The 228,039-nt window shown below is 40.6% G+C and overlaps 2 protein-coding genes across 23 annotated transcripts; one reads left to right on the top strand and one right to left on the bottom strand.

The window, feature by feature from the left end:
* Positions 1–66,325: 66,325 nt before the first annotated feature.
* Positions 66,326–197,546, bottom strand: DROSHA (drosha ribonuclease III). Of its 20 annotated transcripts, XM_034960227.3 has the most exons (36): positions 197,411–197,546; positions 196,871–196,961; positions 196,217–196,343; positions 194,480–194,545; positions 191,525–192,358; positions 186,520–186,612; positions 180,842–180,952; positions 180,376–180,607; positions 176,440–176,581; positions 174,024–174,178; positions 169,956–170,036; positions 160,686–160,772; positions 158,544–158,630; positions 151,830–151,901; positions 150,211–150,292; positions 148,876–148,950; positions 137,372–137,541; positions 133,241–133,365; positions 131,482–131,581; positions 129,536–129,643; positions 116,824–116,931; positions 114,564–114,702; positions 113,829–113,889; positions 102,502–102,561; positions 101,041–101,140; positions 96,850–96,952; positions 94,750–94,820; positions 89,697–89,741; positions 88,053–88,210; positions 86,464–86,569; positions 75,915–76,056; positions 74,417–74,499; positions 74,223–74,326; positions 72,019–72,111; positions 70,846–70,892; positions 66,326–66,736 (listed from the first exon to the last, which is right to left on the bottom strand). In XM_034960227.3, exons 4-36 carry the CDS (start codon positions 194,497–194,499, stop codon positions 66,606–66,608), a joined length of 4,125 nt encoding a protein of 1,374 aa, XP_034816118.1. In that variant the 5' UTR covers positions 194,500–194,545; positions 196,217–196,343; positions 196,871–196,961; positions 197,411–197,546; the 3' UTR covers positions 66,326–66,605. The 20 variants fall into 20 exon arrangements, with proteins under 20 accessions (XP_034816118.1, XP_054968445.1, XP_054968449.1 ...); XM_055112470.2 differs by lacking the exon at positions 180,842–180,952; XM_055112474.2 differs by lacking the exon at positions 180,842–180,952 and having other exon boundaries at positions 133,265–133,365.
* A 144-nt stretch (positions 197,547–197,690) lies between these two features.
* Positions 197,691–222,926, top strand: C4H5orf22 (chromosome 4 C5orf22 homolog). Of its 3 annotated transcripts, none has more exons than XM_055112478.2 (10): positions 197,691–197,894; positions 199,717–199,862; positions 201,189–201,338; positions 203,705–204,134; positions 206,384–206,446; positions 206,716–206,837; positions 211,061–211,127; positions 213,903–214,100; positions 216,734–216,873; positions 220,904–222,926. In XM_055112478.2, the coding sequence occupies exons 1-10, from the start codon at positions 197,814–197,816 to the stop codon at positions 221,031–221,033; spliced, it is 1,527 nt and encodes a 508-aa protein (XP_054968453.1). In that variant the 5' UTR covers positions 197,691–197,813; the 3' UTR covers positions 221,034–222,926. The 3 variants fall into 3 exon arrangements, with proteins under 3 accessions (XP_054968453.1, XP_003818565.1, XP_054968454.1); XM_055112479.1 differs by having other exon boundaries at positions 197,814–197,894; positions 199,717–199,770; XM_003818517.5 differs by lacking the exon at positions 213,903–214,100 and having other exon boundaries at positions 197,727–197,894.
* The last annotated feature ends 5,113 nt before the right edge of the window (positions 222,927–228,039 follow it).

Below are 228,039 nucleotides of genomic sequence, written 5' to 3'. Positions count from 1 at the left end.
ATCTTAAAGGAGAAAAAGTGGTCACAATTAGATCAATTACTGCTAGTAATCATTTCTCCTAGTAACGTTCGGTCTTTTCACTTAGGTAATTTGGAAGTAAGACATTTACTCATTTTTCATTAACTTTAATTTTATTAAATTAATATATTGTTTAAAATGCCAAATAGTTCTTCAAAGCTTATGGCAAAAACTTTCCACTCCACTTCCAACTTGTTACCCACAGATACCCAGTTTGACTCTTCAAGATAGCGCTTCTATTATTGACATCCGAGTTTCTAAATAACAGGAATCATTAGAAGCTACCATTTTCGTAGGCGAAAGGGGGTTAATATCAAAAATTTTAGATGGTTCAACTTAACACTACTAGTTCTGGGGTTTATAGTTTTGACTATTGTCTACTGACTTCTCACTATGGAGAGTAAGGATTTAGACTACCTACAATATTCCCAACACCCCTCCCCTCCACTGCCCACCTCTCTCTCTCTAAAATACACACACACAAACACACACACACACACTCACTCACTCTTCCCTCATCATTCCAATATAGTTATAGCACAATTGGTAGTTCAACATTGAAAGTTTCTATTATGACTCCTATGTAAATATTGTTCACAGTTGAGCCTTATACTGCACTATAATTTCACTTTCTTCCTTGTTCCACTTTATTTTTTCCTGAAATTAACTGCCTCTTTTTTTAATTGCTTACTTTTCTATAAACCTGTCATAATTCAGACATAAACCTCCTGACATGATCCTTAAATCCCTCTCAACCATGTAAGGGAATCTGAGCTTGGTTTTTATAATTGTTTTTGTTTGCAATAACACTCTCCATCTCTTTGAAGTCATAAAAATGTTTTAATGTTTTTGTCTGCCCCCTGCTGCTTATCTGTTTTGTTTTATTGGGTTGGTTTTTTGTTGTTGTTGTTGTTTCCTGAGTTTCTTTTCTGTTTGCTTTGGTCTTTGTATTCTAGATAAGAAGTCTTCCTCAACTGTCTGGTGATCTTTAGCTGTCTTTTCATAGTTAATAGTGAGGTACCAAAAAGCTATTAAAAGCTCTATATGTCAGCTGGCAGGCCTCACAATAGAGTGATCAAAGGAAACCGATGGTTTCATTGGGACACCCAATTGCCAGCATTTGTAAACCTTTCGTTTTGGATCCATTGGTTTCCCCTGAGAAGATTCCTTCAATCTCCTTTCTAAGGGTGTAATTCTGGCTACCAGAACTCAGAGAGCTTTGCAGGGGATCCCAATGTTCAAAACATAGATTTTCACTTAATCTACCTTTGGAGTGCAGCTCTTTCCCCTACTCACAAATGCCTGATGTTCCTGCATGTGGGTCCTCTTTTGATTCTGCTTTTCTGGAGAGTAAATCTCCTACCTTCTGCTGGGATGGGGAAAGAGTCGTGAATAAAGTCATCCAGCTGTGCAGGGTAGGGAAGAGGATCTGAGATCTAACTGCTCCTTATACAGATTTGTAGTCAATCTGTTTAAGCCGCACTCCACATCCTGGCAATCAGAGGCATTTGGCATCTCTGACTCCTGACCTTGTCTGAGTTTTGCATTATGAATCGACTTGCTTCTTATTGGATTCCCATTCCTGTGCTAGCAATTAGGCCTCAGTTTCTCCATTCTGCTAGGTAAGTTGCTATTCATTTATCCTTCTTTCATCGTTTAAACTTTTAGAGACATAAGAAGAGGCGAGTGCAGTAATTGAAACAAGAGGTGAGAATGGCCAGCACTAGCACAGTGGTAACAGTAATTTGAGTTTTACATTCATGGATTCACAAGAGATTTTAAATGAGTTTGTGGTTTGACTACATTGTGGACCATCCCTGCATGTGTCTGAAGTGAGCATTTATGTAGCTTGTGATGCTATTATACAGAGGGTCTAGGAAAAAGAAAATATTTGAGGGAAAGATAATGTGTTCAATTTGAGCACACTAAGTTTGAGATATTTATGCGACATTCAAGAGAAGTCAAGCAGCAGCTGAATACATAGATTTGAAGTTTATGGTAACCAATTTGGAATGTAGATGTAGCTTTGAGAATCAGCAACATAGGGATGATAACTTCAGGCAGAGGAGTGGATGAGATTGTGCAGGGAGAGTCCTTAGGGCATGAAGGGAAGAGGGACAAGACAAAACCTACCAGAACACCCATATTTAAGGAATAGACAAAACCAAAAGAACTTGCTATGTAGACTGAGAAATATTTACTCAAGAAGTAGAAGAAATGCAGGGAGACTTGATGTTTCCAACTTTAGAAATAGTTATAATAAAGATGGAGAGTTAGCCCAGAGGTCAACTAATCTAAGGACTGAAAAGTTTCCAGTGGACGTAAAGAAAGGAGGTAACTGAAGACCTTGGCTACAGCAATTGCAGTGGGAGATGATAGGACCCCAGCCAAGTTGCTATGGGTAAGGGTGAGAAGTCGGTGAGCTTTTCCAACTCTCTCTGGCAGTTAAGAAGCGGTGAAAGGAAGGGTGCTGGAGAAGATGTAAGCTACACATCCTCTAAGATGATAGATTTGGAGTCAGGAAGTTTTGGTGTTCTGTGGAGAAGCAGGCATACTTACCCCTATGGAGAAGAAAAGAGATGACTGGGAAAGAGAAGACTTTCCAGATAGTATTAAAGACCAAGTTGGTGTTCAAGACCATGAATTTGCAGTAACCCTTATCTCTATCCTAATGTGATTAAGACTTGAATCATCTCCTTTTCTCCAAAAATGTGAAAGATGTAATGTGATATAAAACCATTCACCTTTCCATTAAATTTGTAAGCTACATAAAAAATGTAGGGAAATAGTAATAACATATTTTTATAAAACAATTCAGTGACATATTTGACAATGTTAAAAATTCAGTCTCTTGACAAACTAGTTCACAGTTTGGAAGATCAAGTTTCTTCTCAGAAAAAGCCTATAAATGCTTCTCTTAGACAACCTATCTGATTATTCCTGCTTCCTTAGTTTCAAGTGTTCTTAGAGAATAAGTAGGTTGCAATATGTACAAAATCCACTCTTCTAATCATGAGATCCCAATGTTGCTTTGCATCGACACCTTTTGATTTAAATCTGTATTATTGTCTTAGGAAACAGAGGACCTCTTTAAGCAAGTCAGACTTATCTTCTTTCACTTGGAAATTTTTTAAAGCATCAGTTCTTGGGGTCCTCTATTCACAATCAAATTTGCCTAGGTCTACATTCTCCATACAAGAGTGTCCTTAAAATTGTCCCTGGTCGGGCCGGGCGTGGTGGCTCACGACTGTAATCCCAGCACTTTGGGAGGCCGAGGCGGGCGGATCACGAGGTCAGGAGATCGAGACCATCCTGGCTAACATGGTGAAACCCTGTCTCTACTAAAAAAAAAAAAAAAAAATTAAAAAAATTATCCCTGGTTATCAGTGAGTAATATATATGTCTTTTGGGGAACTAAGTTGTTAAAGGGATGCCTAGTGTCATGTTATTACTGTATATAAGGAACAGCTTTCATCACCATTTACAATAATCAGGCTCCTTTATTTCTGCTTTGTTGGTAAAGCCTTCTAAGAAATGATACATATATGGTCAATATGATACCGCATACATCTTTGTTATCCATCAATGTATCTGCTATGTTACATGTACAGTAGGCTTCCAATGAATATTTATTGAATACCTGAATAAGCGAATTTTTCTCTTTGAAGAATACTCTTTAATAACTATTCTTCAAGAATGTCAAGCTGTGTCTAAAAGTAATCAAGTGTGACAATTGTAATATTTCCCTAAGCTTTTATACCTTAAATTTTGCACGCTTTCACATTCACTTTCAGGTAGCAAGTGCACTGAGCATCTTTTTCATGTTTGCAATGATTCCACATATTACAGATTCTCAGTGTCGAGCGATCGCATGCATTGACCTTGAAATCCCCAGATACATTATTGGATAGTGACTCAGGAAAAGACATTAAATTTTTCTGTGTGTTGAATACTGCAGCTGGGCTTCTTAATCGGGAGAAAAAAGGTTGAGTACCTGGGGGACAAATGTTATATACACACTGAAAGACAGTGTTCATCTCTTTTGAATACATGACAATGGAGAGGACAGTGGTGCTGAGCAAACATAACGTCAAGGGATTAGTGTGGGCCATGAAAAGACACTGCACAATCAGTGCTGAGGGGGAAAGTCTCATCCAGAAGCTTTGAAAATATTGTTTAAATTTGTCAAAAGTTAGGTTAATTTTTTAAAGGATTTGGAATTAATTGCTTTCTGAATTTGTATCTCTTTGTAGAAAGAAAACATTGTGGGCCAGGCACGGTGGCTCACACTTGTAATCCCAGCACTTTGGGAGGTGGAGATGGCCGGGTCACCTGAGGTCAGGAATTCGAGACCAGTCTAGCCAACATGGTGATACCCTGTCTCTACTAAAATACAAAAATTAGCCAGGTGTGGTGGCAGGTGCCTGTAATCCTAGCTACTCGGGAGGCTGAGGTACAAGAATCACTTGAACCTGGGAGGTGGAGGTTGAAGTGAACCGAGATTGTGCCACTGCACTCCAGCCTGGGTAACAGAGCAAGACTGTCTCAAAAAAAAAAAAGAAAGAAAAAAGAAAACATTGTTCCAAGCACGGCAGTGGCTCATGCCTGTAATCGCAGCACTTTGGGAGGCAGAGGAGGGAGGATCACTTGAGGCCAGGAGTCTGAGACCAGCCCAGGCAACACAGCTAGACCTCAGGATGATCTATTGTTGGGGTGAGGGTGTGACAAAGAGTGACAGTTGAGAATCAGCAGCTAAAAGTTCCCACCCAGAAAAAAAATTCTTTAATCACTGGTTTAGGTGAAAATAATGATTTTCCAAATGACAGCTAATGGAATGTAACACTTTTTACACATACAAACTGTTTTGTTTTCAACTTACTCTCAACCTCCCAAACACCCCAGACATTTAATGTAGGGTTTGCTTTCAGTGTATTTTGGCACTAACTTCTCTTTGTTTCTGGATCCATTTATTCAATTGTTTCTGAAAGCATTTGTTGTGCACCTGCTCCATGTATCCTTCTTTGCAAAGCTCTGTCAGAGATAAAAAGAAAGCAGCGTTCTTGCTTATCCTAGAAGAGTTGTTAAATATTTTCATGCTGGGAATGGCTCAGCATTGCTCATTAAAAATGGCTGTATATACCCTCACCAGTGAGAAGAAGAAATTACTTGATTTCCCTACCTATTTTACCCATAATGAATGCTTTGCTAACTAGCCTGTTAGGTGGCTTGAGTTAATAAACCCCCAAGGAGAAATTAGTAGGCTACCTTTCCATTTATGGAATTGGATACATTGAATGATGCTTCTAAGTATTTCAAGGTATTTAACTTTGCATAATTTTGCATGGAGTGAGGAAAGAAAAACAGCTAAACAAAAAGTATTGCTTCCCATTTGTAGTAAAATTTTAAAAATTAGAATAGTCCAAATTGCTAGTGTTCTTCCTTTATCATATGAATTACCAATTCTTTCATATTATTAGAGGAAAATTATTTAAAAATTAAATTTTTAAGTATTCTATTGATACAAAAATAGTACTTGATGAAGCTAAAAGTATAATCTTTTGACATATCTTTTGATTATTAACTTCTTGTTTCTATATTTTCTATAGGAGAAACCTTTGTATTTTTAGATAATTTTCCAATTCAGAGGAAAACAATATACCCTAAGTGTATTTCTAGAGCAGTGGGTTTTGTTTCTGAGACAGGGTCTCGCTCTGCCACCCAGGCAAGAGTGCAGTGGCATGATCACAGCTCACTGCAGTCTCGACTTCCCAGGCTCAGGTGATTCTCCGGCTCTAGCCTCCCAAGTAGCTGGGACTACAGGCGCACGCCACCACACATGGCTAATCTTTTATTTTTTTTGTAGAGACAGGGTCTCACTGTGTTGCCCAGGCTGATCTCAAACTACTGAACTCAAGCGATCCTCCCACCGTGGCCTCCCAAAGTGCTGGGATTACAGGCATGAGCCACCATGTCCAGCCTTAGAGCAGGGTTTTTATTATAACTTTCATAGTGTTCATTTGATTAGAACACTAAATGATATTACTAACAAATCTGCATCAAATATTTTTCTCAAGTATCAAAATAACTGGTAATTAAGCAGCATACTTAACGAACAGAGTTCATCATCCTTTGAAAATGTAAAACCAAATATAATTAAATACACAATCAAAAGGACATAAACCCTACATTTTTTAATTTTGTTTAATGTTTGTTTGATTGCTTATTACAAACAAAGTACTCACTAGAAATAGAAAAAAATTAATAAGACTTAAAAATGTTTATAAGCTGGTTGGAGAACCAAACAGGTAAACCAGTGAATACAATTCAGTGTTATTGTAGTCACCTGGTGAGGTATCTGTCAAGTCTTGGTTCCCCAATAAATGACAATCCCACCCCAGCATGATTCGGTTCTTTTACCCATACCTCGTTAGACAAATGCGTTAGGTAGGTCAAGTTTGTTTCCCTTAATTACACCCAAACAAAAGTTGACTAAGAAAATGATGATGAGTAGTGGTTTGGGGTGCAAACAACAGGCAACAGGCAGATCCCAGAGCACCATGCTCCAACACCAATATGCTGGTAGCAGAGGGAAGTGCGTCCTGTCCTCCATCTCCAACATGCAAAAGCTGCTCTAGCTGAGTAGAAGTTGGTGACAGCAGATCAAGTCCAAAGCACCACAGGTGGGACAAAGTCCCTGCCTCACTAGCTACCAAAGAAGTGAAGGCTCCTCAAGGAGGCCACCCACTCCCCAGTGTTCCCTCTGTCTGGACTCAAACTAGCATTATGTGAACTGCATTGCTGTCTTTCCTGCCATTAGACTCCTGTTGGGTCAAACCTATAAACCTCAGCATCTCCACAAACTCAAATTTCAAAGAAAGGAGATAGAGGGGTAATTGGACCACCTTTCCCAGACAACTCTGTGTTTCCTATGCAAATTGCCCTATCTGCTTCAAAGCTGGTTATCCCCTAAGACAACGACAAAGACTGAGTTATACTTTGGGTCCTGGGCTGGACCCTGTCTGATACAAATCTGCACGACCCTGGTCTAAATCAAGGGTCTCTCTGCCTGTTGGGAAAGTGGTTGCCAGGGTCTCTGAGTAATGAAGGGGAAAGAAACCCTAGGGTACTCAACTTTCTAAAAATGAAGGGGATTGTGAGGGAGAAGTGTCAGTGTCTCACCCATAAAACCCTTTTGAGAAGAGATGACATTCAAATTGAGTCTTCAGGTTGAATAGCAACGTTTCAGATGGAGTTGGCAGAGTAGCCTTCCAAGCACAGAGTAGTGAAAAAAAGTTTCATTGTAGTAAAGGCAAGTCATTTAGTGTGACTAGAGCCAATGATTAGTGTGACTAGAGCCAATGATTAGTGTGGAAACGTTGAGCTGGAAGCACAATGCCAGGGTGTTTGAATTTTCTTCCGCAGGCTGTAGGACGTCCTTGAAGGAGGTAGAGCAGAAAAGTGACATAATCAAATTAGGGATCTACAAAGTTTAAAACAAGAGCAATTTAGAGAATTAAAGTAAAGCTCTGAGTTAGAAGGCTGTTATAGTAATTTAATCAAAATGTAATGAGGGTTTCTAAATAAGACCATTCAGTGAGAATAAAAAATAAGGAAGGCATTTTGGAAGGATATATGCCAGAACTTATTGACTAACTGAGGGTGAGGAAGAGGGAGAAGAGAAGGCTAGGATGACCACTGGCTCTAGTGACTGTGAGAACAATGAGCAGGTGTGAAGAAAAAAATATGTCCTATATCGGTTTGCCAAGGTGTTGTAATGTTCCCTGATTTCTTTCCATCCAAAATTCATCATCAGCTTTCTCTGTGGAGTATATTAAGCTAGTGAGTGATGTTTATGCATTAGTTTTCCATTGCTGTGTAAAAACTGCCATGGACTTAGTGACTTAAAACAATACCTGCTTATTAGCTCACATTTCTGTAGGTCAGAAGTCTGGCACATCATGCCTAGGTTCCTTGCTCAGGGTCCCACACTCATGGGATCAGCTGGGCAGGGCTCTTCTCTGGAGGTTTGGGGAAAGAATCTGCTTCAAAGTTCATTCAGATCTTTGTCAAAATCTTGCAGCTGTGGGACTGAAGTTCCCATTTACATGCTGGCTGTCAGCCGAGGAGGAGTGTCAGCTTTCAGAGGCTACCTGCATTCCTGGGCATGTGGCCCCCTCCATCTTCAAAGCTGGCAGTAGTGTGCTGAATCCTCATGATGCAAATCTCTCTGACTTTCTATTCTCCCACCAATCAGAGAAAACTCTGCTTTTAAAGGGCTTGCGTGATAAGATGAGGCGCACCCAGGTTGTCTCTCTTTTGGTATGTACCGTGACATCACAGGCGTAACACAATGAAACAAAGGCCACAGGGGCCATCTTAAAACTCGGCCTATCACACCTTCTAAACACAAAGCTAAAAGAAGTGATTCTCCTCCAAGACCTGGTGGTATGAAGAGGTATATTAAGATCAGAGTAGAGAGTTCAATTAAAAAATAGAATCAGAGAGCCAGATGGAGAAGTCAATGTGTCTCTGAAGAGAAGATCCAAAAGCAGAGGCTGCAAGAACGATGAACAAGAGCCAGGAATCTGAGTCCAATAAGTCAGGATAAAAGGGAAAGAGGTAAGCTTGAGGTAAGACGGCGACTTGAACAAAGTATCTCACCTCCTGCCCGGCCCCTTGTGATAGTGACACAGTGATTTTGAAAATGGTGAAAAAGTTCTGTCAACACTTGAACAAGGGAAAATTCCCCCACATGTCATAACTTCAAAGAGTTACAGTTGAGGTGGAACAAGATGATAATAAGTACAGGAGGTCTTGGGGAAACCCCAGCAACATCCTCCAAGTTGGAAGGCCACATATCAAAGAAAAGGACGGATGGTGGAGCAAGCAGGAAGCACGTCCCAGGGAAGCACAATTACTTGGAAGCAACTATGCCATGACCCCAAGAGTGCAGGCTGACCTTCCTAATGGAGAGTTGGTGGCTGCTGGGCTGGATGATGTGACGGGCGGAAGAAACTGGAAAGAACGGCCACCACTTGTGCCCAGAGTAGAAGGTTGAGCCACATCAAAATCTTGGACATAGATATTTGGCCCCTGGAAAACAGTCATCAGAGATTCAACATGTAGGTAAATGCTTAGAACTGAACTCATATCATTGCTACCTGTACTCCTTTCATTAGTCCCGGGGACAATCACAACGTTGATGGGGACTCATCCAACACTCTGTCTCCTCAGCTCATAGCCAGTTAACTTCTCAGAGCTCCAGGCCATATTCCGACTGTTTCCTCAGCATCTGTACTTTTGCTGCACCTAACCCTCTCAAACACAGCATGTCCAAACTTGCCATCTCCCTCAGAACACTCCTGGTCTCCTTCAGGGTTTTATATAACAGGAAAATCATCCTCCAGCCTTTCTGTTTGTGAACACTCAAAACCTAGGTGTCATCTGTAGTATATCCTTTGCTCTCATTTTCATAGCCAAGGTGTCACCAAAGTCCAGATATATTGATCTCTTAAATATCTTCCTAATTCATGCTCTCCACGACACCCTGATCCAGATAACACCGTTTCTAGCTTGGAGTAACTTCCCAACTGGTCTTCCTATATCTGCTTTCATCCTGCCAGTCCATTCTCTATACTGCAGCCAAGGAGATCTTTTCAAATCCTAAATCTGAGTGCTTCACTCCTGCCTAAAACTATTTGGCGTTTTCCCATTGCCCTTAGGATGGAGTAGCAGTTCCCTAACATAGGCTACAAAACTCTGCCTGGTGAGGCATGTGCCGTGCACTCTGCCCTCTCTCACTGCACTGGCCTCTCTTTTCCTCCAACACACTTCGCCCCGAAAGTCCTCTGTACATGCTATTCCCATTCTTGGGATGCTGTTTTCCATCCCAACTTAATTTACTTCTTACTCATCCTTCAGATCTCAGCTGTGTTCACCCAGTTCCCTTCATTGTATTCACACACTATACCACATAACTTTCCTTCATCTATCATTTATCACATTGCAATTACACATTTCCTCTGTGCTGATTTAACATCTGACCACAGTAGACTGGAAGTTCCATAGGGGCTGGAAGTTTTTCCCGTTGTGTTCCCCTTTTATTGCCGTCACCTAACACAGCACCTGGCAGGGAATAGATGCTCAGTAAATATGTATTGGTCCAATGAATGAATGATTTACTGAATGAATGTGTTTCATCTAATTCTAGAAGAGGGCCAGACAGGCTCTACCATACTTGGGTTTTTGTGTATTTGTCTTCCATTTCATACAGCTTTATGTTAGGATTTTGATCTAATTGTTTTTAGCATTTAACTGAAAATGACAGACCATTATGGATTGTAAACTTTGTAAGCTTTTTCATTACAAGTGCCTTTTTCTCATTCATTAGTTTCTGCCCTCATTTCAGTCTTGGATCTTGGATAATATTAACATTACAACCCCTGATTCCTTTTTGTTTCCATTTGCCTTGGTTTGTTGTGGGACTTTTTTTTGCAGGGGTACAAGAGTTCACCTACCTTTGATTTTCAACCTTGCTGAGTTGTGTTTTTTTTTTTTCTTTCTCTCAAAATCTCAACAGATTGTTTCCTCCACTTGCATTTATTAATCTGATCATATCTTTGGTCTTAGTGCTAAACTTCACTGTTGTTTTATGTTTTTAATACCTACATTGTCTTATATTTTCCTATGTGATCTGATTTCTCTATTTTGTTTTTGTGTGGCTTTCTGTTTATAATCAATTTTTAGTTTTTAAATGTTATATGTTTGAATAATACATTTAAACAACCTGAAACAGTATCCATACAAAATTCCTCAAAAGGAGATGAGGAAATTCTCATGCACACCTCTCCTCTCAAATTTATACACCCCTCCGTATACTGATTTGGCCAGTTATATTGTTGTTTTCAATTATTCTGGTGTTATCTTTATGCATTAAAATAATGCACTTAAACCTTCGTCATTTGAATTATCAGTATTAGAATTTCTCAAGCTCCATAATGAAATATTGAATAAGAGGAAATGAAGAAATGGACACTTCCTCCCATGTCTACTTCCTTCTGACCTCTTGACTATTGTACTAACATCATTATTTCTAACCTCTTGACTACTAAACTAAGATTATTATTTCTATTCGGTTATGATTTTTAACATTCATTCTTTTCTAATGCCCTAATTCCCAGTTGTTTAGACTTGGTGCCATATCTAAATAATTTCAGTACTCACATCAGTATTCTCATTTCCTATTCCAGAGCTCATCATTTTCATTAATCTCTTATCTCTTGGTTAGCTGGATTTCAGAGTTAAGTAGATTTTTTTTTTGCCAAAAAATAAAGCTAATGTGTACCATATTTCCTGAGTGCTTTTGTGTGTCAAATTAATCTGTTTTCTATATACTTGAATGACATTTAACCAAGTATAGAAGTCTCAGAACACATTTTCTTTCCCCCAAAGACTTTGTAATGATTGCTTCACCATTTTCTAGTATTGTTGCTATGAAATTTAATACCAACTTGGTTTTCCCTCAATATAGGTGAATTACCTTATTGTCTGGTTTGGTTGTATTCATTTATTCAACAAATATTAGTTGAGTGTCTATTATGTAATAGGTACTATCCCAACTGCTAGGTTTATATCAGATTCTGTATTCTTGACGCCCAACAACTTTACCATTATCAATTGTCCCAAGACAGGAGGCCATGGTATGCACCTTCAATCCACAGAATCAAGTCTTCTTCTATAGCAGCAATTTTTTATAGCAGCAATTTTTATAGCATTAAAATCTTTTCAAGGGGGTCTATTAATTCTGTTCCCTTCTTCATGCAAAAGTATTTAAAATTGTATTCACTTCATGATTAAATTCACCTTTGGATGTGTATTGTCCATTTGCCTTTATTTTGTTTTTTACTCCACTCACCCTACTTGCTTTTGTGGTCTTTCTTTTTTGCCTTCTAGCTGTCAAATACCTGTACATGAGTCTATGCTAGATTCTTTCTCATTATGACTTTTTTTTTTTTGAGACAGGGTCTCACTCTGTTGCCCAGGCTGGAGTGTAGTGGCACAGTCTCGATTCACTGCAACCTCCACCTCCTAGGTTCAAACGATTCTTGTTCCTCAAGCCTCCCAAGTAGCTGGTACTACAGATGTATGCCACCACCCCCAGCTAATTTTTTTATTTTGGTCTCAAACTCCCGACCTCAAGTGATCCACCACGGGATTACAGGCATGAGCCACCATGCCCAGTCACATTATGACTCATTTTTAAACAAGGGAAGCTCCATCTTGTTCAGTTTTTTGCTCAAGAGTTGTATGAGGAAGGAAAAGGGAAGAGAGAGCCAGGTCTACAGGAGTAATATTGTCCTGGATGACTTTCTCATCTACTCTGCTGTGCCTTTGCTGCAAGGACATTTCTCCTCCCAGTGACCCACATTCCTTCTAAGAATGAGCAGAAGGTTTCTGTGGCTCACAGTGAAGCCCCATAAGGTTCTAGTTCTCTGTACAGTGATTTGGCATTTATTTTCATTCTCCTCAGCTGACATGGATTTACTGATCAAAGGTGACTCCATATCCAGAGCAGAAATGCCCCAGGGCATGGAGGTTAAGAGGACAGGCTTGGCATTTGAATCCAGGCTCTGTAACTGACTTGTAAAATTGGGATAATAATAGTACCATCCTCATAGAAATTATCTTTGAAGATTAACTAAGTTGATACATGTAAACTACTTAAATCAGTGCCTAGCACACAGTAAGCACTCACTAAATACCAGCAATTGTTATGTGATACTGTTAACAGTGGTATTATTATTACATCATGTGCCACCAGCACATTTTCTGCAAAGTTCATGGATTTTTTTCCTTCCAGTCCCATCTGGTCTGCAGTTCCTCAGGGCAGGATGTAGAATTAGTGATTCCCAGTAAGGGACAACTGGAAAAGCCCTTTGGAGCTGTGCCACCTACTGTTGGAGAACTCTGCAATGTGAATGGACGGTCCAATGTGAATCTACATTTGGCATCTTCTGGAATTGGGGCCAAATGCCCCTATATTTAGAAGCAATTCTTCATAGCTTGGGGTTGTGTCTACTAGTTTTGTTAAAGATGGACTCTTGGGTTAGAATTTGTGTTGCTTTCAGTTGATATTAAAGAGTAGAGCTTAGTGCAATTATCTTTATGCTGTCATCTTCAAGCAGACGCTCTTAATATTCTTAAATCCAGAAATATTTTTAAATAAGCGAGAGAATGGCAAACTCCTTTTTCTCCACTGAAGCTTAAATATGAAGACATTATAAGAAAGATTTAAGAGTTCTTAATGCGGTGTTCATAAAAGCACAGTTTAAACCCCAAAATCAGTTCCTACAGGAGATTATTAAATCTTATTCCAATTTTGCACTTGTGACTAAATATTTTTTTTATTTAGAAAATGGTTTTGCCTGAGAAATGGAAGTATAGTTTTAATATAAAATCTTGGTAAATTTCAAATTATTTAAAATTTTCATGAAATATTAACTGAGTATAGATATACCTTATTACCTTTTTATATATAAGTATATATTTTATATTATATATAGTGTGTATATACGTAAATATAGATATTCAAAAGAAATCTATCTATATAAAAGATACATTATTCTTCAAATAATATAAACCTGGTTTCAAACTGTCTTGCACGGATCAGTTTGAATTTTATGGATTTCACTTTTTTGAGTCCATGTCTGTCTTAGTCGATTAAGAAAAGCAGAATAATTAAGCCAGTTAAGGGTTATTTGTGATTTTCATGGTGATGGTGGTGGTGACAATCATGATGATAATGATCTCATATTTATAGTGGATGGGTACTATGTTTATAAATTATTTCATTCTCTTGTCAAAACAACCACATGAGGTAAGATCAATTATTATGCCTACTTCACAGATAAGAAAACCAAGACCTAGGGAGTTAAGTCATGTTCCCAGCATCATGCAACCAGCAAGCGGCAGATTTGCCAAGCCAGACTGGCTCAAAACCCATGCTCTTAAATAATGAGTGAAGCCATTCCCCCATCCTCTAATACTACCTCTCCAGTAATATGGGCACCACAATATTCATTTTATAGGAGGAAAGAAAGTATATTTTCAACTCAAAAATTGGCTCAAGTTCACCCAACTCAAAAGAGAGAATCTTAACATACACTAATGCTCTTTTCACTACAGCTCTTGAATATTAGAAAACTGAAGGTATATGTCCCAGAATAAGTGAGAATCTTTTAAGCAATATTTTCTAAATTCACTTATAATTCTTTTAAGACCTATTTTCCCTGTCCTAAGAAAGAAGCAGGGGTGGGGATGCTCTCAAAAATGTTCTTTTCCATGGGTGGCCAGGTCTTCTAAAGCATGAATGAATCTCCAAAACAAATGATCACTTGACCATTCAATGTAGGGAGAAAGAAATTGCTCTGAACAATGATGCATATAAACTGAATTTTTGAGGTATAATAAATATGATTCTCCTTGAAGGAGATTTTTTTAAATCAGGTTGCTGAAGTAAGTCAAAAGAGACAAATATAACTCTTTGCTTGTGGAGGTTAATCATAAAATGCATCTTTGTTTTAAAATCCCATGAATGTTGGAACGGAAGACCATCCAATGTCAGTTCATAAATGAACCATTCCCTTTGAAACTTTGACAAATGACTCCCTGATGTTGCTTCTGTTTGCTGAGGAGGGAAGCAGTGGCCTTCTGGGGCAGCAAGTTAAAGATATTTCTATGAGATTTATGTGGCACAAAGCACTCTCAAAGACAAATCAATGTATCCAAGTAGAGCATTCTAATGTAATCACGCTGATCAAGAAAAGTGTTTCATCAACACAGATCTGTCATTTCTTCCTCTCATTGTGTGGAGCTGCCTAAAGGTTTTATGTCCCTGAAACAAGGCTCTGAATGGCAGTCTTCAGTCACATTTGATATTAACAGAATTCCATAAAATCAGTCATCACTCTGGATGCATACTTTCCCTTAGGAAAACCATTGAAGTTCAAACTTGGTGGGAGAAGTATCAGAACAAAACTACTAAAGAAACCTTGGGGCTGGGCACAGTGGCTCACACCTGTAATCCCAGCACTTTGGGAGGCTGAGACAGGCAGACTATTTGAGGTCAGGAGTTTGAGACCAGCCTGACCAACATACTGAAATCCCATCTCTACTAAAAATACAAAAATTGGCCAGGTGTGGTGACACACACCTGTAGTCCCAGCTACTCAGGAGGCTGAGGCAAGAGAATCACTTGAACCTGGGAGGCAGAGGTTGTGGTGAGCCCAGACTGTGCCACTGCACTCCAGCCTGGGCCACAGAGCAAGACTCTGTCTCAAAAAGAAGGAAAAGAAAAAAACATGGGGACTGGGCATGGTGGCTCACATCTGTAATCCCAGCATTTTGGGAGGCCAAGGTGGGAGGATCCTTTGAGCTCAGGAGTTTGAGACCAGCCAGGGCAACATAGTGAGACCTCATCTACAAAAAAAAATGAAAATTAGCTGGGCATGGTGGCATGTAACCATGGTCCCAGCTGCTGAAGTGGCTGAGGTGGGAGGATTGCTTGAGCACAGGAGGTTCAGGCTGTAGTGAGCCAAGGTCGCACCACTGCACTTCAGCCTGAGGGACAGAGCAAGACCATCTCTGGAAAAAAAAAAAAAAGGAAAGAAAAAAACATGGGCCTGGATTATGGCCTCAGAATTTGTTGTGAACCCATATTTATACACAATGTTGACCTCAAATACTTTGGCAAATCATAAAGTCTGTAGGGGTGCAGGAATGATGATGTCATTCATTGATCCACACCACTTCTGAGAGAAGATTTACGGGTATCTTGATTATGGTGGGATTCTCACCAGGCCTCATCTTCAGCACTCTCCAGTTCCAGGTGATGCACAGCCTAGCAACCCTCCCCCTGCTGAGATCCAGCCTTTGAGCATCACTGCCCTGGTTTTTCTTTGATGAAGCTAAACAGTGCCCTGATTAAAATTTTCCAAGCTCTTGACATTGAAATAAATGGAGTGAGGGAGAAAAAAAAACTGCCTCAAAATTGTGTATGAGAATGTATTTAAGAAGGAAAACAGGTTGTTGATGGAATTTTAGAGGGTCAGTAAATATCCTTCTCCCTGTTGTGAACTGAACTGTGAACCCCACCTCCACCCAAAATTTATATGTTGATGTTGTAACCCCCAGTGCCTCAGCATGTGACTGTATTTGGAGACAGGGGTCTTTAAAGAGGTTAACTAAGTTAAAATGAGGTCAGTCAGGTGGACCCCATAAGAAAAAGTTAAGAAAGAGGCCAGGCGCAGTGGCTCACACCTGTAATCCCAACACTCTGGGAGGCCAAGGCGAGTGGATCACCTGAGGTTGGGAGTTCGAGACCAGCCTGACCAACATGGAGAAACCCTGTCTCTACTAAAAATACAATTAGCCGGGCCTGGTGGTGCATGCCTGTAGTCCCAGCTCCTCGGGAGGCTGAGGCAAGAGAATCGCTTGAACCCAGGAGGCGGAGGTTGTGGTGAGCCAAGATCGCGCCATTGCACTCCGGCCTGGGCAAAAAGAGCGAAACTCCATCTCAAAAAAAAAAAAAAAAAGAAAAGAAAAAGAAATTAAGACAAAGAATCACACAGCAGGAAGACTCCATGAAGACACGAGGAGAAGGTGGCCCTCTACAAAGGGGAAAAGTCTCAGTAGAAACCAACTCTACCAACACTTTGATCTCAGATTTCTGGCCTCCAGAACTGCAAGAAAATAAATTTCTGTTATTTAAGCCACCCAGTCTGTGTCCTACTTTGTTATGACAGCCCCAGTAAACAAATACGCTCTACTCCAGAGTTCAGGACCACTGGTAAATAAGGCTGGACACAGAGCAATGGCGCCAAAGAGTTAGCCATATTATTGATAAAATCCATTTGAGAACATGGTTTTAAATCAGCAGTCATAGGATTTGCATGGAATGTATCACCTCCAAACAAGCAGCCTGCCCTGGAAACATGTCATATGGAGGAGCTGAGGAAGTGCTCCATGGATGAGCAGACAGATATGAAAGAAAGAGGACTCTCTGGGGGGAGTAAGGAGATGGGGAGGAGCTGGGAGTGTTCCTCCTGTCCTTTTTCCTCTGGGTGGGGCAGCAGAAATCCCTCCCTTCTCTGGAAGTATGAGAAATAGGAAATGAGTGTCTCCATGCTCCCACCCCCAACGGACCTCAAGCTTTATTCTGCCATGTGCTTCCTAGAGAGGTGAGGTCAACTCTGGTCATCTTCACTTGGAAAGGCCATATTCAGCTAAAATGTCACAAAAGGAAATCTCACCTTCCCCCTTCAATGTGCTGATCTTTCTATAATTCTTTCCCAGGAGGAACGACATCATCTTCCAACCCTGGGCTAGTTTTCTCTTTCTTCCTGTTCTATGGATTCTTCCTCTTAAATAGCTTACAAACCTGTCTGCCCCACTTCAGCCCATGGCCAACGCTTCAGTCAATCCCCTCATTACCCACCCTGCTGGATTCCAGCCCCATCTTCCCTACTGGCTTCTCTGCCATGTGTGTTCTTCACATTGTCACCAAAGTGAAATGCCTAAAAGCCCAGCTGGACCACAACTTCCCATAAATTAAAATCCTTCTAGTTCCTGAGAAGTCTGCATGTCCTGGCTTCCTCTCCCACTGGGTCTAGCCAGAGCCAGGGGGAACCAGAGTCCAAGGGTCCTCAGACATCGGAGATACCAGGCTTTGATGATGAACAACGGGAAGACATGTTCTGCACAAGGTCTTGGGAGAATCTCCACTGGCAGTGAGGAAGATTTATCTCTCACACCACGTGGAGGGACATCCTGGAGGCGAAACCTCAGCCTCCTTCCTTCCCTCTACTCCTTCCTCCCCACCAGAGCAAGAAATTAAAGAATTGAACCAATATATCCCTCTCTTTTCTGGCATCTGCCTGCCCATAGAGAAGGTGTCATACTCTTAGGACTAAGGGTAAATTTTCATGTAGAGGCTTTGTCCCTGCAGGAGAAAGTGTGCATCCCAAACACCAGCTTAAAGAAGTGAGTTGTTTTAATTCTCGGGGGCAAACTAAGGAAGTCCATTTGACTCTAAGACTAAGCCTCGGCCTCTTTAAAGTTTTGTCAGCACTAAAGATAATTTGTTGATCTCCATCTACCTGACTATGGAGTTTCCATTCTGAACCTGCTTAAGGAAAAATGATGTCTTTCAAACTCACTCAACCCTAACAGTTTTGAAGGCTTGTGATTCTGCCCCTGGGTTATGGGTCTGTGATGTTAAGAGATTATAAATGGACATGGTAGGAAATGTCACAGTTAATGACGTTTGCTTATAAAAGGGGTGAATTATAGCAGAGAGGCCCCTTGGATTGTCATGCAATTAAGGATCATCTATGACAGAGGCTTTCAGTCTTTATCACTCGCTGTTTGTGGAGCCTGTTGCTCTCAAAAACCTCTACCTTTTGAGTTCTCCATTTTCATCAATAACACCACTTTCTTGATAATCATCTGACATCAAAGCTCTGTCACTATCTTCCTCCTTTAATTCTTGCCAACAAATTTGTTAGCAAGCTATGAAGATTCTACATCACTGCGTCATCTCCTTCCACTTAACCGTCATCTGTCATTGTTGCTTCTCATTGGAATATTACAATAGCTTCCTAACCCGTCTCTCTGAATTTTGTCTCCCTCTTCTGCAATTCAGCCAATTCATTGCTAGCAGATTAATATTTCTGAAGGGCATATTTGATTATGTCTTTCTCCTATTCAAAAACAGTCAGGGAGTCCCCACTGGCTTCTACGTTAAATCTGATTTCTTCTGCTGGAATTCAAGGAAAGCCCTTCGCAGTAAGGTTCCAACTTCCCCTTTCAGCTCTGTTTCTCAACATTTTTGTATCATAGACTGGCATTACCATCACACAGCTCTACACTTGTCTGCCCTTTTGCTTTTGCTGGTATGTTCCTATGTCTGAGGATATCTTTTTTTCCCCCTGTGATGGAGCTTCAAAAATAAGTAAAAATAATAGGCAAACCACAACTATTTTGTGAAATCTCTTATCCTCCCAATCCTGACAAAAGGTTGAGCTTTTCTCCCTTTTGACACCATAGCATCAGAGTACTTTGTGCTTTTCTTACCCCATTTATTTTATTCTACTACCATAGACATATATTGATTCGCCTCTTCTGTCCAGCAGCTCCAAAATTTTCTTTGGACAATTGTCCCTTTCCTATTCTCAGGCACGTGGTTTGGGTGGAATTTGCTTTCCCATTGTTTCCAAGCAAAACATACTGCTTCCTATCTCCTCCTCTCTTCTGTTTCAGAGTCTTGAGAATTTGTTTAGGGAAGAAGATAAGACTTGATTAAGAACCAGGAGACCTAAGAGATATCGGCTGGGACTTTGAGAATAAGAGCCTCCATTATCTTCCGAAAGAACTCCAAGAAGACACAGCCTCACTTTCTCAGATGTTGTAGTGAGGGTGTAAGGTCTAGAATTGCACGAGTCATTTTGGTAGCATGAGGGGGGCCAGCCCAGAGATAAATCAGGCACATAAAGGAGGGGACATGAGCTAAAACAGTTATAGAGAAATTGTGATGTTTTGAACCTCTGGATAAAACAGCACTTGGAGCCAGGCCTAATTTTGTACTTGTCAATTAAGTTAATAAATTTCTAATTTTGTGTAAGCCCATCTGAGTTTGGTGTTCTGACTCCAGCAACAAATCTTCTGTCTTCATACTAGACATATGGTATCTTTTTGTTGGGATAGTTTAAATCTACTGTAATGGATCTCACAGTGCCTTACGTAGCAGCTTTTTAATAGACCTCTTTTAATGGGATTGATTTGTGCAGTGGAAAAAAAATGTTTCCATGAACTTACTCAGGCAACATTTTTGAAAAGAAAATAGAATATTCACTGTTTGCTGAATTGAATTGGATACACTGATACTTACTAAAAACACATTTTATCAAACAGATGGATTGTGGAAAATCGCTTGCAAACCCCATCTTTAAAATTTCTGGTTGTTTAGGAAAGTAGTCAGCAGGTTCTTTTCCTTATAGTAGAGATTTTGTAAAATAAAAGGTAATTCCCATACATCATCTACAATAATAAACAACTCCTGAAATTTGATTATCTAGGCCATTTCTATATTTAAAATGGTCTAGCCCGTGAATAGACATGGAGCCACGTTTATTTTTAATAATAAAAATAAGGGTTCTGAGTTTATATGCTTAACTGCATAGAAAACAATCTATTATAAATTTTAAAGGCCCCAAGGGCCATTTCCAAGGCTTCCAAAATTTATTCTAGGTATGTTTTACCTTAGAGGCTGGACAGAGATGGACTCTCTGATAAATGTGTGGCTCCAGGTAAAAGTCTCACTGCTTACCTGAGTCTCATTCCTAGAAAGCTGGAGTCCATGCACAGAGGTGGAGAAACCAGAAAAGTGCAGACTGCTATATGGGTTTTCTATTGCTGAGTAGCAAATTACTATACATTTAGCAGCTTAAAAAACAATGCCTGTTTATTAGCTCACAGTTCTGTAGGTTTGGAGTTTGGCACAGCATGGCTGTGTTCTCTGCGTAGGGTCTCACAAGGCTGACATCAAAGTGCTGACTGGGCTGAGTCCTTCTCCGGAGCCTCTAAGCCATTCGTTCTGCCTCCAAACTATTCGCACTGTTCACAGAATTCAGTTCCTTGAAGTTGTAGAATTAAGGTTCCTGTTTCCTTGCTGGCTGTCAGCCAGGACTGCTTTCAGCAGCTCAAGGCCACCCACATTCCTTAGTATGTGGCCTCCTCCATCTGTAAGCCAGCAATGGTGTGTCAAGTTGGGTTTTTTTCTTTCTTTCTTTCTTTCTTTTTAAAGACAGGATCTCACTCTGTTGTACAAGCTGGACTGCAGTGACAGGACCACAGCTCACTGTAGCTTCACCCTCCCAGATTCAAGCAGTCCTCCCCACCTCAGCCCCCTGAGTAGCTGAGACCACAGGTATGAGCCACCACACCTAGCTAATTTTTTTTAGTTTTTTTTATACAGGTCTTGCTATGTTGCTTGGGCTGGTCTTGAACTCCTGACTCAAGCCATTCTCCCACCTCAGCCTCCCAAAGAGCTAGGATTACCTGTGTGAGCCAGTGCTCCTGGCCTCAAGTCCTTCTTGTGCTTTGAATTACTGACTTCCTGTCTCTGACCTCTAGATCTAAATTTGAAGGGCTCATGTGATTAGGTCAGGCCCACCCACATGCTCGCCCTATCTAATGTCAACTGATTTGGGAGCTCAGTCACATCTGCAAAACTTCCTAGATCTGCAAAACTTCCACAGCAGCACCTAGATTAGTGTTTGATTAAATAATTGGAAGAAAGTATGTGTACATCAGGACCAGGAGTCTTGAGGGGCATCTTAAAACTGCCTATTATACCTGCAGTAATCAAACATCAGCCCCCTCCACAACGGGCCACCAGATCTCTTCAGGAAATAACAATTCTCCTGTACCTTGGGTTTTCTTCTCAATCTGGACTAGCCTGGGCCTTTCTATTTCCCCTCCCATCCAAGTGATATGGAAATCAAGCCTTACACCCTTCTCTTCATTTCCTCTCAGATCTGTCTTTGTTAGCTCAGGCTGCCATAAGAAAATGCCACGAATAAATTTATTTTCTCACAGTTTTGGAGGCTGGAAGTCTGTGATGAGGGGCCAGCATGGCTGAGTTCGGGAGAGTGCCCTCTTCCTAGTTTGCAGATGGCCCATCTTCTTGCTAGGTTCCTCATGTGGCAGAGAGACTGAGCAAGTTCTCTGCCATCTCTTCTTTTAAGGACACTAATTGTATCATGAGGGCCCCACCCTCATGACCTCATTTTAACCTGATTACCTTTCAAAGGTCCCATCTCCAAACACCATCACATTGGAGGTTAGAGCTTCAACATATGAATTTTGGGGGGACACAATTCAATACATAGCAGTACCAAAATAAAAATTTCACTCATCGCACCAGAGATAATGAACACTTTGAGTACAAGGACATCCCAAACCATACAGAACAAAAAAAATATTTTTTTCCTACCACTTCTTCCAGCCTGTTCTCCCACTCCACACTATTCCCCGCAAACAGCAACAGCAAAATGTGTCTGGAGACACATTTCTATCTAAGCTGGATTCAGAAATCTATGCTCCTAAAATAGGCTTTTAACACTTCAGTCTCAAACATCTACATCCAGGTTAGAGTTGACTTCAGCCTAGTCCTCGAGAACAGTGGTCCCCAAACGTTTTGGCACCAGGAACCAGTTTCATGGAAGACAATTTTGCCATGGACTGAAGGTGGAGGATGGTTTCCAGATGAAACTGTTCCACCTCCGATCATCAGGCATTAGTTAGCTTCTCATAAGGAGTGCACAACCTAGATCCCTCGCATGCGCAATTCGCACTAGGGTTCACGCTCCTATGAGAATCTAACTCCCCCGGCTGATCCAACAGGAGGCAAAGCTCAGGCAGTAATGGTCACTCACCTGCTGTTCACCTCCTGCTGTGTGGCCCAGTTCCTAACAGGCCATGGACCAGTACCACTCTGCAGGTGGAGAGCTGGGGACCCCTGCTATAGAATGAAGGGTGGGCACAGATTTACATCTCATACAGACTGTCAAAGTAATAAGTTTACCATAATGGCTCTTGAAAATTACACTACTTTGCAAACAATGATTCTTTGCATTAGTTTCCTATTTCTGCTGTCACACATATCCACAAATTTAGTGCCTTAAAAACAACATATTATCTTCCAATTTCCAGGATGAAAAGTCTAAAATAGAAAGGCAAAGACTACATTCCTTCTGGAATCTCCAGGGGGAATCCATTTCCTTGCCTCTTCCAGCTTCTAGAGACCCCCTGTCTGTATCCTCATCTAGCGGTTCCTTGCTTGCAACTGCTTCCGTCGTCACTTTGCTTTCTCTGATCCCCTGCCCTTCCCCTACTCATAAGGACACTAGCAATGACAATGGCCCACCTGGATAATCCACAATAATCCCTCCACCCCAAGATCTTTAACATAACCACATCTGCAAAGTCTCCTTTGCCGCATAAGGTAACATATTCATGAGTTACAAGAATTTTGACATGGACATCATTGGGTGGAGGCCATTATTCTGCCTATCACGTGCCTTGTTTCAGTATAATGACTTTTGTATCCCAAGACATACTAAATAAATGAGATATACGAAATCATATTCTGAAACTATATGTTCAGGCAAAGCCACATTCACCAATTTACTCAGTCCAATGGTTTCTAGTTAGAGAATATCAACTGGAAAAAATCTGAATTGTGCACGTTTAAATGTTTAGCTTTCTGTATACATACACAGAGAAAAAGAAATGAAAAAGTGGCCTCTTCCACTATCTTCATTCTATTGCACTCTTGCACTATTTCCACATCTTCCAAAGTGCTGTCATGTTTAGCTCTATTTTGCCCTGAAGATATTTGTGCTTAAACTTAATTTCAAATGCAGTTTGAATGCAACATAAACACAAGTCCCAAAATGGTTGAAAAACTGGTGAAGAAAGTGGTGCAGGGAAAAAATATGTATACTAAACCTCCATTACATTACATTTTATGTGCAAATTCTATGTGCTTTACAATTGTTGTTTATTAACTATTTAATCTTGTTTTCATTATCCAAATGATGTATTTATCTCTCTGACAAAATTGGTTGTGAGAATTTCAGGTGAGGACAGAATTAATTACAATTAATGGAAATATTTTTCATGTAATAGCTTTTCACTTAATGCCTGGAAAGAATTTAAGCGACAGGAGGGTGTTAAGGGTATTTGCTTTGAAGCGGTTCACCCAGAACAAAAGAACCATCTTCTTTCTCTTTCTTTCTTCCTTCCTTCTTTTCTTTCTTTTCTCCTTCCTACTTCCCTCCCTCCCTTCTTTCCTTTCTTCCTTCCTTCCTTTCTTGACAGAGTCTTGCTCTGTCACCCAGGCTGGAGGGTAATAGCACGATCTTGGTGCACTGCAACCTCTGCCTCCTGGGTTCAAGCAATTCTCCTGCCTCAGCCGCCCAAGTAGCTGGAATTACAGGCGTGCGCCACCACGCGGCTAATTTTTATATTTTTAGTAGAGAGGGGGTTTCACCATGTTGGCCAGGCTGGTCTCGAACTCCTGACCTCAGGCGATCCACCCACCTCGACCTTCCAAAGTGTTGGGATTACAGGCGTGAGCCACCCCACCCAGTTGAACTATCTTCTTTAGAAAGGAACTCTGAGGCCTCCACTGAAGTAGACAACTGCTGGCAGTTTTTAAATGGCAGGTTTTCCAACTCCTTCCCAGACTTCAAAAACCCTAAGGCTGAATTTCAACCACAGCACCTGTTAGAGGTATAAATATGTGTATGGAATTTGATTTTGATTAATCCTCATTCCATAATGTTGGCTCTGAAGAAGCTTGCTCCTGGGTGGCCAGATGAATGGCCAGAAAGCAAAGGTGGTTTTCACATATTACATTCTAGCAAAGCAATCTACCCCCAATGCTTCCAGGGTGCTGTCATTGGGAAAGCAAAATTGCACTGTAGAGGTCAGAAGCTCCTATTCACCTCTTCCTCTTCCTAGCCACATGATGAGAATTTTTCTTTGGTAGAACCATGATATCATTGTGGAACAGCATGATTATAACTGTAGTGCCATGGGTTGAAGACATTTTTAGAAAATAAATCTCAGCTCATTCTGTGACTTTTTTGAGTTCCGTAAATACTTTCAAGGGATGTCAGGCTGAAATGTTTAATCACACTAATTGTTCCTACCAGTCCTAAACCAATGTGGGATATATACATAGCCCTTACTCACCTCTCTAGCCTCTAAGAATGAGCTCAGCAGCATGTTGAAAGTGGTACTGCATGTACTGCCTGAAGCACTGATTGGGGGATGTCATGCATATCACTCATACACCTGTACCAGAATGTGTCTCTACTGTTTGGTTCCATTCGCCCAAGAAAATAATGGAGGATATTGGCCAGAGTTGTAGGTATAAAGAACACCCAGACAAAGAAGTGATCTCAGTGCACAAAGGGGCTTTTGCTTGACAACACTACAAGGGTTTGCTGAGCCGTCTCCTTGACCTGCATAATTCACAGTTCTTCATTCCAGGGCCATCATTTGTTTAAGCATGGGTCACATGACTTCAGGTTTCACTCATAACTTCCTATACTCTGTCATTCTCCTGCCTCTGAGAGGACATGGGTTTGTCACAGACCATGACTTTCGAGTCCTCTAACTGTGCTTCCAAAAGCCTAGGGTTGAGTGAGAAAAAGATAGTGATTGATGGGCTACAGCTCAAGCTAAACCTAGGGTGGTGTGTGTGTGTGTGTGTGTGTGTGTGTGTGTGTGTGTGTGTGCGTGTAAGCCTTGAGAACTACTCCCACTACATTTCACAGAAGACAATCCAAATTCCAAATGTATCATCCCAAGGCTCCAATTGCCATGGCACAACTTTTGATACAATCCCAATAACTATTTTTGAAAAGCCTGCCTATCTAAGCTTTGCATGTTGTTTGTCCTTCTCCTATCTCTTGTCCATCATGTCTATTTCCTATTGTTCTGGTGGTTGCCGTCTTTGCCCATAGAGTCTGGGAATTCTCGCAGAGCTCTGCAAAGCCTCTTTGTGATGCACAGTATTTCATATTCTTAGAACATTTATCAGAGGTATTTTTATCTTTAGTATGCATATTCTATTAGCATAGACCACTGCAGCATATAGCACAAACAAATCACACACAGGCTCATGATTATTTTTTTCTAGTTCAATTAATATAAAGGTAACATGGATATATTGTAAGAAAAAAATCAAATAGGAAAAAACAATTTTTGATGGAAAGAAATAGTCTCCTATCTTCCCCCCAGTTCCTCTCCCAAGAAACAACATCTTAACTGTTTCAGTTCTTTAATTCTTATACTTGTTACTTTCAAAATACTAAATAACGTGCATATGAGATTTCTGAATGTATCAAATTTATATTTAGCCTATTGTCTCCCAGAAATGAAAGATGAGGATTTAATTAACTTATACAACCATCCTCTCTTCTCCCACCTTTTCCTCCTTCTAATATTTGATGTATTATCATGTTTACTTCTTTGCTTGTTTATCTTTAATTACTTTAAATAATATACTTATGCCTCAATTTCTTTTGTAGCAAGGTTCAATTTTCTCCAGCCATGTTCTTGGGCACTTAAAAAAAAAAAAAAAAAAAAAGATTAACTTTATTTTCTGTAACTAAAAGACCACATTTTACCAGCTGACATAAACCTTAATCATTGTCAATTCCAAGCAAGCACAGTCATTTTACATTTAAACTCTATACAGTCCAACTGAATTCCTCCCTTACCTCCCACTTTCCTGGGAGGGCAGGTCTTTTCTTGGGGATTTATGTGGTGCCAAAGCACTTTGGGGAGGTATCCTAGGTAGGTATGCCCTAAATAGATATGGTTGACCTCTGTCCTACTTGGCATCTCCTGATGTTTGGTCATTAACATCTCTGTTGACATCTGCTGAGCTGTTCCAGGCACCGCCATGAACTCTGGTTATTAGTTCACATGGTTTGAATCATCCATGTTCTCATAAAAGATTTCCTTCAGATCCACTCACCATCTTAACCCTTCTGTGACCCTTTAAGGGAAGTGAACAGTTCTCCAACTGTCTTCTGTGACTATGGGGACACAGGAATCTCAGCAGGGCTGTCTCAGGCCCTCCCCTGAGCCTTGGCCCTCCCCACTACAATTCCCATTGTACAGCTATGGCACACTCTGTTAGGAGGTGGAGGCACTTCTGTGAGTCTTGTGTTTAGCTTGCTGCCTCTCAGAAAGGGGTGTACTGCTCCTTTCTTCTCTTACTCTTTTCCAAACTACCCCCTCCCATTACTGGAAAGCAGTCCCTATTCAGACGCCAAGAGAGGGTTCTTGGACCTCTCACAAGAAAGAATTCAGGGCAAGTCCGTAGAGTAAAGCAAAAGCAAGTTTGTTAAGAAAGTAAAGGAATAAATAATGGCTACTCCATAGGCAGAGCAGTGGTATATACAGCTGCTCAGCTGAGTATACTTAGAGTTATTTCTTGATTATATGCAAAACAAGGGGTAGATTATTCATGAGTTTTCTGGGAAAGGGGCAAGCAATTACCAGAACTGAGGATTCCTCCCCTTTTTAGACCATATAGGGTAACTTCCTGACATCACCATGGCATTTGTAAACCGTCATGGCACTGGTGGGCGTCTTTTAGCAAGCTAATACATTATAATTAGCATATAATGAGCAGTGAGGACAACCAGAGGTCACTTTCATCCCCATCTTGGTTGTGGTGGGTTTTGGCCAGCTTCTTTACCACATCATGTTTTATCAGCAGGGTCTTTGTGACCTGTATCTTGTGCTGACCTCCAATCTCATCCTGTGACTAAGAATGCCTAACCTCCTGGGAATGCAGCCCAGTAGGTCTCAGCCTTATGTTACTTAGGGACTATTCAAGATGGAGTCACTCTGGTTCAAACACCTCTGACACTCCCACTCCAGGATTGGGGTTGGGGGCCGAGGGTGGCCAGGACACAAGCAAGCCCCAAGCACTTGCTTTTCCCCTGACTCTCTAAACCTCTATCCTCCTTCCTCACTTCAGGCAAACTAACCTTTATGCCCTAATTCCTTCAGAGATTTTTCCTTGGCTACTTAAAACCAAGCTTTTGGAATTCAATGACATATTTCTTTCTCTTGCAAAGCAAAAGCCTTTGGATTTCAAGAAAATAAATTTCAAAAGCACACTTAGAATTTCAAAAGCCAAGAACTTGATCAATGCATGTAGCCTTGTCGGCCCTCCTCTGGAATGCCTAGAATGCCTCAGCCTAAAATATTTTATTAAATAGGGAGAAGATCTCAGGATTAAAAAAAAAAAAAAAATGTGGAGGTAGATGAGCAATGATTAAATATTAAAACAGGCAAGATTCCAATGACAGAAGTCAGTTTCTCAATCCTACCCTATGTAAGACAAGGCTATTAGCATCACTGTCCTTCATTCCTTCCTTCCTCCTCATTCCACTTCCTTCTTTTATGTTATTAGCCAGTTGCTGTTCAGTCTCAAGTAACGGAATATTTAATTTATAATGTCCTAAATAGATATGGTTTAATTTACTCAAATATCAATGAGTTCAGGCAATCCAGAACTGATACAGTGGCTAATGATGTCATGAGAAACCTAGACTCTCTTTCTCACTATACCCTCTTCGCACATTGGCTTGCTGTCCCATGGTTGCAAGATGACTGCAGTTCTAGGAATTACATCTGTAATCTGGGCAGCAGGAAGTGGAAAAGGGAAGAGAGGGCCAGGGGCAGCTGCATCAGTTACCTTTATCAACCAAGCAAATATTTTTCCTAGAGCGGTTTCCTCCATAAATTTGTGTCTTACTGGCCAGAATTGTGTTGTATTGCTACCACTAGCTGTGTAGGTGACTGGGTGAGTATTTATAGTTACTCCCTCTACTATAAAAGCAAATAACAGCAAAGGAGGTTGCAAGCAGGTGTTGAGTAATCCAATTTATAGTGTCCTCCCTTTGGCTCCTCAATATTCATGTATACTCATAGAACATTCCTTACCCCACCACCAAGGGAGACAATCACAGTCTCATTCAGTTGCTGCACCAAGCTTGAAGTCCACAAATTACAGAAAAGGGGTCCCAATCCAGACCCCAAGAGAGGGCTCTTGGATCTCACGCAAGAAAGAATTCAGGGTGAGTCCACAGAGTAAAGTGAAAGCAAGTTTATTAGAAAAGTAAAGGAATAAAAGAATGTCTACTCCATAGACAGAGCAGCCCCAAGGCATCTTGGCTGATACAGATTACCTTGGACTTTCTTTTCCATGTGGCTGGTTTTTGCCTACGACTGAAGGTTCTTCCTATTTTTTCCCATGACTGATGATGTTCATTCATATTTAACAACAAAAACCTGGGTGATTGGTGTAGCTTTCTTCTGCCATTGTGTAAGTAGATCTATATTCCAAAAGGCTCTCTCTTTGAGGGAATTCTGACTGCGAAGTCTATTCAAATGACTGAAGCATATCAGTGACAGTTTTGCTTTAGCCTGCTTTAGAATAAATGAAGGTCCAGCCTCTGTTAGGCAGTAGGTCTACCACAGGCAATAGCACACAGCTAGGACCTTAAATTTTCCTTTGAGTTCATTTTTGTTTTACAAAATACCCCCCTCTGTTTTTGCTGATTGTTTGGATGGTAGGTTGGTGGATTGGTGGGTTGGTTGGTTGGTTGGTTGGTGGGTTGGTTGGTGGGTTGGTTGGTTGGTTGGTGGGTTGGTTGGTTGGTTGGTTGGTTGGTGAGTTGGTTGGTTGGTTGGTTGGTTAGTTGGTTGGTGGGTTGGTGGGTTTGTTGGTTGGTGAGTTGGTTGGTTGGTTGGTGGGTTGGTGGCTTGGCTGGTTGGTGGGTTGCTTGGTGGGTTGATTGATGGATTGGTTGGTTGGTGGGTTGATTGGTTGTTTGGTGAGTTGGTTGGTTGGTTGGTTGGTTGGTGGGTTGGTTGGTTGGTTGGTTGGTTGGTGGGTTGGTTGGTTTGTTGGTTGGTTGGTTGGTTGGTGAGTTGGTTGGTTGCTTGGTTGGTTGGTGGGTTGGTTGGTTGCCTGGTTGGTTGGTTTACAGATAAGTCTCAGGTATTTTGCCATTCTGCATACAGAGCTGTGAGAGAGAGCTGTACTTTGTACCCTGCATGAAATACGCCCAATGGGAAAACCAGTTCATGTTCACTTTCTTGATTCCATAAACACCCACATGTATTCATAATAAGTAGAGTTTTAACATAATTCCTATGAGAATTCCACCCACCTATGTAGTTGTTCCATAAGTTGTTCTTTAATTAGTGCCCCTTACTCCTGTCCTATCCTATGGTTTGATGTAGAACCTAAAGTCTCTTCAAGATTCTTGGCTCTTACTTGCTCTACTACCTCCCATAGCATGTTCTGGGCTTCCGTCATTCAACACATTTCTGTTCTCTTTCTATCTCCCAGAAATTTATTAAACTGATTAAACTTTCTTATCTATTGGCTGCCCAACTCTCCTTGTCCTTATCCTGGCCTTCTCACTATGGGTTAGCAACTTCTATCCTTTTTTGGCCCCAGTGGGCTTTGGTGACTCAAAAGGCAAACATGTGCTCAACCTGCCATCTTCTAACCAAAGCACATATTTTAGAGTATATCGTGTTACACTCCTGCAGAACCTTTCTGAAAGAATGCATCACACACTAATAATGATATCAATATCAAAGTCAAATATCTGTGGAGTCAAAGTCAATATCTGAGATTGGAATCCAGTTTTCCACAGCTCCAAAAGTTTGAGTGTATCATTTTTTTCTGGTTTGCGGGAAGTTTGATGGCATGTCTTTATATCATGGCCATGGGCAGGACTTGGAAAAAGTTTTACCACTAAAGCGTCTATGAACTCAAGAAAGAAAACACTGGCTATGTACAATGATGACTGTGATCTTTTAAATTTATCTCAAATAGCGAACCTACCAGTCATAGTAAGTATTTCATTACTTTCTAATCCAGTTACATAGTTTTAATGCCTAACTGTAAAATAATACATGACTCTGTAGAGGAAAAATGAAGATGAAGTAGTCTATGGAATTTATAAATCCAGCCCTTGTGATTGGAATAGAGTTTGACAAATGGGTCTCCTAGAAACTCTTTCTTTCATTACCAATGTTACTACAGCAACATGAACAGCAGTCCTGATTTTAGGAGAAACTAATCTCTAAATCTGAATTCCCATGATACTCAGATGGAGAGAGGAGATAGAAGAGATTTTCTGAATAATTATTTTTAAGATTGCAGAACTATCATCTGCGTATTGTCCCAGCTTCCAACCTCCATTTCACAAATTAAAGTAGGACAGAGTCTAAGGGTTTGACACAAATCCTGGTGCATCAGAAAATGCCACAAACTGTGTGGCAAAACTCCATAGGACACTTGAGCAGAGAAACAAAGGGTGGGGTCTTGTTTTGTAGGTGAATTGTTTAACCTCCTGCTCTAATGAAGTACCTAGCAACAGGAGAGGATAGTGAAGGCCCAGAGGGCAAGTAGCCTCCTCATACTAAACACTGCATGGTGAGCCTCAGAGTCATTCCTCTTGCCCTGGGGAGCCAGGCCCTCAGGTGCGGACTTACGGTCCCTCTTTGCTTGCAATGAAAGTCCAGAATTAACTGTTGCCCTTTCTGGCAGCAGCCGCCAGCTATTCTGGTCATACTACCTCTACCATCCACCGCCTTTCCCCAAGGCTCTGACCTTAGTGGCTGCCTTTTCCACAGAAATCAAGCATTTCTGATCACTGCTATACTTTGTACCCTGCATGAAACATGCCCAATGGGAAAACCAGTTCATGTCCACTTCCTTGATTCCATAAACACCCACATGTACTCATGATAAGTAGAGTTTTAACAAAACTCCTGTAAGAACTGCATAGATGCAATACTAGGTAAAAAAAAATTTTAACCTATCCCTTAAAATGTTTCCAGTGTGGACATATTTTAAAGCTCTCCAGGTGAGAGAGCAACTACTTATTTGCAAGGTGGTGCTGGGCACTTATTCCCCTACAGTCACTTGATGGCCCATATTTATCTCATTACACTTAAATGGATAATGAGATGTATCCAAAACAGAAAAGACCACACGGGAGGAAATTCTGCATGAGACTGTCACAAAGCAACCTAGGTGGAAAATAACAGACTATTATGAAATGCTAAACTGGAAAATAAGTACCTGAACACATTTGCACTGTAACAGAGATAGAGAGTGGCACTGAACGTTTAAGCTCTAATCAATCTAAAAAAGAACACCCGAACTATTCAAAGCAAGGCTGGAGACCCGTTTGAGTTGGCAGAGGGTTTGCTTTCAGTGAGTTGGAGTATTTTCTGCTCAGGCTTAGATTTCTTGTCTTTTTGCAGATGTTCATTGTAAGTCCATTTTCGCAGAGACTAATACTTATTCTTAAACAAATAGTGAGTGTGTGTGTGTGTTTTCTGCAAAGGGAAGAAAGAGCCAGTTGTAGTTCATGACCCCGCTTACACATGGTCAAGATGGCAATAGCACATTCCTGGAAGGGCTTTGCCAACTATTGCTTTGGTTGCCTTTTCACACCCGTGATTTAAACTGTTCAGTCAGCTAAAATGGATAACAAGTGACCTGGTGCAAATTCCAGGAATTGGCAGGACAAGCTCCAGAAAGCACTCAGCCAAATGACTCCGCAGTTCTATTAGACAACCCACAAATTCTTCTGGGAACGGGCCAGAGACCCCTTTGACAATGAGCATTTCTGATTCAGGGCATATTGAAGCCCATCTTCAAGTGAAGTGAGAGCATTACTTGAGAAGTGAGTCATTTCCAGGGCTGAGGAGTAGCTGTGCTTTTAATTTATCTATTGAGCTTCAGTCATGATGAGTAATAATCTTATAGAAAATATCAGTTCTTCACTAGGATATCCATACCCTGAAGCAGAGTGAGTGGTTTGCGGGCTTCCTCATAGGACTCAGGAACGCCTGATTTTAAAGTGCTAACTAAAAATGCCCACAGACCTTTTACAGTCATTCTAATACAAGAGAACAGTGAGACTTGGTACCTAGTTTTTGAGTTTGTTGATCTTGTTTTCTCTTGTAAGGACACTAAAATATGACTCATAAATATGTTATTGATTTATAAGAGTGAGGAAAATTGAGTGTTTTTTGAATGCCTTTCATCTCCCATAATTAAATTTCTGAGTGTGCTGATGCTCACAGGAAAGGAAGGAAGGAAGGGAATGGAAGTTTTCTGAACAATTAGCAAGATCTGATCATGTGTCCTGGGCTTCACACACTTTATCACATTTAATTCATACACCGCTCTAGGAGATATTTGGCATTATTACTTCAATTTTATTTACAAATTTAGCTCTCTAAAGTCACAACATTAGTAAGTTTTGTCTAAAGTTTCTGAGAAGACCATACTTCTCCCATGATCTTTTTCCTTCAACCAACTCAAAACTATTATCTAAAAATAAAGTGGTAATTTTTCTTCTTGAACCACCTTAAACATGAAAACACCATCATTTTACTCTTGTGGATTACATTATATTACATTAAGCCATGAAAGATCAGAGAAACTCATTGTCGTATTCTTTGTTTTATTTTTTGTGGGTGCAGCTTGCTTCTTTGTTTTATAGATTGAATTTAGGATTAATGCTCAGTCTACTTCCAAGGTAACCCAAAATAATTGACAAACTAACGCACCATATTACATTTACATCATAAATAGAACTTAGCTGGTCAAAAGGAACTAATTCATTCAGTCAGTCAGTCATTCAACAAATATATATTAACTAAGCACTTCTCTGGGAGTCATCTTACCAGGACCAAGATTAACCTATTAGTATACCTAAGTATGCAGTAATATCCTGGTAACAAAGGGGAGAGGGAAATATGATATATTACAAAATTTGCATATTCTAATAAGTTAAAACTTATTAGAATGGATATTAGTATGGAGGTCTGGTGTGGTGGCTCACATCTGTAATCCCAGAACTTTGGTAGACCGAGGCAGACAGATTGCTTGAGCTCAAGAGTTCAAGACCAGCCTGGGCAACATGGCAAAACCCGGTCTCTACCAAAAATACAAAAAAAAAAAAAAAAAAAAAATAGCCGGGCATGGTTGCATGCACCTATAGTTCCAGCTACTCAGGGGGCTGAGGTGGGAGGATCACTTGAGCCCGGGAAGTCAAGGTTGCAGTGAACTGTGATCATGCCACTGCACTCCAGCCTGCATGACACACTGTCTCAAAAAAAAAAAAATCAATAAATTTCACATAAGAAATAAATGATTCCCAGAATAAAAATCAAGTAAATTAGTCATATGGATTTTTATAGAAGGGACATTGAGTAACCCAGTGGATAAAACCAAAACTGCCATTTTGAAAAGGACAAGGCATGCTGTCCAAATACATAGTTCTTAAATCGATCCTCCATACACTTACGGTTTATAAGAATTAAACTCTTGGTCATCAAACAACATGGATCAATAACTGGCACAGAGAAGCATTTCTGAACCATCAGACAACAGTACAAGCTTTCAATCCCCACATTACAAGGGAAAAGGATCTTCCCCCCACAAATTTGTTTTTTCAAAAGTGAATTCAGTAAACGATGATACCAATCATCTATTTTTTAAATGCTATGGTATGCTATCAAAAGCCAGATATGCATTACTTCTAAAATATTCGACATAAAGCACAAGCATGAGGGATTGTTTAGATTTTGCTTCATGGGGTTTGAGCGACAATCCAAGATACAGAAAAAGGGGAAAAAATGCCTCAGACATTTATAAAGAGCACCATTCATTTCTTTGCAATAGAAATGATTCTTCCAACCTCCAACAAGACCCTACCTACTTTTTCCTAATTTGGAATTGAGAAGGGATAGAATGTAGTGAACAATTCTTCCGAAAATGCAAGAAAATACTATAATACAAATGTAATAACACAATAAGATGAGGTCTGTGGGCATACCTGGAAAAGTCTGTTTCCTGGTTCTTTTCTTCTTAAAACATGACTACTTTTCTCAGACCTCTCCCTACTTGACATTCTGCAAGCATTTGGCCTTTTTGACAACCCCGCTCTTTTTTAGCCTCTGTCCTCATTGCTTTTAAGATGCAAGTGCTCTAGTGATTATCTGCTGCTCTTTTGGACCACGCCTCTCACTCTTATCCTGGTTTCTCTCAACAATATACCTGGACTGTTATGCCCCAGTGCCCCCATCTAAAACAACGTCATCTGACCCTCTGCTCTGCTCAATCTAAACTCTTTTGAGGAAAACTTATTCATTCCTATTGTTTCCATTGTCACCTCAATTTCTCTATGAAAACACTCTTTCACAGAGCTGCAATTCGAACTGTGTCATCTGAGCTTCTGGCATCTCAAACACAACATGGCAGAAACAAAACACACTCCCTGGCACAGTGCCTCATGCTACATGTCATAGAACAGGTAGCATCATCACCATTCTCCTAGATATGCAGATAAGTTATTTACACGTTGTTAGTTTTGCCTCAACAGTTTCTAGAAAGGTTTTAATCCCTTTTGGCCATGGACCTCTTTGAGAATCCAATAAAAGCCATGTGTCCTTGTGGTGATCATGAACAGGAGCCTCTCTGCTCTCCCAGCTGCTGTGCTGAGACATAGAGCGGCTGCATTGGCACCTAGCCTCTGCTTCTGACAGCCCGTTCCCAATTACTAAACACGGCAGGAATACTAAGCACAGCCATTCCTGGAAGAGTAGAGGCTCCTCTGATGGGTAATTTGGCTGGAGGATTCCCCCTTAACCCTCCTTCCTTCCTTCCTTCTCTCTCTCAGAGCTCTCTCAGCCCCTCCCAGCATCCTCTCTGTTTTCTCCCACAGGCATTTCTCCTGTGAAATGTCTTGAATGTTTAATCCCATCTTGGCATCTTCGCTGGGGGATGCTAGCTAGCAGAATCCTCTCCCCAGTTACATTCATATGTGACTCCCACAAAATCTGACACATAACCTTTTAGATCTGTGCAGCCCCTCAGTCCACCCATGGGCCTTGTCGGGATCACCGAGCCAACGTGTTAAGAGCCTTGTGCTGGGACTGAGCGTGGTGGCTCCCACCTGCAATCTCAGCACTTTGGGAAGCCGAGGTGGGCAGATCACCTGAGGACAGGAGTTCGACACCAGCCTGGCCAACAAGGTAAAATCCCATCTCCACTAAATACAAAATTAGTCAGCCATGTTGGTGCGTGCCTGTAATCCCGGCTACTCGGGAGGCTGAGGCACGAGAATCACTTGAACCTGGGAGGTGGCGGTTGCAGTGAGCCGAGATCGTGCCATTGCACTCCAGCCTGGGCAAAAAGAGTGAAACTCTGTTTCAAGAAAAAAAAAGAGAGAGAGAGAGAGAAGCTTGTGCTGGAATCTGCCCTTTTCTTTCCACCTGCACCACCTCTCCCCTACACTTCTAGTTCAGGCTTTCACTTGGTACTTAGCACAGTCTTAGATTTATCTTTCACCTCCAACATGTCTCCTTTCCAAACCATTCATCATGATCCTTCCAGAACTTTTTTTCTAAAGAGAAACAAAATCATTTTCATTACACTCCTGTTCACCAACCACCAACTGCTTGTCATTACTTACAAGACGGCCCTCAAACAAGGTTGTCTCTGCTTCACCCAACCTTCTCCTTTCCCTACCAACACCCCTCTACAGCCACAAGGAGATTCTTCTCATCCATTAGGTTGCTCCCATGCCCTAAAATGGACTTTCCCACTGTTTTACCAATTAAAAATTCTTCTCTTTCTTTTAGACCCAATTTGACTGCTACCTCTTCCCTGAAGTCTATTTTCTACCTTTCTCTCAACGCTCATCACAAATGGTTCCATGAGAAGCTGCCTTCCCCAGTACGCTGTAGATTCCACAGACGATTTAGTCATCATTTCCTCCCGCACAGAGCAGTGCCTTTCCCAGAGCAAGTGCTCAATAAGTATTCATTGACCTGACCTCCACCCAAATGCATGGAGAATAAACTCAAGGCCCATCACACGGATGTATAAGACTTTCCACAATCCTGTTCCACATAGCACCCTCCCAACCCATGGCAAGGCTGTCCTCAAGAAGCCTCACACGATGATTTTTGTGCTGGCAAATTGACCACCATCCAGTGTCTGATATTCAATCTCAGAAACCAAAAATGGATCTTTCCCATTAGCCAAACTCATTGGTATGATGTAGAAAACCAGAAAGACAGTTTACCATGTCATACTAAGCAATTCCTGTTGAGGAGACTAGAATACTTGAAATGTCTCTGATCAGCACTTTTCTCTCCATAAGCAAATCTAGAAGGAAGGCTAAGTTACAATCAAAAGAATGCATGATGAGTATAAAAAGAGAAGAAGAATTGGATTAATGGAGTATTTAATAACATCATTTATTCGCTCCTTTGTTCATCTAATTGAGCATCTACTCAGGCTCTCTGATGCTGCCTCTCCTGATGCCATGCTCTTCTTGCCAATGAAACCAAAAAATTAGAAATCATTTAGTTAAAACTCCCTCTTGGAGGGCATTAGGACAAATACCTAATGCATGTGAGACTTAAAACCCAGATGACAGGTTTATAGGTGCAGCAAACCACCGTAGCACATGTATACCTATGTAACAAACCTGCATTCAGCACATGTATCCCAGAACTTAAAGTAAAATAAAAAATAAATAAAATTTTAAAAAACTCCCTCTTCCCTGACAGAGTTGGATGGGGACAGCCAAATTTCATTTGCTAGGCTCCTTAGACTGACTAACCCTTCTTCTTCTAATTGTTTTTTTGCTATGTGTTAATTTTATAGATTGTATCTTGTTATAGTGCAATCCCCTGGGCCAGGGAATGGCATTTATTTTAGGGTTGCCTTGTGTATCTATGCTCTGACAGATTATGCACTGGCAGGCTTCTTACCTCCAGTTCTTGGGGGAGTGCATCACTGTGGCCTCCTTGCTATCCTCCTTGCTATCCTCCACTTGTCTGCTTCATGGAGTTTTCATCCCAGCCAGCCTGCTAGGTTTGTTCTGAAAACACACCTCACTCGACTCTGCTGTAGTACATTCTTCTTACCTGGACCCCGCTTCCCTCCCCCTCTAGCTCTCCAAAGCCTGCCCCGTACTTCAAGAATCAGGTCAGACTGCAGTTCCTTCATCTGCTCCCTCCAATTATTCCATCCCATTTGCAAATCCTCCCTTCGTAGACGGTCCATACGTACTGAATGCCATGTATTGGTCATTTTACCCTGTGCTGCCAGAGCTTTTATTTAACCCTCTATTGAGTGAATATAATGCACCATCAGCTAAATCATAAACTGTTTAAAAACATAGATATTGCCTTATAAAGTCACCATTCAGAGAGCCATCATGCACTTGCAGAGACAGAGAATGCCTTTCTCAGTATCCCCTTCCTGGAGCCCTCTGCCATCATGATGTTGTTCCTCCTAGAAGATTCCTCATGGCTAAGCCCCACTCCAACCTTGTCATTCTTCCCACTCACTATGTGCCCTTCTGCCAAAGTCTAGGCTTAAACTTTACTGGCCCCACCCCCTGCCTCCTGTCCCCCAGCTTCTGTCTTGCCCCCACTCTTTATTCTTATTACCTTGGAAGCAATCTATTTCCTGCCCCCAACCAGCTCCGTCGAGCACTCTGGCCTCCAGCCTGGGAACTGTAACCCCAGGCTCCCCATCTTCCACCCCACCTGTGCCTCTACCCCCTAAAAAACTGTGTTCTTGCTGAATGTGCTGCCTGTGAAGTAACTATTCCCCACCCTCCCTCCCCAACCCTAGCTGAGAGGAAATCACCACTGGAGATCCCAGAAGCATAACAATTGTCCCTTCCAAGTAGCAAGAAGTTACTTAGTCTTCTCATTAGGACAAGGTTTCCAACTCTGTTGCCTCTGCAGGGGTGGATTTGTGGATCCTGAATTCTGGCAGCTGTGTGATCAACACCTTGGCTAGCACCAGAAGTCTCTGGCTAAGTGCTATGACAGCAGGGATTCTCCAAGGCCAAGCCCATGGGGTTCAGGCCAGGGATGATCAATCACCAGGCGAAGGTTCCAGGACATGAAGTGCATCACAGGTGCTCTCCAGGAACAGGTACCCAGCCATGCAGGACTAGGAGAGGCCCAGGGCAGCCCTGATTCTCACATGTCCACCCACTGGCAGGAGCTGACAGCTGTGCATGACTAGCTCTCAAAGGCCCAGCTGCATCCTGCCTCCTCCTGCTTCTGTTGAGTCTGGCAGCTACAAGCAAGAGTATGGGAAAGCAGAAGACAGGAAGACAGGTGAACTCATGGAAGACGGAGGCAGAGGGGAAAGTAGAGGCTCTGCAGACCCCATCATGGAGAACAAGAAACCGAGTGGGAGCTTATCGACTTCAGCCTTACCCCAGGACGCACTCTCAACCAAGTTTACTCTCTGAACAGCTCTGAAACTTTTGGTTCAGTCGTGGCTGAACCAACAGGAAATCAAGGGAAATGGCACTTATTTATTATGCAGCCGTAGGCCAATTCCCCAGATGTCATTATTGCACTTCCAGGCCTTTTGCTTAGGCAAAGAAACAGAGACCGAAAGAGACTTCTGAGACAACAGCCAGCAAAGAAGCTCACTGCCTTTTGAAGGGATTCTCCTCCCATGGGAGAAGAGCTGCTCTGGTCACTTCTACAAGTTCTAGCTGACCAGGCAGGGCCCTGGCTGAGATCTTATTTGGGGACGGATCCTCTACCCTCTTCTCTCCACAAATCAGTGAGCTTTGAGGGGAACTTGACTGCCACCAAACATGAGGCTTTAGGACTGGAGAAGCTGGCAGACAATGGGGTCCCCAGTGATGCCCCTCAGATGGGGCAAAGATATTCTCAACTACACCTCTGTCAATGGTATTAATGGTTTTTAAATGGTCTGTCCATTTTTTCATTAAAAAAGACACAGTATTAAAAACTTGCCTGGAGTCAAACAGCTAGTAAGAGGCAAAGCCAGGTCTTGAGCTTGGTTTGTCAGGCACATAACCACTCTACATTATCTTGTAAAGGTCAAAGAAATTTTTTTCTTTTTATTGCCTTAAATCTATTTTAATGGGAATCTTTCAGAAATGGAGACTTATTTCCATAGATCTGAAAATAGAAAACACTGAAGATATTGACACCCCCTCGTTCCTATTCCCTAGCCACTGAACAAAAACAGCAGTTTCCTTCCAGCAGCCGCTGTTTTGGTGTAATCCCAATTTAAGTCACTAAGCTTCAAAAATGCACCCTTCTGTCCTGCAGGCCTTGATGACAGGTGAAGATGAGGAGATGGAGGACTCAGTCGGCCTGCACTGCTTTCTTTTTTTCTTTTTTTTTTTTTTTTTTGGAGACAGAGTCTCACTCTGTCACCCAGACTGGAGTGCAGTAGCACAATCTCAGCTCACTGCCACCTCCATCACCCCAGTTTAAGTGATTCTCATGCTTCAGCCTCCTGAGTAGCTGGAACTATAGGTGTGTGCCGCCACGCCTGGCTAATTTTTGTATTTTTAGTAGAGACGGGGTTTTGCCATGTTGGCCAGGCTGGTCTTGAACTCCTGACCTCAGGTGATCCACCTGCCTCGGCCTCCCAAAGTGCTGGGATTACAGGCAGGAGCCACCGCACCCAGCTTAAAACATTATTTAATCTTGAGCTTACAAATAAATTCATGATCAATTTTAATGCGTATCATGCATGCCCTAGAAAACAGCATTTAGCCAGGCCTTGATTCAGAGTTCTTATCGTGAATACACAGTATTTGGTTTTTTAATAAAAATATGGTTCTAGGTCTAGAATTTTTTTTATTGTTATAACTCTGGACCTAACATGTCACTGGTTCCAGCTATGTCTCTAGCTATTCTGAGACATTCCTTTTCTTTTTCTGTCTTAGTACTTACACTGCTTCCCATCTGAAGAGCAGGAGAACTGAGACTCGCACACTTGTTGAAAAGCCTGGACAAGAAGAGTTAGTAAGTCTGAGAGAGAAACTAAGGAATTACACACCTGGCTTTATTTGAGGCAGGAGTTTTTTGGGGGTTTTTTTTTGTTTTTGTTTTTGTTTTTGTTTTTTTGAGACGGAGTCTCGCTCTGTCACCCAGGCAGGCTGGAGTGCAGTGGTGCGATCTCGGCTCACTGCAAACTCCGCCTCCCGGGTTCATGCCATTCTCCTGCCTCAGCCTCCGGAGTAGCTGGGACTATAGGTGCCCGCCACCACGCCTGGCTAATTTTTTGTATTTTTATTAGAGACGGGGTTTCACTGTGTTAGCCGGGATGGCTTCGATCTTCTGACCTCGTGATCTGCCCGCCTCAGCCTCCCAAAGTGCTGGGATTACAGGCGTGAGCCACCACGCCTGGCCTGAGGCAGGGTTTCTTAAGTGAGGCGCTTTAAAACTCACTTCCTTGGCAGGGCTGTATTTTGGAGAGTTGAAGATGTAAAGCTGGTAAGTGAGAGTCTCCCCTCTTTAGGCAATCCCACAGCATCCCAAAGGAACAGAGGTGATCTTTTGTTTATTGACAACCAACTTGGACTCCTAAAAGCCACCATCTACTTGAGGCCTTTCCTTGAAAAGACCTCACCTTTCTAGTTACGCTAGTGGTATTTTAGCTGAGCAAAAAATATGTGAACAAAAAGGACAGAGATATAGTATACAGCCGTTACAACTTTATTCCTGAAACTACATTTCAGTCAGCAGAGTGTAAATGACTTATCTGTGCAACCCAGACACATCTGCTAATGTAGCATTCCAATTCATTTGGGTAACGTTGGACCTAGGAGATGTTCCTTCATATTTCTTTTGTGTCAATCATCTCTCGTATCTTGACTTTCTTTTACTAGTCCTGTCCACAGATGCCTTGTATTCAAACTAAAGGCGAAGATTCCATTCAGAGTCCTCTTCCAAACACTGTGGCTTCCATTCTAAAATACCATGACTAGAGTTGAATAATCCTCACAGCCAGCGATTTATGGCCCAAATCCCTCCAAATTACATTCAATAACAAGTAAACCCTTCTGATTCAGAGGCCCTCCAGTTAATTAATTATAGGACCCAGCTAAAATCATTTTTGGCAGATGTTGTACAAAACGTAACTGGTACATATCCAATTACATAAAACAGGTACACTTATTTAGAAACTAAAATAAGGACATCGTTCAATTAATGCATCCTGGCAGTATCAAACTGTTTTGATCAAAACTATGTTATCTTTGGGAACATTATCCAGGTTTTATATGGTCATTGAGGAGAACTAGTACCAACTGCTCTAACAGTTAACGGGCCCAAAGCTTCTTCTCATGCTCTATAGAGTAAAATTTTCAGGGCTTCATTAATCATTTTTTCAATCACCAGAAAAGCCCCAGAACTATTTCCCAACAACAATTCTAGCTTTCTGCATCTTGTTTCCATGAAGTGGTCAAACAGCTATCAATCCATGTAGATGCCATACTTTGCCTACTCACATTTCATTAAAAAGTATCAAATTTCCATGTTTTCTTTTTATTTCCAAAGAATATAGTTCCATCCTCAACGGACACACTGTCTCTCTAAAATATAAAACAGTGTCTGAAAATAGAGCCAAACTATCAACTGGCCAATTCTTATCAAAACCACAGGTTAGGAAAAATGATGTCAATGAACACTTATTTAAAATACATAAGATAGGTTGAGTGTGGTGGCTTATGCCTGTAATCCCAGCACTTTGGGGGCCTAGGAGTTTAAGACCAGCCTACGAAACGTAGTGAAATCCTGCCTCTATTTAAAAAAAAAAAAATGACCCGATGCCAATGCCATATAGTCTATCCCTTGATCCAATTTGACATCAACACAGTTCAGCACAGAACTGAACCAAGCCCTCTGCAGAATTCCCTTCGCTGAGCTGTATTGTAGGTGCTAAGGCCCTGGCATTAATCAAGAGACACTAGAAGAAAAGCCTTATGATACTAAATGCTATGTTTATTATAGGAATATTGCTTGAAGACATTGCCTTCTCGGTCACTCAGTGCCTCCTTTATGACCCTACTGTGAAATGAACTTTGGAATCCATGCTAACATAATATATAGCCACCCAGAGAGATATAAGCCTTGTTAAAAATCATAGGTGTCACTTACTCCGGTTTGCAATAATGGGTAGATTCTTCCAGTCTAGACATCAATACGATGGTGCCTGGAGGAGCTCCTTAACTCAGGACTTTATGGATCTATTAAAAAGACCAGTGGGGACTGTATACTTTATACGATATAGTAAACTGGAACCTCAGTTATGATGACTTGTAATTCTGCACAACAGAGTTGTGGTATCAGTTACCAGACCTGAATGAAAGGCTGGTTGGGGCTGTATTTTCTTCTTCCTCTTGCTTTGTTTCACTCTCGCTGAAGTGTGTGTTCTTTCCACACCATTCCGGCTCCACCATGTCTGAGTTGGAATTTTCTTTCTGGTTTCAGAGCAACTTTCCCTGATATTCTGTTTGCTTTTGGTCCAGTTTACTTCACCTGCAGCCTTTGGCAATTGTTGGCCAGGAGGCACCTCTGCACGTGCCTTCTGCTAAGTTCCTTTACAAGCCCAGGAACGGCGAACCATCCCTTTCTTCCCTTGGTGTCCCCAGTCCGTGCCCTCCATTAAGGATTGTTCTGCTTGGGCAACACTGAGATAATGGGAAGGTTTTATTCTGCTTCTTTTGCCTTAAAAAGTGATGTTCTGCTGAGTCACACTCTGGGCAGAATTTGTGGACACTAAGACAGTCCCTGCTAACTCTCTGGTGAACACCCTCCCTGGCTGGCACAGTTCAGGAAGGCCCTGGCTGAGCAATTTTACTCAGTGTGGTGGGAGAGAAGTGAGGGCTTTGGTGCCTTCAGACTTGGCTCTGAATCCTGGACTTGCCTCATACTGCTGTGTGATCTCAAGCAGGCTATGTAACCTCTCTGAGTCTTGGTTTCTTCATCTACAAATAGTACTTACCTTGGCAAAGTTTTAGTAATTGATTGCAAATTACTGCTTCTCTGGAACAAAGGAAAGGGGAGAAGATAAAGATAGGGGTGGAGGGGAGAAAGGGAGGGGAGAAAGGGAGGTGAGGTGGGGAAGATAGATATGTATGCATTTATTTTCAATAAGAATGAAAAACCACATCTCCCCATTATTCTTTTGACTCTCAGGAAACTTACAGATAAATCTGATATCCAATTTGAACAGTAAAGTAGACAAAGTCTTCTGACCTGTAATTTTAAATGTTTATTTCTCCTGGATCTTTTGTTCCTACTTTCACCTATTCCTGGATGCTCATTTTTAAATCATTTTTTTATGGTTCATTATTTTGTGTGGCTTTTTTATGTGAGTTTTGAGCTTTGCCTGGGGCTTGACAAATGTCTGGAATCTTTTCCAGGATGAGATGTAGTATATATAAATACGTACATTTAGAGGTGTTGCTGTAGACATTTTTGTGGCACTATATGATAATCTAATCTGTAAAGCAAGCTCACACCCAGTCTTTCTTAATCCTCCCAGTGAACTCCAGGGCTGGGATGAGGCAACTCAGCCTCTGTGAGTCGCTTTCCTCAGATCACTAAACTCTCCCAAGGGTCAGAATTTGACGTGTAACCCAGGTCTTTTGAATCCCAACCCAAAGCCTTTTCTTCTGCTACCGAACTGACTCTCTGCGGTCATAACCCACTCGGGTTTGCTACTGGGCCTCATAAATAACACTGATAACAATAGCACACATGTATCATGCACCTGCTATGCAGTGGACATTGTACATGCATTATTGTATTTAGTGCTCCCCACAAGCCAGTGGCATAGCTGCTGTATTATCCTCCTTTATAAACCATGGGCCATCCAAAAGGAGGCTCCCCAAGGTCACACACCCAGAAGGGGAGGACGGGGGACTTGAACCCAGGTTAGCTCAATTCCAGAGGCCTTGCTGTTACCCACTACCCTCCAAGGGCATCAGTTCTGTCACTGAGTGACACTTCCTGGGGGTAGTGTTCAAAGAACGCTGGGCCTGTGTGATGTCACCGCATGGCTGTGATAGAAGCAGACAGCAGCAGCAGGCTGTCCCCAGTTCCCTGACCTCTACCCAGTGGGCAGCGGGATCACCTTTGCCACTAACCTGCCGTGGCTCATTAAAGCCTTAGGCCTCCGTGATCTCCTTTGGATCTGTGCAAAAGGGTCACAATCTCAAGCTTTGTTGAAGTTTTCCTTTGCCGCCTGTTTTAAGACCTTGACATATATGATAATAATAAAACACTCATACGAGGTACTGGCCCTTAGAAGCATCCTGGGACTGGTTTTGGAAGTCTAATTGTTACCTTGAAGTCTATTCTTTTTATCTTTTGGATTTATTCAGCTTTTAGAGTCTTCTACCTTAAGATATGCTTTTAGGTTACAATAAACAAGGCTAAATATTTCTGGAAATATTCAAAGAAGGACGCGTTTCTTTTTCATCTTGATATGTGTGCCACTTCTTTTAATGTTAATAGGATTATTTTGTTTTCTTTGTTGGCTGTCTACCCTCTCAACCGAAGCTCTGGATCTGCCTTCTTTCTGGCTGTATCCACAGTTCCTACCAGCACGCGTGGTCCCGTCTCTACCCATTCCCAGATGTCTCATCTTAGGCTGCTCCACAAGTTCTTGAAGTCTTGGTTTTGTTTAGTTCTTTTTGTTTGTTTGTTTGTTTTTTCAATCATGAAATGAGGATAACAATGACTCTTTCTACCTCTCAGGTTGTTATGAGGCTAAAGTGAGATAGTGTATGTTAAAGTGCTTTGGAACCACACATTGCCATAAAAAGGTAAGATCGCCACATGGTCCCTGGTGCAAACTTCTGATAAAGAGCATGTGCTTAAGGAACATGCCAACATTAGTTACGAAGGCACCTGGGCCTGCAGCCTAATTACCTGGAAGAAAAGCAGAAAATTCTATAACTCTATCGTGTTGACTACCCATCATGAATCACAGGCATTGATTGTGGAACCGAGGTTTTGATGACCAGCATTTTAATCCAGATCATCATGATCAAGTCTGCAGAGACAATGGGCAGAACACAGTGTTTTAGTGCAGTTTCCTTTATGGTGGCAGTTTTCAATCTTCTCAGAGCAGGTGTCAGCAACTATAACCCCTGGGCCAAAGCCAGCCCGCCATCTGTTTTTATATATTCTGCAAGCTAAGAATTGCTTTTACATTTTTAAATAGTTGAAAAAAAATCAGAAGGATATTTTATGGCATGTAAAAATGAAATGGAATTCAAATGCCAGTGTGTATAAAATTCTGAATGTTATCAATAAAAATTGGTGAAGATTTGTTGTCTTCTTATAAGTGCCTACATAATAGTCTCAATTTTGCCTGTTGGCCCACAAAGGCTAAAATAAGTACTATTCAGGCCGGGTGCAGTGGCTCACACCTGTAATCCCCGCACTTTGGGAGGCCGAGATGGGCAGATCACAAGGTCAGGAGATCGAGACCATCCTGGCTAACACGGTGAAACCCTGTCTCTACTAAAAATACAAAAACATTAGCCAGGTGTGGTGGTGGGCGCCTGTAGTCCCACCTACTGGGGAGGCTGAGGCAGAAGAATGGAGTGAACTCGGGAGGTGGAGCTTGCAGTGAGCCGAGATCTCGCCACTGCACTCCAGCCTGGGTGACAGAGCAAGACTCTACCTCAAAAAAATAAATAAATAAATAATACTATTCAGTCCTTTATACAAACCATTTGTGGCCACTGTCTTAAAGCATTTATTCGGTACTCTGAATCCAAGGGATTCAAAATCCTCATCTATTTGAGCGTCGCTGTGCCTCTTGAGGGACTTAATGTGCTGAGACTCTAACAGAGAGATGAGATCTATTCAGAGAAGGCTGCGACTTGGGGACTGAAAGAACAGAGCGGTCCATTTGGGACCCAATCAGGATGGAAATGACCAAAAAGGGAAATGGGACAGAGAGGAGAAGAGAGATGGAAAAAGCTAACAGGGGAAGAAACCAGCTCCCCAGCCCCCTTGGCGATGTGACTGAGATATGGCTAGACCATGTGTGTGCTCTCAGGTCACTTGGTCAGTCTGGATGTTGGACTTAATGCCTCTTTATTCTATTGCTCACTTCCATGATTGAGCAATAGGTGTTTTACTGATGCTCTCTCTGAGGAGACAGAGGGGGGTCTGCCATGTAAACATGTAGCATTTCGTGCCCCTGCCATCGCTGCCTAGACTTTTCTCTGCCCTGCCCCTACCCCATCCCTCCTCTGCCTGGATGGCACTCTCATTATCTGGCTCCCAGCCTCTGAGAACCAGGGGGCACATTCTCACTCTCTTGTTCTCACGCCTTCCCCCCAGGCTCTTGGTTTCTCTTTTCCCACCTGTGCCATTTAGCGTTGTCCTCCCAAAAGCAATCCTATGTTCCCTACCTTCATTGCTTAACTCTGCCTTGAGGTTTACCAGCAATTTGTCTCCCTGGGGAGTGGGCTATAAATGACGCATGAGGTTTCCCAGACCCAGCGGACACTGAGGGGTGAGGTGGTATTTGTGGGCACCTCTGGTGGCAGTTGGGCAGCGTTGGCAAGGGCTGCTGAAGACAAAGAGTGTGGCTGAGAGAAATGGAGATGGCCCCATGCTAGAGGAGAGGAGAGACCAAAGCAAAAAGAATAATTTCCCTGGCACCCGCCAAGACCCAGGGCACAGAGTTGAATTCTGAAAAAACTAGAAAGGTGACCCTAGATGCAACTGTGATTGTGCCAGGCCAGGACAAAAACAAAAGTGCCATGGCTCCAGGGGGTGCGTGCACACCGAGGCTGTCCTGTCACTCTCAGGCCTTTATGGAGTCTGCAGTCTACATGTGCTCTGTGTGTTGTGCAATACTGCAACATCAATTAAGCTTCTTCATGTAGCTTTACTAAGAGCGATGGACCCAGGAGGGCTGAAAAAGTGGAGGGAGGTGTACAGATCGCCACTGTTCCGTGCAGTAGGTAAATTCACCAAGCAACTTTTTGATGAGGAAGGACGCATTCCCAAGGGAGCGGGGAGAACAACAGAGCAAGTTGGCTGAGCAATGGCCACCTGTGGCACCAAGGACAGAATGTCACTGATGACTTCCCGACAAGTGCCCTTTCCTGGGAATAATCTATTGTGAGAGAATGAAAGCTTATTCTGCCACCAACTCCTTTAAGCAGAAATGAAGTCTTAGTGAGTAAAATAACACTGATTAGCACGGCACTGCAGAGAAGCCTCAAGGGTCGGATTTCACATCCCCTTCGGACTTTCTCTTCAGGCAGTTAAGCATTCACAAGAAAATCCCTTCTCTTTATGTGGCTTCTTCAGCCGCATCATTCATGAAACAATTTTCAAGAGAGGAAACACAATAAACCACCACACTTGTATTTCTCTTATCTGAGATGCCTCTTGAAATTTCCAACTAATCTTGAACATGGTTAATTTCTCCCCACCTTCACGCCTCAACCATTAATTTTTTTTTTAAAGAGAGAGGAAAAAAAAAATAAACAGAGGTCCCTTGTGTTACTCAGCAAGAGTATGTGATTTGTAAGTTTCTAAAAATCCTTCCAGCCTTGCTTATTTTGACAAAACTACTTAACACTTCAAGCAATGAACTACAGGGCATAAAAGTATAATCTGCAGAGAAAACCTTAATCCTCTATAGTAACCTATTTGAATCTCCTCAAACACATTTCCGTGTGTAGGCCCGGAGAATTAAGTCAATTGTTTGATCTGAGAAGAAAGACAATTAGGGCTCTCTCTTGATCTTTCTGGTTGAATTCTAGTCAGGGGCAGCCACTGTTCTCCACAGCCCCATTTGAGACCCCTATTATTATAATAATAGAGGTGAGCATTAAAATTGCTACAGTTGAGAGTCTCCCTGCATTTTCATTATAAGTTGTTTTATCCGGGAGTTTCAAATCATGATGGGCTAATATTCAGCATACAAATGATTAGCTAGCGCAGGTCTGGTTTTCTTTTTTTTTTTTTAATAACTTCATTTAAAATTTCTTCTTTAACCTGACAAATATTTCAGCTGAAGTGAAAGAAAACTTGCAGAAGCAGCTACTGGGTGATGGGACAGCAGTGCCCATTCACTGCTGAGTTCCTGGCAGAGATGAGGCAGGGGTCTCTTCAAAGGGATGTCTCTGGGGCCACTGATGGTGCAAGAGAGGGACTAAGAATCTAGCTGGGGCAGTCTTGAGGAAAAACTGGGAGTTCTGCCCTCATTTGCTTACTCAGAGCAGCTCCCAAATATCTACATAGGAACAGTACAATGACAACAATCTAGCTGGAAATGAAAACTGGAGATGTGTCTATATAGTTTCATTATATAAGATTGAATAGAGATCATTTGTCCATAGCAAAGAATATTAGAGAGGGAGTTGTTCCTGGAGATTATGGGAGTCGGTGACTGAAGCCTATCCCAAGCCACCCGATAGTGCTGTCACTGATGACTAAGCCTTTCCTCGGGTTTCTGGAGTTCTATCTTATCATCTAAAATAATGCTATGGGAGCTGTTATTCAGCTGCTTTGTCCATTTTATATGAGCTCCCTGACTCGGAGAAGTCAGGGAAAAGCCAGAAGACAAGAGAAGATAAGCTCCCCTGCTTCCTGCCAGATTCCACTGGGCTGGTGGGGTCTGTTTAGCTCACAGCCAAATCCAAGTGCAGAAATCCAGAGAGGGTGAACCTGCTCCTGTCTCCAGGGAGTCATTCTCTGCCTTAGCCCGAGTCCCTGCAGGAGGGTTGCATCCAGGTAGCGGGAGTTCTACTGTAGGTCAATTGAGGCTTGAGGAAGAATGGCAAGGAATGCCTGGCTATTTTTACTTAGCAAACAGTAAGGCAGGGCTCATGAAGAGCCAGACACTGTGCTAGGAGCCCATGGTCCCAAGGCGGGTCAGTGATGATCTTGTCTGACAGTGGCTTGTGGCATAGTTGGGGAATATGGGTAAGTCAAGAGACGGCGACAACTCAGTGTGAAAAGCGTGATTCAGGAAAGAGCCCGTGAATGTACACTGAACCTGGCTTTAAGGTCCAGGGGAACGTTTGCAGGAGACAGTGCCTGAGCTGAGGCCCAAAGACAAGTAAAAACTAATCAGCAAGGAGGTCGCCTATTTCAGGCACGGCAAAGTCCTGTAGGGGAGAGATGCAGAATGTATTTAAATGTCTGCAACTGGCCAGGTGCGGTGGCTCATGTCTGTAATCCCAGCACTTCGGGAGGCCGAGGTGGGAGGATCACTTGAGCCCAGGAGTTCAAGACCACCCTGGACAACATGATAAGATCCTGTCTGTACAAGAAATAGAATAATTAGCTGGGTGTGGTAACACACACCAGTGGTTTCAGCTACTCGGGAGGCTGACATGGGAGGATCACCTGAGCCCAAGAGGTCAAGGCTGCAGTGAGCCGTGATCACGCCAATGCACTCCAGCCTGGGCGACAGAGTAAGACCCTGTCTCAAAAACAAAAACAAAAAATCTGCAACTAGTTCTGTAAGGCTGGGTTGAATACCTGCTCTTGAGGCAACTAATGCCATCACAAGGAATTTGGGCTTTATTCTACAGGCTATGGGAAACTCTGGGTGGTGGTTGTTTTGTTTTTTGCTTGTTTGTTTGTTTTTGTTTTTTTGGAGACAGGGTCTTGCCCTGTTGCGCAGGCTGGAGTGCGGTGGTAAGATTATGGCTCACTGCAGCCTCAACCTCCAGAGCTCAAGTAATCCTCTTGCTTCAGCCTCCCAAGTAGCTGGGACTACAATTATGTGCCACCAAACATGGCTAATTTAAAAAAAAAAATTTAATAGAGAAGGGGTCTCACTTTGTTGCCCAGGCTAGTCTCAAACTCCTGAGCTCAAGCGATCCACCAGCCTCAGCCTCCCAAAGTGCTGGGATAACAGGCGTGAGCCACCATGCCCAGCTGATAAAATATTTTAAACACAATAGTAACATGAAGAAATTAGCTGTTTAAAAAGAGAACTGGAGTGTATTAGGTGTTTTGGGGGGAGTTTTGAGACAAGGTCTTGCTCTGTTGCCCAGGCTGGAGGGCAGTGGTGCTATCATGGCTCACTGCAGCCTCGACCTCCCAGCCTCAAGCAATCCTCCCATCTCAATTTCGCCAGTAGCGGGGACTACAGGCGCATGCCACCACACCCCGCTAACTTTTGTATTTTTTTGTAGAGAAAGGGTTTCACCATGTTGCCCAGGCTGGTCTCGAACTCCTGGGCTCAAGCAATCTACCTGCTAAGCGTGAGCCACCATGCCTGGCTAGAATGCATTAGTTTTCTATTACTGCGTAACAAATTTCCTCAAACTTAGGTGCTTAAAGCAACATCTCTAGCCAAGCTGACATATAAAATTAACCATCACAAACATCTATTACCCCAAAGAATTTGAGAGCTGGGACTATTGAAATAATTATTTTGGGGGGCATGGAGGGGGAGAGAATCATGAAATACACATTTGCCACAAATTTTGAACCTAAGCCTTAAAATCAAGCCTTTATATTGAATACAGATGATAAAGGGAAGAAAAAGTAAATGACACCACAAGAAAGCAATGCATCAAATGCAGAGTGTGGGAAAGACTGTGGGACAACTGACCCAGTTTCTTCAACTAGTCATGAAAAAAAAAGGGAGTGGAGAACTGTTCTAGATTTAAATGACCTAAGAGACAAAAACCAAATGCAATGTGTGGATTTCTCTGTTTTGCAAAGTGCAAGACAGAGATCAAGAATCTAGTTAGGGTGGTCTCAAAGAAAAACTGGAATTTCTGCCCTTATTTACCTCCTCAGGGCAGTTCCCAAATATCTACATGAGAACAGCACAGCAACAACAATCTACTGGGAAATCAACCTGGAGATGTGTTTACACAGCTCAACTATGTAAGAGTGAATAAAGATCATTTGTCCATAGCAAAGAACACCGGAGAGGAAGTCGCTCCTGTAGATCACGGGAGTCGGTGAGTCATTACTGGAACAAACTAGCTGGACATGTGAATATGGACTGTTTTTTTGTTGGTGGTGGTTTTTTTTGTTTGTTTTGGTTTGGTTTTTTTGAGACAGAGTTTCGCTCTTGTTGCCCAGGCTGAAGTGCAATGGCAATCTCGGCTCACCGCAATATCCGCCTCCTGGGTTCAAGTGATTCTTCTGTCTCAGCCTCCCGAGTAGCTGGGATTACAGGCATGCACCACCACGCCTGGCTAATTTTTTGTATTTTTAATAGAGACGGGGTGTCTCCATGTTGGTCAGGCTGGTCTGGAACTCCCAACCTCAGGTGATCCACCCGCCTTGGCCTCCCAGAGTGCTAGGATTATGGGCATGAGCCACTGCACCCAGCCTGGACTGGTCATTTTAAGTTATTAAGGAGTTTTTGATAATTTTCTTAGGTGTCATAATGGGAATGTAATTAAAAATAAATATATAAAATGTTTGGTCTGAAAACAAGCTTTTTGTCCTGGGGAGTATGGTAAGGTAAAGTCAGCAGCATGGCAGACTAAAGTCACCCCTGAAGATTAAACAGATCTCTACCCTTCCAGAAGGAATGAGTCACTGTCTCTTCTCTGATCCTCTGTATGGCACCTTATATTCATGGATGTATGTGTTTCCTTTTCTAACTAGAGAGCTCCTTGAGGACAAGGACTCTGCTTTTAACCTTCCACACCCAGGATATATTCGATGTTACAAATACTGACAAAATAAATCTCAGAATGCAACACATCCTCAAAACCCCTAATTCATAAGAATTTATTTTATATCACAGTTGTTATATTTTAAATTTGCTTTTTAATCTAAGAGTAGGGGCATTCCTGAACCACAGGTGAACAAGTCAACATTTAGGAACTATATTAGCCCATTCTCACACTGCTATAGAGAAATACCTGAAACTGGGTAATTTATAACGAAAAGAGGTTTAATTGGCTCACAGTTCCTCAGGCTGTACAGGAAGCATGATGCTGGCATCTGCTCAGCTTCTGGGGAGGCCTCAGGAAAACTTACAATCATGGTAGAAGGCAAATGGGGAGTGAGGTTTCTCACATGGAGAAAACAGGAGGATGGAGGAGGTGCTGCATAAATGATATCTCATGAGAACTCACTATCATGAGAATAGCACCAAGAGGATGGTGTTATGGCATTCATGAGAAATCCACCCTGTATTAGTCCATTCTTGCACTGCTATAAACAAATACCAGAGACTGGGTAATTTATCAAGAAAAGAGTTTCAATCAGCTCACAGTCTGCAGGCTGTACAGGAAGCATGGCAGCATCCACTTCCAGAAAGGCCTCAGGGAGCTTTTACTCATGGTAGAAGGCAAAGCAGAAGCCAGAGCTTCACATGGTGGGAGCAGGAGGAAGAGAGGGCGGGGAGGTGCTGCACACTTTCAACCAAATGTAGAAAGAACTCACTATCACGAGAACAGCACCAAGAGCATGGTGCTAAACCATTCATGAGAACTCCACTGTCATGATTCAATCACGCCCCACCTCTAACACTGAGGATTACAATTCAACATGAGATTTGATGGGAGACACAGATCCAAACCATATCACAACCCCATGATCCAACCACTTCCCAACAGGCCCCATCTCCAACACTGGGGACACAGATCCAACCATACAATTCCACCCTGGACCTTCAAATCCCATGTCCTTCTCAAATTGCAAAATACAATCATCACTTCTCAACAGTCCCCCAAAGTCTTAAATCATTTCAGCATTAACTAAAAAGTCCAAAGTCTCATCTGAGACAAAGCTAGTCTTTTCCACCTATGACCCTGTAAAATAAAAAACAAGTTAGTTACTCCATGATACAATGGGGGTATAGGCATTGGGTAAATACTCCCATTCCAAAAGGCAGAAGTTGGCCAAAAGAAGGGTCTAAGGCCCCATGCAAGGCAGCAGGGCAGTCATTAAATCTTAAAGCTCCAAAATAATCTCCTTTGATTCTATGTCTCACATCCAGGGTGCACTGATGCAAGGGCAAGGGATGGGGTCCCAAGGCCTTAGGCAGCTCCTTCCCTGGGGCTTCTCAGTGTTCAGCCCCTGCAGCTGCTCTCACAGATTACAGTTGAGTGCCTTTAGCTTTTCTATGTGCAGGATGCAAGCTGATGGTGGCTCTACCATACTGGGGTCTGGAGGATGGTGGCCCTCTTCTCATGGCTCCACTAGGCAGTTCTCCAGCGAGGACTGTGTGTGGGGGCTCCAACCCTACATTTCCCCTCCACACTGCCCTAGTAGAGGTTCTCCATCATGGCTCTGCCCTTGGAACAGGCTTCTGCCTAGACATCCAGCCTTTTCTATCCATCCTCTAAAATCTGGGTGGAAGTTCTCAACACTCAACTCTTGCACTCTGTGCATCTGCAGGCTTAACACCACATGGAAACTGCCAAGGCTTACAGCTTGCATCCTCTGAAGCAGCAGCCCAAGGCATACCTGGGCCCCTTTTAGCCACCAGTGGAGCTGGAGCAAATGGGCTGGGGAAAGCAGTGTCCCAAAGCTGTGCAGGGCAGTAGGGCCCTGGGCCTGGCACATGAAACCATTTTTCCCTCCTAGACTTCTGGGCTGTGATGGGAGAGGCTGCCAGGAAGTTCTCTGAAATGCCTTTGAGGCCTTTTCCCCATTGTCTTGCCTATTAGCACTTGGCTCTTTTTTACTTATGCAAATTTCTGCAGCCTGCCTGAATCACTCCCCTGATAATGGGCTTTTCGTTTCTACCACATAGTCAGGCTGTCACATTTTCCAAACTTTTACACTCTGCTTCCCTTTTAAGTGTAAGTTCCAACTTCAGGTCATTTCTTTACTCATGTATATAAGCATAACCCATCAGAAGTAGCCAGGCCACATTTTGAATGCTTTGCTGCTTAGAAATTTCTTCCTGGCTGGGTGTGGTGGCTCACGCCTGTAATCCCAGCACTTTGGGAGGCCAACGTAGGCAGATCATCTGAGGTCAGGAGTTCGAGACCAGCCTGGCCAACATGGTGAAACCCCATCTCTGCTAAAAGTACAAAAATTACCTGGGCATGGTGGTGGGCACCTATAATCCCAGCTACTCATGAGGCTGAGGCGGGAGAAGCTTGAACCCAGGAGGCGGAGGTTGCAGTGAGCTGAGATCACACCACTGCACTCCAGCCTGGGTGACAAGAGCGAGACTCCATCTAAAAAAGAAAGAAAGAAAGAAAGGGGGGGGGGAGGGAGGGAGGGAAAGAAGGAAAGAAAGAAAGAAAGATAGAAAGAAAGAAAGAAAGAAAGAGAAAGAAAGAAAGGAAAGAAAGAAAGAGGGAAAGAAGGAGGAAAGAAAGAGGGAAAGAAGGAGGAAAGAAAGAAAAAGAAAGAAAGAAAGAAAGAAAAAGAGGAAGGGACAGAGGGAGGGAAAGAGAGAGAAAGAAAGAAAGAAAGAAAGAAAGAAAGAAAGAAAGAAAGAAAGAAAGAGAAAGAAAGAAAGAAATTTCTTCCACCAGATACCCTAAATCATCACTCTCAAGTTCAAAGTTCCACAGGTCCCTAGGGTAGGGGCACAATGCAGCAAAATTCTTTCCTAGGGCATAACAAAAGTGACCTTTGCTCTGGTTCCCAATAAGTTCCTGATTTTCATCTGAGACCTCCTCAGCCTGGCCTTCACTGTCCCATATCACTATCAGCATTTAGGTCACAACCATTCAACTAGTCTCTAGGAAGTTCCAAACTTTCCCTCATCTTCCTATCTTTTCCTGAACTCTCCAAACTCTTCCAACCTCTGCCTGTTACCTAGTTCCGTAGTCGCTTCCACATTTTCAGGTGTTTTTACAGCAATACCCCACATCTGGTACCAATTTTATTAGGGTGTTCTTGCACTACTATAAAGAAATACCTGAGACTGAGTAATTTATTTTTAAAAAAAGAGGTTTAATTGACTCACAGTTCCATGGGCTGTACAGGAAGCATGATGCTGGCATCTGCTTGGCTTCCGGGAAGGCCTCAGGAAAACTTACAATCACGGTGGAAGGCAAAGGGGAAGTGAGGCGTCTCGCATGGTGATGTCCAACTTGACACCAACACAGTTCAGCACAGAACTGAAAAAATATTTAAATAGTGTTGTTAAGTACCTGCCTCAAATGGTGGTATCAGTTGAGGTAACACTAGCTGCTAGAACAGAGAAATCCCCAGACTGAAGTGGCTTAACATATAGGTACTTGTTTCTCACTTACATTGTCTAAGCAGGATCCCCCTATCAACAGAGGGGAAAGGGTGGGGTGGGGTATGAGTGAGAGACTGCTCCATGCAGCCATTTGTGTGCTCACTGATGGTGGCTGTAAAGGTCACCCTCCCTGGGTATCGAGATCTAGCCAGCAAATCACGATAAGAGGAGGAAGAAATAGCAAACCTGCTTCCTAACACCGCAGCCTTAGTTCTTCACATTCCTTAGGTGAGAGCTAGCCATGCAGCCTCAATGAAATGCAAAGATACTGAAATGTGGCCTCCAGTTGGGCAGTCATGTTCTGACAATAATTCTACAAGAGGAAGAGAAATCTTTGCGGATCAAGTAACCATCTCGTTTATGTTTTTTTGGTTTTTGTTTTTTTTGAGACAGAGTTTCGCTCTTGTTGCTCAGGCTGGAGTGCAATGGCGCTATCTTGGCTCACTGCAATCTTCGCCTCCCCAGTTCAAGCGAACTCCTGCCTCAGCCTCCCAAGTAGCTGGGATTACAGGGATGCGCCACCATGCCTAATTTTGTATTTTTAGTAGAGATGGGGTTTCTCCATGTTGGTCAGGCTGGTCTTGAACTCCCAACCTCAGGTGATCCGCCCACCTCGGCCTCCCAAAGTGCTGGCATTACAGGCATGAGCCACTGCACTCAGCCTAGGTTGTTCTCTTAAATGTTCTGATATTTATAAGTAATATGATAATCCCTAATATGCTTATCTTTATTTCACCTTTCATGAGATAATAAGTAATAAGTCTGGTGAAAAATTTTTGGGCTGGTACCTATAAGGAATATTTCTGCAAGGCTTCTGTAAATATGTCTTTACTCCCAGTTCAGAACAATTACCTGGGAAATTCACAAGGGGTCTTCATTTTGTACAAGGTAGTTGTAGAGAAATTTCACAAAAACTTCACAAACTTATGAAAGAAGATGGAAATAATTCTTTAAAAGCCTGCTGGTTTAAGAAAATCTCATCTAGTGATGAAATAATTCAAAGGAGAGTTGAGTTCCTTTGCCATTATAAATTTATCGAATGTATTAAACCTAGTTTCAAAGCAATACATCATTGAAATGGTTTTCTGTCTTCAGCCTGGAAAAACAATGCCCTCCCTTGTAGAAGTACATATGCCACTGATTTTTCTGTGTCTGTTTCTAATCTGTACTTCAGCCCAAGCATTTTTGTTGGGCTACAAAACCATATATGTAACTGCTTATTAAACATCTCCACAGAGGCATTCTACAGTCCCCTCAAGTTCAACAGAGACAACTAAACACCTACTTTCTAATCCTGCTTCTTTGAGACGGAGTTTCGCTCTTGTTGCCCAGGCTGGAGTGCAATGGCGCAATCTCAGCTCACTGCAACTTCCGCCTCCCGTGTTCAAGCAATTCTCCTGCCTCAGCCTCCCGAGTAGCTGGATTACAGGCATGCCCCACCATGCCCGGCTAATTTTATATTTTTAGTAGAGACGGAGTTTCACCATGTTAGCCAGGCTGGTCTCAAACTCGTGACCTCTGGTAATCCACCTGCCTTGGCCTCCCAAAGTGCTGGGATTACAGGCATGTAATTGCAGCGCCAGGCCTAATCCTGCTTTTCTAAAAATAGTTTGCATCTTGATTGCGCAAAAACTGGCCTGGTGCTCTCTCGCTTCCTTTCTCCTACCCTAGTGGTTCTTGACCAGGGGTGATTTTGCCCCCAGGGGATATTTGGCAATATAGAAAGACATTTTCAGTTGTCACAACTAGGGGAAGGGGTGTTACTAGCACCTTGTGGGCAGACACCAGGGATTCAGCTAAACCCCTTACAATGCACAAGAGAGTCCCCTGCCCCAACAAAGAATTATTGGGCCCCAAATATCAACAGTATTAAAATTGAGATACCTTGCCATACCCCATGACCGGTAGATTTTTCTCTCTTACATGTCTCAAATCTGTTCCATTCCAGCATCCATATTCCCAATGCCTTGTTTCAGACCTTCATCACATCTTTCATGAAACATAATAATAGGTTTGCTACAATCTGAATGTTGGTATCCCTCCACACTCCAAATTCATGTCGGAAACCTAATCACCAATGTGGCATTAGGTGAGGCCTTTTGGTATGTGGTTAGGTCAAGAGGACAGAGCCCTTACAGAGAGTAATGCCCTTATAAAAGGCCCCGAGGGCGACCTTGCCTCTTCCACCAGGTGAGGACACTGCAAAAAGTGAGGCTTCACCAGACAACACATCTGCAGGGACTTTGATCTTGGACTTCTCAGCCTCCAGAACTGTGAGAAATACATTTCCCATTTATAAGTCACTGAGTTTATGGTGCTAGTATTCAGTTACAGCAGCATGAATGGACTAAGGCTCCTAACCCATTTTCTTGCTTCTCAATCCTGTTGCTTCCCTGGAAAGCAACATATCTTCCCCCACCTTGCAAACTCCCTCTCATCAAGCTTCAGTGAATTCCTCAAGTATTAACTCCTCTGTGAAGCCTTCCCTGCCTGGGCTACTTTCCCTTCTTTCCTTCCCCATTTAGAAGCCCTTTGTCTGCACACACACCATCATTTGTCTCCCCAGCCAGACCCTAAGTGACTTGTGAGAAGAAACCTACATATTCAGCCTCTGTGACCAATAGCACTTAACACTCAGCTGAGTGAATATTTGAACATCCTCTTGCTGACTCTTCTAATCAAACTGGAACATGTGAGAACATTGGGTTGGGTAGGAGGCGGGGCTGGAATCTGTGGTCATAGGGGCCTCCTGAGTCGGCCTATGTGGCTATGTGGCTAGCTAGTTACAGAATTTAGTGTCGGCCTCACTGTTGCTCTGTAGAACCCTGGGAGCTAAGCTGCGCTGATGTGTGTGGCAGGTTCCACTACAAGAGGTGCTCTAGTGTTTTATGGACTTGACTTCTCCAGGTTTCAAGAGCCATTAATATGGACAGAGAACTTGAAAAGGACCAAAGTGCTACAGAGAGTAAAAGTCAAGGTCCAACAAATTCCTGAAAAGCATGTCGGCTTTGACATTATTTTTATGCAATTCGAGAGTAGTAAAAGTGCTTATTTTTTAAAAAATTCAACTATTTCCCCTGCTTTTTTGCTTTTGCTCATAACATTTTCAAGGCCATCAGCATTCTTTTCCTTCCAGTCCTGCTGTCTGCTGCTCATATAACTTAAATAAAATGCTCAGAAAGAGCGCACCAAATAGGGTGGTAGATGTACTGAAACCAGTGTAGCTCAGAAATGAGCTCTCTTGGCCATGCGCGGTGGCTCATACCTGTAATCCCAGCACCGTGGGAGGCTGAGGAGGGTGGATCGCTTGAGGCCAGGAGTTCGATATTGGGGTGATCAGACCCAACACCAGGTTGTGGGGGCGACAAAGTCCAGCAGAGTCAAAGGATTGAGAAAAAGAGAGTTTAAAAGAGAAAGGTGGGACACCAGGGGGCCATCGCTATTGTGGAGGCTGTGAAGGCCCGGAGCTCTGGGAGCCCACGGTATTTATTGGTAATCCAACAAACAGGTGGTGAGAATGTGGTGGTCAAAAGGACACGTTGCATTAAGCACATGATTTACAGCTGTGATGGTTTAGCATTTATATGGAACATGTTCTGCTACTTGAGATAATGGAAATAGGAGCCTAGGAGCCTAGGAGGGCTAGAAGCAAGGAGCCAGCAAGTCTAGACACATTCCAGAGGACATTATGCAAGCCCTGCCTCAGTTTCCCTCCCAACACTTGGCTTTTTCCCAACATGCCCCCCTTCTCTTTTTTGTAAAAGAGAAGGTATCATTATTACTATCATTAGTAGCTATCATTATTACTAGCATAAGAGGTGGCCTCTTAATTGAGCAAGGCAATTGCAGGCTGTGCAGCCCTTAATTGCCGGTTGGTGATCCAGCTTCATTTTTCTTAGCCCTTATTCAAACTGGACTTGCTCTGGTTTGAGTGCTTCCCACATATCTCCCCTTTCCCTGTTACAAGAGGACCCTTAATCCTAGGGGTTGCAGAAGGATGAAGGTCCATCTTCTGTAACTTCTTCATGCTGAATAGGGGCGATGATATTCCTGCCTAACTATTAGGGTCTCTTGTATTCAGGGTAGAGAAGAGCTGAGTCAGAAAGCATTGGTCCGTTAAGCATCGTGACTCTGGTCGGTCTTTGTTCCATCTTCGCATTCAGATTCAACTGGCTCATGGCTCATACTGGGGATCCCGGTCCATGGTTGGGATTCATGGGTCCCTCCAGTCTCCTGTTCCATGGTCATACACATCTTGAGGGCATCCACAGGGTTCATTCATCTCCTGCAAAAACACAAGTATACCCTCACACACACCCCCACCCCCATTAGTAAATCTACTGAAACAGAAGCAAAAACTTTTGTGGCTATAGCCGGGAGGTCACTGATAATGAGAAACAGGCCCCTTCTAACAGAAGTCACAGGGAAAGCAAATTGAGGCTTAAAAGCAATCCTTAAACCTTCAATTTGCACCGTACAGGTGGGTCCTAGATGCGGTGGCTCAATAGATCTTCAGATGTTTGGTGGGCACGCACATAGACACCTGATCATCACCTGGAGAGACACAAGCAAATCTTCCCCGTAAAATTATCTTTAGGCAGGGATTGGAGGAAGTAGACTCAGAGGTAAGGAGAATTTTGGGGCCTAACGGCTTCCTGATGTTTGATAGGTGTTCCCTCGGAAGTTAGGAATTCCCTTTCTCTCCATATTGCTGCGTGGGCATGGAGGACTAGGTAAGCATACTTAGGGTCTGTATATATATTTACCCTTTTTCCTTCTCCCAATTCTAGTGTATAATGGCCCCTGCTTTTGTTAGGATGTCTCTCCCTAACAAAGGAGTGGGGCTTTCAGGCATAGTTAGAAAGGCATGTGAAAAGAGTAAACTTCCCCAGTCACAACTTAGTGGCTGGGAGAAGTATCCAGTGACTGGCTGTCCTAGGACCCGTCGGATAGTGACAGATCTGGAGGACAGTTTTCCGGGACAGAAGAGTAAGACTGAGAAGGCTGCGCCAGTGTCCAGCAGATGGTTAACCTCCTGGCCCTCAATGGTCAAGCATACCCGGGGCTCTGTGAGGGTGATGGCACGGGCTGGCGCTTGCCCCGGGCACCCTCAGTCCTGCTGCTGGATCATCTGGTTAGTGGCTTCTGACTCAGAGGAACTTCGTCCCCTGGGGCAGTGGGCCTTCCAGTGATTCCCTTGACATAAGGGGTATGGAGGAGGGGGTGGCTTGTTTCTATTCGGACAATCTTTTTTTAAAGTGTCGTTGTAGACCGCACTGGAAGCAAGCCCTATTAGGTATTCAGTTTGCCCAGCCTTTCCCTTTTCCAGAGCCTCCAAAGTCTGCTTGCCTGAGGGCCATGACTAAAGAGGTGGCTTTTTTTTTTTTAATCCTGTTTGTCCCGTTCCACCTGCTCCTCCTGATCTCTATTATAAAAAACCTAGGTTGCCAAGTTCAGTAGGGTTTCTAAGTTTTACTCTGGGCCTAAGGCGGACTTTTGAAGTTTTTTCTAATGTCTGCAGCTGACTGAGTGATAAACTTATCCTTTAAGATTAGTTGGCCTTCAAATAGATTCAGGTGACAGAGAGGTATGCTTTCTCAATGCCTCCCTTAGTCTCTCCAGAAAGGCAGTAGGATTTTCTTCCTTTCCCTGTGTTATAGCGGACATCATTGAATAATTTATAGTCTTCCTAGTTTTCCTTAGTCCTTCTAGCATGCAAGTTAGCAAATGTCTGCGGCACCAATCTCCATGTTCTGATTCTACGTCTCAGTGAGGGTCTACACTGGGAACTGCCTGCTGGCCTGTGGGGAATTGTTCTCTTTCTTCTGTTGTCATCCTATCATTGACCTGACTGAGATACCAGAGATCGCCAAACTCTCGGGCTGCAGTTATGGTAGCACTTCTCTCATTTGGGGTTAGTGTCTGATTTAGCAGTAACATTATATCTCCATGTCAGATCAAATGATTGTCCTAACCCTTGTAAAACATCAATATAACCATCAGGGTTATCTGAGAATTTACCTAGGTCTATTTTAATTTGCTTCAGGTCTGAGAGGGAAAAAGGTACATGCACTCTGACTGGGCCGAATTCTCCAGAATACATCTTAGGGGCATTTTTGCCTTGGTGGGGACGTTTCCCATCTGAAAAAAAGAACACAGGGACGCCAGCACCCCTAGTCATTTTCCGATGAGCATTAGTCCTAATGCATCCTCTATGGTCCTAATGCTTTTTCCTTTCCAGGGTGTATAACCACCCATGGGCCTCTGCTTATTGGATTAGTTACGCTCACCACTGTAGCAGTCCTGCACCTGTTTTCCCACCTTTCTTGACCACAAAGAAAGGGGTCCAGGCTGCTGGATTCTAGTGGTCCTTTACCAGCGTGCCCAACATTGCCTTTGCACTCAGAGGTGAGTTCTACAGCTGGGCTGGGTTCCTGAGTATTTCATAACAACCCGGCTGCCCCATCAAGATGGATTCCCATAAACAACAGTTCTTACGCAAATTCGTTTCAGAGGGTGTAAGTAACCTTTTGAGTCAGGATTGAGATAGTTTTTTGATTCTGTAAGTACTTTAAGGCTTGGCTGAGTGCAAACAGCTCGCATGTTTGAGCGGACCAATTATTAGGCAATTTTCCTAACTCTGCTTCTACAAGAGCTTCCCTATCAATTACTGAATACCCATTGTGGGTTTTTTGTTTTTTCAGTCACCCAGGAGGAACCATCTATCGTCCTGTCCTGAAGGGAGTTCCTCCTAGGTCTGGTCGGACCTTGGTATGGTAATTAAGATTTAAATCCCTCGGTAGGAAACCTGCTGGGTTAAGGGAATTTTCAGTGGTTAATGTTAAATCAGCTTTTTCTAACAGAATAGCCCCAAATTACTCAAAAATTTAAGATTTTTGAGTAAGCTACCTTTTTGCATATATATATATATATATATATTTATTTATTTAGTATAGCTCTGAACTGGTGAGGTGTGCTCACAATGAGGTTTCCTCTAAAGGTTATTTTTCTATCTTCTTCTGCTAGCCAAGCAGTTGCCGCTACCAATGGAATGCATTTGGGCCATCCGCAGGTTACTGGGTTAAGGATTTTTGATAGGAAGGCTACGGGTTGTCAGTGGTCTCAGTGCTTTTGGGCTATGCTCTTGTTTACACTGACAACAAGGTAGTATTGGAGTGTTATAGGGTCACGGAGAAGACCTTCAATTATACGTTTTAAATTTACCCTGGCTTTTAAAGGAATAGGGTACACTTTTTTCTTTAACTACTTGTATATGTCTTTCTCCTTTGTAGATGGATTTTAGAAACACAGCAGAGGGACGTTTGCTGTCCTCCCTTGCTGGATTATAGTTATGGAAAATTACCATGCTTTCAGGGTCTCCCTCGGCTCTAGCCTTTTGAATAGAATTTTGTATAGCACCACCAATTCCTCCAGGTTTTAGTGCTGCAACTACAGGCGCAGTAAGTTTTGTAGCTAATTCATCTTCTCGCCCATTAAGGGGAGAGAGAGGAGGTGGCCTTCACTTAATTCAGCAGGTGGAGCCGACGGGCTAGTAAAACATACTTTTTCCAGTTTCCCTTTAATTTCCTGTTCCTCACATTCAGAATCTGTAGTTTTTTACACTCGTCCTCTTCCTTATCTGAATCTGCCTCATCTGTTTGAAATGGCTCAAGAGCTGCTTTTATTGGCGCCCACATTGACCAAACTGAGACTGGAATTTTTGCTCCATCTTTATACGTTTTTTTAAATCTCTGCCAATTCTCTTCCATTCCTCCAACTGCATAGTCCCTTGTTCCGGGAACCACAGGCAAAACCGCTTTACTGCACTAAGGAGTGAGTGATAAATTCTGAGTACTATCTTTCACTCCCCCTCTTCGTAATAAATGCCTTAAGAAATTTAAATAAGCAGAATGTCTGCTTTCACTTTGTCCCATTGTTACCCTGGTTCTTCTGAGTTCTCAGCTTTCCTGCCGAGCTTCTTTTAGACGTTCTCTACTTTCACACGTTCTGGCATTCGTTCCTTCACCCGCGGTCTTTGTCGCCCCACGTTGAGCAGCCAGGAATATTGGGGTGATCAGACCCAACACCAGGTTGTGGGGGCGATGAAGTTCGGCAGAGTCAAAGGATTGAGAAAAAGTTTGAGAGAGAAAGGTGGGATAGCAGAGAGGCCATCGCTATTGTGGAGGCTGCGAAGGCCCTGAGCTTTGGGAGCCCACGGTATTTATTGGTAATCAAACAAAGAAACAGGTGGTGAGAATGTGGCGGTCAAAAGGACACGTTGCATTAAGCATATGATTTACAGCTGTGATGGTTTAGCATTTATATAGAATATGTTCTGCTACTTGAAATAATGGGAATAGGAGCCTAGGAGGACTAGAAGCAAGGAGCCAGCAAGTCTAGACACATTCCAGAGGACATTATGCAAGCCCTGCCTCAGTTTCCCTCCCAACAATCAGCTTTTTTCCAACAGTTTGAGACCAGCCTGGCCAACATGGTGAAACCCCATCCCCACTAAAAATACAAAAATTAGCCAGGCGTGGTGGTGCACACCTATAATCCCAGCTACTTGGGAGGCTGAGGCAGAAGAATCGCTTGAACCCAGGAGGTGAACACTGCAGTGAGCTGAGATCACGCCACTGCACTCCAGACTGGGTGACAAACCAAGACTCCGTCTCAAAAAAAAAAAAAAAAAAAAAAAGAAATAAGCTCTCTTCTCCCTCCTCACTTGTCTCCTGGCATCACTGGTGGGGAGGAAGGGCATCAGGACAAGTTTTTTTTTTAAAGGCACCACCTTACATTTTTATGATTAGCAAATGAAGACATCCTGGAGAAGTATCTCTCTCCAATGTGTGTGTGTGTGTGTGTGTGTGTGTGTGTATACACACCCTCAAAAAGGTATGTGGCAGCACTATGACAATAAATTGCTTACAACCTACACATCTTTGATGAGATTGGTTAATATATATATATACCATTGGCATATAAGATGTGCATTACTATGTAGCCATCAACAACTATATTATGTAAATGTGAATTTGTCGCTCAAAGATATTCATATTTTAAAAAGTTAGAAAGGCTATGGAAACCATATATATGGTATCCTGTTGTTAAAACACATGAATGCATGTGTGTATTTAAGTACAAAGACAGTCCAACAGGACATAAAAATTATCTGGGTGATGGAATCATGAGTGATTTATTTATCTTTCTGCTTATGCTTTCTACTTTTTCCATAATAGTTTCTAAGCAACATTTGTTTCTTTCTCCTGCTAATAAAAGTAATGTGTTTTTCAATTTTTATTTTAATTTTTATTTTTTTGAGACTGAGTCTTGCTCTATCACCCAGGCTGGAGTGCAGTGCCGCAATCTTGGCTCACTGCAACCTCTGCCTCCCGGGTTCAAGCAATTCTCATGCCTCAGCCCCCAGAGTAGCTGGGATTACAGGCGCCCGCCACCATGCCTGGGTAATTTTTGTACTTTTAGTAGAGATGGGGTTCCACCATGCTGGCCAGGCTGGTCTCGAACTCCTGACCTAAAGTGATCTGCCTGCCTCAGCCTCCCAAAGGGCTGGGATTACAGGCATGAGCCACCGTGCCTGGCCCATTTTTCAAATTTTTGATAATACATATGTAATATTTAATAGTTATTTATATAAGAAACACTCCCAGATACCTGAAGCGTTCACTTCCTCTCCTCTTTCCCATCTTAAATAATACCCTTTTAGGGAGAACTCCTCAAACACCTCATTGAAAACTGCACCCACAAGTTCCTGCTTTATTTCTTGCCATTGGGCTCTTGGTCTGTTGTGGGTATACCTGCATTAGCACCCAAGCTCCTCAAGGACCAGGGGTTTTGTTTGTTCTGTTCACTGCTATAGCCCCAAAGGCTAGAACAGTGTCTGATACATAGGAAGCACTCACTATATATTTGCTGAAATGATGAATGAAACAGATTTGTTTTACAAAGAAGTTTTGCCTTTATTAATAAGAAACCAGTGATGTTTAGTTTGGAATAACTTTTTTTAAAATGTTATGTCTTTTAATGTCATGTTAGCCTTTTACTGCAGGGCCCACTTAGAGAGGTTGATAAAAGCTATAAACCCTCCTCCTTCCTGCTCCCCATGCCCTCTCAAATCTCAAACACACACAGAAAATTGAATATAGTATTGGGAGGTTTTTGACTTCCTTGAAGTCTGTTCATTAACTTCTTAAAGGTTCCACTAACCCCAGGGTGAGAGCACTTGGTTTAAAGTGTGGCCTGGCTTAGAATCATGATTTCTCTCCTATTCTAATGATTCAAAGAATCTGTGTGACTTGAATATCAGTCTTTCCCCCTCTCCCATTAGCCAATTAATTGTTAAACGGATTCCTTCTACAAAACACTCACTGCTTAGAGAGAGGTAAGTTCAATATTTGCAGCTGATAACTTGATGAACAGCCACCAGATGAAAGCTGAACAATCTACTTAAAAATCCAGAGATTTGAAAAAGGATAGATGTTTACTAGAGCACAGTCAAAATGTCTAGTAAAGTCAATTTTTTACTTGTCAATTGAAAGTCTAGGGTCACAATCTGGGACACAGATGGAAAAACAGGATCTATTCCACATAGAATATGCTTCTTGAATTTTATTATTTAAAGAGCAAAATAAAAGGAAGTAATGCACATTCACCAAAGTCAAGTTTTCCATTAAATAGAAGAAAAATCTAATACTTTGTAATAAAGACCATCCAGCTAAAAACAGATCATTAAAACAACAATAGCGATTTGACTCTGTATTTTATTTCAATGAGCACACTTCATTCATTGTCTGCAGGAAAACTAGGCTAGGTCTCAATAGACAACAGTCACAGTTACTGAGCAAGTAAATACTCCACACTTGCATGCCCTCCTTTATTTCTTGATGTCTTCAGTCTCATCTGGCTCTCTCTCTTGATGCTCTCTTTCCCACCTCATTTCTTTTAACTCTTGTCTGTACTTCCGTTCGATGAACCGCTTCTGATGGGCCATCTGGGGAAAATTATCTGACACAAGGAAATATATTTTATATTTAATAAAATTATATTTAATAATCTAGTGCAAAGAATAATGCAACTAAACATATACACATACAAATATACATGCATATGAAATGTGTATAATTGTATTTTATAAGGCACAAGATAGAAAACTGTTTTCTTCCCTTATTCTTTCATCACTCAAAAACATATTGGAAGTCTGGATGAGTGCCCCTGATTGTAAATTTCAGTATCTGATGTGAACTTGGGTATAGCAGGCACCGAACATACAGAAATGGCAAAACACAGACGTGTGGCTTGGGAATGTTACCAAGCAGGTGCTTTAGCATCACTCTCTTAGCAACAGGTGACTTTCTGGGAGAGATGAAAGGATACAGTAAAATGGAGTCACAGTTTTTGAAAAGCTCAAACTAAAAACTTCAAACAAATGATATTATCACACCATTATTTACCAAGAATTAAAGATTCAGAAAAGAGCAAAGAAAGATCAGGTGGACAAAAAGGGGCCACGTTCCAAGTCATTATGTCTGATAATTAATTTTTAGGTTTATGATGACAGGCCCAAAGCTGTATTTGCAAAAGTAACTCAAGTAGAAAACTTATTGGGTTAAAGTGGACACATAACCTCATGTTTCAAACACATGAAGAATCCAAGATGTGGGCGAGCATGGCATGCTTGGGGGCAAGTTCATTTATTTGCTTTAAGAACAATGTGTAGTGAAGTGGATCTACATATACAGCAGGCCCCTCATCAGTGATCTCGCTCTCCATGGTTTCATTTACACATGATCAACCATGGGCCAAAAATAGGCGAGTAATGTACAATAACATATTCTGAAAGAGAGAGAGAAGGCACAGCATACAATCAAGAGTACATTCACACAACCTTCATTACAGTATATTATTGTTCAATTTTATTTAATTATTGTTAATCTTTTTCTGTGCCTGATTTGTAAATTAAATTTCCTCATTCAATTAAATTTTGCATGTGTAGGGAAAAATATAGTCTATATAATGTTCAGTTTTATCTGCAGCTTTAGGCATCCACTGGGGTCAGGTACCCCCATGGATAAGGGGAGATGACCGTATAATAGATCCTAAATTCTTTTTTCCCTCTTAATTATATAGTATACCATCCTTACACCAGGTTGAAGAAGGGACAGGGTGGTAGGAAAAGCATCTGAAAGACAGGTGGGGAATCAGCAAAGACCTGGTATGTCTGGGGGTCAGAGATTGATTTTATTTATTTATTATTTATTTATTTAGAGATAGAATCTCACTGGAGCGCAGTCTCTCAGCTCACTGCAGCCTCCACCTCCCAGGTTCAAGCAATTCTCTGCCTCTGCCTCCCAAGTAGCTGGGATTACAGGCGTGTGCCACCACAACCGGCTAATTTTTGTATTTTTAGTCGAGATGGGGTTTCGCCATGTTGGCCAGGCTGGTCTCAAACTCCTGGCCTCCTGCCTCGGCCTCCCAAAGTGCTAGGATCAAAGGCATGAGCCACCGTGCCCGGCCCAGAGATTGATTTTAAACAAAAAAAGAACATGACATCTGTATTTTGGAAATAAAACAGTAATAAAATCCTATTCCTGAACTGATCAAATTGATTCCTTATGTAGGTTTCAAATATAACTACTTTTTTCAAAAATAAACAAATCCCACTAAGCTGTAAAGCAAGTTTCTACAAAATGAACTCTATTTCTGGAATAAACTCTATTGTAAAATCAAATTTGCATTTGAAAAACAAAATTCACATTTAACTATTGATAAAACTTTAAAAATATATCCTTATAGCCCTTTTCCTATGAAGTTGTACTACATATATATGCAATGTAAATGTGTATATACATACATATATACATATATATACACACACACACATACACCTAGACACTTGAACATTTAAAATCATTACTCATTGGGAAAGTACAATATAGGTACGTATTCATGGGTATACTTTTTTTCACTTATTCTAGTATAAGCATTTTCCCATATCGTTAGTTTTTAAAACCATTACTGTAATGCATACAACATTTGGGTATAGCAAGGGTTGGTAAACTACTATCCACAGGCCAAATACAGCTATCTATCTGTTTTTATAAATTTTTATTGGCAGACAGACACACCCATTAAATAGACACATCCATTAGTTTGCACACTATCCAGGCCAGTGGGCTGCAATGGCAGAGTTGGAGAATTGCGACAGAGATTATATGGTCTGGGAAGTCTAAAATGCCTACTATCCGGCCCTTTACAGAAAATGTTTCCTAACCCCTGGGATATACCACAATTTATTAAACATTTTCCTACTCTAAAACACATAGTTTTTTTTTATCTGCTACTATAAATCAAGTTGTCATGATTCTCATGGTATAAACTTTTTTTGGCGGGGAGGGGAAGAGACAGGCTGGAGTGCAGTGGCATGACCATAGCTCACTGCAGCCTCGAACCCCTGGGCTCAAGTGATCCTCTGGCCTCAGCCTTCCAAGTAGCTAGCACTATAAGTGCATGCCACCAAGCCTGGCTAATTTTTTTTTTTTTAATTTTTTGTCTTCCACCTTGGCCTACCAAGGGTATGAACTTCTTTAAGGAACTGCTACATACTGCCAAATTGCTTTCCAGTAGTTTAAACAACTCACTCCTACCAGTATGGATATGCAGGCCTGTCTCAGAATAGGTGATCTCTCCAGTACTGTTTTATAGTTGAAAACAAACAAAAAATGGAATCTCACTTTTATTTCACTCTGATTGCAAATTTATATGTACAATGGATGAAGTTCCTAATAGCCAGCTTAAAACTCTCAGTGAAGAATCCATGGATGCTGGACCCTGGCAGCATCAGCGTCTGCTCCCACTAAACTCCCTGCCCCTGAACAGGAAACTGCTGATTTCCACTTGGCTGTTGGCCTGCTTGCCTTTCCTGGAATCTCTCCCATGCCTGAGGATTCTGGGCCTCTTCACTTTTAGCTTCCCGCATTTTGCTGTCTCCTACCTCATTTAGCAGGGTACTTGAAGCATAATAGAATTGCACTGTCATGTTGCGCCCACAGGTTCTGCTGTGCAGCACAACAGACCTCAGAAGAAAAATCCCTTGCACTTAAGCCTTCAGTTTACAAAAGACTATGCAGTTTCCTACAAGGTCAATCATGTAATTGAAGTTTCTTCAACCCACGCATCCCACTCCTGGGAACCTATTCCACAGAACTAAAAAGCACCAATATATAACATTTATTGGTGATAATGATTTTAAAAAAAAATGTCCACCAATAATAAAAAGGCTGAATAAAATATTGCACACCTATAGCAGGAAATATTATGCAGCCACTAAGAATGAATTGGAGCTGTTTTCTATAATCTGCAGGGCTGCTCATGATACATTATTGAGCAAAAAAAGGTACAGAGAAGTATGTAATAACAGCCCATTTAATAAAACAATGGCCAAAACAAAAAACAGAAAACCTTCACACGTATACTTTTCTGTTACAAGATTTTAGAGAATAGAGAAATGTATGAAAGAAAACACAGGCCGGGTGCAGTGGCTCATGCCTGTAATCCCAGCACTTTGGGAGGCCGAGGTGGGTGGATCATCTGAGGTTAGGAGTTCCAGACCAGCCTGGCCAATATGGTGAAACCCCATCTCTACTAAAAATACAAAAATTTAGCTGGGTGTGGTAGGAGGCACCTGTAATCCCAGCTACTGGGGAGGCTGAGGCAGGAGAATCACCTGACACCTGGACGGGGGAGGCAGAGGTTGCAGTGAGCCAAGATCGTGCCACTGCACTCCAGCCTGGGCAACAACAGCGAAACTCCATCTCAAAAAAAAAAAAAAGAAAGAAAACACAGCAGGCAGTTCACACAGGTCACCCGCGCTGAGATTAGGACTCTAAGCAAAAAAGGAAACTGCAAATCAAAAAGCACTCAGGAATACTTTTATTTTTAAATATAAGCCCATTTTAGAATGTCTCACATTCTACTATATTCTCTGTGTAAAGAATAATTCTGAAGAAAACAAGATCACATTTTATCAATACTTACCATTTTTCTCCTTCCTCATTTCCTTTCCATAAAACACTCATTACATTATGAACATAATTATAGAAAAAAAATAGGCTTACATTTTTCAAGCGCATCCATTGCTGCTCCCATTTCCGCTTGCTGAATACTATTAAATAAAATAAAAGTAAGACATTCTTTAATTTCAAGATTCTTTTTTTTTTTTTTCAAAAAATGCAAGGTATGGCTACAAATCTTTCAGGCTGATTTTCACGTTCAGTGCATAAAATCTCCTCTGATTACTTACACTGTCACACACTGAATTGCACAGATAGGAATATACACAAGAGCATGCAGAAATGTCATTGATTTGCACAAAGCCTCCTTAAGTTATTCACTCCACACTTTAATACTGCAATAAAATGCCTTCCATTTATGTTAGGTCTGAAGTATTTCATACTTAAGTTTGAATACCCTCACTGTAAAGTTTAAAGAGGAAAAGAATAAAAAATATATACAGACAGGTTTCAAATCATTTCTCAGTTTAAGATACAGACTGGAGAGTTCAAAGAAAGGTGATAATATACATAATTCTTTTCACCTAAAGATGCTAGCGTTTCCATACAGCTCAGGTGAGTAGTAGTAAATCAAATGTCTAACAGAGCTGGACACAGTGAACTCATACCTAAAATCCCAGCACTTTGGGAGGCTGAGGGGGGGTTGGGACCACTTGAGGTCAGAAGTTTGAGACCAGCTTGGCCAACATGGTAAAACCCCGTCTCTATTAAAAACACAAAAATTAGCAGGCATGGTGGCACGTGCCTGTAATCCTAGCTTCTCGAGTAGCCAAGGCACAATTAGAGGTTGCAGTGAATGGAGATCATGCCACTGTACCCCAGACTAGGTGACAAAGTGAGACTCTATCTCCAAAAAAAAAAAAAAAAGTCTAATGGTCGTGTCGTGCGACATGACACATCTTACACGCACAGCTTGCATCAAAGTGTGCTCTGGGTAACTAAAACTAGGCAGACCTTCTTACCAGGTAATATGGTTTTCTCAAGATAGCTAAAGCCCCCTTACACAATGGTATTCCCATGGTCCAGGGCTGATTCAGGGCTTGGCTTTGAGACAATTCATGTGGGGACATTAATCCCTGGAATTCACTTTGCTACTACTCTTGAACATTTTATTCTCTGAGTTAAAAAAGACAGATGACTCAGTTTGGAGATAGCAGCTAGGGAATTAGACACACAGGATGTTCATTCAAAGCAATTCCAGGTATTCCCTTCTCATACCTTGGTCCTTTCCCACAGCCTATTCTTTCTCCCTTGAAATAAACAGCCACAGTGTAGGTTCGGGCATGGGATGGGCCCACTGTCTGCAGAGTCCTGAAAGGGAAAGGAAAGAACATTTATTATGGTAAAGTGTTATTTGTCATGGTTACTATGTAACTATGAGGAAAACCATGTACTTACTGCCTAGACAGAGTTAAGTAAAATAACAGGAAATGTGAAAATGGCAGAAAGGTAAAAAGAGTTAAGTTTTTGATTTGCTAATCCGACAAATATCGAGAGCATTTGAAATAGAAATTTTTAAAAATTCTGCATTGCATTTTAATATTTCTTCCCAAAGTAATATAAATAACATCAAAAGGCTAACAGTGAAGTGTAAAATATTTTCAAAGAATTTCTAAGTGTGCATATTCACAAACTTTTATCATGAAAAGTTAAGAGCTCCTGTCTATTGGTTTTCAGTGCTAATCACAGCCTAAAACAATAAATATTGGGGTAATACACTTCAAGCCACATCTGAATGCTTTCACATCCTTTATGGATTCTTTCTAATGTCTGTATCTTATCTAAAAGATCAGAAAATGTATTTTATTTCTGAAACATCTGAGATCACTTCAAAGGTACGCTATAATGCCAAGTACACAACACAATCGCCAAAAAAACAAAGCTCCAGGTACTTGGGATTTTAATGACATGGTGCGGATTTCAAATGCAGTAAAACTGATAACTTCATGGAAAAGGGAAATTAAAAGTAGCCAACAAAGATAATGGAATGAACATAGTAATCTTAAAAAAAACCATGTAAAACAACCCCATGATCTTGATAAAATGAGCAAACTCATCTTGTACTTTCATTTGGGGGATTTATGAGAAGGGAGCATAGCAATTTCCTTTGTGTTCGTACGCTCCATGGGATGAATGTGCACGAGTGACTTCTTGAAGGTAGTACTTATTACAGTAATCATGCCTGTGCTATGGAAAGTTTAGCATCCTCATTTTATTTATTGAACCTCAATTATCACTCTGATGAGGAAATGCTATGAGCCTTTCATAGAATACAGTTTGGATATTCATTATGCTTATTAGGCACATAATAAAGTGCTATTTCTAAATATTTGGGGCTTTTTTCCCCCAATAAATAAAGGAAATATTGTTTAGCAGTGACAGCTTCTTGGTGTAATTTATACTAGCTTGCTGTGGGGTGACTCAACCTCTTCTTCTGGCTTTAGTTTCTCTTTAGCAAAAAGGCCTATAAAGTGTTGTGACTGTTAAATAAAAACACGCGAAAGGATTGAAAATTCCCAACTGCCAGTCTAATGTTTTTCCTTGTGTATTTTGAAATTTGAGAAAGTCCAAAGGGGAGCTTTTACTCCATACAGAACACACACACAGATGCGTGTGCTTGCAACCGTGTATGCATCCACATGGGGTGAAACAGTTTTGAAATAATCTTTAAACATCCTTAAAATCATGTATCCAGACAATACCTTGAGATGCAACCCACCTATTTCAATAATCCTTTCATTTTGTAATTCCACTTTGAAAGCATCTTCTTAATCAACCTATGTGTGTCTCAAGATAATTACTCTACTTCAGAGCTGAACCTCCTGTTTTCATCAAAACGGGTATTAAGTGGTGTAGTGACCCATTACTCACCTACATTCCTTTTTAATGACTTTTGGCTACCACTCAAAGGATAAAGATATTCAAAGTACATGATGGCTTTTGACACACATTCTGAGAAGAAAAGTTCCAAGTTGAAGCCAATAGGGGTTCGGGGAAAGTGCAGAGAGGTACCCAAATATTGCTACAAATAATCATACATGATCTTCTCATCTGGGGGCACAGCCCAGCAGAAGTTACAAGCAAGAAGACAAATATAAAAATGTATATAAAAACCACTGAATCCAAATTTTCTTTTTAATCTCATAATCTTAGTTTGTCTCCCTCCCAGGCAGTAGTTCACAGAGATTTTTAGAAATGGGAGAGAACATTGAGATAATGGAGTGGGACCCACTTATTACAGCTAAGAGTGAGAGCCCCAGTGAGTTTCCCTGTGGGGCCCAAAGTCACACTAGCAGCCAAGAATTCTCAATCCTGGGCTCCTGTCATGATCACCCCACAATGACTCATTCTTCAAGGCACATGGAAAGTCAATTCTAGGCATGCTGGATCCAACCAATGGCCTGCAGGCAGCAAGTACTTACTTGTACAGAGGAATGTCTGGCTCTTTTCCTTCTGTCCTAAGTGTCAAGCAACACTGCTGAAGCTGGGATTTGGGGTCATTCCAATCCTGATTCAAAATGAACTCCTGTGGAAGTCCCCAAAAACTATTTAGTAATGGGTTCTGGAATCACCAAACATAAAGCAGACCACTAATTCAAACTTTATATGAGCTTACTTTCAATCGTGGAAAGAAGCAGACATTCATGAAAGTATGAACATATTCCAAATCCTTATCAATGTACAGCGCTGCAATAAATGCTGGGGAAAAAAGAATACTTTAAAATAAACCACAATCACTGCCATCTATCAGAAAGAGTAAGAGACCTAGACTTTTAAGCAAAATTTTAGTAATAGTTTCAACTTCCAGGCCCTCTTTGTTTTTTAGTGCTACCGTTTCATCTTCCCCCACTTTTTATCATTAATATCAGAAGCAGCAAGAGATGTGTAAGATGCAAATCATAGAGTACAAACACCAAACTGCATTTAGCTAAGGGCTAAAGGAATAGCTTAAAAGGTACACAGAATGCCGCTGTATATCAGGGAAAAAATGCTATCTGAGCACCCAACCCTGTTCACATCAAATAAGTCAAAATATTACTTGAAGATTAGATATGATGCCAGAATACGCACATTCTTGGGTCTTGCCATTTTCAACACCAATCCTGAGATCCCCTGTTTTTAAGGATTCTATGTTAAATTTAATGAACAGAAATGGGGTAATTTATAGATTCAATCTGCCCAAAAAGAGAAAAACTTAATACTGATCTTAATGACAACAATATGTCAAATTTTGCATTAATAAATGGTGACCCCCTAGGATGACTTCATTTAAAGGTACCTTGATAAAGCAAACAAATGGTGCATTTTCAAAAGAAGGAATAAAAATAGCTTTCATTGAGCTAAAAAAAAGAATGATCGCTCTGTTAATTTTTATGTGATTTTCATCTTTAAATTACTTTTCTTTCATTGAAAAAGAAGTTCTTTTAAGTTCCTTAGTCAGAATGCCTTTGCACTTTGTAAATAAGCTAGATTTGCATGGTAGACTTTGATACTTGAATATAATTCCCATTGTCAAAAATACCGTTAACATTAAAAAAAAAGTTCTAAGGCTCAGTGAATGGCCCACTTATTTTGAAGTAATACAAACAATACAACTATGTGTATAATCCTTTCGTTAACTATAATAGGATTATTTACAATGCTGCCAGACCATATCGGAAACTGCAAAAGATGACATTTGTCCGCAGAGCTTTGCACTCATTCAAAACAATGAATAATAGTTTCAGTATTTAGTGAATAAATTACCCTTCTTTCTTCTGTGCCCCTATATGAAGGCTGCTGGGTGGCAAAAAGGCTCTGATTTACAACAACTGATCTTCATATTCTATTACTGTTTCACACAAAGGGATGTGGTAGCTGAGTGTTAGGATGGAGGGGTATGTGTTGGGGGTACCACTGAACATAGATTGAACATAAAAATTCATTATTCACATGTCTTAGTTTCAAATTATTTTCCTTCAGAAAAGCTTTGGTAAAAAGCATAAATAAAAAATTACAATAGCAAACAAGGTTTCTTTAGCCAGAACATAATAATAATGAGGAGGAGGACAAATACGGTTACTTGGACTTAAACTCTGAACCTGAAGGTTGAGAGAAAAGTGTGTGGCACTCACATTCCAAAAGGTCCGCCAAGGTCTTGGTGCGAAGCGCCACGGGCCTCTTGGTCTTGTCGTTGGTTATGGCGTACTCCTGCATGCCCAGCTCCTCCGCTACCTTGGCCTGAGTTCTGTTATTCACCAAAGAGCTTCGCAACAACTGCCCAAAAGGAATGGGGGTACATTGAGAACACATTTCACTTTTGACCTCTCTTATTCCTGCGTTGGACCCAACTAGCCTGAGAGGCTGTCACTGACAGGGACACCAAAATAAGTGAGGTCTATGGCCTCAACCATCACCCAGATGACAGTGATATGCTCCATGCCCATCTACCTTCTCCTTAATAACGTACTCCACTCTACTATCCTGGATTTTTACCTTACTGACATAAATGGCTCATTTACTTCTTTAGGAGCATTGGGGCAGGGCTGTGGTGGGGGAGCGGGGATGTATAATAAGATTTAAGGTCATAGTTTCTAATAAGTTTAATGCTACTAAATAAGGAAGCATTAAGAGTGTTAAAAATCAATTTTATTAAAGTGTAACTTACATTCAATAAAATGCACCCATTTTCAGTGCACAGTTAGATGAGTTTTGAAAAACATGTACATTTTTATCACTCCAAACAAATTCCCAGCATCTCCATGCAGCGAATCCTTCCCAACCCCTGACCAGGCAAACGGCCTGCTTTTTGTCACTGTACATTAATTTTAAAGGATTTTTTTTTTTAAGTCTAAAATAAGCTTCAAGTTTCATGGCACTGATGCTAATTTTGATATTATAGGACTTAAGTGAGGTTTAGGTAAATACTATGAAAAGATTTAAATTATTTATTTACATTTTTATTTTATTATTATTTTAAAGATTTATGGTATCTAGCTTGAGTCTCAGTTTTTCATACTGATATCCTTTTTTTTGAGACAGGCTCTTGCTCTGTTGCCTAGGCTGGAGTGCAGTGGTGCACCATCTTGGCTCACTGCAACCTCCACCTTCTGGACTCAAGCTATCCTCCCACCTCAGCCTCCCGAGTAGCTGTGACTATAGGCGCCTGCCAACATGCCCAGCTAATTTTTGTATTTTTTGTAGAGACAGGGTTTCACCATGTTGCCTAGGCTGGTCTCGAACTCCAGAGCTCAAGTGATCCACCCACCTTGACCTTTCAAAGTGTTGGGATTACAGGCGTGAGCCACTGCGCCCAGCCCATACTGGTATCCTTTGTCTCTAATCAAATTAAAATATAATTTTCATATTTCAACTTTAGGAATTCAAAACAAAAATTTCTACTAGGAATTTCATCAGACAGCTAAGAGTCCTCCAAGAATTTCCAACTAGTAACACTATACACTGCATGAAAATTATGCAACGAATCCATTATAGAAGTGTCCATAAAACAAGTATGGTTTAGGCATTAACACTCATTAACCACTCACTAGGGAAGAGGAGAGGAGGACAGCCGGGAGCAAGGAGGTACATACAAAGATGGGAACTCACCAAACAAAAATGGAACATAATCATCCCTGATCTCTAAGATTTGGGAGAGTAATGCATCTACAACTACAACTTTTCTTAGAATACATATAACAAATTCTCGGTCTATTAAAAAACTTTCTGCTAAGAAACATTCCTGAAAACAGGGACGAGGAGCAGGAAGCAGCTGTGAGTTGTGCTGGTATTCCATTCCCTGCTGTTCCATGTTGCACTTTGTTTATTAGATGCAAGTTTTATGCTCTGTGGCTCCATGGTGTCAACAGAGCTTATGAAAATCAAGATTTATTCTTAGTGTCTGATAGTGAATCCTTGACAACAGATAAATAAGAAACAATATGTTCTTAATTTGTCTGACAATGATTCATGAAGCAAAAATATAACTTGATCTTCATAAGCCATGCTTGCTGTTGAATTTCAGACTATGATTCTTTGCCTGTCTCTGCTTTCTTTCCTCCTCCTGTCTCCCCCTTAGCCCCATCTTTTCTTCAATATAGAGTTTCACTAAAATTAACATCCATAGAGGAACTCAAAATTACAAGGCTAGCATATAACATTAATATAAGGCCCAACCAATAAAGAGCCCATTAGCCTAATATCTTGTAATTATGGAATAATTGAGCTGAAAGTGATACATCTTTTTTGGTTTGGATTTCAAATGGGGACAGGGAGCTTTCCTAAAGTAGAGGCTGTGGGGGAATAGGATGGCTACTATGGGAACAAGGCTATGCTGAATAAGATGGGTCCTCTCCGAATATATGCTTTCGGTATGGGAAGAAAACTCTTTAAGCCGTGTATATGGAATGTTCATGCCTCAGATACAACAAGCCCGACGCACACATGAGCACACACAAATGATGATACCTCACTGGCGGCCAGGCCCCACCTGCCACCTTCCAGTGTCAGGGCCCCTCACTCAGTGCTATACAGTAATGCTGTCTGACGGTGAAGGAGGAAAGCAGTGAGGATGGAATCAGAAGTGCTTCCAGTTTTATTTCAGACAAGCCCTGACAGGTCTTAAAGCAGAAGGGTGGCCAATAATAAGTGAGATCTGTAAGTTCTTGCCAAAAACCCAGAGCCTGAACCAAAAATCAGTGGGGGAGAAGGAAGCTATACATCATCCATATTCTCATCGTCAGTTTAAATTTAGAAAATGAGTTGAAAAGAGAGAAGACCTTGCTCTTTACCTAGACAAGAAAGTCTGAATGGCAGTTCTCTAAATGACAACTTTCATCCTTGTCCTTTGCTGAACTCTACTTCATAATGAATCATGTTATTTGCCAAAGAACACGACCCAGGGGTATCAGCAAGAAAGAAAACCTGAGGTTACGGCAGTTCAGTGCACCAGTGGGTGCAGACCAATTACATGCCAGGCCCCGTGCTGACAGCTGAAGATCCTGAGAGGAGCAACGTGCTGCTGCTGCCCTCAGGAACTGACACCCTCCTCGGAAGCCACGTGCAGACCGGCTGTTGCAATGCACTGTGGTGGCTGCAGTGCCAGCGCAGAGACTGCAGATACACGCAGGTGCTCCTCTAGACCTCAGCCTTCCAGGGAGGCCTCCTGGAGGAGGGCTGACATTTGAGTAAAAGCATTTCAGGGCCTCATTTACCTGGCTGTAACACCAGAATCATAAGGTGCTTCTGAAAAGCTGGTGCCCAGGCTTCTTTCAAGAACCAACGAATCAACATTTCTAGAGATCTAACTTTTGAAAAGATTGATGTCGGTGGATTCTGATGAACACAGAATCAGAACTGAAAAAGACTGAATGAGCCAGTGAGAGAAGGGTGGGAAAGGGTTTGCAAGGAAGAGAGAGCAGCTATGGCAAATGCAAGGGGCCATTACACAGCAAGGTGACCACTGGGTGGACCTGGAAGGGAAATCAGAGCCAAGGGAGGAGAGCTGATGCAGTGAGGCTGGCAGGTGATGTAAAGAAGCCTGCACTTTCCTGTAGGGGAAGGGGAATCCCAAAAGGTATCAAATGGGGGCAGTTGTGAGGTAATTTTTTTTTTTTTTTTAGAAAGATTGTTTTGGCGGAAGGATTTAAATGAGGGCAAGACATGAAGTTGAAAAGCCTGTAGATGGTGATGTTATAAATTACTATTTTACAAAGGGGAAATATCTATTTATATATTTTAGTGGAAATCTAGAAAATAAACATTAAGCACCCAATTGAGCAGAAGACAGTTATCAGACTATTTTGCAAACAACGCCTCGCGTTAGAGATAGCAAAAAGCAAAAGATTTCGCACCAAGTTACCTGGGTTCAAATTGTGGCTCTGGCACTTCCTAGTTAAGTGACCCTGTCTAAGTTATTAAATCTCTCTGAGCCTCAGTTTCCTCATCTATAAAATGGAGAATGTAGTACCTAGCTCTCACGATTGTTTTGAGAATTAGAGTGGATGACATATAATCTAACTACAATGACTGGCATATGATAAACACAACAGAAATGTTAGCTGTTGCTGTGTTATTCACAACAGCATCATCATAATTTGACAAAATATGTTTGCTCTTCAGTTATGGGAAAAGGTTCTAGAAAATTCTAAGAATTCCTCTGAATTTGTTTTCAATGTAAAATGTTTTGGATACCCATCCTGTCCACTCACTGTCCTCAAAATTCCCCATTTTACCAGGTGCTAACAACTTTAAAAAAAATACTTCCAAAAAGACAAAGTTTAATTTGAAATCACCAGAAATGACTAAGAAGACTATAATTAAAGCTCTCTGTAAACCTGAGGAAAGGACTGCTGAATTCCTGGTGCAATGTCAGAGACCAGTGTAAATATCCCAGATCTCAAACTCTGGTATTGAGAATCCAGGATGTTTTCTATTATGCCAGCATAGCAGTCTTTCATCATTACTTTAAACTTTCATAAGAAAGAGATTTATTCGTTTAAATAAAACATACATATTGACAATCTTCCTTCAAGTTCCCAATTTCACTCTTGAATCTAAAGGGAAAAACCACAGCTGGGGGATGAGCTACCAAAGAGGGCCACCTAGTGTAAAATAAGCAGACTGTGATTTATTATTTTGAGGGCTTAATATAAGAACACGGGGTGAAAGCAGAATATACTATTGAAAGTGACAGTGATATGCCACACAGCTCTATTATACCAAGAGTGGTCGCCAGATGGTCTCCATTTCCCGTGATAACTAAAGAAAAGGTACATAAATGCTAGCAGGCAAATACAGGTCAGATACAAAGAGCCAAATTATGTCAGTGACAGAAATCCTCAAACAGGAGGCTGTGGAATCTATCTTCTCAACGAGATCTTTTAGATAAAATACCTGTTTGTCTGAATGATTTATGCTCAGTGCTGTGTGGAAGCATCAGGGCAGGATTAGATCACTGGTTCTTGAGCTTTTTATCTGTAATCCTTGCTCTCTTTCCCATGATCCCAAATCATTAAAAACAAACAAAAACTGTAGGTTCATCACCACTATAGTGCATGCCACCATTGGGTACAGTGCCTTGAACACAGCAGGCATGGAGATTAGCAACTATTTTTAGCAAAGAGTAAAGGCTAAGAAAGAAGAATGATACAGAGGAGAAAACTCCTATGGCTTAAGATTTCCAAGGGTTACATTACAGGCATCCTGGCCTGTGTAAACACTTAATTTAAGGTGTTCTCACAATTTATACCTTGACCCTACTGCATACACCAACCTAAAAACTAAAAACTTCAGCATAGGAAACAGAACTTCTTCCCTCTATAACCCAATGCAAACTCGGTTATCCTAGAACAATTGGATAAGCCTAACACTCCTTCCCGAGTAGGCCTTTTGAATAGCCAACTTACAGAACAGAATGTTTTTCCCCATCAGCATTCAAAACTTGAAAGCCATATTACATTTGCTCAATTGTCCTTATTCCCTTTAAGTGTGCAAGGGAATGGCTCAAAGCTAATTAATGCCTCCCAATGTGAATTACTGTAGCTGTGTGCTCTTTAATCACAATAATGAATCATTTGCCATCCCCCAACCAATGCAACTGCAATAAGTAATCCTCTCCAAATTTTAAATTAATTTTAATCCTTAGACACTCATAAGTAAGCCTTCCGCTTCTTCCCTTATATATAAAGCAACAGTCCACTTCCCTCCAGTGCCACTGCCTCTTCCCTCTTGACTTAGCTGACTGCACAATTGTCACTCTTCTATTTATTTAGCAAAGATGTACTGAGGGCCTATCATATGCCAGGCACTGCTGAGCATACAGTGATGAACAAAAACATGCTCTCAAAGAACTTCTAGTCCATTGGGGTAGGCAAACTGAGGTAAAGGCCAGGAAGGAAAACAACACAGAATTTTGATGGGGGGGGGCGGGATGGGTAAGGGTGGTCAGGGAAAGTTTCCCGCATCCAGAAGTCACACCAGAAAGGACATCTAAAGGAAGAGTAGAAGATACCAGGCACATAAAAGTAAGGGCTAGAACAGAACAGCTTCCAGGGAGAGGAAGAGCATACACAAAGGCCTGCTGGCAGGAGGAGGCCTGGAGAAATGCAAATAGCAGCTCAGTGCAGAGGTGCAGAGCGAGAACAAGAGCCTGTGGTATGAGGCTGGGCAGGCGGGCAAGGCCAGACCACCCAGGGCTTTGCCTGTTCTTTAGAAACTATCTGAAGAGCAACTGTAGAGAGTTAAGCTGGGATAGGATGATCATTCAGTCAAAGCATACTTGCTGAGCACTGATATGCCAGGTACTTCCCAGGGACCAAGGAATCAGGAATGGAGAAAACAAACAAAAACCCTGGCCTTCATGGAGTTTACACTCTGATTGGAGAAGACAGAGAGTAAACAAGTACATTACATACTATATGCTAAGGAGGAGAAAGGCATGAGAGGTTCCAGGCTGAGAAGGTGTGCTAGAGACAAGGGGAAGTGGTTGCCTATTTATTCAGGGTAGGTTAAGGAAGGCCTTATTGATAAGATGACATCTGAACAGAGACCTGAAGGAGGTGAGCGATTTGGCCGTATAGATTACCAGGAGAACAATACTGCAGCCAGATAAAATGCACTGCAAAGGCCCTGAGGCAAGGGCTTGCTTAGTGTCCTGCAGGAACTGGCATACAGGCCAATGTGAAGAGTCTTATGAAAAACAGTCAGAGATAGCGAGCCAGTTCATATAAGGTGACTGTAACAACATTGTCTTTTACTCTTGAGATGGGAAGGTTTGGGAGGTTTTGTGCAGAAGAGGAATGTAATCCGGCTTCTCTTTAAAAATGATCCCTCTAGATGTGCTGAAAATTGACTGGGGCGCGGGGTATGAATCATTTGGGAGGTTATGGCTAATAATCTGGACTACAGTGGCTCAGACCGGGTGATAATCATAAAAGTGGTCAGAATCTACACAGAACTTAAACAAATGTACAAGAAAAAGGAAAGGGAAAAGGCCAAAGACACAAATTAGGAAGTAGTGTAAAGATGTATTCAAAGCCATGAGACAGAATGAGATCACTTACGGAGCAGAAGTTGACAGAGAGGAGGTCTGACGACTGAGAACTGGGCCACTCCAATGTTAAGAGGTGGAGAGAGGAAGAGAAACAACCAAATGGGACTGAAGATGAATGGCTGGTGTCGTCACAGTGTAGTCACTGTAGATGAAAGGCCAACGTAGATTTGTTGTGAAGAGACTCCTTTGACTACAGCATGTAAAATGGATTGGGCAGGGGCATGAGTTGACATAGGAAGACGAGGGTAGGAAGCTGCAAAAATGACTTCACAAAGGCCTGAGATCTGGGCCTCTTGAAGGATTTCTGCCTGAGAGGCTGTCCATCTCTCAGAGTTCAAAAATGCCCGTAAGAACAGCAAAGGCAGGCTTTTCAAATATTAGGATACATCCAGGAGACACCTGGGGACTCCAGGAGCCCACTCCTCTCACGGGAAGATGCTGCATTGCCTTATGTTTTGCATGAACACAACCTTCAGATTCCTATCCTTTGCAATTTAATAAACGTCACTTCTTTCAACTGGGTCTCTATCAATCACACTGTAACTCTGTGTGTGTGGTGTGTGTGTGTGTGTGTGTGTGTCACAGAGAGAGAGAGAGAGGGAGACAGAGAGAGAGAGACAGAGAGAGAGACAGAGAGAGAGAGAGACACACAGAGAGAGAGAGAGAGACAGAGAGAGGAGAGTCTTGCTCTGTTGCCCAGCCTGGAGTGCAGTGGTGCAACCACAGCTCCTGGGCTCAAGCGATCCTCCCACTTCAGCCTCCCAAGTAACTGGGGCTACAAATGCATGCCACTCTACCAAGCTAGTATTTTATTTTATTGTAGAGATGGAGTCTCATTATGTTGCACAGGCTGGTCTTAAACTCCTGGGCTCAAGCAATCCTCCCAGGTTGGCCTCCCAAAGTGCTGGGATTACAGGCATGAACCACCATACCTGGCCCTTGTAACGTATCGATAGTTATGCAGAAATTAAACTGCAGTGGTCCAGGTGAGTAAGGCAGGTAGGGAGGATGTGGGTGACAGAAAAAAGCTCATAAGGAAGAGGATAAATTCAAGAAATACTCGAGGAGTAACACTGTCAGGGCTTGTGAATGGACTGGGATATAGAAAAGGGAGATAGAGAGAGGCATTCAAGATGTCTCCTAGGTTTCTGACATGCAACACTGAATGGGTGGTGCCGCCATTCAATTACTCAGGGAATACTGGACAAGGACCCAGGCAGGAGACTACAAATTCAGTCTTACACATGTTGAGATGTTGAGAAGGCAGCTAGGGCTGGAACTCAGAAGGGGGACAGGACTGAAGAGATCAGTTTAGAAGTCATCTGCCAGTAAGATGAAACTGATGACACACATTGAAAAGACTGGTAGGAGAGTCTCTATTAAAAAAAGAACATGGCCTAAGAGTGAGCATTTTAGACATGGACTGTTTATTAGCTGTGAGACTAAGATGTGTCTGCAAAGCAGGCTGAGAAAGAGTAGCTAAAGAGGAAACCCAGGAAAGTGCACCGTGACAGAAGCCAACAAAGCTTGTGTTTCAAAAAGGAGGAGGGAGCAGCCATGTTAATGCTAATGGGAGTTGGTATCTGTTAGAATCTGCATTTAGCTTATTCTTTGTCTTTGTCTTGCCCGCAGATCTGCTGGTCCTGCTAATTTCTACCAAAGCATTCTTTGAATATAATTCAAAAAGCCTTCACATAATTTTATCATTTGTCAACATCACTGTAATAAGCTAGTCAAAAACTTTCTAATATTAAGACAGCAGGGCTGTTAAATACATTTTGGATAAAACTACACTTCTGGCATTGAAGTGACTTTGGAAAGAACACAGAACTAGAGTCTCTCATCTAGTCCTAGTTTTACCTTTCTCTAGATCATGGACAGGACTCACGCCTTTCTGAGTTTTGGTTTCTGTACTGTTCAATGCTGGGGGTGGGGGAGTGGGGTGGGAGGGGAAATGTACACGGTCAGCAGGTGGGAAACAATAAACTTCCCATCTCTATAAGATCCTAGCGTTCACAATTAATTTTGTAGGAATACCAGGGGAAATGTGTGTATTTAAAGCAAACATTTTCAAAAGTGGCCTCTATAGGGCCCTAAGATGAATTACTATTTCAAACTATTTAGTTGGTTTGGCCATTTCTCGGGCCAACCAGATACTCTGACACGTATGAAGTGTCAGAGGATATTGAACATGCAATTTATTGTTTTTCTAATGAACAGTAAGATACTATAGTTCATTTCTCAAAAATGTTTATAGTTTATGAATTTAATATTAAGTCATGAAAAAGATACTTTCTTGTCCACCTAAAAACTGTTAACTTTAAATGGTAATCAAACTGTTAATTAAAAAAAGAGTACTGCTGATTCCTCAGCACTTATGATGGAACTCAAGAGATACTCATCGAGTGAATGAATGCTAGGCTTAGAAATTCCACTGAAAAATGACATCTAAACAGCCAAGTCACCATATTCTCTCTAGTTCCAATATTTATGTCTCACATAAACTATTTCCAGGGCTCACGGTTACAAAGATAAAATCCAATTCTATTCAAACCAGAACACACATAAAAACTGTAGAGATGCAAAGTTTGAAAGACTTGTTATTTGCTTCAACATACTAAAGACAGACTGCACTAAGTATCTTGCAGTGTACCAGTATTTTTCTTTGCCCAATAAAGTATTTGCTTTCTCAATGTCCAGTCCTCAAGGGACTTCTCAAAGGTTACTCATTGTGCCTTAAGAGATCATCATGACCTCCTTCTGGATGTTTTGTTCACCATTTCAGGATATTATTGATTGGTTTCACAGAGTAAAAACAGTACGCAACAAATAAAAAAGCTCACAAAAGTTTTATAAAATGAAACCAAAGTAAGAGGCATAGGGACCATTTCACTTTGTTTATAAATCAAACCTGTCTCTGTAACTCCCTTTCAACTCTGCCATGGTCTAACCAAACTAAGTCCCTACTGCCTCTCAGTCTTCTCATTTTTTTTATGCCATGCCTTTTCGTTCTGCAGTCCCAGTGTGTGTACTGCCCTTGCATAGACATTTCTTCCCACCAAATCCCAATGGCTAAATCCTAACCATCTTTAAAGGCTCAAACATCATTATACCCATGAAGCCTTCTTTGAACTCCACAGATAGAAGAAACCTCGTATTTTCCTAAACTGCACAAGTACAGCAATTTACCTAGGCTTCTTTATAATATTTAACATGTTCTACCTTGCATTTAGTTATAGTAACTTATGCTTTCTATAGTGTGTATCTACATGTATAAACTCATGATATATATACAGTGTTTATTTTATGGTTATTTATTTAAGCTTTAATCTCCTCTAATAATTTTTAAGCTCCTTGTAAACAGACTTGGTGTCAACTTATCTTTGTTCCTTCCATGGGGCCTAGCTCAATATTTTGCACAGAGTAGGCAGTCAGTAAATAAAGGAGTATAAAATGAGCTCTCATTGCATATGTGCTTTGTATACAATTTGCACAATGAAATGAACAAAGCCATAAGATAAGCTAAAGTCACTAAGAGTAAGAAATTAATTACATAGATATATATTTGACCCCTCTAATCTTCACTCTGCTTTACAGCAATCTTATTGGAGGAAGTGATTTAACCAACTCACAGTTAAGTGTCCTTCATGATGATCTGGGAAATGAATGAATAAGTACTCTGTGGCTACCAGTTGCATTATGGAGTCACCTAGGAATTCCATTCTCTGATTGTGGCCTCTGGAAAAAGAAACATCAAAGTAAGGAAATCAATAACCATTTATGGATTTCCAAAAAAACACCCAGAATTTTAAAAAAGGAATGACTTAAAAAGACAATGAGTTCATTTTGTTTTAAAGCACAAAACCAAATACAATTCCCTAAGGCCCCTCGATTGAGAAGAGATCTGAGTTAATATAGGCTGAGTTTTAAAGAAGAATAAAGTGAATATTATCTAAGGATTAAACGATTGCCAAAATAAAGACTGGTAAACACTGCCTGGTCAGAAGCTGAACAGCATAAATTGAAAAATCAAGCATAATACAAACAACAATCTTGAAAGAAAGCAAACAGGTCCAAGAATTTTCTTTGCTAAATTTATTGAAATATATACTCTGGCCGGGTGCAGTGGCTCATGCCTCTAATCCCAGTGCTTTGTGAGGCTGAGGCAGGTGGATCACTTGAGCCCAGGAGTTTGAGACCAGCCTGGCAACATGAAGAAACCCCATCTCTACAATAAAAAAAAAATATATATATATATATATATATGCCATATATATAAAAATTTGCCATATGTGTGTGTATATATGTGTGTGTGTGTGTGTGTGTGTATATATATATATATATATATATATATATATATATATATATATATATAAATTAGCCAGGCATGGTAGCACACGCCTATAGTCCCCAGCTACTCAGGAGGCTGAGGCAGGAAGAGTGCTTGAGCCCTGAAGGTCAAGGGCTGCAGTGAGCCGTAATCATGCCACTGCATTCCAGCCTTCGCAACAGAGTGAGATCTGTCAGAAAAAAAAAAGAAAGAAAGAAAGAAAGAAAAAGAAAAAGAAATAACATACTCCATTATTCAAAGCTGGAATCCAAATTTAAAAACAAAAAAAATCTATGATAAGAATCTTTCATCTTTACAGGTTAAAGAGAGTTGGAAATATTTGGTTTGGAAGAGGGGAGTAAAAAAATGAACAAAAAACAACCCCAAAGAAGTAAAATTTTGCTTCTTAATTGTTTCACTAGCTCACCTTCAAATCATTCATCTAGAGCAGGGGTCAGAGAGCCAAATCCAGCCCACGGACTGTTTCTAAGAATAAAGTTTTACTGGAACACAGCCATGTTCACTCATTTGCATTTCATCGATGGCTGCTTTGATGCTACTATGGCAGAGTCGAATCACTGCACACAGGCCACATGGCCCACAAAACCTAAAATATTGAGTATCTGTCCTGCTGGGAAAAAGTTTATACTTCCTTCACACTTCTCCTAAAACTTCACAGAGAAACCAAGATGCATGATAATGGAACCAACAACATTGGATTGGAGCATAACCCCAGGTCCACACTGAGGTCTGTCTGCTCACCCATCTCACAATGTGACTTTCCTGGAAATATATTTGAAATCCCAATTCCTTCGAAGGGCATGCTCCAAAGGTCTGGGACTGCCTCGTCTAAAGGGTCACATTGGGACTACATGAGAACTTTTAACTCACAGGGTCAGATGGTTAAATCCCACAGTTCTCAATGTGAATGCCCTTGCCAGAAGTCGAACATGAGTAAAAATTACTCCAATTGCTTCTTCAAACTCAGTAAGTTTTTGTAGAACCGGAGAAGTTTCAATAAGTTGTCGATCAGTATTTGGCTCTTGTAGCTACAGGAAAATAGAAATAAATAAAAATCATTTTTTCATTTTTGGTTATAAGTGCAATGATCAATTCTAGGACGGTGTTTTGTAAAATTCCTTCTCCCATGAGCAGAAATTTCTGAAATGCCAATAAAGCATGGAAGCTCGTTTCTCATTTCTTTGAATGGCAAACAAATCTAATATTTAAAGAAGGTTCAAATAATATTTTCCAATCTTCTATCAAATTTCAAGGCCAAGTACTGTACACAGATAGTTCAAAATCCCAAGTATTATACTAACTCTCCAAGGAGATTCGAGCTGAAGAACAGCTGGTAGAAAATATATATATCTAGTAAAACAATGGTTCTTAAACTCCAGCATGCATGTTAAACGCAGCAGTCAGCTGGGTCCTGCCCCCAAGATTACTGATTTCCTATGTCTGGAATCAAGACTGGGAATCCGTCTTCCTCACATGTTCCCAGGTGATGCAGATGCTGCTGGTCTGGGTCTGCCCTTTAAAAACTACTGCATTAAAGTAATTTACTACTGTGTTTTCTAGGGACCAACTTATTTTGGCAATGAGCATCATTAAAACAGAGTTCAATGTACATTGGAGATTATTATACCACTAGACAGGTGGTGCTCCAACAATGAGCCTTTAACAACTGGCAGAGAGCAAATATGAAAAGTGTGATTAAAATGAACATTTGCAACAACTTTGGGCGCTCATGTATTAATGAAATATTTTTAAAGTACTCTGAATTAATGTCATTTCTTACTGTAAAGCCTCTTATGAGAGTTCAACCACTTCTTACATTTATTTTATATACATATATAAAAATAAGTATATGAGGATACATATGCATGTTTACATACATGCATATATCTCAAAGTAAAACAGAAATAAAAGCAAAGAATAGTAAGAATTCTTAAACCATCTGGGGAAATAGGTGCCACCACCATATGTAGAGCTTTTAAATTCCAAAATCTTGAGTGAAAAGCTATCACACTATACTAATTTTTTAATTTACAGTAGGTTTTATACACTCTGAATTGAAGCTTTCAATTTCTAAGATCCAGATTAGATTATACGTTAACAATGTTAATTTAGTATTTGTTCTACTTTTTTAGTATGCTCAGACTCGCTTCCATACTATTAACACTTTCCCTGCAAAAGCAAGTGTGTAGATATACTGGAGTCAACATTTCATGCTTTCAATATCACCTTTTGGTGGTGGTGGGGCATCCATAACTACACAGTAGCTCTTCCTTCCTCATTGAGGGAAGATGACTCCCAATGCTCCCCCTACCCTATTCCAGACCACATAAACACAATGCATGGGTTCATTCTCCTATTGTTCCAAAGTTTTCCAGGTCTGACACCTCAGCTTAAAGGCACAATGCCACTGAAGAGAACCAAAAAATAAAAGTGGGAAAGGAAAAAAAGGCAAAGGAAAGTAACATGAATAGCTGGAGTTACAAAGCTCACTGCAGACAGGGAGGTCATACTTACTTGGAGTGGGTGGAGAGGATAATTGAGCCAGACTTCACGCAGGTCCTGGAAAATGGAGTGATGCCTTTAATGCTCAAGGGAGCCATTTAACGCACTCTAGAGTACTAAATAAAATGTCATTATTTGAAATACGGAACTATTTCAGACACTGACTCCACTTATGGCAAATTCAACAGTGCTGGCAAACTAATTTTTTTTTAAGTGTATTCATCACTCAAACCGCCTGTAGTGACTCTAATTAGTCTATTAAGCTAGGGGGGAAAAGAGCCTCCTCTAGTCCCAGAAGTCAGACACCTTTTAAAACTAAGTTACACATTTGGTTAACTTAATACACTGCACTAAGCTGCTCTTTTAATCATATTTTTTTCTTACCATTGTCCAGAAATGTGCATCAGCTGTGCCTTTTGTAATTAAAACTCATTTCAAATGTCCTTCATTTTAGGCACTAATTCATTATCATATGAGCTATTTTAAGATGGAGTGGAAAACGCCCCATGTCGTCTTCATAAGATCTTACGTTTATGAGATCATGCTTTTACAGTGGGTCACTACAAATGCTCACTTGAACTACTGGAATGAGTGAATTTTATGGAAACCCCTAGTATATTACTGTATCCACTGAGTTAAATCTAGAGGTTATAATGAGAACTTCCTCAGGATTAAAGTGTTTTTCCTTTAGTTTCAGACTCTAGGGAGCCTCTGACTGAATTTACTTCCCGACCTTGATGTTAGATTTCTGAAATAAATAACAAAAAAAATTCCTTAAGAGGAAAAAATATTTAAGTTTTTTTTTTAGAGGGGAAGAAGTATAGGAAAATTTAGTACCACTTGTAACACACAGGGTGATAAAAGTAAAATACCTAATATTTCTTGCACAACTGATATCTTAATAAAATACACTCAGAGTTTTTTAAATAATATTTTTTAAAAGCATTTAAACATCAAACTTTCTTTGGGGCACTTTAAAGGACTTCACTTAACCAATTCAGAAATCTTTCCTTTGAAATCTCTGTAGTGCAAATTATATTGATTGTTCTTACCTTCTTACAACTTTCTCTCAATGCTTTTTTTCTTCCTCCTTTCACCCTAAGTGGACATTTATCAAACTTCGGGCCCTTGCCTGACCTATTCATTACCATTTCCACTGGAGAATTCCACTATTTCCAGTGCTTTACTACTTCAGTTTGGATTACTCATTCACTTCTGCTGCAGCACTGACCTCTTACCTAAGCTCCCAGTCCATAACTCTAAATATCACATGGGCACCTATTACTCCATATGGAACATGATCAAATGATAACTTTTCACCTTTCTCCTTAAACTAGAGCATCTGTTACAGAAGACGGCAGGCTTAGGAGTCAGGCTGCCTGGGTCCAATCCTGATTCCATCTTGGCAAGTGACTTAACCTAAGCTTCCATGTCCTCAAGCTTAAGACAAAGATAATTGTAGGACCTACTCAAGCTGTTCTCTGACAAACACCCTGAGCAATGCACTCAAAGTATTAAACCCAGAGCTGGCCCATAGAAAGTACTACTATTAATAATGATGACAACAACAACAATGATAAAGAGCTATTTCTTCCAACCAACCCCAGTCTCCAAGGCTCAAAATTCCCAGGGATCTTGATTCACCTTTCTTCTATCACCTTCATGTCTTACACCGAAACAAGACTGTGATTCCTCCTTTCATGTCTGCTGCCACCCATCTTGGTGTAATAGCATAACACCCCATGACCAGACTAATGCACCTGTCCATTTCCTTTCATCTACCCGATAGACACCGAGATAGGGTTCTGCTGCACCTTGGTGTCAGGGGAAATATACTGAAAAGATCTAGACTGGAACCCCAGTGCTACCATTTATTAGCTCAAGGACCTTAGGCAAGGTCTCTACCTTCAGCTGGCTCTTCTGGAAAATATTCTGATCAGATCATTTGTTCATGCAACATGTTTTTACTGAATACCTAACTCTGTCCTAAAGAGGCCTAGTGAGAAAGAATGAAGGTAAATAAGTGCAATTTAATACATTGTGGTAAGTCTCATAATAATGAGATATATACATATAAGTGTTAGGAAAACTGCCTGGAGGTGTCAGATAAAGCTTCAAAGAGGAGATGATTCTTCAGATGTGTCCTGAGAATATGAAGATTTTGGCAAATCAGTAGAGAGTGAGAATCAAAAACAGGGCACCAGAAACATACAAATAATAAGTCTTAAGGTACCTAGGCACGAAAAGGTGATTCCTAGTGAATGGCACAAAGAGAGATTAAAAAAACAGCTGACAGTCAGATTATGAAAACTATTAAATGCTACGTTATGTAGTATATAGAGCTTGGGAGGCTGTAACCAAAGATTTTAAGCAAGAAAGGCCCTAACCAAATCTGCATATTGAAAAGAAGAAATGTGGTATGAATGATGGACTGGAGCGGTGGGGGATGGCAGCCAGTTAGAGTTCAAGTGAGAAATGAGGAGGACAAAAATGAAAGCAGTAGGGTAGCAATTCAAGAAATATTAGGGTCAGAATTGATAGACTCTTGCAATTGATCAGATAAAAGGAGAAGAAAGCTTAGGGACAAAAATAAATCCTAAGGTTTCTGGTTTAGAAGATAAAAGTAAGGAAGGAGGAACACATTTGGGGGTTAAAAGTGATGGGTTCAATATTACACATGTTGAAATGAGGTATCTGTGAAACACCTGTGAGGTGCCCAGAGGCAACTTGAAAAGACACTTTTTCCAATTTCTGCAGCTCCAGAGAAAAGGCCTGAGTCAGAGGTACTGGGACAGATGTGTAAAGAGAAAAGGTGCGGAAAGCAGGGGCATAGGAAAAATCACATTAACACCACTCTATCTTCCTAAGCGGGCCATTAACATAATCAAAATGAAACAATGGATCTGAATGTACTGGGTCAAACATGAAGGGTTACACAAAGACCAAAATACAAAACCAGCAAAACTGGGGCTGAAAGAGTAAAACTCAGTTGAGGGTGAAAAAGAAAAAAACAGCCCTGCTGTTTACAGGGCTGAGAAGACAGACACAGATAAAGCCAGCGGCAAAGTGAACAGGAAACAATGTTTTCCTCAAGGTCTTGCAGCTGCTGTAAAATGCCATTATGACCCTCTGACTAAGGATCACTGCAGATACTTAATCGCCAAGCTGCCCTTGCCTTGGGACGGCACCCAATCCCAAAGTAATCTCTTGCTGCTCCTAAACTGGCCACAGCCAAGAACCTCCTAAGAATTATTCAGCACCAGCCCAGGCCTCACAAAGGATGTCTCTCTCCACCCCCACAACACAGCCAATCAACCTGACTTTGTTGCCTACAGGTTTGTCCCTGGCTGTCTTTGGCTAATTAGGCTTTCATGATGCCTTATTCAAAAAAGAAGTACATTGGTTCACTAACATCTCTCACATGCTACAACTAATAGGTGGAAACCAATATGGAGATGTCAAATGAGTCAGTGTCCAAGTTTGTGTACTTCAAAATGCTAAAGAGGAAAACCCATACATTGTGAGCCTTATACAGTTTCACAAAAGACACACTAAAACAAATTCAGAATCTCAACCACCCTGTTTGTAAGATAATGTTCACACTCTGCTTTTAATCCAGTCATTTATTCACTTCACTCTTCTAACAAATCTGTATTAAACGCTGCACATGCCAGCATTGCACTAGGCACTGGAAACATAAGATAAGCTCACTAAGTAGACAACTGGGAGAGAGGCAGTTTAAAGAGAAAAGAATCTAAACACAGACTGATGCAATTAAAGAAGACAAGTAGAAAACTGCAGCAAAACAGAACAACAGAACACAGTGGGTTGGGGGATGCAGGTAAGATGGGAGAAGGGGGCAGGGAGGGGGTGGGGGTGGGGGAAGGAGTCTAAAGGGTGCTGGGGGACACACAGACAAGACTGCAGGAAGGAAAGAAAGCAAAGAGGTTGCTGAAATGACCCACAAAAGGTGAAGGCCAGAACAAAGAAAATTTAAGATTTGAGAAGAGGTCTTAAAACACACACCATCTGATACAGATGCAAATCAAGATGCACATGTGTTTATATGTGCAGGACAAAAATGGGGGACACAGAACATCTGTAGATAATCTTCCCATAAGGAGGAAATTCATACATAAAAATCATCACGTATCTCTAGAAAAACAAATACAAAAATCAAATCCTCAGATATGAACATTGTCCAGGTCATATTTTCCAAAACTATTGATCTTTTTTTAAAAAAACTACCCAAAGTAATACAGTAATAACGTCTGACAGCCATTTAAGCTGAAGGTTTCACAGAGGCTTAAAACTGGCTTCCCGTGTTCTTTATTGCTCCATGAGGGCTATTTCATTCAATTATAATGACATTTCAATTTGGAATACAGAGTTGCTTCTCCCTTTAAATGTTAAATTGACTTGTTTTGGTGCAGAAAGCATCCAGTGTGCTCTATTACATGCAGGATTAAAAAGGTATCTCTGGCAATATTAATAGCTTAATATTTAAGTAACAACAGAAACTATTTTAGAATCTATCATTTTTTCTTAAACTACAATTTGCTTTTTAAAAAAGTACTTTCATACTCTTCATCCATAGCCCTATCAGAAACTCCCTATGAACTGACATTTAAAAATAAATAAACATTTATCTAGTCTACATAATTTACATAAAAACAAATCATACACAGAAAAGCCGAAAGGCTATCACTTCAACTAAGCCTGCATGGAGTAGATACCCAATGACTCTAAAATATAAAATCATAATTAGCTTCAAGACACTTCAAAATGAAGTGAAGTCCTATTACATTTGTATTCATATTTAATTTATAAGTGACCATGAGGAAAGACAGGTTCAGGCCAAAGAAAAACTCCTTGTGTAAAGGTCCATGGAACTTTCCATCTGCAAGAGTTGAATAAGCCATTTTGGTGTATTGAAATGTCCCATCTATGGTAGATCTGACTATTTTGTTTCTCCTATATTCTCTTCAAATTACAAAGACCAGCTGAAATAAAATCTTCTGTAATAATATACAACAAAAAAAATCAAATGATTCCATAGAAATACCGGATCATTAAAGAGCAAGCGTCCAAATAACTGCTTGGCTTCCTCCAGGCTTCCCTCCAAGTAAACAGCTCCTAGATGAAAAACAGAGAATGCCAAAAGAGAGTCTCCATCAACAGTCAAAGAAAATGACATATCTCTATAATAAAGCAAAAACGCAAGCCAAAAACTACTCACAGAAAACAAATCAACATGTTCAGAAGCAATTGTCTTAAAGGTGACATTTCCCCTTTTTGCTATCCTTTGCGTTACAAATTAGACTGAAATAATACGAAATTAAATTTACTAAAATCTAAATCTAATATTGTAAGTAAAAGAGGCCAAATATCAACTATTATGAAGGGTAAAGGTATAAACCTTACTAAGGGAGCAATGCACAAATACTTGACTTTAGTAAAGCAAATGTTCTGTTTTATTTTATGCATTTATAGTATACGTTTCAGATCAAATGTATATAGATACCTAAGGAAAAAAAAACCTGATAGACAAAACCCAAGTCTAGATCAATGAAGGCATCTGCAAACAAAATATCAGGGGAAGCTTTACCTTTAATTTGGAATAATTAAGCATTAGGCAAACACACTTATGAATCATAACCAGGAAGTACTATGGTAACATTTTAACTGGGTATCAATTACAATAGAGTACTCATATTTTCTTGAAATCAAATGTTTACACTTGTCTTCAGAAAGGCTACTTTTCCATGTAAAATGTTAAGGCACTTAGTTACCGGGGCTTTTGACAACTAAAGACATTCATTATTTATTGATAATTGTAACAATGATAGTCAGAGTAACAGTGGTAGCAGCTGTTGTGGTTTGGGAAACACTTATGTCCTGGGTACCATGCAAAGCATTTCCACATTCTTATCTTCACTTTCATGGGGTACCTCAGTAGGAGGATGTCAGAACAGGATTTAGGCTCATATTAGTTGATTTGGGGGGACAGCTTAAGGAAGTAGAGCTTTGCTCTGGATTGGATGCTGCCAGAATCAGATATTAAGATCATTATGACAACTCTGCAAGGTAAGTGATACTATCTCCATCTCACAGGCTCACAGATGGGGAAACTGAGGATCAAAGAGATTAGGTAGCTTGCCAAAGACACAGATCTGATAAATGATGGAACAGGAAATTGAATCATGTCTGGCTGGTTCTGGAGGCAATGGTAACACCAACTGTCAAAAATATTATGTGTACAGAGCAAAGTAATTCCATGCGACAAATTCTTTGAAAATAGACATATTTGTGAAAAACAGACATAGCTGTGAAAAGACTGTGGATAATTATTAAACATTCTCTTCCCACTATACATCAGCATGAAACTACAATGGGAAGCTTTTATATTCATTTTCAAAGGAAGAGGGCAAAAATGGTAAGAACAAAGCCCTTTGAAAGCTAAAATGTACTTGATCATTTACTTTAAAAAAAAATCAAGTTGTCAATCTACTGTAACATTTCATTGTAAAGCATACAAACTTGCAGTCGCCAGCTAATTAACTCTTCATAACTTTCCTGTACCAATGGCTAATTGTATTCTGGTTACAGTCAAAAAGAAGCCAAGGAAGTAAAGTGCCTGAGTGAGGAGTGAAATGTCAACATCAGTCTTGCTTCAAGTGAATCAATAACAGTTATACAGACTCAAACCCTGGGTGGGGCTTAAAAAATGTGGTGTTCTCAAGATGTTTAAAACAGAAATCTTACAAATAGTTTAATCAAAAGCAGCACTGGAGTCTCTCAGCAACCTAATCTGTTTGTTTATGTATGTGATCCTGAATCAAATCTGGAAAGTAATCCATCTCCATATTAACTTACCTCATTTCAATTCATTAAATACTAAGCATCTACATGACATCAGACACCAGACACCAATTCAGGCAGTAGAATGCAAAAAAAAAAAAAAAAAAAAAAAAAAAAAGAGGCATGTTCACTGCTCTGAAGGAACTGAAATAACTATAATATAAGGTGGTAGGTGTCGTCCTAGGAACCTCATGTGCTTTGGGAACAAGTAATTCTGTCCCAAGTTTCCACACTAAATTTTATGTGCTCTCCAGACTGTTTAGACATGCAAGAAAGTAGACTTCTTGAAGAAGAGAGAAATTACCTATTAATGCTTCAAAACAATTGGCCATTGCATGTCGAAGGTCCGATTCTCTACAAAGGTCAGGCCCGTGAGCATACAGCATAAATCGATCCAGTTCAAGTTTCTACAAAATTCACAATGACAAAACGTAAGAAAGAGTTTGCCAAAATCTTAACTATAGTAACTCAGCATCTCTTGCAGAGAGTTGGTGCGGAGACGAGATGGGGGCAGCGTAATGGTTACAAATCCATGAATATATTAAGAGAGAGTTTAGTTTAACATTCATTAGAAGTCCTATACATACAGCTCAGTTTTCACTAACTCAATTCTTTCCCAAACAGGCTTCTACAAACTCCAATAGTTCAAGTAGGGTTCAGAATTGATCAGATCTGAACTTTCCAATTCCAAGTTCAGATCAAGCACTAGCCCAGGCTGGAATAAGACTCTGCTACAAGCCCCTGGGTTCATCCAATATGCCTAGGGAGAGAATTACAAACCTAACACAAACTTCTGAAAGTCAGTTTTACGTCTTTGACTCAAGTCATGTGGTACTGACAATGTCAGCACCATACAAAACAGATTTTTTTTTTTTTTTTTTGAGACGGAATCTGGCTTTGTCGCCCAGGTTGGAGTGCAGTGGTATGATCTTGGCTTACTGCAACCTCCACCTCTTGGGTTCAAGCGATTCTCCTGCCTCACCCACCCGAGTAGATGGGACTACAGGCACCCACCACCACGCCCAGCTAATTTTTGTATTTTTAGTAGAGACGGGGTTTCACCATGTTGGCCAGGCTGGTCTCAAACTCCTGACCTTAGGTGATCCAGCCACCTCAGCCTCCCAAAGTGCTGGGATTACAGGTGTGAGCCACCACGCCTGGCCCAAAATAGATTTTTATGTGGTAGAGTAAGTGAGGACCCTCAGAAGACTTCAAAATGCCTTACACTTCTAAATCTTTATTTTTATTTGTTGTGAGGATTTGGGGACCCCTCTGCACTTGTGTCCCCCTTATGAGGTTTCCATACTCATCTCTCTGTGGGTTCACTGAGACCTTCTGAGCAATGAATTGGATTGATCTTAAGGGCTCTGAAAATAGCATTTGTAGTGAATTGTGTTTCCTTTTCTGATTTGGCCTCAGAAGAGTTTAGAGCCAAATTTGTAGCCCAGTTGTAGGTGCAGGGCTGATGAATACGTCAGTGTATACTAACTTTACCTCTGGATTCATTTCACTATCTTACTCATAGTTTTCCTTTACTTTGATCTCTGTGGCTGCTTATTTCTTATCCCATGGCATTACAACATACAAATCAATTCCAGCCTTTTAGAACTAGACAAAATGTGAAAGAATATTTTTTATACAACTCCTGAGATTGAATAAATGGAAATCATAATTCTTTCCATAAAAAAGAAAGCTACAAACATTGCATAAATATGCAATAAATCCATTTCCATTACCATGTAATTCAATTCAATAAATACTAAGCAATAACATGCCACATAACATGGAACAAATCACAAGTCAATGAACAGCCTAGGACAATATGAGTTCCACCAGTCCTCAGACAAAAGACATAGATTCTGTGTGTCTCAGTATGTATCTTAAATATCCATATTTATTCATATTGGAAAAAGACAAAGACAATAAAAATAAGACATATATGCTGTAGTATTTTATACTGTTTGAAATTCGTGATTATAAAACATACTCAAATGAGTTTTGACTACCGCAAATGCAATAGCAGAAAATATCTCTTTTTAAAAATTGATCCCAAAGTGCAAGAGTTTATACTAGAATATGTAAATTTCATCTGTTTCACAACTTCACTGGGAAAATTTAATTGTTTGCTATCTCTGGAGCCCTGCTTGCGAGCAGACTGCAAGCCATATTTTATCTTATAAACATCTACTGTATTCTGGAGTGCTGTGATGTGAATTTCCTGACTTCTTCTAGTCTCTACTCTACATTCTTATTTTTCCATGCCCGCATTAGTACAACTTTTTTTTTTTTCTTTGAGAAGGAGTCTTGCTCTGTTGCCCAGGCTGGAGTGCAGTGGCACAATCTAGTCTCACTGCAAGCTCTGCCTCCAGGGTTCACGCCATTCTCCTGCCTCAGCCTCCCGAGTAGCTGAGACTACAGGCGCCTGCCACCACGCCTGGCTAATTTTTTTGTATTTTTCAGCAGAGATGGAGTTTCACCATGTTAGCCAGGATGGTCTTGATCTCCTGACCTTGTGATCCGCCTGCCTCGGCTTACCTCCTGTAATCATGCTGGGATTACAGGCATAAGCCACCACGCCCGGCATTAGTACAACTTTTAAAAAGGATAGAGTGGTGTGCTACTGTTTATGTTTTAAAATGTTCATTAGTCTGGAAGGTGACCTAGAGCTTTCATTAGATTCTCAAAGGGGTCAACAATTCTCCATCAATTCCCTTCCCTTCCAAATGGTTAAGGACTACAGGTCTAGACAGAAGAAAGGTGGGACTGCCACAGCCTTCTGCTGCAGCCAATGGGTGTTGAGTACTATGGGAATGGCAAGCCTTGGGCTTGGTGGAAGAAGACCACAGAGAAATCCCTGAAGGGAGAAACTAGCCACCTCTGTCATTAGTCATGGCTTTGTACAGCACCCAATGGGTTATATAATAGCTTCTGTTTTCATGCTACGGCAATTCCCCACACTTTGTAAATATCCTCCCTACAAGTGTTTGAAAAATAATTATGCCATTCCATTACATCCTAAACTAAAAACAATAAGGAATGGAGTGACTACCTACTTATTAATATGTATTTCCAGTGGCATTTATGTGAATGATCAGGAAGCATTGTGACAATTAAATCAACCAAACACTTAAGCAGTTTTACATAGAGTTGTGAAATTTCATTCATTGTGAGCCTGCTAAAACCAAGTTAGCTTACCTGGTTGCTTACAGGTTTTCATTAAGACATCAATATTTACTTTCTCAAATGCCACTAAAACCAGTTCAAAGCCTACCACTGTAGCTACAACGATGATGTTATCACATAAAATAAACCAATGTGTTATTGCTAACACATAAGCTAAAATTAACCATATTTTGAATATAATTAATGCCTTGGCAAGATCAAATTAAGAAACCAGTCATAAAGCTAGGATGGGCTTTATCTACTCTTTCTATCAAAATCAAACTTTCATATCAAAATTAAGAAAAGATACAAATTACTTTAGGCAAAACCCACAAAAGTTTTTCCAGTGGATCCTCAGTGCTTGGGGATTTAAGAGCCACCATTCTGCCTACTATTAAATAAACCCAGAAGTCTATAAAAATGTAAGGATTTATCACAAGAACATGGGTAGCATCAATAAAAACAGCCCCTACAAAATTATTAACATCTTTGTGTAATTACTATAAACAAGTATTATGCGTAGCACTTTATAAATAACATCATTAAAACTCATAATCTCATTTAATTCTCACAACCAGGCTGTGTGCCAAGGGCTAATGTCATTTCCATTTTACAGACGAGAAAGCAGAGGCTTGGAGAAGAGAACAACAATTTGGCAATTTGTCCATGGCCACCTGTTTGTAAGAGGAGGAGTGTGGACTGGAATGTTCTTATCAGCCATGATTTATTATAATAAGACATAATATGGAGATGGAAACATCAGATCAGATCACATTTATCTGAATTATGAAAAGGTTCTGTTAGTCACTGAGCTAAGTCAATGAGGCTAGGGGAACAGCCTAAACCCTAAATCTTAATAGGATTTGTGATTTGGGGGATTCTCAAAGGTGTAGAAAGTACCCCTAGTGGATAAAAAATGGTCTGTAATATTCTGTTCAAAGCTATCATTTGGCTTGTTAATGTAAATTAAAAACAAATGTACTACAGAAATACTACACAAAGGGAAAAGACAGTATATTTCATTTCTTTTGCTTTGTTCCCATGTTCCTTTTCCCCAAATGTTTAACTGTGTTCATGCACATCTGTCAAATTTTTCTTCATCTGTTCTCAAGTTACCTCACTGTGGAGTTCATTAGCTGCTGGTGAAACTCACAAAGGTAACAGAACTAATAAGACTGGATCCTTAAAACCCAACAAAAAATACTTCCTGTTCTGTAAAATATTAACACTCCTAATATATCCTAACGAGTTACTTATTCAAATGCAAAATTATGCATGGACCGCAGAAGAGCATGTCAGACGTAACTACAAATGCTGCAGATGTCTTCTATACCTTTGCTAGCATGGCAAGGTGCTGATTCTGAACAATGGCAGTCCGATAGGTTGCTAATCCTCCTTCTTCCAGACTAGGAAACAAATAGTACAAATGGACGCTACAAAAAAAAAAGAAGTACATGAATAAATATGCATCACGACATTCTGTCTGTGGCTCTGAGTCACAGAAACAGGGCTGGCACACAGTAGCTGTGCAATGGATATCAGGTGAATCAAACTAAAGGATCTGATTAAAGTCTTTGAAAGTTAAATGGTAAGAACAGTATATCTGAATGTGCTAAAACCCAGACAGCACCATTCACTTGTATTTTCACATTTATTTCTGTTAAAAGATTTCTCTGAAATCTGATGACAACAAAGAGCAGAATAATCAGTTACACACTCTAAGAGCAAACACATTAATACTAAAAATTGGGAGTGAAACAAATGTTTTTCCTTGGGCTGTGTTACGTGTGGCCCCTGGAGAGAGGAGTCCCTTCTCCTGATTATGTCCATCTTGTGAAAAGAAATAACCTAAAGAGAATAAAAACAGCTCAAGAGAGTTCCAAGAGAAGCATGTATTGTCTCCCTTTAAAAGAGAAATTGTGTCAGTATAGAAAAGCAAAACACACTTTCCTGCCCCTATTCCCTTTTTTTTTTTTTTTTTTGAGACAAAGTCTCGCTCTGTCACCCAGGCTAAAGTGTTGTGGCATAATCTCAGCTCAATGCAACCTCCACCTCCCAGGTTCAAGTGATTCTCCTGCCTCAGCCTCCCAGGTAGCTGGGACTACAGGCATGCACCATCACACCTGGCTAATTTTTGAATTTTTAGTAGAGATGGGGTTTCACCATGTTGGCCAGGCTGGTCTTGAACTCCTGACCTCAGGTGATCCACCCGCCTTGGCCTCCCAAAGTGCTGGGATTACAGGCGTGAGCCACCGCGCCTAGCGTCCTACCCCTACTTTCAAATTAAGGATCCTAAAATACTTCTGGAGAGAAACACACACACAGACACACACACACACACACACACACACACTAGAAAATCTGGTCATTAAAATTACTTGTAAGCTTTACTTCCCTTGAGATCAGAAAGAGTAAGAAAGGGATCAAAGACAAATCCTAGAAGATGAAATGACATTTTAAAATATCATCCCTTTCTTTACAAATTGAATATAAGCTCTGAAGCATCTAGACCAAGACAAGCTGATCTCTTGTGGCTGTAAGCAACTTTAACATATACTTGACAGGACAGAGACACCAGCCTTTCATCTTGTAATCTCACTCATTACAGCATCAGTGAGTGCCAGTTGTCAGGGCAAGAGCCACAGACATGTGGCTTCTGAGCTCTACAAAGGAGATAAAATACACGGTGTATCAATGCCTTATTTGGCTAATTACAAAGAAAGCAATGTAATAAGTATGTTACCTATAAAATGTAATTATTGAGGAATTGTAAAAAACAAAAAAGCCTAATTACCTGGTTAGAAATTCAACAACAGCATCACCCAGGAATTCCAACCGTTCATTGTGGTTAATCCTACAACAGGAATTAAAAAGGTTCCTTAATACAGCATACTAACACTCCCCCCCACCCATCCACCCCCGCAAGAAAAGAACACATGAGGGTTAGCTCCTTTAGTAATCAAACCACCTTCCCTATTCCTCATAATTAAGAGCACAGACCACCATCTTAGCCTAGAGGCATCTGGCACCTGCCTAATGGGAAGGAGGGGTGCATTCCTTCATATCACGTGGGTCAGGCTTTCTACCAGGGGGCTTCCTTCCCCTGGGAACCACAGCCTTCAAGGTGATATCTCACTAACAATCGTGAGTATTTCCATACTACTATCAGGTAGAAGACATAAAGAAGAATGCCTTCAGTGGATTTTCTGACCACTGAAAAATCCATTTTGATACAATGTCCTAAAGACAGTTCCCCATCACTCCAACTCTAAACTCAACCCAGCATCTGAAGTCCTTCAAAATAAGTGTAATCTACGTTTTCAGTCTCATTACCCACTCCTACCCTATCCTATCTACTCATTGGGCCCTGCTCCAAAACTGCCTGGCACTCTCTGAAAGAGGCATCACTTAAGACACTCAGTGTGCCTCTTCAGGCCAAGCTCCCTGCCACCCTAGAGCCTTCCACTCTCTCGCATACAATGAGCCACACTGAAAATCTACTCACCCCTCAAGGCCCAGCAAAAATGTTATCTTCTTTATGAAGCCCTGCCCGATGCCCCTCATCAAAATTAATACTTCTCCCTCAGTGCACAGATCACACTTTATTTAGACTTTAATTATATGATGAAGTCATATCCCACAGGCTGTTATTTTCTCATGTTCACATACAAGGCTGAAATGACCAAGAAGGTGGCCCACGGAAAACCTCCTCCTGTGTCTCAGTGAAGCCAATGGAGCACCCTCTCTCAGTACTAATGTGCTTCTCTCACTGCCCCGTTGGTTGAGCACAGACATGACATGAAGTGATTTAGGTTTTCAACAGGCCACACTGGCTGCTGTGTAGACACTGAGTGCAGGACAGAGAAGCACTGAGGAGAGGCTGCAGCAGATGCAAGGAGACTTTCCTGCATGGGAGGCTTAGGCTGGGGAGGTCACAGTGGAGAGGAGGGAAACAGTCACATTTGGGATGCATTTTGGAGACACAGCTGAAAATAAGTATCGATAGCTGGAGCTGGGATTTGGAAGCTAAGTGAAAGAAAAGAATGAAGGTCAATGGCTAGGCTTTAGCTTAAGTAGCTTGTGAGGAGTGGTGCCGTTTACTGTGGAGGGGAGGACCAAAAGGAAAGCAGGTTTTGGGGAAAAGCAAGAGGTGCATTTTGGACATGTTAACTTCAAAGTGCCCACCAAATATCCAAATGGAGAGATCCAGTAGAGTGCTACATATTAACCTACTGCTCATGGGCTAGGACACAGTTGCTAATGAATCTTTAGGGTTGGTCAATGTTAGACAGAATTTCAGGTGATGAATCATATGACACCACTTGAGAGGATGCAGCCAGAGGGAAAAAAAGGTCCCAGGAACGAACCCAGGGAGTGCTAAAGTTGAGAAGTCAAGCAGGAGGGAAGCCAGAAAAGAAGACCTGGCCAGGGAGGTAGGAGGAAAACGAAGCCAGTATGCTGTCCTCAAGGACAGCATGGTATCCTCCAGCCATAGGGAAGAATGTGTTTCAAGAGAGAAGTGGTAAGTCATGCCCAATGTTGCTTAGATTCAAGTCAGATGAGAACAGACCACTAATTCAGTCCTGTGAAGTCACTGAGGACCTTGATAGGCTATCTGTGAAGTGGTGGAGACAAACCTGCATGGGAGTACAGTAGGCTGGAGAAATGATAAGTTGTATGGAATTGTACAACAGCCCTCCCATACCCATGGTTTCACCTTCCACTGTTTCAGTTACCCCTGGCCAACCACAATCTAAAAATATTAAGTGGAAAATTTCAGAAATAAACAAGTCATAAGTTTTAAATTGCATGCTGTTCTTCAACATATGGTAAAATCTTGTGCTGTCCCACCCTATTCCACCTGGGATAATCCCTTTTTCTAGTATCTCTATGCTGTCACTTAGTAGCCATGTGGGCTACCAGATCGATTGTCATAGTATCTCAGTGCCTATGTTCAAGTCATCCTTATTTTACTTAATAATGGTCCCAAAGCACAAGAGTCATGATGCTGGCATATTGTTATTTATTTACTTTTTACTTTTATTTTAGGTTCAGGGGTACCTGTGCAGGTTTGTTACATAGGTAAGCTGCATATCATGGGGTTTGGTGTACAGACAGCATGTTGTTATAACTATTCTATTATTGCTGCTGTTAATCTCTTACTGTGCATAACTTATAACTTAAACTTCATAATAGGTATGTATGTGTAGGAAAAAACATAGTACATAAAGGGTTATGTACTATCTTTGGTTTTATGCACTCACTAGAGGTATTGGAAGGATGGGGAGGGATGACTAAATATGAAAAGAACCTTAATGTCTATTTCAAGGCTGGCTGCTGAAAGAGAAAATATGAGTTTGGGGATGTACAAGGGGAGAAAAACCAAAGGGATGCACTGAGGAGGGAAGGAGGACACGCAGAGCCCATGGGGCCTGAGCAAAGACAGCAAAGGACAGGCTTGGGCATGAGCAGAAGCTGGCCTCACTAACTACAGGGGCTTTCTTAAATCTCTCTGACACCAACCCACATCTCCCCAAATAATTCAACAGCTGCCTGTCAAGTCTCAACCCATCTGGCTTTCAAGGCCATTCTTTATCTAGTTTCATCATACCCACCTCTTTTATCAACTAGCAACTTTCAAGTCCATGTTGATCAACCTGCACAACTGTACCATGCACACACCATCCCCTCTCCCTTCCCTGCTACCTCTCCCAAATTGCACTCATTCCTACAGTCAACTGGGAGGCCGACCCTAAGTACTGGAGCTGCCAGGGGTGCGGGCTAACTCCTACCATCCCACCCTCATTCCCACAAAACTTCAACACTTATCACTTCATTTTTAACAAAATTAGATCATATCTGTATTATTCTGTTTCATGTGTGCCAGTTTAATTTCCATATTTAAAGTATCCCTATAGTTTCCATATATAGTAGAAAATTTAAAATATTTGTAAATTATTCTTAGCTACAAAATCATCTACTTAGAAATTTAAGCACAACTGCTATCATTTCACTTATCGCATTAGTAAGTTTATTCTTCTACCCTACTATTCCTCCACATTTTGGAATTTTACAGGAAATAAAAGGTAATAGGAAAAATCTGCTAGGTTGTGAACAATGAATAAGTGATTCTGAACCCTCCTTTCAATTTATGGCCTTTAATTTATGTGAAAACATCACTCTGGAAAGCAATTACAGGTTAAGCATCCATAACCCAAAATCCAAAGTGTTCCAAAATTTGAAACTCTTCAGTGTCAATATGATGGCACAAGTGGAAAGTTCCACACCTGACCTTATGTGACAGCTTGCAATCATAACTTTGTCTATACAAAAGTATTAATAATATTGTATAAAATTACCTTCAGGCTATGTGAGTCTAAACTCATCTGGTTTTCAAGGCGATTTCAAGGCCATCTTATATATATTTCTTATATATGAGATATATATGAAATATAAATGAATTTCAGTTAGAATTGGGTCCTATCCCCAAGATATCTCACTATATGCAAATATTCCAAAATCCAAAAATAATCTGAAACACTGCTGGTCCCGAGCATTTCGGATAAAGGATACTCAACTGTAATAGCCCATAATGGGAAATGAAAAAAAGAGAGAGAGAAAGAGAAAATACATTCATGTCTAGCTGACAAATTCATAATCTCATAATTTAGTTTAAAAAAAAAAAAAAAGGGCAGGCCAGGTGTGGCTCATGCCTGTAATCCTTTGGGAGACTGAGGTGGGAGACAGCTTAGGCCAGACGTTCAAGACCAGCCTAGGCAACAAAGTAAGACCTTGTCTGTACAAAAAATTTTAAAAATTAGCCGGGTGTGGTGGCACGTGCCTGTAGTCTCAGCTACTCTGGAGGCTGAGGTAGGAGGATCACTTGAGCCTGGGAGGTCAAAGCTGCGGTGAGTTATGATTGTACCATTGCACTCCAGCCTGGATGATAGTGGGAGACCATGTCTCAAAAAAAAAGCAGTAGGTCCTAAGACAAACTTTTCTTATTTTTATCAAATATATGCTAGACTTTAAAGGACTTTTTTTTGTCGCTACTCCACTAGCCAAGAGTGACTCAAAAGTTCCACAGTGGAGTATGACACATTATATTAACAAAAAAAGTTTTCAAAACTTTTCAATACTGAGATTTTGCTTTCTGTCAAATACACCAGAACTTCAAAAGCATCTGCCATCATTCTTGGAGAAAACATCAAGGAATAGAGGCATGATTTAATGGTAAGACAATGTTAACTCCTAAGTCCTCCTGCAATTTCAAGAAACCTATTAAGCTGCTGTCCTGGGTAAGGATAGAAATAAGAAAGAAATAGTGAGTTTTAAAAAACAAATTCTTTTTCATGAGCCAGTAAAATAAAAATGCATTTTCTGTGGCACAGGCTTTATCTTCTTCCTAATAGTGCAAAGTACTACACAGAAAAATCTTCACATGGAAAGCAAGAAACTGGGGACAAAGGAGCTGGGGACAAACCATATTTGGATGTCTAATGCATTTTTAAAGAATAATAAGACATTTAGTCAAATATGACAATAAGTCATATTTAGTATATGCTTGAAGTCATATACTATTTTAACTGAAGTCATACTGGCATAAGTTTTACCTTAATTTCTTTTATAAACTTTCATGGAGACAAAAACTACATCTAAGGTTTTAATAACCACAAAGTTGGATTATTATTCATTTTGTTGAAATACAAGGTCATGGTTCTAAACAGATTTATTCAACAGAGAGTCTGCCATTTATTAAATAATTTGCCCAAATCCAACATATGTTTTTCTGTATCTACATTATGACTAAACTCTGGCAATAAGCCATAAATAAGAATGGGGATTAAATACCACTTTAGTTTATTATTATACTCTACAATTCCTAAGCCAACGGTTTATCTGGAAAAATGGGAAGAGTGGGCTGCTAGTCCTCACAGCAGTAGCAAATCTTTTGTTCCTTCTTTCATTGTTTAGACTTTCTTTAATCACCCTCTTTATAAATACTAGCAGGTTCCAAGATGAGATGTTTACTGAGCAGTAAACACTCCATTTGTTTTTAAGAAGTGAATCAACAGAGGCATTATGAAATCTAGATTAACTGTAACATTTATACAGCACATTTTGTCTGAGATTTTCAATGCACTTTATAAAACACAACCATCTCCCTGTAACAGTAAGTACTGTAAGGTGCCATTCACTCCAAGGAAAGCCATCTTGGGATAGGCCAAATCCAGTGAGGGTACACAGAATCTTTCGCACTCTGGCATCCCAAGCCTCAAGCAGTGACTCGCAGAGTAGAGCTAGAGGGTGCCTTGGAGGTCAGTGGGAACTTCTACCCAACTTAGGATTCCTTCACCTCACTGCATCTGCCTGGACACTTGTAGGGAGGACAGGCCACAGACCCAGGAGATCTGAGATCCAGTAGATCTCAGATCTACTGGACTTGGGAATTTAACTTGAAGCATTTAGGGAGATGGAATTTACATATATTTAATATATATTATTGTGCTTTTAATGCAAAATATACTTGCAACTGCCATTTCCTTAAATATAGAGACATTAACAAATAGTCCATATGTGTCTCTGTTGGTCCGATTTTTTTTTTTTTTTTTTGAGACAGTCTCACTCTGTCGCATGATCTTGGCTCACTACAACCTCCACCTCCTGGGTTCAAGTGATTCTCCTGCCTCAGCCACCCAAGTAGCTGGGATTACAGGAGGCCACCACCACGTCTCGCTGATTTTTGTGTTTTTAGTAGAGAGGGTTTCATCATGTTGGCCAGGCTGGACTTGAACTCCTGACCTCAGGTGATCCACCCACCTCGGCCTCCCAAAGTGCTGGGATTACAGGTGTGAGCCACCACGCCTGGCTGAGATTTTTATGCATTATATGTAGCAATGACTCTCCAAAAGAAAAAAAAAATCAAATCAAACCAAGGCAGCTTGGTTTTCCCCTTTGTTCCATTGCCACTCTTCTGGTCCCTCCTTCCCAAGGGTCTTACTGATAATACATCAATTACTTGAATCCACCAAATGCCTAATCCTTCACACACCCTTTTTGTGCTAACGGTTCATCACAATTTGCATCAGTTCATCACAATTTGCATGAATGAATTAAATATAACTATTCAGCTCAGATTTAGGTGGTTAAACAGTGACATTTTAAAAATTATGGGTGGCATATTTGCTTGAGATAACAGCATCATAAAAGTTAATTATTTTGTAGTTTTCGTGGGCAGCCAGGCTATCAAGAATTATTTATTAATTTTAAGGCTTCATGCCTTTTTTGTAAACCCTAGCCCATCCCAACTGAGATTAAGAAAGATACTACCCAGCCATTTAAACTGCTGACCGTAACCCTTCTTGATCCCCCCGCTGCCCTATTTCTAGTCAATAAGTAAATAGCCTGGGATAAAAGTAGTGTGACGAATGGCATTCCTTCCTTTAATACTTATTTACTGAGTACCTGTTCTGTGAAAGGCACTAGTTACAAAGAACAGGGAGAAAAAACATGGGTAGGACCATAGCCCTTCAAAATCTTACAGTCCAGTAAAGAAAAATAGCCCCATAACACAATTATGGGTGCGCAGAAGAACAAGAATATGTTCCATAAAACAAATACCAGCAGGATTTGAGCAGGATATTACAAGGTTACATGGGCATGACAGAGGAAGTTTTACAATGACGATCAGCACACGGGGAAGGGACAGGGTATGTTTGACAACCCAGGTAAGTAGCTCTGTCTTACTTGGGTCAGTCCCTGTGAGAAGCTGTGCCCAGCTGTGGACTGCTAGCTGATAGCAGTCAACTAGCAGCAGATCCTGGCAGCCAAGGCCAAGAGGCTCTTTCTGAACAGACACTTGGGGTCAACTCTGCATCAGCAAAAAGATCATATTCAGGGCAAGAGGCTCTCAACACAAGCAGCAAAGGCCAAATGTCAAAGGACAAGAGAGATTATTTGTTTATTCTCTGTCAATAATATCATTTTCAAAATGGTAAATTCAAACATCACACAGTTTCTCAGGTATCATCCCTTCTGCCACGGTAAGAAAGCCACTACTTTGTAACAGAGCAAAAGAAAACATAAATCATGGGGTTCGAATGACATTATCAAAAGACAATTTACATACCAACAACTGCGGTAGGGGAAGATGAGACAAAGATGATTTAAACCCAGATTTTCATCATTGAAAAGTACATGTCTATGGTGTTCATGCAGCCATGTTAGAGGGCTATGGGTATATAGAATTCTACTTATTAAAATACAGACTTCACAATGTAGCAGGGTAAAATAAAACCATGGTCACACCATCCCCGAGGGTGTGATTAAGGGCTGTTTTAATTCATTGTTTTCTGATCTTAGACTCTCACAGAACATCATAGTGAGGTATATGGGCATATGATCATTTTCAAACAAGAATTTTAAAGCTCTGTCCTGCTTTTCTTTTTACCTCTTGATTGAAGAGGTTTGGTTTCTGATAACCTCAAAAGAGAACAACTCAAGGCAAGTCAATTTTTTAAAAACCTGATATATGAAGGAGATATTGGAAAAGGAAGCCGTGTCAGCCATTGCCGGCAATTTTTGTGGAGGCCAGTGGGCAGCTGAAGTAATTGCCTCGATTTCCTGTCACTTCCAACCCAACTCTGCCCACCTTTAATCCATCTCAGTCTGGATCCCCAGAATGATAAGCATAGCTATTCCACTTTCCAACTCCCCATCTTAAAAACAAAGCCACCCTCAAGCAGTTTCCTCTACTGGCTTTCCATATAGAACCTGCTGTACCTCACACACAAAGATAATCCTCCTTGCAAGCAACCCCAGAGCCTCATCAGCCATTAAGCATTTGCTTCCATTCAGTTGTCAAACTGTGTTAATGAGTTTATACAGACCTAGGCCATTCCATTCCCAGATTCTTCAAAGGCCTCAAGACCACACATAAATGAGAATATCAATATGGGAAGGTATCTCATAAAACCAGGAAATTCAATAAGAAAAGCTAACGTACAAAACTTGCCAACTCGTTATATGAGGCCAGTATTACCATTATAATGAAACTAGACAAAACATCACAGGAAAAGAAAACTACAAACAAGTATCTTTTGTGAATACAGACACACAAATCTTAAGCAAAATACTACCAAACTGAATACAGCAGCACATGAGAAGAATGAGACACCACAATCAAGTGGGAGGCATCCCAGGAAAGCCAGGTTGGCTTAACACCCCAAATCAATTAGAATAAAAGAATAAAATGACATGATTATGTTAATAGCTACAGAAAAAGCATGTGACAAAATCCAACACCATTTCATGATAAAAACACTCAGCAAACTAAGAATAGAAGACCTTCTTTACTCTGATAAAAAGCATCTATAAAAACCCAACAGCTAACACCATCCTCAATAGTGAAAGACTGAATGCTTCCTACTGAGATTAGGAAGACAAAGATCTGCTCTCAATACTTCTATTCAATATTGTACTGGAGGCTCTAGCCAGGGCAACTAAGTTAAGAAAATGAAATTAAAAGGATTACACGGGAAGAAGTAAAACTACTGCTATTTGTAGATGATATTATTTCAAAAATAACAAAATCCTAAGGAATCCACTAAAAGACTATTAGACCTAATGAACAGGAGCAACAAGGTTGGAGGTCATAAAACCAATACACAAAAATTGACTGTATTTCCAAACACCTGCAATGAACAACCTGAAAATGAAATTCAGAAAATAATTCCAGGCCGGGCGTGGTGGCTCACGCCTGTAATCCCAGCACTTTGGGGGGCCAAGGCGGGCGGATCACAAGGTCAGGACATCAAGACCACCCTGGTTAACACAGTGAGACCCTGTCTCTACCAAAAATACAAAAAAATTAGCCGGGTGTGGTGGCGGGCACCTGTAGTCCCAGCTACTCGGTAGGCTGAGGCAGGAGAATGGCGTGAACCCGGGAGGTGGAGCTTGCAGTGAGCCAAGATCGTACCACTGCACTCCAGCCTGGGTGACAGAGCGAGACTCCATCTCAAAAAAAAAAAAAAAAGGATTCCATTTATAACAGCACAAAAAAGAATAACATACTTCAGAATAAATTTTGCAAAAGATGTGTACTCTGAAAACTATAAAACATTATTGAAAAAATTTAAAAAGACAGATAAATGGAAAGACATCCAAGTTCATGAATCAGAAAACTTAAGATTAAGATGGTAAGCCTGGGCAACATAGCAAGAGCCCTGTCTCTATTTAAAAAATAAAAATAAAAAAGGTTAAGATGGTAATCATCAACCTAAATGCCCTTCAATGATAGACTACATAAAGAAAATGTGGGGCCAGGCACGGTGACTCAGGCCTGTAATCCCAGCACTTTGGGAGCCCAAGGCAGATGGATAACTTGAGGCCAGGAGTTGGAGACCAGCCCGGCGAACATGGCAAAACCTCGTCTCTACCAAAAATATAAAAATTAGCCAGGCATGCTGGCGCATACCTGTAATCCCAGCTACTCAGGTGTCTGAAGCGTGAGAATCGCTTGAACCCAGGAGGCGGAGGTTGCAGTGAGCTGAGATCATGCCACTGCACCGCAGCCTGGGCAGCAGAATGAGATACTGTCTCAAAAAAAAAGAAAAAAAGAAAAAAAAATGTGGTACTTACACACCATGGAATACTATGCAGCCATAAAAGCGAATGAGATCATGTCCTTTGCAGGGACATGGATAGAGCTGGAGGCCATTATCCTTAGCAAACTAACACAGGAAAAGAAAACCAAATACCACAGGTTACATGGACACATAGAGGAGAACAACACACATTAGGGCCTTTCGGAAGGTGGAGAACAAAAGGAGGGAGAGGATAAGGAATAATAACTAATAGCTATTAGGCTTAATACCTGGGTGATAAAAAATCTGTACAACAAACCCCCATGACACAAGTTTACCTATGTAACAAACTGCACTTTAAATAAACATTTTTTAAAAAGATGGTAATGATTCCCAAATTGATCTACAGAATCAACATAATGCCTATCAAAATCCCCACTGACTTCTTTGCAGAAATTGACAAGCTAATCCAAAAATTCGTGTGGAAATGCAATAAACTCAGAATAGCTAAAACTTCATCAAAAGTTTAGTACTGCAAAGGACGTCATCGAGAGAGAAAAGACAATTCACAGAATGAAAAAAATTTTTGCAAATCTGATAAGGAATTTGTATCTGAGAATATATTTAAAAACTATTATAACTCAATAATTTAGAATAACCCAATTAAAAATGGGAAAAGGATCGGAATAGATATTTCTCCGAAGAAGATGAACAAATAGTCAATAAGCACATGAAAAGATGCTCAATTTCATGAGCCCTGAGGGAAATGCAAATCAAAACCACAATGAGATAATACTTCATATTCACTAGAATAGAAGGGCTAGAATAAAAAAGACAGACAATAACAAGTGTTGACAAAAATGTGAAGACATTGGATCCCTGCTATATTGCTGCTGGGAATATAAAATGGTACAGCCACTTCAGAAAACAGTCTGGCAGTTCCTTAAAAGGTTAAACAGAGTTACCATATGACCCAGCAATTCTACTCCTAAGTATATACCCAAGGGAAATCAAAATATATGTCCAAACAAAATCTGTACACAAATATTCAAAGCAGCATTATTCACCAGCCAAAAAGTGGAAACAATCCATGTGCCCATTAACTGATGAACAGATACATAAAATATGATATGCCCATATCATGGAATATTATTTAGCAATAAAAACAATGAAGTATTGACACATACTATACTATGGACAAATCCTGAAAACATGCTAAGTAAAAGAAGACAATCACAAAGAACTGACTTACATGATGCCTTTCATATAAAATGTTCAGAAGAGACAAATCCATAGAGGTTGAAAATAAATTGGTGGTTGCCTAGGATTGGGCAGGCTAAGGAATATGGGGAGAGATTACTAATGAGTACAGGGTTTCTCTTTGGGGTAATGTCAATGTTGCAAAATTAGATGATGGCCATGGATACACAATTTTGTGAACATACTAAAAACCACTGAATTGTATGCTTTAAATGAGTAAACTGTATAGTACGTGAATTATATATCCATCAAGTTGCTTTTTAAAAATCAACTTTACCTTGAGGGAGTTGGGTCATCTTGGCCAAGGCGTGACATGATATTTATCAAGGTGTTAATCCCTATTTAAAATAAAAAACAAATACACAAGTAAATACGGATAGAAGAATCATAGGACCATCATATTACAGTAGAAAAAAATTATCTCATCTCAATGTGATTTTAAAAGGTTTGGAATCTACCTGTCTAAAAGTGTGATAAACAATTATTTAAAACACTGGATAGGAAAAAGAAATTTCTCTAAAAAACTCATCAACCCTTATTATAGTTCTTGCTCAAAGTAAGTATTATAAAAGAGTCCGTGGGGCCAGGCACGGTGGCTCAGGTCTGTAACTTCAGCACTTTGGGAGGCAGAGGCGGATAGATCACTTGAGGTCAGGAGTTCAAGACCAGCCTGGCCAACATGGCAAAACCCTGTCTCTAATAAAAATACAAAAAAACTAGCCAAGTATGGTGGCACATGCATGTAATCCTAGCTATTTGGGAGTCTAACGCAGGAGAATCGCTTGAACCCAGGAGGCAAAGTTTGCAGTGAGCTGAGATCGTGCCACTGCACTCCAGCCTGTGTGACAGAGTGAGACCCTGTCTCAAAAAAAAAAAAAAAAGAGTCAGTAAGCACTAGAATATGAGACAGTGAAAGAGTCACCCAGGGAACCATTCCTAGAGGCGAAATAATTTATAACAGAAAACACAGGCCAAAATAGGAGATTCACATCTTAAAATCATCCAGACATACCTTTCTTCCGCATGTGCATGTGATGAACTTTTCTGTCTCCGTATTTGGGCTGCCGAATTCCACAGTTAGACAACGAATTCCTGGCATGATCAGGATTCATTCCAAAATTTAAATGATGACTTGGATGAGTCATGGCCAGCTAAAATTTCAATGAAATAAGTTCAGTCTTTAAAACAGCATAAACTGGGTGCAGTGGCTCATGCCTGTAATCCTAAAGTGGAGGGGCCACTTTAGCCCAGGAGATCAAGACTAGCCTGGGCAACACAGTGAGACGCCATCTCTACAAAAAATAAAAAATTAGGCTGGTGTGGTGGCACCTGACTGGAGTCCCAGCTACTCAAGAGGCTGAGGTGGGAGGATCACTTGAGCCCAGGAGGTTGAGGCTGCAGTGAGCTATGATCATGCCACTGCACTCTAGCCTGGATGACAGAGGGAGACCCTGTCTCAAAAAACAAAAACAAAACAAAAACTCAGCATGGGAGCACCATCTTTGTATCATCCCAAATTAAGCAGGAAAGGGAGCTGTCTATGCAGTTGAATTCTAAGCCCTGATCTTTCCATCTTATCTCCCCAAGTATCTGTAAACAGACAACCTACAGAATGGCAGAAAATACTTGCATACTATATATCCAACAAAGGACTAATATCCAGAATCTACAAGGAACTAAAACAAATCAGCAAGAAAAAATAATAATAATAACAATAATAATCCCATTAAAAAGTGGGCAAATGACATGAACAAACATTTTTCAAAAGAAGATATACAAATGGCCAAGAAACATGAAAGAATGTTCAACATCACTAATCATTAGGGAAATGCAAATTAAAACCACAAGGAGATACTACTTACCACTTTACCCCAGAGAGAATGGCCATTATTAAAAAATCAAAAAACAGCAGGTGTTGGTGTGATGCAGTGAAAAGGGAAGGCTTATAATACACTGAACTTTATATAAGCTACATAAATTAGTATAACCTCTACGAAAAACAGTATGGAGATTTCTCAAGAAACTAAAAGTGGATCTAACACTTGATTCGGTCCTCCCACTACTGTGTATCTACCCAAAGAAAAAGAAGTCATTATATCAAAAAGACACCTGCACTTCTATGCTTATGGCAGCACAATTCACAATTGCAAAGATATGGAATCAACCTAAGTGCCTATCAACGGATGAGTGGATAAAGAAAACGTGGTATACATATACCATGGAATACCACCCAGCAATAAAAAGAATGAAATAATGTATTTTGCAGCAACTCAGTTGGAACTACAGGCCATTATCCTAAGTTAATTAACTCAGAAACAGAAAACCAAATACCGCATATTCTCACTCACAAGTGGAAGCTAAGCTATGGGTACCCAGGGGCATACAGAGTGGTATAACGGACACTGCAGACTCAGATGGGGAGTGTTGGGAGGGGGGTGAGGGATGAAAAACTACCTATTAGATGTAATGTACACTATTCAGGTGACAGGTAAGCCCAGACTTCACCACTATACAATTCATCCATGTAGCCAAAAACCACTTGTACCCCTAAATCTATTGAAAAAAATTTTAAAGTGGCCAAAACAAACAAAAAACAAATTTCCAGATCTCTGACGCAAGCCCTCTTCTGCAAACAAACATAAAAATCCACATCTTTAGGCCGGGCGTGGTGGCTCACACCTGTAATCCCAGCATTTTGAGAGGCCAAGGCAGGCACATCACCTGAGGTCAGAAGTTCGAGACCAGCCTGGCCAACATGGCAAAAGCCCGTCTCTACTAAAAATACCAAAATTAGCCAGGCATGGTGGCGGGCACCTGTAATCCCAGCTACTCAGGAGCCTGAGGCAGGAGAATCGCTTGAACCCGGAAGGCGGAGGTTGCAGTGGGCCGAGATCACGCCATTGCACTCCAGCCTGGGAAACAAGAGCGAAACTCCGTACCAGAAAAGAAAAAAAAAAAAACTACATCTTTCAGAGAAGTTAGAATACTCAGCACCTGGAAAGGAGAGCCATAAAGGAGGAAAAGTCGGAATAAGGTACTCAGAGTTGACAAATTTTAGTTTTAGTCAATTTCTTTAGGGACGGTCTCAAATAAATGTAAGAGAATGGGCTGGAAAACAGCAGAGGCAACCAGGGTAGAGCAATGGAGAGAACTATGTTTCTAACAATCCTTGTCACTTCCCAGGATAGAGAACCCAATGTACCATTTGTGACCTGCAAGATGAATTACTCCTATCTTGTTGTTATGTGAGTTTACAGGAGAATAATTCTTACCTGCAACAGACAACGATCTTGGAAAGTATATCCTATCAACTTGTCCAAATGCATTAGGCATTGGTGGTAGCGGATATGATGGGTCAGAACAGGTAGCATCATTGCATGCTAGGAAAAAAAAAATTCAATATGTTTAACTTTATAAAAACTTATAAAGTCACTTCATTTATTTTACAACAAGCCAGAACCATTTTCACATTCCAAATTCCATCTCACTAAGTCCTGAAACAGCTTATTGGCTGCATGGCATTCTGGAGAATCCTCTGTGAGAGACTGTAGCTGTTAAGAGTATATAGTCTCTAGAATCAGAATGCCTGGGTCCAAATCCTGCTCTGCCACTCATTCACTGTGTGACCTGGGGCAAGTTATCTTACCTCTCTGCCTCAGTTTCCTCACCCGCACAATGAGAATAATAAATATACCTACTTCCGAGGATAGCTAAAAGGATTAAAAGAGGAAATACAAAAATCTTCTTAGAACAAGGCCTGTTAGCCCTCATTCCATTAGGAATAGCCCTGGTTCTATCAGTATTCAGCAGGGTAGCTTCGAGTAAGTCACATGCATTTCTGTGCCTCCTTGTCTATCTTTAATTAAAAGGGAATGGATTAGGATTCATTCATTCTGAAACTTTTTTAGGGTCAAGATATTTTTGGGAATCCAAGGAAAATGACTCTTTCCCCAGAAAAATGTCCCTGTGCACAAACATGCAAAAGTTGTACACAATTTTAATGGGTTCACAAACCCCTAAAGCCCACGACTATCCTTGAAGAGCTTCTCAACCAGATATGCCACCCTAAGTTTGACATTTAATGATCTAACATTCTGAAGACAATTTTTATAAAGCCACCAGTATAGTTAAGGTACCAAGGACACAGAATTTAAATTTTTCCTTCAATCCCTTTTCATTTGGCTATAAATTCCTTATTGGGAGATAATTTCATGGAAGGCATATCTTTTTCTTTTCCTTAATACTATTTCCCAAGAACACAAGAGAATGAAAAGAGTCATTCTTATTCATCAGAACCTGGAGGATGGACCCAGCCCACAGAATGAGTGACATATGCTTTATATTATTTCAGTCTTTGAAGTGTTTTAAGCTGGTATTGTTTAAAAATACATGAAAATGGATTTGCTTGAAACTATAGAAATTAGTTATGTTATTAACTTATAAAGAAAGATTCATTCTACCAAATAGGATCTCTAATCAACAAAAAAATCTTTCTTGCCAGTTCAATTCAGTAAGTATATAATTGAGCACCTCCACGTGTAAGGCCTTACAATATGTGTGGAAGATAGAAAAGGTAAAGACATTGTTTTTGCCATTAAAGCTAGAAATATGCCATTAGGATTTGAATTATCGGCACTTTATCCACTTTGCTTTTATAAGTGCTGTGCTGATAAACACAACAATATGGAAACAACATGCACAACCAAAGTCTAATAGTTTTCCAGACATTTAAACTGCAGGAAGCTCAAGAGTTGATGCTAAAAACTCAAGGTGGATAGGACATGGGTTAGGACATGAAGACTATTCAGTGCAACTGCCTTTCTAAAGCATGAACTCAACCTGGTGAATTGTTTACTTTTTTAATATTTCCTATGAGAGATGAATCGCTGCCTGTCAGGAAAATAAAACCCTCTTTAGAGTTTGCTGATTATTAAAAAATTACCTTTATTTTTGAGACAGGGTCTCACTCTGTCACCCAGGCTAGAGTGCAGTGACACAATCACAACTCACTGCAGCCTCGACCTTCCAGGCTCAAGAGATCCTCCCACCTCAGCCACCAAACCCCAGTAGCTGGGACTACAGGCATGCAGCACCACACTCTGCTAATATCTGTGTTTTTTTGTAAAAATGAGGTTTCGCCATGTTGCCCAGGTTGGTCTTAAACTCCTGGGCTCAAGGGATCAGCCTGTCTCGGCCTCCCAAAGTGCTAAGATTACATAGGTGTGAGCCACTGCGCCAGGCCCGAAAATTACTATTAACTTTAAGCCCAAATCTGTATCTTTGGAAGTTTTATCCCTTTAATCCTAGTTCTACTCAGAAACAAAATGCATTTAATGGCAGGCTTTCCACATCTTGTTTTAGCTAACCTACACTTTACTTCCTTACTTCCTTTAACCTTTTCTCATGTAAAACAGCTTTGAATCCCTTAACCACTTCCTCTAAACCTGCTCCAAACAAAGCCTGTTTCTTCTTCCAAATAAACCTTTCGTGAGTACCATGGAAGGGTATAGATGACCCGTGTCCATCTTGAATCCCAGACATCAAGTCTCAATGTTACCTACAAGACTTTAAATTTCTAACTCAGTTTTTAAAAGTATCAATCTTTGCAATATAAAAATACAATCATCTTTATGTCTGGCATCTTTATGTCTGCCAACTGCTTTAATTAAAAAAAAAAACCCTCAAATTCTCCCATAAAAATAGAGCAACTAGACTAGCAAAATGAAAGACCAATGAATATTATCTACATAAAAACTAAATGACAAGGCACCCTCTTGAATCCCTAAATAAGAGTGTATGAGGAGAAAGAGCTATGTCTCAGCATCTGTGTGAGAGAAGAGAGGCACAGGCCCTGATAATGGAAGAAACTCAAAATTAACAACACATGTTCACCACAAATAACCCAAACTGGAGAGAGCTCTGCCGAATCTAATTTACTGAGTGAATACGGGAGGACAGTTTAACTATGCTTAAGACACCTGGGACCTACAAACACTGAAAACACAAAAAACCAAAAAATGAAGCTCCCTGCAAGGTAGAAGCCCTACAACCAGGAGAAAGTGTTGGGAGTGAAAGCCACATTTCGCAAGAGACGGAAACGAAAGGCAAAAGAGAGGAGGTCCAGACAAAAGCAGAGGGGGCAGATTTTAGTGTGAAGCCATATTATTTCTTTTATCACTGCAAAAATAACAGGAGGAGGAGCTCCAGAACCATGAAAAACTATCCTGGCTTATACCTCCTTTCTAAAAGTACAGGAAACTATTTCATTTGGTTTATTTAATTTTTAAGTTTCTTAAACAGCAACAGAAAAGAATCATGATCAAATCCCATTCAAAGATTTTTCTAAGAAGAGGAGTAGAATAACATCCTTGCTGATAATAAAAACATTCCAGAGGCCCGGCACAGTGGTTCACACCTGTAATCCCAGCACTGTGGGAGGCTGAGACAGGTGGATCACGAGGTCAGGAGATCGAGATCATCCTGGCTAACATGGTGAGACCCCGTCTCTACTAAAAACACAAAAAATTAGCCGGGTGTGGTGATGGGCGCCTGTAGTCCCTGCTACTCGGGAGGCTGAGGCAGGAGAATGGCGTGAACCCAGGAGGCGGAGCTTGCAGTGAGCCGAGATCGTGCCACTGCACTCCAGCCTGGGCGACAGAGCGAGACTCTGTCTCAAAAAAAAAAAAAAAAAAAAAAATTCCAGAGAAACATACCAATAACCTTCGAAATAAGAAAAGAAATTACTAAAACAATAGGAGGATTAACAAAAATTACAAATAAATATTACATAAATTCAGAAATGAGATTAGAGGAAAGGAAGATTTGAAAAGAAGTGACAAAACTCAGGAAAAAGAAACATAAAAGGAGATAAGCATTTCAAGATTAAACAAGAAGGAACACAAAATCAGATCAGCCCAATGAATAGTGCTTTTGAAAAATAGAAATGAAGACTTCAAGAGAAAATGACAGATCCAGAAGAGAAGCAAAAAAGATATAAGATGCATATATCTTATAAGAAGATATAAGATGCAAGAAGTAATTACTACTTCTTGAATGAAGAATTCGAGAGAACATGATAGATCCAGAAGAGAAGCAAAGAAAATACAAGATGCATATAAGTGGAGTACTTTAAAAATCAAAATAATAGAAAATAATGAAACGTGTAATACAAGAAAAAGAAAATTTCCTGAGATAAAAGACAACTTGAAAGTATATACTGAAAGTATATACAGCATACCTGAAAAAATTAACTGAAAAGAGCTGAGACAAGAGCTGAGACATATTCTAGTAAACTATTGGTTTCTAAAGAAAAAGAAAAAATCCTTTGGGCACTCAGATAAAAGGACCAAGTCACTTAAACTCATATTGTTATCACACTTTTTTTTTTTTTTTGAGACGGGGTCTCACTCTGTTACCCAGTTTGGAGTGCAGTGGCACGATCTCGGCTCACTGCAACCTCCATCTCCCAGGCTCAAGTGATCCTCCCACCTCAGCCTCCCAAGTAGCTGGGACCACAGGTGTGCACCACCACACCCAGATAATTTTTTGTATTTTTTGTAGAGACAGGGTTTCGCCATGTTGCCCAGGCTGGTCTCGAACTCCTGAGCTCTGGTGATGCACTTGCCTTGGCCTCCCAAAGTGCTGGGATTACAGTTGTGAGTACCTGTACCTGACCATATTGTTATACTTTTGACAGCAATGTTTTATGCCAGAAAACAATGAGAATGTATTTAAAATATTAAAGAAAGAAAATGGGATCCACAGATTTTATATCCAGCCAAACTGACCGTTAAAACAAAGGCCACAGGCAAACTGTGAGGAACATGCAGAAACTCAAGGACCACTGTTTCTATAAGCCCTTCTTGAGGAATGTTTTAGAAAATGAGCTTCAGACAAACAAAAAAGGGGAGGTGGGAGATTGATAATGACATGATCTGATGATTACTTGCAAATATATTTTTATTGGTACATAATCACAAGTGAGTCAATATACGAAATAATTAAACATTCTAACATTGATTAGTACAACCATCAGAAAACAAGGGGAGAATAAGAAATACATAAAGAGTAGGATGAGGTTGCTGTCTGCCTTATTAACTTGCAACAAAAGGATATCACTTCAAATTAGGTGCCAGGTGAGAGAGAGGATTATGGGAAGAAGCAGAGAGAAGCTATTTTTACTAAAAGACAACAAGATACACACACACACACACACACACACAGACACACACACACACAGAGAGGAAGAGAAGTAAGGGAGAAATGTAATTATACTATAAAGTTGTCAGTATAAAGGTAATCATTAGAATAAAAATACAAGCCTTCCCGAATACAAAGGATATGAAGAGGAAAAAACAAAGCCAATATAATGGATTTCATAGTAACCACTAACATAAAACTGTTTGACAGACAGAAAGCCAAACATATCAATAAGCTCTATATATTACTACAGAGTGATCTCCCAGACACATGGTTTTGTTGTTGTTGTGGTTTTGTTTTGTTTTTTAGAGACAGGGTTTCACTCTGTCGCCCATGCTGGAGTACAGTAGTACAATCATAGCTCACTGCAGCCCCAAACTCCTGGGCTCAAGTGATCCTTCCACATCAGCCTCCTTAGTGGCTAGGACAACAGGTGTGCACCACCACACCTGGCTAAGTTTGCAATCCTCCTGCCTTGACCTTCCAAAGCACTGGAATTTAAGGTCTGAGCCATCACACCTGGTCCAGACACATTGTTAAGTGAACAAAATCTCAGTAGAGAAAAGTGTAAGATACCACCATTCATACAAGAAAGAGGAAAACAAAGAAAAATACATATATATTTGCTTTCATAAAAATAGGAAATTAAGCCTTTTTTTTTTTCTTTTTTTTTTTGATGGAGTCTTACTCTGTTTCCCAGGCTGGAGTTCGGTGGCGTGATCTCGGCTCATTGCAACCTCTGCCTCTTGGGTTCAAGCTATTCTCCTGCCTCAGCCTCCCAGGTAGCTGGGACTACAGGCACACACTCCCAGCTAATTTTTTGTATTTTTAGTAGAGACAGCGTTTCACCATGTTGGCCAGGCTGACCAACTGAGTCTCGAACTACTGACCTCAGGTGATCTGCCCGCCTCGGCCTCCCAAAATGCTGGGATTACAGGCGTGAGCCACTGCGTGCGTAGCCAGGTCAAGCCATTTTTAAAAGATAGTTACCTGTCCGGGGTGGGTGGCAAGAAAAGGATACAAGCAACAGAGATAGAAGTTAGACTTAAAAAAAGTACACTTGACCCTGTAAATCTGACTGCAGAGTCATGTAAACATTTTACATAATTATAAAACAATCTTTCATTTTTAAAAGGAACCTAGGTCAGGCACAGTGGCTCATGTCTGTAATTCCAGCACTCTGGGAGGCTGAGGCAAGAGGATCACTTGAACCTAGGAGTTTGAGACGAGCCTGGGCAACAAAACTAGACCCCATCTCTACAAAAAATTGAAAAATTAGCCAGGCATGGTGGCACATGCCTGTGGTCCCAGCTACTTGGGAGGCTGAGGTGGGAGGATGTGTTGGGCCTAGAAGTTCAAGGCTGTAGTGAGCCATGATCGCAGTGTCACTGTACTCCAGCCTAGGTGACACAGCAAGACCCTGACTCAATCAATCTGTCAGTCAGTCAATGGAACTCTTAAAATCAAAAGTAAAATGAAACAAATGAACTCTGTGTATCCAGTTTGTGGCATAACCACGGGATACATAAAATTGAGTGTAAATCCCCAGTGAGATACAGCTATAGATAATCAAAGACAAAAATGAACACAGACAGTCCCCAACTTACAATGGTAAGACTTACGATTTTTTGACTTTACAATGACATGTAAACAATATTAATTCAGTATGCTTCTTGACTGATGATATGCTGTGTCCCAATAAACCTATCATAAACTGAAAATTCAACTTATGATCTTATGATATTTTCAACCTACTCTGGGTTTATGGGTTTACTGGGATGTAACCCCATTGTAAGTCAAAGACCATCTGTACTCCCAAACAAACAAGCAACTATTTTCCATCACCATATTGGTGGTGGTGCTGTTAAATTGCTAATCTGGGACTACTTGTATGTTATGGAATAAATCAAATGAGTAATTTTTGGTGCTGTCCCACAGGATCTTCATCTCAGGGTAATCAAATAGTTGATGAGGAAAAGATCCTTTTTCAAAAGTATTTTAAGTAATAAATGAAGAAAGACAGAATTTGAATATCATTTTGGCAGACCCTGGGTCTACATAACGATCCATCAGTGACCGATAATGTCACATACAAATAAAGAGAGTCCTCACCACCAGCTATGAAAATATCTTGCAAAAAAACTGAACTTAAATCTGGTCAGTGCTATTCAACAGAACACTCTATGATGATGGAAATATCCTATTATCTGTGCTGTTGTAATGGGCAGTAGCCACATGTGTCTACTGAGCACTCAAAGTGTGGTGAGGGCAACTGAGAGGCAGAATTTTTAATTTCATTTAATTAATTTAAATTTAAATAGCCACATGCAACCAGTGATACTGGGCAGTGCAGTTTTAGATCTAACTACCAATTTATAGGAAACACAAGGGGCAGAAGTACCTGGTAAATGACACCAGAAAGTTGCAATCAGCAAAACTCAAACTACACTGTAGGAACTCTACAAGACACATAATCCAATTTCTTCAACAACAAATGTTTGCAAGGGAAAAAAAGGAGAAATGGAGTGAGAACCTACAGATTAAAGAGACTTAAACAACATCAACTAATCACAATGTATAGATCTCACATGGATCCAAATTCAAACAGACTAAAATAAATTTAACAGACAATGAGAAAAATGTAAACATTGACTAGGTATTTGATGATATTACAGAAATGCTTTTGAAAACAGTCGAAGCTAAGTGATAGTTCACAGAGTTCATTATACTTTTCTCTTGCATCTTGTATGTTTTAAATTATTCCTAATAAAATATAATACTAGCCAGATGAGGTGACATGCACCTGTAGTTCCAGCTATAGGAGGCTGAAGCAGGAGGGTTGCTTGAGCCCAGGAGTCCAAGGCAAAAAGGCCAGAGTGCACTATTATTGCACCTGCGAATAGCCACTGGATTCCAGCCTGGGCAACACAGCAAGACTCCCATGTCTTAAAAAAAAAAAAAAAAAAAAAAAACTCTCTCAGGTCAGTTAGCCTTTAAACAAATCTTTCCTTTCTTCACAAGCAGCACTACGCTCCAATTAAAAAATCAAGTATCTCATACAGACTAAAAATCAAAATTCCTTTGTTAACAATAACTATGAAGCCATTGCCCTCCCAGACATTCCTCCTTCCCCCGCTACAAGATCTAATTTAGAAAATACATCCTTCAACTTGCTGTCCAAAGTCTCTGAATCTCTAGAGATGTTACTTTTCACTGTTGAGTCATTCCTTGACAAATCATTGAGCAAGAGAATCAGATAGTTTGATAATGCATGGCAGCCTTCCATCCCATTCCAGATGGCCACTCTAGGAAGACAGCATATTCATTAATTAGTCCAAATACAGCTCTCTGTCCACTCAATACAAATACCAACCACCACAACTCAGCTTTCCTCAAAGGCCAACAGCTCTCCAGGCACCTGTGCTTCCTTTTTTTTTCCTTAAGAAGTTACAATGTCTCCGCATTTGGCATGAGTCTCCTACTGGTGATGTGACTGTGATGGTGCAAATTCTTTGCTCCTTTTTTCATGTCTTCTGAGTCAGTTTATTGATTTCCATGGACCACCTTCTCAGTATAGCATAGGGTCCAGGTGCCTCCCTCTACAGAAGATACCAATTTAACCTCAGTGTGTGAAACCCTATTCTTAAAAAATACAGATCTTACTGCAGCATGTTGCTTTTCTTCCTCTTCTGAGTCATTATGCTGAATTTTTTAGACTCAGATTCAGGTTTTGATTCCTTTTTCTTCCACATTACCCAGAATTCACTCTAACAAGCAGCAACACAGAAAAAATTCTTCAACAATTTATCTACAAACATAGTGACAGGTCCACATTCGGTTCACATATAATTACAAGTTATAGCACCCACCCCTAGGTTTTCAATCCTCTTAACATTGGCTGGGGCACCAGGTAGAATTTTCTAATCTCCTAACAATCCTTGGTAACTTCTCTGGTTGGGGAAAATGTACTTCCAGAGGGAGATGCTGGTACTGAGGTCACTCCATCTCAGATTTAACACAATGGTTTCGTCTCCTGCAGAAACCAGATAACATCTCAAGGCTTTCACTAGCAACCTACTAGCAATTATTACTAAAAAACAGTAGGTTCTATATCAATGAACTACCAAACACAGAGGAAAAACTACCAAGGATTTTAAATAAATCCTTTCTTGTAAAAATTATGAGCCTATCTGTTCAAAGACTTTGAATAATCATAAAATTATTCAAAGTATTCAGTGTATAAATTCACTTAACTGCTATTTCCCAGTCAATTAGATTTTTATTCTTCATTACCAAAAATACTAAATGCTTTCATTTTGGAGGTTTTAAACTGCATTATGATATGCCACCAGCTTATGTGAGGAAAACACAAAAGAAAACATTTATTCTAATATAAGAAATTAAATATCATTGTAAGCCACAGCCAATTCTACTGGCAAAAAACAACAACAAAAACACTGTTGGTCCCTTTCTCAAAAAATTACAGGTTTTATTAAACATTCATTAAAATCTTTACGTTAAGAACAAAGTAAAGGCCAAATAAACGATAAAAAATGTTAGCATGTGTGACTTGTGACTAGACAAACCTGCACTGGACTAAACATTTATTAAGGACGTAAAAAGACTACCCTATCCTAAAAATACGACCAAAACAGCTTCCAAAATATATTCATAGATGTTTGGTCATTAATGCTACATGATAAAACATTTTATCTGATTTCTTTACAACAAAACTAGAGGGAATGGCTTTGCTGCCTTCATTGTTCACTGAAGGAATTTCAAGGTTAAAAAAATTCAAACAAAATATATGGCAAACATCGATAATTTAAGGGCAACTGTTCAGAACCTTTGTGTGATGCATGTAAAATACCTGAGAATTTTAAAACATAAAAATTCCAGGAAGAGCTAACGTATCATCTGTGGCAAAAACTCTTAGTTAAAATGTACCCAGAAGTTCTCTACTTGTCAAAGATTTTCTGTAAGATGTACCTGTAGAAAGGAAGACTTTCTGACCATTAATATGCAATAGGACAGACTAAGAGAAAGTTCAGTGAGAAGAGTCAAGGGAGTTTCAAATGACTAGCCCATGGCTTGCATAGTCAGTGGTTTATTTATTCCCACATTCATAAAAACAGTTACCACTTCAAACAGTTACCAGTTCCAGTTCATTCTGGCACAAGGAAAGGTATACATAAACATAATGAAAATATTTGTTGCAAAAATACTTATTTTGAGCCCAAAGTCAACTACACTAGTTTACTTTTGCAATTTTCCCCTAAATCATTTTCCCCTAAATCTTACTGTAGGGTTTTTTTTTTTTTTTATTTAAAGTTTGAACTAGGTTGCTCCTGTGTCATGAATGAGTTGATGAACACCTCCAAATTTCCATATGTTGATGTTTTAAGTTCAATGAAGGTTAACAATTTACTTTCACAACCCCAAGAATATTCACTGATGGTGAAATAATATTTAATATGTCAAAATAAACAGATACTTCATCTGTTCATCTAACCTTGACAGCTACAGAATGCATCCAGGATAATTTGATTTTGGTGTGTAAGGTACTATTTCACCAAAGTACAGGGTTTTTTGGTTTTAATAGTTCACTCTCAGCCCCCATGTTGCCACTGTGTAAGTGGCATTTCCTTCTCTTCCGCTTCTATGGACTTCTCAGGTAGCTTGCTGGCTCATTTTCATTCATTTATATGCAGACATTTCTTTACAAACCATAAAGCAATTCCTTCTGTATTCAGTATATGAACTCATAGGCAACAATTTACATGCTTTACCAAGTCATTTACATATGAGTAATTTTATCAAAATCTTAAAAAGACTTCCATTCAGAGGACCAGAGAATGGAAGCATGGCTTCTAAACAGATGGCAGTTCTCTCTGGAAGAGTGAGAGTTCTACAGAGGGAGGAACGCTTATTAGATCATAAAGCATTCACCTTTGCAGGAGTTTAATCGGGATCCCTTTTCTTCCACCAGTTAGGCAAGGAAACTGAGTGAGTCCTTTTGCCTACCAACCTCGAAACAGAATATAGCATATCACACAGCAAGAGACAAGATCACTTACTCCTCCAGCTGCTTCTCAACTAGCTGAGGGTAGAGGTAGGACATTTGTGATATAGCTGAAGAATACAAAACTGTACTGGAACAGATAATTCAGCACTCTTGTTTGCTTCACAAAAAGAAAAAAAAAGGCTCAATGCTTCAGAAAAAAAAAAAAGATACTGTATTCAGTGGCCTTAGGGACTGCTACAGGAGGTGGGGGAGAAATCAAGTAAAACAGGACACTGTCTCCACTCCCATCTCCCACTAGTCAATCAGGCAGTTATTCTTTATCTTTTTACAAATAATGGCTCTAGAAGGGTTTTGTATGAAAAAAAAAATACTTTGAAGTTAACCAAAAACACAAGTTCAAAACTACTAACTAGAAGGTCTGGAAGGCGCCTTCTAGTTCTTAATGCTCAACAATTTTATGATCTCTTAGACAATCAACTCTGACTTATCACTGAGATCATCAGATTTGGAGCAAACTGTCTAGGATTCTGCTCACTGGTCTGATGATGTCCACCTTTGGATGACATTACGTTGGTTTTGGGGAAACACTGACAAACAGAAAAACCAGGTGATACAGCTTCAAATCGCCCTGAGAGAGAATCAATGGAAGTAAAATATTCATCTGAAAGTACTGACGGTCATAAGATATTTGTCAATTGGTAAAATAACTGTAGACTTGGTGAAAATAGCTGGCTACCACTGTAGATGATTACCCTGAAAATATGGCAATATTACACCAATAGCAGTTCATCTTAATGCAAAAAGGGTTAGCTTTGGACATCACTTAGTAAATAAATTGTGTAGCAATACTTTTAAACCCTGCTAGTCAATATAATAATTAAATGCCAACACTGATTTTTAAAAAAATTCATTATGATGAAATGAACACTAAGAAGAGCTAAGAGTAAGCTGCTTGAACTTACTGCAACACATGCTACCATTGAAACAGATAAATGGAAGCCTGGAAGTATTCTTCCAAAAGGCTGAACACAGCAAACTGCATTACCTAACCATAGCCTGTGTACCCATTTCCTTTACTGTAATTATCATGGACTTCATCCAATATCAATTGTGACAAAAGAATCAAGTGAAAAAACAGAATACGTTGGTTTAGGGGATCTTTAATCACATATAAATTCCACCCATAGGAAAAACAAAAATGCTTATTAGTCAGTCAGTTACATATAGCAGAAATGTTACTCTATTGCATTCACCCAGGGAAAATATATTATCATTTGGTTCAAATATGAAGTATATACTGATTCTGTTCATGAATGCCTTCCGTTCTCTGCAATATAAATTGCAATGTAAATTTGAGTCATCAGTCTAGAAAACATACACTTTAGGAGTCTGCTTGTATGGCTGCTGGATTATCTCTTTTGTATAAGCACCTATACATGTGCTGCAAACAGGCAGATGCATAAGCAGATGCATGAGGACAAACTTACCTTTATCCAAAGAGAAGACACTGAACTGAACACTACTAAGTAAGCTTCTCCCTGCCCCAACACCCACAAGTACAACATACACACACACACCAGCATCAAAACAGACAACAAAAACAAAATCCAAATAATAGAAAACAATTTATAGTTGATATTCCATTTAGTCTCAAGGTAGTATTTTCTAAAGAACATTCTCAATTAAGAAACCCTCAGTACCAGATTTGTTTTAAAGGAAGAAAAGCATGGGCATAACTGTGTCCTCAGAAGTGTCCCCACCTGACAGACATCAGAACGGATGCCAGTTTTCCAGAATCCTTGGCTACTTAGCTCCACCGTTACTTCTCGTCTCATTGTATTCTTCTGCCGTATTTTTTGGAGGGCTTCCTAGAAAAGAATTCGTTATGATGAGTAACACAACTGCTGTAAAGCAATAGTAAGCCAAACATCAAGCGTTAGAAAATAAGTTGGATTCATTTAATATTACCCTTACATTCAGATACTCAAACCTCTTCACACAAAATTACAATATTTTCTTTAAAATGGAGGCTGGAATGCTCAAAGCTTGGGGTATAACGCAGCCCAGCCTTTCTTGGCAACTAGATATGAAAAACTCTAAACCAAATCTACCATTCTGGTATTTTTGAACAAAATATGACCTTTCATTGATAAAGGAAGCAAAATGTGGTTTGGGATTTGAAATGAGCATGTAAAATTTTTATCAAGCCTCATGTTAAGTATTTACCTCTAAGAAAGAAAGCAAATTAACCTGCGACCCACATAATTCTAACAGTTGCCTTCTAACTTGCAAACCCTTATAAAAACTCTTGCTACAATGGCATACTTTATATAAAAAAAGACTATGATCCAAAATATCACCTGTGAGACATGATTAGGAACTAACTCTTCCCTTTCACGGCCCTTCAAATAATTGTAAAAATAATTGTATATTTGCATGCATGCAATTGAATCAAAATCTCATAGGAATTCATAATAACAGGAACCACCCCCACCCCCACTATTGATTAAGTTCCTTTTACAGGCCAAATAGCACAAGAGGCCCATTAAATGGCGTATTTCAGAAGTTCATGGAACTACCTTTTTCCTTGAGTGCACCAACGGAGGAACACTTTAGTCAGCTTCTCAACCTTAGTTCCCTCCTTTATAAACAGGCTGATTGGCCTAAATCACAGTAAGTGACAAAGCCAGAATTCAAACACTTTTTCCAGCTTCAAAGCCTTGCTCTTACACAACCCCAGCAGAATAAAACCTCCCTGAGACAATAATCTATGTTGATACTGAAACCGTTTATTCTTATAATTAAAACTAAAACGTAAGTTATCCTGGATTACAGGGATAATACTACCCATTAGTAAGGAAATATGGAATTTGGGATATGAAACCTTACAAAATAAGTTTACCATACTAAACTGGCAGACCAATGGAAGACAATCTTTTCCAACTTTAAGACCAAGAAATCTGAGTAAGGCCCAATGTTGTATAATGTGCAACCAAATTAAAGATAAAAGGCTGATTCAACAAATTTAAGCTTTAATATCTATAAAAGATATGTTTGATTCCCAGTGGTAATAATCCATCAAGAAACTGGCATTTTAGGGATTGATACAGTTAGGATGTTTTGGCCCCTCCAAATTTCACATTGAAATATGATACCCAATGTGAGAGATGGGGCCTAGTGGGAGGTTTTTGGGTCATGAGTGGATCCGTCAAGAATAGCTTGGTGCCTTCCCCGCAGTAATGAGTTCATGTGAGATCTGCTTGTTAAAGAGAGTCTGGGACCTCCCTCGTCCCTCTCTTCCTCCCTCTTCTGTCATATGACGTGCCTGCTCCCCATCCACCTTCTACCATGACTAAAAGCATCCTGAGGCCTCCCCAGAAGCCAAGCAGATGCTGGTGCCATGCTTCTTGTACAGCCTGCAGAAACGTGCACCAAATAAACCTCTTTTCTTTATAAATTACCCAGTCTCAGGTATTCCTTTAGAGGAATGCAAAACAGACTAATACAGGGATAAAAAGGCTCTCTCAAATACTAAAAGATTTTTTAAAATCAATTCGTATAATAATGTGGGGGGGAGGGTAAAGTATGATTTTTTTTAAAAAAAATCTTTCCATCTTGTACCAGAAGTATAGTGTGATACAACAATCACGAAATAAACCTGAAGCACATCATCGTTAATCACCAAGGAATGGAGTTTGATACAGACCTCCCTCTGTGCCAGCTTCTGTTTGTCAGTTTGTTTGACTTTGGGACTATTTGCTAGGAGGTGGCGAAGTTTCACATAACTCTTCCACAGTTTTTGGTACCTAAGGAAAAGGACAGGCAAACATCTCAGGTAAAGAGAAGGTAAACCTAAAGTGCAACAAAGTCAGTTATTTTAAGAGGCCTCTTCAAATCATACATTACATTCTTTTGATTATTCTTAATGGCAGAAAGCCGTCATTCTAAGGAAGGCTATGACTTTGAGGCTGAGAGTCAGGATGGACAAGAGTCAACTGGAACGTGGTGATTAAGTTGATTATTGCTTATTTCAGTTGGAAATGAGGTGTGACTATATGAATGAATCTCTGGAAAGAATTCCAAAGACACAAAAACACCTCAACCAAAGGAATCATCCTGTTTCTCACTGTTACCTCTTGAAAATAACAGATTTTATTTAAATATACACTTTCTGATATTTGTTGAAAGAAAGACCCCTTCCTTAGGGAGACTGTCAGTTGCTGAACTACTTATACCAAATATAAGTTGAAGAGTATTAGAATAGAGAACCCCATTTGTGCCAAAACCCAAGCTACATAGCTGTATCCATTTGTCCACTGGAGAGGATAAAAGACTAATGGTGTATACCAATTTGTATTTACCATGACAATATAAGCATATTTGTTGCAGCCAAATAAGTGATAACCTAGACCAGTCTAAAGGATACTGTCAAAGCGTCCTGGAAATGAAGCGAATATGCAGTCCTTTATCAATTCACAGTCCTGCCATCTGAGAGTCCACAAGAGCCTCATCACATTCTACTAACATTTTTCTGACAAGAAGGGATTTTCCAAAGATTTTCTGTCACATTAAAACTGTTCCTTTCTTGGCCTTAGCTGGGCCTCTCCTTTTTTGAAAACTTTTTTTTTTTTTTAAGAGAATGGAGGAAAGAAAGAAGTACTTACACAGTGCCTGGTTCACTGCTTCATACTTTTATCCAAAGGGGGAAAAAAAAGAACAAAACCCTTTAGCCTCTTCTAATATATGTCAGCCAGAACTGTATTTATGAATTGAAAATCTCCCATGCCCTTTTCTCCCACTATGAATCCTTTTAAAAAAAAAAAAAAAAATTAAGTCAGGAAGCTGTTTGTGTGTTTAGCAAGGTAGGAAATCCAAACAGTCCCGAAGAATCTAATGGTACTATCTCCATTCCCACACATCCTAAATCTTCTCCCAGAAAACACTAACATGCCAGTTGGAAAAATCAAAACGTGGAAAGTTACATCAATCCTAAGAGTCAGAAGTCACGGCTCCTACTTCCAACACAACCTTGACTTTGCATGTGATCTTGAACTCTTAAGATGCCCCCAAAAAGAGAACTCTGCATAAATTCGGCAGTGCTAGGAACCAATATGTGCTACTTTCCTCTAGAGGGCACTGAAAAAATAAAAAATAATTATTATTATTATTATAAGGATGAATAAAGAAAAAGTTCCTTAAAGTTTAAAAACATACAAGGACTTATGTTGACCAAGTTTGACAAAAATATTCTATTGAATAATAGTTTCTTGCACTCAAATATGTAGAGAAAATAATTCTTCAGGAGCTACCACAATTGTTTCATTTGGGTAATCTAAATTGGAAGCATGGCTCATTTCAGGTCTTAATTTTTAAAAAGGAAACATCCACTAAAGGGTATTTCTCTGCTAATTTGGCTGTTAGTAGAAGGTGAAATTGGCTAAGACAAACACTGAGAAATATCTTACTGTGGGTCTCCTGCATAACTCAACTGTGCAGGGCGTATCCCAAAGTGGACGATAATCGGAAAAGTAATCACATCGGGGTTGAACTGTTCACGATCCAGTTGATCGATACGGACAGAGCTTGGTTTCTAGAGAGAAAAATCAAAGCCATTTATTCCCATAAGAAGTCTTTATGTATTGACTTTAACCTAAGTAGGGAAGGAATAAATCGGACTTTTTTCCAGGAAAGCCTTGTCCCCAAAGGGAAAAGGTCATTTAAAACCCTTTAATTACAGCAGCTATACTATCTAAAAACTATAATGACATCCTTGTAAATGAGCCGATGCCATTTGGCATAATGAACAATGATTTTGTCCTTTTTTGCAGTCCACATAGAAACCTTTAAAAATTAAACTTTTAAAAGGACACCTAGTCAGATATAACTTTTCCTTAACCTCTCCGAAGGCACAGGGGAAGGATTCCACATCACAGGCAGAGCCTCTTCTGCTTTAATTTCACATTTCAGAATGCACAGACAGATGCCTCTATTTAAGTTTTTTCCCTCACTTGTTCTCAGTGGATCTTATGTATTCCTTTAATTCTACATCTTTAAGTTAGAAAGTATAGTGGTGCAAAGGCCAAATAGTTAAGCTTCTCTTATTATGTCCATGTAAGACATTTGTGTATTTTAACAGAGAGCCTCATATTTTTTTCTTCATGTCTAATAAAGGAAGACGTGAATGGCTCATTCCTTCTGGATCATTTGTGAAATGGCTTTCATCTTGAAAGCTTAAATTTATGAAAAGATGGTAAAATCACAGAGAACAGGTTTCAGCAACCTCCTTCCTTATAATCACCTCTCAGGACAGTCTCAATTAGAGATTCAGTTTTTACTAGCACACTGTAGAGTCTGCGGCTCAGTTGCTTTGGAGGCTAAGGCTGTTAAAACTGATTCACACAGAGGCCAATAATCTTCATTCTGTCCCACAACAATGCCCAACAATTAGAGTCTGGTTGGCTGCCTGGTTTCCCTGGGACAGAGGAATTTCAATGCTAAAACCAGGAAATCTCTCAGCAACTGGGACAAACTGGTCACTCTACCTACAACTGTGATACCAGCCAGCCATCTGACAAATATTCAATGAGGTGACAAAGGGGATAAACTTGGGTGAATTCACCCACATTACTTAAAACACTCAAACCTTTGGGAGGCCAAGGTGGGTGGATCACGAGGTCAGGAGTTCGAGACCAGCCTGGCCAACATAGTGAAACCCCATCTCTACTAAAAATACAAAAATTAGCCGGGCGTGGTGGCGCATACCTGTAGTCCCAGCTACTCAGGGGGCTGAGGCAGGAGAATCACTTGAACCCGGGAGGCAGAGGTTGTAGTGAGCTGAGATCGCACCACTGTGCTCCAGCCTGGGCAACAGAGTGAGACTCTGTCTCAAAAAACAAAACAAAACAAAACAAAAAAACCCTCAAACTTTTTAAGTGTCATTTAACAAACAAAATGTCACTAGCTTCTTGAAAAGTTGGTCTCTGCTCTCAAAATTTGAAAATGGAAAATATTTTGTTCACATGTAATCCATTATAAAATTATTTAAATGCCCATCAACAGTAGCAACGTGCTATTTAAGGTCAAAGAATTACTTTCATTATTTTGTACAACAAAAGAGCAGGATACATTTTTAGAATGGGAACTGTGGAATAGAATGTTATTGAATTATTCATGTTTCTGTGATTTTAAACACCATGCCATGGTACCAACACAGGAAACAGTGATTTAAAATATCTATAGTATCTCTAAATTTATGGCAGGGGTTGAGGGAGCAGGAAATGAAATATATTCTAGACTTTGGCTACACCCTATAACATTTATTATGCCATCTTTGTTTAAGAATAAAAAATGACAAAAGTCACTAATGACAAAAGTATTCCTTGGAAGATTAATTCTTTTAAGTTCTGCAGCAATATAGTATTTAAAGTGACCATAATGGCTTGAAAATTTTAATAAATTTCCCAATATTCTTGCCATTTTGCAATCTTTCAAAGCAAGTCCTACAGAGGATGAAATGTAGTGTGGTGTCTACCTTGTCGTATGAGTAACTTGCACACTTCTCAGTAGGATGTTTTCATAATACTGAATTCTCAAGATTTTTTTCCTCCTTTAAGCATATCTTCAGATAAACAGTATAAAAGAATTAACTTCAACACATTCCTAAGCCTGACACTGAAACTTCCAATAAAAATCTTTCATACTGACTAGGAATGACTTCATGTTGTTAATACTGGCTTTACAGCATCTCAAGGATGCACAGTTAATCATGCCAATAATTTCTACAATTTCTCAATTCCTCAGAGATCTTACTGTTTAGGAAGCACCCCTGGCAAGCCTATCCCAGTGATAGCTCCTAAAATGAGAGGCTTTCCTGATACATCCATTGGCTCAACCATTCATCAAAGACTCCTTTCATATGTTAGTGGTCTTTGGGTTTTCACCTGGGCAAGCATCATACATTAGTTTGGTGCAAAAGTGTTGCGGTATGGCAGACCCCCCCCCCGCAACTACTTTTGTGCCAGCCTAACATATAACTTCACTAGCACCTGGCTCATATAGTAGTCCCTTGACAAATTAGTTGAATGATGATCATGGTGATCATAAACTTCATCTATGCCACTGGCTCAAAAACAAGCAGTGAGAAAATCAAACGTTTGAGGATTTTTTTTTAACTACAGAAAACTGGGCCTCACTGCCTGGAGTATATAAGGTAGCTATATCCTTAAGCCAGGGTATCCTTAAGTTTTTTTTTAAACTCTCCAGCTGATTCTAGATTTCAGGAAAACATAACTATACCATGGAAGGAAGTCCAGGGTGAACGTGCTCCCCCCGTGTCTACCACAGAACATGGAACTCTCCAAGTGGAACCACCCAGCTGAAACTGGACATCTCCCACCCCACCGCCCCATCCTCTGACTCAGCATGAAAAGTGACAGAAGGAATATCAATATATGCAACTGTTTTAAGAATAAAAATAGAATTCACAGTCTTACTCTGAGAGTGTTATTACTTACATATTTCTTTTAAAGTTACTTTAATAATTATGCGGCTTAACAGTATAACGTAAAAATTATACGATTTTCTGGTTTTAAACATGTTTTATGTTTAAACATATTTTTATTAAACAATTTTACTTTCTGGATTTGTTTAAAAGAATCCATACTAGCCAGAATGTTTTATTTGCAAATAGCAACATTTTGTTTGTGCAGATGTTACTGTCATGCTACAAAAAGTAGATCCAGAGTTTTTAGTTTATGAATCAAAGCTATTAAGCAATTGGCAGCTTTTTAGAAAACAACAGCTTTGTTAAGTAGATTATTCCATTTATTTTCACAGAAATATTTTAATTCTTCATTTCTATAAAATTTTATCCTTATAAGATGCCAATATATAACTATTTTATGAAACAGTAACACTAATTTAGAAGAAAAAAATTGATATAAAGAAAATGTTATGTCTTTATATAAGAACTAGTTTTCTTTTAATTATATCCTTTTAATGTTTGCATTTTTTACTTCTAAAATTGAATATTAAAAGCTAATTTTAAAACAAAAAACTTAAGTAGCACCCAAAGAAATGTAAAATATTTATAATAATTATGGTGGAGGATCAATAAAAAAGAAGGCTACAAAAAAGATCAAAGGATATTAACAAGCAATTAACAAAAGAAAACATGAATGGGCAATAAACATTTAGAAATCAAAATAAACACAAAACTGAACTAAGTCATTTCCCGCCCCCCAACTCTCATCAAATTCCCTTAGTATAACCAGCATGAAGATATGGTTGCTCTCATATGCTCCCAGAGTACAAATTTTACAGCCCTTCTGGAAAGCAATCTGCAACATGCATCAAAAGCCTTAAAAATGTACCTATCTTCAGGTAGAATAAATTTACTAAATTAGGTGAATTTACGACCAAATATGCCTAAATTGTAATATTTTCTTATTTACTAAATATTTAAAGGAAAAATTATCCAAGGACAAGAGCAGTGAGTACCTAAAACTTTTAAAATGTGCTGTTACTGTTTTCATGAAACATTCAGATCTGGAAAAGAAGGTCCTCCAGCCTCTGAATATACAGACATCAGAACATACCGTCCCAGGGTTGGTAACAATCATGCCTTTGCATTCTTCTGCATATTTCTGCCACTCCAGCTCCTCCCACTGAAGCATATTGGCAATCTCCTCCTCGGGCACCAGGGCTTTGCTGCACCTTAACAAGTACAGGAGAATCTGGTGCATGGACAGCACTTCCTTTCCTCCATCTTGGGTGGGAATGGGAGTGGAGAGAAGGGGAAAAATAAGGCTACTCAACTTACAGCAAATCAACAACTGAATAAGGAAAAAAACAAGACAATGGAGGAAAAAGAGCACATACAAAAAGGTAATGTAAAATTTACACTGTTTAACCAGGTGCCAAATAATATGAAAGCCATTTGTTTCATTGATGAACAGTGCTCATAAACCATCTCATTTACTAAATTGGCAACAACAACATTATAAATGATAAAAGGCTCCATTTGTGAGGTATGAATATAAAAAAGGTGCCTATCTAAATAAATTTAAAGCCACCTAGCACAAATAACCATAGTTTATAATATACAGAACCATGTTAGGTCTTAAATATTTTATCATTCTTTCTGAGGTAACAGATGAAAGCTCTTTAGAAGTGATGTTACTGTCTTAAGGAAATTCTAAGCTTTTGTGAGATATTTATGGATGTCTTCAATAAGCTGTTGTTGCATTATGGTCTAATTTTTTGGTGCTAATGTGCTGCACCTGCCATGATGAACAGAGCTAAAGAGCCTGTGCTAATATCATGGAAGATCATTATGGAGTTAGTACATGGAAAAAATACCAAGTGCTCTGAGGCCTACAGAAGCATATAGCACCAAGTACAGGGGATAAAAATAACAAAGGGCATCATTCAAGTACCTTGGAAAAAGCCAATTAATCTAGTATTTGATGAACTAAAGATATCCACTTCATTTGGGCATTAATGTGGGGTCCACGGGCTTCTGCCTTCTCTTTGGACTTAACTTCTGGACCAACATGGGCAACCATTTTATATCTCTTTTCTTTGCCTACACCCAACCAAACAAAGGACAAGAGCCCTGAAGAGGACAATCATTACCCTCTCCCAGGTTATGAGATAGGCTATGAACAGTAGTACAGGACCAAACACTTCAGGGAGAAAGAAAGGGACCAAGAGCACAAGATGGCAGCAATGGGATGGCATAAAAGAGAGTGTCCTCCTTGGTCAGAGGAATTAGTGGCACCGAGTTTGAGTCTGGGGCACTAAACAAGTTTAATGTGAATTGCTGTGGGCTAAGAACTTAAACAAGACTGCATGTCTGAGAGAAAAGAGAGAAAATATCAACATTTCTGTGTGAGCTGTGTTCCTCCATCTGAGATGTTACTCTGGAACTAGACCACATTGCTGTTCTACAGCCAATATATATGTAGGCATGCATTCACTCATTCATCCAAATATTCATTCATTCAACAAATACTTATTGAGTGCCTTTTATGTAACAGCCACTGTTCTAGGCCCTGAGAACACAGCAATGATGGAAACAGCCAAAGCCTTGCCTTCCTGAAGCTTCTACTGCAGTAGAAAGAGACAATACAAAAGAGCTACATAAAAGATCAGGTTGAGGTGAGTGCTACAAAGAAGAATCAAACAGGACAAGGAACTAGAGTTGTATCTAAAAGGATGGATAAGAAAGGAATCTTCTAAGAGGTTTCACGTAGGCAAAACTTGAAAGGAGCAAGGGAGGCTACCATGCAGCAGTCTGGAAGAGGAGAAGAAAGAGCAAATGCCCTAAGGTGGAGTGGAACTGTTGTGCCTAGGAACTGCAAAGAGGCCACTGTGGATGGTGTGAAGTGAGAAGAATGTGAGAGAGGCAGCAGGGAAGTCAGATCTTACAAAGCTTTACCGCTCATTAGGAGCTCTGGAGTTGACTCTGAGATGGGAGCATGTTTTTCGCCATATGTGCCATGCACTGTGAGTGGTCCCATGTCAGTATCACTAGGGAAAAAAATGCCACAAGCTCTAGGTGCTCAGGAAGCACATAGGCTAATAATGATTGATCACAATGGTTCCTAAATGAATCTTTGTAGATAACACTCAGAAAATAAAGTTCTTTTAATCAAAGTTCTAAAGACACTGTGCTTCTAAAAAATAATGATTGTCCAAGAAGTGACAAAGTCACAAAATACATCAACCCACATTAAGATATGTTATATCTACTAATTCATAGCAGTGACTTTTTTTTATGCCTCATTACAAAGCAACTGCCTTAAATGCAAAAGTCATCATTAATAAGCTAACTTCCATAGCGTTATGGACTCAATGTTTGTGTTCCCCCAAATTTCATATATTAAAATCCTTTTTTTTTCTTTTTTTCTTTTTGATTCAGGGTCTCTGTCATCCAGGCTGGAGTGCAGTGATGCCATCATGGCTCATCGCAGCCTCAACCTCCTGGGCTCAGGCAATCCTCCCATCTCAGCATCCCAAGTAGCTGGGACTACAGGCTTGTGCCAGCGGGCCTGGCTACTTTTTTAATTTTTTTGTAGAGACACGGTCTAATTATGTTGCCCAGGCTGTTCTCCAATTCCTGGGATCAAATGGCCCTCCCACCTTAGCCTCCCAAAGTGCTGGGATTACAGTGTGAGCCACGGCACCCAGCCATATATTAAAATCTTAACCCCCAGTATGATGATATTAGGAGGTGGGGCCTTCAGAGGTAATAAGGTCATGAAGGTAGAGCCCTCATAAATGGGATTAGTGCCCTTATAAGAAACATGAAAGAGCTTGCTTCCTCTCTCTTTTATCCACCAGGTGAGGATATAAGAAGATGGCTGGCTGTGAAACAGTAAGAGGACCTTCATCAACAACCCAACAACGATGATGCCCTGATCTCAGACTACCAGCCTCCAGGACTGTGAGAATAAGTGTTTGTTGTCTAAGCCACCAATCTATAATGTTTTTGTTAGTACAGTTCAATCGAAGACACATAGCTAGGGGCATATTTCTCCAAGTCAGTCTCAAAACACATTTCCACCTGGGCATGGTGGCTCACGCCTTAATCCCAGCACTTTGAGGGGCCAAGGTGAGCAGATTGCTTGAGCTCAGGAGTTCAAGGCTAGCCTGGGCAGCATGGCAAAACCCCTCTCTACAAAAAAATACAAAAATTAGCCAGGCATGGTGGTACATGCTGGTGGTCCCAGCTGCTCAGGAGGCTGAGGTGGGAGGATCACCTGAGCCCTGAAGGTTGAGGCTGCAGTGAGCCGTAACTGTGCCACTTCACTCCAACCTAGAGAACAAAGTAAGACCCTGTCTCAAAAAATAAAATAAAATAATAAAAACACATTCCAATCCACCTGCTTGTGACATGTGTTCCTCAATCAGTAATGTTCCTCTCTTTGCTAAGGAGCCCAGCAAACCCACAATACCTGTCTCTCAGTCTGAGTCCATGATAATCACCAATTTTCTAAGGGGACTGAGGTGAACAGGTGGATGAGAAAATTCTAATGCCAGAATACGTTGTCTATACACTTCACATGCATACACACAGAACAGCAGGAATAAAGGAAACCTAGAGAACCCTGGAAAGAACTGCCACACTAACTAGGTTCACTAGGAACTAAGGAAAGAAGAAAATAGTTTTTGGCTTATAATGCCTATACTTGGTGAGATTACTTAAGAGTACCAGGGACTTTAAGGACACAATAGGAGTCTAAAATACCGTAAGAAGGAGCAGAATGTTGCTTTGTGTAAGAATTAGAAAAAAGATTCATATTTTCATGGAGGGAGAGGAGGATGACGGAGGGAGTAAATATACACAGGTCCAGGTATATAAAACAGCACTACAATCTCCACACATACATTTACAGCTGCCTGACTCCATGGCACTTCAGATAAAAGGGAAATGGACTGGGGACAGCGAATTTAATGTGAAAAGACTTTTAAAAGAGCTAGTGGGAGAGAGGAATACTTAAGACTACAAACCAAGACTCCCTTAAAGGCTTCATTTCTGTAGAAAATGATTAGTATAGATACTGTCCAATTTAGGAAAGGCACAACTAGATTAAGAAATAAGGCCATTGGCCGGGTGGGGTAGCTCACGCCTGTAATCCCAGCACTTTGGGAGGCCAAGGTGGGTGGATCACCTGAGGTCAGGAGTTCGAGACCACCCTGGCCAACGTGGCAAAACCCTGTCTCTATTAAAAATACAAAAATCAGCCAGTCATGGTGGCAGACTCCTGTAATCCCAGCTACTCAGGAGGCTGAGGCAGGAGAATCGCTTGAATCTGGGAGGCAGGGATTGCTGTAAGCCGAGACTGTGCCACTGCACTCCAGCCTGGGTGACAGGGTGAGACTCTCTATCAAAGAAAGAAAGAAAGAAGATCACAAGGTGCTTATAAGAATGCCAGTTATCCACCTTCTTATTTAGGTACAACGCTAATGATGAGGCAGAAGCGAGTCACATAGCAGCATAGAAACTAGACATAATTAAAAATATACATATACACACATCAGGTGCAAAGTTAACAACACTGAAGGAGAAACCACAAATCCATGTTGAAATCTGCTAAATATTTTAAATGGCAACTAAACCTTAAAGAGATTTTATTTACCACTGTAAAAAAGTAGAAACTCAGGGCAGATAACCAGAGGTGAAAGGTATCTCAAGGAAGGGGGATTGAGACTCTGCTCCCTGTCTGGTTTTGGGGTTCGATTTCCATGGAAAGGTAAGAAGAGATCCATAAATTAGAGACTCCTGCCAGAGCCCACAGGGCATGGGCTATATCTCTCACACCCAGCCTGGCAAAAAGACACTCCATAAACATTTGTGGAATGACTTTCTAAAGCAGACTAATAACTTGGCCACTCGCACTCAGGCTGCCATGAATTCACTAATGTTAATGAATTGGCTCTTTCGGTTTGTCTGCCTTGCCACTTGTTTATGTTGGGGATTTATGGAGCCATGTCACTGAGGGCTAGGAAGTAATTTTTATCTTGTTGGTTGAAATAAATAGGACATGATATAAATGAGAAATGAGAGCGGGTAAGCTAAGGTTAGCAGGAATTCCGCCAACTTTGGGACTGGAACTGTGACAACAGCTCATTATTCGGGAAGAACTGGAGTTTGTGTTTCAGGGAATGAATCTGGACAGTCATTAATGAACTGACAGACTTTATAAACTGTTTCTTAGAGACCCAATTCTCTCAGTTTATATTGCTTGATTATTTATATGGTTATTTGGGGAGGGGGTAATTTGTTAGAGAATCTGTATTAAGAATATGGCTGCTTATAAGAGTATTTCTCAATTGTTAGTACTCAACTTTAAGAAATACAAAAATATTATCCCCTTTCTCTACACTGACAGTAACTGTATGACTGCATTTCTGTGTCTTCTGGATATTCCTGCTGAGACATCCTAATAATCTTATTTTCTAAAATACGTATTAACAAGTCTTTTCTAAATTTTCCAAATGTATATTAAGTTGTGGTACTAATAGATGGTTTTGCAAACTACACTTGCCTCCTGGAAATTTTGCAATACTCTCCCACCTCCTGGCCCCCTGCCAGCCACACCTGAGAACTACTGCTCCAGATGGGGCAATTTCAAAGAATCAATTTTCTAGACAGTCAATTTGCAAAACTGATTCAGGATTTGCAATGCTTTACTAGGGCAGTAATATAAGCAATGAGTAGGCTTTCCCCTAAGTGTGATCTCACTATCTTGAATCACGACCTACCTTTGCCCCAGTTACACTCAGAATAAAACCTTATACTCAGTCTAGTTCATATCAACTATTTTGCGACCAAAGGTAGAGAGTGGGATAGGAAAGAAACAAAAATTTGAGAAAAAATTTTAAATCTCAATAAACTGATTGCTCTATGATTTGGTTTCTGGTAAACTGGTCAACATTGAATAATCCTTGGTTTAAACTATCAAGCTTACTTTTGGGTAAAGTTGTATAAAGCAACTGGGACAGCTATCTTCAAAAGGGATAAACTGAAGAATTAGAGAAATATGATGATGACTTATAAAACTTGAATTTTCAGTTAGATATTATAATAAACTGACATAAACAAAAAGCAAGTAAGAATGAGAAAACCATAAAATATCTGAAAAATGCGGAAAGCTACTCATTCTCAAAGAAGTTCAAGAAACATGCAAATAGTAACATCAGACTTTTCGCTTATCAGATGGACTAAACCAGGAATGTCCAATCTTTCAGCTTCCCTGGGCCACAGTGGAAGAATTGTCTTGGGCCACACATAAAATACACTGACACTAACGACAGCTGATGAGATTAAAAAGAAAAATCCAAAAAAAACTCAAAATGTTTTAAGAAAGTTTACGAATTTGTGATGGGCCACATTCAAAGCCGTCCTGGGCCATATGTGGCCCATGGGCTGTGGGTTGGACAAGCTTGGACTAAACTGTAAAAGACTAGTAACATCATGGCCAGGTGTGATGGCTCACGCCTTTAATCCTAGCACTTTAGGAGGCTGAGGCAGGCAGACCTGAGGTCAGGAGTTCGAGACCAGCCTGACCAACATGGCAAACCACTGTCTCTACTAAAAATACAAAAATTAGCCAGGCATGGTGGCAGGTCCCTGTAATCTCAGCAACTTGGGAGGCTGAGGCAAGAGAATCGCTTGAACCCGGGAGGTAGAGGTTGCAGTGAGCCGAGATGGCACCACCGCACTCCACCCTGGGTGAGAAGAGTGAGACTCTGTCTCAAAAAAAAGACTAGTAACATCCAGTACTGGCAGGTGTATAGAAAAAGAGTACTTTCTGTTGGTCAGAAAGAGTACTGTTGATCAGAACTACAAATTGGTATGTCCTTTCTAGAGAAAACTTGGCCAACATCATTCTGAATTTAAAATGTACATACTATCTTAACACATAATTTCACTACTAGAACTCTACCTTACAGAAACAAACAAATGCAACAGGATAGACACAGACTATTTCTGAAGCATTTATACAAAATGGGGAAAAAATGGAGAACTCCAGAATATTTGTCACCATAGGAATTATAAACAAATTAATGTCCATCCATACTATAAAATGCTAAGTATGCATCAAAGAATGAAGCAAAGCATTTACAGTACAGAGAATGCCTGAAGTATCTGAGTTTAAAAAAAAAGGAAGTTGTGTAACATATTTAGTGTTATTCCACTTGAAGAAAAAAAGCATAATTCTCCTTAAAGCAGTTAAAACAATACAAATCAAGCCATTTACAGCATTTACCCATTTTCACATGTTCAGAAGGAAGTGTTCACTGTTTTTACTTTACATACTTTTGTATTGTTTGTATACACACACATACACACAGAGTCAACTCAATCAAAAGCAAAAGCAACACTTCAATTTTCTAAAGAAAGAAATTGTTCTTTTCAATAAATGGTGCTGGGTCAATTGGATACCCATGTTGAAAATACTGAGTTTTGACCCATATCTCATACCAATTGTGAAAACAAATTCAAGACTGATTACAGCTCTAAAAGTGAAGAAAATATAAATGAGTATCTTGACTTTAGGGTAGGTGAAAATTTCATAAATATGATACAAAAAGCTCTAATCATAAAGGAATATATATCTATAAATTGGACTACATAAAAATTAAGAATTTCTATTCAACAAAAATCATCAAGAAGATCAAAAAGCAATCTACAGAGAAGGTATTAGATATATATATATATTCATGACATTTATATTCATGTTCTATATTCACTATATATAACATATATTCACTATATATCTGTATCTGTATATTTGAATAGCATATGTACGTTCACCAAAGACATGTACGTGTTGTTTAGTGAGCATATATATATATATATTTTTCTGTTACATATATACCATACCAGGTGGAATTCTGGGTGTGTGTATATTAAGCTTTGTAGACACTTTCAGTTCTCCAAAGTGACTGTACTGTTTTACCTTCTCATTAACAGTGTATGAAAATTCAAGTTATTTCACATTCTCACCACTTGGCATTTATTTTTTCTTTGTCAATTTAGCCATTCTGATGTGTGTTCAGAAGTATCACATTGTGATTTTAATTTGCATTCTCCTAATGACTAATAAAATGGAGCACCATTTCATATATTTATTAGGTACCTAGATAGTGTTTTTTTTAAAGTGCTCATTCAAGTCTTTTGCCCGTTTTTCTATTGGCAATGTCTATATATATATATATATATATATATATATATACTGAAAATACTCAAATGTCCATTAATCATAGATAGGTTTATTTTAATTTAGTCATCCCATATAATACTATATAGTAGTGAGAATGAGCCAACTACAGTTAAGTGCAACAGGATATGATTCTGAAATACATTAAACAAAAGACAGAAGCAAAAGAGAATATAAAATTCTAGTTTTTATAGTTTAAAAACAGGTAAAACTAATACATGGTGTTTCAAGTCAGAATAGCGGTTACCCTTGAGGGTCTCAGCAGCGACTGGAAAGGGGTCCGAAGGGGGTTCTTGGAAGCTACTAATCTTGATCTGGGTGCTGGGTGGATGGTCATATTCACTTTGTAAAAACTCACTAAGGTCCTATATTCATGATCCATGCACTTTTCAGTATTTATGTTATAGTTCAACCTAAAGTTTACTTTATAAAAATGAGAGATAATACCAAAGACTATTTGAAAAGCACACTCACTAGTAACCAAAAACATGAATACTTAGATAAGGCATTATTATGACCAATTAAATAAAATCAGTAAACAAGCATTTACTGAGTCCCTGCTATGTGCCATGAAGTATGTTAGCACTAGTGATACAACAAGACAGACAAATGTTTACTCTTCAGCCTCATGGAACTCACCACTGAAATTTTTTAAAAGGAAGAAAGAAAGGAGAGAAGGAAGATGGGAAAGGCAAAATGCTAAAAATGAATAATAATGCATTTTTCATGGCAGCACAAACTGATGTTATTCTTTTGACAAGAAATTTGGCACTATATATCACAATCTTTAAAAATATCCATCTGCTCAATGAATTATTAAAAAATAGATGCAAATCATATACTAGTAGATGACAACTACGTAAAAAAAAACCCTTCTGCACAGAAAAAAATGAAAATATATATCAAAATGTGTTTTTAAATTCACCATTTTCTAAAAGATCTTTAACAAAGTCACATTATGAATAACAAATCAACCGTAATTTCCTATCTAATACCAAAATGCATTTTATACATCAGGTATTTTTCTGTATCCTTCGGGGTCTTCTTAGTATGTATATTTTCAAAGGAGAGTCTAATGAAAAGGTAAACCCTGTTTAAAAACAAATCAATAGACCTTTTTCTTTATGACAACCTAAATGTTATCCCCACATAGTTATGTGAGAGTTGAAATCTCACAAAGTAAATATCCAACATCAGATTTTTCTTTAAGGTGATTTTAAAACTGCCCACTTTCTCTCAGACATCTGTTTGGTCATAAAACGCCTACAGGAAAGTAGATATAGAAAGGAAAAGGCTTTTCAGCAAATTCACTCTAACACCATTTTCTAATAAGTTTACTGCTGAAGCTCCATTCTAAAATCAAAAGATTCATTCACCAGAAGAGAAGAAACGGCATCTCAATAAAACAAAACCAGATATAAAAAGGAGAAAAGCCTTTGAATGCATTTCTAAACAAAATAAACATGAACAGTAATACTAAAAATCTGAGTAATGCTAACCTAAAATAAACTAAGCCATTTTGACTGCCTGGACTGAGGAAAGAGTATCAGGAAAAAATCTTGAGAAAAATCTAAACCAGACAGAGTAGACAAGAAACTAAAGCCACACAAGAGGAGTCAAAGAGACAGGAGGAAAGTAAGGAGCGCCCAGGCACCAGAGCAGGGAAGAGACTAACACTGAGGCACATCCTCTGCACTTGGTCTGTAGGAGGCTGCCTCTGGCATCGGCAGCTGCAGTGGGCTAGGGACAGTTAGAGAGGGTCTGGCACTGAAGCAAAACTTGGCTGTGAATGGACAAGGGCACTGGAGGAAGCCAGACTCCGACAGGCTCACTGCAGGGCTCTCAGGCATGAGGGAGACAAGGGCTCCTGCCCAAGGGAGACAGGGGCTTCTGCCCATGGGAAGACAGGAGGCATAAGGAGGATAGCACAAACACAGCACTGAAATTCTTTAACTGCTGATATTGGGTGGAAAGGCTACACGAAGAAAAGCTCCCCAACCAAGATTATAGACCTCAGATTTATAGTAGCAGCTATGTTTTACTCTTCAGTATTACTGAGCGGCCCACATATAGAAGAAAAGGCAAGCAGTTGGGTTGATGACATTAACTCGGAGATGGTGGCCATACAAGCAGCTGAGACAGCTAGAACTGACAGGGTAAACGTCAGAGCACAGGACCTGGTGGGGAAGGCAAAGGAAAGTAGCCATACATGAGGAGAAGAGGGAAGATCCAAGTAGATGCAAAGGCAATAGGGACATGAGAGGCTAGACTGAAGGATGTCACCAGAAAGTGAGATAATGGAGTCAAATTCTAGGGAGAAATTAATGTAGGTTGGTGGCATGGTCCAAGGTTTTATCTTAAGATTAAGTGGCTGAGTGGTGACAATCCTTACAGTAGAAAAAGTCAAATAATTATATAGCTCAGGGTAGAATGGTAAGTGAAGTTCACCAGGCTGGTAACAGAACCTCGTGGAGAGAGGAAACTGTAAGCCAGGTTTCACAGCATTTGATAAAGCAGGTAATTGACCAGGAAATAAATAAAGAAGGAGTGGGAATAGGGTGCCAGAAGCCTCAAGGAGAAAGATTTTGCAAACAAAAAGGCAACCAAAAGATTTCATTAAAAATACTTTTTTTTTTTTTTTTAATTTTTAGAGATAGGGCCTTGCCATGTTGCTCAAGCTGGTCTCAAACCCTCACTGGGCTCAAGCGATCCTTCCTTCTCAGCCTCCCAAATAGCTGAGACTATAGGTACATGTCACTAAACTGACTCCAAGCATTTTTAAAAACACTAAATATAATGCCAAATATTACAGTTGGATTCTTTTTAAAAAATTAGAAAACAGTTAAAATATTGCTTTAAAAAACTGTCATATATTTCCCTATATTTTATTGGGAGAAAAAATTATTTTATACCTTTTTTTCACTGTAAAATGAATTCAAGCACATGTCAAAAGATAAGAAAAAAATCACTATAATCCTACTACCTTAATGTAACTATTATTACAGTAATTTTTTCAGCAGTTATAATCATATTGCATTTAAAATTTTTTTATTGTTTTCCAATTAGCCATATGCATTTTTTAAGCCACAATCATTTCTCCACATTAACACACCTGCATGATATTTTGTCAAGTAGATTTCTAAAATTTATAAATCTGTTCTTCCATTGTTCATCTAATTTGGACTACCATAATTTATGCAGGGATATAAATCCACATGTATAATTTTACATTTCTGTGCCTAACCTGAGAAGTAGATAATTAACAGTATCGAAGGTGGGAAAGTTGTCCCTGAAGACTGAAAGGAAAATGGCAAGCTTATTTTCAGATGCACTATCTCACCAGGTCACTGACAAGCCAGAAGATTTACCTGGAAGAAATCTTACAAAACGTGGCATGAAATGAAATCTTGGGCAGCAGGGAGGACTGTCTTCAAACAAAGGACCTGAAGCAAACAAACGAGAAAAAAAAAAAAAAGAAAACTCAGTCTTAAAAAACAAGCACTGCAACTTAATTTCTAAGATTTATGATAACCACAAAAACTACCACCAGAAGTAGAGGCATAAAAAATACCACCACCTCCTGCCACTCCTCCTCAGTGGCTAAATCAATCATTGGTAACTGCCACAAGCACCCAAGGAAGACTGCAATGAGGAGACTACAGGAAGGCAAGAAGAGCATCCTCTTCTTGCCCCAAGTAGCAAATACATACAGTAAAATTATTTTTAAAATTCAAAACTATCAAGACTTATTATAATTGAATTATTGTATGATATAATGTGACTATGTGTTCATTCTTTCCCATTTTAATCACTACACTAAAAAAAAATTGTTGAGAAATGCTATCAGTTTGAAAAGCCATTCATCAATAAATAAGTAACCGTTTGCTAGAATACGGATACTTCCAACCGCCGGGCGCAGTGGCTCACGCCTGTAATCCCAGCACTTTGGGAGGCCGAGGCGGGCGGATCACGAGGTCAGGATATCGAGACCATCCTGGCTAACACAGAGAAACCCCGTCTCTACTAAAAATACAAAAAAAATTAGCTGGGCGTAGTGGTGGGTGCCTGTAGTCCCAGCTGCTCGGGAGGCTGAGGCAGGAGAATGGCGTGAACCCGGGAGGTGGAGCTTGCAGTGAGCCGAGATTGCCCCACTGCACTCCAGCCTGGGCGACAGAGCAAGACTTCGTCTCAAAAAAAAAAAAAAAAAAGAATACGGATACTTCCAAAAAGTAAGCTACTATCCAAGAACCAAGTATCAAGTCTTTGAATCTATCTAGTTCACTCGAAGTGTCTGCGTGTGTGCATGTGTGTGTGTGTGTGTTTTAATGACTAACCAAAGTTTTGCATTTAAATAAACTTCCATCTTAGAAGATTTATTACAGCAAAGTTTACTAGATTTAAAATATTAACTAATGGTAATTTCCCAGGTACACATATATCAAGGTAGTTACACATAATAACTGGTACCATCTTCAAGCTGCTACCAGCTAATAATAAGCCCTGTCAAACTGTATAAAGTAAAATCCATAGAAACTTATTCATGTCAAATGATAACAAGCATTCCTGTGAATAACACTTTTCTCTGGGTATTTAAAAAATAAGAGAAATTTCAACTATTTCCCTACAACTTTTATAAGAGTTTTCACATATATCATAATGTTCTTCCATAAACATTACTCTCTTCTTTAAATCCTATTACTTACCTTTAAGATTCCAGTCATATAATTCCAAAATATCTCTGAATAGGAACAGTGAAAAGAGTTCAAGCCCTTTCACACAAAAATTCTGAAAAATAAACCAAAATTAAATTACTGTAGTTTGGCAAAATATACATTAACTGAAGGTTCAACTTGTTCTTGTCAAGTGTCTTTAAAAGTGTCTGTTAAAACTATACTAAGACCATATAGTTTCCTGAAGAGTTTGGCCACTGATCACTAGTTTCAGACGGAAATGAAATAGACAATAATGCCATTAGGATTCCTTAATGTCAACTTAGCCCTTCTCAGTATACAAATAAAATAAGAAATTCAAAAAGTAAAGTCTCACTTATATTAATATATTTTTCTAATTCAATTATAAACTGTGTCAGAATCTTCTGAGGATGTTTTGTTAATTCAGATTATACATATGCACCTGATAGGCTTGTCCCCCACCCCTGCCCCATACATCCAGCATAATTGTCATGGAGTTACCAAAAAACAGAGGTCCTGTGTACCCAAAAAGTTCAAATAAGTAATGAATGCAAATAAAGGGCTAAGAAAATTATACAACTCTGCACCAAAATTTCTCCTGTAAACAAGCTAAACAGATGATATATTTGCAAGTGAGACTTATCTCATAATTCTTCCTCCTACTTGTTTTGCTCGGAGTTCATAAATCACCCTGCGTGAGATCACGCCAGAAGTCATAAACTTTTACAATAGCAAATGAAGGCATATGACCTTAAAAACCAAAAGGAAGTTAAAAAAAAAAAAAAAAAAACCCTTCTAAAGCAGGAGAATGAAGGGGTGGTTCTTTTTCTTTAATTCTTTTTGAAAGGAAGGTACAATAAACAACACTTGCTCAGAATGAAACAGGTGCCAACTACGCACACATGTGATGCCGATCAATTTCCCCCTCCACGCTCCCTGCCCATGACAGAGCTGTCCCATTAAACAAGGTTTGCAAGCAGAGCCAGGGGCTCCGGAAATTGACCCTGACTCCAACACAATGTTAAGTGCACAAGCTTGTTTGCTGTCTAGTTGTTATTTCTTAGTATGATTTGTTGACACCACTAAATTCAAGATCAGACTATGAATCATTCTGAGATTCACATTAATCTTCCTTTGGAATTTTAAATCTCTTGCATATATTGAGATAAATCTGCTGTTGAGCACTCGCAATGAAAAACAATTAGGAAAAATATGTAAATATATGGGAAGAAAAATGAACCAAGCATTGATCTTGTCATTGGAGATAACGAATAAGATTATTACAACAGCTATCAGATTGTTTCACTATTCCAATTTCCCCTCTGATAATGGCCAGTAACCAAAATCTGTCCCCTACGTAAAAGAAACTAGAAACAGATGTAAAGTTAATATCAGCAGACGTAACACAAGGAGAAAGGGGTACAAAAACAGGTCAACAAGTTGAAAATTGGCCTGAATTTTAACCTTGATACTAGAGCTACATTTCACTGACTCTTTCAACAGTGAATATGATACTTTAGAGATATTCCTGGCAAAAGCCAGATCTGGCCAAGTTCAATGCTTTAAAATAGTAGTATGGAACAAGCAAAAGAGCAAAGTACATCAAACCACTACACAATCTTTTCCCTTACCTCCGGCATCATCTCTTCAATGAAATGAATCGTGTAGTCTATGTTGAATCTAATTACTTTACACAGTGGAATCTGCAATAAAAAGAAGTGAGGTTCAGTTCCCCAACGTCTCCCTGCAGGCTCATATTATACACGTTTGTTACCTGACCCAAAAGGCCATGAACCAAATGAGAAGGCTTCACCTTCATCTCAGCGGCTAACAACACTGCACACGAAGCTTGACCACAACTGCTGGATTTTAATGACAAGAACCCAGCTGGCCTGGCCTCGCCAAGAAACCTGCATAATGCGGTGCTTAATTAACAGTATTAGCAGCAGCAACACAAACATGACAAGAACCCATTAAAACCACAAATATCGCCTCTAAAGAATTAATAAAACCATAACCATAAACATTTCTGTTTCTCAAGTTTTTAAAATATTTTAGAATCTCTGGCTCCTTAGGCAGATCAGGGATAGTAGGGTGATAACTCATCATTTATGGATTCATAGGTCACTGAAAACACCCAATTCATGCTGCCCATCTGGCTCTTGAGCAAAGGCAATTGTGGTAATAAATATAATAATAACAAATGATAATAAAAATAATAATAGCTAACATTTTTTGAGCCAGGCAGTGTCCCAAATGCTTCACAATATTCATTCATGTAACCATCACAACATCCCTATAACATGGGTTTGGCTACCATGTCCACTGAACAGTGCAGGAAGCTAAGGCAGAAGAATCATCAGGTACCATGCCTAAGATAACAGGTAGCTTGGTGAACTGCGAAGTCTTTCTCTAGACTCCAGCTCTTAGCCACTAGAGTATACCCCTCTCATTACCTGTTCTAATACTCAAGATACATGTGAAAATGAAGGAAGGCTCTGCATAAAATAAATCCACATCTATCTTACTTTACCAATGTATCATCAGACAATTGCCTACTGCCTACACACAACAGGTTTTCCATAAATATATTTTTGAATGAATTAAAGAATGAAAAAGGGAGGGAGATTACTGCAGAGAATTGGCTGGCTAGCTGGGGAAAATAACAGACCCAGAAGTCCCAGAGATGCGTTAACTGAGTTTTTCTGGCTGCTTAATCTGTCCATAAGATGATTTTATACAGATGTAATCATTTTCATAAACCACAGCAATCAGAAAGAAACAAATTTTAATTCTATCAGTGAAAGGGATGGTAAGAAAAACAGAAAAATAGTCTTATAATGCCATCTACTGGAAATCCTTTTCTCAGATACAAAGTTTAGTTCTTGGGGGCTTTTCCTTTTTATTCTAAAGAATAGTGGTTAATTTGAGTGAAATTCATAATAGCCATTATCATTTTTAAGTTCTACTTTCTTCTTTTAATCATTTAAAAATATTTAAGCGTTACAAAATTTTGCATGATTCAATGTATTTTTAAAATACCTATTCTTTGCTAACAACTATATTAGGTTCATAAGTACTCTAAAATAAGCTACAGGTCCTATCTTAAGAGGTAAAGATGTGTAAGAAGAAAGGCATGTAAGCAAATACAAACAGAATACAATGCAATGTAACTTCTAAGTTCAATTAAAAAACAAACAAGCAACCAAAAAAAGTATAAAGTACAAAAGAACCAAAGAGGAGGTAACATATGAGTTGTCTTCAAAGATGAGGAGGGGCCGGGCACGGTGGCTTACGCCTGTAATCCTAGCACTTTGGGAGGCTGAGCGGCGTGGATCAACTGAGTTCAGGAGTTCAAGACCAGCCTGGCCAACATGGTGAAACCCCATCTCTACTAAAAATACAAAAATTAGCTGGGCGTGGTGGCGTCTATAATCCCAGCTACTTGGGAGGCTGAGGCAGAAGAATCACTTGAACCCGGGAGTTGGAGGTTGCAGTGAACCAAGATCATGCCACTTCACTCCAGCCTGGGCAAAAGAGCAAAACTCCATCACAAAAAAAAAAAAAAAAAAAAAGATAGGGAGGAATTTTCCAGGTCATCCAGAAAAAGTTGAGGCAGAGCAGGTGTTTAGCTTCTAGAAAAATGGAGGAAAGGGAGCTGAGGAAAGAAGTAGTAATTTCACAGTTCAGACAGAAGTGCGTGGAGAGAGAGAGATGCCAGATGATCTAGAGAGGAAAATATGAACTCTATTATGTAGCCCTTACAAACCATGTTAAGGTCAGGGCTTATGGATATATGGCAACAAGAAATCATTCAAGTACTTTAAGTTACAGATTATCATCATTTACATTTCAGATGAGACACTGTGGAAACAGTGTGGGAATGGCTTGTAAGGGAACAAAGAAGACCAGACTGAAGTCTAATGCAATAGTCCAGGAGCCAAATGAAGGGAAGACTGGAAAGGAAGAGAAAAATTTTAAACACAGGAGATATTACTGAAATATACAGTGACCATTCTGATGTGGGAGGAAGAGTGAAGAAAGAATTGAGGATCATTTCTGGGTTTCTGGCGTATGTGACCAACTAGGTTACTTAATTCAGGAGGTTGTCCCCTTAGTACCTCAAATTCAATATGCAGGGAAGATGATGAGTCTAGTTTCACACAGGTTGAGGGTAAAGTATCTGAGGAAACATCGAGGAGGTTCATTTCAAAAGGCAATCTAAAATGTGAGAGTGGAGTATTAATACAGAGGTACATGTCACAGCTATTAATATTGATCTGGTGGGGATCAGAATATGCATGGGTGGAAATGAACTACTCAGAGAGTAAATAGGAGAGAAAACAACCAGAGCTGTTGGGAATTCTCAAGAGATAGGCAAAAAGCAAATGTGCAAACTTTCTTCCTTGCTATCATAGGAAAAAGCACTCTGCTAGATGATTTATGCACGTACAGTCCTTTCTCCATTTCATTTTAAGTAAAATCACTTCTTGGAATTCCTTCTCTGACCTCTTCTCTTTGTATATACTTTATTTTCTTTTGGGCTTCCATCCATACCACCAGAGCCCTTCTCAGACACACAAATTTGGAAAGGCAGGATCTCCTCATCTATTCAAACTGTAATCTCTCTCTAAGTGTCAACAACAGCTTGTTATTTTGCTACACAATGGTCAACCAAGAAACTGTGTAACTTCAAAGATCACCAAAATACCTCCCAACAAATGCCATCAAATAATATAAATGACTACCATCATGTTTGAATACTTAAAAGAACATCCTATACTGACTTATACTCCTATCTCACCCTAGCAAAAAACTCAAAAAACTAAAAAACTCTCCAAACCTCCATCTTCTAACTCTACTACTTCAACACACTGATTGACCAAATCCAGGGGTCAGCGAGTCCACTGCAAATGGGAAGCCAACTAAAGTGGGAGGGAAATGATCCAGGGGTTCTCCTGTGCTTTTGAGAATACGACAAAATACGGTGTAACTCATACATATACCTTACATTTTTTTTCTTTTTCTTTTTCTTTTTTTGACACGGAGTTTCGCTCTTGTCGCCCAGGCTGGAGTGCGGTGACGCGATCTTGACTCACTGCAAACTCCGCCTCCTGGGTTCAAGCAATTCTCCTGCCTCAGCCTCCCGAGTAGCTGGGATTACAGGTGCCCGCCACCACACCCAGCTAATTTGTGTATTTTTGGTAGAGACAGGGTTTCACTATGTTGGCCAGGCTGGTCTCAAACTCCTGACCTCAGGTGATCTGCCCGCCTCAGCCTCCCAAAGTGCTGGGATTACAGGTGTAAGTCACTGCACCTGGCCCTTTTCCTTTTTTTTTTTTTTTTAAGAGACAGGGTCTAGCTCTGTCAACCAAGCTGGAGTTCAGTGGGGCAATCAGCTCACTGCAGCTTCAAATTCCTGGGCTGAACTGATCCTCCTGCATTAGCTTCCAGAGTAGCTGGGACTACAGACAGGCATTACCACACCCAGCTAATATTTTTATTTTTTTGTAGAGATGAGGTCCCCCTAAGTTGCCCAGGCCGTCTTGAACTCCTGGCCTCAAGCAATTCCCTTGCCTTAGTGCCAGGATTACAGGTGTGAGCCACTGCACCTGGCAAATACACATATCTTTAAAACTTCAGATAAGTTGTCAGAGCTCTTAACATCAGGTATTATAATAACAAATGTACTACATAAAAAGGTAAAATTCTCCCAGAATGCTCTATACTCAGCCAACAAGGCTTTCAATCCACTTCAATTCAAGACCTTAAGAGAACTTATAGAACTAGATTTGGTGGAGATTCTATCATTACCATCATTTGCATGACATGCTTACTGACATTCTCTCTCTAGCAAGAAAAGGAATCAGATTGGTAAAGCAATTTAACAATTCTTTTCCTTAGGAGTCTATTTCAAATTCAAGAGGCCTTTGATGGATCTAATTCCTATGAACTGCACCACAGTCAGCTTAAAACTCTATTTTTATCAACATCTCTAATATAAATGATAGGGTTTGTCATAGAATAAAGTTCTCACCGAGAACTTGAACATTTACATAAAATATATGCTGAAGCCAGGAATTTTTTCTGTCCTTTTGTTTTATAATGACAGTAACGACTGTGACTAATTTAGCATCAGTGGCCTCTCAGGCCAAACCTTGTGCTGGGGGATGTTTTTAAGAATAATGTTTTCTACTCACTTTTGCTGTAAACCTAAAACTACTATTTTTTTTTTAAAAAGTCCACATTTAAAAAAAATTATGTCCGATTCTCACTAAAACCCCAAGCATTGCTATCATTAATGAAGTTCAAAGAATTCACTTGTCCAAGGTTAAAAAAAAAAAGGATTCGAAGGAAGATTCAAACCCAGCTCTGTCTGAAATCCTTTCCAAAGAGAGGTGCCAGTATTTATTATGTGCCAAACACCATGGTAAACACTTTTCATGCGCCATCTTATTTATTTTTCACAAAAGCCAATGAGATTGTTCCCACTAATACCCTAATCTTACAGATGAGAAAGCCAAAGCTTATAAAGATTGAAATGTCAAATCGCAGAGCTATCACTAATTTTAAACCCTGGTCTCTCTAAAGCCACACTGCTATCCTTCTTTGTTTAAGGTGATCCTAAAAGTCAAAATAAGATCTATATTACTTCTAGGGAATCAAGAAATAAGATGAAGAATAGTTTTAAGTATTTTCACGCTAACTAAATTCTGTGTATTTATAAGCCCTCTGTGGGGAAAAAAGAGACAGGCAGTAGATGGTGGGGGGTGGAGAGTAATCAACTCTAAGGCTATGAGATTTGGTGTAACAAAGGGTTTCAAAGTTTGTGACACTTGAAAAAAAAAAAAGCAAAGAAATCATGAAAATTCAGAAACCTCTTAGTACCTTTCCATAAAGATTATTTAAGAATGGCCTAATACTATTGCTTTTCTATATTTATTTATTTATTTGAGACATAGTTTCACTCTTCTGCCCAGGCTGGAGTGCAGCAGCATGATCTTGGCTCACTGAAACTTCTGCCTCCCAGGTTCAAATGATTCTTGTGCCTCAACCTCTCAAGTAGCTGGGTTTACAGACGCACACCACCACGCCCAGCTAATTTTGTATTTTTAGTAGAGACGGGGTTTCGCCATGTTGGACAAGCTGGCCTTGAACTCCTGACCTCAAGTGATCTGCCTACCTCGACCTCCCAAAGTGCTGGGATTATAGGCGTGAGCCACCGCACCCAGCCCATATTATTGCTTTTCTACATTAGTGAACAGATGGTCCCCCCGAAGAAAAACGTAATATATATTATGAAATGATTTTATTTTTACATTACAATGTAATCATCTTCTCAAAGAAAATTCTCTAGGATAAAAAATACTGTGAAATAAAGAAAATCTCATTAGGAAAACAATTTGTCTTAAATTAGCATCACTGCTATGGAATCATATCTACTTACATAGAAAAAAAGAATGACAAAAAGGGCTAAGGTAAGGCAAAGATTTGAGTCTTAACTGTACTCTCCAATGGAACAGAATTTCATCTGTGAAGTAAACAGTACTAAAATAATTTTTCAAATTGCAGATGTAATTTCACGTAACCAAACCAGAAGAGGTTAAAGAACATTCTATTTGATGTGGATATACAATAGCTACAATTCAGTAAGTTCTACAACAGCATCTGTACTGGGTCAAGTACACTGCCACACATCTGTTCCTGTGCCACTGCCAGCCAATTCACTCTACATCCAACAGCAATATGAAGTAAGAAAGACAATTCCTGGGACTGTGAGCATGGAGATGGAAAGATTTTGACTCATGGATCAGGAACTTCCATTTGAACTAATTACCAACAAAGCAGACTTAATACCTGTATAAAAATATCATGAATCCATATGTCAAAGTCTCTTGAAGACATATTCCTGGGATTCAAAAGCAGAAAATGTATTTCACAAATTCAGGCTCCAAACGTTCTGAATAAGCTGTTTCTTTTGCTCAGAGACTAAACAATGGCTTCTCCTTAAAAGTTTCTTTTGAAGGACAACCAACCCAAAATAGCTTTAACACATTACTCCACAGTTTATCCTCCTTTTCCAATCTTTCACACTCTCAAAATGTTACTCTGACACATGTTTACTTACACCATTTAATGCAGACCGAACCCGTGACTCATTAGCACAGATGTCACAATGCCACCTGATGCACTGCTGCAGACTTCCTGCAGCTCATTTACAATACAGAGGGATGCAGAGGAAATGTTTCTTAGGAGGCAGATGACAGGAAATGTTTTGACTTTTGGAAAGAAGGGTTGAAGGAGGTACAAGGAAAGAGAAAAGCAGCCAACTGGCACATACTTACATTGGTCAGGGGGGCATGTGCAAACATAGAAAATCCTTCAAAGATATACTCGTGATCATCGTATTCTATAACAGTTGGCCTGTCAGTCTAAAAGCAAACAGAAACACGAACCCCAAATTAAATAAATGACATGAGTTGCATATGCAGAAATCCATCAGGACACAAAGTAACCAATAGAACATAAGGACTTCCTTTCAGACACCAGGGAGAAGTTTATACAAAGTTTAATTTTACATGAAATTATCTGGCTTCAGATAGTAAGTATAATATTTACGTACTTAGACAATGAATGATGTAATATTATGGGTGCCATAAATAAATAAAAGGCTATAATAAGCTTCATTTTCTGGGAACTTGTTTATTTAATCTCACAATACTACCAGTTCTGTTCTTAATGAACTATGTTTCTGAACTAACAGAAGTCCTAACAGGAGCAAGGTAATAACACAGCTGACTCAAATGCAAAGTGGAAAAAGACTCAGCATCATAAAGTGGAGACTAGCAACAGCCTAGAAGTCTCTCAAAGGCCTCTGGGTGCCAGAAGGTCAACCCCTCATAGCTCTATTCCCAGCCTCTCCAAGAAGTCAACCAACCAAACACTGCAACAAATCAATTCCCACACAAGTTCAAAGGCCTTAATTCCCTGAAAATTGGATTTGTAACTAAATAATACATATATCAATCTAAGCATGAAGGCCTCTATTCCTTATGCCATTCTTATAACCCAACATTTTGTGTGTGTGTGTGTGTGTGTGTGTGTGTGTGTGTGTGTGTGTGTGTGTTTGAGATGAAGTCTCACTCTCTTCCCCAGGCTGGAGTGCAGTGGCATGATCTTAGCTCACTACAGACTCTGCCTCCCAGCTTCCAACAATTATCGTGCCTCAGCCTCCTAAGTAGCTGGGATTACAGGCGTGCACCACTATGCCAGGCTAATTTTTGTATTTTAGTAGAGATGGGGTTTCACCATCCCTACTAGGCTGGTCTCAAACTCCTGACTTCAGGTGATCCACTCGCCTCAGCCTCCCAAAGTGCTGGGATTACAGGCATGAGCCACCAGGCCCAGCCATTTTTAACCTTAAATGCTAAATATGGCAGTAATTATTAAGACTGATGACCTATAAGACATATTTCTAACACAGATATTAATTTCATTCGTTTAAACATTATCTATTAAGAACAACTTGGAAAGAGGGGGAGCAAAAGAATATCGAAATATCTATTATTTGTTTTGCCAATATTATTGTTAATTTATATTTGAAAAACTTCACAAAGATGGTCTAAATTAAATAAAAGGAAAAGAAAGCCAGGCACAGTGGCACATGCCTATAATCCCAGCTACTTGGGAGGGTGAGGCAAGAGGATCACTTGAGACCAGAGTTCAAATTCAGCCTGGGCAACAAAGTGAGATCTCACCTCTGAAAAAAGAAAAAAATAATGAGCAAAAATGGTACAGCCACTTTGGAAACAGTTTGGCATTTCTTCAAAAAAAATTTTTTTTTTTGAGACAGTCTCACACTGTCGCCCAGGCTGGAGTAAAGTGGTGCGATCTCGGCTCTGCCTCCTGGGTTCACGCCATTCTCCTGCCTCAGCCTCCCGAGTAGCTGGGACTACAGGTGCCCGCCACCATGCCCGGCTAATTTTTTGTATTTTTAGTAGAGACGGGGTTTCACCGTGGCACCCGCCACCACGCCTGGCTAATTTTTTGTATTTTTAGTAGAGACGGGGTTTCACCGTGTTAGCCAGGATGGTCTCGATCTCCTGACCTTGTGATCCGCCCATCTCGGCCTCCCAAAGTGCTGGTATTACAGGCGTGAGCCACTGCGCCTGGCCACCATTCACTAATTTTCAAGAAATGTGGAAGTGTTCTATATTTTCTTCCCACTCCATAGCTCCAACATTGTTGGCTATTATGAATTTGGCTATTAAGTGATGCCAACAATATTTAATGATAAAAAGATACAGCAGTATAGTGAAGAGGAAGCTGAAAGAAACGTCATCGTGAAAAAGGCCAATTTCTCAACATAAAAATAAAATATTTTTCAAAGTAAGAACATTTGAGAACAGAATCAATAACTTTAGCCTATTCACATTTTACTCTATTTACATTTTAAATGATATGCATGTGATTCTTTAGAAACTTACTAAAAAGTTCGTAGGCGGGGAGACTGTGATCCGGTAGTGGAAAAGTCTGCCAGCATTGTTGGTCATAGGACGACAGGGCTTGATGGCCTGAGGGGAAAAAAACGAAAATCAGTTTACAAGTAAAGCAAGAGTACTTTTACTTAAAAATATATTGTATTTCCTAGATTCACATCTAACAAAAGAGGTTTTATGTCTGTTCCTTCACAGACTGGTAGGAAAGAACAGTATTGGCTTTGCCATACCTAGACCAATAAAAAAGGGCTGGCCAGTCTCCAGCTCTCAGTCGCTTCCTCAGGTGCTGGTGAAGCAAGGATGACCAATAAGGCCGCAAATATCTGAGGTTTTGGGGCCTCCAAAATATCATGAACTTGGTAAATGAGCAATTATCATCCATGAGGGTACCAGGGGGACACCCACTGGACTGCTAGTACACATAGGTGGCCTTGATGAAGACTTGGTGTTCTTCCATCTGGGTCAGTGGGTGAGCAGGCCACGTCAGTTGTAAGGAGGGTCTGAAGGAACTCATGAGGCTTGCCGGAGATGGGCCCATTTGGGAGTCCCCTTTATTGCAGCTGCCAGTAGAAGTAGCTCTGCCCTTGTTGCAGACAGCTGGACAGGGTCTTGTCCTGTGGGTGATGGGCCTGGGGAGGCCAAGGAGAGCGATGCCAGGTGTCTGAACCTCTGGCTACAAGGTGCCAAGTTGGGGCTGGGAGAGATGTGAGCTGCAGCTGGAAACACTTGGTTGGGTGGTTGTGTCTTGGCATTTTCCAGCATGGCAAGGGCCCACAGAGCCTGATTAACTTTGGAGACCAAGAAAGCTCGTTTGGCCTGTGATGGGACTCACCTGAAAAACAACTGTAAAGTAGGGCCAGGAACAGTGGTTCATGCCTGTAATCATAGCACTTTAGGAGGCCAAGGTGGGAGGATTGCTTAAGCCCAGGAGTTCAAGACCAGCCTGGGCAACAAGGCAAAACCCTGTCTTTACAAAAATTAGCCTGGTGTGGTGGTGCATGCCTGTGGTCCCAGCTACTCAGGAGGTTGAGGCAGGAGATCACTTGAGCCCAGGAGGCAGAAGTTGCAGTGAGCCAAGATTGCACAACTGCACTCCAGCCTGGGTGACAGAGGGAGACCTTGTCTCAAAACAAAAACAAAAAGAAAACCATAAACATCTGGCTGCAAGGTGGCCTATACAGGGCTCTCCCAGCGGTGCCCCAGTCCCATGGAGGTGGCAGCTGCATAAACCCACTGAAACATGCTTAAATGTTCCTTCCTGAACTTTACACCAGCTACTTTCAGCCCCTGATGGGGACGTTCATGCTGAGGTGTGCTATTCTCCAAGCCATAAACAGCCACTGCAGCAGAGGACAGGGACAGCTTATGGCTGCCTGCTCTATGCCCACAGCCCCATCAAGTTGTGCTCCCTGGATAACCTTGACTGGGTGTTGAAGTCATGAGAGATCTTACCATCTTTGGAGATAGCTACCGACTGTTACATTTTTCAGTCTGTGAGTTACAGTCCAGTTCCTGTGTGATACACACAGTACAGCCAGTGACAACTTTCTCACTGAGTCCCTGCATCAGGTCTTTGAGGAGGCTCTAAATTTCTGTCCTTGACAAAGGGTGAACCTCTTTGCAGACTTCCATGGTGTCTGGGGCATGCCTCCTCATCTGAGCAGGTTGTGGAGGTGACAGCCACTGTCCTAACCATGACCCAGGTGGTGACTGGTAATGCCTGTAGTGCAACCAATGGTAACCCCGTGTACTCGGGATCATCATTCCACAGCTTGAAGGCCTACGGATCAGCCAGGCCAAGTGATGTGACTCTGAGCTGAGCCCATGTGACTGGGGTACGTGGCACCCAGCAGGCATCTGAGGGTAGAGCACATCCCTGGAGAAGCTGCGCAGTCCCATCAGGAGTGCAGAGAGGATAATGTGCCCTTCAGTGATTGTACAGACTTGCAGGGGATCATCTTCTAATTCCCCCACTGGCAGACAACAACAGAGAGGCTTTCTGCAGATAAACCTGACCTAAGACTTCCTGGCCTATGGTGTCACAATCCCAGGATCCTTCAGGCCGAGGTGCTCCTCTGGCATAGCAAGGGCTGGAGACACGCCAGCCGGCAGTCAACTCTTGAAGCCAAGGGCATCCCTGACATCCAGACAGTCCTCCTCCACTTGGGAGCCTGTCCCCCCTTACTATGGGCCTGGAAGGATCTTAAGAATAATTTTGGCATGTGCCTGGTGGCAATTTCCATAACAGAGGTACAAAGTGCACACAGAAGGTAGCAACTGGCCAGAAAGCAGAATAAAAACTGCCAGTCCCACTGTGGAACAGTCCATAGGGCTCACCCAATAGCTGGATCAGAGATAGCTCCCATTCACTCTCATGATTCTCTCATAGAAATGAGTGCCATTACTCACCTGCTTATGCAAATCCCATCACCATCCCCAGCTGTCGTGTTGGTGGCTGGGGTGTTTTGAGTGGACCTAATTAACCAGCTCTTTCAGGAGGGACTTCTCCCTTTCCATCTGATTCTCCTCAAAGATAAGTCTTAGCCACCAACCGATGCTCAAGCAGTTTATTCTGCTTATTCTCTTACAAGACAGACAGCAGACGCAGGCCAGATATAGCCAGGGACTTAGATGACCAAGTCACCAGGAGGGTCTTCATCCGGAGACCATTCTCAAGTTTGGAGGATCCTTCTCCTTTGCTTATACCTGTATTCAGTCCAGGTCAGTTACCAGGTGTCTCTTTTCTAAAAGGAGTTTAAACTATTCTTGGAAGGGGAAACTTTGTTTTAAGACTTATGAAAGCTGCATCTGTGCCTAGGTGGCCTTGTCTCCTGGAAATCTCCAGGCTAGGTTGTAGACTGCTGACATAGTCTGACACGGACAACACTGCTGACATGGAGTATCAGCCCTGTGAGACACCTGAATGAAGTTATGGCTACCCTTAATCTTACAGCCACAATATGCCACTTACAGTATACTCCAGAGGGGGTTCAGACTACAAGATTTAAGGATCTTTCTAGATCTAGAATCCTATGACCATCTTCCTTTTACTTGTAAAATAACACAATAACTGACCTTTGGTTATACTTATGAATAAACTGAAAAAAAAAGTGGGGAAATTAATCTGAGAACTAACAGCAGTGAGTGTTAATAGGAAATTTAAAAAGCTAGAAGGAATAAATATGCTGAGTAAAAATCGAAAAGGTCAGAAATGAAGAAAGCATGAGAGGTGGTAGAACAGTATATGCATGGATCTTAAGACGGGAAAAGGCTGGCCAGGCACGGTGGCTCATGCCTGTAATCCCAGCACTTTGGGAGGCCAAGGTAGGCAGATCGCCTAAGGTCGGGAGTTCAAGACCAGCCTGACCAACATGGAGAAACCCCATCTCTACTAAAAATACAAAATTAGCCAGGCGTGGTGATGCACGCCTGCAATCCCAGCTACTCGGGAGGCTGAGGCAGGAGAATCACTTGAACCCGGGAGGTGGAGATTGCGGTGAGCCGAAATCACACCATTTCACTCCAGCCCGGGCAACAAGACAAAACTCTGTATCAAAAAAAAAAAGACGGGAAAAGGCAAACAAAGCCAGCACAAGAAGTGTGCTGTGACAGCATCAGTTGTGATGGCATCATTGGGTGCACCTGTGATAGACATGGGGCTGTGCCACGCAGACCCACATTCAAGGAGGGACTTGCTGCCTGGCTATGGAGGGCACAGACGGCAGGGAGCTTCCAGCTATAAGCTCCTTCAGGATCTCTCTCCACTGCAGATCTCCATCCTCTGACCTCAGGCACGGTCCACATCAGGTACTGAGCAAGGCAGAGGTATAAAGGCCCAGCCATTTCAGCCCAACTCAAACGGGCAATATGCATTCCACAGATCACCCCCAGGCTGAATGCAGCTTTGGTGGGCCTCACTCACAGTTCAGCCAATCCTTCTGTCCAATCCTGCTTCCACCCTCTTCCTTTCACAGGTGTTGATTCCTAATAAACATCATGCACCCAAAACTCCATCTTAGCATCCGCTTCTAGAGAACCCAAGATGAGGCTGTTGGTACTAGGAGTGACCCAATAAAACAGCAAATAAGATGGTGTTTTGGAGCTCAATCACCTCCCAACAAGCAATGAAGACGCCATCACTGGTGGTAAGTGGAACACAGACAGCCCCTGGCACCAGATGGCAGGGCAACTCAACTTTAAAGATGGTGAATTAGAAGCTGTACACTGGAAGCAAGCCAAACACCCAGGTGTTTAAGACTGTGGAGAAAATGGTAGCTATAAGAACAATGGCTATGATCCTTCAGGGATGGATGGCTGTCGCTAAGCACCAGTGATGCTCTACCATAGTCCCCAAACCTTAGTCTGCCCAGAAATCACCTGGAGGGCTGGTTAAATCTCAGACTGCTTGTTCCCCACTCCCAGTTTCTGATTCAGTGGCTGGGATGGGGTGAGAATCTGCCTTTCTAACAAGTTCCCAGGTGAAGCTTGTATGAGTCTCATTTGGGAGCCTTCACTTAGAGAACCACTACACTACAGAAGTGTAACAGCAGAGGAGGAGAAAAGACTATTAGAAACCAGATGTGAAAGCCAGAAGAAACTCTCACTACCTACAGTGGGAGGTCACAGCAAGGCAGGACCAAGCCTAAGGCTTACCTGTGAGAGTGGCCAAGCCTCAAAGAAAATTAGCCACAGTCAGGGCCCAGGAAACCTGAAATGGGGACATTTATGTTTTGACTCCCCAGATTCCTCTAAATCATCTGACTGCAGAGATGGCACATCCCTCCCAATTAAGAGCAACCACTCACTTGTGCCAGAAGACAATGGAAGAACCTGCAAGGCAACACTATCCCCCTTCACACACCCCTCAACCAGTCTCCCCTCCTGGCCAATACCTATAATTGGGGTCATTTCAGGGCCCCAATTGGGGAGGTGCTGGAAGGAAACAGATTATATTTCAAAAGAATTGCAGGAACTAACTAGCATGTGGCAACAGCCAGAGAAGTCTGCAGAGGACCTGATGATGAGAGCGCTTGATCAACAGGGCCAGAACATAAAATTGTTTAGGGAAGAGTAGATTGACCTGGGAGCACTCAGGATACAACACCACCAGGGTATGTTGAGAACTCCCTACCAGCATGGCTCCTAAAAGCATGAAGAAGCAACGGCCCACGCTGAGCAAAGCTGAAATACCAGAATTGCCGTGGTAGACAGTGGAGGAAGGAATTCAAGGACTCAAGGAAGTTAGAATGGATAAAGTATCTACAGCTGGAAAATATGCCAAATAATCGTGTTGCATGGGAAGCCCCAGAGGACACACCAAAACAAATGTGCAGGTGACAGGAGCACAAACATCATCAGGAAGATCAGTGGTAGCCTCCTCTGCAGGCCAGGGCTGACTACAAAAGTGGTCAGAGAGCAGAGCTCGCCAGCAGTAATAGGGATGACAGAATCCTGAAACAAGAGATGCCAGGTGATAGGACTAAGTGCTGGAAGCCAGGCCAAAGTAGCAGCCAAGGGGGTCTGACCCACAAAGAGTCATGGAAATAGTTAATAGAACATGGTGTCCTTCGGTACAAAATAAGTGGGTAACCAATAAGAGTACTACTTAGTTTGTACGAACATAAGAAACCAAGAATGGATAACCAAGACACTGAAGGCAGGTCATTCCAATAAATAGTCACGCTATTCCTTGCCCAGTTCCAGACGTGATCATGTTTTTTGGACTGAAATCCACCGACTGAAGAGGTGGCCAGATCCCAGGAGGAAGGATCCTGTAACAAAATAACAGCCCTGTCATTCCCCAAAGGGGCTTATGGCCATTTACCTGGGGAGCTGTACACTGGGAAAAGAGGAATAGCAGACAGTTCAAGCCATGTTAGATGCAGTATCTGAATCATCATTGATACTTGGAGACTGGATACATCACTGTGGTGCCCCAGTTAGAGTAGAGAATATGAGGCCAAGGTAATAAATGGATCTTGGTCAACGTCTGACTTACAGTGGGTCTACTGAATCACAGATCTACCCAGTGGTCCTTTCCCTGGTCCTTGAATGTACCACTAGAATTGACATTCTTGGCAGACCCAACGTGCTACTCGACACTGGGTCCTTGACATGTGGAATAAGAGCTATCCTGATGGGAAAGCCAAGCAGAAACGAAATTACCACCACCCCCGTCAACCCAGGCATCAAAACCAATATTGCACTGTGGGGATGGAAGAGGTCAGTGCCACCCTTAAGGATCTGAAGGATATAGGGGAGATGGTACCGGTCCTATCTCCAATTAATTCACCTGTCTGGCCCCTGAAGACCTGAAGGATGACTGCAAACTACCACAAACTCAACCAAGCAGGAACTCTGATTGTAGCTGCCGGGCCAGGTGTTGTAGTTTAGCTAGAGCAGATATAAAGTATATGGCAACTGATTTGGTAAATGGGTTATTTTCTATCCCAATCAGAAATGAGGATCAGAATGGTTCACAGACACTTATAGTTATAGTTTTGCCCCAGTGCTCCCACCCACTCATAATACCAAAGAGCTCCCGACGGTCGGGGCATGCTGTAGAACCTCACACTGCTCCATTACACCTCTGACATTACGATGATCAGGCTAGAGACCTTGGTAAAATGCATGCACCGCAGTGGATGTGAGATAAACCCTACAAAGATTCAGGGGCCTGCCGCAGCCACACAATTTTTAGGAGTCCAGTGGTCTGGGGAATGCCAAGACATCCCCTCCAAAGTAAAAGACAATTATTGTATCTTCCACCTCCTACAATGAAGAAAGCACAACACCTAAGTGGGCCTTTTCAGGCTCAGGAGGCAAAAGAATGCACATTTAGAAACACTGTTCCAACCTGCTTACAGAGTGGCGCAAACAGCATCAACAGCTGCCCGCACTGAGGACAGCCCATGTGAGAAACGGCCTCAGCTGTTCCAGGCTACAGTACAAGCAGCCCTGCTGCTGGGCCATATGTTTCGGCAGATACTATAATGTTGGTGGGAAAAGTTGCCAAAAGGAATCTGTTGCAGGCCACATTGGGAGAATCACAATGCTGGTCCCTGACGTTCTGGAGCAAGACCTGCCATCTATAGTGAAGAATTATGTGCCTTTGAAAAAATACTCCAGATGTGCTACTGGGCCCTGATAGATATGTAAGGCCTGGCCAAGAGATACCAGATACACATGTGGCCAGAACCACCCATCATAGGCTAAATTCTGTCAATCCCATCAGGCAATACAGCATCAGCAACAATCCATCATAAGGCAGGAGTGGTACTGCCAGAGTCAAGCATACCCAGGAGCCAAGAGCACAAACAAGCTGCCTGGGCAGATGGCCCAGATCCCCACAGCTCCACCACTGTTGCACCAGCTCCCCTCCCTCAGCTGATGACTAAGGATGTATGGATGAAAGCAGAGGAAAAAGCCCAAGCTTGGTTTACAAATGGGTCAGTTGGCAAGAGTGGCTGAACCGAAAACAGATGGCACTACAGCCTCACTCTGGGATGGCTCTGAGAGATAGCGCTGTGGGGAAATCTCTCCCAGTGGGTGGAGTTTCAGGCAGTGTACCTGGTCATCCACTTTGTGTGGAAAGAGAAGTGGCCTGAAGTTAGAATATAGATGGACTCCTGGTCAGAAGCAAGTGACCATGCTTGCTGGTCAGGGGCCTAGAAGAAAAAAGACTGGAAGATGACGGATGAGAAGGTCTTGAGGTAGAGACTTGAAGGTGCACAAATGGAAGGGAGCATGACGAGCTCTATCTCACACATGGAGGTCCATCAGACAGCAGCCACCATGGAAGAGGTACCAAGGTACCAAGCAGACAAAATGACTGGGGCAGTTGGTGTCAGCCACCCTCTGTCCTTAGCCACCCCAGAGCAACAGGAGGGGCACATGAATGAAGTGACCACAGTAGCAGAGAGGAGGCTTCACATGAGCCCAACAGCATGGACCCCGCTTATCAAGGCTAAGCTATATAATTAAGCTAACTTCTACTGCCAAACATCCAACTAGCCAGATACAATGACTCATGCTGAGCCCCCAAAATGGGACCATTCCTCCAGGAGACCAAACTGTCACCTGCCTTTCCTGCCTACAGGTCCCTAGCTGGCACCACTGCCCATCTAGTCTCCCTTCAAGGAAGGGCCTGCTGTCCAAATGTACACTGTGTAGTCAGCACACAGCCTGTAGCTATTGGCTCCTTCAGGGTCAACCTCAGCTGCAGAGCCCCCTCTCCCAAGGTTGTGCCCTTCCTGGGGTACTTTGCTGTGGGGACTGAGAGAGATGGGGGTATGACAGCCATTCCAGCACAACACACAAAAATTCTGACAAGCCAGGCCTGATCAGACCCACATCACAGGTGAATAGTTCCCACCTCTGCTCTTTTCCTGTCACAGGTGTTGATCCCTCGTCAACATCTCAGAGCTCCCAACCTGAGGCATGTGCACAGACGCTCACAAGATGCCACCTTGTCCCACAATTCCTCGCTACGCTTGCCAACTTTCAAAGACAAATGAGCAGAAGTGATGCAAGTATTTCAAATTATCAGGCACCATCTCATAGTCTTTATTCCCATTATTGTTGAGCCCTCAAACAAGTTTTAAATAGAAATTAAGGTTTTACGTATACTATGTTTAAATATAATGCGCTGAATTATAAAGTGAGGAGCTTGGGATTAATAAAAATAGCTTACAAAAATAAAAGATAAAGGGAACAAATGAGGGACAATAATTGAAAGGGATAGTTATATATGACTCTACAATGTAAAAGTGTTCTACCTATTCAGTTAAACTTATTTAGAGGGTCCCTGATAAACCAAGGGCGGAGATGCAGGTAAAATAGTCAATATATATTCGGTTTGGTGGAAAGGACAGACTAACAGAGAGAGAAGACATGCGCTTCAAAGCACTTTACTAAGAGCGTCGCTCCAGGGCCATTCATAGCCACTTATGATGAAACATAAAACTATAATATGTACAGCTGAAGAATACTTAAAATGGGAAACACATATCAAACACACCATGCCTATTTTAAATAATAAAACGACTAAAACTTTTGTTAAAGTTTCCTTGAGAACATTCCCCACTGTGCTCCCAAAACCCAAGTGCTTTCCTCTGCAATTATCAGTAACAGAGACTATTAGGGAATATGAAGAGAATTTTGATGGTATTATTTCATTTATGGGGGAAAGAACAGCAACAACATCTGTCTACTTCTGGCTTCTTGGCATTTACAAACATAATAACCCAAACCAGTTACCTCTTCTCCAGGATAAATGCTGTGCCTAATTCCTGTGCGTCTTGCCTTTGCGCTGCATTTGCAGAGTGGTCCATCATTCATCTGTCAGAAACACAATGTAATTCGTTTTTATTGGAGGGAAAAATCCACACCATGCACGGTGATGCCTCCGAAAATGTGTGGGTTTTAATGTCATGAGCGCTGAAGCTCTGAGAGGCTGTCACGGTTAGAAGATTAAACGGATGTTCCAAAACCAATAAAGCTGCAAACTGTCTATATTGTCTGATAAAGGGAAACCGTGTGACAACACCGCATTCCTGAGTTATTTGTGCAGCCAAGCAGAAAATATCAATGTCAGCACACTGTTTGCCCCCATCTTCTTCTACCAATTCCCAGGACACTTTTGTTTCCCTATTTCTTATCTCAAGAAAAATGACTCTTTCACAAAAGCAAATTTTATATCCTGGAGGAACACATAGAGTGTTTTGAAGGTGACCTGCGGATTCAATGTTTCAAAAAGAGAAACTGTAAGGTACCTCACTAGCAGAGAGAAGAAAATGCTACTAAAGCCAGAAAAACTTCCCACACTGCTCAGGTTAGATTACATCTCTTTCCCTGAATTTGTTTTAGTGCCACGAACTCCGCCCACAAGGCTCCATAGGCAAGCAATTCTTCAAAACCTCTGGAACGGATGAGTGCTAAGCATGGGGATGATAAAGAGCACCGGGTCCGTGTGCTCGATGAATATCTGTTCTAGACAGGAGAACAACATATATATGATGTGCTTCATAATTGAAAAGAAAAAAAAAATCACTCAAAAGTAGGTACTGCTGGGGCGTCAAACAGATGAGATGGACAAGAAAACAAAATGGCTGCTCCACAAGAGGCACCAGCACGCATGAGAAAAGGAGAGAAGGCAGAAGGTCCACATCATGCTCTGGGCCACAAGACCCATCTAAATAAAATGGACCATTTATGTGGGGGAAAAGACCAAAAGAAGCAGAACTAAGATCAAAATCTGAAGGGCCTCACAAGCCAGGTTCATGAGTTCCTCTGGTATAGATGGTAATACTGAATCAAAAACAAGACCAGAGCTCAGATAGGGAAAATGAATTTCCATTTCCCTTTTTTTGTAATAATTTAAAAATATAGGCTGGTCAGAGTGTAATGGTTTTTACAAGTAATTGATCACAGCCAGTTACAGATTTCTTCGTTTCTTCTCCACTCCCACTGCTTCTTCACTTGACTAGCCTTAAAAGAAAAAATATACGTATACATATATACACACACATATTTCTTTAAAGTTATTGAGATTTATAACTCATTATGTCCAATTAAAATATAAAAGTCAATAAGACTTTTTGAAAAAAAAGTATTAAAGTAAAAAGCTATACCTTTCTTTAGCCTCTTGGGAAATCTAAAGATCCAGGTGGTACAGCAGAGGAATAATATCGCTACCAAAAAGAAATATTATGTTAAGATATTATCTAAAGTAACAGCTGGCAAATAAGAGATGTAACAGGATTTCATCAAAAGTTATAACACAGCTGTGCGCAGTGGCACACGCCTGTAATCCCAGCACTTTGGGAGGCTGAGATGGACAGATGACCTGAGGTCAAGAGTTCAAGACCAGCCTGGCCAACATGGCAAAACCCCATCTCTACTAAAAAATACAAAAATTAACTGGGTGTGGTGGTGGGTGCCTGTAATCCCAGCTACTCATGAGGCTGAGGCAGGGAGAATTGCTTGAACCAGATATGCAGAGCTTGCAGCGAGCTGAGATTGTGCCACTGCACTCCAGCCTGGGCGACAGAGTGAGACCCCGTCTCAAAAAAAAAAAAAAAAAAACTTATAACACACTCCTAAGGCCGGGTGCAATAGCTCATGCCTGTAATCCCAGCACTTTGGGAGGCCGAGGCAGGCAGATCACTTGAGGTCAGGAGTTCGAGACCAGCCTAGCCAACAGGGTGAAACCTCGTCTCTACTAAAAATACAAAAATTAGCTGGGCATGGTGGTGCAAGCCTGTAGTCACAGCCACTGGGGAGGCTAAGGCAGGAGAATTGCTTGAACCTGGCAGGTGGAAGTTGCAGTGAGCTGAGATTACACCACTGCACTCCAACTCCAGCCTGGGCAACAGAGCAGGAGTTTTTTTGAGACTCCGTCTCAAAAGAAAAAGACAAAAAAAAGTTATAACACACTCTTAATGCCAGTCATGACTTGTTGTGATGAAAAATATAAAAAATTAACTTAGTGCTCACGGATCTCCAGGGAAGCAGAGACATCCTACATGCTTGCCTTTTACCAAGGTCTGGGATCCTACATATTCAGCCCTTCACAAGGCTCAACTATACAGAGGACACAAAACCAATAACACTAAGCAGCATTAGAAAGACTGTTTACAAAGCACTGTTGAATTTCTGATAGAAACAGGTACCCATGGAAATCAGTGTAGAGGCTTCTTGCGAAACAGGAAACAACAGTCAAGTAAAAAGACTGGAGGGCCAGGCGCAGTGGCTCATGCCCGTAATCCCAACACTTTGGGAGGCTGAGGCAGGAGGACTGCTTGAGCCTAGGAGTTTGAGACCAGCCTGGGCAACATAGCGAGACCTCATCTCTACAAATAATTTTTTAAAACTAGCTAGGCAGGCCAGGCGCAGTGGCTCACGCCTGTAATCCCAGCACTTTGGAAGGCTGAGCCAGGTGGATCACCTGAGGTCAGGAGTTCGAGACCAGCCTGATCAACATGGAGAAACCCTATCTCTACTAAAAATACAAAATTGGCCAGGCGTGGAGGCGCATGCCTATAATCCCAGCTACTCAGGAGGCTGAGGCAGGAGAATCACTTGAACCCGGGAGGCAGAGGTTGCGGTGAGCCAAGATCACGCCATTGCACTCAAGCCTAGGCAATAAGAGCGAAACTCTGTCTCAAAAAAAAAAAAAAAACTAGCCAGGCATAGTGGGACGCCCCTATAGTCCTAGATACTTGGGAGGCTGAAGCAGGTTTCGCCTGTGAAGTCAAGGTTCCAGTGAGCCGTTATTGCGCCAGTGCACTCCAGCCGGGGCAACAGTGTGAGACCAGGTCTCAAAAAAAACAAAAAAACAAAAAAACCCATATATGGAGGCAGTTTATTTTACGGGGGACAAAAATGTTCTAAAATTCAATTGTAGGGATAGTTGTGCAGCCCCATGAATATACTAAAAAATGCTGGATTATAAATTTGAAGTACAATTGTATCATATGTAAATTATAACTCAACAAAGCTGTTTAAAAAGAAAACCAAGTTTTAAAATGCATTGGCAGTTCTACAAACATTTCTGCTCAATTCCAAAGAGTAAAAGGAACACACAAAATACATTTCTGCCAGACGTTCTATAAAAAAAAGATGGATAGCTGTCATCTAACAAGAACCAGGAGAAAAGCATTTTAATTAATATAGAATGTTATAAATTTACTCACAAAATATAAATTTTAAATTATCTTTTTATAGATATGCCTTAGCTTCCTAACTTTACATGCATTAAAGATATAATTTTTGTATGTATTATATATCTGTGTGACACAAATCTTTTTTAACAATGCTAATTTTATTATGTATTACTTCATATTAAGACAGTAATTAAAAATAAAAATAATTATGTCCACTTATTATGTTTCTAGCTCAAACATGCTTAACAAGGAAGAGAACTTGTGACTGTTACCAACTGAAAAAAAGAAATCTTATAGGACTTATTTACTATTTTGCAGCAAGATACCTTCCAGGTGAACTACTTCTAAAAAGACCTCCAAGTTCTCTCTCCTCATCCTACCATGTGTCTCCTTCCATCTACTGCAATTTAATGAGGCAGGGCCATTACTCCTCTCCCCAACATGGAATTTACAAACATCATCAAAAATGATTCAAGGGACAGCTGCTCTGGTGCTTATGCTTTGGAACTAACCTGAAGCTGAAAAGAAATAGCTCTGAAGGACAAAACCCTGACAGTAAAATTCAGTTTCAATACTAGGCAACATGTATCTTCTGAGCCCAGAGCAATAACCGTTATGTCTGGGTTTGCAACCTTCACAGCAAGGGCATAAAAACACGCACCTGGCCTGGATCGTTGTACCAAAGTTCATCATGAAGTCGGTCAGGGTGGGCCTTTTTGCGTTTGATTTCTGCAATAACGTCAAAAACTTCAGAGTCTGAGCTGCTAGAACAGGTGCTGTCCTCATCAGACTCACACTCGGATTCACTGGAACTCTCTAACAGGGGTTGGGAGAAAAATACAGAAATTGATGGAATTAACAAACTGGTTTTTTTTTTTTTTCCTGAGTTGGAGTCTCGCTCTGTCACTCAGGCTGGAGTGCAGTGCGCGATCTCAGCTCACTGCAAACTCCACCTCCCAAGTTCAAGTGATTCTCCTGCCTTAGCCTCCCGAGTAGCTGGGATTACAGGCGCCTGCCACCACACCCAGCTAATTTTTGTGTTTTTAGTAGAGACAGGATTTTGCCATGTTGACCAGGCTGGTCTCGAACTCCTGACCTCAGGTGAAACACCTGTCTCGGCCTCCTAAAGTGCTGGGATTATAGGCATGAGCCACCGCACCCGGCTGACAAACTGGTTTTTGTGGAGGCTTCCAAATGACCTAAACCTCTAAAGGTAAGAAGAGTTCTTTATTCTTCTAGAAAATACTTAAAGGCCTACTCTACACCAAATACTCTACTAAGCAACACCATAAAAAAAAATATAGCCCATAATGCTAAGTCACAATCTAGTTGGGGAAGCAAAGAAAATAAAGATCTTTAGAGAGAAAGTAAGACTTGATGAGCAATGTCAGATAAAATGAAAAACCATAGTAGTAGTACGTAGTTTAACACTTAAGCTATGTAATGATCCATAAAAGGGCAGTTTCACTGGGATCCAGAAAGGCTGGTGATAATTTCAAAGAAGGAGCACATGTGACCCAGGCACTGCAACAGGATGGGAGAAGCATGATAAGGAGGAGAAAAGAAGAAGGGAATGAAGAGGGAGCATCGTAGGCAAAAGCGTGGAGCTAAGAACACAGTGGACTAGCTAGAGCGCTGGCCACACGGAAAAACACTGGGAGATTAGGGGCTGGGAGTGCTGGGAATGCCACAGCGAAGACTGGGAATGCAAGACCAAAGACTTGACATTTCTTTTCCCTCAATAACAGCAAGAGAAGATGTTAGTCCTTAAAGTGACTGAATAAAAACAGACACAGACTTATGCTAACTGAAATATGCCAGTCACAAAAAGACAAATACTACATGATTCCACATATATGAGATACCTGAGAGTCAAATTCATAGAGGAAGAAAGTAGCATAGTAGTAATAAGGGAACGGGGGAACTGGGGTCTGGGGAGTTATTCCTTAACAGGTCCAGAGTTTCAGTTTTATAAAAGGAAAACAGTTCTGGAGACTGGTTGCAAACAAGGTCATGTTGAACCCTATTGAACTGTACGCTTAAAAATAGTTAAGATGGTAAATTTTGTATTACTTATATTTTACCACAATTTGAAAAAAAAAAAAAAAAAGACCTAGAAGTTAGATTAATCCTACATAGTGAGATTCCATCTCCACAAAAAGAAAAATAATTAATTTTTAAAATAAATTAATCCTATAAGAGATTAACATAGTAGTAGCATAATGAAATCCAACATGGAGTTGTATTTACATGTACTGCATGAGATAGATGCTACTGTCTACTGTCATCCCTATTTTACAAATGGGAAAAATCTAAGGAGATGAACCTGTGGCCCAAGGTCACATATCAAGTAGGTGGTAGAGCAGGGATTCAAACCCAGGCCATCCAACTCCCAACTCAGGTGTCTTTGCCCAGTATGGATAACTGCCTCTCAGCGTGTGGGATGTAATGGAGGTGGGCAGATGAGAGCCAGAGAGAACATGTAGCTAAATGCACACTGAATGTCTCATCTGTGCATGGCATTCTGTTAGGGGCTAAGGATACAAAGTGATAAAAAGCAATTTCCATTCTCAAAGATCTCACAACCTACTTGGAACCTCAGAACATACACATGAAAAAATAGACCACCTTATGAAAAAGCTATGCAAACTGTCTACACAAGTGGAGAGAAACCTTCAAACAGAGCTGGGCTATAGTCGCTGTTTCCCTCATCAAACCAGGCGCACCTGGCAAAGGAGAGGGCCAAGGAAGGACACCTGTCCTCATGAGAGGCAGGGGGCATGGGCTCCTGCTCTCGGAAAGATGCTGAACTCTTCCGACTGGACAACTCTCCAAGGGGCACCCTTGTTAGCATGCCTTGCAAATGAGGTCACTGCTGTATTCTGCCAAATGAACTAAGGAAAAATACGATCAAAAAGAAGGAAGTTCTACTGCTATGTATCTTACTGACTGTAATTAAGAAAAATAAAATGAAAAAGAAGAAATCTCAATGTGGGACTCTCAAGGGTATTTCCCCAAAATTTAGGAATGAAGCTATAATCGCAAGGGTCTCAGGCTAGTTAGTGACTCTGACTCACCTAAATCTTCATCGAGCTTCGTCTTTGGAGGTTCCCACGGAGGCCGAGCAGCTTTGGCCTTTTCTTGCCTGCTCCCCAACTCCTCCTCAAATTTGTCATATAAGTCACGAAGCCTACTCGTTCCAACCACTGTAGAATCTCCCTTTTAAAAATAAAGGATCAATATTAGGAACTATATCAGTAACGATCAAATCAAAGATATGTAAGATCTCACAGGTAATCAAAGCATTTTTAACAGCAAGATGCTATTTTTCAACCCTCAATTTAACAAACATTTGAAAACAAAATGCTCAAGTACTGGCAATCATACTCTGAATCAAACACACACTTATCGCTGACACAGTCTTCAGGTAAATGTGCCTTGCCAACATTCAGAAACATTAGAACAGGCCAGGCATGCTTGCTCACGCCTGTAATCCCAGCAACTTTGGGAGGCAGAGGCAGGAGGATTGCTCGAGGCCAGGAGTTCAAGACCAGCCTGGGCAACATAGCAAGACCCCACCTCTATGAAAAAGAAAAAAATTAGCCAGGTGGTGTGTGCCTGTGCTACCTGGGAGGCTAAGGCAGGAGAACTGTTTGAGCCCAAGAGTTGGAGGATGCAGTGAGCTATGACTATGACTGTGCCACTATACTCTAGCCTGGGTGACATAGAGAGACCTCATCTAAAAAAAAAAAAAACAGAAAAGAAACATTAGAACAGTTCATCTATGCCCTATTAATATGACATTTTTTTAAAAATCATGACCCTCAGAGAATCATGACAACTGACATCAAATACCCTCGTAGGGAATGTACACTTCCTACTGAAAATCACTGATAACCTATCTTCTCCTATATCAATCCATCGAGCAATAAGAAATATCCTATATATCCCCTCTCTCTCTCACACACACACACACACACACTCTCATGCCTTAAACACGAGGACATAAACACGCACACACTCTCTCCCACACACACACAAACACATACCACAAACACGGGACTCTGCAACAGATTCCTAGAGAAAATTTTCCACTTTTCCTCACTCAATTTCCAGGTTGAAAATCACTTTACATGTCCACACTCTGACTTAGTAGCCTTAAAATGTAAAAACCAGACCTGTCAAATGTAAAATTAAGGCAAATCATAAAATCTGGTACCCAGAAGAGGGGATAATTCAGGCCCCATCTCATTGTTGGGAGTGGCGATGCCAGTATAGCTTTGACATTCTCACCACCTTCTCTGCACCACAGACGACAAAACTCAAAGGCAAATGTCTGCCTTTTGAGTTTATCAGTCTTCCTCCTACACTGGAGTTTTAATATACTCATAACAATGTAATAAAAAACAACCAGCCCTGCCTGTTTAAACTCCCTGAACTTCAGTGTCTTCATCTTTATTGTTTTAAGAATAATAACACCTATGGCAGCCATTCTTCCCTTCTTCCTAATAGAAGCAGGATTCTGTAAGATTTGGAGAAGAGAACTCCTGATCTCTGGGAAGGTAGGCTGAGCCACCAGCCCCTCCCAAAGATGTCCATGTCCTAATCCCCAGAAATTAAATATATATGTTAACTTACATGGCAAAAAGGATTTGCAGCTGGGAGGACCCAATCTTAGTACAGGAATCCTTAAAATCAGGTAACCTTTGCCAACAGGGGTCAGAGATACAACAGAAAAAGAGGCAAGAGATATTCAAAACATGAGAAGGACTCGACCGCCATTGCTGGCTTTGAAGACAGAGGAAGGGATCCACAAGTCAAGGAATGCACACGGCCTGGAGGAACCAAGAAGTGCCCACACCTGACAGCCAACAAGGACACAAGGTCCTCTGTCCTCCAGACACAAGCAACTGAACTCTGCCAGCAACCTGAATGAGCAAGAAAACAGATTTTCTCCAGAGCCTCCATAAAGGAGCACAGATCTGCCGACATCCTGATGGAGCCAGTGAGGCCCACGCTGGACTTCTGACCTCCCAAGTTGTGAGATGACAAATGTGTGTGGTTTCAAGCCATGCCATTTGTGGAACTCTGTCATGGCAGTAAGGAAAAACGAATCCCTGGGGTAGGCATGTCACATGGCTCTGGTAAAGGGATGGAAGCGGAGTCAAGGGATGAAAGGAGAGCTCGGGCAAGACACTAGAAGAATGCTCACCCAACATGCCTTCTGCGTCCTGCGTGTGGGGACGCGGGTGTGTAAGGACCTGAGGCCTGCTAGTCCTGCATCATCCTGCAACTGTGGAAGATGCTCAGGAAGACAGCAGGGCCTGCCATCACTGAGCCACTCAGTGAACACCAGCCATGGCCTCCCTCCAGGTACCTTATTATGAGAAGAACAAACCCAGCTTGTTTAAGTCCCACTTAGTCAGGTGTTATTACTCCTAGCAGCATTTCTAACGGACAGAACCACCTTCTTGCCAGGGGTGTTTTCAGGGTCAACTAAGACAACACGAGAAGCATGGAGTAACATTCGGGCACCGTGAAAGTGCACAGTATGTGAGCTTTCCCTTCCCTGTACCACATCAACTATGACTTAAAAGCCTGCTCTAATTTATCAAATAAAATATCACACCACTATGAGAGACTTCTCAAATCCTTTGTTTCCAAAAACACAGAAATCTCCTTTCAAGCTCCCCACAGATACGAATCCAAATAGAAGCTATTTTCACAAAATTCCAAATAACACAACCCTCTCTTATCTCTTATCTAATCCCATGCACTAAATCTAACATCTGCAACTTTTCATGCCCTAAATCTGCACGAGTTCATTAATTAAATGAATGAGATGTCCACTCATTCATTTAATCAATGAACATTACTACATGCCTACTCTGTGGCAAATATGCCTAACAGGATGGAGGCATAACGCCTAGGGGGAAGAGGGGAAGAGAGAGCAAAAAGGTGACAGTGACAGAAAATAAAATGGAGATGGAAGAAAGAAAAGAGAAGTGAGCATGTAGAAATAGTGGTGGAGTCTGCCATGGCAATGAGCGCGCCGGCTGTACCACCACAGGCGCCCCGGCCCTGGCAGCATGTGCTCTAGGAGTCCTCCCTCCAGCCCATTCATTAAGGGTGACAATGGCTCTCCCTTTCTACAAAACTAGCCAATATGCATGGGCAACTTCGTAGGGTTGGTGCTCTTTTGGTCAAGGATACACTTCGAAGAGACAAACTCAAATTCTTCCTTATTTTTCATTTTGGAGAAAAAACACACACACACACACACATATACACATACACACTACAAACTGCATAAACTAGTTACATGTGAAAGCTTATGAAACCACCAGTACTGAGACTACCAGTATCATTAAAAATGTAGAATAGGCTGGGCACAGTGGCTCACACCTGTAATCCCAGCACTTTGGGAGGCCAAGGCAGGAGGATTGCTTGAGCTAAGGAGTTCGAGACCAGAGTGGGCAACATAGTATGACCTCATCTCTACTAAAAAATAAAAAAAAAATTAGCCAGTCATGGTGGCACGTGCCCCGTAGTTCCAGCTACTCAGCAGGCTGAAGTGGGAGAATCACTTGAGCCTGGAAGATCAAGGCTGCAGTGAGCCACGATGGTGCCACTGCACTCCAGCCTGGGTGACAGAGCGAGACCCTGTCTCAAAAATAAATAAATAAAAATGCATTATAAAAAGATATTTCAATTAACCTACTGCACTCTTGGCTTTTAGCTTTTTAAAACGGCTTTTGTCTGTAACAGTGATTCTCAACTGGGGGTGATCTTTTCCCCCCAGGGGACATTTGGCAATATTTGAAGACATTTTTGGTAATCACAACTGGGGAGGGGTACTACTGGCATCTAACAGGTAGAGCCCAGAGATGCCGCTAAACATCCTACAATGCATAGGGCAGTCCCCACAATCAAGAATTTATCCAGCCCCAAAGGCCGAGAGTGACAACGCCGAGAAACCCTGGTCTACAGCTTGTCTGCTACTTCAGACCTACCACCTGATCCATGGGGTCACTGGAGTAGTAGTTTTCTGAATGAGTGCATCGAATCCACACAGGCTTAAGAAGTTCTTCTTCTTCCTCCTCATTCTTGTCAGGCATGGTCTCCTCGGGCTCTTTTTCCTTGATTGAGGTATAGTTCTTGTCTTTGCCAGAACTCTGGTTGTCACTCCATCGGTCTTTTTCTTCCTCCCAACGAGCTCTCTTCTTCTCCCTACTTGGGGAGCGACTTCAAAAGAGGGCAAAGGAGGTTAATTATTAAAAATACTCTTCCATTGTAAAAACTATTCTATTTCACCTGTTTGGTGCATTTTTCACCTAAAATATGAATACCATGCCAAATCACCGTGTGTACTTTTGTTAAACCAGTGACTCCCAAATACCAGTCTGGTGGCATCAGAATCACCTGAAGTTTACTTGTTTAAAAATACAAATTCCCAGGCCCCACCCCAGATCTACTTACTGATTCACAATCTCCAGGGGTGGGGCCCAAGAATCTGTATTTTTAATAATCTCCCCAGGTAATTCTGGTGTGCATCCAGCAGGTTCAGGAACAACCGATAAACCGTAACTCCTAAAAGAAAAAGATATTTGCAAAATGTTTGGAAATGTCCACATATGGACAATTTCAGCAATGAGAATACCAGTTTTGAATCCTCCACATCTGTCTTTGCCAGGAAAAAAAGATTTTAAGACTTCACAAAACAGGGTCTCAATATGGCCATAAATTTGGCCTGAGGACTATAATTATAATCCAAGAGTGAACCAGTTATGTCATCCCTAACTGTCTCTGGAACCCCAGTCTTGGGCATTACTACTTGGTGAACCAACACTTTGCCTAATGTTGGTCCTCACAGATATTAATATTAACTCAGTCAATAAAGAAAGATGAAAAAACAACTCCATCTCCCTGACTTCCTGGGGCTTGAAATCTGCAAAGACCCATCCTATGGATGTACTTGGAGGGAAAAACCTATAGGGTCAGCTGGGAGTGGTGGCTCACATCTGTAATCCCAGCACTTTGGAAGGCCAAGGCGGGAGGATCACTTAAGCCCAGGGGTTCCAGACCAGCCTGGGTAACATGGTGAAACCCTGTCTCTACAAGAAATACAAAAATTAGCCAGGCATGTTGGTGCACACCTGCAGTCCCAGCTACTCAGGAGGCTGAGGTGGGAGGATCACGTGAGCCTGGAAGGCTGAGGCTGCAGTGAGCTATGATTGCACCACGCACTCCAGCCTGGGCAACAGAGCAAAATGCTGTCTCAAAACAACAATAACAACAAAACCTACAGGGTAGATTTTAATTTAAGCCCAAGAAATTTAGGTAGAACACAGAGACCTTGAGAATCCAGCTAAGTAGAAAAACTGCTTTGTAAGATCAGCTGGTAGCCTTCACAGCTCCACTAACAAACTTACTACTATCCATGTAAGTTTACATCCAGATCAAAGTAATAAGTATTCTCATTAACTCTACCACTAACTTGTAATTTTCTAACAGGGAAAGTCTGTATGTATATATATGTGTGTAGGTATGTATACTTTGGGAGGATTAGAAAGATTATACATATTATTTATATAACTTCTAAACATTACAATACGCATCATTAGTTTTGTTACCAGAAAAAATACTGTCAATGTATGTTCGCTGTAGAAAAAAATAAAGCACAAACATAAAAACCACACATAACACCACTCAGAGAAAATCACTATATTTCACAAATGTTTTAATGTTATAGCCTGACCTTCTCATTCAGTAGTAAATCAGGAACACCTATTTCAATAATTATATATTTGGAGCATTTTTAATAGGTACATTATTATTCTTTTATATGTATATACCATAATTTAACAAAACTAATAATAGTCATTTAGGTTAACATTTACTTCTCTTCCACCATAAACAATGCTATCATGAACACATTTGTGTTCTTTGCACACTTGTCAGATTCTTTCCCAAATGCATACTTTTTAAGGCTTCTCTCTAGTTAGGCAGTACTCGTTTAGACTACCATCAAAACCACATAAGAGTTCCCATTTCCACACATCCTGTCACTATGGTTATTTTTAATCTTTGCCATTCTGATGAAACAGTATTTTCATATAATTTAATTTGAAGTATTTTATCAATATTGAAATGAATATGTTTCATGCTTAAGTCTTTTGTGAACATTCTGGTCACAGGCTATGCAAATTTTTTAAAATTATGATTAGAGTCTTTAATTTGTTGAAACAGTTTTCATTAAGATAACTGTCCTCCCTCTGTCATATGCATTGTAACCGTTTCCAGTTTCTTGCTTTGAAATCTGTTTGTTTGTTGCTACATACAACTTTTATAAAGTCAAATCTAGAGATCTTTTTATGCTTCCTGCCTTAGTATGCTTGGAAGCCATTTCCTATCCCAGGGTTAAAAAAAGATTTTATATTTTCATCAGTTACTTTTAACACAATTTTTAATTCTCTGTCTCCAAGGTGTAAGGCAGAAATCTAATCTCAATTTTTCCTCCAAATGGCTCACCAATTGCCAGTTTCTCCTCTGATTTGAAAAAAACATATTCTTTATCACATATAGCTTTACATATTTATTAGATGTACGTAATATATATTCTTGAATGTTGCTCTGTAGTTGTTTCAATGATCTATTTAACCCATATCAAATTTTTAAAATTATTATATATTTCCAGAACCTTTAATTCTTCCAGAGTAAGTATCCTTGCATTACTATTTTTCTTCATTATCCTAACTTCTATTCCAAGGAAAAATTAAAGAGTCATTATGAAGTCCTAAAGCCAGTACTTAGGGTCAGTTATGGTGGCTCATGCCTGTAATCCTAGCACTTTGGGAGGCCGGGGTAGGAAGATCACTTGAGGCCAGTCGTTCAAAGACCAACCTGGGCAACATAGCAAGATCCCCATCTCTTTTTACATTTTTAAAAACTAAAAAAAAAAGAAAAAGTACTTTAACTGAAGTTACATTAAAATTATAGATTACAGTCATATGTCACTAACAACAACAGAGATATATTCTAAGAAATGAGTCCTTAGGTGATTTCATCACTGTACAAACATCACAGTGTGCCTACACAAACTTAGATGGTATAGCCTACTACTCGCCTCAGACAGGCGGTATAGCCTGTTGCTACTAGGCTACAAACCTGTACAGCATGTGACTGCACTGAATGCTGTGGGCAACTGTAACACAGTGGTAAATATTTATGTAACTAGACATATTTGAACATAGAAAAGGTCCAGTAAAAAAATAAGGTATTATAATCTTTGGGACCAACATTGTATACAGTCTGTCACTGAAATGCCATGTGGTACATGACTATATTGTGAAGAAAACTGGTATTTTTACGACATGGTCATCCACTACGGGAAAAGGACATACCTTCCTTTTATTACATCACCCTCTTTGTCATCAGCTACATTTTATAGTTTTCTTCCCATTGGTCCTATGCATTACAAGATGCTTAAATGATTTATTAATAACTTTCCATAGTGAATTTTAATTTGTCTTTGCATTACATTTTCTAACCAGGTAGTCCTTTTTACTTAAAAGGCTGTTAAAATACTGTCAGGTAATAATGGCAACTCTTAGCTCCTAGGGACTCTTTTTGGTTTGTTTTGGTGCTTACTCTGAGGCTGGCACCCTGCTAAGCACTTTACTGACATTTCACATTTAATCCTGACAGCAAGCCTAGGAGGCAGATATTAACATCCCCTACAAAGGAGGCAACAGCTTTGAAAATCAGTCACTTGCCTAATACGATAAAGCTAAAAGTGGTAGTTAAATGCTAATATGGTTGATACAGACATTTCAGCATGTTCTAAAAAGAAATTCCACCAAATGTTTTATTGCCAAGAAACACAGGCAAAAGACATCCTCACCCATCCTTTTAAGCAGGCGTTGTGAATGATGTAATGAATGGTCAGGGTCAGTTGTTGTGAACATCAGTTAATATTTTTTTTTAACACTTTGAGAAGGGCATTTCAACACAGAAACAAAAGATCTTTTTTAGGTAAGTGTCTCAGGCACTCCAAAATTCAAAATCCAAACTCCCAATGTTTCTTCTTACCAATATGCCACAGTGCAAACTGGTAAATTTTCCCCCTCACAGTATTTCCATCTCTAATTTTTATTTTCTGCTGCGTTAGTCAGAACTTACAGAATTCAAGTCTACCTTCTCTGCTAGCTACCAGGCATTAGAGAAGAAACCATTAAACCGAGGCTATTTCCAGCACTTATACATTAAAAATCATCCACCTCAAATAGGTCCTCAATGATGTCCACTGACACAATACCCTGGCTTTTCTCCTGTCTCCTCTCCTCCTCCTCAGGCCCTCTTTTCATCTTTCCTAATTAATCCCATCTAACCCATGGCATTTCATCCTTCCTAATTAATCTCATCTAATCCAGAGCAACATGTAAGTGTCCTATCAAACGCACTTACAGCACTTAACTTTCCTTTTCCTATTAAGTGGGGGCCTTTGTTAATGCCTATATCACCCATACCAGTACAATACCCGGGACACACAAAAACACCATGTTTTTAATTACCATGTTGATTGTATCACAAGGATATTCAGTAACAATGATAAGCAATGCGGCCTCCTTGCCTTTTTTCAAATTTGTATAGGAAAGGCCTGCAGGTTTCAACACCACATTTGACTCTTTGGGGATGGTATCCATCAGGTTCATCGTGAGCTAGCATTCTTCATCATGTTAAAGACAACTGTTAATATTTCTAGTTTACTAGTTTTTACTCACATATGGATGCTGGTTTTAGTTTAAATACCTAAAAGGTAAGTACTGAGATAACCCTACAGATTTTGACACATACAATACAGATTTTCTAATATTAACTTTTCTATCCATGCAGTCTTGGAATAAACTCTATCCATTATTTTAACAAACTACTGAAAACACTTGCTAATATCCTAATTCGTGTTTTTATATCCATATTTGTAAGAGAGATTGCTGTGTCGTTTTTGTGTCATTTTTTTTCCCTTGGTTAGGTTTTGCCATCTGGTTTTTCCTGCTACTACAGAATGAGCTGAGCTTTCCTTCCATCTTTTTTTAGTGTTCAAGACCACTTTAAAGCTTTTTTTAGAGGTGGTGCAGAGTAAGCTTTTTCCATTTTTCCAGAGTTATTGACCTATTAAAGTTTTCTGCTTCTTGTGTGAAATTAATTTTTGTTTTCTTAGAAATCAACCCATCACATTCAAGTTAATTTTTTAAACGGTTTTAAATTTTTAAATTTCTTTTCCTTCCTGTAATAATACACTTTCTCAAACCTAATGTTATGTAGATTTTTCTTTTATTTCCCACTTTAAAAATTGTATTTGCATTTACTTACAATATAGTTATATCACTGTAGTTCTATTTCCATTTCATTAATTTATCTTTAAATCCCTTTTTCTGCTTTTCTTAAGCTCCACCAATTTCTATAGCCAAGTGCTCAGATAATAATTATATACATAGTTACCATTTATTTGGCACTTACTTCAGGCCCAGTTCTAAGTGTTTGACATGCATTATCTCAATGACCCCTTATCACTCAAGAAGGTATATATAACTGTCCTTATTTTACAAACGAAGACACTGATAACTTTGCCCAGTAATAAAATTGGGAGAGCTAATAACTGACCCCGAATCTGTCAGATTCTAGAGTGCTGTTCTTCATTACCATTATATTAATGTAAGACCACAAAATTTTACTTCGAGATATAGAATTGATTACACCCTTTAAGTTTTGGGTGATAGCAATCTCAATGTCATTTTCTAATGAAAATATGACTGCAGTTTTGCTCTTTTTTTCTGAAACATGTAAATTTAAGAGCATAATTATGAATTTCCAAGGTTTTTTAAAATGATTAATGTATAGTTTTATAGCACTGTGGTCAGAAAAAGTGGTCTGTATAATTTCCAATTTTTGGAAATTTATCAAGATTTTCCTTGTGCATAATCAATGCATCTTGAAAGTAAAGTATTTTAAATTACAGTCTGCTTTAGCTTTTCACAGGTCATCTTGGACAGACTCTGAGGCCATTATGAAGACTTGGCTGTTGCTCCATACAAGCACAAAATCTGAATTCAAGGAGATAATCCTATGACTTCTTTCAGTGTCAACTCCTTGCTTACCTTCCAGATCTCTTATACTCTTTTTTGTAGGACCTTTCCAGAGATGGTGATCTTCGGTTGTCTCGATGCCTGTGTCTCTCCCGTTCTCGCTCTCTTAAAGGAATTAATACACAGAGCTGTTTTCAACAGAAAGACTCAAAAACACCATCTCTTTTCACTGAATTCATCTTGTAAATAAATGGACCACATCTAGGAATTTTTCAGGCACTGTTCACTGGGGGACATTTTTATGCCTTCTTAATTTATTAGAGGATAAAGGAGCTTTTCACTTTACAGAAGTTAACTAACTTGGAGAATTTTTGCAGATTTCTTTAAAGAAAGAAGTCATACATGATGCTACGCAATAATGGGAATTTTATCCTAATCTTCCTTTAAAACCTTGCAATCAGCCAATCCTTGGTTATTTAACCTAGAGGGAAAACTCTAAAGAACTCCACATCCTATTGATTTCTAAAAAATGCTCTATTTCACCTATCAAATAAATGTAAATTATAAAGCTTTTATAGTGAAAATTAGGACAAGGTTCTATAATGAAAGAGCTCTTAATGCTTATGGCTTATAGGCTTGAGTTGTAGATCTAGCTATCACTAACCTGCCATGAGGCCATGACTAAGTCACTCGAATGCTATTTTTCATCTGGAAAAAAAACTAAATAGAGATGTTGGGCTTACTTAATGTAAAAAAAAATAGATGAGGAATTTTTAAAACCTTCCAATGTAAAACTGGGGTTTAATAATATTAATAGCTTTTGAGCCTATTTAACAATGAGGACCTAGAAGAGAAATCTGAACTCTAGTGTGTCTGAATCAGAACTACAAGTCTAAAGGAAGTAACCTTCCAATCTTAGAACAGGAAAAATAAAATGCTATATTAACCTGAGTCCAGAAAGAAGACCATTAAAATGTTTGAACTCAAAAATATCCCCCAACCTATCACCAAACAGAAATGTCAATACATTGAAAATAGAACTTACAAAACTGACAGAGATCGGTGAGTGCTTAGGTATTAAAATAGAAATTGCTTTCCACTTAAAGATTCCCCTGTTCTAAAGGAAGACTCCTTTGAATAATGTTTCTGATATATATACAATCCTCAGATATATACCAGCTATCCCAAATAAAGCAGCCAGAGATTTGGATTCTACATTCTTCATCTCATACGCTTCTAAAATCACAGTTTACATTTGGGCAGTAAATCTTAGTTATTGTATAGAAATTAGTGAACCATGCCACATGTCAAAGATATATGTAATTTGTAATGGCACGGCTGTTGAAAAAAATAATTGCCTACATTTCCAAATAAAAACTCTAATTAGAGGATATTTCTAATATATTTTTTTTTTACCATATAGCCAATAGAATTTTGCATTTAAGAATAACACTTCTATCCAGCCTGGGCGACAGAGCGAGACTCCGCCTCAAAAAAAAAAAAAGAATAACACTTCTAATGATGACTGGTACCTCTGAGTGGGTAGGACTTGAAAAGACCAATTTGGATATAAACCACATTAGTAACACTATTAAGACAAATTCTTTTAAAGCAAGAAAAGCTATGTTTGTGTTACTTTTCCCAAGATTCTTCCTTGTTTGCAAACATTAAGATATTCCTTAGGTACATTAGGGTAGTTCTCCAATAGCTACACATTTACTGTCACAAGGTCAGCCGTGAGAATTCTTGCGTGGTAGCACTCCCTAGCTAGGTGAAGCCCAGGGCACACATCCTTACCACTCTGCTCAACAGTGTGCTTGGTGCACTACATCTGCCTGTAGCGATTTCTTTCCTTATCCCTGGAGTAACTTTCATTTTTCATGACAACAAATACATATATCCACTTTTTCACAGACTTTTCTAAAAACAGTCCACCCTAAGACAATCTTGCAATTGTTATTCAACCACATTTTGGAGGCAGAGAAAAATAGGGAAGACAGAATTTGTAAAAGGATAGATTCACTTACCCTAAGAAGCAGGGGAGGGGCAACAAGAAAACAGACTATGGAATTTGCATAAACTTAACACAATCCAAATTTATGAAGTTTCAGTTTTCCAAATATACTTCTAGAAGTTATATTAGGACTTCATGTGCTCCATGTTTGTTTCACAGAAGCATGCCATATAAGACAGATGACTGACATTCCACCTAATTAATATCCCAAAGGGAGCCAATTATAATGTAGCTATGCCACTAGGCAGCTCCAGAGCAAATGCCCCAAGCACATTATAAAACAACTCGAATATAAATAAAGATCGTTTTAGAAAGATATAGATCCTCATAGTAAAGGAGTGTGGTTTAGGATAAATCAGGTTAGAAGTAATTCTTACAACACTTGATTTTACTGAGATCCGCAATTCACAGGACATCTGAGTTTCTTCAAACAAATACATAACTCCAAGTTGAAGCCTTGATGGAAAAATTTAGGATTTACAGCAGAGCCCTGACAACTCCTCTAATTATAGCATCTCAAAACAGAGGCGGAAATACAACACTATCTAGAATGTTTGCTGCAAAATGTTTTCCCAGAAGCAAAATTATTAACAATTACTTTAGAGTCTGAAGAAAACTATTTACAAACTATTTACTCTTTCCAGTTAACATTTGCACTATAAAACTGTAACATTAACTATCACATGCCAGCCAGGAGCAGTGGCTCACACATGTAATCCCAGCACTTTAGGAGGCTGAGGCAGGCAGATCACCTGAGGTCAGCAGTTCGAGACCAGCCTGACCAACATGGTGAAACCCCATCTCTACTAAAAATACAAAAATTAGCCGGGCGTGGTGGCAGGTGCCTGTAATCCCAGCTACTCAGGAGGCTGAGACAGGAGAATCACTTGAACCCGGGAGGCAGAGGTTGCACTGAGCCGAGATCGCGCCATCACACTCCAGCCTGGGGGACAAAAGCAAGACTTTGTCTCCAAAAAACAAAAAACAAAAAAAACAAAAAAAAAACTATCACATGCCTATGCCTTTGCCAACTAGTCCATCACAGAATATTGACCAGCAACAGTAGTTCATGCTGAAAAGATTTTTAAAGTCTACCAACTCTCACTCAGCTTTGGCCCACCAGAAATCAGTCATCCCTACAAGTAACACATTCCCTTCTATCTTCTACCAGGCCACCAGGGAGAGGCAACAAAGCATTTTCCTTCTGAACCTTCTGAGCACTAATCCCTCTCTTCAGTGCAGAGAATGACCACTATCATTTAATTTACTGGCAAAATGTTCAGTCAGAACCAAATTGATAGAGCCATGAGAAAAATGTGGAAACAGATGTGAACTGGTTCCTAAATCAGCTGCAGAGCAACAAGAGCCAAGACCAGCTCTCTGCAAACCCAGAGTGAAGTGACTTGGTCTGGGGAGCTCAAACACTTTTAGCACAAAAGTTCCACAAGACAATGAAGGTAAGTACACTACTGGGGAAAGAAAGAGAAGCACCGTAATTAGCTTGACAACAGAAGATCTCAAATCTTCATCAGTGTAAGGGTTCACTGAGGCATAAATAAACATTAGCACAATTGATATGTGTCTTTTATTTTTCCATATAAACCAATGGTTCTCAGGCTTTTGGGATAACAGACTCACACCCTCCTCTTTGAGAACCTGATGTAAGTTTCCTTCTAGAAAAACACACACACAAAAAAAGTTGCATATAACTTCAGAGTATTTCTGTAAGCCCAGCTAGAATCCCAGTTTTAGAAATGCCTCCTTGAAACATTATTTCTCTCATATTTATACATATTTGATCTTTTGAAAAAAGAAATGTAATATAGAATGAAACAGTATTTTTAAAATACAACTTTCTTCAGTAAGAATCCATTTCAATGCAACAAAATCAGATTAAAAGCAATTTTAGGCCAGGCATGGTGGCTCACAACTGTAATCCCAACACTTAAGGAGGCCAAGGTGAGTGGATCACTTGAGTTCAGGAGGTCAAGACCAGCCTGGCCAACATGGTAAAACCCCGTCTCTACTAAAAATACAAAAATTAGGCCAGGCTCAGTGGCTGACACCTGTAATCCCAGCACTTTGGGAGGCCGAGGGGGGCTGATCACCTGAGGTCAGGAGTTCGAGACTAGCCTGCCTAACATGGCAAAACCCCGTCTCTACTAAAAATACAAAAAGTAGCTGGGCGTGGTGGTGCACGCCTGTAATCCCAACTACTCAGGAGGCTGAGGCAGGAGATTCACTTGAACCCAGAGGCAGAGGTTGCAGTGAGCCGAGATTGCGCCACTGCACTCCAGCCTAGGCGACAAAGCAAGACTCCATCTCAAAAAAAAAAAAAAAAAAAAAAATTAGCCGAGTGTGGTCACGTGCACCTGTAATCCCAGCTACTTGGGAGGCTGAGGTGAGAGAATTGCTTGAACCCAGGAGGTGGAGGTTGCAGCGAGCTGAGATCTCGCCATTGCACTCCTGCCTGGGCAACATAGCGAGATTCTGTCACCAAAAAAAAAAAAAAAGATATTTTGAAAACTAACTTTCATAATGTGTAAATAATCTTACTTCGTTTTACAAAGAAACCAACCAAGAAGGCAACAATGTACAATAAATTTCTACTTATCCTAAAACTCAGAAAGTCCTTCCTGTTAACTAATTTGATTCTTTATTAACATGCAGATCGCCAGTTCCAAAAAAACTCAAATGCTATAACCTGATATGATGATCACATTGAACATAATTTAATCTATGATAACACAAAAAATACAAGATCTTTCATCTCATGGGATCATCATTAAAATGTCAACTGTATTATGCAGAGTAAAAGTCTTATATTCACTGAAATGAATCTACACTGATATATTTGGAATGCTTTTTAGAAGCAATTTTTTTCTGACATCAACTTATTTGTCAGTTGTTTCTTCCTCTTGACAACAGAGTCCAAAATGTGCTTCCTTTCCTTATATAAATCAAGATGCCCTACTGGATCCTTTTGGTTTGGTTGTCATAAATGGAGAATGACCGTGCCTGGGCCTCTGCAGTTCATTAAAGAACTACACACAAGTGGTTTACCTGCTCCGTTCGTAGCTGCGGTGGCGAGATGGTGTTCTCCCTCGGTCATAATCAGATCTGTACCGGCTGTCTTGTCTTCTCCTGTCGGGACTGCGGCCTCGCTCCCGCCGATCCAGGGACCGATGCCTCTCACCTCGCCCATGACTGTGATCTCGGTGCCTGTGGTCATCATAGTGTTTCAGCCTTTCTGGGGACCTTCTCTCACTGGGAGCCTTTGGGAGTGGGTATGGAGGGAGATGTCTGAAATGAGGACTACTGCTGTTATTAGCACTGGGCAGGAAAGAACTAGGGTTGTTCTGGAAACTATTAAAACTGGGAGGTGGGAAGTTGTGGTGAGAATAGCCCGGAGGGTACTGATAATTAACCTGCTGCGGCATGACTGGAGGGGGCGGGGGATGAGGCATGGAGGGAGGGGGCATCATGAAGGGGAAAGTGCCTTGTCCAGGAGGTGCCCCAGGGACTGGGGGGTTATTAGGACAAGGCATTGGTGGTGGCATGGGAGGAAAACAAGGAGGAACTGGGAAGGGGTGCCTCATCTGGTGGTTGGGGAAAGGCGGCCTGATTGGGCAGGGGGGAAGAGGGCCTTGCGCTGACGGAGGCATGGGCGGGGGGAAGGGTACAAAGTCTGGTCGTGGAGGGAGAAAATTGGGGGCTGGAGAGTTTGAGAAAGTGGTGGAAGGGGCACTTGGAGGTTCATATTGATATTGCACAGGAGGCTGCTGAGGGTGAAGCAGCCTCAGATTTTGGGGCCTAAAGGATGGTGCTGAGGGTCTGGCTCCATGTCCTCCTCGTCCTCGGGGACACCCTCGTCCCGGGTGGAACGACATTCTGTGACTTCATGGCAGAAAAGAAAAAGGGAAAAGTTTTTTTAAAAAATAATCCTCACTATGTAAACAGGGTTTCATAAATGCCTGACCATCTTGATGAGCAACTCAAAGACCCCCTAGTCAAGCCACTGGAATAGGCCACCCATTTAATACTGGGTTCCTGCTAACATCTGAAACCCTCATGCTCAATAAACTCCTCTTCCCCTTTCTTGGCCACCCAGCCCACTGCTATGTTTAGTCCCTGGACCGACCATTCCTTAAAGCTGCTCCACTTCCAAAATGACCAATTCAACATCCCATTGTTCACCATTTGCTGTCATGCCTTTGCTCAAGTTCCCCTCTGATCTTGACCTCACAAGATCAAGGGGGCTTGCCTCCCCAGCCCCCACTCCCATCTCCAAATGCAGATTTGGGATTACCACCCCCCCTCTGCAATCCTCCACCTCTCCCTGATACCAGACCCTTCACATCAGCATTTGAAAGTGCTCAGGTCTATTCCAACATAAAGTACTTTCCTTGGCCTCCAGGTCTCCCTTGACTTTGCCCCTTCTTTGTCCTCCCCTTTACAGTCAAATGACCTGAAAAAGTTGCTACAGACCGAATGTTTGTGTCCATCCCAAAATCCCTGCTGATGAAACCATAACGCCGATGTGATGCTATATGGAAGTGGGGACTCTGAGAGGTAATTACGATGGGATTAGTACCCTTATGAAGAGAGAAAGAGAAAAGAAATCCCTGCCACCCACCCCTTACCAGGTGAGACTACAACAAGAAGGCAGCCACCTGCAAGGCAGGAGGAGGGCATGCATCAGAAACCTGGCTGTGCTGGTACCCTGATCTCAGACTGCCAGCCTCCAGAACTGTGAGAAATAAATGTTTACTGTTACCCAGTCTATAGCATTTAGTCATGGCAGCCCAAGCTAAGACAAAAGTGTATATACTTCTAACTCACTCTAATCCGACTTCAGCTTCCACCACCTCTCCAATAAGTGACATGATCAGTGCCCACCTTGTCTTGAAAACCAAAGGTCATTTTCAATCACCTTGCTTGATCTCTGTGCAGCAATCAGTCCAGTTGCCTCCCCAGCCCCCATCCCCATGGATGCGTTTCTTGGCTTCCTGACATGACGCCTTCGCTGTGGCCTTCCTACTTCTCTGGCTGTTCCTCCTGGCAGTCTCCCATACCAGCTTCTTCTCTGCTAGGGGGCCTTTAACCGTCTGGTATTCCTCAGGGGTCTAGCCCAGGCACTCTGCTCACTCTCTCTTCCAAAGTGATGCTACTCACCTGCATTGCTTCAATTGACATCAATCTGTCAGAAACTCCCAAGTTACACCTTTAGCCCACAACTGCTGAGCTCCAGACCCACACTGCCAATTACCAACCCCATCTCTCTCCTTGAGTGTCTCACTGACCTGGACCAACAAATTCAACATAACATATGCTAAAAGGAATTAATGACCTTCCCCTCCAAGACAAACATTTGCTCTTTTCCTAGTATTTCCTATCTCAATAAATGACACCATTAATAGTCCTTAAGACATATAACAGGGAATCATCTGACTTGTCCTCCCTCACCCCCCATCCTTAGCTAAAAATTTACTTTAAAATTGCTGTCACTTATATGGCAACTATCCCTTAATAAAAAATAAACAAAAAATCCAATTGTTTCTGCTTCATAAATATTTCCTGAATTCATCTACTTCACACCATCACCTCTTACATGGCTATTACAATAATATCCTTGCTGGCCTTTCTACAACCACTGTCACTGACCCCAGGGCTTTGTTAGGTTCCTTGCTCTCACAACACTCTGTGCTGCTTCTTAGCAGGTCCTACAATAATTACAATCCACCTTCTAAGGACCTAATTCCACCTTTAATGTCTGCCTGCACCTCGGAACTGCAAGCGCTGTCAGGGCAGCGCTCTGGGATTTCTATTAACTGTTCTGGTCTGGCTTCCCAGCCCTGGGCATGGCCCTCTATTGTATTGTGCCCACTGTTGAAAGAATGAGCACATTATCCCCTCTCCCCATGTATCTAAATCCTTTCCACCCTCTATAGCCCAGCACCAATGTCTGCTCCTCTCTCGGTTCTCCCAAACTATTGCCATTCCCATCACGGCACTCACCATGTGTTGCCCTGCATCATGATGTTCCGCCTGGATATGTCACATCTTCCACAGAGAATATAAGCTCTAAAAAACAGAAAGAATAAAACAGACATAAACATGTTTCCCAAACTGCCAATGCTACAAAATATTTCTGCAATTACCATAACACTGATTTTGCAGTTTCCAATACACTTAGCCTACAAACAAAATTAAAAGCATGTTGAACTGTGCTAAAGTTTCCAACTAAATTTTTAATGTCCTTAAATTTTAAAATGTCATTATTACTAGTTTTGCCAACTCAAAACTATCAGCAGCTAAAAAGACTTATAGGCATAGATCATCTCTAATTTGTTAAAAGACTTGGGAAAAATATCATTTCCCCTCTCCCCCTTCATACTCTCGTTTCCTTCATGGTAAAAACATGTAGGCATAGGCCGGGCATGGTAGTTCACGCCTGTAATCCCAGCACTTTGGGAGGTCGAGGCAGGCGGATCACGAGGGCAGGAGGTGGAGACCATCCTGGCTAACACGGTGAAACCCTGTCTCTACTAAAAATACAAAAACTTAGCCGGGCATGGTGGTGGGCGCCTGTAGTCCCAGCTACTTGGGAGGCTGAGGCAGGAGAATGACATGAACCTGGGAGGCAGAGCTTGCAGTGAGCTGAGATGGCGCCACTGCACTCCAGCCTGGGCGACAGTCTCAAAAAAAAAAAAAAAAAAAAACAAACCATGTAGGCATAGACCAAACACAAAAATCACAGTGAGACCAGCATTCAAATTCAAACATAACCAGAATCTTGTTAACACACCAGTTAATGATTCTTAATTTTCATTCTCAGTTCCTCCCACAGAAAAACACTGTAAACATGAATGATTTTCCAAATACTTGAACTTCAGCAAAACATTTTTTAAAAACTCCATAAATATTGAGTACAAAAAGCTGTAACATAGAAACATTTTCCTAAAGTCTTTCTAAAAGTCTCATCAATAGAACTTTACTATGTAGACTTTCAAATGGCTCATGAAAATAATTTCAGATTATGCTAGCAGTCAGTGTGCTTAATAAATAATAGGCACCAAATAATATCTGATTTTTTTTTTAAGACACAAAGTCTACTCTGTCCCTAAGCTGGAGTGCAGTGGTGCAATCATAGCTCACTGCTGTCTCTTACTCCTGGGCTCAAGAAATCCTCCCACCTCAGCCTCCAAAATAGCTGGAACTACAGGCGTGAGTCACTGCACCTGACTCCTTATTACTATTATCCAGTCCAGTACCCTCATGATAAACCTGGGGCCCAGACAGGTGTTCCTGCCACCATAGGCTGCTCACTGCCAACAGAATCAAGTTCAAACTCTGTGCTTGGCATTTAAGGCCCTATTGACTCTGGACCCAGGCTTGTTCTCCAGTACCTTCCCCAGAAAGACCCTACTACCCCATGTTTTCCCAACGGATTACCATTCGAGTACAAAGAACCAGCTAGTTCTTTGCTCCCGTTCTCCTCTCTAAAATCTCCCACCCTAGGCAGAGGTTGCAGTGAGTTCAGATCGTGCCATTGCACTCCAGCCTGGGCAACAGGAGCGAAACTCTATCTCAAAAAAAAAAAAAAAAATCTCCCAACGTATGAATCTGCCCAGTGATTTTCTATCCATCTATCAATCTTAAATGCCACCTCCTCTATGAAGCCCTTCCTGATTCCCTTAGGTAATCCCATTCCCTCTAGACTTAGTCTATACTTAATCCTTTTACAGCACTTACCAGAGACTGCCTCATATCATAATGAAGTATGCACATGTCTAACTCCTCCACTAGATTATCAGCTCCTTGATGATATGGGTTGATTCACAGTCATTTCTGTATCCTTCATATCCCCAGGAAAAGCAACCTACACACAGTCGGTGGTCAATAAATGTTTACTGTCTCACCAATAGTATATGTTTCCATGTTGCTACTGTACATTTCCCTTCCATGTACCTCCGCAACAGAAAGCAGACCTTTTCACTGAGTCATGCAATATTTAATGAGCCCATACATGGGAAGCACTGTCCCAGGCCCTGTAGACTCAGAGATAATAAGACACACAGCCTGTAGGATTCAAGGAACTCAGAACCCACATACAAGTAAGTGTTTTAAAAATACAAAATAATGCAATAAACACACAAAAAAGAGGTATGTGCAGGGCTTAGGGGAACACAAAGGTGTGTGCCGCACCTAGAGGTGGGCAAAAGTCAGGGTCATGAACACTCTTGTACAGTGTGTAACAAGAGCTGAACATTCATTGCCAGATCCTCATGGATGTTTCAGTAGTTAGAAAATCTAAAAATACTAATCATGAAATTGACCTATTGAAGGCATAGTCCGGCTGTGTTGTGGATGCAGACTTTAATTCAAAAGTCAAGGAATTCACTGCACCTGGAAAAGTAACTCTCTTTTCTCCGTCTGTCTCTTCTCGGTTGCGGTTTGGAAGCAGAGACACTGAAGGAGCTGTCTTGAATAGTTAACACTGCCAGAACGTCAGTGCATGTAAAAAGAATTTTAAAGTGTGACTACATTTTTATTGAGAACTCCCTCTTTCCCCAGGTGGATCTGCAGGGCAGTCACCTTCATCCTGATCCACAACTGCACATTTACTGTTTGCATCTCCCGCCAGATGGTACGCCCCACGAGGCAGGCGCTAAGCTCAGGATCTCACTCCCCTCCGAGAGCCGGGCGGCCCCAGGCCTGGACCATAGTGTGTGCTCCACAAATGAATGAAAGGTCTCCTTTTTCACTTCCACTTATTTGCGGGATCCAGGCCTAGGGTCGCTCTTTTGCCCTTAGCTGCAGATCTGAAGTGGGGCTGCCCGACCCCAATTCCCGGACGCTTTTCACCCCAGCCCCGGAGACTCCAGCCCCGTTTAAATCCTGACACTCGGAAACTCTCTTCTAACACTTGCAAAGTACCCCTTTTACCTATAAAAGGCTCTCGGGCCGCGAGATCGCCGTCAGAGCAAAGCCAGGCTACTACTGCAGGTACCAAGACAGTGGCACCGCCCGCGCCTCCGGAACAGGAAACCGAGGGAATTAAAAAGCAAACCTGAGAAAGCTGGGCCAAGGGAGGGAAAACTGTTCAGCCCACCGCAGGGCCTTGTGCGCGGTGATTGGCGCGTCAACGAAAGCGATGGACGTCTAGACCAATCGTCAGCAAAAGACCCTTTGGAGCTCGCGCCCCCTCCCCCCACGTCCTCCAATCCGAAAACGCAACCGGGTGAGGGAGCGCTTCCGGCCGGAGAGCGCTGGCCGGGTTGAGGCGCCGGCTTTCCCGGGTCTTCTCCAGCTGCCACCGCTTTACTGCAAAACTGACGGGCGCAAAAACATGAGTGACTCCGCGGGAGGGCGCGCTGGTCTCCGGCGTTACCCCAAGCTCCCAGTGTGGGTGGTGGAGGATCATCAGGAGGTGAGCGGACGGCAACAGGGCTCTGGGGCAGAATCAGCGGAAGCCCTGACGCTCAGAGGGCCAAGCAGAGGGCGCAACCTTAGCATCGGAGGCCAGAGAGTTAACCAGAGTTAAACTGCCCTATTCCGTTGTTGTGGAGAGGACCCCAAAACAGCTAACTAGGAAGAATGAGAACTGACATTTATGGGCGCTTCCTACGAGTCGGGGCAACTTATTTACCTCGGTTTGCCCCCAAATCCCAGAACCAAACAAAAGGTGGCATCGGGATTCGAAACCGGACAGTCTGGCTGCAGAGCCCTGTGTCCTTAACCTGCAGTTAACTCTGGCTTCCAAGTGTCTCCTGGAATCGCTACCACAGCCCTGCTGTTTAGATGGGAGGCTTTATGCTTGGAACGTGGGCTCTGATCTGAAATGGGGACAGTAATCGTAGGACTCACAGGGCTCTTAGGAGTATTATTGTGTGCATACTGTGTTTAAAAATCTTTTTTTTTTTTTTCTTTTTTGAGACGGAGCCTCTCTCTGTTACCCAGACTGGAGTGCAGTGGCGCGATCTCGGCTCGCTGCAACCTCCGCCTCCTGGGTTCGAGCGATTCTTCTGCCTCAGCCTCCTGAGTAGCTGGGACCACAGGCATGCATCACCGTACCCAGCTAATTTTTGTATTTTTAGTAGAGACGGGGCTTCGCCACGTTAGCCAGGATGGTCTGAACGTCTGACCTCACGTGATCGGCCCCCGCCGGCCTCCCAAAGTGCTGGGATTGCAGGCGTGAGCTACTGCGCACGGCCCATATTGCGTAAAAAAAAAAAAAAAAAAAAAAAAAAAAAAAAAATTTAACACGGTGCCCTGCATAGATAAACACTAAAAGGGGTTTCCATGTTTATGGCCATGCTGATTTACAGTAGCCAAATTGGTGTCTTAATCTAGACTTTTCCAAGTCAACAAAGGAGGCCCATGGATCTAATAAATATGTTTTAAAGTAGCATCAGTAGGCTTGGGATGGGAGGCAGTTCTCTGGATGTTAAAAAAGAAGAGGGATTTACTGATGGTGACAGCTAATAGGAGAGGAAGATAGGTTTCTCAGGACCTGGATATAGTGTCTATGACCTTGAGAGAATGAGAAAGCCTAGGTTAGACGGTGCTTTCAAATTAGGTATTAAACCTAGAATTAGAGAAGATGTAAGAGGAGAAAAGGCCTTTACAGACCACCTAGCCCAACCCCACCATTCTAAAGGTACCAAAAAGACCCTAACCAGCCTGGACAGCAGAGCGAAATCCCATCTCTACAAAAATAGAAGTGAAAAAATTAGCTGGGCTTAGTGGTGCGTGCCTGTAATCCCAGCTACTCAGGAGACTGAGGTGGGAGGATCGCGTGAACCCAGGAGTCCAAGGCTGCAGTGAGCCATGATCACACCACTGCTTTCCAGGCTGGGCAACTGACAAGACCCTATCCCTTTTTAAAGGAAAAAAAAAGAATACTTTGAGACCTAGGGTACCTTGAACACCTAGTTAATGTTAGAACAGGCATTAAGCGGTAGTTTGTTCCTGAGCCCCAGTCCTGGTCTGTTTCCCCACATGACCTGTTGAGTTCAAGGGGGCAGCAGGAAGGCAGCTGGAGATGCAGGTTGGAAGTTCTGAGGACAAAGTAATGCTTGAGATTATCACCTGCACCATCTACAGTAAACAAATTTTATGTTTTTCCACTTTACAGCAACATAGTATGCTTTCAATTATGTGCATTATTTAGCATTGTTTTTCAGTCTGCAGTTGAGTGTGTGCTCGTGGTTTCAGTGTTAATTCTTATTGTGTGCCTGTGTCTTTTACAGGTTCTACCCTTTATATACCGGGCCATAGGCTCAAAGCATCTTCCTGCCAGTAATGTAAGTTTTTTACATTTCGACTCACATCCAGACCTCCTTATTCCTGTGAATATGCCAGCAGACACCGTGTTTGATAAGGAAACACTCTTTGGGTAATATGTGATTTTATTCATGGTCTTTTGTGTTTGAAGTACAATTTGCAGTAGATAACAAGCAATTATAGGAAATAGACTTTGCTAAACTCATGGGTTTGGGGGTTTTTTGTTTGTCTTTTTGTCTTTTTCATTTTATTTAGAACAAGTGTTGACAACTTTCTTAAAGAGCCAGATTAGCAAATATTTTAGGTTTGCTGGCTATATGGTCTCTGTTGCAACTATTAATCTTTGCCTTTGTAGTGCGAAAGCAATCACAGGCACTGTGTAAAAAATGACAGTAGCTGTGTTCCAATAAAGCTTTATTTACAATCTGGGCATGGTGGATGAGCCTGTAGTCCCAGCTACTCAGGAAGCTAAGGTGGGAAGATCACTTGAGGCCAGCAGTTCCAGGCTGTGATCAAAGCCTGTGGATAGCTGCTGCACTCCAGACTGGGCAACATAACCAGACCCCATCTCTTAAAAGAAACAAACCAAAAAAACTTTGTTTACAGAAACAGCCTAGCCAATGTTTAATCCTTTTAATATTTGCCTTTATAGAGACCATTGGATTCTCACGTCTATTTCTGCATTTAGTCCATTGCCATATGTTGTTTTGGTTGAAATATATGATGAAGATTCAGGCTTTCACGGGCATGTAATTGGAAAAGGAAAGAATATTTTGATAGCCTTTTCAGATAATTGTGAATATTATTTGATAGTGCGCCAAAACTTGAAAAGTAGTAGTTTATTAAAGCTTATTTGAAATGTAGAATTCAGCAATTCAGTATCAAGTGTGAATAACCATAGTTTCTTGACCACTCCTTTCAAGATAAATGGTGTTCACCTCGAAGTTCAATCACAAGTGCTTTTCCTTGAGACAACTGTTATGCTTCAAACTATGTAGCAGGAGAGCTTTCTATGCATTTCTCATTTTGCCACACATAATATTTAAAAATGTATACTCAGGATGGAAATTTAATAAAATCAAGATGTTCTCGAATGAAACTTTTATATTTATTTATTTATTTATTTTGGCAGTGGTTGGTAATGAAGAATATAGTAACTACTAACAGTTTGGTGCTGCTGCCTTAATTAATGTTGGAACATCAACCCACCAGTGCCTTTGCACCATCTTTGCAAATGTCAGTAAATGAAAACAGGAAATAATACCTTAGTATTTTCATGAAAATAGTTTTGTAATAGTGATGTCCCTGAAAAAGTCTCAGGAACCACTCTAGGGACCACACTTTGAGACCTGTGGTCTTAAAATGTTGTGGATAAAATTACACTTGGGAAAAAATAAAAAATAAAAGTTTTAATGTTGTCTCTATGTTTCTTTTCCAGAGAATTAAGTATTGAAAATTGGATTATGCCTGCAGTTTATGCTGGCCATTTTTCACATGTAATATGGTTTCATCCCACATGGGCTCAGCAAATCAGAGAGGGCAGGCACCACTTTTTAGTAGGCAAAGACACTTCTACCACAACAATCAGGTAATTTCCTCATATTTGTGAATATGGAAGTGATTGAATGTTTCTATCTTATTTTGGATTCCTATAATAACTTCATAAGTCTCTGCACACAAATAGGGTCAGATTAAGCCTCGACTTCTCCAAAGAGTTCTCAAAACACGAAGAACAAACTTTTAAGTCTCTTGATATTCTTCATGTACCATTTATATTTAGTTGCTGGTCAAATTAGATTTTGAATGTGATCATTATCCTCTGGAATTTGGGCTTCATTGGTGATTAACTCCTTAAACCATTGAAGTATCTTATAGATTTATATATTCAGTAGTACATTTTACTGTTTCCTGTCAATATAACTGTTGTCTGCTGAATTTGCCGCAGTGGCTCACGCCTGTAATCCCAGCACTTTGGGAGGCCAAGGTGTGCAGAAGACGAGGTCAAGAGATCGAGATCATCCTGGCTAACATGGTGAAACCCCGTCTCTACTAAAAATACAAAAACAAATTAGCTGGGCGTGGTGGCAGGCGCCTGTAGTCCCAGCTACTCAGGAGGCTGAGGCAGGAGAATGGCGTGAACCCAGGAGATGGAGCTTGCGGTGAGCTGAGATCGTGCCACTGTACTCCAGCCTGGGCAACAGAGCGAGACTCTGTCTCAAAAACAAAACAAAAAACAAACAAAAAAAAAAACAATAATTAGCAGTGAAAGGGCAAAATTATCTCACTTTGATTTTTTTTATAAATCCAACTGCTGAATAAGTAGATTTGGGGCTTTAATTTTCTTTATAATATAATTAGTTTCAGATAAGTACTTAACCTAAAGTAAATTACAGTATTCTCTGACTTGAGATAAATATGCAACTGTTTTTATTGTATAAGCTATTTAACAATGTTTTGTGTATCTTGTGATACTATAATACTTTCAGAAATATCAATATCTTCTTGACTTTAAAATTCTCTTGTGATGGGATAAATATTTTAAACAGTATAGCCATAACTTTCTAGAACCTTAAGGATAATGGAGTGAAATGGTAATACGTTGAAAATCAGATAGTCTTCCTCATTGAAAATGATACTTTATTTCTAATTTATTCTTAATGATACAATTAACTTTTGTAGTATATAATCTTGTCATTTGCACAAATAGCTTTGTTGTGATATATGAAAATTGTATTTATTTCAGATATAATTCAAAAGAAATAAGACTCAGCATATAAATATTGTACATACTACTGGTATATGTGAAATAGTAGTAGGGTTTTTATTGAGTACTTCAGTGAGTAGGCCTGATTTAACCTACAAAATCAAATAATTTTCAGCAATCTGACACAGACATTTGAAACTCCATGTGTGATTAACAATTTTGGAAGATTTTGATTCATGACTTTGGTTAATCCTGCAAGTAAAAATGTATGGAAGAGACACATATACATGTTGGTGTGCAGTTTGACAAATACTTGCATGTTTGTATGATAGGAACATGGGAAAACTGCTGTTATTAAAAAGAATATTAATTTAGGTTGGGGGATACAGCCTCATCTTAGGGTTGTACAGTTTTAATAAGCTTGGACATTAGTTTTACTATGTCATTAATCTATTCTTGGAAAATAGCTTTTACAGTTTATAGCTGTGTATGCTGGGAGAGGTCAAGTGGGAAATAAATATTAACCATGATTTTAGGTGGGTAAGGCATGCCTCTAGAAGAAGTATTTGGCTTCACTGTTTGAAGTATTTACCAAGTCACCTTTCATATTGAAAATATTATGGTTATATAGAAATTAACAAAGCTCTAAAATATGTCAGGGGGAGTTTCTATTAAGAGAAATTATTTCCAGATGAAACTTTTCTCTTCAATGATTTTTTGGATAAAGATTCAGCTGGTATGAGAGAGAACAAAGGAACACTGGCTTAAACAAGAGAGTTTATTCTTATATTAGAATTCACTATACACAGTCCAGGCGTATGTGGCAGCTCTAGAGTTTGGGGAACCCTAGTTCCTTCTACCTTTTTGCACCACCATCTCTAGAATATTGCCCTTGTCCTTATAGTCCAGGGTGGCTTGCCACCTCTGTGTTCATATGCCAGTCAGCAGGGAACAACAGGAGAGCAAAGCTCTGTATGATTTTCTTCCATTCACAACCACTGGCCTGAATTTAATCACATGGCCACACCAGGCTGCAAGGCAGACTGAAATGTAGTCTTTATATGGGGCAGCTGTGTGTCCGGCTAAGCATTTGAGGAATGCTATTTCTACAGAAGAACAGGAAGTATAAATACTAGAGACTGCTCTCAGTTTTTGTCAAATAGGTCCGTTCTTATATTTCTGCCATACCATAGTGAAATGTCAACTGATTTGCCCATTCTTCTTAAAAATCGTTTTTTCCTCTGATTCAGGGTTACAAGTACAGATCATTACTTCCTAAGTGATGGTCTGTATGTACCTGAAGACCAGCTAGAGAACCAAAAACCTTTACAATTGGATGTAATTATGGTAAAACCTTATAAACTCTGTAACAATCAAGAAGAAAACGATGCAGTGTCTTCTGCTAAGAAACCAAAGCTAGCCCTGGAAGATTCGGAAAACACTGCCTCTACTAACTGTGACTCTTCTTCAGAAGGACTGGAAAAGGACACAGCAACACAGAGAAGTGACCAGACTTGCCTAGAACCATCATGTTCACGTTCTTCTGAAAATCAGGAATGCCAGACTGCTGCCAGCACTGGGGAAATTCTGGAAATTTTGAAGAAAGGGAAGGCATTTGTTTTAGATATTGACTTGGATTTTTTTTCAGTCAAGAATCCCTTCAAAGAAATGTTCACTCAGGTAAATAATTGTATTTTTAACACATAGATCTTGAGAATTGTATGGCTTTTCTCTAGATGAGGAACCAGCAAACTCTTTAAACAGCCAGCTAGCAATTATTTTAGGCTTTGGGGTTCACATTCTCTACTAATACCCTTTTCTGTTGTTTTCTAAACCTTTTAAAGTTGTATATACCATTCTTAACTTGAGGGCCATACACAAACAGGCTATAGGCTGTGGATTGCCAACTCCTGCTGTAGATAGTATTCATTATTTTGCATTTATTAATTGGGGTAATGTATACATGGGTGATGGATAAAAATTAAGTCATACAGTACAGGTATATACAGTCAGCCCTCTGTATCCGTGGGTTCTGTATCCCTGGATTTAACCAGCCACAGATAGGAAATATTCAGAAAAAATAAAAAACAACTAGAAATAACAATACAAGAGTAAAAAATAATACAAATAAAAAACAATACAGTATAACAACTATTTACGTAGGATTTACACTGTATTAGATACCACAAGTAATTTAGAGATAAAGTATATGAGAGGGTATGTATATGTTATATGCAAATACTACACTATTTTATGTCAGGGACTTGAGCATCCACAGATTTTGGTATCCACAGGAGATCCCAGAACCAATCCCCCACGGATACCAAGGGACAAGTGTACATTGAAAAACAGCACTCTCTTATCCCCATTCCCTCAGTTCTTTGCTTCAGAAACAAATACTGTGATCAGTTTCTTGTGTATCTTTCCAGCGATATTCTATATATAAATCCTGTGTAACAGATTATTCCTTAAACAGTGATGTGCCTGATTACTCACCTAAATATTTGTAATAAATATTTGTAATGAAAGTTTCTAGAAGGTTACATAAGAAATTCAGTGACAGTTATTCCTTTTAGAGTGCTATCAGGAAACCTGGGAACACAAGGATTTGTATAGCCTAAATACCCTTTGGTACAATGGACTTTTTAAAAAGCATATATTACACTTTATTATTTAGTACCAATTTTTTAAATATCATTAGGAGAGACAGATGTTCATCTTTTTTTTTTTTTTAAGAGCATGTTCAGGCTGGGCATGGTGGCTCATGCGTATAATCTCAGCACTTTGGGAGGCCAAAGCAGGAGGACCACTTGAGCCAAGGAGTTTGAGAACAGCGTAGGCAACGTAGCAAGACCCCATCTCTATTAAAAAAAAAAAAATTTCTTTTAATCTAGCCAGCCATAGTGGCACGTGCCTGTGGTCCAGCTACTCGGGAGGCTGAGATGGGAGGATCACTTGAGCCTGGGAAGTCAAGGCTGCAGTGAGTTGTGATCGTACCCCTGCACTCCAGCCTGGGTGACAGCGAGACCCCATCTCATAAAAAAGAAACATGTTCAAAAGTTAGGGGAGTTAAGTTCTGTTGTTACCTCTACTGCTTATTAGCTATATGATCTTAGGAAAATTACTTAACCTTTCTGACCCATAGTTTCTTCAAGTATCAAATCAGAATAATATACCCAACTCAGGATTGTTATAATGAATAAAGCACTGAAGATATGCCACAACATTGTGCTTAATGAATTTTAGCCCTTAGGTATAACCTCTTCCTGAGAATACTCCTAAATAGGATTACTGGGGCCAGGTGTACCCACCTATATAATGGATCCATGTAGCTGTGCGAAACAAGGGGAAACATTATCCTACAAAGTTTGTATAGCAAGCCTCTTTCTCCCCTTGTGTGGTGCCTCCTGACTGAGGTTCTATGTCTTTGACATTCTACCTCCAGTATTGCCTTTGTACTTCAGAGTTCTCTTCTGTTGTTAGAGAAATGGCTGCAAAGTGAACATAGGGAGTTCTTTGTTGTTGTTATTAAAGATATGCATATTTCCTGTAAACAGCTAAGTCTGTTTAGATCCTAGGACATGGCGTTTATATAGCGGAATATTTAAAATATTTTCATCTCGTGACCCATTAGCCACCAAGTATGCTTCCTTAGGTAATTTTTACATAGTATTACCATGCCCAGCTGGATAGAGTTGCCTTGAAGAAGTGATATTTACAATAAAACAAAATTTTACAATATTTACAATAAAATTATTACAATAAAAATCTAAAGTATACATTTTGCCTGATTCTCCCATACATACCTTTAAATAATTATCTAAGATGTTCTTGTATCACAAGGAAGGTTGTCTCTTCCTTAAAGCATATCATTAAAAAATTTTAACTTTTTTTTTTCTGGTATGTGGATTTTTTGTTTTGTTTTCCAGGAAGAGTACAAAATCTTACAAGAGCTGTACCAATTTAAGAAACCTGGCACCAACCTAACAGAGGTATCCTCCATTTGTTTCTTTGGAGTTTTATTCACTTATCATATAGCTAATATTATCTTGCAAATTACCACAGTGATCTCAAAGACTGCTCAAAGTGTGTGTGTGTGTGTGTGTGTGTGTGTGTGTGTGTGTGTGTGTATTGGCGAAGCCCATGGTTAGTACTTGAAAATTATGTTTTAACTAATAGAGCCAAGTTTTTTTTATAATGGGATGTTGCTTGTTTTTTGAAAGAATAACTATATAATCTCAGCTTTTCAATGTATTTAAAGGAAGATTTGGTAGATATTGTTGATACTCGAATTCATCAATTAGAGGATTTAGAAGCCACTTTCGCTGATTTGTGTGATGGTGATGATGAAGAAACGGTACAGAGATGGGCCTCAAACCCTGGGTAAGACTCTCAAACATTTTTTTCCCCCAACTCTACTAACTTTCAGTCCTAGATATGTTCCTAAATTTGCAAGATACATTGCTTTTAAAAAAGTAGTATTCAGCTACTTGGGACACTGAGGCAGGAGAGGATCACTTGAGGCCAGGAGTTCCAGACCAGCCTGGGTAATGTAACAAGACCCTGTCTCTAAAAAAAGGTTTTTTAATTAGCCAGATATGGTGGCACCTACCTGTAGCCACTACAGCCACTGCTCCCAGCTACTTGGGAGGCTGAAATGGGAGGATTGCTTGGGCCAAGGAGTTTGAGGCTGTAGTGGGCTGTGATCATGCCACTGCACTCTACCCTGGGTGACAGAGACTTGTCTCAAAAAAGAGAGAAAAAAAAGAATTAGTATTTCAACACATTTACTAACAATAGTAGACATTATTGAGCGTTTTCTGTGTACCCTTTATCTAAGATTTTTCCTTGCCTTATCTCATGTACTCCTTACAACAGTCTTATGGTTTTATTATTATTATGTCAATTTTATAGATGAGGAAACCAAGGTTAAGTAAATTGCCCCAAGTCACATAGTAAGTGGGCATGTTTTTAGTCTTTGTATGGTAGCTGCCCCTAAATATGAGATACTATACAAGTCTTAAAGAGAATTAAAGATGAGTAGTACATAGGCATTCCCTGTTCTAAGTAGAACAAGAAAAAAATACTAACCTAACAACAGAAAAGTAAATTACTTGACAAGTAAATTACAATGCGAAAACTTGGCTGGGCGTGGTGGCTCACGCCTGTAATCCCAGCACTTTGGGAGGCTGAGGCGGGCGGATCACGAGGTTAGGAGATCGAGACCATCCTGGCCAACACGGAGAAACCCAGTCTGTACTAAAAATACAAAAAAAAAAAAATTAGCCGGGCATGGTGGTGGGCGCCTGTAGTCCCAGCTACTCGGGAGACTGAGGCAGGAGAATGGCGTGAATCCAGGAGGCGGAGCTTGCAGTGAGCTGAGATTGCATCACTGCACTCCAGCCTGTGGAGACTGAACTTTTTTTTGAGACTCCGTCTCAAAAAAAAAAAAAAAAAAATGCAAAAACTTAGCTTCTTTTAAGGAAAACCCAACCACAAGTGGAAGGGTATTTTCAATCTCTTGACGTGAAGGAGCAGTATTTGAAGGCTAGATTCTCCATCAGGTAATTTATTTGACTGACTGTTCATATTACCTTGAAAGAATGGAGAGAGAAGTTCTTTTTGAGTGAAAGCCTTTAGTATTGAAGCTGGAGTGAAAGAATATTGACATAAATATTACAGTGATTTTTCTCTAAAATAATTCTTAAATCATGTAATCTCAAACAGCCAGAAAACTAAAATAAAACCATCAAACAAACTTTTTGTCCCCATGAGCATAGGAAAACCAGAACTAGCTTATTTTAAAACTAATCTCCCACCAACTGTCATATTATTCTCTCTGGTGTAAACAAAAGAAAATCAGTTGTAAGGTAGCAAGATAAAACGGGAAATTAGAATCAATAGTACTTTAGGCCAGAGCATGAGCAGCCACTAAGATTTGTCATGTTTTGGTTATTAAAAATAATTCAGCAGATCTCTAGAAGAATATGGAAAAAGCTGAAACAGTGGTTGCCTCTGGGGAGAGGAATTCTATGGCTAAATGATGAAGTATATGAGTGAGAAATTACTTCTTTTGCTATGTGCACGTATTATCTATTCAAAATACTCATTGTAATTTTTACTTAAAATATTCAGAAACATCCCTAAAATGTAAACATCATAAAGCTTTAATTATTGACACTAACAAAGCAGTGATGTGGAAGAATAATTCACAGTAATATTAATCACATCAGTAAGTATTGATTAGGCACTTTAACATCAGTTAATGGCCGGGCGTGGTGGCTCACCTCTGTAATCTGAGCACTTTGGGAGGCCAAGGTGGGCAGATCGCCTGAGCTCAGGAGTTCGAGACCAGCCTGGGTGACATGGTGAAATCCTGTCTCTACAAAAAAATTAAAAAAATTAGCCAGGCATGGTGGCATGCGCCTGCAGCCCCAGCTACTTGGGAGGCTGAGGTGGGAGGATCACTTGAGCCTGGGAGGTCAAGGCTGCAGTGAGCTGAGATCGCACCACTGTTCTCCAGCCTGGGTGACAGAGGGAGACCCTGTCTCAAAAAAAGAAAGAAAAAAAAATCAGTTAATGCTTTTTCCTCTTTAGTATAGGTTTCTAAAATGATTCCCTGTTTTTTGAAATGATAGAAGAGGGAGATAGAAAAATAAGTCACAGGACAGGAGTCTTCCTAGAAATACTGAAAAATACCTATTATTTTGTTATTTCATGAAGTCTCAAGCTAAGTTTAAAACTTCAACAACAACAAAATAGGCCTGGAAACCTTGGAATCCTAAGTCCAGCCCACAGACTTCCACTGAAACCCACTCTGCCTACTGAGCATGCCCAGTTAGCTCCTCATCACCAGCAGAGAGTTCTATCACAGACTTGAAGATATGATGAGACTGCAACAGTAGTGAGTTTAGACTGTGCTTGGTATTGAAGGGAGAAAAAAATAGCATAAAGGAAAAGTAGATGACACTGAAAGAAAAGTCTCCCCAAACCAACCATGACCCTAAAGAGCCAGACCCTTGGCATGGAGGCTTCACTATGTCTAGGGAAGTGAGGTGGGTGGTTAGGGTCCAGAAGCCTAGAAAATGTCATTAATTAAAAGGAAAAAGTAACAGGACAAGTGGGCAAGCAGGCAGGCCTCCATGCCTCCTTTTTTCTTTCTTTTTTTACTCCCAGCAAATTCGTGAATATTTGTAGAGGAGGAATTAAAACACTAGAAGCATTAGCCAATCAGAGCTTCCAAAAGGTCCACCTAAATTTAATACCTTAAAAGCATCAATGTGGCCGGGTGCGATGGCTCATGCCTGTAATCCCAGCACTTTGGGAGGCCAAGGCGGGCGGATCATGAGGTCAGGAGGTCGAAACCATCCTGGCTAACACGGTGAAACCCCATCTCTACTAAAAAATACAAAAAATTAGCCAGGCGTGGTGGCGGGCACCTGTAGTCCCAGCTACTTGGGAGGCTGAGGCAGGAGAATGGCATGAACCTGGAAGGCGGAGCTTGCAGTGAGCCGAGATCGTGCCACTGCACTCCAGCCTGGGCAACAGAGTGAGACTCTGTCTCAAAAAAAAAAAAAAATGCATCAATGTTATATCAGATGATGTAGGATTTTTCCGATTATAATTGTATTTACTGGCTAGGCCTGGGTTCACACCTGTAAAATCCCAACACTTGGGAGGCTAAGGTGGAAGGGTTACTTGAGGCCAAGAGTTTAAGACCAGTCTGGGCAACATAGCAAGACCCTATCTCTACAAAAAGATTTTAAAATTAGTTGGGTGTGGTGGGAGGCTGAAGTGGGAGATTCCTTAAGCCCAGGAGTTCGAGGCTGCAGTGAGCCATGATCACACCACTGCCCTGTAGCCTGGGTGGTAGCGAGATCCTGTCTCAATAGTAATAATAATTGTATGTACAAATAAACATGTCCTTAATTTTTTTTTTTTTTTTTTTTTAGCTTTCAGGAAACAGCCTTTTTTCATCACAGCATGCTAAAAACACTTAGTTTTCTTGCTAATCAAAATAATTTTTTTTTTTTTTTTTGAGACAGTTTCACTCTTGTCACCCCGGCTGGAGTGCAATGGTGCGGCCTCAGCTCACTGCAACCTCCGCCTCCCGGGTTCAAGCAATTCTCCTGCCTCAGCCTCCCGAATAGCTGGGATTACAGGCATGCACCACCACACCCGGCTAATTTTGTATTTTTAGTCAAGACAGGGTTTCACCACGTTGGCCAGGCTGGTCTCGAACTCCTGACTTCAAGTGATCCGCCCGCCTCGGCCTCCCAAAGTGCTGGGATTATAGGCATGAGCCACCGCACCTGGCTTCAAAATAATTTTTAAAGTCAGTAGAACTTCCCATTTTTGAAGAAGAAATCTCATTTTCTTGAATGCTCACTTTTAGTCTTTAACACAATCTGTAATCTTTTGGGTAAGAAAACAGGAAACATTTATTTCTTAATATTTTAAGATATTTGAACAGCTTTATCTTTTATTTCCCAAGTGCCATATGAAGCATGTTATTATGGTAAATGTTAGTATAATGTATCATTTGCTATTGTCATTTTAGTTGTGGTGGTTGTGATGTTTAATTGAGTGGGATGGCTTTTTTCCAGAATGGAATCACTAGTTCCCCTTGTACAGAGTTTGAAAAAACGGATGGAAGTACCAGACTATGAAATGGTAAATATTTTATATTAACGTGTAAAATTGACCCTTTGTAAAGACAATTTTCTGGGTAGAAGAATTTGCTTTTTGTTAAAGTGGTTCATTTTTGTTTGTGTTCCTGTGAAGTCTGAACAATTATTAAGAAAAGAAATGAGTGAAAAAAATACATACATTGAAACAGAATACTGTTTTCCTGGAAAAGTCTTCCAGGAAAAACTTTTTTTTCTCAATTTTACGTATGAAGCAAAAGTCCTGTGTGTTTTTTGTAATTGTGTCTGTGGTCAGATCTCTCTTCACCAGACAAAAGAAAAGTACACAATTTCTAAAATGGTCCATTTTTTATTGACGAGTATTTATACTGCCTTTTGCCTTCCTTCTTTTCCTCCCTATTTAAAAACTTTTCCGTTTGTAAAAACCACAAGACAAAGAAAAAAGAGAGAGCTGTGACTAGCACATTTTAAATGTGTTAGCTGTTTGTCAACAGGGATCTGAATGCTATGGCCAAAGATACTTTTAGTCATAATTTATTTGTATATCATTTTGCAGTCTTTGAAGCATATATTTTCCCATTTGACCTGGTACTTGAGATGAGAAAGCTATAGCTTAAAATGTTCAAGTGACTTTTCTCAGATTTGATGCCAGGGCTAAGACTTCCAAGTCTCCTTCCTCTTAGTGTGGTCTTTCTCTTACTTCAGTAAGCTGGGTTTGCATATTTTATTTACTTATGGAATACAGTCAGACCGCTGTGTTTGACTAAAGTTGAAGTATTGATTTAAGTATTGATTGAATTTATAAGAATTTGCTGGTACTCTTTAAAATAAGAGATGTCTATTTTCACACTGCTGATAAAGACATACCTGAGACTGGTCAATTTACAAAAGAGATTTAATGGACTTACAGTTCCATATGATTGGGGAGGCCTCATAGTCATGGCGGAAGGTGAAAGGCATGTCTCACATGGTGGCAGACAAGAGAGAGAGCTTGTGCAGGGAGACTTTTGTTTTTAAAACCGTGAGATCTCGTGAGACTCATTCACTATCACGAGAACAGCACAGGAAAGACCCACCCCTACAATTCAATCACCTCCCATCGGCTTCCTCCCACGACGTGGGAATTGTGGGGGTTACAATTCAAGATGAGATTTGGATGGGGACACAGCCACACCATATCATTCCACCCTTAGCCCCTCCCAAATCTCCTGTTCTCGAATTTCAAAACCAATCCTGCCTTCCCAACAGTCCCTCAAAGTCTTAACTCATTTCAGCATTAACTCAAAAGTCCACAGTCCAACATCTCATCTGAGACAAGGCAAGTCCCTTCCACCTATGAGCCTGTAAAATCAAAAGCAAGTTAGTTACTTCCTAGATACAATGGGTGTACAAGAATTGGGTAAATACAGCCGTTCTAAATGGGAGGAATTGGCCCAAAGGGGCAATGCAAGTCTGAAGTCCGTCGGGGCAGTCAAATCTTAAAGCTCCAAAACGATCGTCTTTGACTCCATGTCTCACATCCAGGTCACCCTGATGCACAAGGTGGGTTCGCATTGTCTTGGGCAGTTCCGCCCCTGTGGCTTTGCAGGATACAACCTCCCTCCTGGCTGCTTTCATGAGCTGGTGTTGAGTGTCTGCAGCTTTTCCAGGCACACGGTACAAGCTGTCAGTGGATCTACCATTCTGGGATCTGGAGGACGGACAGTGGCCCTCTTCTCACAGCTCCACTAGGCAGTGCCCCTAGGGACTCTCAGTGGGGATCCGACCCCACATTTCCCTTCCACACTGCCCTAGCAGGGGTTCTCCATGAGGGCCCTGCCCCTGCAGCAAACTTCTGCCTGGGCATCCAGGTGTTTCCATACATCTTCTGAAATCTGGGCAGAGGTTCCCAAACCTCAATTCTTGACTTCTGTGCACTCGCAGGCTTGATCAACACCACACGGAAGCTGCCAAGGCCATCCTCTGAAACCACAGCCCGAGCTCTATGTTGGCCCCTTTTAGCCATGGTTGGAATGGCTGAGACACAGGACACCAAGTCCCTAGGCTGTACACAGCACTGGGACCCTGGGCCCTGCCCATGAAACAAGTTTTTCCTCCTAAATCTTCAGGCCTGTGATGGGAGGGGCTACCGCAAAGGTCTCTGACATGCCCCAGATACATTTTCCCTATTGTCTTGGGGATTAACATTTGGCTCCTCGTTACTTATGCAAATTTCTGCAGCCAGCTTGAATTTCTCCTCAAAAAATGGAATTTTCTTTTCTTTAACATTGTCAGGCTGCAAATTTTCCAAACTTTTATGCCCTGTTTCTCTCTTAAAACTGAATGCCTTGGCCAGGCACAGTGGTTCACGCCTATAATCCCAGCACTTTGGGAGGCCAAGGCTGGCGGATCATTTGAGGCCAGGAGTTCAAGACCAACCTGGCCAACGTGTTGAAACCCCGTCTCTACTAAAAATACAAAACTTAGCTGGGTGTGGCAGTGCACACCTGTAATCCTAGCTACTCAGGAGGATAAGGCAGAGAATCGCTTGAACCTGAGAGGCAAAGGCTGCAGTGAGCCGAGATGGTACCACTGCACTCCAGCTTGGGTGACAGAGTGAGACTCCATTTCAAAAAAAAAAAAAAAAACTGGATGCCTTTAACAGCACCCAAGTCACCTCTTGAATGCTTTGCTGCTTGGCAGTTTCTTCCACCAGATATGCTAAATCATCTCTCAACTTCAAAGTTCCACACATCTCTAGGGCAGGGGCAAAATGCCACCAGTCTCTGCTAAAATATAACAAGAGTCACCTTTGTTCCAGTTCCCAGCAAGTTCTTCATCTCCATCTGAGACCACCTCAGCCTGGATTTCATTGTCCATGTCATTATCAGCATTTTGGTCCAAGCCATTCAACAAGTCTCTAGGAAGTTCCAAACTGTCCAACATTTCCCTGCCTTCTTCTGAGCCCTCCAAACTGTTCCAACCTCTGCCAGTTCCAAAGTTGCTTCCACATTTTCAGGTATCTTTTCAACAGTGCTTCACTCTACTGGTACCAATTTACTGTATTAGTCTGTTTTCACGCTGCTGATAAAGACATACCCAAGACTGGGCAATTTACAAAAGAAAGAGATTTAATGGACTTAGTGTTCCACATGGCTGGAGAGGCCTCACAATCATGGCAGAAGGTGAAAGGCACATCTCACATGGCAGCAGACAAGAAGAGAGAGCTTGTGCAGCGAGACTTGTGTTTTTAAAACCATCAGATCTCCAGCTGGGCATAGTGGCTCACATCTGTAATCCCAGCATTTTGGGAGGCCGAAGCGAGCAGATCACTGAGATCGGGAGTTCGAGACCAGCCTGACCAGCAGGGAGAAACCCCATCTCTATGAACAATACAAAATTAGCCGGGCGTGGTGGCGCATCCCTGTAATCCCAGCTACTCGGGAGGCTGAGGCAAGAGAATCGCTTGAACCCAGGAGGTGGAGTTTGCGGTGAGCCAAGATCATGCCATTGTACTCCAGCCTGGGCAAAAGGAGTGAAACTCTGTCTCAAAAAAAGTAAAATAAATAAAACCATCAGATCTCCTGATACTCATTCGCTATCATGAGAACAGTGCAGGAAAGACCCACCCCCACAATCACCTCATACCAGGTTTCTCCCATGACACGTGGAAATTGTGGGAGTTACAATTCAAGGTGAGATTTGGGTGGAGATACAGCCAAACCATATAATGAGCAAAGCAAAAGAATATTTTGGTGAAACCTAAGCAAATCCAAGACTTAAACTTTTTTGTTTTAACTTTTTTTTTTCCCCCTGGGAGCGTACATTCAAATTGCCCTGAATAAACACTTCCAAGACTTACACTTTTTAAAAATGGTAATTAAGAAGATCGTTGTAAGATACTTAAGGTTTGAAAATGTTTAGAGGCCGGGAGCAGTGGCTCATACCTGTAATCCCAGCACTTTGGGAGGCCAAGGCAGGTAAATTGCTTGAGCCCAGGAATTTGAGACCAGCCTGGGCAACATGGCAAAACCCCGTCTCTACAAAAAATACAAAAATTAGCCAGGTGTGGTGGTGCACACCTGTAGTCCCAGCTACTTGAGAGGCTGCGGCAGGAGGATTGCTTGAGCCTGGGTGGTTACAATGAGTTGAGATCCTGCCATTGGACTCCAGCCTGGGCAACAGAGTGAGACTTTGTGTCAAATTTAAAGAGAGAAAGAAAATGCTTTGAATTCATACAATATTATCAAATATGTCTGCAGGCAGGTCTGCTTTAATCATTACATTGCATCTGGGTTTTTTTCGTTGGGTGGGTTTGATGTTTTTTGGGGGGCAGGGAATGGCTAGGGCCCAGTCACAGATTGTGTAATCCATTATGATGTGCCCTACAGCTGCAGAGATAGAACGCTAAATAGTTTTTATCATTTTGGCAAAATGAACATCCAGAATTCATCCTTTTATCACACTGACTGATCATTGCCAGTTAAATTGTTGATGTGTATCCAAAGCCTCCAATAAAATAGTTGATTAGTGTGTTTTTTCATACTTTGCACTTGTGTACTCTAGGCAAAACTATGACATAGTTAATTTCCAGTTTTCAAAACATTAAAGTTAAGGTTGCAGAATGGTAGCATGTGAGCCACTTCTAACTTTCAGGCAAGTTTAGTTTAGTGCTAAGACTAGAACATATTCCATTCAAATTTAAAACACATAGGTAGATAGCAGTAGCTTATGGTTATACATAAAGGATACACAAGAAAACAGTTTGGTTAAATAAAGTAGGATAAATATTTTCTCTTGTATCCTCTCAAAGCTTTGAATGTAGTACTAGGTGCACATATTAATATTTAAAAAGTAAGTAAAATAATGTGTTAAAAATGAGATAAGAATATGTACAATTTTTTTTTTTTTTTTTTTGAGACGGAGTTTCACTCTTGTTGCCCAGGCTGGAGTGCAATGGCACGATCTTGGCTCACTGTAACCTCTGCCTCCCATGTTCAAGTGATTCTCCTGCCTTAGCAGGAGAAGCTGGGATTATAGGCATGTGCCACCACGCCCGGCTAATTTTATATTTTTAGTAGAGACGGGTTTTCTCCATGTTGGTCAGGCTGGTCTCCAACTCCCGACCTCACGTGATCTGCCTGTCTCAGCCTCCCAAAGTGCTGGGATTACAGGCATGAGCTACCACGCCTGGCTTCAACTTTTTAGAATCTAGATGAAATGGATAATTTGATAGAAAATGTGAATTACCAAAATTGACCCAAGCCCAATAATCGTAAAATAAAGAAGTAGTTAAAGAATTATTCTAAAAAGAGGCATCTGGCCCAGACAGGCATATAGGCGAGTTCTACCAACACTTCAGAGAGCAGATAACTTTTATGACATAGAAACTGTTAGGGAAAAAATAATCCCAATGCATAAAAATATTAAAAATTAAAAGTTTTTCATATTTAAGGTGTTGGATATCCCAGTTACCCTGATTTGATCTTTATATGCTATTATGAATGTATTAAATTATCACATGTACCCTGAAAATATGCACTCTTTTATGTATCAGTAAAAGTAAAGATTTGTCAATAAGGCCATTAATGATTAAAGAAGCTTATAAAAACAACTGTCATACAGTGTAATTTTTAATTGTCTTATTTTCAGGTTCACCAGGCTGGTTTAACCTGCGATTATTCAGAACTTCCTCACCATATCAGCACAGAACAAGAAATAGAGTGTCTTATTCAATCTGTGCATTATTTACTGAAAAATTTACCAAATCCTACTCTTGTGACAATTGCAAGGTAAGTGTGTTCGGCAGAATAATGGCAAATCAGAGATGTGCACATCCTAATCTCTGGAACCTGTGAATATGTTACATTATATGGCAACAGGAAATTCACAGTGTGATTAACTTGAGGATTTTGAGATGAGATTATCCTGGATTTATCAGGTGGGCCCAATTTAATCACAAGGGTCATTAGAAGAGAAAGGCAGGAGGGTCAGAATCAGAGAGAGTGATTGGAAAATTCTACACTTCTTTGAAGGTGGAGGCCACAAGCTAAGGAACACAGGCAGCCTTTAGAAGCTAGAAAAGGCCAGGGGACAGATTATCCCTGGGATCTTACAAAAAGAATGCAGCCTTGTCAGCACCTTTATTTTAGGACTTCTGACCTCCAAAACTATATAATAAATTAGTGTTGCTTTAAGCTACTAAGTTTGTGGTGATTTTTTATAGCAGCAGTAGGAAACTAATACAATCTCTGTAGGTAAATATGATTACTAATAAAATAATACAAATTTTTTTTTTACCTACTCAGCTCAAAATTTAGATGTTGTATTTTCTCTTCCCTGTTTTTTTTTCTTTTCTTTTCTTTTTTTTTTTTGAGATGGAGTTTCGCTCTTGTTGCCCAGGTTGGAGTACAATGGCATGATCTCGGCTCACCGCAACCTCTGCCTCCCAGGTTCAAGCAGTTCTCCTGCCTCAGTCTCCAGAGTAGCTGGGATTACGAGGATGTGCCACCACGCTTGGCTAATTTTGTATTTTTCATAGAGACGGGGCTTCTCCATGTTGGTCATGCTGGTCTCGAACTCCCGACCTCAGGTGATGCGCTCGCCTCAGCCTCCCAAAATGCTGAGCTTACAGGCGTGAGCCACTGTGCCTGGCCCTTTCTCTTCCCTATTAGTGATGATACGCAAACAACGTAGTTACTGTTATCTTGTCTTTGACATTGGTAATATTCAGATGAACACAAGAATTCTCATTTCTGTGTCTACCAATTATTTAGCTGCTGCCATGTTTTAAATTTGAATATAATTGCTGAATAGTTATAACAATTTAATAATGCTTTCCTGTGTTAATTTTTGGGCTGGTTTTGTATGGAAGTATGAGATTCTAAAGTAAGTACTTTAAGTACTCAGGCTAATAATATGTAATTCATGACAAACATTTTGTAATATCCTTTTATCATTCTGAAATCTCATGTAACCTACCTATATATAATTTAAATATATATAGATAATATTCATAATATACATTATATATAGGTAATGTAACCTACTATACACATAATACCTATACACATAGGAGGAATTAAAGTAATTGGTAATAGAATATATTAAAATGCCAAACTAGACTCACATATTTAAGAGATGCAGTTAAAAATGTACTGTAGCAGTTATACTACGTGATGTAAATGTAGCAGTTACACATGCAAACAGATACCATGTGTTGACCAGATGCCATGAACAGCACTGCCATAATGACATTTTTTCAGTCATTGAACAGCCTCTTCATAAGGATCTGCAGTTAAAGTCCAATCTTTCCCCAATTGACAGAGTAGTTGCATTCCTGGAAAATTTAGTTCATATTTAAGCATTTTTTAAAAATACTTTTATATATAAACAAGTGTTCAGTTCTAGGCTGTATTAGTCTGTGTTCACACTGCTGATAAAGACATACCTGAGACTGGGCAATATACAAAAGAAAGAGGTTTCATTGGACTTATAGTTCCACGTGGCTGGGGAAGCCTCACAATCATGGCGGAAGATGAGGAGCAAGTCGTGTCTTACATGGATGGCAGCAGGCAAAGACAATGAGAACCAAGCAAAAGAGGTTCTCCTTATAAAACCCTCAGATCTCATGAGACTTACTACCACAAGAACAGTATGGGGGAAACCACTGCCATGATTCAATTATCTCCCACCAGGTCCCTCCCACTGCAATGGGAATTATGGGAGATACAATTCAAGATGAGATTTGGGTGGGGACACAGCCAAACTATATCATAGGCTCAAAAAATTAAAAATCACTTTTTCACTTACATGAGTACTCAGTAGACTTTGAAAATATTCAAGACACAGGACAACTATTCATATTGCAGGATGATCCTGCCTGTTGCAAGCCCTGTAGCAGCCCAGCCCTCTTATCCCAGTCCCCTAAATGTCAATAGCATCCCCTATTCATTGTGTCAATCAAAAATGTACTAAGAGATTTTCAAAACACCCTCATGGGAGTAGCTCCCATCAAGAACCACTCTAATAGTGTTTAAAGAAGTCAAAAATTGGCCAGGCACAGTGGCCTCACACCTGTAATCCTGGCATTTTGGGAGTTGGAGGTGGGTGGATCACTTGAGCTCAGGAGTTTGAGACCAGCCTGGGCAACATGGCAAAACCCTGTCTCTACAAAAGAACACAAAAAATTAGCCTAGGCATGATGGCATGTGCCTATCATCCCAGCTACTTGTGGAGCTGAGGCTGCAGTGAGCCAAGATCACACCACTGCACTCCAGCCTGAGTGACAAAATGAGACCCTGTCTCAAAAAAAAGAAGTCAAAAATCTTTCCAAAAGTATTGCAGTACCCTTTATTTGTTAAGACTTATAAATTGAGTTTTTACATATGACACTTTAAAGTAGGTCTTGCTGAGCATAGTGGCTTACACCTGTAACCCCAGCACTTTGGGATGCCAAGGTGGGTGGACTGCTTGAGCCCAGGAGGTTGAGGCTGCAATCAGCCATGATCATGCCACTGAACAACAGGAAGCTCTTGTCTCAAAAAATAAAATAGGCCTTTTTCCATATGTATATGTTACTATTTAATAAAGTTTCTCAAGCTAGACGTGGTGGTTCACCCCTATAATCCCAGCATTTTGGGAGGCCAAGGTGGGCGGATCACCTGAGTTCAGGAGTTCAAGACCAGCTTGGCTAACATGGTGAAACCCCGTCTCTACTAAAAATATATAAATTAGCCAGGCATGGTGGCAGGCATCTGTAATCCCAGCTACCCAGGAGGCTGAGGCAGAAGAATCGCTTGAACCCAGAAGGCGGAGATTGCAGTGAGCCGATATTGCACCACTGCACTCCAGCCTGGGCAACAAAGCGAGACTCTGTCTCAAAAAAAAAAATAAAAAATAAAGTTTCTCTTTATTATTTATTGTGTCTTAAATTTTCGCATCAAGCCACAAAAATAACCTGGTCACTAGAGCATAAAATGAGTTTATCAGTGGTCTTACAGATTATCTCTTTAGGTTTGAAATACTTGTACTAAGGAGTAGGCCAGATAACTAATTCCAGTTCCTTCTATAAAGATTTCTGTGCTGCTCTTCTCACTCTGTCCTCTAGAAGGCTTTATTCACCCTTATCCGGAACCAGGAGACACTGGTTAATCCAGCTGTAACTGGCAGCAGCATTGTAACTGCCCAGTGCAACTCAGGTTGCAGTTGGTAAGTTCTGGAAAGACTCCCAAAATACAGATATCTTCCCCAACCTACTTTGCTCTTTTCTGCTTCCTACTGCCTAGGAAAGTAAATCCAACACCAGCACATTGCCACATTTCATTTTGGACCAAGCCATGGATCCTTTATAATTTTGTAGTTAACAAATCATTTTTAGAAATAGGATCCTTTTATCAGTTGGAAAACCTCGACCCTCATCATTTCTAGCCCTAGCACACACATAATAAAAGATGTCCCATCGCTAAGATAATAAGCCCCTGTATTCCCAAGCAACATCTCACTTTCAGGCAAACAGTGGTCTAGCAATCAAGCATTAAGGTGCACACCGCATGTCACCTTGCACAGGTTAATCTCTTTCAGATTTCTTTAAAGGGATAGTAATTGTGCCTATTTCATAGAGTTGCTGTGAAAATTAAAGAACATAATTTATGTAAGGTGCCTAACATGGAGTAAACCTTTACTAGCTTTCAAATGATATTAATCCAAAATTCAGCACACCTTAATTTCTGTTTTACATTGAAATGAACACAGGCAGCTTTTCCTCACAGTATGATTTTATCCTATGTGTATTTTTCTTCTTTCTCTTTCTCTTGGTTCTAGGTCAAGTCTGGATGATTACTGTCCTTCTGACCAAGTTGACACTATTCAAGAAAAGGTCCTCAATATGCTACGTGCCCTCTATGGAAATCTAGACCTCCAAGTGTATGCAGCAGAGTCTCCTCCATCTTGAAACAAACAAAACATTAGGCTCCTGTTGTATCTTGGTTTAGTAACAGGCCTTTAATTAACTTATTTGTAAATGAGTCTTCCAGAGAACACTGTTTTATATTAACTTTCAGTTGAAATCCTTCAGATATTTTGAATCTCTAAACAACCATTGTCAGTTGTGGAATGATGGTAAATTTTTTGGCGTCAAGTCTAATAACCCCAACTGATAGAACTGTTGCTTATCTGTCTTCCTTAAGTATTTTTTAGGGTTTTGTTATTTGCTTTTTTTTTTTTTTTTTTTCACTTTTCCCCCAGGTCTATTGGGCTGTATGAGATTCATTCATACTTCATTTATTCATTCAACTAATATTTATTGAACACTTACATGTACCAGACATTATTAAGTGCTGGGTATATGGTAATGAACAGAATAGACAAGGCCCCTGCCCTTTTAGGGGAGACAGATGAGAAGTAAATTACAGGTTATGAGAAATGTTATGAAGGAAAGGACAACAACCGACATGTCTTAGTACTTAGGGTATCATGGCTTTATAGGAAAGTAACATTCTCTCTTTTTTTTTTTTAATTTTATAAAAATAGAGATGGGGTCTCACCATGTTACCCAGGCTGGTCTCAAACTCCTGGGCACAAGCAATCCACCTGCCTTCGCCTCCCGAAGTGCTGGGATTACAGGTGTGAGTCACTGCCCCAGCCAGAAACTAACATTCTCAAAAGCTACTACCAAAAAAACCCCACAAATTTGCCAATCCATGAAAGTATCATAGGAAGTCTACCTTTCCAAGGAATTTGGCATTGTGGCCCTGCTCTTGCCAAATGCTCTCCAGCATTGTTGGTATCAAGGTGGTCTGGTTGAGTAAACTTGACCAAACAAAAATTAACTGTTTTTTGCTTTTCTGTTTTCGTTTTGCTGATCAAAAAAGCCCTTCAGGGTCTTTTGTGCCTCCAGGAGGTCGTTGTAGATATCAATAATATAGTGCCTAAGTGCCACTTTATTGGCAAGTCTAGATTGATACTTTTTTCAGATAAACCAGCTTTTTATGTAAAGAGTAAGGGAAAAAGTTAAATCTTTAATTCTGACCTGCCATAAATACCCAAAGATATAAACTGTCTTCCACCACCCCCCTCATAACTAAGACATCCTTCCTGAGTCACTCTTAATCATGAAACTTGATTTTCTCAATTGGCCAGTCTTCTGATCTTTAGTATCTCTTTAGTTCAGTAATTTTTACCTACCTACTTGATTTATTTTCCTTTAAAAGGTGAAATGACATTTAAAGAAAAACACCCATCATTCCTCAGTCCCAACACAGCAGTTCTTTTCACTCTTGCTTGTAACTTTCAGGCCTTACCCACATGTGTTCCTATAGAGTTGCATGTAGCTAAAATTATAGTGTGCTGCCTAACTTTGTGCTAATAACCAAGGACACACATTATCATTGCCTCTCAGTGGATGGCACCTGACCCCATTTTTCCAAGGATTCTATTTTCCAGTGAATTTTTGTCAACGAGTTAATTTCCCAAGTCTGATAGCATGAATGCTTATTTGTGCTGTGAAAAGCAGAGCAGCCTGACTCAGCTTTCCATTTTCATAGGATAATATGTGCCAAAAAAGGTTTATTTTCTTGGTAAAATCAGAATTGTAGAATTGTGCTATTTTTAATTTTTTAAATGTTTGGTTAGAGCTTATAGACATTACTTTTATGATTATTTTGTGTGCTAAATAAGTTAAAGGGTATGTTTTGAACTATAGCACTAATTAATGTGTGTGATCTTAGTATATTGATAGCTTTGATTTTGTGAGTGGTTTACTAGTCATTTATTATGATTCCCATGAACTCTGATATGATTCATTGTGGTTTTAACTCAGGTTGAATAAAAGCATCCATTTCTTTTATAGGAAGGTTTGTTTAATTCTCATGTTCTGTGATCAACTCTTTGAGAATAAAATTCAGTCCCTAATAGTTGAAAAGAATCAACTTAGTAAATTATGTCTTGCACATTCCAAATAGGAAGGTATTTACTTTATCAAGATGTGTTTCATTTGTGTTCTAAGTACCAGTGAGGGGATACTGTGGTACAGTGTTTTGAATTGTGTACTAATATCACTAAAGCATGGGATTTTAGTGGCTTTTTAAAAAATGTGACTTAAGTCTAAGCATAGACTTTAACTTAATAAGTTGTGTATTTCCTAGTATCTACGGGGAAAAAATTTAAGTCCAGCCTTTCATAATAACCTTTTGACTGTCAATTTTAGATCTCTTTAGAAACATTTCCTATAGTTGGCCAGGCGCGGTGGCTCACGCCTGTAATCCCAGCACTTTGGGAGACCGAGGTGGGCGGATCACGAGGTTAGGAGATCGAGACCACCCTGGTTAACACAGTGAAACCCCGTCTCCACCAAAAATACAAAAAAAAAAAAAATTCTCCAGGCGTGTCGGCAGGCGCCCGTAGTCCCAGCTACTCCGGAGGCTGAGGCAGGAGAATGGCGGAAGCCCAGGAGGCGGAGCTTGTGGTGAGCCAAGATCGCACCACAGATTCTGTCTCCAAAAAAAAAAAAGAAAAGAAAAATATTTCCTATAGGCATGGGTCTTTATGTGTTCTAGCTTCTCAAGGAGCTCTTAGTCAATCCCCTTCACACTTTTTTTTTTTTTTTTTTTTTTTTGGAGGTAGGGTCTCGCTTTGTTGCCCAGGCTGGAATGCAGTAGTGTGATCTTCGCTCAGTGCAGCTTCAACCTCCTGGGCTCAAGCGATCCTCCTATCTCAGCCTCCCAAGTAGCTGGGACTACAGGTGTGTGCCACCATGCTAGGCTTTTTATTATTATTATTTTGTAGACATGAAGTCTCACTATGTTGCTCAGGCTGGTCTCAAACTCCTGGCTCAAGCAATCCTCCTGCCTCAGCCTCCCGAAGTGCTGGGATAACAGGCGTGAGCCACCATGCCTGGCCTCCTTCACTCTTTTTATGATAATCTCTCCTAGTCTTGACTTTGTTTTCGCAGCAGTGGCCCTGGCTTGCTGGTAGTAAATTCATCATACTGCCAGTAGTTTATAGTCAGTGGTGTGTTTCTCAGTACAAGATTCTCTCATTCACTGTACATCTCAAGAGAGAGCACTTTAGTGAAACTTCAGTTTTTGTTTGACATCTTTCAGAAATGCTTGACATACAGTCTTGCCTTCTCAAAGTATAGTGATACTTTGCTGAGAATCAGCATTTTTTATTGTAATTTTTTTTTTTTTTTTTTTTTTTTTTTTTTTTTTTTTTTGAGACGGAGTCTCACTCTGTCGCCAGGCTGGAGTGAAGTGGTGCGATCTCGGCTCAGTGCAAGTTCCGCCTCCTGGGTTCATGCAATTCTGCCTCAGCCTCCCAAGTAGCTGGGACTACAGGCGCATGCCACCATGCCTGGCTAATTTTTGGATTTTTAGTAGAGACGGGGTTTCACCATGTTGGCCAGGATGGTCTCGATCTCTTGACTTCATGATCCACCCGCCTCAGCCTCCCAAAGTGCTAGGATTACAGGCGTCAGCCACTGTGCCCGGCCTATTGTAAACATTTAAGATGTACGACATGATGTTTCGATATACATAGTAAAAAGGTTACTATAGTCAAGTAAATCAACATATCCACTTTTCACATAGTTGCCCTTTGTGTGTGCCTGTATGTTTATGTTGACAAGAGCACCTAAAAATCTCTTAGTAAAATCCTGAGTGAACTGCAGCATTATTAACTGTAGTCCTCTAGGCTTAGCTCATCCTGTGTGTCAGCCACTTTGCATTCTTTGACCTACATTACCCATTTCCTTCTCTCCACTGCTTGTTAGAACCACTGTTTTATTCTCTAGCTCTGTACGTTTGACTTTTTTTAGGCTTCACATGAAAGTGAGGGTCAGTTTTATAAACACTCATTGTCCTGCTCTGCTGTGTCGACTTCAGTGGTAGCACTTTTGTTGCAGTTGCAGTGCTTGTTTCTGCACTAATTGGTCTTGGGCTGCCTCTTGCTTTTGCAGTTCTAGCTGCACCCTGGGATTCCAGACATCAGCACCATCCTTTCCCTTTATTCTCATTTGCATTCACAAATGAAGTTATAATAACTAAGGAGATTCCCACAAACCTTGGTTCTTAGAATAGAGTTCTCTGAACAGTGAACATTCTGGTCACTCACTAGGAGGGTCTATCTTAACATTGCAAATTAGTAAATTGGTATTCTATACATTAATATCTTGTCAGTTTGATTCCTGTAATTCAGAAACAGGAGTTCTGTGATGGAGGCTAAAACAAGGCTGAGATGGCACATTTTTACTTTCTTGGAGGGCCTTCATTGAATAGTCAGCCAACCTCCAACTACAGCATCTCTACCATTTTGCTAACTTCAAACGTTCCTTGACAGCAAGCAGATCTCTGAAGCCTGTCAGTCAGCTATTAGCACTATTTAGAAGCCCCTGTGGCCGGGCGCGGTGGCTCACGCCTGTAATCCCAGCACTTTGGCAGACCGAGGCGGGCGGATCACGAGGTCAGGAGATCCAGACCATCCAGGCTAACATGGTGAAACCCCGTCTCTACTAAAAATACAAAAAAATTAGCCGGGCGTGGTGGCGGGCACCTGTAATCCCAGCTACTCAGGAGGCTGAGGCAGGAGAATGGCGCGAACCCAGGAGGCGGAGCTTGCAGTGAGTCGAGATCGCGCCACTGCACGCCAGCCTGGGCGACAGAGCGAGACTCCATCTCAAAAAAAAAAAAAAAGCCCCTGCACCCCATTTGAGGTGACTCATGCCAAAATTGAGCTGAGTGAGAAGTTCCATGACTGAATGCAGGAGAACGTGGTAAGAATGTGGGCTCCAGGGGCCAACCACCTGACTCCAGTGTTCCCTTCCCCATGTGTGAGCTCTGTGACCTCTCTTAAGCCTCAGCTCCCCTTTTACAAGAAGAGAACTTAGCCAGGCGCGGTGTCTCACGCCTGTAATCCCAGCACTTTGGGAGGCTGAGGCGGGCAGATCACGAGGTCAGGAGTTCGAGAACAGCCTGGCCAACATAGTGAAACCCCATCTCTACTAAAAATACAAAAAATTGGCCGGGCATGGTAGCGGGCACCTGTAATCCTAGCTACTCAGGAGGCTGAGGCAGGAGAATCGCTTGAACCCAGGAGGCGGAGGTTGCAGCGAGCCGAGATCGCGCCATTGCACTCTGGCCTGGGTGACAGAGCGAGACTCCGTCTCAAAAAAAAAAAAAAAAAAAGAACTTAACTCCTCAGGACATTATGAAGAAAAATACATATAAAGCCCTCAGCACTGGAATCATTTAGTAAACATTGGCTGTTGTTTCCAAACTCAGCCCAAATGAGAATATCCTGTGGTGGCTGCTCCAGTCTCAGCTGCTCTTCTCATAATTCTCCAAATACGGATTATTTTCAACCGCCTATCAGCCCCCATCATATATCTGTGAATAACAGAATTTCAAGGTTAGAGGTCTATTCAAAAAAGGTAGGTTCTTGCCCATAAGGAAGGAAGTAAGAGATCACTTTAGGCAGTTACTGATAATTTAAAACTTTTGTCTTTCAGTTGGTGCAAGCATTCATTTATTCACAATTTTAAATCTTATACTCTCGTGCAATTACAGAGGGTCAAAGAAGTCAAAGCTTGCTCCAGCTTCTTCTTTATACTTTCCCTTCTGCATGCTTGCAGATAAAACTCAGATTTGTGATGCCAAATTTTTGATGTAGACAGTGTTTGGAAGTTGCTACCCCTGGACTTACGAATTGCCTTCATAGAATCTAGGGTTATCCTCACCATTTTTGGTACAGCTGATTTATAGGCAACTTGAAATAACAACAACAAATCCCTCATGAATCAGCCGAAGCGTGACAGGGAGGTGGGGTAAAGTGGGTACCTCCACCCAGTTCACCAGTATTTCCCAAACCACTCCCAAGCATTTCCTTCACCTGGGCCTCAGCCTGACCAAAGATGAACCTCAGCTTGTTGAGGGGTAAGGAAAATGGGATCATTAGAGAAAGGGGGAATGCCTTTGTCAGCTTGGCTTAATAAGATCACAACCCATCAGCTGACCCTGATGACTCAAGGAGGGAGGCTGAAGTCAGGGTTAGCGCTAGGCTCAAAGGCCAGCTTTTTGGGCAAATTACTCTGAGAACTGCACAGCCACACTGTCTGCCCTCTGCAGCATTGCCCCATCTGGAGCAGGTATAATGAGGGGCAGCATCATCACAAAGTGGCACCTGAAGTGTTGGTGGCTTTGGAATCAGTCTAAGTCCAAGTATTTCCTCTGCCAGTTACAAGTTGTATAAAGTTGGACAACTTAAAGTGCCAGAGTCCCTTGATTTAGGCACGATTCAAGGCCCAGCTTGCATTCCTACAGGACAACTATGCTCTGTCAATGCACTTCAGTGAGCTATTTCTGCCCTCCCCATCTGTCCATGAGCTCCTTGAGTGCATCCTTATACATTTTTGTTGCTCCAGTCTCTGGCATGGTCCCTGTCACACCATAAGGCCTCTAAACATGTATAATGAATTAACAAATACTGAAAAATTGTGATGGTCACTGGAGGCTCGGTGGTGATAAGCCTTATTATCTGCCCTATATTATACATCCTATTATGAACATGCCGTCTTTGAGAGCACATTAAACAAATGCATTAATGCAAGGATGAACACTTACCAAGGATTAAGTGTATTGAATACAAGAATCCAGAACAGCTAAAAGAAAAATACTTGTAATATAATGATTGTGTCCATAGAACAACTGTGTTATAAACAAAAGAAGGCCAAGGCAAATTGTGTTATTTTCCCAGTAGTTTTGTGATCTGTTTTATGTTCTTACGGTAAGGCCTGATAAGAACCATGTTCCACAATGCATGTATAAGCATGACCTAAAAATACGTATAGTTTAAATTCCTGCCTAACATTCAAAATCTAACATTTGATATATCCAAAAACTGTATGAACTTTTGATCCCTAAAAATATATTGTTTTGCCATTAAAGGAGTGACAATTATTCTCACTT

This window comes from Pan paniscus, chromosome 4 (genome assembly GCF_029289425.2).
Source record: "Pan paniscus chromosome 4, NHGRI_mPanPan1-v2.0_pri, whole genome shotgun sequence".
Taxonomy (NCBI): Eukaryota; Metazoa; Chordata; class Mammalia; order Primates; family Hominidae; genus Pan; species Pan paniscus.
The sequence above is the reverse complement of the archived record's forward strand: the minus strand, read 5'-3'. Positions and strand labels throughout refer to the sequence as shown.

Bases quoted from the DNA above. Each gene is read 5' to 3' on its own strand.
- DROSHA (XM_034960227.3), bottom strand. From the start codon at position 194,499: ATGATGCAGGGCAACACATG. The intron at 158,631-160,685 runs GTAAGTTTCTAA...GTTTGCTTTTAG, and splicing joins CCCCGCCTACGAACTTTTTA to ACTGACAGGCCAACTGTTAT. The intron at 116,932-129,535 runs GTGGGGACACTT...TTTTTTTCCTAG, and splicing joins TCCGTTCTGATGTCTGTCAG to CATGCAATGATGCTACCTGT.
- C4H5orf22 (XM_055112478.2), top strand. From the start codon at position 197,814: ATGAGTGACTCCGCGGGAGGGCGCGCTGGTCTCCGGCGTTACCCCAAG. The intron at 201,339-203,704 runs GTAATTTCCTCA...CCTCTGATTCAG, and splicing joins ACTTCTACCACAACAATCAG to GGTTACAAGTACAGATCATT. The intron at 206,447-206,715 runs GTATCCTCCATT...ATGTATTTAAAG, and splicing joins CTGGCACCAACCTAACAGAG to GAAGATTTGGTAGATATTGT.